The following is a 229,565-nucleotide window of genomic DNA, read 5'->3' on the forward strand; positions in this document are numbered from 1 at the left end:
GGCATCAAATACACTCAGCCTACACAGTATGCAAAACACTTTTACATCTCCTAGGTTTTTAAAGAACTGCTTTCTAAGACAGTTCTGACTCTGCTGAAGAGGTATTTTAAATTGGCTAAGTTTAGAAGATTGACTATCAGAAAGCGCCTTCGTGTTGGACTGCAGCAGAAAAAGTCAAAAGGCATTACAGAATTCCAGGGCCAAACTACCTGTCACTGTAGCAGATATGCATTTTTTAAAAAATTGCACAATGACTGAGCCTTTCTGCGAGGTGCAGGGTCCTTCTGGCCAATTTCTCTTTGCGTTGGTGAAGGATAAAGCCGAATAGGCACAGTCCTTCCGCCATGCCACAGTGGGGCAGAGCTGCTGCAGAGATAGGCTCAGTCCTCTTGCCGAAAGCCTGAGATAGGAGGTCCTTCTTTGCTCTGACAGCTGCCTGTGAGAGTCCAAGAGATGCAGTCTTAATGGTTCTCCAAAAGTACATCTGGTTCCCATTTTGTAGTAAGCAGAATCTTCCACATGTGGAGCAAGAGTGGTGGCAATAGGTAGCTTTTGGTGCAAAATCCACAGATACAGCAGGCAAGCCATTTGTTGCAATGTTTCCATGTAATCATAGACTTGTAGAGTTGGGAAGGACACCAAGGGTCATCTAGTCCAACCCCTCCAATTGCAACTACAGTACCCCCCCCAAATCCCCCCCATTTTGAAATAATCATGCCTTCCACCCACAAAAGAAGCTAGAGACAAGTAACAATGATCCCTCAGGCATTTACATTTAAACACCTGCCAGCACAGCCCCGACACCACCTTTTAAGCCTCAATCCCATTCCTTGGTCGGAGCGGGGGGCCAGAAAAAGGGCCAAATCCTGTCAGAACACGGCCATGACGAAACAGATGCTTTCCCTGTTTAGGGAAGCTTTTAATGTTTTATAGGTTATTGTATTTTAGTGTTTTGTTGGAAGTCGCCCAGAGCGGCTGGGGAAACCCAGCCAGATGGACGGAGTATTAATAATAATAAAATAATAATAATAATAATAATAATAATAATAATAATAATAATAATAATAATAATAATAATAATAATAATAATAATTCCCTCGCAATCCTCCACACCACCCTCGTCCCGCACATGGAAGAGTCTACGGGGGAACCCGGAAGTGAGGGTTGCGCCGCCGAGTAGCTCTTGGGGCGAGTGCGCGCTCGCGCGGGGTCAGGGAACCAGAAGTTCCGGCGGTTCCGCTTCCTCCAACGTCCCGGAACCTGCCTTGTTGTGACTGCCGGCCTCAGAGTTTTGCCGGTCTCCTCCTCAGACGCCGCCGCCGCCGCCGTTGCTGCGCTCGGGCGGGCGGAGGCGAGCGATGAAGCCCAGGCAGCGCAGCTGAAGCCGCCGAGGGAAGAAGGCCTTGCTGGGGGCGGCGGCGGCGGCGGCGCCTCCTATATGGGCCACTTTCTCTCGCGGAAGGGAACCAGCCAGACCGCGGATAGGAGCCGCCGCCGCCGCCGCCGACCCCTGAGGGGGAAAGTGCCAGTGCCGCCGCCGCCGCCTCCCCTTCCTCCGCCGCCTCGGGACCGGAGCTGCTTCCTGCGCGGGCCCTGCATGCTCTGCTTCCTGGTGCACAGCGCCAGCCCGCCCGCCTCCGAGGAACCGCCGCCGCCTCCTGCTGCTCCTCCGCTTCTCTACGCGGCTCTGAAGGCGCCCGAGGACCGCGCCGCCCGCCGCCTGCTGCACTTCTCCTGCCGCCGCCTGCTGCTCTCCGGCCTCCTCTTCTCCTCTCCTCCGCCTTCCGCGCGGAGAGCGGGGCCTGCGCTGGAGAGCGGCGAGGCCCCCCCGGAGATGGTGTGCAAGCGCAAGGGCGTCCGGCTGCTCCCCTGCCCGCCCCGAAAGCAGCCCCGCTGCGCCGCCGCCGCCATCCCAGCCACAGGGGCCGGGAGCCCCGCTTCCACGCCGTCGCCTCCGCCACCCGATGTTTCTGCCGCCGCCGCCGCTTCTCCTTCGCTGCCCGAGCAGCACCTCTGCCCGCTGCCCTGCGCCTCGGACCGCGCCCGGGGAGGCTCGCCGCCGAAGGACCCCGCCGTCGGCGAGAACGGGGACGATGGGGAAGGGCTGGCGGAGGCGGCGGCGGCGCCTGCGGGCTCCCCGTCTCAGCTGCCCGAGCTGGACGGGAGGGAGAAGGGCGAGGCCCGCGAGCCGGACTGCGAGGAGCCCCCCGAGAACCCCGGGGACTGCTGCCGGGAGCCGCAGCCCCCCTCGCCCGACATCAACCAGCTGCCGCCCTCCATCCTCCTCAAGGTGGGTTTGGTGAGCTGGCAGGTGTCCGGGATGTAGAAGGTTGCCAAGGTAGGCTGGGAGCTGCCTGCCTTTTTTTTTTTTTTTGGACACCTGTCGCTGCATCCCTTGCCTCCTCCTCCTCCTCCTGAGTTTCTTGGTTGTGTGTTTTTCCATGTAGAGCTCCATTGCCCCATTTCTTAAGTCTTGGTCTCCTGGAGTTTACGCTGCAAAGGTGCCCGGGATCACGTTATAGGGGTGGCGATACGAGAAGACCTCACCCAATTATAATTTTCCTTTTCTCGTTTTCAGTTTTGGCTGGCAGTGGATGGGGGTCCTGGAAATTGGTTGCATGCGCAAGCGTTTCTACTAAGTTCAGAAGTTTTTACTTAAAACACTAGACGCTAATCCAGCTGAAGGTGAAATAGTAATGGTTCTTGATTGAAACGGAGTCCCTGTCTTGACAGAGCTTGGTATTGATCATATCATTTAATTCAGAATAGTCACTTCCCCAAGTTAGTTGCACATGCTGATATAATTAGAATTGGTTCACATGGAAACAGTGCTTAATAGCATTGTTGATAGCTTAATAGCACAAAGAGGCACATTTTGTAGTAATCCTGCCTTTATGAAACAAAACAAAGCAGTATTATGGGAACACCTGACTAGTTAAGGTTCAACGACTGGGGTGAGTACTAGATGAGCCTGCTGCACTGGACTGGAGCTGGTGGAATGAGGAAGTCTGAAAAGTTGAGAAAGGGTGATTTCTGACCTGCAGGGTTAAAAAAAGTCAAGAAGCAAAGAGTGCTTCCAGGGCACGTTCTCAGGATAGCTGAATCTCACACCAGTGCATTAAGCTCTTGAAAAAGCCTATGGAAAGGCTTCATGAGAGTAATCACTGTATATGGCTTACCGAACTTAAAATCCTGGTTTGTGGTAGTTTTCTACGAGATATATCCCCAAGAATGGTAAATGGGAGCTAAAGGTGGAAAGCCCCTGTTGGGTATGTCTTGGAGCTGCTTTCAATCTGCTGCTCTCTGCTTTCCCTGCACTGGCTGACAACAACACAGAATATATTGTGTAAAGGGGTTGTGGATGTTGTGGAAGACTGTTGCCTGACAAGGTGATGTATGTATAAATGCTGAGGAACCTGTGAGTGTTTCAAGGGCCCTGTCCAAGCCTTCCCTATGCCTCAGGATGAAGTTCACTTACAAATGGACACCCATAACATTGGGGAGAATGTCTTATTCTCTCTCTCTCTCTCTCTCTCTCTCTCTCTCTCTCTCTCTCTCTCTCACACACACACACACACACACAGAGAGAGAGAGAAACTGCAACCATCACTCGCACACACACTCCAGAAATGAATTGGGTAGATGGAATCCCCCGCCAAAAAAATGCTGCCCAACTTTTCAGTTACAAAGCATGAAATGAGAAAATGTTGTCTGTGGTAACAGTATTTGTTGGCAAGCCATTTTATGAGGTGTGGGTGGAGTTGCTGCCCCATCAGCTTTCCAGGACAGTTAGTTGTTGACCAGGGCCTTAAGGTTTTCACTCAAGATGGCGCTGCTCATCTGCATGGGACTGTCAAATTACCTAATATATAGTTTGTTCATAGTATCAAGTTGAATGCTTATCACTGTAGACACAGGCAACCCCCCCCATTTGCACAGGTGTTGCATTCCTGGTTTCTGTGCATGTTGATGGAGCATGCCCCGTTCTTTCCCACCCAACTCACATTCTGCTCTCTTCTGGGTCCAAAAGAACCCGCAGGTTGGTTGTGCGTCAATTGAACACATGCAAAATTGTCATCACCTCTATTACTTAATGGAAAGTAGAAAATTGGTGGAATAATGAGGGATGTATAGCTGGAGGGAAATCCATTTTCTTTGTTTTAAACAAATATATTTGTCCAAAGCTTATTAGAAGAATGAAAGCCTTGGAAGAATGATAGAAAGGGCATGTCTTTGGAAAGAACTTTGGAAAGAAAGTGATAGAAATGATAGAAAGAGCATGTCTTTGGAAAGAACTTTGGAAAGAAAGGCATTTCACTTTCTCTTAACTCTTCCTTTTTTTCTTTCATAGATATTTTCCAACTTATCTTTGAACGAGCGATGTCTTTCAGCATCATTGGTTTGTAAATATTGGCGTGACCTCTGTTTAGATTTCCAGTTTTGGAAGCAATTGGATCTCAGTAGTCGTCAGCAGGTATGAAGGAAGCTACGTTGAAATCTGAAGTCTTTTAATCAAATTAAAACAATTCCTTTGTCTTCCTCTGATAAAAGTGATACCTGTTTCACTTCTCAGCCCATATTTCTTATAGAAAACATAACGAGTTTTGTGAATTCCTTCATTCACAGTGACCGGCTGTCTTAAAAGCCTGTGTTGAACCACACACATGAATATATTAAGTTGCTTTCATTGACTGAATAGATGCATATTTAGTATGATGGTGAATTATATAATGACATGACCTGCATTACATTTTTCATAATCTAAAGAAGCTTAGAGCCTGATTATCTGAAAAAGGATTACGTATCTGTTCCCAGTGCAAGGGAACAACAGTACCTTTGTTGTAGCTGTTGTGGCAGCCTTGGGCAAATCTGATGAGCAGGTGTGTTTTTTTGGGGGGGGGAATCTGGAGGGGCTATTGAGGTGGTATCCATTGGTCAGACATAGTGCTGAAAAAAAATCATTATTTGCAGCAAAAGGCTCCTAAAATTTAAGTTGAGCAGGAACGCATGGAGGCCAAACTTGTAGTGAAAGTACTAACTTGGTTTGGTACAAATGCTGTTGTGAATGTATAGGCTTGTTTTTTCGTTAAAAATACGGATAAAACTGAGAATATGAATGTTACCTATTCAAATTGTTTTTGACAGGTCACCGATGAGTTACTGGAAAGAATTGCATCAAGAAGCCAGAATATAACTGAAATCAATATTTCAGATTGCCGTAATGTATCGGATACAGGAGTATGTATATTAGCATCTAAATGCCCTGGACTTCTAAGATATACCGCATATAGATGTAAACAGCTGTCTGACACGTCTATAATTGCCGTGGCTTCACAGTGTCCTCAACTGCAGAAAGTACATGTGGGCAACCAGGATCGACTCACTGATGAAGGACTCAAGCAGGTGAACTTTAAATATTGGTGAAAGTATTTTTTATATATATCAAATTACATTGTTTTTGAATATTTTAAGCTGCACTTTTATGTTCACTTGGGAGTCTAGGAGTGTGCTGTTGTCATAACAAAATGTTTATATTTCCAGTTTACATTGACCTCAAAGGTATACATTAGATGGTATATGATAGTAAAATAAAAGGACAAATCAAGGGCTAAAAGAAGTTGAATTTTCTGTTCTGGGAATCATGGAAGGTACCATGAGGGTCATCTGATCCAACCCCCTACAATGCAGGAATCTCAGCACATGGAAGAACATTTTTAAAAATTATCTGTACCCACAGTTCTTTAGCTATGTATCCATAGCCATTACTGAATACAACCAATGAGCCATAACTAGCTCTAATTGTGCTGTGTGCAAACCCCAGTTTTAGAACCCAGGAAACAGTTTTGGGGGGCTTTTTGTCTAGAATAGTGCATGCAAGCTCCAGTTTGGGTGTTTTCTGAGCCACTCAAACTTCTGTTGCTGCAGCCACTATTAAATTTCCAGACTGCTAGTGACATTATATGTTTATTAAGAGACCTGTAAATTTTGCAGGCCATTTTAATCTAAATGTGAAATTCTAAACCCTACCACACTGTTTTGAGCTATTTTTCTTTTCAGTGGATTATGGACTTCCATGTACCCCCTGTGAAGCTTTCACCTGTTCTAAACAAATTTCTCCCTCTCATCAAGTTACTGCGCTTAACATGTCTGAACTTGGCATAACATAGCATCTTAGTGGGTACTTTAGAGCAGTGTTTCCCAACCTTGTGCCTCCAGCTGTTTTTGAACTACAATTCCCATCATCCCTGACCACTGGTCTTGCTAGCTAGGGATGATGGGAGTTGTAGTCCAAAAACAGCTGGAGGCACAAGGTTGGGAAACACTGCTTTAGAGTATTTTGTTCCCAATGGGCAAGAACATTTCCTGAGCAGAGTTCTTGAGGAACAGATTACTCTTGCCAGTTTCCCCTTCCTCCTGCAGCCCCCTTGTGCCATCTGAACAACTGCTTTAGAAAGTTGAGGGAGCATCCAGAAGAGTGTAGGAGGTGGTGCTGGTTGAACCACTCAGGTAGATCAAAAGTGTTCCATGGACAGAAGATCTATTCCATGCATGGAGGGTGAAGTTTGGATCCAAGTGAAAAGTTTTATCCTGCCCACCTACCATTTTTTTAAACTTACCAATTGGCTGAATATCTTCCATGTACTTTGCAAATAGTCACAGATTCTGTTCTGGTGGACCAGAGTATGACATTAGAAAGAACTATACTACAGTGGAACCTTGGTTTTTGAACTTAATCCGTTCTGGAAGACTGTTCGGCTTCCGAAAAGTTTGGAAACAGAGGATCAATGGGGTGGCTGCAAAGTCAATGGGAAAAAATGACAAATGCGACTCAGAAGTTGTTCGGCTTCCGAAAATCGTTCAAAAACTAAAGCAGTTACTTCAGGGTTTTCAGCGTTTGGGAGCCGAAACATTCCAAAATGGAGGAGTTCGGGAACCAAGGTTTGACTGTATTTAGCCTTCTTTGTCAAACTGTCACGACTGTTAAAAACAAAGTTGCATTTGCTAGTAATAGTATCCTTGAAATCTAACTGTAAGCCTTTTGTTTTTTCTTGACAACTACAGTAACTTTTTAAGCTAGAGACATCTTTACAACTTTTCAGCTTCTACAGGCAAGACTGTTTTATTGATTTGGGTGGTGATAACAGTAATTCTGAGCTTCTGGTGTGCACAATACAATTTGTTTCTGGTTATTGATACATGTTGGATATGGCTAAATCTAATACACCTGTTCTCTTACTTGGACTGCTGAAATCTATACTGTCCTTCAATTTCCTATTTTGAGAGCAATGTGGCCTCTTGGCTAATGGGTTAGTTAAAACCTGAACTAATTGTTTAGCAATGTAATGCTTGTATATACACCATAGATTGAAGGCAATGTTTGTGTTATATATTTATGTGTGTGTTAATTTCATTTGCAGCTCGGATCAGAGTGCAGAGAACTGAAAGATATTCATTTTGGGCAGTGTTACAAGATCTCAGATGAAGGAATGATAATCATAGCTAAAGGATGCCTGAAGTTACAGAGAATATACATGCAGGAAAACAAATTAGTAAGTATTTTGTCTCGTGTATTTAAATTAAAAATGCCTACACCCTCTTTTATACTTGCCCACATCCAACATTTTATATGTGTATCTTAACTGAGTTTTGAAGGGTTAGAAACCTATGTCCATATTCTGAGAGTGTTAACCTACAATACACATAGTGATTAAAAAGCTAATTCTTAGAATTCAGTTCATATTGGTTAATACATTTCTTTGGGCACACATGCTGCACTTAATTGTGGAATTGGCTTTGCCTTGTGTGATTCAGTAGTTGATAGAAAAGTAATAATGCTAGCTAAGCATTTCTATTCTGTTGGATACAAAATATTCTCTGAAGATCTTTGTACACTTTTGCAGTGCCATGTTTAAACTTTACACGGGCTTAGCTTATAAACATGTATGTTTACGTGTGAAGAACCTGCTTTATATGACTACAAGGTGTCTTGTTGGCTACCAGATTTGATGACTTAAAATAAATAGTCTGATTCATGGTGGAATCTACATTAAGAGCAAAATGGAACTTCTGCGTAGAACGGCAATATTTCTGTGGTTACAACATGCTGGGTACAAACAGATGGCTGTCACAACTGTACCCTGTTAATGAACTTCCTTCTATCTTATATCAGGCTTGCCACTTACACAGTGTTCAAAACTCCCATTGTTCTAGGTGCATTTTGCAACAGGGAATTTCATTGGCGCAAGCAGTTTCTGAACTCTGGGCGCAGTACTGCGCCTAAGATTTCAGATTAAAACTGCTATGGACTAGGTGGATACAATCCATAGTGCTGTACTTCACTGACTCAGAGCAATTTTAACCCTACTTTAAGTAGACCCATTCAGGTTAGTGGACATGATTAGCTTGGGCCCATTAATTTCAGTGGGCCTACTTGGAGTAATTTTCTTGTGATAATTTTGAAAATAGTGACATTAATCAGTCTTAGGTGTGAAACTTGGCACTCTTCAATTAGATGCTTCTTATACAACAGTTGAAACTGGAGAACCAACACTTTCTTATGGCCACCCTAAGCTTCTTTTACATGAATCTGATGTTTCATTGTTCCTAAGATATTAATTTTGCTGCAACTCCTTTCATGGCAGTCAAGCCTAGGATATGACTATCCTAGTTATATCCCAGCATTCACCTTAAAAAAGTGGAAAAATAGATTGCACTAGAAAACACTTAGATCTCATTCTGATGTAGTTTTCCAAGGAAGTCCCTCAACAGTACTTCAGTGGAAGCTTTTGGATCACACACTCTTTACAGTGTACTGTAAAGGAAGAATTGGAAGCTGGCAAGCAAAAACACATTTTGTGTTCAAATAGTTTAGTATAAGTGAAATTAAAACTTCTGAAGATATTTTTGGAAAAACAAACCATTGCTGAAATACTAGAACAGTTTCCAAAAATCAAAATAATTGTATTAGATCTCTGGTGTATTAGCTCTTCATTGCAAGTCAATCAAATGTCTATTACGGACGTCATAGGAATTTGAGTGGTCAATCAGTTTCATGTCTTCTGTGTTGGATAGACTGCTGATTCCATGTTCTACTAAGTGATTTGCTTTTTTCTGACCTTTTAAAAAGTCTAATATAGATCACTGTCAAGGCACTAGATAAGTACATAAAAGTTTGTTTTACTTGTGTATTATGAGTAGGAAACATTGTGGCTCATTTCTTCTTCAGAGAAACAACTAAGGTTTCTAAGAAAATCTCAGTATATTCAGATACCAACTCAAAAGCAGAGCTTTAAACAGTGACTTCATCTGTTCTGGCATCTCCAGGTGGTTCTGGAAAAGATCCCTTTTGTAAACTCTGAAAAGCCACTGTCAATTAATGTAACAACACTAAGCTAGATGGCTTGTTGGAAGTCATGAACCATAGTTCTCATTTTGCACATAACAAGAAGCTATGATTTACTGTGACTTTACTGGTTTGTTTCCCCAAACAATGAAGGGAAGAGTAAAGGAGACTTGGCCATTCTAAAGGATACAGATAATAAAAATTCAAGTAAAAAAAATGCCTCCTCATGCTCAAGAACTTGGAGGGTCCCAGTTGAGAGTAAACATAAATTAAAGAAGTGGTAGCTAAAGTTTTTAGAGCTGTGTGGCATTCAGAGCAGCCCTGTTTGTATCTGTGATTTTGAAATATTGAGTGCTGTATCCAACTTTCTCCAAATAAAGGAGGGCCAAAAAGTGGTGTCTTGGGGCACAAAAATATGAGACTGTGATAATTTTCAGATAAAAATGGAAATATAGTACCAGTTAATGGGCTTCTGATTGAACAGTTACATTTTGTTTTCTATTTAATTTATATTTATGTGACAAGGACTCAGTTGTAATTGCAAAGCTGGACTTGGAAGCCACCAGAAAATATGCTGCTTCTTTATGAGCAGCATAAGAACCTATAAAGGCACCACACCTGGTGACTCAAAGCAGACATTTAGCATTTTTCTGCTAGTAGGTCAGCAACAAAGACTTATTGGACACATACCATGTTTTGTTTGTGCTCGGTGTAGTTTGGTAAAGACTCTGCACGTTTTGTGGCAACTCCCCCCCCCCAAAATAATAATTCTGCAGTCAAATTCTATATGCGTAACGACAAACCATGGTTAGTTATGAGAATGAGCACTGTAAGCTTCCTTTGTTACAGTGAGCTTTCACTTTTGAATATATTGCCAGTAGGAAATTGTAGTTTAGTAAACAAAACATGATTTGATGTTCTGGTTTTGCTAATCCACAGGATAAACCAGAGGTTGACATCCAACACTGTCAGCCTGCTTCCTCAGTGTGGTTTCTTCCTCCTTCCCATTGCAGCCCCCATGCATGCCCCAAAAATCTGTTCCAGAGCCAGGACTGGATATCATTGGATATCACTGAAATTTTCCCCCAGTTTGGAGCATAATAAAGAAACTGCAGTTTATTTAAAAGTGAAGCTTTCAATCTCTTCTGGTGTGTATGTGCATGAGAGAGAAAGCACCCAAGAGCCAGTATGGTGTAGTGGTTAAGAGCGGTAGTCTCGTAATCTGGGTAACTGGGTTCGCGTCTCCGCTCCTCCACATGCAGCTGCTGGGTGACCTTGGGCTAGTCACACTTCTCTGAAGTCTCTCAGCCTCACTCACCTCACAGAGTGTTTGTTGTGAGGGAGGAAGGGAAAGGAGAATGTTAGCTGCTTTGAGACTCCTTAAAGTGAGTGAAAGGCGGGATATCAAATCCAAACTCTTCTTCTTCTCTTCTTCATGCTCATAACAGCAAATCATAATTTACTGCATGTGAAGACCACCATTGAGTAAATTTAGTTAAATTGCTGCTTCCGTACAAATATATATCCTTATTTTGAGAATGAGTGTAGGGATCAAGTACATGCCTGACTCAGATCTTGCTTCACCCACAATTTCACCAGCCTGTAGAATGGGGATTGGGAATCTGTGGTCCATTGGCTGCTGTTGTCCAAATCCCATCAGCTCTAGTGACCAAGGATGATGGGAGTTGCAGTCAGGAGCATCTGGAGGACCACAGGTTCTCATCCTTGCTTTAGAAAGTAAGCTGCTCTCTTAGGTTCACCACCTCTTCCCTTATGCAGTATGGAAATATATCAGCCTAGCTTTGATGATTGATGTAAAGATTAGAGAGAACTCATTGCCATTCTTGTATTCTACTGTGCACATAGTGACCCTTTTTTGCCTTTGGTCATTCACTGTACTGGCTTTCTGCTTCTCCCTGGCACCGCTGTGTTCAGTGATGGAATATTTTTTTTCTGAACTGTGCTTGCAGTATAGAAATGTGTGCGTATGTAATAAAAATGCAATAGCTTCATGCTGACATGTCATGAAGGCTCTCAGGTTTTTCAGCCTGGAGCATGCCATAGTCTCATTGCCACAAAACAATTCTTCGTACCCAGTTCCTCAGAATACTCTTTACACACAATGATTTATCAGTTCGTTTCAGGCCTAAGGGCACTCTACTTCAGCAGCATCCTACAGCCAAGTCAACGTGCATCAGAGGCTGTTAGAGGCATGTTAGCAGAGTAGCTAGGCAGTTTTGATTAATAAAGAGTGCAATGAATATCTAGAATGCAGTTCTATATCTTTATACCTCTGTTAAGGGGAAAAACATTCAGAAATGCAGTATAAAACACATTTGCCTAGAATCTTAGCATGTAAGAAGAAATGTAGGATTTGAAATCTTAAAATTTAGTTTACTCTTGTATTTTGTTCCTTGCTTATTTTATTTATCCTATTTTATGGTTGGTATCGCTGTGGATTAAACCATTGTGCCACTTGGGCTTGCCATTCGAAAGATCGGCAGTTCGAATCCCCGCAATGGGGTTTGCTCCCGTTGTTCGATCCCAGCTCCTGGCAACCTAGCAGTTCGAAAGCACGCAGTACAAGTAGATAAATAGGTACCGATCCAGCAGGAAGGTAAACAGCGTTTCCGTGCACTGCTCTGGTTTCGGCAGAAGCAGCATAGTCATGCTGGCCACATGACCCGGAAAAGCTCTCTGCGGAAGCGGACAAACGCCGGCTCCCTCGGCCTGTAAAGCGAGATGAGCGCCGCAACTCCAGAGTCGTTCATGACTGGACTTAATTGTCAGGGGTCCCTTTACCTTTACCTTTATGGTTCAAATACTGTCCATGTGTGAGTAGAATGGACTTTTGCTTGTACAACACGGCTTCACTTTCTCTTTCTACTCCACATTCTCAAAATCTACTCTGGAGGGTTGGGGACCATCATGAGCAGATCTTGGGGTGGGACTCCCAAGGGGGAGAGGAAAGTAAAGTCTGTTGTGTGAGTGGAAGTCTGCTCATTCAATGTTGGATTTGCTCTATGTCCTGGCCTTCTTTCTGAGAGCGGTAACTGTTGGTTTTTTTACTATTATTGTACTGTGTACTTTGGGTCTATGGACCGCAATAAAGCTCTGTTTGTGTGATGTTTATAGTTTTACCTCTATTTTTTATCCCCACAGTAACTCAGTGTTGTAAGTTAGGCTGGGAAGTTGCAACTGGCCCAAGGCCACCTAGTGAGTTTTATGCCCAATTGAGGATTTGAATGAGTCTCTTCTGCCCTTGACACCACTCTCTCCTATACCTTGCTAGTTCAAGTCTGACACTTCAGCTGAAGCTTGTCAAACCTGCAGCTGCGACAGTGTTCACAGCCGAAAATTTCAGCCATTTTGTTACTCATTCTGCTTCAATTAAAGTTAAGTAGTTTTACATTACTTAAGCAGTTATGCTATTGGGCAGTACACCAGGATCGAGTTGAACAACACAAGGTAAAAAGTATATACCTGCATACATCATTTTTTTTGTATCCTGCTTTTCCAGACATACTTTAAACAACATGAAAAACAAGTTGAAAAACAAGTTGATAACCATGAAAAACAAGTCGATAACCATTTTAGCTATCCTGAGGCATGATCAGCCTGAGTAGTTCCGCTATTGTTCAGAGTGAACTTCCTCTTTTTTTGGTGGAACATTATGGGTTACTATGGACACTATGTAATATATTATCCAGTACCTTGTATTTAGCTTTCATAAGAAAATATCTGCACTGGCTGGGTCCTCCCCCCCCCCCACTGTCCCACACATCCCTCCCAAACTCTTGAAATTCTTGGGCTTCAGCAGTCTGCTTCTGCAAAACAAGAGTCAGAAACATGAGAACATGTTCCCTTTTTAAATATTATGAAAATAAGTTTAATGAAAACTTTGGGTGTTTGGGTTACCAGTTGTTCTGCTCAAAATCTGTGGAGACTTGCTAGCTGTATTAGCAATTATCCTATTGCTCCAAATTGAAATGGAAACAGTCTTCCCAGAAGCCTAGTTTAATTAAAACAACAAGTTAACCAGTCTTTAAAATGTTACAGGAACAGTTAAGCAAATACTCTTAAGATATGCTTGAAATACTCCTAAACCAACATAGCTTACTTAAACTAATAATTGAACCAGTACAATTGATAAAAATCTGGTCTGTAATTTCTTTTTATTCTCACAAAATGTGACTCTTCCCATCTGCGTGGGCAACAGTCCCTAACAGGTACAATATAACATACTAGCTTTTTAAATGCTAAGTGTTGTGATTTGCAGATGTTGCTGGAAAAATGTATTTGTTTCTTATGACCTTTAGGTGGCAGTGTTGACGTTAGAGATGCTACTAAAATATCTTTGTGTCCTTGGTACAACTATAAAATGCCTGGAAACAGTAGATTACAAATAAAGGAAAAAATGATACTATGTAGCCATAATTTTCTTATTTACAATGGCCAGTGTGTGTATTTTCTTGTTCTCTGCACTTGCACTACTGATTTTAATGCTCTAAAGCATAAAGCTATATGCTTTGCTGCACTTGAATAATATTTTTTCAGGGTAATGACCTATCTAATCATGCGTAAGTGCAATTATTGATTAATACCTTTTTAACAACAGCTTCCAAATGAGTTGGATATCAGTATTTCTAAATATTATGTTGTTGTTGTCGTCGTTTAGTCGTGTCCGACTCTTCGTGACCTCATGGATCAGAGCACGCCAGGCACCCCTGTTTTTTACTGCCTCCCGCAGTTTCGTCAAATTCATGTTGGTAGTTTCGAGAACATTGTCCAACCATCTTGTCCTCTGTCGTCCCCTTCTCCTTGTGCCCTCAATCTTTCCCAACATCAGGGTCTTTTCCAGGGAGTCTTCTCTTCTCATGTTGTGGGCAAAATATTGGAGCCTCAGCTACAGGATCTGTTGTTCCAGTGAACACTCAAGGCTGATTTCCTTCAGAATGGATAGGTTTGATCTTCTTGCAGTCCATGGGACTCTCAAGAGTCTCTTCCAGCACCATAATTCAAAAGCATCAATTCTTTGGCAATCAGCTGCCTTTATGGTCCAGCTCTCACTTCCATACATCACTACTGGGAAAACCATAGCTTTAACTTTGTTGGCAAGGTGATGTCTCTGCTTTTTAAGATGCTGTCTAGGTTTGTCATTGCTTTTCTCCCAAGAAGCAGGTGTCTTTTAATTTTGTGACTGCTTACACCATCTGCAGTGATCATGGAGCCCAAGAAGATAAAATCTGTCATTGCCTCCATTTCTTCCCCTTCTATTTGCCAGGATATGGTGGGACCAGTGGCCATATATAGTGCCATAAATCAGTATGAAATACAGCAATGCAGATTGTTTCTGAGTTCTCTTTCTGCACATGAGAAATACTGTTGCATTTTTTTGCAGCTCTTAATTTGCTGGTTGGCCCCATCCTGAAAAGCAAATTGAATATGGTTTGTCTGGTATAAAGTTGGATATTCCTTGCAAAATATTCCAGATGGAATGCAGCGGAAACTAAAGTCCCCTTTTGTTCACTAATTAGGTACAGCATGAGCATCTGCACTGCAAGCTACTCTATACTTTGCTATTCCCGCCCCACTACAATGCTGCAACCCTTGTCCTGGAGTGGAACCTTTCGATAATGGATAGATGTGCCCTTCCCAAACCTCAGAGTGGGCCATAATCACCAGCTCATCTTATTCTGAACACTTGTCAAAGCTTCCTTCTCTGTGGAGTTAGGCCAGGCTTGAACTGCTAAAATACAGGTTGAAGGTTGTGAACTTTCAGTTATCTTGAGTCTCAAATCCAACACTTAACAGCAGGCTCAAACTGTTTAATGCATTGTATGCTACTACAGCATATAAATACTGTTTTATTTTAGGTCCTGAAAGTTTAAAATGGCTGTACCTAATGAAAAGGGGGTATGAAGATAATATTTCATCCATTAAATATCATGGAATATACATGCATATATGTAACTTTCTAAATGCCTCCTTCAAAAAAAGAACTTGATTCCTAGATATACTTCTTAAGCTCAATGTATTAAGGACCTGAAGTCTAGTTTGACTTCAGAGTGAAGTATACAGTGAAACAAATACTAATGTACATCAGGATTGAATTTATTTGTGTAAGATCTTTCTGGCTTTTTATTTCAAATGTGGGCGTGATACGTTTCAGTGCCTTCATGATAGAGCAGTAGCTGGCATCTGGTGGCTGTCAACAGAAAATTAGAATAAAGGGTTTGTCCTAAGAATGAAAATGGTACTACTGCTGTGACCTGTTTAGGGGAAGTAGCCTAGAACTGAGAGATGCTAATGATGCAGGGAGAGATTTTTATTTTTTTTTAATTGAAGTGACCTTTAGGCCACTGATTTGCAAAATGTGTGCTTGATGAAAAGGCCTGTTTCTCCTGATGTGCCATAGTATCATACATTCCAGAGCTTAAAACTAGGCTCTTCACACCTGTGTATGCATGCACTCACATTCTTTCTTTATGCCTGATTTTACTCCTTCCCATGTTCTGTCAAGGCCATACTTCCTCAGCGCATCCAAGCCTGACATCAGATTTTTACTTCTTTCCAGTCTGTCATTGGCCACCTCCAACTTCTTTGCATAGTTTGGACTGCTGGAATCCTCCATTTAACACTTTTATACCGCTGCTCTATTATTATTATTTTTGTTAAACACAAGCTTAAAAAGTTAGGTTAGAATAGTCTTTATTAGTGAAACTTGTAATTTATGAAAATACGTTTCACAATTATATTCCGAAGCTGTTTCTTCTGAAGATGTGGTTCCTTACAAGATAAACAGTACATTTCTGAATGCTCTGTCCTGTAGGATGCCAGGATAATATACAAATAAAATTAAAAATAATACATTAAAACAAAATACACTAAATTGGAAATGATTTAAATCTATTTAAAATGCTACACCAATCAGTGAGCAACAGCCGCTATGTAGGTGGACCTATTTATTGAATTGAATGAATAAACAGTAATTCCCCTCCCCCAAAAAAATACAAAATGAAAAATGAAAACAAATGGCAATTAAAACATGATTCGAGTGAATAGCTCAGTTACTTAGAGCATGGTGCTGAGAATGCCAGGTTTGATCTCCATATAGAACAGCTGCATGTTCCTGCATTGCAGTGGGTTGGACTAGATGATCCTCGGGGGATAAATTAGCATAAAAAGAATGCCTACATATGTAATAAGCTTTTAACATGCACAATCTATAAAATACGTATTCTGTAAAACATTGTGGGTTTCAACATTTGCTCCTGGGTGCTCCTAAAGTCCTCAGTGCAAAAATCAAGAAGAGAAAACAAGTGTCTCTGAAAGACGGCTTGCTTATTACAACAATTAGAGTGGCAGATCTTTGTTTTAGGTCACACCCTCGGTTCAAATGGGGGCATCAAAGTGACTTTGCCAATACTCCGCATGAACTGAGCATGCATTGTGGCTCAGACTCTTCCTGAAAGATGCTGGGACTCCATGGCAGATATTTAGGGATTCGTAGATAGTGCCTAAAAAGAACACCCTGGAAGCATAAAGTTTGTAAATCACTGGTGTAGTGAGATCTCTTGCTGAATCTTTCTGTTTTTGTAGTAAGTTATGTTTGTCTGGAGCTTTGAGATGGTGCTGGTTAGAATACTGAATTTCCAGCATCCTCTCAAAACAGTTAAGCATTTTAATTAAATTTCCCTCATAATGGAGAAAAAAACCCCTTGATTTTTCTGAGTATGCAAATATTCCAGAACAAAGTGTAATGCTGACATATGCACTTCACATGGAAGCAGTAACTGAATAATAAGATATGCTAACAGGATGTTTGGATTGTTTGTGTTGTCAGTTTGTCTGCTCCTCTGGAAGATAAAGGAAGTGGGTCTTCAGTTAAATTTTGATCCAAGCTTATTTACTGGGTAAACTCTTTGATTAAATGCCTTCTTAAAGCTCCATGTAATCTCTCTTTGTAATCACTGCTGATGGATAAGCATGGGAAATTCCTTAAATTAAACAAATCCTTGATCAAAGATACTTTTTGTAGCCGATTTTCATACCTGTTTTGATGTTAGGTACATTTTTATAGCCAGTGTCATTCAAAAGTATCATTGCTGTATAAAAATCAAGTTTAATGCCTTAGCCTTTGCTTATGTTTTAGGTGTGTTCTAATTATTGTAAAGTGCATTTTTAATAAGAGCTTTTATCCAGATATTTCAACTCTGAAATGCATGCACAGAAAGAATAATTTTATATGATGCATAATTAAGTAGCACATTATTTTCTGCTTTTTGCTGTGTGACTGCAGTTACATACCTGCACTCTGTTAAACTGGGAAGAGTGGATGGACCAAAAGGAAAGACATTACTTTGGGCAGGGTGCCACCTGACACAGGTATATCTGCCTTGGAGATGCTATTTGTAATGAATGAATCCTATGTTTGGGCTTGGAACATGAACAGCATTTATTTATGCTTTTCAAACTAACCTACTGCAGTCATTATGCATCAGGAGCCAGCCTTGGGGGCATACATTCCCTCCTTCCTTGTAGTGTGAATTCCTTTCCATTGTTGGCCTTCAGTCATGGTTTAGCATACATCTGCATAATATTAATGATTGAATACTCTTTGAAAAAGAGAGACTGAACGTTGTGCACTACTATTGGTGAACCTTTCACATGGATACCTCTAGTATTCATCAAAACAAGCAAAACCAGGGGAAATCTGTAGTTGGAGTAAATTATGTACATTAAACATCTTCATATGCAATTACTTCGTATAATTCTGTTGCAAACTCTGTGACTTTCCATCTGTAACTTGGTAATGAGCATGGTAGCAGAAAGACAGGGCTGGGGGCTAACTCTGTATCTAGAGCAGGGGTCAGCAACCCGCGGCTCTTTTACACCTTTGCCGTGGCTCCGGGGCGGATACTAGCGAGGGGAGGAGGCGCATTGTGTGCCCCGACACTCCCCACTGTTTTAAATGTTGCAATGGTTTTGCGGCTCCCAGTTTTTTTCCCTTCGGTCCAAGTGGCTCTTTTTGTCTTAAAGGTTGCAGAGCCCTGATCTAGAGACAGTTTCTCTCTGTTGCTGTAACAGTGTAAGAGAGGCTTTGGGGACAAAAACTTGTTACTTGTTTGTGTATTTTTTTTCTACTGGAAAAGAGTATTGAGTATTATTAGAATTTCACGTGTTGTGTACCTGTTCACATCTCCATGAGTTGTGTTCATATCATGTGCATCTATGTATGATTACTTTTGGCATACATATGTATTTATTGTAGAATAGTAGAATTGTAGACTTGGAAGGGACCCTGAGGATCATCTAGTCCAAACCCCTGCAATACAGGCGGATTTTTATCTTCACCAGTGTTCATAGTTCTGCCTTATATTTACATAGCTTTGCATGTTGATTTTGAGGCTAAAGGGGAAAAAATTATACTAGCCCAAAGATGGAAGGAACCAAGAGTCCCAATTAGGGAAGAATGGCAAACCAAACTTCTGGATTATGCTGAAATGGCAAAACTGACTGGGACACTCAAGAATCAAGAAGATAACGACTAAAAAAAAAAGAATGGGGAAAATTCATAACTTACTTAGGAGACCATTGTAAAAAAATAAAAACATTAGCTGGACTTTAAAAAAGAAACAAAAGACATAGATAATTTAGAGAGATGGAAACTGGAGAACATAATATGTAGTCTTAGAAAAATTATTTTAAGGACCCTTGCAGGGGGTGGGGGGAAGTCACGAGATTCAGAGAATCTCATATATGGATATGTTAAAAGTTTTTTATTTTCATTATTTTAAATTTGTTCTTGTAAAACCCAATAAAAAATATTCTTAAAAGAAAAAGAAAAAAACAATTTTTCTTCTAACCTTATGCTAACTATACTGGGTGCTATCCAACTCAGGAGTTGACCCCATTAAAATCAGTGGGTCCTAGGTAACTACTGGTGGATATCAATGACTAAATCACTGATTGGGTTGGGGTTTTTTTAGCTAATATTTTGATGATTAATTCTTTATAATTTGCTTTCTAGAAATGTTATTATCTTGGCTACTATTTATTTAGCATCTTTTGAATTAAACAGTCATAAGATAAATAAAAGCAGCAGTGGTAACAGCATGTTTTATGATGATAAAGTATTCTAACATTTCATTACCTATCTTAATATGGCTCACAGGCAGATTCTATGTTCTTTAGATTTGGAATCTTGAAATAATATTTTATGCTAGCAATATTTAATGGGTTTATCTCTTGAATTAAACTTGTAAAAAGTCTTGACTGAAATAGGGTTTTGAATAAAGATTTATTTAAATGTATAAAGAAAATATTAAAAGATCCAAGAATCTGCACTAGATAAAACTTGTGCCTTATGCTAGCCAACTGTATTACAGCATAATCTTGTGTGTGTTGCTTGTGACGGATTCCTTAGCAATAGTGCTTAAGATGATAACCTTAAGGAGAGTGTTTAGACATCAGCTTCTAACATAGGCCTTAATGAACCAGCAATATGATTATAGCACAGCCCTCAGCAGGGAAATGCATGCTTAGAAAAGATACTTTTGCAGTGACATGGTTGCTTGTAGTTTTATTTATAAAGTTCCTTCCCACAGTCCAACAGACACGCTGTTATGCCATGTAAAACATAGCATGCAGAAATGTTTGACTTTTAAAAAATGAGAGTATTTTGAAGCATGGGATTCAAGAGGCTTTGGTGTGACATCTAGTGCGTTGTAATTTCAATTAGATTTCTGATGCAGTGTCCACAGTACAGACAAAATATTCTCACTTTTATGGTTTTAAATAGTTGCAGTATAAGGAATTGACCATGAGAGAGTTAATTTATTTTAATTAAAAATCTTGTTTTATTACTTACCTTTTTATGATCTTTCATGGAACTGAAATACTTGAAATGCAGAGGGTATGAAGTCAAAATAATAGGCTTTGTCTGCTTTATCATGAAACTTACTCATTTTATACGCTGAAATGCTTTAAAGCTCAGTTTTTATTTAATGGCGTTCTTAAAAACGGCCCATACAATAGTAGTGGCCAGCTGGTTTCAAGCGACCTAATATTACACCTGTTTGAAAACTTTGGGGGAGGAAAGCCCTATAGATCAGCGACAGGACATTCAGTATCTCAAAGAAGATTTAAACAAACTTCCCATAACAGTATTTGTAGAGTCTGTTTCATAGTAACTACCATGACGTTCACAGCATTTAAGGGGACGAAGAAGCTGACATGAAAAGATAGTAATTCATGAAGACTTGGCTTCACAGTGTGTGTATAATCCTTCATGCTCTCAATGGTACCCTAACCCCTGTACCCACCAGAACAAAAGAAACTGAATTGGAAATTGTGGGAGCTGGGGAATGTTCCATTGGCAGCGCAACTCATGGCCCATAGGCCTTGTCAGGACTCAGTTTGAGGTCCTTTATTCTTTCTGACAGATGTGAGGTAGGTTCTATGAGGTGGAAGTCATTACTCGAGTGAGGGCAATGTCAGATCAAAAGTAACCAGTGATCAAACAAGGTAAAGGGGCTGTGGAAAATAGGCTTGCTTTTTGGCCTTGACACCTGCCTGATCAGTGGGGGAAATGTGCCTTGTGTGTCAGGTGGAGCTAATTCACTTTGATGTACAGTGAATGGGAAAAGATGGAGGCTGAACTGGAGAGAGGAAGATTTTGATTTCCTTTTTCTCTTGGCGCAATTAAATGTGCTTTTGTTACATGACACTAATATTGGCTCTGCTCCTGTTGTAAGATTTGTCAGTGTCCCCTCAAAGTGTGAAATGTTCAGACTTGGGAAGCATATGCAAAGCGAAGGAGAACTGTTAAATAAAGTAGCAGTTGTGCACTATTATTAATAGTTATTATTACTGAACACATTAATGATGTTTCCTTGGAGGTAGTGTTCTTGTTTCTTCTTGTGAGAAATAATGTTTAACTATATTAGGAGGGAAATGCAATGCTCTTGTGTCATTTTCTTGCAAACACAGATCCATGTGAGTGCTTTTGACTTACTCCTAAGAGTAAGTACGTTTAGGATTGTGCTGTAAAACATACTCAAACCTGGATTAAAATAACTAAGGAGAAAATAGTCACTCAAGCAAACACCCTATATTTGAAATAGAAGTCTATAATATATGTACCGGTATGTGGAAAGCAACAGAGCACCTAATCAGTTCCATATTAAGATGTGTGCCTGTGTAAGTTGTTAGTCATCAGTATTGGCTTATGTTCAGTATTTAAATATGCTATAAAGTAAAAGGTAGTTCAGTATAATGCATTGTTTTCCTATTTGTGCTGTTTTGCGCTTGCGTGCACACACTGACGTTTGATTTTTCTTAATTAGCAACTAACACTTTTCTTTTTTCCCTTTTTTCATATAAATAAACAGTGTCACTGAATCAACATTGCATTGTTTGAAGGGAGACTATGTTGCAGATTATCGCTAGAGTTGCCACCAAATGGATATCTTTATCTTTTTTCTGGCTTATTTCTCTAAACATCCCTTTAACCTTCTCTACTTTACTGGCAAAAAATTCTCCTTTTACTGGGTAAACTGGTATTATACTTAGGCATGAGGTGAATAACAAAGCCTTCGACCTATTTTTTTCAAAAATGAAGAAACTCTTTTGGTTAAAAAGTTCCCAGAGAGTTTTTAAAAAATAAAAATAAAATACCGGTAACTCCCCCTACACTATTTTCACAGTTTAAGGAGTTTCCATAAAGCTGTGTGTGTGACCATGTGACCTAACCAGAGATGCCTATTCTACATTGTTTCCCTAACCATGCCAATCTTTATTAACTCACATCCTTCAAGTTTCTGAGTCGCTTTGAGGTCTTCTCCTGGTTCCTTGCAGCTACAGTGCTCTTAACACTTCCAATGTTTCAGCTCTCTTAAAGTGTTTCAGACCTTCCCTTCATCCCATAGCACTGTCTCCTAACCTCTTAGCCATTAAGAAGCAAAGTAGACTCCTGGTTTAGATTTTATTCCCCAATTGATTGCCTTGTTCCTGGGATGAACCTCTGACCTGTGCAAAACTTCATGAAGAAAACAGTCCCTTGTACTTTCAAACATTATATGAACTTCAACCCTCTTGTGCAAGCTGGTGTCTAAAGCACAAGTAGTCATTTTACAACCAAAATTTTATAGCAAAAACTGAGACACAAAATTGCTGAAAGTTCTGTTCCTTCACAGTGGGTTATTGTGGCATGTGAACACAGCCATCATGTAGCTTTGGAGAACCTATGGTCTTCTTACAGTTTCCATGAAGTGTTTATTACCCATTTGTGAGAGTTTTCTGAATTCTTACTCTTGTTTGGTGGTTCTTTGCAAGATGCTGATATGCAAAATTGCTTGAAGTATGACTGACATAGGTTTGTTTAGCTGTTTTAGGATGCTTTTATGGTTATCATTTACAGTGGTACCTTGGGTTAAGAACTTAATTCATTCTGGAGGTCTGTTCTTAACATGAAACTGTTCTTAACCTGAGGTACCACTTTAGCTAATGGGGCCTCCTGCTGCTGTGCAATTGCTGTTCTCATCCTGAAGCAAAGTTCTTAACCCAAGGTACTATTTCTGGGTTAGCAGAGTCTGTAACCTGAAGTGTCTGTAACCTGAAGCATCTGTAACCCGAGGTACCACTGTACAACCTGAGTTACAGCGAAGAATTATTTTCATTAGAAGTTTATTTTAAGGATTTTCTCATGCCAGTGCACTTTCCACGTTCTTTATCCAGAGTAGACCTTTGAGCTACTGTCTTTAGACAACTTGAAATCAGTGTGGGCTAACGTTCTTACCATCAGCTGACCCTCGAGTTCAGGAAAGATCCTGGACTGTGAACTATGACATCAACTGCTAGTGACCAGAATGTGTGTTCATTATATTGTAAACCAATCTGTGTTAAAAGGCAAGGTGTAAATAAAAATTCAGTCCAAACCTGGAGATTATAAAAGTAGGAACAAAAATCTTGGGGTGGTGGTGGTGGTGGAATGGATATTCATGGTGCTGTCAGGGGATGCTTAAGAAACAATGGTTAATGCCACCATTCTTTGTCTACCTTGTCTACAGTACTTTCTCCCAGCTCTTTCCAAGGACAGCACCGAGGCACAAAATTTTATTGTCCTTAACATTTTGCAGGAGATGCGTGTGCCTTTTCATTCCTTTCTCAGGCAAAGGGAGATGAAAACAAACAATCACTTGCTGAGTTTTCACTGCTTAAAAGTGTTCCCACATGGCAGCATTACTTAGTGATCTGGGAATAAACGCCGTTGTTGACTATCCAGCAGCACTGGAATAATTTTAGAGTTAGGGGCACTTGCCTGTCTTGGAAAGGGAGGGGCAACTATTGGAAATGCCTAAAAAGTAAGGAAACTTGATGAGGATGGAAGTGTCTGGGGAGCTGGAGATAATCATTAGGTAATATAAAGATAAGCAGAAAAGAAAGCTGAGCGTCTGGATGAACTACAAACACTGGAATAGTCTTTGGCTCAGGAGCAAACTCAAAAGAATGTAACCAAAGGAATTATTTACACATAATATTTGTGTGTTTGGGATTATATGAGACATAACCTTTATGTAGAAGGAATAATTGCAGCGTGGAAGGGATCTGTCAGTTTGTTGCTCTGTTAGATGGCACTATTACTTTTTTAACAATGGAAATTTTTCTTTTATACTCAAGTTAATGGGTGACTATTGGGAATATCAAATATAAGATTCCAATATAACAGTATACTCTTAGTGATTCAAGCAATTGCATGTTGGGTATAAATGTCCAACTTCTGCCTTTTGGTTGTCTCTATATCTTCACTGGATATATACAGCTAATATGAGTTCTAATCGCCTCCCTTTTAATTTCCAGTATTTCCAGCATACAGGGGTTTATATTAACTTTGTCTGTAAGCTTTTCATTTTCATTTTAAACTGTAGGTAATAAATACTGGACTTAAAAAGTTAAAGCCACCCTGGCAGCAATTATGCGTTGGCAAACAATTTTATAGGACAATAAGAGAGAAGCAGAAAGCAAATCTGCTAGAATATATACAACAGCCTGTTATGGAAGAAATGGATCTTATTCAGAAATGAATATATCAGCGAAGAGAAACAATTCTTGAAAGCCTTATTAGGTTCAAGAAAGCTCCTGTGTGTGCTCAGCTTACTTGAAGGCTCTATTTATAACTGGTTGCATTCCAGAAGCCCTTGAGATGAGCTCAATTTGTTGATCCTGTTTAAATTCCTTATCTCTTCCTCTAGACTGCAGAGGACGAGTGGGAAAGAAGTGGCTTGGGATAGATTTCAAGACTGTATGTTTATGAGATGTTGTAATAAGCTGGAGCATTTCCCTATTGAGTTGTAGCACCCCCTACACACTGAACCTATTATTTGACCAGAGTTAGAAGGCCTTCACATAATGTAGAACTTGCTTACTCTTAACTGAGAGAAAGCAGCAAATTACATCATTTAGGGGAAAGGTAAAGCATACAAGAAAATTGAGAGTAAACAATGGTCTCTGGTATGTTTATGTTTTTTAATGGTCATATATAATTTCATAGTATTGTGTATGTTGTGTACAAATGTATATTGTCTGCGCAGTAAACATATGGGTAGAGATTGTGCCAAGCAATGGGAAAATATACTGGTACATATTTTAGAACAACTCTGAAGAATACTTGATTTTGAAAACCAAATATTATTTTTACGCCAAATACTGAATGTTTCTTGAAACTATATGATAAATAAGTATAATATCAAGTAGGCTTCTAGTAGTGTTATAGAATAGAATGTGCTTTGTAATAGAAAATGGTAATGTGTCAAAATAATTAGTGCACTGTTAAATAGTTGCCTTTAATATGAAAGCTCAAATGTTGACTTTATATGTTGTTTATTACAATTCTTTTTATTTTCATTGCTTTGTATATTTTGTCATACATAATATATGCAGTACTTCTATCTCGTATTTGGCCATGTTGATGTGAATTAGGAAGTTTATGTCTCTTCCTATTTTCAGATGTTTTCTGTATTGGGCAAGATTTATATAATTCAACTGGTTGCATGTATAAAATACAGAATGCTTGCATCCCAGAAATCTGCAATATTTGTCATATTTTTCTTACCCCACAATCATATCTCACTTGTGAGTTAAAAATTTTATAAATTTCACAAGTTAGATGCAAGAACATTTAAAATTTGAAATGTAGATAAAAATGGCACAGCAGCAGTTTGGCACTATGATGTTCTGCAAGGAAGTGCTAGAGAAGGAAACCTTTCTTTTCCTGTATGCTTAAACTGTAAACAGTAGTTTTGATTGTTTAATAAAAAAATCTGTCAAGGGATTATTTGCTCAGAAATCTTTGGTTTGAATGTCTGCAGCTTTCTGTTGATCATATGTGCTTCTTAACCATCTGAAGGAAGCTTATGTGTCTATTTCCCCAGTTCTGTTGCTCTTCCTTAAATAGTAGTTTTGAGACATAAATTTGGATTTTTTTTTAATGTTGCATGCAAAACATGCACTTAAACGCAGAATACTGTCAGTCAGTCGTTTCATTTCTGTCTCTCTGTAGGCATGTAGGAAGCAACCTAGTTTTAACGAACTTTCGGCATGAGTTTTATTCTTTATTTTTTGTTGAATCTGAACATCACCAAGGTACAAAATCTAAATAATTGATTGATTATGTTAAACTCCATGTCTCGTCACCACTTTGCTGCCAAAATCATATTTTTGCAGCCCAGAAGTAAACTCTTTCCATGGATTTAAATTTATTGTCCTGTAGAATCGGAACACTCCTTACAACATGGAGACATGGTGTCAGAGCATACATCAGAAAGAGGAGGAAATCAATTTGAAGTTAATTCAGAGCTATTGAATGGTGAAGAGCAGGGCAGATTCTCTAAAATTAGAGCTGTCAGTAGATGGAAAGAATAGATAGTAATGTATATGTGTAAAGCAGCAATTAGGTTGCAGTTGAGTTCCTGAAGTCTGAAATCAATGTACAGTATTCTGTTCCTTCATTCTCCAAATAGTAATGTTACTTTCCCAGGGTAGTGGAGGATGGACATAGTGCAATTGGGTTTAAGAGCAATTGCTACATTATTATTTTTTTTAAAAAAAGTTTCCCCACCTACCTCATGTTATGGCTTTTTCTTTGCTTTTAAAAGTGTTGTCCAATCTCTTACACTTTGTTCTGAATATCCATCTTTATTCCATAATGTCAGAGATGCTGTTGTTTCACATATATATATATATTAGATTTTCCCTCCACCCCAAACTAATACTCTGATCCTTATTTCAGTTGTTTTAAAATATGGATAACAGATAGATTGTGAATTTTGTTGATGTAAATGGGTCAGCAGAGTTTTACATAATCTCTAACTTTGAATGCTCTGCAGAATAATTTAAGAGGCATTTGAAAGCAATAAGGATAAAGTAGGGTATCTTTTTGATTTGCACTTTGTCTGTCCATGCAAATTCTATAGCTCTGATGGTTTTCTGCTAGCAAAACAAATAAGCAAAGCAATAATATGAAGCAATCTCTTTCAGACGAAAAACAACTAAAGGCCTGGTCCTCTAAAACTCCCGGAACATTGCATGTGTCTATAGATTATACCTATATTAGAGGGCCAGCAAGAATTATGTCTTTGTCTTTCAGTTCAAGCTTGGTAGTTGATTAGTCTTTAAAAACCATTTAGGAATGTTTTTGAAATTGGATTGTGCTGATGAGTACAGTTTCCAAAAAGATAATGATTAAGAATGTGTCGTTTTATTTTACTGTTGTATTGTCAGAACTTAAATGTGGTTCCATAGTGGCATTTCTAAGTTCTACGTGTCAAGATAAGCAGATATGACCATGCTGACATTTTTTAAAAAGTTATCTTAATGATGCACTTTTTGGGTTTTTTTTTACTTAATGCTGCACTTTTTGGACAGGGTCCAACAATGTTGCAATATTTGGGACAATAATTTTTGAGGTCTGCATGACATAAAATGTCATTTTCTTTGCTACCTTTGTTGGTTGTTGTGCTGTGGTCTTTCTGCAGAATTTTTGAATCTACTTCTTGCTTTGTATTAGTTAATTTAAGAAATCCTAAATACACAATTTATTTTGTGTAAGGCTTGGAGTGTAATATAGACATTTTTAAGGTGTAAAGAATTACTATGTATGACTAATTGCTTTGTTAATTATTGCTCAACCATCTCAAACTGTGTTATAACTAAACCTGATGAAAATTTGAAATATGAAAAAGTGGATAATTGTGGCTGGTCAGTGAATATACCTAATTATTATAATACCAAATATTTTCTAAGATATTTTGTTTGAATATTCTTCAATAGAAATTAATAGTAAAGACATTCATATTGTATACACCTGAATATCTTTTCATAATGACATATGGTTTCAGGGCATAGATTTTAATAATTGACTGTACAGATTTGAGTTATCAAATGAATAAATGCATACTAGCCCGATTCCTCAAATGAAAATAAGCACAGGCTCTGTTATAGCTATATTATATTTCAACATATAACTATCCTTAAAATAGTTTCAATTTGGCACTTTTTGTACAGAGAAATTTAAAAAATAGTAAATGTGAAGCATCAATTCTTAGCACAAGAAAATGAAGGTCTTTTAAACTGTTACTATTTCTAATTGGACTATTTCTAATTAAACTGGGGGTTAGGTGTTTATAATTCTACTAGTCATATTTCTAATTATGTGATTACTATAAATTGAAATTTTCATTTGAACATCAAAGATTTGGAGCATCTGCTACTGAAATTTAAGTATTGGATTCTGCTGAAATAAATTACATGTAGAAGTCGATAAGATTGCCTTTTAATGTTATTAATAAGCTCTTTTCTTGTTAATGAGAAGTAGACTTAAATAAACACATTGTGCCTGAAAGCCATGCCTTCTTTTAAAAACTTATTCTAATTTGCTCAGATGAATGACATCATCCAATTATTTTTTGACACTGGAATTATGTTATATTTTATAAATATATTCAGTACAAATGGGTAAATGTTTCTAAACTGAGAGATGTCCATCTTTATAATGAAATATTGCAGAATGCACCCTATTTAAACCATCAAATGTTTGTTTACATTTTAGTTAGTGCCAGATTTTTTTTGTTACCATGATGATAATCTTTATGCAGTCTTCTGTTACTATAGTGAGGTATCAGAGTCCACATCTTTATTGTCAGCAAGTCTTGAATTATTACTGTTTCAAGCAAATCACACAATGCAAATTACATAAAATGTTTGCACCTCCATGAAATATAAAAACAAACAAAATATAATAGTAACCTTTCAGTTTATTAAGAAGGAAAGGGGGGGGGGGGGACCCTTGTCTATATAATTTGACCAAAAAAAAATATACTTAGAATCCATTACACTCAAAGTGATGCAAGAAACTTCACATATAGTATGGTTGTGATATTTCAGTTATATGAATGGAAAAACTCAGCCAGCTACCTCCTAGGCAGCCACCATTCTGATCATCAACTGTGTTATAAATTTCAATGCTTAATCTTATTTGCTGTAGTGGAAATTCTCATCATTGTGTTTTGTAATGAATACATTTTTCAACTAAGTTCTGAGCTGAAATTATTTTGTCTTTTTTCCTGAGTAGTAGCCCTGTGGTCCATTTCTCTGCCCACCCATTTAAATTGCCCTTGCCAAGTTTTGAAGATTTAGGTACAGTACTGATAAATATTCTTGTTCAAGTTTGTTTCACTTTTTAAAATTTATTTCATGTTCCTGTGCATATGTTCGCTATCCAGTCCATTCAGTAAGTAACTCTGGCAGACTTTGTTGTGATTCTTATTTTTGTTGGCATTTATCTTTCTGTGGATTTTTAAAATGGATTTTATGAATAAGGGACTTAAAGAAAGAATAGCACCCTCTGTGTAGTTCTAACAATCAATTTTTGATAGCATCTAAATAATAGCATAGCCTAATAAGCATATAGCTTATTTAAAAAGAAGTAATCACAGAATCTTCTCTGCTAATGAAGAGTTTTGTCTTATGTCAATAAGAATGCTGTACTTTAGAGTTCACGTCAACCTTTTCCTATTTTATTCTTGCACATAATTTTAATGACCTTTTTTAAAAAAGAAAAGACATAAGCAAGTGATTAATATTGCTATCATTTTGAATTGATCGTTGGGAAAACTTGTCATGTTGTACATAATGATGTATGGTTTGTTCTTGACAGTTTTATTCAAAATTCAAAATCTATACAAGCATCTTTTAAAAGTTCATGTCTTTGAATTGAGCTGCTTCTACAAAATGTGGTTTTTCGTAGATTTCCATGGTGCCTTTGATTCAGTCGATCGTGTGATATTGTGGATGAAGCTTGCAGAGTTAGGAATTGATCAACATTTGTTGATCTGAATACAGAATTTATATTCTTTTAACATCTCCCAAATCAAACTCAAAATCAAAGGTCACCTCTCCTCTGATATTCTTAACATGAAAGGTGTAAAACAAGGGTGTATTCTTGCCCCTTTTCTACTGTCCACTGTACAACCAGCTACGTAAACGCGTGTTATCCCCCTTTTTGGGTAGTTTAACATAATGGCACAATGCAAATACCAGATTCTGCTTCTCTGATATTAACCCAGAGGTAACTGCAAGGGTGACTAAGTTTCTGTCAATAGTATCTCTTAGAGTGGTGAATAGCACGATTTAGCAGGAAGACACTCCAATGAAAATTTCTGTTACTATATATCTTATATAGCTGCTTCTTTGTATATATTGTAAACAAACTGTACAGTGGTCCTTCGGTTTACGAACTTAATCTGCTCCGGAAGTCCATTCTTAAACCAAAACCGTTCTTAAACCAAGGCATGCTTTCACTAATGAGGGCTGCTGGTGCCCTTCCACAACTGCCTCATGACTGTGTCAAACATCTTCATAGCAGATTGTGGCAGGCTTCTCTTGTTTGCACTGTGCACAGATTCAGCCCAGAGACATGCTGTAGGGGCATGTAACTTGACTTACCAGGTCTTCAACACACTTTTCTGGAGGGCTGTGCCCCAGATATATAAAGATGCCAAGTAGATTGACTGCACATGTGCCTTTGCATTGCCTACCAGACCCACAGAATGCCTTAAAGCTGACCTAGGCAGCTCCTCTTTGCTCTCTTTGAACCCTAGAGCATGGTCTGGTATAGGGACATAAGACGATCAGGTCAATGGCATTGTGTTCTCACAGTGGCCAACCAGATGCATCTGGGAAGCCTGTAAGCAAGACCTGATTGCGAGAGCACCCTGCCCATCTTTAATCCCCACTAACTGGTGCTCAGGGACGCGGGCGGCGCTGTGGGTAAAACCTCAGCGCCTAGGACTTGCCGATTGCATGGTCGGCAGTTCGAATCCCCGCGGCAGGGTGAGCTCCCGTCGTTCGGTCCCAGCTCCTGCCCACCTAGCAGTTCGAAAGCACCCTTAAGTGCAAGTAGATAAATAGGTACCGCTTTATAGTGGGAAGGTAAACGGCGTTTCTGTGTGCTGCTCTGGTGCCGGTTCGCCGGAGCAGCGTCATCACGCTGGCCACGTGACCCGGAAGTGTCTGCGGACAGCGCTGGCCCCCGGCCTCTAGAGTGAGATGAGCTCACAACCCTAGAGTCTGTCAAGACTTGGCCGTACGGGCAGGGGTACCTTTACCTTTAACTGGTGCTCAGAGGCAGGCTACCTTTCACGGTCTAGGTAGAATATAGCCACCATGGCTAGTTGCTGTTGATAGCCTTGACCACCATGAATTTGGCTAATCCTCTTTTAAAGCCATTTAAGTTGCTGGCCATCACTGCCTCCTGCAGAAGTGAATTCCATAGTTTAACAATGTGCTACGTAAGGAAGCTCTTCCATTCACCTGTCCTGAATCTTCCAACATTCAGCTTCATTGCATGTAAAAAAGTTCTAGTGTTATGTGAGAAGGAAAAAGACCTTTCCCTATCCATTTTCTCCATTTCATACTTATTTCAGTCATGTCACCTTCTGTCATGTCACCTCTTACATGCCTTTTCTCTAAAGATGTCCCAAATGCTTCAACTTTTCGTTAAAGGAGAGTTGCTCCATCCTATTTGCCATTTAGGGTTCCCTTTTCAGAACCTTTCCCAGCTCTACAGTTTCCTTTGGGAGGTGAGGCAACAGGAACCATAAAGTATTCTTTCTCATTTAAAATGTTCTAATAGCTTTCAAAGGCAGGTTGGTGGTTTGTTTGTTTTTTACCAATTTACCCCAGTTCAGCACATCATATCTATTGCTGTTCAAACATGGCATTCTTATGTAGGTGCGCCTGTATATAATATAGCAACATTGCATGTATTTTGTGTGTGTGTGTGTGTGGGGGGGTAATAGAATCATAGAGCTGATTAATACATTGGCTTTGGTGAACCTTAAAAAAGGTCCAGGATATTGGTTGAGTTGTTGTGCTCGTAAGAAGAGGGATAGAGAAAAGCTGTATCCTTGACAGCTTAAGGATGCTAAATGAAGAGGAATATTCCTACCCCTCCTTCTTAGTACAGCTCTTCATTCTGCATAACGCCTTTATTTATGGTCTCCAAGGCCTCAGGAGAGGCCTTTCAAGGGCACAGTTGGCTGAATCGTGAGCAGAGGCAAGGAATTATTCTATGAGCAATCTTGCACTTGCACAGCTTTTGGTTACCTCCCACTGTTTTTAATATACACAATGGCTTAAAATATTCAGAATATGCAAATTAGTTTCCTCTTGTACTTTTGAAAGGCCACCTCTAGTTTTTGGTACCGATTCCCAATTTTTATTGATGTTTTTAAACATCAAACCTGTTTTAGGCTATTGTTCCTTAATGTTTCTGGTTTTCAGTGTTTTTATATTATAAGCAGCTTTGAAGGTTTCCTGGGACGAACACATATGTTCATGAAATAAAAAGAGAAAACAAAAAACTCAATATAGACATTAATGCTCAAACATAAATGTTGATAAACATTTTCAAGCAAACCTTAAGGGCTGCACTCAAATAACGCCTAACACCCCAGGGAAATGTGGCACGACCTTTTAGAATAACCTAATAAAGCATGACAGATGTCCGTGATTTTATTGTTATAAGCTGTTTGTTATTTACTGTTGTAGCAATTGTTTATATGCTTATTTTTAAAAAGAATAAGAATAGACCCATTGAAATTAATGGCCATGACTTGGTCTATTAATTTCAATTAGTCTACTATGAGTAAAAGTTGAAATAGCAATTGAAATTTGAGCAGTAGCGTAGCCGTCTGCCTCACAGAATCTGTAGTGGAGCAGTTAAGCCAATATATTTGACCAAATTGTGCTTTTTCAATTAGAAACATCAAACCTTGCCATGGACATGCAGTGATAATGCCTAAACATTCCCTGATAATGACTCACCCTATTTTCGTTTTCAAGTAAATAAGTTTCAGTCTTTACACAGTTCACTTGTGAACGAATGTTCTCTGTATGAAGAGAATGTTCCTAGTGGTGGTGGTAAATTCTTAGTAAAATTAGATGACAAATGTAAAATGGATGTACATAGACAATAAACATGAAACGTAGGCTGTGCATGTTCACAATGTAATAGGAAATCCTAATCCTATAACACTAAACTGTTTCAAAGCTGCACTGACCACAGCCCCTACTAGTATTCTGCTATAGCACAAGGACTGCTGAGGAGGGCAGGACATTATCCCGAGGAGAACAAATGATGATAGAAAGGGGAGGAGTGGTCCTTATGAGGCTGGGGGCTGCAGTGAGCTGATAGCAGCTATATCCCTGCAGGCTGGTATGATCATTGGAGATTTCTTGAACCATACAGCGATCACAGAACTTAAAGGCAGAAGTGCACATTGTTAGTGGGATCTGTATAAATAAGTTTCAGCATGGGCTGATGAATAAGTGTGCCAAGTTTCATTGTTCTAACCTGAACTGTGCAATTTTAGTCTTAACCACTCCTGTTACTGCTGTAATCCTCCAGAGGGCATTGCTTAGCGGATCCATAGAAAACATTTAGAGTAGAACAACGCATCTGTGTGCCAAATTTCATACTTGTAACCCAACATGCACAATTTTAGGCTTAACTGCTCAACCAATATAAAACAATGCGACAAAGTTTCTATAACTCCAAAAAAACAGCTTCAATATGACAGGTCAAGAAATTGCCCAACTTTATTATTTTAGGATATTTGCATAACTGCTTTTCAGGTGGATCTCGCAAAGCGTATTACATAAGACTTTATCCAGTAATAAGTATTGATTTTTTTAAAAAAAAGTTGCAATAAAATGGGAAAGACAACTTGTTTGTTTATAAGCAGCTTTACTGCTTCTTTTAACTTCCCTCAGGGAAAGATGGTTCTGCAAAAGCACTGTGGTGACAGGTGGAGGGGAAGCTCAGTTTCTAAGAAGGAACACCTTGATTATTTGATTGATAGGTCAATATTTTTTTCATGCTACGTTTTGGTGACTGTGGTGCAAAATGGTGTTGAAAACCAGTTTTGTGGTATTCTGTAAAAATGTTCTTTAAAAATCAGTAGTGGAATAAAGAACCTTCCCACATCTTCCTTCTCATATGGTCTTCCAAGTACTTCTTCCATCCCGTGGCATTCATTAAAAGTGTATTTTCCTCTGTCCATTTAGCGGGTGTAGGTCACACAATGTAATAGTGGTAAAGAATCGAGAATTAGGGTAGATTTCTTTTCTCGACCGTCTTATATTACAGCTGCTCCTAATGGTCTGACCAAATACTTTTTTTTTTTTTTTAGTCTTGAGCATGCCCAGATCTGAAAAATGAAAGGATTGACAATTTCATGGTTAAGAAAGATCACCGTTTCTGTGACCCTATGTGACCTCTGTGATGTAATCTGGGCTGTTAGCACTTTATATTTTGAAAGAACTGTGTAAATATTGATCAATTAATCCTCTTTGAGGTATCAGAAAATAACAATAAGAGGACTGCATGAAACCCAGCCTCTCTAGTTTGAGCTGCTATGGCTGCTCCTTTGGGAAGAAGAGATCATTGCTGGTGTTCTTTATGTTCTGTGTCACAGCAAACCAGTTTAGTCTCCAGCCAAGGAGATATCGCATATTGTTCTTGTTGCTGCAAACATAACACAACATTTCTTTGCAAAGAAAGGTTACTAAACTAACTGGCATATTTTTAACTTGGGAAAACATGGAACCCAAGGCATTGGCTGGGATCTAAAGTGCTGTTTGAGTTTGCCGTGGAGGTTGTTTTTTGCCCTCCCCTCCCATATCAGAAACTGCTTTTTAAGTTTCAAAAGTGCTTTGCCATGTGGCAGGTGGACTTTTTGGGGAAACGAAGTTGTATTTTTCTTTGGCCGTAGCAGTCTTCTTGGACATAACTAGAAGGTGAAAACAAGCCTGGTATCTTTTAAAAGAGGAAGATTGTGGTATTTGATCTCTCAGGTATGTTTAATCCATATCTTGATTCAGGAATAGAGAGTTTATGGGGAGACTGTAGGAGTCTTATTAACATGACGAGAGATCTTCATAGGTTCAGATTGAAAGCATGTGAAAAAACATCTTGCGAATGGATGCTCTTAAGAATTTAGTTACTCTGGGAAAGCAAGAGAGCTCTGTGACAGCAAACATCACATGAGCAGACATACTATCCTCCCTGCAGCCCCCCAAATATATGTTCTGTGTGGGATGGGTTTTAATGGGTAGGAGAGGATACATTAATTGCAATTTATTCCTCCAGGTGCCCACATGTGTGGGTTGAGCATACATTAAGCAGAGTTGAAAGTCTTATCCATTGCAGAAAAATGGAAAGCATATAGGCATAGGCTTTGAAGCCTTCTTTTAAATAAGTTCAGCTTCAAATCAAGCTGACTTCCCCTTTTCTTACCTCACTTAACAAAGAATCAGACAACAGACTGAAAATTGAGTTTAAAATATGATTTACTTACTCATAGACATGCATTGGCTCTCAGCAACAGCAGCAGTAAAAACTATGCAGGTAAAATACTTATATTTACAGTAGAAACAGCCTCAGGCGTGTTCCTGGGACTGAAGCAGTTAGATATATTTTTGCTGCCATCGCTGGTTGAAAAAGAGAGGAGGGGAGGACAGGAAAATACGATATGCTCTTCCCCCCTCAGGGGAGAAGCGGAAATGACGTGACACAGAACCGACTAACAACATTTCTATGGTCTGCCTATCAGCAGTACAGCTGTGTGGTCTTAAACGCTTCTCATGCTAACTAGCAATAATATGCATTGTTAGATGTGGCTGCTAATCTCCCACACTCTGCAGGATTGGGGGACCCCCGGGAGCAGAAGAAATCCAATTGTGCAAGCAGAAGTCTGTTTATCATAGGTTTCCATGGACTACAGTCCACTTCATCAGATTAATGAAGTATAGTCTTGAGATACTGAAATATATACATATGGTGAGGACAGGGATTGTAAACAGTGAAGTCAGAAGGAAAGGAAATTACTAATCCACAGCACTTCTTGCACTGGACCCATACATGTCCCTACCAACAAGCCAACTATTAGAAACGCAAATGCCAAGGCATTACTTTCCCTTGGTTGCCTTTTTAAAGTATCTGCCTCTTGCCCCTTCTAAGTTCTCATGGTTTGGGGTGGGGGGAAGTTCTCCTTAAGGGAAGCAACCTCTATCTACACGTGAAGATGATGGAAGCTTGTTTGGTGAAAGCTATTAGTGGTATGAGTGATATTTTAAATTAAAAGTTCAGAAGTTGCATTCAAAACCAGAAGTTTTTGAAGTTTGACATACCTGATGTTCTTGGATAATAGACCTACAATCTATAACTAACCATCACAATTCTATTTCTCAATCCTGGAGGGAGCAACCTCTCCTCCACCCCACTCCCCTTTTATAAAGGCAAATGCCCAGAAATTTGTTTCCCTCAGGTGTAATGTAGCATAACAGTGCCCAGAAATACTATTACAAAACTCTGCACCTCTGTTGCTTCTCACAGACCACAACCATTTTGTGTGGGGGTGCCCTATTACGCCCCAACCCATTCCATTCTGCTCCTCTCCCATTCTGCCCTCTTCTGGGTCCAAAAGGACCTGCGCGTTGGTGATCACGCATCATTTGGACGTGCCTAAAACAAGTGTACAGATGAGCAGGAACTTTTAAGAAAACATTCCCATATATCTGCTTGTAGTATAGTTTGTTCCCTCAATCTTTAATTTACATCTTTTTTAAAAAAACTTCGCCTCACATTGTTTGGCTCTGCCTTCTTTGTAGCCTAGCTTTGAATTAATTTGGTGTATGTGCTTTCCCCCAATGTCCCCCCCACCCTCAAAATCTTGAAACAATGTCAGGAAATAAAATTTTACATGCATTGTATTACTTAGCATTGTCTTATCATGAAAACTCAGAACTGATGCTGTCAAAAAGGCATTAAAAATATATGCGGTGCTTTAAAAGTGAGCACAAAAGGAGCCGTTATTTTTCACTGCTGACATCAAAGTGAGTACTAGGGGTGTATCAAAGTCTTAAACTTTATCCATTAGTAATGTATAGTAAATAAATCAGTTGCTCTGGGTCTCTGAGAGGTTAGTTTCCCCACCTAAAGTTTTCTTTTAGGTTGTATCTCCCAAGTGAAAAACTTGTCTATTGTAGTGGTCTATTTTAAGCAAGAGTGTCTTCAATTAAAAAGGGGATGGAGAAAATACCGTATTTTTTGCTCTATAAGACTCACTTTTCCCCTCCTAAAAAGTAAGGGGAGATGTGTGTGCGTCTTATGGAGCGAATGCAAACTGCGCAGCTATCCCAGAAGCCAGAACAGCATGCAGCGATCCCTCTTGCTGTTCTGACTTCTGAGATTCAGAATATTTTTTTCTTCTTGTTTTCCTCCTCCAAAAACTGATGTGGTCTGATGCATCTCATAGAGCGAAAAATACGGTAAATAATAGCCCTAATTCACTTTTGGACTAGTGAAGCAGCAGTTTGGCTTATATTCAGCTATTGTTTTAAAACAATTACTAGTTTCAAGACAAAAGTATTTTGCAAAATCCCAGAAGCTAGAAAGAGTAGTTTAAATGTTGCTGATGTAGCTGGGAATGTTAAAGCAATTAAAAAAAAAGGTGTTTGGGGTTCTTTGTGGCATGAGCTATTTTTGCACTAAATCCCACTGAGTCATATGGATATTGTATTGTGCAGTAGTAGTGTATTTATCAGGTATAGAGTTGTCAGATTATGCACACTCACCCTCCTTCACACATGACAGTGTGCTTGCTAAAGAATGTAGGTAGAGAAAATAGAAACGAAGGGACTGAAAGGTCATGAAATGCAAGAGGTATGGCCTGTGACATTTTTTATGAAAACCCTATATGAAAAACTGAAGTGATCATTCACTTTCTCCACAGCAGTAATTGGTGAAAACAAAAATGCTTACCTTTGCTACATTACACCAACACTTGTCTTTATGACTTGTCTTTACATTAACACTTGTCTTTGCCTTGGTCATGACTGAGCTCCAAATTAAGAGAATGGTAACAACAGATAAATATTAGTTCAGTAATTTACACAGTCTCCTTTTACAGTTGTTTTGTTGAATACATGTTATTTTCAGGTCAGCAGTGGCTAGTCCCAACAGATGTTCTCCTGCTGGATTCTGAATATTTCAGTTTTGGATTTCACTGGGGAGTTTTCTGGTCAATTTGTTTTGTTTTAAAGAAAACCTGTTTGTCATTTACAGACTACACGAGGTCATTGTTGGTATGTAAAAAAACAAAACTAAACATGCTTGAAGATGAGCAGATGAATAAACCCCTAATGGTTCAGCCAGTGCTTTTTTCTGGAGTATGCAGTACCAGCCCCTTTTTTCCTAGAAGAAAAGCACTGGGTATGGCTGATGTTATCAAATCCTGCAATAGTTTAGTGGCTGTTGGAGCAGAGGAGGCATTTGGGCATGTCTATTTTAACAAACCCAGAAAGCGAATGAGTAGCAAGGTCATCCTAGTTTCCAGTGTTAAGTCCTCAAGCTTGGGATACACTGGAAAACATGAAAATTTGGAGCCTAACAGCACCATCACTAGTGTTTTGAAGAAAGATTGCTGAAAAGCCCTGTACTTTCAACCTCTCAGATCAAGTGAACCACAAGAGTACTTTGACACACAACCCAGGGACCACACACTGAATTAAATTAGCATATTGTGAATATTGTACCATGGGCCAGTACAGGGTGCATTTGCTTGGAAGTAAGGCCCCCACAAAATATCGTGGCACTGATGCCAGAATAACAAAAATAGGAAGAACGAAAGGAGCTGCTTAGGGGGGCTCCCAACCACTCCCAACGTTAAGGAAGAAAGGAGTGATGCTGAGTAGTGGAGAAGAAGGGAGAAGGACAATGGTGAACCTTTTCCCGAATAAGCAAACTGGGGATGGAGGCAGATGAAGGCTGTCTGCTTTTTCTCTTCCCACCCTACTGGATGAAACTGTCTTGTCATTGTATGTTGGCTGTTTTGTTTAATTTGTTTGTTTTTTAAATCCTTATGATTGTATTCAGTATTCTTGTATTACTGTTGCCTTTATATGTTTTCCTTATTATTATTTTTTAAATACACTGGACAGGAATGTCTTCAGGTTCAAGTTTAGTTCAAGGTCCAAGGTTGGCTTTCTTGTTCCATTCTGTTTTGTTCCTCCTCCTTCTCTGCAAGCCGCCAAAGAGTCAGCAGCTAACCCATTCACTGTGATCCTTCCCTTACTCACTGGCTCTGTCTCCTTTTCAAAGCGCCGCCTCGCTGGCAAACACTGAGCAGCTAATCTACCTCTTGTGCTCCCTCCCTGTTTCCGTCTCTGAATGCCTGCAGTGGCAGACCAATTGAGCAGCAGCGCCAGCAGCGGCAATTTTAATCTGGAGCCTCAGGCACCATACATAGCAACAAGTCTTCTCAAATTGCTTACAATTGGACCACCCTCTATTGCAAAGTGCGCCCAGCACCTGGTTGATTTCGAACGGTGCATGTGCTGGACCGCCCTGATATAGAGCAAGATCAGTTGTCTGGAAAATTCAATTTAAAAAAGCTTTAAAAAAGCAAGCTTGTATTAAGAAGCTGTATGTTCAGACACACACACACACACACACACACACACACACACACACACACCCCACACCCCAGTAAGATGTTGGCTCCAATCCAGTGAAGGCTACTGCAAGAGAAAGGGGAGGGGAAGGGAATCAGTTATCACCAATTATCTTGCAGCTCCATATACCCCACCCCACCACAAACATCAGGAAGTTGGCCGAACCCTTTAGAACAGTGTGGATGGTAGCTCTGGGGGCTGCGGGGGGGGGGAGTCAGTGAAAATTGCCCCCCCCCTTTTGTTGGCAGCAACCACAACTGGGTTTGGAGCTAGTGAGATTAAAAGAAAAGTATTTGAAAGAGTGATGTTATTAAAACTATTATTCAGCAGATACTTAGCACCCAAGATATCCAAGCCATTGTACAGAACATAGAATTGATTAGGTAGTTCTTATAGTTATGCATGTCTGCTTCAGTAATGCTGATTTAAAGGTAAGGAAAGTTCTCTTTGAAATACTGAAAAGAAATTGCCTTGGGCCACAATATTACTATACTAAAGAAGAGTATCCAGGCACTTTAAAACTTCAAAAGAGTTAATTTTGGGCTGAAGCTGTGGCTCATTTTTGTTTGAAGTGTATTATTGAAGATAATACTAATTGTCTGCATATCAAACAGCAGACTTTGCAGACATTTATCTGCTTAACAAATAGAATTTCTTAATATCATATACACATATGAAGCTTATGCGGCACACACTTTCTACATGTTCTTCTGAGCTGAAGTTGGTTACTAATTTCCAGTTGTTTATTTTCTCATAAGCTTGAAATGAGGAACAGAATTATGCCCCTGCAGTCCAAAATAAACATCAGCGACTCCATATCCTGTATATCCATTACAGAGCAACTAGTTTTGAGATCTGCAACAGTTTTATCAGATGAAAAAGGTTATTGTTGCACAATGTTCTTTAATGCTGGTGGTCCTAAATTTATTGTGAAGTACATGCCGACAATTCCTTATTCGTTTATATGAATGTTGGTTCTTATTGGCATGGGGCAGTGTAGTATTGTGCCAAAATAAAGCTCAGGTTGTTGCCATCACTCCATTCATCAGCACTGGTAACCGCACAAAACTAGTGGTAGATGATTTTGTCTACCTGGGCTCCACCATAACCAACAACCTTTCCACCGACACTGAGCTAGACATGCTCATCGGCAAGACAGTTACAGCAATATCTCGCCTGTCCAAAAAGGTATGGAAGAATGTGATGCTAACAACCAATACCAAGATGACGGTCTACCAGTCTTGCGTGTTGAGCGCACTACTTTATGGAAATGAGCAATGAGCAAATCACACCCGTCAGGAGAGATGTGTGCACTGCATCAGGAAGATTTTGGTGCATTCCCAAGCCCAACATGGCTTCTACACTGGCTTGATCATGTCCACAGAATGGAAGATGGCAGGATCCAGGGAGCTAGGGAGCTGGCTTCAGGCACTTGGCCTGTTGGCAGACCAACTTTTCATTACAAAGATGTAACATGAAGGCTGGCAACATTAACCCCACTGTATGGAAATCCCTTGCAGACGATTTCAAGGAGACAGACAGCCAGGTTGTGTATCCACAGCTGTGACCAGAGGAGGAATGACCACTGGTAGCAGCACAGAGAGAAGAAATACCACGGTGCACCTGTAGCAGCACAACCGGACACCTTCACCTGCCTCATATGCAATAAAACATGTTCCTCCCATATTGGTTTCTACAGGTGCTGTAATTCTCCAATGGTTTGACTTTACCCCCGAAGGAGCACTCTTCCATTGTCTCCCAAGACAGATGCATGCCAACGAGTCAGTGAACTTCAGCTGTGTATTGAGGCTGCTAATTCAGCTGTTTTGAGCTGTTTTATCGTGGGAATAAGGGATAAGCAGCTAGGAACCAATAACCAGCTTCTCCCTTGTATGTCTATGTCCTCCTCTGAACCCTTATATTAGCCATAAATCTCTCTTGTTCTCTCAGTTAATAAGCCACATACACCTCAGTACTGTATTTCTGTTCCCTGCTTCTATAATACCTTACCTCTCCCTATTTGTTACTGTTATGTTTTGGACAATTGGCCTACAGTTGCTAGCCACTTTTTGTCTGTTCCTGTGGATATAGGCATGATACTTTTGTATTTGTATTCCGCTACAATGATTTCATTGTAAAGTTTAGGTAAAGCGATTGTTTGCAGAATTCTCTTTATTGCTGTAAGGAATTGATGTTTGGGAGTGGCGGAGAAAAGGAGTATATGACTCCTGTGGTTCCAGGGCATGTTTTAATTACTTGCATAAAGCAATTGGGTTCCCATAGTGCATAGCACCATGGTATTCACTTGCCAGCAAGAGATGAATTAAATTGGGAAAATAACCATTAGAGAATATTTCATCTTTTGACATTCTTGTATGTTTCGTTTACGTAAGCAAAACAGTGACTTCCAGAACTCAAAGCAAGTGTGTACCATTTTAATATATCTGCACAGAGTACTTTTGTTAACTAAGGCATTCACTTTGCAGACATTAGATTCCCCAAGTCCATAGTGAATAAATCATATACCTAGCTTGCAAATCTCTGCAGATCATTTTGAACACACTGCTGCCAACCACCTGCAATTTAATTTTAAAACAGTTTTTCTACAGTTCCAAAAGTTAGCAGCTTTCTTTATAATTGTTCTCTAAGGGAACTTTAAATATTGTGCTTTGGAAGCAGATTTTTTTTAACCCAATCCATAATAAATAATATTTTGACAATGAATAATTTTGCACAAAAATGATATTTAAATAATGTAAACTAGTTTTAGAACTTTTATGTCTTCTGTATAAAATACTCAAATACATGATAATAGATGATAGGTTTATTGATTAGTTATTATTTTGTGATTCTTTTGATTAAAATGGTTATTTGAGACCTCTTAAAATTACTGGTTGGCCATGCATTGTTTCCCCCTCAGACTATGTTAATCATACTAAAGTGTGGTTAGTTGTAATTAATCTTTTCATAATATCTCTAGTTAAGGATTTCATCTAAAACAATATATTTAAGGTAAATAACGATGTATGTGAAAAATTAGAAAACTATTGAATTGATGGGCTGCAGTATTTGGACAGACTTCCTATATAATGTGTTTTTCTAACTGGCATGCTAAAATTGTATACATGAAAAAATAAATTCCTTTAATTTTATTGTGGTAGAGCCCATATACAGTGGTGCCTCGCAAGACGAAATTAATCCGTTCCACGAGTCTCTTCGTCTTGCGGTTTTTTCGTCTTGCGAAGCACGGCTATTAGTGGCTTAGCGGCTATTAACGGCTTAGCGGCTATTAGCGGCTTAGCGGCTATTAACGGCTTAGTGGCTATTAATGGCTTAGCGGCTTAGCAGCTTTAAGAAAAAGGAAACAAACTTGCAAGAACTCGCAAGACGTTTCGTCTTGCGAAGCAAGCCCATAGGGAAATTTGTCTTGCGGAATGACTCAAAAAACGGAAAACCCTTTCGTCTAGCGAGTTTTTCGTCTTGCGAGGCATTCGTCTTGCGGGGCACCACTGTAAATGCACCAAAATGAGGTCGTGAGCTGATTTGCTTATTTGATTCTAATAATCTCAGTGCACTATCCTTAAAAGCTGTAACCCTTTTGGTTTCTTTAAAATCATCAGTCAGAATGACCAGTAATATTGGTTTAAATGAAGTTTTACAGTATTTGTGGTGCTGTTTGAAAAGAAGCTGATATGTTAGTAGTTGAAAAGAAGACAAATGTTTGAATTCCTAAGCATAATAATTTAAGTTTGCCATATTTGACTGGAACTATATCAGAGGGTTTTTCCCCAATCACAAATACCTCAGTGTCAGAAAATAAGAATAATGATAAGTTAAATCAGAATCCAATAAGAATATATTTGCATCTTAATTTTAAGTACTGCTGCTCTTGGACCTTTAGTTCAGCTGTGCTTTGTAAGGAAACTCAAACCTTTGCTGGCTTGTGGTTTTCCTGCTATGTTAATGTCATATTTGATGGAAGTAATGGGATAAAGGAGAGTTTGCCATCCTTTTAGGGCCAATGGGCACATTTACAAACTGAAGAAACAGTCTTGGGTACCACACAACCTGTTCTGTTGCCTGCAATAGGATGCTTTTTTCAAACCTAATTTCAGCAAAGACCCTGAGGGCACCTGCAAATCCCTAGGATAAGTGATTGTTAACACCATCAGTATTAAGAAGCTACATAAACTCTGTGGAGTTTGGGTGATGGTAAACTGCAATGAAATGTTTGATTACATAATCTCTGTGATAGGTTTAGGGAACCGTATAGGTATGACTTTGTGAGGATATATATGTGCAAGTGCAGGAGGGATTCTAATGTGTAATTTGGAACCAAGGCTGGAATGGTTTGGTTTTTCAGGATTTAACCTATTGGGGATAGGCATCCATTCTGAAATGTTTAATAGTTTCTATACCTTGTGACATGATATTTTGCTGTGGTGGGAGGTTATCTTGGTAGTAGAACACTACCGTAAAAGTGTCTTGGAAAAATTCTGCAGCTCACTTTATATCGATTAGAGATTATGTCAGCAGATTGCTTGAATTATGTCATTATATTTACTTAATCACAGTTCTTTGAGGCAACTTGAGCACCAAGAAAAAAGGTTTACCCTTCCCAGAATACTGAGCTTTAATAACGTAATCTAAATTTGCAGCATCAAACTAGTCAAATATACTCAAGAAAAATGGCCAAACTCATGATAGGTTTTTTTTTTTATTGGGTGTCTAATATCTGCGCCATTAGTTCCAGGCTGATGTCTTTCCCACTCTCAGTGCTTTTGTGCATAGCTTATAAATCTCTTTTCATCATCTTACATGACTTTTTCAAAGCAAGGCTAACATAATATAAGGCAGAATAAAAGAAAGTCACTGAAGGTCGAACAGGCAATCAAATTATTACTGATTCCTCAGTGAACACTAATGGACCTTTATAATGTGATTAGTTGTGAATATCTGTGCCCTCATTCACAAGGGTTCGTTTTTAGTAAAATTATAGTATATTCTTTGCTCAATTTGGATTGATTTGACTAAGTTGTGCATGACTGGTGTGAGTGTGGTGACTGGTTTCCATGTTAAAAGTTTCAGTTACAATAATAACTTATCTATTAAGTTGCTCATGAATAATAATAATTATCTCTGCAACATGACACCCTACTGTGGTGATGCTTCTAAGCAGTACCAGTTCGTCAAGGAAAGAATATGTAGAAGTTAACAGGTTTCTTAATTGGGTGGAAGTGGTAACTGTCTTGCCTGCCAAACCCTAATTTGTGGTCCTAAGTATCTATCCTGTAAGTGCATTGTCCTGCTAAGCTGTCTCACATTTTCAGTTTATAGTTCCACCTTTTTAAATAAATAGGGCAAAGCAAGGCAAAGCAATACCTAACCTATATGAAATAAATAAAATAAATGTGTATGACTAAGGGGGATTGAGAGTTAGTGATCTCTGTGTGTAAGGTGTGTTTAATGTGTGCATATGAATTGGATAATTGAGTAATGGATGTGTGTGGGTGTGGAATTTATGCAAAGAATACACACACATTGTGCATTTCTGCTTGAAAGTTCATCAAAAAACCTAATTTGTGCATTTGAGTGTAGCTTTGTTTCTTGGAGTGTATCTTTGTTTCTTACAGTACCTTTAAATTTTCCTCCTCTAAAGACTTGTGGGAGTTATGAAATCTAGTTGTTGGCTGACAGAAGGAAGTCTTGCTTTGAACAGAAAGGCAAATCAGACATTGCTACCTTAAATGCATTGTCTTTAAACAGGGTTGAAACCAGATTTCTATGAAGTCCCCAGCTGTCCATCACAAGACGATAAATACATCTTTTCAGATACCAAAGTCTTGAATGATGATAGTAAAGTGAAATGTTATGGTCAGATTTCAAAGGAACTACTCCAATATGACCCAGGTTCTCCTGCATCAGAAACCTGTAATATAACATCCATATAACAGAGTACCTAACTTTCCTTCATAACAGTCTTTGTCTTCATTAACACCATTTGGACTTTTAAAAATAAATCAATTTAGTTGGAAGCTCTCTCAAACTACAGCCAGGGAATAGAATGATGATAGATTGGAATATCTAGTGAAATCCCCTGGCACTTTACTAGACACTACTGAGTTAAAATATCCATTGCTATGTGCTGTATTGGAGCTGTGAAAATACATTAATTTTTTATATTAGTGTGGTAAGAAATGCTGACAAGGATACTGCAGGTGCTGACTGAGACTTTTCACTATTTTTCTTTACAGATCCAACTAATCTTGCAGTTTGTAGCTTTGCTGTGGGCTGGCTGCAAAAGATTGTATAACTGAGCCCAAGGTCTCAATTTTTTTACATAGTCACTTTTGGAGTTGCTGCTGTTTGTACATTTCAAAGAATAAACTGCTGTAACCAGTGCTTTTTTTCTGGGGGGACGCAGGAGTACGCATACCCGCAAACATTTTGTGAATCTAAGTTTGGCCTCATTGAGGGGCAGCATTTCAATATGAGTAGGAAAATGAGAGTACCCCTAAACATTTTTTAATAGAAAAAAAGCACTGACTTAAGAGGTCATCTTAGTCTCCTATGTAAATGCAAGCAGACTTACAGAAAAGTAAAGTATGCAAAGACTCTCAAGGATGAACCCATGAAAAGAATCAAACAGTAATTATTTGTTCCAGTGCAATTATTCTAGTTCAACACACTCTGCAATTACTAGGATGTGGTGGTTTTAATGTATTATTTTTAAGCTGAAGGGTGGCAAAGAAATTAATTAAGCATAACATAGATTGCGACATGAGTGAGAAATCAAATGTGTATACACACACACACACACACAATATCTAATGTGTGTATATACTATATATATGTGTGTGTGTGTACACACACACACAAACTTCATTTTTACATAACTAAATACAACTATGGAAAGGTTTACGTATTCTTAATGTTTGCTGAAAAGAGTAGAGGCTTCAAAATGCAACTAGATTTTGACTATTTTGTTTGTTCAACATTTAAAGTAGCATAAAGAACAGAGGGAAAACTGTGAGTACATATCATAAAGTAAGTGAAGTTCAGAAATGGTTCTGGAGGTAAAAGGCATGTCAGAGACAGCACATTTCCCTTTGCTCTGTTCTTCACTCTGAAATGTACTGCATTTGCTTTTTAAAATAATTTGTTTATTTTATTATGATTATATTCTGCAGTTCCTCCCAAAAGAAACCCTAAGTGGCAAAATGGCATTTCAGTGGTATTGCAATATGGTATCACAATGGGGTCTTGTGAATTATCTCTTGGCAATGCCAAAAGGATTTTATGCCCATGCTGTTATTCCATGTGTTTTCCGTCGTTTCAAATGCTGATAAGTTTGGAATGGGATTTGGTTGTGGTATGTTGGTGTCAGAATCCTTCACATTCCTAAATGTCTATTAGGTACTGAAATCCACCTTTTTACTGTTTTCAGACCATAGAAAGATAATTTGTTTAATGAATTTTTTTTAAGTATTACTTTTATTACTTTTGCCCCATCATATCAATATGTTAGACTGGTTTGGTTAGCAGCATCTCTGAATAATGGGAAAAGACTGTAGGGTAATAAGCTTTGTAAATACATTGTCTTGATTTTTTTTTTAACCACTAGCTGAAATATAATCTACTTCATGTACTGCCTAACCGTTTAGGGGACAGAGGAGAGCTGTTGGCTCCTGGTTATAGTTTCAAGCTTCTATAAAAGCAAAGAATACTTGCAGGGAGTTACCCCTGCAGATATATTCAATGCTTATATTTTAAATTTTTGTTCTATCATCTGGTACTTCCTTTGTCATTTGCTGGAGGAGAGGAACCCTTTTCATCATGTTCTTTCTTCCCCAGAGTCCTTTTAGACACACTTTACTCTATCCTTCATGCTGTCAAGGCAAAGAAACTATTGAACCTACAGGTTGTCACTGCTGCAATGATGCCCCCAAACTTCATTGTACTTGAATATTCAGTGTCACCTTCAACTTGCTTTTTTCTTTCTTTATGCAGGTGACAGATCAGTCGGTTAAAGCATTCGCTGAACATTGTCCCGAGTTGCAGTATGTTGGGTTTATGGGCTGTTCTGTTACATCTAAAGGAGTCATACACCTTACCAATGTAAGTACAGCAACGAGGTTTCCTGTTGTCAGTTCCAGTTAGGATAATATTGCACAATAGACATAACTGAGAGGTGTTTTTCATAGAGTCAGAATTATACAGTTATGGTAATCTTACATACTAGAAGCAATATTAGGGATGCATTTTTTAACACGGATAACAGTTTTGTAGATGCATTCATTTATTATTAACATTAGATTTAACTACGCACATCTAGCTGAGACATAAAACTGATACAAGTGGCAACTTTGGTGCACGCCGGCCAGATTGCACCAATTAGAAGTGCATATTAAGAAATAGGATCAATTTTGTGATGGGAGGAACGTCTTTTATCGAAATGAATGTCTACAGGTGATAGCTAAGAACCAAATAAAAAATACCCAGGTCCACAACCAGAAAAACTTGATAAATCAAGTGCACAGTGGGCCTTTTCTGTTTATCATTGGCGATTGGTTGTAGGGAAAAGTGAAAGAAAAAAACATGGCTTTGCTTATTATTCTTTCACATCTATTTATTCCTTTTCTGGATCATCTCCTAAGTTGCTCATCAATTGACTGGAAATGGTGGATGTCACATTAATGTGAAGGATATAGATGTTGTATCAAGTAAAGGAAGAGCAGGAAGAAGGTGACAAAGAATAGGACACATTGCAATAGACCCAGAGAAGTGCGAGTGGTGTTTTTTCCCCTTATAAGCGGGGTTTCTTGCCTCCCCTCCCCACGGTAGCTTCCTTCATACAGTAGAAATATCAAAAGGGCCTGCAGACCCTCTGGAACGGCATGGCATGGGGTCTGGCGCTGTAAAGGAGAAATGGGCAGAGTTTGGAAAGGTTACCTTGCATGAGTAGAATTGCGTTTTAACTTGTACAGGGCACTTTAGAAACCAACCAATCATCAATACAAACAAAATGCAGTTCATTCAGGAGAAGTTGCAGATGGGGGCCGTGATGTGGGTTTTCTTCAAAAACTGAACTTGTATTTCAGTGCCCTATATTAATTGGCACCTTGCTTGGGTTATATGCAATTTGGGTTTTAATCTACTGTTTTGCTTACAATCTTAATCTTTTATTTATTGTTTTAAATACTTATATCCCACTCTTTTCATAATGTGAATTCAATGTAGCTTCTATAAAAGTGCACCACGCAATAAATAAAAAATGCAATATAAAATTACAAGAAAATCAAACATCAAGTTTTTAATGGAGATGGTTTTCAAGCTTTCCCCCCTCCTTTTACAACCTAGCTTCTCTAGTAACCTCGATATTTGATTGGCTTACTATATTTATGACTTTTTCTCCATGTTAAAAAAAAAAATGTACTGAAGCAATGTGCAACAAAAATACAGGGCCCAAAGTCATTGTTTGCTGCATGTAGCTAACTTTTATGCTCTTCCCAGCTGAGGTAAACATTATTTTCATTCTGTGCTGCTTAATCATGTTGCTTCACAAGCTGCACTTTGGGTTTTTTCCTCTCAAGTTTGGGTGAATGTGAGGGGCCAGTGTAGCTGGTTCCTCTGGGAGTTGAATAACGAACACTTCTCACTAAGCTGCTATTTCCTCAGTTGCCACCCTTTTTCATTTGTGAAATATATTTCCTCTCTAACCCAACTGTAGCTCACTTCTAGGAAAATGTCATGATTTTGCATTCTTTTTGCAAAACCTCTCATGCGCTGCTGAGATGGCTCCTCCCATTCTTGGAAAATATATTCTCTCTACTTCTTAATTTAAAAAGTCCAGTAGAAAAGCCCCTTCTTGGTGAATGTCACTATCAAATGCCTGTCTCGCCTAGTATAGTTTACGTATATATTTACTGACACTTAAAGCTGTTTCCTTTGAATGAGCTCTCAACTTCTATCTGTGTTAGTTTGTTATTTCTTAATCTTAATGGAGGTTCTAGAGACATCCTTGCCACATTTGGACAGGGACATATTGCATTACTCGTAGTTGGATACTGTGTCTATGTAAGAAGGACCTGCCTTATTTACAGGTGATTATTGAATATAGTTTTTACCTGTTAGCTAGTTATGATTGCCACTCTAGAGCGCCCGGGTTTTCTTTGGTCATATCTGTAACATTGTCGCTCTAAACACCTGTCTCAACATCTATAGAGTGCTATACAGCGGTACCTCGGGTTACGAACTTAATTTGTTCCGGAGGTCTGTTCTTAACCTGAAACTGTTCTTAACCTGAGGTACCATTTTAGCTAATGGGGCCTCCCGCCGCCGGTGCACGATTTCTGTTCTCATCCTGAGGTAAAGTTCTTAACCCAAGGTATTACTTCCAGGTTAGCGGAGTCTGTAACCTGAAGTGTTTATAACGCGAAGCGTTTGTAACCCGAGGTACCACTGTATATCAGTACAGCAGTATTATTTAAATAATAGGCAGGGACTATTTTGTTAACTGACATCTATACTTGGAAATACAGGAATTAATGCAAATGCTAATATGTTCATTATAATTCATACTAACAATTATTGAGTTAAAGTGAATGCTTTTCATCAGTATCAAATCATATGGGTAGGAAACTTCAGATTGTATGATGATGATGATGATGATGCTATTTAGCTTGGTAAGGATCCCAAATGGGACTTTTGTACTTGATATATTAAATTTTAGCACGTGACTATTTATTTTCCAGTATTACTTTGCAAGAATATATCATAGTTAACTCTTTTCACATTGGGTATGAGAAGTGTTATCAGGGTTTTTCTTTAAGTACTGTGGTTGGTACCCTAGAGGGTCTATCTCCTGATGGAGGGAACCTGTCAGTGGAACAGGGCAGAGGCAGTTTTTGGTGATTCCCCTTGTTTCTGCAGCCTCCCATGCTCTCGCTTCTTCTCCAGAGAATCACCCAACCTGCTGGAGCAAATAAGTGAGGCACAAGTTACAGAGAGGAGGGGAAATAGATGGAAATTGCCTCCCTCCTCAATTCTGCTGATGGATACCATTGAATACTACCCTGTGTAGCTTTGTGGCTGATTTTTTTTTTTTTTAAAGTTTTGTCAATAGGTTTTCATTTGTAACTTCATTTCAAAAGTTTAATAGCATATTTTTAAAATAAATAAATTACATTAAAAAATTACATTAATTCCATTAGTTCATTCATTGGTGAAGAACAGAGCCGGAGATACTCCTTTTAAATAAAAATATACAGCAAGTCCTCTCTTTGATTGAAATCAATAGTTTGTTTTTGCAGCTTTTCTATTGCATAGGTAGAAAAAAATAACATTAATTAAAGGACAAAAGCAGGTTCAAGCAGATCAAAACTACAATTAATTCTATAAATAGTTTATATTTATATATGAATTATAAAACTTACCATTGTATTTATCTTAATAGCTAAGAAACCTTTCCAGCTTGGATCTACGTCATATCACAGAACTGGATAATGAAACAGTGATGGAAATAGTAAAGAGATGCAAAAACCTTACCTCCCTCAATCTGTGTCTGAACTGGATTATAAATGACAGGTAACTTCATCATAGAAAAGCAAAGTCAAACCATTGTGTTAAATATGATTAATAATTGATAATTTTATGAAGCTGGGAAGAAATGAATCTTAAAAGTCAGCACAGTCTTTTTAGAATAATGTCGCTGTGTGCATTTTAACATTAGCTATCTTGAAGGAGAATCCTTGCCTAAAAATAGATATGCCTATTAGTAAATCTGATTGTAGGTCTGAGTTTTGAATTTAGACTTCCTGCTTTGAACTCCCTTGCTAAAAAGGTAGATTTATGTATACTGAGCCAGTTCACCCATGGCAGTTAGCCAAACCATGGCTGAGTGTGAATGCACAAGCTTGTGGGCTCCTGGAGAGAGATTGTGATCATGTTGCACCTCCTCTAGTTCTCCTACTGCACTGCTGTGAGTAAGCCATTGTCGTTGAAACATGACCTCAGGGTTTCCAGATAAGCGAGGTTTGCTCCTGGTTTGAAGCTTGTGGTTTGTTGGAAGGAAACAAACTACAACCTCAGATTCAGTTGATTTGAAACTAGCCACACATGATATTTATGTAACAGTCATGATTGTGTAACAAACCACCTCTAAGGATGCAATCCTAAAAAAGCGTACCAGACAGTAGGTTTCCCTGAATATAGTGGAACTGGCTTCCAATTTAACATACATGGGATTGTGCATGCAGGTGGCTGGGGAATTTGTGTTTCGAGTGGAAAGGCTGAAAGGAAACTGTTTTTAACCTGAGAAAATACTGGTGACTTTCAAAAAGCTAATACCAGTAATAGGAAGAGGAACTTGTGTTATCTTTGATCAACTAAAAGTAAACAAGAAATAGAGGTTTAAAGTGACATTAGATCTTAGGTTAGAAAAAATCTTTTAAATATGAGCCATGGAAGATTGGAAAACTTTCTCCTTTCTTGGATATTTCTCAAAAAGAGGTTAGTCAATTGTGTGTGGTTTTTCTTATGGAAGGAATTTGTCTCAATGGATTATTTACTCAAGTCTTTCTTCTACTTGATTCTGTGCTGCTGCTATAAAAAAGGTGTTTATTATTAGATGTAAGTTATTAAATGGAAATGGTAGAATGTTCTCTCTTTCTAAAGGATAGCCTTGGCTATAATCTTGAAAACATGTTCTCATATCATTATCTTTTTTTAAAAAAAACACCCCACACTAAATAAATTGGAAACCCATATAAGGGCTCCTATCAAAGCATAAGCTTTATAGACGACTAGTTGGAATTAAAATAATTTAGCCTGTTTGTTCCAGCTGTATTAATTAGCTGATTCAAAGATGCATGCCAGAAAATAACATCACAAAACAAATACACCAGTGCAAATGTTTAGAATTGAGGTGCCAATCAGTGAACTCCCTGCTGCCCTCATGCCAGGTTTGTTTATGCAATATAGACTCGTTCAAATAGAAGAGTTTAAAAATAGTTTTAGAAAAGGCTTGGTTTCATAAGCTTCCCTGTTGTGGAGGAGCCAAGTGAAGATACGCATCTGCATTTACAGCAGCCTCACAGGTCATGGTGCATTGACAAGATGTATTCCACAAGCTATCTTATCACATATGTGGTTTCACGCTGTACCATATTTTAGAACAGCCCCAGGCAGCATAACCAATGGACAGGGATGATAGGAGTTGCAGTCCAAACCTTCAGAAGGGCATCAGGTTGGTGAACGCTGTTCTAAAGTTCTGCTGTGGACTTCAATCTTAAACCTTTCTGTCCTCAAGAACTGAAATTCCTCCAGAAAACACAGTGTTAGTTTTTAGATACACTGCTTCCTGACAGAAGGTTGCTATTTTATGTGTGTGCAGGGGGAGCTGCATAACTATAATGCCATTCAGTTATGCAGGGAACCCTGTGGAAACCAACTGTTCAGCTTTTGAGTAGAAAGGTGACTCAGAAATGGATTTTAATAATAATAGTAGTAATAATAATGAAAAAGCACATTGAACTTACAGTGTTTCTGCACCTCCCAGCTATAATATTGTGAGACAACTCTCCCAGCCTCTGATTCATTGACAGGGTAGTGGCATTCATTATCTAGGGGTACTTGCACCTGCTTTCACAGTGGAAGAGTTAAGCCTCTCTTTTGAAGTTTGTCATGGCTTGTATTCCACTAACCTGTACTCGGAATAGACTGATATCAATATATTAATGGACCCAAGCTAGTCATGGCCATTTATTTCAGTGGGTCTACTCTGAGCAAAAGTTGACTGAATGTTTGCTAAATCTTGGTAATTTTAGTAGTACATTCTGATGTAAATCTTACTTGGTCCCTGTTTCTAGTAGTAGCTGTGTTGGTCCATGGCAGCAGATACAATGAAGAGTGTTATAGCACCTGTAAGATTAACAAATGTATTGTGTTATTCCAGAATTCATTTGTTGGCCTTCAAGGTACTGCAAGACTCTTCTTTGGTCACTTTTCTTTAAAATCAATTCCATATGTTATAGATTCCGTGGGAAATGTTTCCCCCTTCCCATGACACCCTGTTATACATCAAAGTGTCCAAGCCCATTTTTTAAAAATACTGTCTCTAAACTATCATTTTTTAAAAACAAAAACAAAACTAACCATCTCCTGTGACACAATGGGTCAGTGCATCTGGCTGCTAACAAGATAGTTGGTGGTCCGAGCTATGGGCTGGATTCCTGGATTGCAGGGGGTTGGACTACATGACCCTTGGGGTCCCTTCAAACTCTACAATTCTGTGATTCTATGATTCTAGTGGGTGGGTTTTTATTAAGGCTCAAATATGAAATATTTATTCAGTATGCAACATATTATAACATATATTGAAAACTGGATAATGAAAATAAATTGAGGACGGTGTGATGGACTGAATTGTAAAATGTTGTTGATAGCCTGGTAACACAGATGCTTGATATAACTTGACTGCACTTAATATTTTAATAGCCTTTCTTGTAGCTAAGAATTTCCATCGTCCACTGTATTTTTATTTATTTTTGATATCTTTACTGGAGTGTAAAACATAGAAGGAAAAATGTGGGAATGAAAATATGCAAAGGAAAAAACCTGAGATGTAAAGGACAAAGTTCTTTTGGTCCTTTCCTCAATTGGGCTCCAAATATGAAATCAAACTTCTCTCAGTCGAAGTTTCTGTTAAACAAGAAAATTACTACTTTAACCTAGAAGTAACCAGAGCATAGGCAACAGTAGTCAGGTTGACCATGTCCAGTTATGGGAGCAGCTGGGCCGTCAGCTCAGCTGATGGAAGGCAGTCCATGCTACTGAGGCCAGAAATAGATCCACAAGTACCCCGAAACCGCAACCTTTTCCTTCAGAGGGAGTGTAACCCCAACCAGTGTAACATCCCACTCATCCGGTCTAGGAAAGCACCCACTAACTAAAGCACCTAAGTCTTGCCTGGATTTAGCTTCAGGCTATTGGCTTTTGTCCAGTACAGTGGTACCTTGGGTTAAGAACTTAATTCGTTCTGGAGGTCCGTACTTAACCTGAAACTGTTCTTAACCTGAAGCACCACTTTAGCTAATGGGGCCTCCTGCTGCTGCCGCGCCGCCGGAGCATGATTTCTGTTCTCATCCTGAAGCAAAGTTCTTAACCTGAAGCACTATTTCTGGGTTAGTGGAGTCTGTAACCCGAAGTGTATGTAACCTGAAGCATATGTAACCCGAGGTACCACTGTACGCTACAGAGCAAGACTTCAGTCCATCACATTGACTGCACACCTGCAGAGCATAGAAGCAGAGTATGTGTATCATCAGTCTGTTGCTGACCACACACTCCAAAACTCCAAAATTAATGCTAGATTATGTCATCTTTGAATTCTCGTACAAAACTGAATCTGATTTTTTGGCATCATATTAAATCATTGCCTTGCTATTTCTACATTACATCCACCCATAAAATATCCTATGCATTTTTGTACCACATCATTATTTCGCCTTGTGCAATTTGCATTGAATTTCTTATTTTCAATAGCTGCCGACCTTTACTGGGCTCAGACTTGTGGCACACATGCTTGTGTTTTGCGGCTGTGACTCTAAGCAGTTCTCTTTAATAAAAGAGCCATTGATGATACTTCATGTTTTATTAAAAGCTGTTTTGTTTTAAAACATCTGTGACTTCAAGGCAAGTGTGTGGTAGTGAAAATTAATTTATTTTTACCTAGAGCTAAAGCATGTTCATGCAAGATAGCTTTGAATTATTTTTAATGGGCGAAGAAAACTACTTTTTCATCAGGATGAGCAAACATGTTTCACAGATGTTGAGTAATAAAAAGCATCCTTAATGTAGTTTATTTTTAAATGGCTTATTAGGGCAGTCTAAACTATGCTGAATGTCTCAGCAGGTGTTTAAACTCTTCTAAATATGCATAGAGCATATGCACCATTTTGGTAAATAAAATTGCAAAAACAATTTGCTGCTTCACATCTGGAGATAATGCAAAATGGTTGTAAATTTCGTAGGGAACCTTTATTGGAAAAGTAATCTCAAATGTTTACAAATATTGTTCTCTTGTTTTAGTTAGTCATTTTTGATACATTTATCTCTAGAAGTCATGATATTTAGTCAATGTAGGGAGAGATTTGCTAATCCGGCAGAACATAGCTGTTTCCTGTGCATTCTAAACTTGTTTCAGTGAGCATACTATTTTGCCAATATGCAAGAGAATGCTTAGGGATGCGGGTGGCACTGTGGGTTAAACTACTGAGCCTAGGACTTGCCAATCAGAAAGTCGGCGGTATGAATCCCTGCAATGGGGTGAGCTCCCGTTGCTCGGCCGCTGCTCCTGCCCACCTAGCAGTTCGAAAGCACGTCAAATTGCAAGTAGATAAATAGGTACCGCTCCGCCGGGAAGGTAAACGGCGTTTCCGTGTGCTGCTCTGGTTCGCCAGAAGCGGCTTAGTCATGCTGGCCACATGACCCGGAAGCTGTCTGCGGACAAACATTGTCTCCCTTGGGCAATAAAGCGAGATGAGCACCGCAACCCCAGAGTTGGCCACGATAGGACCTAATGGTCAGGGGTCCCTTTACCTTTACCTTTACTTGGCAGATTCCAGAGTATAGTTTTAAGGCATATGGTTTGGCACCCTTGCCGAAGCTAAACAGATCTGGATCTCATCAATAATACAAATTTAGTCAAAGAAGAAGTCAGTCCACACCAACACTCCCAGATAACTAAGGGAAAGACTCAATTAAAATTAACTATGAAGTTTTACCCTGTTTCCTCACCCCTGCTGTAGTGTGTGTGGCCTGCCTCTTTAAGAGAGGTGCCTGACTGAAACTCTTTCCCACTTTCTGGGCATGGTCCCTTCCAATAGCTGATAGGGAACCAAAAGGTATTTTGATCTTGCTTGTGTAGCAAGCACTAGCTGCTGTACTGAGTTATTAATCTGTTGTTCATGAATTTATACAAGTATTGAAGTTATCCTGACTCCTGTTGCCTCCTTGTATTAGAACAGACCTGTTGCTGGGTTTCCTGATATACTGAGTCTCCTTCCCAAACCCACAAGGATACACAGACTATCCTGAATTCTTCCTGTTCTTGACCAATATATCCCCATGGGTTTCAGCCAGAAACAGGGTAAACTTTATCTGGGAGTGTTTGTGTGGATTGACTTCTTCTTTGACTAAATTTGTATTATTGACTAATAGCTTCCTCTGTCACATCTTTTATACCAAAGAGTTTTGCAAACAGTTTTGATGGAAGATTTTATTTTTTACAATCAAGCGGTATATAAACCTAATAAAATAAAACAAGTAACGAATGTAGGATCAGTGCAAACTGTTGTGTTGAATTTGATGTTCTTTTGCTAAGAATTATCCACACTTATAATTATTGTTTATTAGATTTATATACTGCCCTTCATCACAAGATCTCTGGGTGGTTCACAAAATAAAAATATAAGGTAAAAGCACAAATAAATAGTTAAAAACAGCAAAACAATAACCTCCCCTGCCACAAACACATTTAAAAAGCTGTAGAATATTAATCAGCTTCTGCTTCCATTTTAGTATTACATTTATTAGCGGTTGTCCATAATGCCGTGAATGGGATACACTGGGTGAGGTTTGAGATTTCTGTTTCTGGATTGGTTGAAAAGGCAGAATAGATATGATTATCATATGCTCTGTCTTGGCAGATTTTAAAGAAGCATTTTGCTCATATGGTGAAGAGCAAGAGTCCAGAAATTAACTACGATTGGAACTGTATATTTCACTGGGGGGGGAATACTTGGTCAGTTCTGTGGCCTGCCTTTTGTCCTGGTTGTTATGGCAAAGGAGTGCACAGCTGTTCTCAGCTTGAGTCCTTAGTTTTTGAGGCTTCTGATGAGATCTGTTTGAACTTGGACCGGCAGACACAACTACATTTATTACAAACATTTGTATTGACAGTCTCTTGGCACAAATCTTTTCATCAAAGTCTGCCTGATGCATTGAGCTCCCAAATGTTGATATCTATCATACTTGCTTTGACATTGGCCTTCAGAGTGGTCAGCCATTTGAAGAATTAATTTATTAGAATTATAGCAAAGAGAGCGAGACACTTAAGCTTCTCACAAAACAATCACAGGTTAATTGTTTGGGTCTCGGGAGACAGCACTGTCCTCATCCTCTGACTAATAAAATGTTGGAACTAATAATATATGCAAATATAAGTGTATGCCAATGATATGGAAGAGACAGAACTATTCAGTTTTTTCCTGAAACCTTTGGTAACAGTCCAAATAGATACAGAACTTTGATCAGGGGGAGGTCAGTGGGAAGGGATTCTGTTGCACACCTTGCCTACTGTCAGGCATGTCACTGTGCTTACCAAGAAGGGTGGAAGCTGACGGGAGGGAATTGGTGTTGTGTGGGTCCTCATCACCCCTGCTTTCCCTCCCAATAAGTACAGTGTGCAGTGGCAACCCTCCCTTCTGGGTACCCATGAGATGCAGAAGATCAAAGTTACTTTCTAAGTACATGCTTGGATTTAGGGCAAGGGGCATCAACCCCAAAACTGGGGGTCGGAGGGCAGGAATGGGACCTTGAACATGGCAAATCTGAAAGAAACCTCCCTCCTGGTTGTTGTTGTTTTAATCAGATGACACCTTTATGCAGCTAAAAGGAGTCTTTCTCCCAAAAACAGATTGATGCCAATCTAATACATGGGTAGACAAACTAAGGCCCGGGGGCTGGATCCGGCCCAATCGCCTTCTAAATCTGGCCAGCAGACGGTCCGGGAATCAGCGTGTTTTTACATGAGTAGAATGTGTGCTTTTATTTAAAATGCATCTCTGGGTTATTTGTGGGGCATGGGAATTTGTTCTGCCCCCCCCCCCATATAGTCCAGCCTCCCACAAGGTCTGAGGGACAGTGGACTGGCCCACTGCTGAAAAAGTTTGCTGACCCCTGATCTAAGAGGATGTGCCCTATAAATATACCTCTGGCTTTACCACAAGAAAATACTATATATAAAAAAGCTTTCCCAGGAGGAAGCTTGGAAACGAGGTAGCAAGATTGGCTGTTGGTGAGAATGTATTTTGTAGTCCTTTTCCTCATTTAAGTGTGTTTGCGACCTGTAATGACAAGGGTTTCAGAGTCTATATCAGCTAGTCATTTCAAGTCTCCAAAATGCCTAAACATTTTACAAACTCCCAGTTGCCTAGACCAGGAAAGAATAAGCCGCACATCACCCCAAAAAGCTTGGTTAGAAACTTGATGGTGCTGAACAGGGTTACCCACCCAACCCCTTTTTACCACTGTGCTGGTGAAAGCCTCCTTTCCCCCTTTTTCTTTTGGCCAAACTTGAAAATTGTGGAAAACAGCTACTTTCACTGTTGTCTGATTGCTGGAATGTGTGGTACACAAGGTGCTGCACATAGTGAAAATGTGAGAAAAGTGATTAATTCTGACAATATTCATGTAAGATTTTTGAGATGGTAAACACCTCCTGTGAATTAGTTATTTAGTTCAGAGGATTTAGCATCAGCCTTCACTGCTTTATGGATTGTGGCATAAATATTTTTGGAAGATAGCTATGTAGATGTTAAATTAAGGGAGAAATTACTTGGGCTTAGATTGGTGGTAATAAAAAAATGTCAGATTTGACTTGGGTGTCGACCAATTATATACATACTAATTCAGGAGTAAATCTTATTGAATGAGATGGCACTTCTGAGAAACCTGTGTCAGATCAGGATGTCTGTTCTGTATATGACATTCTGCACAGAAATTAAGAAAGGACAGCAGTTGGATAGCATGACACAGCATTATAAATCCAAGTCTTCGGTACAAAATTAAAACCGAAATGGCTTTCTATATATCATTCATCTGTAGACCAAATATTTATGACCTTACAACGTAAAGTAGTATGAAACAGTATAAAGTGCCTTACAAAGGCATTGATAACAAGATCTAATCTCTTGTAATTATTTTATATTTTGAAACTACTTCCTATAATAAAACTGCACAGCTACCCTGGCCATTCAGTTCTAAAACGAAAGGAAAAAAGTGATGGCTGTCGTGATGATTTACTGCACTGACTATATTGTTTAAGGTCTGTCAGTATTTCCATTATAAACAGCATTTCTGAAGGGTGCATAACTCATCTTTTAAATTTGCCTTGGGCTCTCTCTTGGCACATGAGTTTTCAGCTGGAATGTAAATTATTTTGTAATTTGTGTATATGTGTGCACATGTGAAATGTGCTTCTCCATAAAAATGAAGGATTAGTATTGGTTGGAAGCTGACAAAGTCTGGGAAGAAGCTGCGCAAAGTACCACATAACAGGAGTCCTGAATCACTTTGGTACTGATTTACATTACATCTGTGATACCAGTTTTGGGACTCTTCCAGATAGCACATGCTAAGTCTGCATCTGCCGAATTTAGTTATGTGTTTATATGGCAGCTACGCACTTGGAATGCTCATACGTTCAGAATTCATGGCAGGTTTAGAATGGGATGGGGAATAGTGCAAGCAAGAAATGAACTGAATGTATATATTTCTTGTGAACTAGGGCATATAGTAAGTAAAATATTCTCAAGCAGAACACAGTAGTCAATGTAATATCAGTTTCAGTTTCCAACGTGGACTTGGTATTGATACCAAGGGTTGAAGCTGATGTGACACAGACTATGGATAAAATCAATGTCTGTGTAAATCTACTGTCACATGTCTCCACTTTCAAATGCAGTGGAACCTCGAGTTAAGTACCATCCTCCTTACAAACACTTTGGGATACAAGCTCCGCTAACCTGGAAGTAGGTGTTCCGGGTAGCAAACTTTGCTCCGGGATGCAAGCGGAAGTTGCAGCGGGAGGCCCTATTAACGAAAGCTCACCTCAGGTTTAGAACGGTTTCAGGTTAAGAATGGACCTCCGGAACGAATTAAGTGTACCACTGTACACTGATGCCCCTTGACCTTTTGTAACATTAGCATGGCAGCAAAAGTGGTTCAGGTGGATTTGCTACTGGCATGGTGATGTTACATGCCATTGGCAGAGCACATGATAGGTGCATTTGAACATGATGAACCATGTCTGGAATGTTTATGCATAACTGCTGCATCATGCCACTATCAGCCCTTAGAATCAGTGCCCCATTAACATTACAGACTGAAAAGGCTCACATAACATTTCTTTTATTTAGCAGAATTTGTATGCCACCTAATACCTCTTAAGTGGTTTACAAAAAGAAAAATACATGTTAAAATTACCAAGTAGAAGTTAGAGGTGGTATTCAACTAGATTTTATTCAGAGTTGACCTATTGAAATTCATGCTTCCAACTTAGTTGTGTTCATTAACATCAGTGAGTCTACACTGAATAAAGTTGAATACAATCCATTTTTAAAAAGAAGTTCACACACACACACACACACACACACACACACACACACACATATATATATCAGCAGTCGCACAGTATAAATTAGAAAGTAAAATTATGTATTAAAATACATATCTGGGTAGGCTTGCTTAAAAAAATGTTTACAGCAAAGGTTCTTGCCCATGTCAGTGGTGCTTCCATGTTAAAATATTGATTCCTTATCTACTGTCATCTGATTAAAAGGATCAGTTGTTTTATACTGAGAATTTAGCTCCTAAATATCCCAAATTATGCATGGTGAATATCTAACAAAATAATACCCCACCCATCTACCCATATTGATTTGCCAATAGCTAAGTTTTTATGGCTATTTGGTTTCTGACAAAATGAAATTCAGATACATTAAACATGTTTGGTTCGAAGTCAGAGAATATGAAAAGTTGCTATCCATTTAGTATATGCTGATGGTGAAATGTAATAGAATTTATTTAATATTGGTTGTATTGTTCCACCATTGTTTTCCATATAGTCCTAATGCTTCCAGCCATCCTTTCTTCTTTTTAAACACGGAATTAATTGGGTGAATAATCATGTATTGGCAAGTGGAGAAGCAGAGCTCAATTGTTCAAGATTTAATAAAGCATGCAAAGACTTCTTTGAAATTTGGCAAACCCTCTACGTGTGCCTTGGGCAAAACATTTGGCAGCTCTACCTGCTATATCTACTTTGTCCCGTCCCCCCATCCTTTAAATCCCTTTTATGTATTTCTTCTCTGAAACTACTTCTTCTCCCTCACACTTCCTTTATTCTCTCATCCATCCCATAGCAACTGTTTACCACAAGGAGACCTAGCTTAGCACACTGGCAAATATGTGTGCATATAAAAGATGTACAGGTGGTCTTACTTGTTGCTTTTCTTCTTTAAAACAAATTGGTTTGTTAGAGTGGACATTTGTACATTGTACTTACAGAGGTTGGTGTTGCTTGAGAACACCAATATTATTGTTAGGTGCTTTTTGTTGTAGGGTATCAGAAATCAAATATGTGAAAGGTATGAAACATCTTATGCAGCGGGGGACAGCCTTGGGCTTAAAGAAATAATGGAATGGCAATGTAGTCTTCCATCTTAAAAGTCTTCTGTAGTCCAAGTGCTGTGCAAAATAAATAAACAACTTTTTATCTTCCCTTTTCTACAGAAATATAAATTGATACACTACTTAGCCAGCCTGGGCAACATATGTTAAGAACCAATCCCTTTATAAACGCAAATTACTTTTGCCCCAAAATATAGAGTTATAGTAACCATGTGGCCAAGGCTAGCAATTTCCTTGTATGCCAAACAATCCGAGATTGATACCACCATACCACCTACACTAGAGCAAGTCTTGCTTTTCTTTGCCACCGGTTTTATGTGGCTTTTCTAAATTCTGATCCGATAGCTATACAGAATGTTTGTCAACTTTAGGCTTCTGATTTCAAGTATTATTTTTTCTGTTAAAGACATTAGATAGAGAAATGGCAAGTTACACTGAAAAAACGAGAGCTGAATAATATTGTGTAAACTCGTCCTTACACTAGATAATAGGGCCTAAATTTAGTTTCAGTGACTTGCATATGAAAGGATGCAAACTCATGCCGATGGCATGAATTCCACCTAAGGGTTTTCCCAGGGCATCAAAGGCAAAAGTGTGTTTACAAATAGCTGTTTTTATGCTGTATTCCAGAGGCAATGGCAGATGAAAGGCAGGAGCAAGTGACCAACCAATTTAGCATCCTTCCTCAGATCATAGGTGCACATGATAGCCATGGAAGTGACTAAGAAATGTAAACTGAAAAGGATTCCCTCTTGGGTTATTGCCAGGCAGGGTGGAACCAAGAGGGAATATACACTGTTGTATTCATAGGGAAGAGATCCTGATGGAGACCGGTGGTTGGGGCTTCATTTTGCTACAGGGATATTTTACTCAAGTCTGTATAATAGTAATTTCTTTCATTACACCAAGTCAGTTATAGCCCATGATACAAGGAAGCTGCTAGGCTTGATCTCATGGTTAGTACAGCTCCATATTTTGGGGCAATGAACATTTCCAAAGTCCTTTTTAAAAAGCAACAAGGGATTAGGACTGAAGAAGAATGGGAAATTATACTATATGGTGATACCATCCCTTTAAGACAAGCTATGGCACTTCAGCAGAGGGCCTCCCTGTAGATGAGGAGGCAGTGTTGTGGTGAGGTGTGCATCCCAAGTGATTATTTGCTTAGGTCTGCACCAGAGCACTGCCCCCAGGATTCCATACTGAGTTTTGATTAGCTCCTGGGTCTTGCAGGTTTCCCCCAGCTGTTGGCATTGCTGTGTGGGACAGTGATTGCCCCGCCAGGCACATGCAGAGGTTGGGATGCCAGCAGCTCATCTCTCTACCACCATCCCAGTGCACAAAGGCTGCTCCAGGTGAATGGGACTTCTCACAATGGTGGGGAATAAGCATCAGGAGCCGGCCCAGTATACCTGAAGGAGCGTCTCCACCCCCATCATTCTGCCCAGACACTGAGATCCAGTGCCAAGGGCCTTCTGATGGTTCCCTCACTTCGAGAAACCAAGTTACAGGGAACCAGGCAGAGGGCCTTCTCAGTAGTGGCACCCTTCCTGTGGAACGCCCTCCCATCAGGTGTCAAAGCGATAAACAACTACCTGATGTTTAGAAGACATCTGAAGGCAGCCCTGTTTAGGAAGTTTTTAATGATTGATGTTTTAATGTATTTTTAATCTCTGTTGGAAGCTGCCCAGAGTAGCTGGGGAAAGCCAGCCAGATGGGCTGGGTACAAATAATAAATTATTATTATTATTATTATTATTATTATTATTATTATTATTATTATTATTATTATTATTTTATTAGGCTTGACAGTCTTTCACTTGTTCCTGCATTTTCTGATAGCACAATTCTAGACACTATCAGCCATTGGCAGCAGGATAAAGAGGTAGATGTTGTGGTAAATATAGTGATAAGTGTTTGAGTGCTCATAACATTTGGAGTTTTTCATTATAGTATGCAATACAATAAAATGTATATAGGGTTGGTGAGTGCGCTCACACACCCACATACCATTTTCTCTGGAAATTAAATTTTGTTCCCTGGACTGAACTGCAGTTAAAAGCTTGAAACTGGTAATCCCTTCCGCTCTTTTGGTTTAATATATGTGTGAAACAGTAGAGGTGGTAGTTTCTCTAATTGCTCTACTATCATTACAATTATAAAGAAAAGGTCAATCTAATCGTCACCAATTAAATTGGGGAAAAGCTGCATTGTGGCCCCGAAGAGTCATTATGTCAATTTTATGTTGTGCATCAGCGTATAACACATTTTCGAGGATATATAAATCTAATCTTCTTGGGTATTAGTTCAGACTTGCTCCATTACAGACGGTTGGTGCTGTAGTAGAGAGATAACCCTAAGCAACATCTATTAATTGCACCGTCTTTCATTGTGTGTCTCTTCTCAGGATTCATGTACTGTAAAACCTGGCAGCTATAATGAGTAGAAATGGATGTGCCAGATGGCTGTTTGACCCTCCTATTGTTATGTGTTTCACGGTGTGAAAAAAGATGTTCTGCAGTCTTGACTCTCTCTTTTTCTTTGTCTCTTTAAGACTGCTTTAATACTGGCTGACTTGAATAGTAGCAGTAGTGCTTAATGTGTGTGCGAACCTATTAGATGCTGCTGTTCGGGTAGAAATACAAGTTGTGCTACTAAATTTGTTCTCCATTCCCTTGTCACATGTGATAAAAATAATGTTTTGTGTTGTTCCTAAAGAAAATGCATTAGAATCATATATCCCTGTGTGGGACTCCATTTAATATAAAGATGAACCATAAAAAAAATCACCTGTTCAAGACCACCAGAATGTTTCTCATGTTGTAGGGTCAGAAATGCTCATGACAGATTTACCCAGATGCTGTTCAACCCAGGGGTATGTTTATGTTGCTAACTGAGCAGTGGGGCTGCTCTTCTCTAATTAATTATGTGTCCTATCCTCAGCACACATTCATCTAAGATCACCTGCACTCTGGTTACTTATTTCCCTGGTTTAAGGAAAGGTTGACTGGAGGGGAGCCCATTAGTAGAGAATTTAAGCACACTGAATTAAGGCTTGCATAACTCATGGAACTAGTGGGAGTGGGGATTAAAGAAAAACCAAACCTCACATTTAAGTACACAACAGCCTTGGGGTACTTATGCAAGATTTCACACAAAAAATGGATGAAATATTAAGAATGCATTTCATTTTGTTGACTCCAGCATGTAATCACTTAAAAAATGAGGTTATTCATATCTAACTGCCAATTTCTTTTTATAAGTCGTTAGAGGCCTATTAAACAATATGTTTAAAAAACCACGATCAGTTTAATGGTCCATTAATGTCCTTAAGGCTTTTATAATAATTACACAGATACGTTATGAACCTGAATTTGAGGTTAATCAGTGCCTAAAGCATACATTTATGAGTCTTATAATTAAGGTTGCTTTAGGTCAATCTTTTGAGAAATATTTGTTACATTACTTTCACATATGTGTTGCCCATCATTTACCTTTTAAGTCTTTATTATATCAGTTATCTTCTCAAATAGCACCATGAGATATATACACAACTTTCAGAACCTTGGTCCTGTATCAGACCAGTTGCAACATCTATTTTTAAACAACGGGAGGTAATGTGAATTTGTGAGCATTTGTTTCTACTTTTAATTTTGGTTTTATTTATTTGAAAAACACCAAAATGACTGAAAAAAACAAAAGAAAAACATTCATTAAATGTTCTTTTAGTTTTTTTATATTTCTAAACTTGCAATTACTTTCCAAAAGACTGCAATTAGTGTTATTTATGTAAACTGTGTAGATAAAAGTAATTAGCTAATTGTAAAAAAAGAAAAAAGTTCAAGTTATAATAGCCTGCTATTTGTGGATTTAATCTCTGGAGGGTTGAAAGACTGGATTGAGTTGACTTTTTTAAAAAAAGAAAACATAAAATGGAGCATCTGTAAGTTTTAGACACAAATTATTTCACAGTTTCACCTTATCGTTCTGGGCATGGCTACAGATTTAGCTCATTAAATTCCTTTTAAATTCACCTGCTGCTGGGAGTTGCAAGTGGGGAAAATCTCCAAACAGTCTTTGAAAAATTACTGTTTGCAAAAAGATTACAAGGGAAGCAAAAATGGTGTGCAAAGTAATTATAACTAGTATGTGGCTTTTTACAGTTTGAGTGCCGATTATAGAAATGATAAGACTTCCATGAGAGATATAATTTGGATGTTTTATTCCAATCAATACATACAAACATTTAAAGACAGTTAACATGATAATTTACCGCCTCTCTTTCTTCACAGGGCACAATGCATACTTTTAGATATGGGTACACAACAGGCCACCTGAATTTTCACTGCAGGCCTCTGCAGTTTATATAAGATGTGATTGCCCATGTTAATAATTATGCAGTGTGATTACAGTCGGATTATTCTAACCTAGAATTGAAAGAAATGATCAAACTGGATGTCGTGAATTATTCCAAATATTTGAGAGAACATGCTTGGAATGTACCTGAAAAAACATAAAAGAATTGGAGATCAACTTTGCTGCTGTTTTATTTTGTTTTGCTTAGTTTACCTTTTTGGCTATGAATGAATTTGAAGTGGAGTGGTATTTGGCAATGTTAGGCTAGGGGACTTTCACAAAGAGTTATGCTTCAAGCAATTTTGGTATGTTCAAATCATATTACCTACCACATATGTGGCTGAGAAATGTTCCTTCTTTGGGGCTATGCTAGTGGTGACTTTTACATTCTCCAGTTGAGTAAAACACAGTCTGCTTACTTAAACTACCTTAATCTGACTCTTAAAAGAATTAGCTCCCCTACAAACACCTCTTGGTGGGGATACAAACAATTCTGGGAGTGCCTGGGAATACTCAAAAAGTGGCAGCAAGGTTTGGTCTTGTCTTATGACGGAATACCAACAGCACCAGCAGAATTGTCATAGATAGCTATACTTTATGGAAAAAGCCAGTCAGAAATTTCGGTTCTTGCTTTGCATAGAATCCATACAGCTAGATTATTAGTGTGGGCATAAGATCCTGCCAGCCATGAGGGAACTGAGGTCTCTGTTCATAAAGTATTCCAGGTCTTCTGTCATAAGTAGGATTTGGTTCAGGAAACAGACTATTGGATTAGGTTAGGATTCCCGTGCAGTGGGTTTGTGGGTGAGTTTGTACAAGTTATGCACAAACATGTAAAACATATCTTACACACACATGAACACACATATATTTATGTTGCCTGGCACCCAAATAATTTTACATCAGACCTGGCTGTTTTCTTACAAAGATTCATTTAAAACATTTTCAGGAAGAATGTATCATGTTACAAAACTTTTATGTTTGGTGATGTTAATGCAGAGCCTATGAAGACACACGTTGTAGCTTTTGATTGTAGGTTTTCTCACCTCCAGTCATTCTGTGAAGCTGTCGTTGGCTGTAGGAGTTATTTTTCTATTCCAAAATTTGAAACTTAGAAAAATGTATCAATGAACAATAATGCTAAGCCTGACATTTCATAAAAAGTTGTGTTAACTGTGCATGCTTGTCGGAATATTGAGTTCTTAATTTATTTTAGGCAGGCTCTGAAACACTTAATGCATTCTGTGTAGGTACGCAGGAAATTATTTTTCACTTGTTTAATGAAACATGGGAACATGCTGCGTGTGAAATGCTATATATGCCTGATGTCACATAGGTGGGTGGTTTTCCCATAAAATACTAGCCAACACTGGAAAGAAGTCACATTGATCAGCAGGGGGAGCTCTCAACAGTGAAATAGTGTTGATGAACTGCAAATCTCTCTGGGTGAATGTAAAATACAGTACATTGGAAAAGTTGTCTAGTTCACAAACCACTTTTACTATTAGATTCAGGGCCTCAGAAGCATTGACAATGAGGGCGGTATTGATATTTCATCACCAGTATTAAAATTAATATGATACTAGAACTTGTTAGGAGAAGCAGAAGTTTCATCATCTACTGGTTTTATAGTTATTAATAGAAAGAGTATTTAATTTTATACAGCAGAGAAGAAACAAAATTATGAAGATGCAAAAGGTACTGTGAGAAAGAGCACAGTACTATGTATGTGGCTTATTAATGTCTGTTACAGAAATGAAGTCCTTTTAACAGAGCAGTAGTTGTCGATAGACAATCCTGATCAGTACTTGATTATCAGTGACAATCCTAACCATGTCTACTCAGAAGTAAGTCCTATTGGATTAAGTGGGGCCTACTTCCAGTTAAGTGGAGTTAGGATAGTGGCCTGTATCAGTGTTACATAACAACATATAGTCTCTTTCATTTGATACATCATCCAAAAGTATAAGACAGCCACCAAGGTCCGTTTTAAGATTACGCACATCCTTTTTTGGTGCAGTTGCTTTCCACAGTAGAGAGCACATGATTTAATTATCCTCTAAATTAATATTTATTAGACGGTAGACCATCTGTGTGTGCTACTTTTGAAATCTTCCCGTAGATGCATGGCATCAGATCTGCATAGTTGCTTGGTGTCTCCCAAAATCACTTAGCTTTGTGATAAATAAGAATGGGGCTGCAAACATACCCCACCCACATACAGAGAATATAGCTGACTTTTGATCATAACAATTAAGTACATCAGGCATCCCTAACCTGCAGCCCTCCAGATGTTTTGTCCTACAACTCCCATGATCCCTAGCTAACAGGACCAGTGGTCAGGGATGATGGGAATTGTAGTCCAAAACATCTGGAGGGCCAAAGGTTGGGGATGCCTGAAGTACGTGCTCCTCCGTCTCCCCTTTTCTGTGCCATTCACACCATAATACACTAAACTTGAAACATTTTGCTTTTCCCCTTGACATCTTTATAGACTCTGTATATAGCCCTCACATAATCAGTTTCTGGGATTGTCTTGAGGTAGGCCAGAAAGCAGTAAAAGGGAAATGTAATACTAACTGCTTGCAACTCGATTATCACCCAGTGAACTACCCAGGCAAATTAAGGTGGTCAATTGATGTGACCACAGCTGCACAATCAGTGTACTATCTAGAAAAGGTCACCATAAAGGTTTAACTACTGTTAGGCTCAAGCACGTATTTTTGTGACTTCCTTCCTTGGCATAATAAAGCTTGATTTGCAAAAGCTCTCTGCTTTCATAGCTTCAGATGACTCGAATATAAACTGTTGTTTGATCATATTAGCCTTTATTTTTAAATCCTCGTGAAATTAAAGTCAAAACATCTCAAATAAAGACCCTTGAAAACTAAAGGTTTTTTTTTCTCAGAAGCAACAAATTTCTGCTTGAAGGTTCTTTCCCAATTCCTTTTTTCCTTGCTAAAAATAGTTTCCTTTGAAGGGATTTTTAAAAACTAAAATCTTGTCAGACTTGTGTTGTTAAATATAAGTCATATGCTGTTATCTTCTGTTATCTGGAAAAGAGCATTTATTACTGTATGCCCATTATGTTTGTGTTTTATTTTACTTTGAAATTAGGTTTGGGCACAACTGGTGATCGTATATCACTAGAATCTATTATTAACCTTTTATCTCTCAGTTATGAGAAAATGTTCTTCTATCCATGAGTTTTAATGACCATTAGTTTGTGCCCTAATATTGTTAACCAGATACATGCCTTCGTTTTCTTTCAGCCTGGTTTTAAATGGATTACTAGAGTGAGTTTTGGTTTTTTAAATTTTACCTAGGAAATAGCAGCAAATGAAATTCTTCTGAGCTTATATCATATAGCGCTTCAGATTATTTATATAAATATATAGATCTGCCAAAAAGTAACTTTGCATTCTATGTCTGATTCCCTTTCGGGGGGAAATCACTCACATACAACCACTTTAAAAATGGGCAGTCTTTTGAAATTTAGTTACGGCAACCATATCTCTTCAAAGGTGTAACTTAGATATCAAAATAAAATAATTAAACACATTTCTTTTTCTCTGGTGCTGTCTCCAGAACTTCTGCACAGAGAAAGTATTTCACTTTCTCTAAGAATTATAACCATTTATGATTCGTGCATTAAAAATATTCTAGGGACGTTGTTTATCCATTCAGGGTCTGCTGTTCAGAAGACTTCCTCCCTGGTCTTCTGGTCGTCTACAAATACAGGTGTGTGTAGAGGAACACTCCTGTGTATATAACTGTTTTTGTATTACAGCTGAATGTTAGCTGACTGCCAATAAAGCATGCATGGTGAGGATACATTTCATAGCATCAGTCAACACTATCCTCTGCTTGCCTCTATGCAGCCATACTAAGTATAATTACATGGCAATCTAAAGCTCTCTGCTGCTGCCACTGCAGCACCCAGTGACGCAGCTCCACCATCACACCCAACCAAGGCAGCCCAAATGCAGTGCAATTGCTACTTGGTGATTCAGTGACCAGGCATTGGGTCTATTTTACCCTACTTCACCTTCCTTTCCCAATGCCTGCACAAAAGTGGAACCTGCCTGTTGCCAGCCTGTTCGTGTGTAGCTATTTTTATGCTCATTAATTAAGATCGTTTGTTTCCCTTTCAAAATAAATATTTTAAATACCCATTTAATTTGCTATGGATTCTAATGGACAGTTTTGTCACAATAGGAATATTTAAGGGGAAAAAACCCTGTAAGGAGGGAATGTATGATTAAGGGAATGAATGATTATGCTTTTTTAAAAAAAATGGAAAGAACAGTTTCATTTCCTATACCTCACCCACCCACTCTAATGCAACGTTTAGCTTTTAACAAGTGCTGGCCTAGTATAATCATTGCATGGATGAGATTAGAACAACTTCCACTTGATTGAAAAGCACAGAGCTGGGACAGTTTCCTGAACCAACCAGGCCTGTGGGGGATGGATATTTACAGTATTTAATAGCAAACCAACTTCTGAAGCTGTTAGCTAGTTTTCTGTGCTGTCAGCAAACAGAATATTGTTTTCCGTTCTTTGTGTTTTAAATGCTGTTCAGGGAGCTGTGTAAGTTATAATTGATGCTTAGGAAGAGACTCAGAATTTTATACTCTTATAAATTGGCACATCTACATCAATGAGATTGGGAAAGCTATTTTCCCATGAGTATGGTAAAAAATACCATCAAACTATTTACATTTACAAAAAAAAAAAACATATTTCAGTGTGTCACAGAACTAGCTTGTTGGTCCAATTACAGTAGTAGTAAAGAAATTAGAATAAGGAAAAGCTTTCCCACACTGTTAACAAAAAGTACAAAGAAACCATATGTGTGATACATTATTTGTGAATGAGCAACTTCTATCTTGGAATGCTAACCTTCATAGGATGCAAGACTTATTTGTAAATGTCTTTACAGTTGCTGCATCTTGTAAATAGAGTGGATAACAATAGACAAGTCACTACTGGATCTGTCTGCATTTCCAAAGATCACTTCCTCCACCTACACAATGTTATTTGCACACAAAATTAGCATTCAAACATCACAATCTTCATACATCCAAGTACTCTGAGAACTGCGTTCAGATGTATAATGAGGATGCTTCTTTAGTGGCTTCCTAGGTCTGAAGACATGGGATGCGGGTGGCGCTGTGGGTTAAACCACAGAGCCTAGGACTTGCCGATCAGCAGGTCGGCGGTTCGAATCCCCGTGATGGGGTGAGCTCCCATTGCTCGGACCCTGCTCCTGCCAACCTAGCAGTTTGAAAGCACGTCAAAGTGCAAGTAGATAAATAGGTACCACTCTGGTGGGAAGGTAAACGGCGTTTCTGGTTTGCCAGAAGCGGCTTAGACATGCTGGCCACATGACCCGGAAGCTGTGCGCCGCTCCCTCGGCCAATAAAGCGTGATGAGCACCGCAACCCCAGAGTCGGTCACGACTGGACCTAATGGTCAGGGGTCCCTTTACCTTTACCTAGGTCTGAAGACAAACCCCAGGCTGCAATCCATAGGCCTCCACCCCTGGACAGGCACTGAGCCTTAAATGCCTGCAGAGGCAAGATAATAGAATTATAGAGTTGGAAAGGACTATGAGAGTCATCTAGTCCGACCCCCTGCAGTGCAGGAATCTTTTCCTCGATGTGGAGCCTATGACCCTGAGATTAAAAGTCTCATGCTCTACTGACTGAGCCAAAGAAATGAGTAATACAAGCATAGTCTGGAGCTAGGTATTGGGCTCTTTGCTCAAGTCAGCATTTCCCTCTCCCCCTGCCCCTATCTGTATTTGCAATGTACTACATAAGATCCTAGGTATCACAAATTGTGGTGACTTTATCCTTGGAATATTGCAGGGCAGAACTTCATCAGACATGAGCTATTGAGTTTGTAGGCCCAACCTCTTCCAGGGCTCTCCTGGTAGCAGAATAGTCTTTGATGGAGCTAGCAGACACCGGCTGTTCCCTTGTAGGTAAAAAGTTAATGCCATTGTAAAATGTGATTTGGTTATATTTTGACTCCTAACAGAGAGTGCAATATGGCCATCCTAAAGCTGCCAGACCTTATTTTATTTTTTAGGAAAAAGTGTGTTTCTATAGATCTGATCTGGATAAAATCGAGTACCAGCACACAGGTCAAGGGTTTCCCATGCTAGGCATAGACCATGGTTTCCTGTTGAGAAACTGTCTAAGCTGGGTGCTGAGGATACTGCTTTCCAATCACTTCATTCGTACCTTGAAGGCCAATTCCAGAACATGGTGCTGTGGGATTTCTGGTTGATTCCTTAGCTGTTATGGCTTGAGATACTGCATGATTTCATTTTGTCTCCAGTGCTTCTAGATATATACACGAAACAAGAGAAATGTCATTCGTAGAGATGGTGTGAGGTGGTATGCCCACCCCTGTAAAAGCCTTTTTAGAAGATCTGATTGTAGACTGGGATGGGGGAATATCTGTTGATCTCCTGCGGCTCAGAGCATCTCTTAAAAGGTTACATCATGTATAATACAGCTTTGTCTCAGTTATCCATAATCTGGTAACCTCTCATTTGCTATACACTAATGTGTTTTGCTTGGGACAACCTTTGAAACAACCAAGAAATTTCTCTTAAGTTCAGAATAAAGGTTCAAGGCTGCTAATTTGGACTGAACCCATTATGCCAGTGTTTCATCATCTTCACCGGCTTCCAGATCCTTTTAGGGCCCCATTCAAGGTGATGTATTTGACCCTTAAGGCCCTTCTTGACATGAGTGCCTGAGGGGTCACTTCGTTCAATTCAGTGATACCTTCTTTGGAGGCCTGTCTCTTAAGTGCTGCCCCTTCTAGGCTTTTCAGTTCTAGAACCCTGGCTGCAAAATTCCCTCTCAGGAAGGCTTGCCTGGTGCCTATTTTGGTGTCTTCAGCACTAGGAAAAAACTTTTCTGTTTTCCCAGGTCTTTTAACCTGATTTAGCCTTAAACTGTTTTTTTATTATTATTTCTACAACAGTTTTTAGACTATAGTTATTTTTTAAAATAAAATAATATTTTAGTTTTTTTGTTTCTTGTTGTGAGCCACCCTGAGAACTTTGCTATAGGGCTGCTTATAAATACTGTAACTAAAAATAAATAAACACAAAGTAGGTGAGGTGTGTTTTCCAAATATTGCCCTTATTTACTATTGTCTTTCTGCTCTATACATCTTCCTCCCCTTTCATCCTCCAGTGATGCTTCACTCAGGAGACGAGAGCTCATATTTTTATGTTCCTCTGAAAATCTACAAGTTCCTTCAGGCAGAGTGCTTATTCAGAGCTCTTTGTTGGAAGTTTCAGTCAACTTCATACAAAGCAGCTCTCTGAATGTGTGCAGCAGCTCCTTTACTGTCAAACGCATAGCTGCCAGAGCACACCCAGATTGTGGACATTATTACTGACTGCATTTCTTTTCATGTGAAGTAAACTTCATTTGCTTGAACCAGTGGGAAAAGTAAAGATTCAGTTGTAATTAATTGATCGCAAGAATCAGTTTGTGTTTAAAGAGTTTTAACATGCGGAAAAGATTTAAGAGTAAAGTAAAAGGTAAAGGTATAGGACCCCTGGACAGTTAAGTCCAGTCAAAGGCGACTATGGGGTGTGGCACTCATCTCACTTTCAGGCCAAGGGAGCTGGCGCTTGTCCACAGACAGCTTTCCGGGTCATGTGGCCAGTATTGCAGAGGCAGCACCCTGACCCCTACTTGATTTCTCTCCCCTAAAGAGGAAATGGAAGACTCGGCTTAGAGACATATTAAATATATATATAAAGCCATGAAAGCAGGCATTCTTCCCCCTGCATTCCATGCTTTAACTGTAATACCCCATTCGTGGTTTTCAAGCAAAAAAAAAAGGGGGGGCCAAACATTATCAATAATAATTAAACCTCTGATCATATGCAGCTTCTCCTTTTAAACTCACTAAACTTGTTGATTTCCCCCACTGCTTTAGGCCAGTCACCAGCTCTCTGCCTAGCCTGCCTTACAGGGTTGTTGTGAGAACAAAAGAGGGGAGGAGCTTGAACCAGCTTTAGCTCCTAGGAGAAAAGGCAGAGTATAAATGTAATATAGCATTCGTAGACAAAAAGAGGTGGTGAAGAGAACAATAAACACCAACACAAAGCCAGAAAAGCAAGCATGCCTGCCTTACGTGTTGTGACTGCTGCACTATATGCACCTACCCTATGCTTGGCACTTCATATTCTTATTTCAGCACTTTTCAAATTCTACAAATTTAGGCCAGATGACAGATGTTTATTAGGAGAACCACAGAAATAAACAGGTGGATATGCACAGTCCTCCTTTCTGATTGTGGGGAATCTGAATTACAAGATTCTGATTTTGGACAATATGAATTAAACCCTTTCTTAGAATTATTATTTTGGTTAAAGGATTGGAGCTGTAATTTTGAAGTTGTTATTATGTTGCTTTATACTTAAATCAATAATCATCAATTGATTGAGTGCAATATCCATGTCACACGAGACTCAACGTCTTCTTCCAAATAATGGATAGTATAAATTAGTTAAACTTCAGTCATATTATAATCAATGGGGCATAAGTCATGATTAAATTTTCATTTTGGACCTAGGTACCTTACAGTATTCTGGGTGCAGTTTGTTAAAATAATTAATAATCATGATAACTTTTCTAAAATTCTTCTAACTACCTGTTCTGATTCCCTTTTAATTTTTGTTCTTACTAATAATGTTTCTTTTTTTAAAAAAATGCACTGTGGTGGTATGTAATATGTTTTTAACGTTATTTTTCACATCACATTTGCTCTTCTTTTAATATTATTATTATTAAGAAAGGGGTTAATTTTTCTGTAACGTATTAGCGTAGATTGGTATGCAGAAAATGCTTGGCTTAAGTAAGTACGGACTTTTGAATCCAAGCTTTAAGGAGGTTTTTTCCTCCTAATATTTAGTGATAACAACATCTCAAGAACAGAGGTAACTCAATTTGGTTGAAAAGCTGCGCTCTTTAAATGAGTGGAATTAGCTGGAAATAGTACTACATTAACACACCCTGCCAGCGGCTGAAATCTGCACACAAAACACTTTTTCATGTTTTCCTTGAACTCCTTTGATTGAGCCTAACATTCAGCTTATGCTGAATGAGCTCTGTGTCAACCTTGGCAGGAACGGAAGAATATTGATATCTGTTGTAATGAATAGTGGAAGAGCAAAAGGCTTAAGTGAGCTGGCACAAGTACCGTCTCAGTATGATGAGCTAAACACAGGCATTGTTCAGTGAGCAGCCTCTGTGTCATTTTGGAAATTAAATCTTGGCTGGCTAACATTAGGTCTGTGTACACACATTGAATTTCTTTGTCTGTTTGCTGTGGTATCCATTCATAATTAAACATTTCAAGCAAAGTTCTAAAGAGATCCTTGAATGCCTCCTCCGCCTTTAAATATGCCTCCGAAACAAGCATTTGATGCAAGGATGACATAGCCCCTCTCCCTTTTATTTGGTAACATTCCTCGGTTCACATCAAAAGGCCCAAGAACAAATTCTTATGCTAGATATAGTTACAACTGAAAAGTAGCGAGGCAATTTATGGCTATTTGCAGTTAGCATCAAGGCTGTGAAAAGGATTTTTGCAATAGTATTCATGTTTTGTGACACATCTGTCTCCAATGCCTCCTCGGTTTTCAGTGGTGCTTCTGCTTATTTCAGAATAAATCAGAAGTCAATCTGTTGTTTGGACGGAGTGCCCTTGAAAACCGAAGCTTTCCCTTGAAACAAAAAGCAAAACAAAGCAAATTAATGGCGATGGCTAGTGAATCACCGCTGCAAAACCGGACTGAAAATATTGGTCGAGCCTTTGGTGTGCACTCTGTTTTGCACAATCGCTTATTGCGGCTTAACAATTCCAGAACTTTGTTCTCTTGTTCTGTATGTTGGAAGGGTGTCTTAGGAGAGTTAAGAGCCAGTCAGCAGTCTTTGGGAAGATGACAGGCTTGCTTCACCTCTCCTTCATTCTGAAATAAAAGTTCGTTTAAACAAAAGCAGGGTTGTCCCTTGCAGGCAAAAAGGGTCTAATCCCACGAAGAAACAAAGTGGCCAGTGAAGGACCACTAGTTAAGTAAGGGGTCTGAAGAAATACTGTGGAAGCTACACATATAACAGTGCCTGAAACCCTGTCCAGGAGATTGGACAGAATAACATCTTCACAGGACCTGTATAATCCCTGTTTTGCATAAATAGGGGTTGTAGTACCCTGAGGTAACCTCTGAATATTGTATGAATGGGTTCTTCAAAGACAAAACGCTTTTTTGTGTTTAAATAAACCCAATACCTAGTCGCTCGCATTGCTTTGGCTTTGGTTGCCACTTCTATGGACTGCTTTATCTTCCTTCAATCCCCTTTATCCTCTCCCCTGTTGGAAGGCAGTGTGGAGTCTGTGAAAGCACAGTAAATATGTTATTTACTCAGATTAATGTATCATCAGCATCTCAGTATTCTTATTTTTCCTAAAAGCTAGAGCCTCCTGTTAGGCAACAGGAAAGTAGCTGGTGCTGCTAAGGGACTGGGTGTTCCAGTTAGCACTAGAGAGAGAACTAAATAACTGAGGAGTTTTATATTTTCCTTTGGTGCAATTTGAGGGGTTTTGTGGGTTTGGGGCAGCAAACCAGTCCAACCTGTTTCATGTAGCACCTTCCCATTTCCTTTGAAGACTGTAACAATCTACCATCAATGTCTGGTAACATCCCCCCCCCCCCCCAATCTTCTCTTTTTATGCTTAAATATCCAGTTTGATAAAGAGTTTTGACAAACTCAAAAGCTGTCTCGCTTCTTTGTGACCATTTACTTAGACCAGGAATATATTAGAAACTTGGTTTTGAGCTTAATTTACTAATAGTGATTGCTATTTAAATAAATTAAAATGCTTGAAAATGTATGTTCTGGAACATCTTTCCATTTTTTACAATCCTGAATCGTTGACATGTAACAGAAATGCATTGCATGCAGCTTTGTTCCAGCTGGGGCACATCTCTTGTGTACTCTGTAGTCTATCTAGGAGCATTTGACATATTGAAAAACCACTTATTCACCCCCTGATATCTTACTTTTCATTGCCGATTAGTTTTATTAACAGTTAAATTGGCTTAGGCTTGTGGGTTCTCTTAGCCCTCTAACAGCCATGGTCAAAACATAAAACAACCACAGCTTTATGTTTCTTTTTCCACAATGTGCATTATTTTATTTTATTTTTAGTTTCTCTGAGATGCATCTAGACCACTTACCCAGCATCCAAATGATCCTCCAAACTATGTTTTGGAGGGCCACAAATCAGTTTTATGTACATAAGTTCCCCCTGCCTCTCCTTCATGTGGCAGTAATGAATTACTTGCCTGCCGAGGGCAGAAGGGACTGACTCGCTTGGCACATAATCAGCAGTCATTCCTGCCCCCTTCACTCTAAGGCATTTTGTATGAACAAAATTGAGTGTAATGTGTGGGTATACCTCCTTGTTTAATCAAATCATATTTCTCTGTTGCATCAAAATGTTGCAGATTATGGTCCAATTCAACTGGGAAGTATTTAAGTCACAGGCGTATGGGGGAAAGTATCTTCCATACTGTTGTTGGAAGATCATCTGAATGTCGTCTTTGACTGTATTTGGATGTAATTTGAAACTGTGCTTTAATGTTACACCAAGGAATCTCAGGCTTATGGGCTGTTCCCTCCTGTCTCCTCCTCTGGTATGGCCATGAAGAGACAGTCAGAAGTTTTTGTTTTATTTTCAACTAACCACAGTTATTTGTTATATCCAGACCTGAACAACTTTTGTTTAGTCTTAACTACTGTTCAGGGAAACAAGCCAACTTCAGTATTGACTTATTTCCCAAGACCACCGTTAAGATTAACCACAGTCCCGGGTTCAGACATAACAACAAACCACAGTTAATTGAAAATCGAAGCAGAAAACCCTTTACCAGGAAAAGGCATGAGTCTAAAGTTTGTGCACATAATGCTAAACCATGATTTTAGCACTATGTCCAAACTAGATGGTTGTGTAGAAGCAGTGGAAGAAAGCCCATTCTGGAATTCTTTTGGGTATGCCAGCTCAGAGGATATGAGAGGCATCCTGAACGTTAAGGCTGAAAGTGTGTGTTTTTTAAACCGTGAACTGCTGCCAGTTCCATGTGTCTGGCACTTTTTTCATTTACTTAAAGGGGCCTGTTTCTCAGCATCTCTCCCCCCCTCTCAGCATCCCCCCCCCCCCCGTTTGCCTATAGAGGCTGACAATCATCATTCTAATGTCAAAATGCCTTTACTCTGGACTCTAATATCAGATTATTAAGGTGTTAGCTCTCACGCAAAGGAGGCCAGAAACTCTTCTTCTCTTCAGTCAGAATTACAGTTGCAGATAGAAACAAGCCTCCTCTGGTGCTGTCATCTGTCAAAGCAATGCATGGACAATTGTATGTCAGGTTCCTGTTAACAACAGCGCAATTGCTCTATTTCTGCCTCAGGTAGACTTGCTCAACTGTGACTCGGTGTTTCCTATTCAGTCGACTCTCTAGGAATTTCCAGACGTTAGATTTTTTTGATTATTATTATTTTTTTTTTTGTAGAAAATAATTATTTGAGAGGGCAGCTGTAATATTAGCAGCATTAGCCCAGGGGCAAGGAGATTCTGCACCCGGACCAATTTGCATAGTGAAGTTCCTCTTTCCCTCACTGGGCACCCGGAATGTCTTAGCTATATTTCTAAGGATGCGAAGTTGGAGATTCTTTTGATTCAAGGAGGCAATTTGCGTCATGCTAAGTTCATGAATAGTTTGCCATGTTACATTTTTAAAAATATGTCAAGAAAAAAGCACTTGCTGTGTAAAATGATTTCTAAATTATATTAATACATGGGAACTTTAGGAGAGTTCTGTCTAGATATAATTAATGAAATGCTAGATTTCTTTAAACGACTTGCAGCATTTATATGCTAAGCATATAAACAATCATATAATTAATTTTGTATGTTAAAAACCTTGGGGACTTTTGTAACTTGTTTGTGTACCAGATTCCTACCCCAGTGGTTTAACTTAGTCTCATAGCACTTAATTTGTATAGAAAATAATGACTTAAAGAAAAGCATACTAGGTTGTTAGTTTTGTTTCACAGATTGGCTTTGCGCCTTGTGTATTTTTGGTGTACCTTGAATTCTGGCAGTTGCCTTTGGACAATATTATATCTTATATTCTTTACTGACCTGTTTTACTCCTGGGTTTAACTGTAATTTTGTGGTATAGATTGACGAGAAACCTGCAGCACCTTGCTATTTGCTCAGGGACAACTCTCATTTTTTACTTATAGTTAATGACTTATTCACCTGGATGCAAATTAGTCCTTAGATTAATTTATCCTGAGAAAGAGCACCTTGCATCATTTTTTTGAAATTGCCTTCTTGTTCCTGTTTTGTATATTAAAAACAGTTTCTTTTAGATTCAAGTTGGATAGAAATTGTGTTTGCTTATGTAATTTTTTGCTTGTAAACTTTTAAACATTTTTGCTTTCAGTTAACTACAAACACACACAATCCTTATATAATTATCATGTTATCTGTACACCAATCCTTTCCTGATTGGGAGTTGGATGAGATCAGGAAAAAATTATATCTCATTCGGAAAGAGAAACAAGCTTTGACTAAAATTTGACACTTTCTTTTTTAGGTAGGACTTACTTTAAAATAGAAGTAAAGGCCATACAGTTAAATATATATGCTGTAATTTTGTAGGGGATGAATTGCAGTGGTGTCTCCCAGTGTTTGGATGGATTCCTCCTATTTCTCTGTAGCCCCCAAAATCTGGGATCACCTGGAGAAGATTCACAGGGTATGGGGCTGAGCAGGGTTTTGGGAAGGAAGAAGACTCATTGCACAAGCAGATGTCCACTCATACATGTCATTCTTTTGACTTTTAATCCACTTCACAGAATTTAAAATAAAACTTTTTTTATTAAAAAAAAAGCTAACAATTTCATCTATTTCAGCAAGCTGTATGAAAATTTAAATAAATATAGATGCTCCAAAAATACTCCTCTGGCCTAATTAATGAGCCATTCCATGTAGACATAAAAATAAATATTTCAACTAAGTCTTTATATGTAAAATATCTAGGGTTGCCATATTTCAAAAGGTGAAAATCCAGACAAAAAAGTTGTTGAGTTTTTTTGTTTTTACAAAATCTTTTAAAAAAGAGACGTTTTTGAGGTACTTTTAAGGAAGTTTGACAAAATCGACATTACCGACATGGGTTGCCATTTCTGGACATTTCAGCGATTTCTGCCCGGGCACACCTTCTGACAGCCAAATCCCAACTATGTCCAGGAAATTCCGCACGTATGGCAACCCTAAAAATATCCATGTGAGGTTTTGGGAACAAAATCAAACTAGTGAATAGTCTTAGGTGTGTGGAATTGTGTAGGGACAAATTATATGTGTGGGTGACTGATTACTGTTTTCTGCAGCAAATCAATGGGACTAAGTTGTTGAGAAGATACTTTCAGATTTTCCAAAGGGAAGATTAGAATGCACTAAACTTAAGGATTGCTGGTAAATGTTTGGTAGAGAAATCAACAGATAGAAAATTAATAAATTATGTATATATCATTCTACAGTTTGAAAAATGGGGGTTCTGCGTGACTTTAGTGTTCAAAATTTGCCTTTGTTAAGTGGATTGTGAGCTTATTAATTGTACTAGATTTTTAGTTTTAATTAGAGCCGTTCTTCTGAGACTAAACCTTTTTACCATTAGGCTTTTTGAACCCTGTGAGATAAAAAGAAAGAGTTATTTTGGAACATTATTTACATGATTTTAATTAATGATTATAATCTCAGTGGTCACTTTTTGCAAAAGAGCATTTAATCCTTTAACCGGTTTTCATGATTTGCATTTTTCACAAACACTTGGGCCCTGCAATGTTATCTCTATCCCACCCCCCTTTTAAAAAAAACCCCACATAATTTTATTTTGCTCTCTCTTCAAACAACATTTCCTACCACAACACCTGTTTTTCATGCAGACTGAGCCGATAGGTAAAGAAGCAAAGTTTGCTTCCTTTTGCCAAGATAGAACATAGCTCCTGGCAAGGTTATGTTTGAAAACAGTTTTTCATGCAGGGATCGTATACAAGCAGCATTGCTGTTGCCAAGATCCTCTGACTAATGAAGGGCTGGAACGATAGTGTATTCTTCTTCTTTGCTTGCGGCATGAACATGTAGCATTTCTTCTGAGGAAAGGCATTCTGGTGTTTCAAACAAAGCAGGAAGTTTAACCTTCTCGGAAGAAGGTCAATGTTTTTACTGATAGTGTGGTGGGGAGAGCAACTTTATAAACAACATAAAAGATAAATTTTCTGCTTTGCAATAAGAGACACAAACAGTGAATTTTCAGGATTTTTTTTCCAGTGAAGATCAGCAGGAAAGTGAGTATGTTTATCAACTTCTTTACCTCTCAGCGCCACATTTTGCTTAAAGAGATCTGTATTAACGACTTCAAGAACCTCCTGCTGTCTGCGCACTGGCAATTTGCATTGTGAAGTACAAAGACATGATAACCCTTTAAATATCCTTTTTGTGGTCAGTGCACCTGAGAGCATTTGCAATTCGTTCTTTTCAAAATTATAGTGTGAGGCGTTTCACATTGGGAAGTACATACTTAGCTGTGGTTTGTAATATGCCAGATTGGGATTATGTTGAGAATAAGTGGCCTGTTGGGAATTGTGCAAATATTTTAGTAAACAATAAAATGGAGGCAGTCTAGTTTACAGACTGAAGGCTGGACTGGATGAACTTTGAAGTCCCTTCAAACTCCATGTTTCTATGAAGCAGTTACAGACAGCAATGAAGGAAAGCAGTATTGACACTTTGCAGTAAGACAAGAAATGTTTATGAATTATATAGCACCGATGAGGAAACTCTCTTAATCTTTTTGGGATAAACCAGCAATTAACTTGCTGTGATACCAACTGAATGGTCATTATAGCAAACTTCCTGTCCCGGGGTCCTGACTACAGCTACTACATCTTCCCAGATGTCAAAATGATGGTTCATGTGGGCTTTGAAAGCAGCATTGCTCTCAGTCCTCAGCTCAAAGTACCGTATTTTTTGCACCATAACACTCACTTTTTTCCTCCTAGAAAGTAAGGGGAAATGTCTGTGCGTGTTATGGAGGAAATGCCTACGGGTGACATGCCTATGGATTTTCCTCCTCTAAAAACTATGTGCGTGTTATGGTCAGGTGCGTGTTATAGAGCGAAAAATACGGTATATTGCTGCCCACAGAACAGCTTACTGTGACCCCTCTACATTTTCTAATTAACCCTTGCATTTAGACCTGTCTGTAAGGTATCCAGTTAGCATGTTTCTATGTGTCCTATTCTAGAGATATTCACAGGCAGATTGGGGCACCAAAGGACCTGAACACAACAGCAATTTTATAAAGTAACTGTTTACTTCCTAATTATTTGCGAACACAATATTTTAAATGCAGTGGTATAAAATGAGAACACATTCTCAATCCCAATATTCCGAAGGTATACAAAAGAGATAGACACTGTGCTGCTTATATACAACATGAGAAAATGCTGTGTAATGCAGAAAAGCCATTCCTAAATGTCTGCAACCCTATTTTGCTTTGTTAATTGGCTTTATGCTCTAGGGGGCATTAACGCTGAAGTGAACAATATATATGTAGCACATTGCATTCCTTGAGCCAAGTCAATTAATCTCTCTCTACTTTTCAAAATAGTTTCTGTTTAGCAGTTGTTGTGCAAATTAGGCTCATTGTAATAAACAAGGAGGCATTTGATAATTCACAAACCCCAGTGCAATAATCTGTAAAACCTCAGTGCTTGTACACACAAAATAGCGGTAGATGCTGCTTGGCTACATTGGCCATTTAGTCTTGGAGAGTCTGTAATTATACATTTAAATTTTGCAGGCAGATTTTTGTAATAAGATTTTTGTGCCCCTAATTAGGCTCTCGCTGCTTGATATGTATAGAATTGTGGATTATTTTTAATTACATTAATTTAAGTAATTAACCCACTCTTTCATAAGCAAAGAAACGAGATGGCAGCTCTTGCTGAGAAATGACTGATACGTCTTAATAGCAAACTTCTCAGTATTGAGGTCCAGCACCCTGATTTGATCAGTGGCTACAACTTGTGATAATATTCTGTGGCTCCATAGTCAGAGACAATAATGCTTTCAAATACCTGTTTCTGGAAACTACAGTAGGGCAGAGTGCTCTTGTGCTGGGCTCCTGTATGCAGGTTTTCCACAGGCATCTGGTTGGCTGCTATGAAAACAGGATGCTCGACTAGATGGGCCGTTGGTCTGATCTAGCAGACTCTTCTAATGTTCCCTTATGGATCCTTTAGCAGTCATGGGTGGCACTAATCTGGATCAGTATTGCAGCATGGGCCACCTCCCCCGATGCAACGATCCTAATCTGCACACCTGTTGTTCTTGTTGTTTAGTCGTTTAGTCGTGTCCGACTCTTTGTGACCCCATGGACCAGAGCGCGCCAGGCACTCCTGTCTTCCACTGCCTCCCACAGTTTGGTCAACCTCATTTTAGTAGCTTTGAGAACACTGTCCAACCATCTTGTCCTCTGTCATCCCCTTCTCTTTGTGCCCTCAATCTTTCCCAACATCAGGGTCTTTTCCAGGGAGTCTTCTCATGAGGTGGCCAAAGTATTGGAGCCTCAGCTTCATGATCTGTCCTTCCAGTGAGCACTCAGGGCTGATTTCCTTAAGAATGGATAGGTATGATCTTCTTGCAGTCCATGGGACTCTCAAGAGTCTCCTCCAGCACCATAATTCAAAAGCATCAATTCTTCGGCGATCAGCCTTCTTTATGGTCCAGTTCTCACCTCCATACCTCACTACTGGGAAAACCATGGCTTTAACTATACAGACCCTAGTAATGAACAAAAAAGCATCAGAAGGCCTATTATTTGATTAGTCACAATTAGTTTGATCCTTGCTACAGGTTATGAATTCTCGTTTTAACTTTAGTATGTGAGTGGTTATGCTACAGTTGGGCTTACACCTTGCTGTTCATTTCAAAAAAAGGCTAACATTGAATGTGAATGTTTGTACGGAGATACAGCTGTTTAGAGAAAATAAATTGCCATTGAGGATCAGGTTCAAAAACTTGAAACAGCTCTTTACATCGGCTGTAAATGCAGACTTCTTCTTCTTCTTTTGGCAAACCTTCATGTTTGCATTTGAAGCCAATCAACATTGTAAAGATTTAAGAGAGCATAATGCCCCAAATAATTTCTGTACTGCAATGAACTTGTTTCTGTGTATGGTTGTATGACATCTGAACGGCATGTGTATATTGCTGCAAATCAATTTACTAAGAGAAGCATCTATCTTCTGCAGTATTGGCACAGAGCTTCAAAAAACTGTAATAATATTGTAAAAGAAACCCATTTGTACTTATATTCCTAGAAATTTACACTAGAGAGAGAGAAGCTTTCTCTGCTGTGATAAACTATTGACTACATGTGCTCACTGTTACTCCCCAAGGATTACTTAAATTATAACCATTGTGTCTTGTTATTGGTAACACCTTGGTCTTTTCTTTAATTGCACTTCTGGGTAGGCCAGTCACTAGTCCTTCTGTCTTAATTATTCTTGGAATGTTCTCTCTCAATCTACCAAGTATCTAAGTAATCTTTATTTCACTTTATTCCTAAACCTTTTCCCCATGTACTATTTGAAAATTGCTGAGGGTCTGTGAGGCCCAGATAATAATTGCTCGGCTTGTTGGAACAATTGCAACGCGATGTGTTGGATATTGTATTTTTCTTGCTTCTTTTATTTTATTTTATTTTATTGTATAAACACTTGGAGTATTATGAAATTTCATAAGAAATTAAAGCAAGAAAAATGCAATTAACATTAATACGACTGTTTTAGGCAATGAATGCATGTGGAACAAAAAAATTGGAGGATTTATGGAGGGATTTGTCTGTGTAGGTAGGATTGATTGTAGGTTTAAGGCAGAGGTCAGCAAACATTTTCAGCAGGGAACTGGTCCACTGTCCCTCAGACCTTATGGGGGGCCGGACTATATTTTGGGGGGGAAATATGAACGAATTCCTATGCCCCACAAATAACCCAGAGATGCATTTTAAATAAAGGGACACATTCTACTCACGTAAAAACACGCTGATTTTCCGCGGGCCGGATTTAGAAGGGGATTGGGCCGGATCCAGCCCCCAGGCCTTAGTTTGCCTACCCATGCTTTAAGGTGTGGGGAAATGTTTCCACTTAAAAGGTTTCCAGAAATCCCTTAAAACTTGCTAGTATTTCCTCTCCTCCTGTCCAGCCTTTTCCCTCCCAAATGTAATCTCTGTTTTTGTTTCTTTTGCTCCTCAAACCTCAGCATGTAGCTGGTACTTCAGGCATGTCCAGATGCTGTGACTGTGAACCTTTGTAGGGTAAGACTGCCTGCTGAGTTCCTCAAGGATAAGTTTGAGTCTGACTAAGGTGGAGGGAGATAGCTGAAGCCGCATCCTTTGACCAGTGGTGGCAGGCAGAAGGATGGGTAGCCTGGTCTGTGAGCTTGTGCCTCTTTACCTTACTGGACTGGCTTCACTGAACATATATCCAGCTTTAGAACAAAGTTGGTAATCATCATGTAGCTTTCTGTAATCTATTGTACATACATTCAGCTATTTTACAGAGAAATATCTATAACTGCAGGACAATCGTGAACCCGGCAAGGTACCATATTTTTCCGTGCATAACACGCCACTGTGTAAAATATGCCCCCTACTTTTGGGGACTCCAATTTAAGAAAATGGGGGGAGATGGCCCAGAGTTTTTTGGAGGGGAATGCCGAAGATCACTCACCCGGCTGACAAGCGCTGCCAATCGCGTGCATCGCAGAAGAAAATGTTATTTTAGAGTAGAAAAACCTCATCTTATACACAGAAAAGTACGGTAAATATAGCTTTTCCAAGGCTGTTTTAGATGTCTGATAAAACATGACATATGAAGCATATGGTTGGGACGGTTTAGGCAAAAGTACGAATCAGTAAAATAATCCCGATTTGTAAGAAAGAAAGGAGTTGCAATGTCTAACCTTAACCTCATTTGTTAAATTCTACTCACCCCTACTGATTTAGGACTAGAAATTGTTTAGAATGATTTATTTTGGATAACAATTGGTGCCTCTGATTTGAAATTAAGTTTGTCTAATGGTAGTAAAGAGGTGGTAATATTGACATTCCAAAGCACCATGCCAGAATATACAAAAAGTAAAAGGAAATACACAAAACAATAAACATAGGCATCGGGATATCTGCATGTCACCTTAGTGTAAAACAAAATCTATACCAGTGTTCCCCAACCTTGGGTCTCCAGCTGTTTTTGCACTACAACTCCCATCATCCCTTGCTAACAAGACCAGTGGTCAGGGATGATGGGAATTGCAGTCCGAAAACAGCTGGAGACCCAAGGTTGGGGAACACTGATCTATACCACTAGAAAACAAGCCAGAGCCTCTTGTTGTGACAACCTGGGTTTGTCTCCAATGTTTGTACAGACAACCAAGGTTTGTTCTCCTACAGCAAGAGTGGGGGAAGCGTGCTGTGAGAACCTTTGAGCATCATCCACCTGCTTGCTGCTCGGTCACATAAAACCATGGTTTGTTTTTACCTATAATTTAACGTGGTTTGCGAACCAGGCCAATAAATTACATTTCTTCACTAATAGGTTCAGAATACTCATTTTATGTTCACAAATAAGAACCCAATTCTGTGCTCAGCAATGCATTGGCACAATACGATAAGAACCTGGACACTAGCCCACAGATGGTTATATTTGTGCGTTTCACCCCTTAATTCCAGACAGCCAAACCCTAGAAATCCCAGGCACACTGGGGTTCAGACCCACCATGTGGCCCAGTTAGACATTGTCCTTTGTGAAAACTGCTTATGTGGCTTAAAGCTGTTGAAAAAGCCTCTTAGTTAGTGGATGTGAGCCCAGAATTGTGGAGAAAGTGGGCATTTACCTGGGAGCTGCTAAAATTACTCATGATTAGTCATAAACTGTGCCTTGAAGGTATGCAGCTCTTAGGCTGTGTAGCAATCTTGCTTCTGGGCTTCCCGAGGGAAGAACCTAGGCGCAAGGCAGCAACTTTTCACATTTCATCTTATATATTATTCAGCCAACAAAAGTAAATATATCCAAGCCATGTCTTTATTTTGTGGCTCAGGAAGAGAGTTGAACATTTTTATAACACTATGGTGGCTTTTGTTGCAAATACTTGTTCTCCCCCCCCCCCCATCCCATTATTTTTTTCTGTTCAAGGCCTTTTTAACTGTAGTGGGGCAAATAGAATAGGTGCTTTGTATCTTTATGACACCTCCAACTGTAGCTGATAAACAGCTCAACTTACCTGCCCCCTTCTGGCTGTCATTGTGTTTCTTAGTTGTATATGAATCAAAGTAGTAAGCTGATTTTTAAAATATGCTCCTTTGTCTACATTTTATAACTGCATCTCACAGAAATTCTACATACATATCTAATTAAATAATTTATTTCAGGTGCCTTATATCTTCCTATGGAGACTGACACTTAGGGTATTTGTTCATATGATGTTTCTCACATTTTCCTTCTTCATATAAGAAGCAATATTGGTTTCTATTTGAACATTTATTTGCTAGTAGTGAATGTGTGCCCTCAAAGTATTTACTGCTAGTGTACCTCTTTCCTGCAATCCTGGCTTATGCATCTTGCCTGCTTTCTATTAACTCCCGGCCAGGAGAGTCGTTTTTTGCATCTAGATGAGAAGACAGAAGCATTTCCACACTTGCTGAATTCTCTCTGGTGCCTGTTCAAGGCTAAGTCCTTTGCCAGTGCAAATTACTTATAATACAACAGTTTGAGAGAGAGAGAAATCAAAATTTATCCAACCAAGGATAGCACTTTGTTACTTTTTATCACGCTCAAACAGACAGCTTTAATCCCTGGAATTAAAGTCTACTATGAGAAGTCTACCTATTCTGCAGTCTTCTGAGGATAGAAAAATAAGAGATAAAGGGGCCAAAACGGTAAAGATCCTTAATGCTGATCTAACTAGCTTATTCTGGCAGCTATGCAGAGAATCATGTGCCTGGATTTATTTATTTCAATTTTCCTTTTCATATTGCTTACAGAAACTTTCAGCATCTGTGGCAGGTCAAAGTGTGTTTCATAAATACAGTGGTACCTCTGGTTGCGGACACAATCCGTTCCAGGGTGCCATTTGCACCCCGAAAAGTCAGTAACCAGAGCGGCGCAATGAAGCATTTCTGCGCATGTGTGAACCGCGCAGAACGCTTCTGCGCGCGGCAAAACACTTCCGGGTTTGCCACGTTCTTAACCCGAAAAAACGCAACATGAAGCGTTCGCAAGAAGAGGTATGACTGTAATGAAGAATCTGGCGGGACTATAAAAACTAGTGCACATATTAAGCTACAAACTTTTCTGCTTCATCCTTTACAGTACAGAAGCTCCTATCTTGTTCACCATGGACTCATAGGAAGGTGACAGCTATAACTTACTAGTGGGCTGCCAACTTTCAGATATGTTTGGTTTCTATTTAGAGTGGGTACATTTTAGGGCCTTTACCTGGGACACCCCAAGTAAACTTACAACCTCAGTAAAAATGAGAGATGGGTAAATTTCCAAAAGCTCTCTTTCGATTAACGGTTAATAGAGTGAAGTTTATATAAGGAGGGAACATTTTACTAGCTCATCTCTGTAGTTAGATGTTGTTCGCAGTGAATTTTCATGCTTCCTTGTTTGCATTTTAAATGAGTGTTTTTTTTCTGTTTAGAAAAAATATTTACCTTGTTCAAATGTAACGTTCAGGTGGCATGTGCATTCTGATACTCATTCCAAATCTCATCAGGCTGTGACTCTGATGGTGTCATTTCCTTTCATACCAAGGTGATGGAAATGCAGTTCTTTAAAGTGAAATGTCCTAAACCAGTGTCTGGCAGCTCCTATTAACTGAAGTGCATCACAAACAGTAACAAGGTCTCTGAGGACCACTTTCCTTACAAGCTGTGTAGTCATATTTCCTCATTAGCTCGTTTCAATTGTCACTAATGCCATGTCCCAGGCTTTTGCAAAGTTGACCAAAAAAACCCATAAAAACTATATGCATGTAGAACAGACAATTATTTTCTGTAATTCAAGATCCTTTTGAATCCATTTGATAGCTTGTGGCTCACACAGTTTAATTAGTTAACATTCACCCAGATTCAAGTCTGAATATAAGGAAGAAACATCTTGGGAAAAATGCACAAATTGTATTGCACAATAGACAGCACCAACCTTTGATTTTAAAATATTTATTTTAGCATTTAAATTGTTGTGCTCAGTGCATAAAAAAACAGGAAGGCATGAATATAATCAAATTGCTAAAGTGTTCAAATGCACCAAAGTGGAAGTGGTGTTCTTAAATGTTTACCGCTACATTTTGGCAGGAGAAGAATGAGCGTGTGTGATATTCTTTCTATACTTTATTGCTCTGCTACATAGTGACATTCAATGCTTTGCATTTGAGGCGTGTTGCAATCCCATGCAATGTAATAGTTAGCTTTTAAGTATTCACCGTACTATATTTCTGTGACTAGATAAGTGTGCTGATCAGGGTGAAAGGCAGTGTTGTGCAGAACTTGAAATAGGGTTCTTGTTCTTACATTTAATGTTACAAATTTTAGTAACTATGTGTATATGTTTTGATATGAGGACATATTTGGTTTATAGCTTTGGGAGCAATATTTCTTCTACTATATGTGCCAGTTGGGTTGTAAAAAAGTTCAAACCACTCTCACTTGTGTGGTTTTCAAGATAGAAACATGGAAACTTTGTGGAGAACTTCCAATAGGTGCAGTACATGATTGTTACATGTTGCAACGGTTGAATTATAAGCCGAGCACCTTGTTAATAAATTCATAGTGTTTCTTCTGAAACAAGCAAACATTGGCATTTCTAAAATGTATAACATAAAGGAAATGGTTCACACAATGGAATTTTGATTGTGTTTACTCCTATGTTTTTGTTTTTATAAGTTTCAAGAAAAGGCTACAAAATGTAATAATAATAAACACAATTCTATAATTCTCTTACAAACTAACAAACACTTTGGAACTTACTGTAAATCTCCATTCTAATTAATGCATGTTTCTGTAGCTAAACATTTGTGCTCAAGTAGTGGGTGATATTTCATGCTTGAATGTTTGCTGACGTCTGTAATAATCACTTTGGACATACAGCAATGAATCAAGGTACCTAATTTGTAATTATTGTGAGTAGTATCTGAAGTTCCATTAAAATTGTAAACTACATTATAATAGTATTTCAAAGTTAGATGAAGGTTAAATACTTTATGATTATTGTTTTTAATCTAACCCTCTTACAAATATTGTGTTACTATTCAACATTTTGTTAACAGTCTGAAATATTTGTGTAATATTTCAAAATTAAGAACACAGGACTGAATGATGCAAGTCCTTTATGTTGTCAAAATTTCTGTTTTCTATCTTGCTGAAATGATCAGAATCTCTTGGACTGAAAAGTAAGGCTGTAATGTATTCTGAAATAGCCTCATATACACACACAACAAATTAAAAGTTTGATTTCTCAATTAGTAATTTACATTCTAAAAATATGGTAGTCATTGGTCTCTCATTACTGTATGTAAGCATTCATTAATCGAGATCTCTATGTATTCCAGATGTGTAGAAGTCATTGCTAAAGAAGGGCAGAACTTGAAAGAACTTTATTTGGTGTCCTGTAAGATCACAGACTATGGTATGTAATATTCATTTTTAAAACACATTTATTCCATCAAGAAGAGTTAATTGTAGCTGATATTTTTAGATTTCTCCATTCTGAAAAGTTTGAAGAAATGGTCATCATAAATATGTAGCTTTAAAACTTATTTGTAAGCAATTGCAACATAATCTATTGGTCACAGTCACTGCCCACTATGGTGCGATGTATTGCATTTCTATTAAAATGATAGTAATTATGTCTAAATTTGCAACTATCTTAATGATAATAATACATGCACATTTTATGCAAATTGGTATCCTCTTTTCTCTTTTTTTCTTGAGATTTAGTTTCTCTTTCGGGCAATGTGTAAGTTGCCACTGTATTTGTTGTGAGCTTCCAGGCAACCGGTGGTTTTAAACTACAAGCCTGCCTTTGCTTTCATCTGTGAGTCCCCATATGTTGTTAAACTACAACTCCCATCACCCCCAGCTAGCAAGGCCAGAGCTCAGGGATGATAGGAGTTGTAGTCCAACAACATCTAGGGACCCACGGGTTGAGAACCGCTAAGCACTTCCATATCTAGTTGCAGTGGCTTCCAGTGATCGAACAATAAAAATAACTGGCTTTTCAATAGAGCATTGTGCTAAATCATAGCTAAGCTTTCTTAACTAGGATTTGGTGTAATGTCTCAATTAATTCACTGTTCAACTAAACATGTCTTTGACATATTTAAGGCAGCTGCAAGCATTACATAGCTGTAACATGGTGTGGGGTTGCTATCCAGTCATGTTATGTGTGTATTCATGTTTAAATTGAATATGACTCAGATAAGTAAAACTTGGGGAGAAAAATGGGAAAAGCAGCTAAGTGGTCTAAGAGTTTGAATTTATTTTCCATGGTTTGTATAGATCGTTTTTTTGCATGGGGAGGGGGGATTTGGACACTTCAGAGTTTAGTGCTTTTATAATAGAACTGTATGGGAAACAACCAAGCTAACATTTTTGGTACTTAAAAGATGAGTGTAAAGTATTAAATATGGTTTTGGATCACACAACCAACTAGGTTTAAGTTTAGTTGGATTGACTTGCACACTTTCCAGCTAAGCTCTGATTTTGGGACAGGCTGTCAAGAAGTCAAGCTGTATCTTTATTCAGATATATGCATGTTAAAAACTATAATATAAATATTGACTTCCAGAAATAATACTGTTGACCATCCTGCAAAAGACAGAAAATAATGTAACTTTTATTTGTAAGTCTTAGGATATCTAGTATGACAGATAAAGAGTAGTCACTGAAGTCAGCCTGTAAATCACATAAATCATCCTTTAAAAAAGAAAGTTATATTAAAACTTTGTTGACAATATTCTTAACAATCACTCATGCAAAAAGAACATTTTCTACCATCTGCCAGCGCTATATGTAATTCATAACTATCAGAAATCAATTTTCTTTAAATAACTTCAAAGAATACTCCTGATGTCATGAAAATTCCAGGCAATTTTCTTTGAGAGTTGGTTTGGAATGCCACTGTGCATCTCAAAGCCCCATATAGTGAGGTAAATTACAGCAATAGCATATTTCTCAACTATAAGAATTGCAGATCTTTTGTCTCGTGATACATTATGGAGGATTTTCAATTTGAGAAAGACAGTTAAGCCGAACTTTTAATTTTTTTGATAAATGTAAAATGATGCACTGCCCCCGTTATCAGCACCTTCTTCACCCACTAAGTAAGTATACAGGGAAATAGCAGGTTGGAAGAAAGTGTACTTTAAATGTGGTTTGTCACTATGCCCCAAACTAGAGCACCATATGTTCTTACCTATATTTTACATTCCATTGCAGAAGTTTTGTATATGCCTCCCTGTTTAAAGGCATCTATTGCCTTCATTTAAATTCCTCTAAAGTGATTTTTTGCTCTCCTCTGAGGTTTTATTTTGCTTCCTGGATAGCAAACTGTGGGAAACGACATATTTGAAAACGCAACATTAAATGCTAACTTAACATTTCATCCTCTTAAAACTAAAGTGCTGTTCCCCAGGGTCCTAGAATCTATTAACAACTCTTTCATATATAAAAAAAATCAAAGTATATTTTTACTACAGAAACCAAGCAATTGCTTCATCTTGGGGGGGGGGGGGGGAATCAATGACCTCTATTTACTTTATTGTATTTTAGTTATTAGGTTTGTATCCAAGTATTCATTCAAATACAGAATACTTCAAATCTATTCAAAGGTACAATATCAGAAAGGTACAATAACAGAAGCCTCCTGGATCACATTAAAATGTGTTCCCTAATTCCTGAGGAACGTCATACACCAATTGTCAAACTGGATTCCCCAACATCACCTTTAGGAACTGAACCCTAAGGAAAGACTGGGAACAGTGCTCCCTGGCCAAACAGTCCAGACGAATATGGTGGTCAACAGGCTGGAAGCTGCTGAGAGGTCCAGCAAACCCAACAGGGACTTACCCCCCCCCCCGTCTAGTTTACTATGAGATCTCTGTAAAGGCAAGTAACTTGTTTGCCTCAACTGGACAGGATGTTCAGGAGCAATTATGTCAAACTTCCTGGTCGTTTCCCCATCCTAGAGAATGATAAGTGCTTTGACAGAATCATCAAGTGACAAAATAGGAAACCTCCCCAAGGCACCCAGAAAACTGTTGGGATCCATCTTACTTCTTTTTAGTAGGTCCTCTCTCCTGTGGAAGTTAGGAGTTCCTGCAATTCTCAACTCAACATATAGTAAGGCTATGAAGCATCTGCCTGGAAGTGGAAATCACTCAGTACCATCAATCTGGGAGATACCATGCCCAAGACTACCCAGCTAGCTCAATGAGGGTGACTGTTGGGCAGCAGAGTCCCCATTCTGTTGACAGCTGTCCTCACAAACAAAAAACTTAATACTGGTAGATAGCTGAAGAGGGCACCTCATCTGAAGAATGGAATTACAGTAGGTCTGAACAACTCTACTCGTCTTAGATAGCACTGAATCACAGATAATACTGATTTTGTTAAAATAATATAAATATCATAGTACTAGGAACAGCCACCTCTTTGCTAACCCCCTTCCTGCACCCCTTCCCCCACACCTCTTCCCTTTACACCTGACCCCAAAACCCCTCACTTTACACCTCACCCATCCCTTGCCTATCTCCACCCCAAGCCCCACCTCTGTTTAAAGGTGGAGGAGCTCAGAGAGGAGCTAGTCCCCTCCATTTTTAGTGTGTCACAGAGTGGTTCCATTTTTTTTACGCCTTGCACCTGAGCAGCTGCCGCACCTTCCAACTTGACTGTCGGCAGTCCCTGTCACCTTCCTGCTTCCTTCCCCGTCCGGCCCATTCCCGATTGGTGTGTTTGTGACCAGCACACTGAGTGTTGTTTCCTCTCGTTCAGCCAGGAGTCCCTCAGGCAGTTGCCAGCAGTAGCAGTCTGTCATGGAGGGTCATGTCATTGTGGCTCTTGTCACGCCAGTCGGCCAGCCTCTTTCCCCAGCTAGGGTGCTCCAGGCTTGGGGGAGTGTCATCTTAGGGGCTCCGGTGGTTCTCAGGTTCTTTTTTTATATATATATATAATTTTTTTATTAAAGTTTCAGAAGTTTTTTATAACAACAAAACAAAACAAAACAATACAATAGAACAGACAAATGGAAAATAAAAAACAAGTATAATTTCAACCCTTATTTTCTTATAACTTACTTTCCCGACTTCCTCATACCTCCCCTTTCTGTATTCCAATTTCTAATTTATTATTCAGCAAATCCTTCCCTTATTTTTCACTTAATTTTTAACCTTTCTTTTCTTTTTTACTTATCCATTACCGCTGATAACATATTTTCTAACCCAACGTCGGTGGTTCTCAGGTTCTTGCCACCTGCCCTTGTTCAGTTGTGCTGATGGCCCTTGTAAGCTCTTGGTGGCAGCTTAACCAGCTGTTGTCTCCATTGCTGCCCCTGCCTGTTAAATGCTGTAGCGGTAGGGAGCCTGCCTGCTTTGTTCACGCTCCCTCCTTCCTGCTGTTCTGGCAGTATGCTGGAGTTGGTAAGGTAAAGGTAAAGCTACCCCTGCCCGTACGGGCCAGTCTTGACAGACTCTAGGGTTGTGCGCCCATCTCACTCAAGAGGCCGAGGGCCAGCGCTGTCCGGAGACACTTCCGGGTCACGTGGCCAGCGTGACATCGCTGCTCTGGCGAGCCAGAGCCGCACACGGAAACACCGTTTACCTTCCCGCTAGTAAGCAGTCCCTATTTATCTACTTGCACCCGGGGGTGCTTTTGAACTGCTAGGTTGGCAGGCGCTGGGACTGAGCAACGGGAGCGCACCCCGCCGTGGGGATTCGAACCGCTGACCTTTCGATCGGCAAGCCCTAGGCGCTGAGGCTTTTACCCACAGTGCCACCCACGTCCCTGCTGGAGTTTGTGCGGCCACGCAAATAGCAGAGCGTCACAACAACTTTACATTTTTATTTATATAGGAAAATAATAATTATTAAACAGATAATGCAAAATAAAAAGTAAACTTGCTTTTACAGTATGCAAATGTTGAAAACCCATTCACTAACTGATCGTCACGTCAGCTTTTCAATTAAAAATCCTTTTCCAAATGAGAAGTGCAAATTGCCTCTTTGTATATTATGGCTTGTGGCAGCAAGTCTAAGCACAAGTGCATTTGTATTTCTATTTTTCTGCCTATTGCCACTTGTGAGACTAGTAGGCTCAGTTATTGTGATCCAGAAACCTTGCCTTTCAGGACTAAGCAGCATCAGTGAATTGCCATTTCATCTTGCTGAACTGAAGCTACAGAACTCAACTTAGTGCCTTTAAAAAAAAAAAAAATCCAAAGTAATTTAAATGTATGTATTCTAGTTCTTCCATAAGTCAAGTGGAATGATTCTAGTTTTTGAAATGTCAGGGATCTTTTTGACCTAACTAAGCTAATGGCATACTTTATTTGCAATTCTCTTTCATCCAGTGCCCTATTCTTGCTTATTTATTAACTGTACATACTGAAATACATTGCATCTAATTACAAAATGCCAAGAGCTCATAAGAAATGCTTCCATAAATATGTAACCACTTGGGCCTTAGTACACAAAAAAGAGAATATTTCAAGCAGAAGATATGTGGCCAATTTCTATAATAAAGAAAATAGGTCCTGAGATTCAGCAGTGTCTTTGAGAAAATAAAGTGGCTTGAAAACTGTAAAATTACAAGATCACAGATTTCTTTTGAAAAGCTAAATATTTGTAAGACTAAACATTTCTAAAATCCTGTGTGCCTAACCTAATTAACCTGGGTAGTCTTTTCTATTTGACTATATATGTGGTTTGTCAAAGAGTAAATGGCGTAATGATCTCAGGCAGGCAAGCAAGCCCTGATAAGAACTAATGAGACTCTGGCAGTTTTACGGCATGTTTATTTACAATTTACATCCTTAGCGCAGTTCTAAGCCTGCCGCTCTTAGCTACGAGTTGGTCATTCTGAGTCTCCGTCCCTTTTGCAGCACGAAGGGTGCCAAAGTCCATCCATTCCTCTCTTGTACTTCCATTGCATTTTAACCCTTTCAGCTCTTCTGGTTTGGGGAGAAGGTGGGTGAACTCCCCCTCCCCGCTATCAAACAAAGATCCCGATAACCGCTACCTACCTCCTGGTTGCATAGCAACCCTCTCAATGTCATCTACCTCCTTCCCTCCCTCTGCCTGTGAGCTTTCCAAGTCTGCTGCTCTATCTGAGTCTGGGAACTCTTGATGAAGGGGGGCTGAACTAACCCACTCCTGCTCTGTCTGTGGCTGCAATCCCTTGCCTCTAGAGTCAGACTCTGTCTCCCTTTGTACTGGCATTCCTTCCTCTTCAGAGTCAGACTCTTCCCAGGCATTCAATTCAGCCATGTCCCTGACAAATGGTAAGTTAGGTGTAATGTAGGGTTGCCATATTTCAAAAAGTGAAACTCCAGACACATGGACGAATTCCAGCTATGTCTGGGAAATTCCAGACATTATGACAGTCTTAGTGTAATGACAAAAGTGTAGGACTTGCACCAGAAATCAAATGCCTCTCAGTCATGAACACACTAACCTTGTGCTGTAGGGTTTGGGGGATAAAATGAGATCCCTCCAGATGTGAAATTTTGAAGCTGGGGCGGGGCAGGGGGACAAGTTTCAATCTCTCTTCTCTCCCCGGCAGATTTTTCATAATTTTTCATGAAATTTTAAATGAAAACAATTTGAGTACTGTTTAACTATAAATAAAACCTACAAGAAGTTGACAGAAGATAAAATATACAAGTACTGATAAAAATTAAAAACAAGTTTTGAAAAATTCAAAAAAGATTTAATCTAAAATTACAGATTAAAACACCTGCCAACTTTTACACGTCCAAGCAGATTTGCCTAAACAAAAAAAGTTTATCACAGGTGTCAGGAAGAGTACAGTGAAGGCAACTGCTTGATGTCAGTAGGCAGGGACTCAGAAAGTACAGATGCTATTGTGCTTAAAGAAGCTATTTCTTACAAATGTGGGACAGTTATGTGGCACTTGTAAAAGTGCCATTTCCGCAGATTGTTTTGTTATCAGTGAACATTTCCTACTGTTATTGTTCTGTTTTGAGTTGTAATTTTTGCTTATACTTTTATTGATTTTGAATTTGTTAGCCACCTTGTGCTCTTTAGAAAAGGCAGTGCAAAGCCATCTTATAGATAAATGAATTTCCTCTGGATAGAAGATCTGGTTTCCGTCCTGCGTAGTCTTAAATTGAGGTACTAACAGGCCACTCCCAGGCCTGTTGTACTTCAGGGGTGAAATAATGCCTGTAAAATCAGGCCATTTGTTTGAAAGAGAGGGGGAGATACTTTAAAATTAATAATACTCTAAATACAATCAGCTGTTTCACAGATGCTGGGTGTAAGTTATGATTGTGTCAGCGCCTTTTATTTATCTGGATTTTTCAGCCCTACCAGATTCCTGAAGGTTTTTGATTGTTCCATTAATGTTGTCGTTTTTGTGTTATCAGCTCTACAACTGTTTTCACTTTGTTTCATGAAGCAACACAGTATTAATTTGCTCAATTTACATGAAGATTCAATAGGTTTAAATAAATATCTGTATTTTTGAAGTCTGAACTGCACAATGTGTTTCTGAGCGGTATTTTCAGCTTTATGGTTTGGTGCCTATTAGGAGTACTTTTAACAGCACATTTTAGAATACATTTTAATACATAGACACTTACAAATGTTTGCCTGTTCACTTTCTTTCATAATTGTTATTTACCTAGAAACATAGAGTAACAAATATTTCATTAATTCAAAATAAAAATGCTGAAATTTGTTCCTTCCCCATCATGCACTCATTGTTTTATCTTTACAATGTTACTGTAGTTATCAGCTAAGCTTCATTTTACTAACTGGATGTTAATGTTGTAAATATTCAACAGCAGAATGATATTTTTATACTAAGGTACTTCTATTGGCCTTTTGTATAAGTGAACTTGCAATGCCTTATACGATTGAGTCATACTGCTTCACAGCAGTTGGCTGGAGTAGATGGCTTTTTAGTCCCTTCCAATTCTGTAACTTCTTTTCATGTACTTGAGATAACTGGCCATGCATACTGTTATAATAGCTTGAGAATCTGGGAGCTTGAGCTAGATAATTTCATTCATTATTCAAATAAACTATTACTTCCCAAAGACAGTGTCTACCATAGCTGTACAGGTTTGGCTCTTAGGAAAGAGCAGAATCCTCATGACTGAAGGAATCCTCATTGAGCAACTGAAAAAGAGACTGCTTTTCTTTTCAGCTATTTTTCCTTTACCGCTATGTTGTTTTTAAGATCATAAAGATTTTAGCTGCAACTGTGTGGTAGACATCTGGAGCATTACGTTCCTACATACTGGGGTTGGCATGTAAGCCATCATTTATAATTGTTTCCAAAGATATTGATGAGACATGATAAACATCTTAAATCTGTTAATCCTCTAGGATTAGCTGCAGCCAAGTTTGTTTTACCAAAAAGTGTGTCCTCATGAGTGAAACAACCTTAGAGTTTGAAAGGCAGACACTTCTGTGATGTTGAAAAGATCATAATTGTTTGTATCCTTTGCACTAGTAGATCATCAGTTTGAACTTCATTGGAATAATGGAATTAAGATAAATGTGAAAGCAATCAAGTTAAACTTAATTGTTTACTTGGCCCAGTTATTTCACACACTGCTTTTTGCACGCACAATTTTTTTACTGGCACTCAAATGGGCTACTTGTCTGAGCACAGTAACATGTAAACTAATTTTAATTGCAGAAACTTCTGCGATCTGTTAGATGTATATTGAGACTTTGCTTGCCGCTGCTGCTATTTGTGAACTTCCACTTCCCTATGCTACTGTTTAATGGAAGCCTAAAATAAATAAGTTGTTACAGCATCCTAGAAAACTGTTGGGTTGTATCCAGTTATGTCCCTCCTTTCACGAGAAGGGTTTTTGGTTCAGTTGAGCCTTCTGTGAACAGAGGAGAGGAAAAGCTTTTACAAACTCACCCATTCACTCTGCTGCACCCCTCCAAACGTGCACTAAGGGATTGGGAGACCTTTTGGAACAGAAAGTAGCACATGGGAGTACAGAAGAAGCAGAAATTCTTGAAAATCATCTCCCTTCTACTTCCATTCACTGAAACCTCTGCTGGAGCAATGAACCTTCCACGGTGGAAGGACATCATTGAAATCAAGCCTTCATTTCGCTGATAATGTAGGGACTTCTGCAGCATGGGTTTGTTAAGACAAAGCTCATCAGTTCTACAATAAACACTCATTTTCTTTATAATCTTCATTGTATTGTACCTTTTTAGTTAGCTTCTGGGTGATAATATATAAATGGTTATACTTACTTCCACAAAGACTGTACTTCTTAGTCAGGCTGATGATCAGCTTCACTTATAGTATTCAAAGCACATTTAGAGTGCATGCCTTGGGGATGGGAGGCAAGTGTCTCTTGCATTTCTAAAAGCGCTATCCTTTACATATCTACACAAGAACAGCAGCCATTGAGTTCAGTGGAACTTATTTCTTGATAAATGTGTATAAAGCCATATCCATATATTTAAAATACATGAAGAAGTTGACTAGATAACTGGCCTATCCTACTAGCATATTTTGTTTTTGCTTATTATAATGAAAATAGAAATAATAATGTACAGGCAAACAACAACCAAAATTGATTGTTACATTCTATCAGCAGAATCCAAGTGTTCTGTTTCTAATGGAATGAAAAGGCAAAATAAAAAAGTTAACATAACTGTTCGTTTTCCTTAAATATATTCACAGTACTAAAGCATCACACTGCACATCTGTGCAGTGATATAATATCCACTGTAATGGCAGTTTTGGATATCTAAAGACTAAAGTCGAGTTCTCTTTTTATTAGACAATATACTCCCTAACTTATTTTAGCTCTTTCTATAATTCATTATTGAAGTACAACAACTGACACACATTGAAATGTATACCCTTAGTAGGCTACCAGCTAATTTGATTAGGAATATTATTGTTGGACTCTTAGCTCTCATCAATAAAACTTGCTTCTTGAATTTATTGATTTACAACCATCTCTCCACAATATCCAAGGGTTTCTAAGTTAATAAATTAATAAATTCAGAAAGAGGTATTTCATTATAAGGACATATACTTTTTGATTGGTATCATTTAACTTGTTGGCTGCAGAGCAGTTCCCATAAAGCACTAGTTTAGCCCTATTCTTATCTGATGAAATCTCAGTATTCCAAGGAGGCTGGCGCTGTACCAGAAGTCCTCTAATCTGGAGAGGTCGTTCATGACAAGCAGAGGTTTCCTACACCTTAGCTAGGTATGTCTGTAAGCTCATCTGTTCAACTCACACCCCTCCCAACTCTCATGTGAGGCTTCAATTCTATTAATCTTGAATATCCCGGGAGTATAAGAAGCATAAACTTCTGGATACTTCTTGGTGAGCATAGAAGAGCTTCTTATTGCTATTAATTTCATCAAGAGATGAAAACAGAACATAGTGCAATAAAAAAAATGTATATGTCTATAGTTAAGGCAAAGCAGTGCTAATTGCTGTTGGCTGCTGAAATGAAAACACATTTGACTACCTTTGTAAAGAAAAAAACGAGAACTGGTAAAGTAAGTCTATTTCATCAGTTGCCTAAACAAATAATAGTAAGAAAGCAGGTTTGCTGAGGCTGTGAATAAAGTACTGCTTCACTGAGGAGATGTGGATCTTTGCGCTGTGTGCAAAAAATGTACTGTATTGTTACATAGAAACCATGAAAGCTATTTTTCCACTCTTCACTGGGGGGGGGGGGGAGCCACTGGGCAATAGTGATAGTTTTTCCACACCGCTCTGACCCCAAGTAAGTCTCTGTGAAATCATTTTTTAGACAAAAAGGGGGAAGTGACGATGCATGCAAGGTATTGCTGCATTAGTCTCTTCCAATTAGGTGAGCTGACCTGCCGAGTGACTGATCTAGAAAGAAGAATGGTTGCAGCTTACAACACGATCCAAGCAGAACAGTCAGAACAAACTATTGTAAAACAGTTTTGCTGAATATATTAGTTAAAGAAAAGGGAGCACTAGGATAGAGGTTGCAAAATGGGGAAAGAGTCACAGAAACAAATTACATAGATGGTAAAGCTGTTGGAGGGCAATGAGGGATGGACTCTATATTCTTCAAAGAAAATAGCTTCCTGAAGTTTTGATTTGAAATCATAGCTGGGTTTATTTGCAGGCTTCTCAGAAAATACCTCTGGGACAACAGAGCAGTTCCTGATTTAAAATAAAAAATAACAATTGACAGTGGGGCAAAAACAGTTTAATAGCTGAAGAGAAATGACTTGAGCAAAAGAAATAACTTGAGCAATAAAAGCAGTTCTGTTCAGCTCCATTTCTGAATTTCACAGAGTCAACGAAGAAAATAAGTTTTAATATGGCAAATTTCATTGTGATTATATCAAGTAAGTGACTGGGAATTGTTATTGTGCTGCAAAAGGCTAGCATGGCGCTCCCTTCTGGGTTTTATTGAGGAATAGAAATTTGTAAACTCCATAGCTAGATAATTGCCACCAAAACCAAGTTAGGGATACAGTTTACATTAAAATTTGGTTGGAAGAAAAAGGTATACATTTTTGAAAATAATGTTCCTTCTGAAATGTCATTGATTGTTGAAATACCATTCCAGTTTTCCTCTCCCATTTTTCCTTATCTACCTCCTTGCCTTCCTCCAGAGTCTGCCATCCTGGGTGTGAGCTGGAAGACACCAAGGGAGTCATGGCACTCCTGTAGACAATGTAATGTGTCAAATTCAATACATCTTACAATAATGTTGTTGTTGTTTAGTCGTTTAGTCGTGTTCAACTCTTCATGACCCCATGGACCAGAGCACGCCAGGCACTCCTTCTTACAATAATAGATTTGCATTATTTTGTTTCAGATAGCCATGTAAAACACTGGAAAAGAGTGAAATCGGTAGAGCTTGTTTCTAAGTAGATAAGTTATACTTTGCACTTTTTGAAGACACCTTGGAAATTGGAATGGAGTTTAAACCTGTTTTTAGAAGGACCTAGAGCAGGAATGTGTATCCAGATGTTGATACTACAGTGCCCATCATCCCTGACCGTTGATCATGCTGGCTAGGGCAAGTTGGAGATAAAGTTCAGCAGCAACAGGAAGATCACATCTTGCCCATTGAGTGTCTCATGCTTAAATCCACATTTCCCATGTGGAGTCCCAACTGAGAAAACCTGTGCTTTCCAGGGCTGATGACTGTGGTATGTTCAATCTGGGCCACTCCTCTCTGTTGCCATCTCAACATATTGGGTTTTTTAAAAAATGCGTGGGTCATCTTACACACTTGGAGTTATTGCAGAGAAGCTGCAGAGTGTGCCCTTTCCCACACTTGAGACTAGATCAATTTATTTCCTAGTACAGAGACCCTAGTAAGCTAGGGCATCATAGGAATACAAGAAAAGAAATTACATGGTAGTCATTGAATATTATTAACGGTATCCTGTAAGGGTGTGGTTGTAATACGTAGTGAATAACTATTCACTGGTACACTACAAAAGTAAGTTCATTCCAGTAGCAATTGATGTTAAGACACAGTCACAGTCTTATCTGTCTGTATGCTTATAGGGGGACTGAGATTTTAGGCTAGCAGCTTTGGTGTGTGGATAGATGCTTGCTATAATCTCATTTCCATTCTAATTATACATTTTTATCTTCCTTAATATGAGCCTCTTTCAGTAATAAATTGAGCTCTGATAGTACTGTGTGACTTGGGGGATTTTGAGATAAACAAGCTAATAGTAGGTGCTTCTGAGTCAGCAAATCCTCAGTACAGAAATACTGAAAGGCCCTTGAGGCTCAAAATATGCTAATGTTTTAATGAGGGAAAACAGAGACAAGTAGAGCATGCCTGTTGCATTGTGTGGTTAGGGCCCTGAGACCCAGTTGAGCACATCTGGAGTGACTTATATCAATTTTAGGATGGACAAGGCTGCAATTGCTGGAGTGAAAGGTTACAGTTAGCAGATACAATGCCTAGCATTCTCTCATTTTGAATCCAATATAAATTCACCTTGCTTACTTAATTCTCATTGACTCCAAAACAATAGCCAAAATGCCTTTAAGATTGAGTAAATTATATTTTATTTGAACATTTAAAAAGTCTTTATCGGAGTGAAGAGCATAAACCATCTGAAGCAGAGACTACTCATGAGCAAAGAGACAGAAATGTTACTCAATTACAGAAGAATGAAGATCTCGCTGCTTTTCTAATTGGTTTGTGATATAATGGGTGAAAGCATGAGAGACCAATTTCACAAGATACTTCGAGAGTAGTTTCTAACATGTAATCAAGAAATGACAGGCTTTCAGCAGAAAAGTCAGAGTAGTCTCGGAGGTAATTTTGGAATTGCTTCGCTGTCTGTACTACTTGTACTGAACATCCTCTTAAGACATTTGGCAGGATGCCATATCATCAACCTGATGCCAGGAGTATGAGGGCTAATCATCCTTATTCATAGACTGCTATGAACTTGTATCTTGTCCTTTCAAGAACTCAACTAGGTATTGCAAGAGTGAGGCACTTGCTACTAATTTGGTCAAAGTTTCTGTCATCTTGGTTCTGTTACATGCATATATTGTCAAATCTATTGAACATGGAATACTAAATTGAAAAATACCTAGGTAGACATACCATATTTTTCTGTGTATAAGTTGCCCCCATGTATAAGACGAGCCCTATTTTTTTGAACCCAAAATTAAGAAATCGATAGTTTAAACATCAAACAGAACAACTTCGATATTTTATTAAATATTCCAAGCACCTGTGTGCAAGGGCAGCAGTGGAGTGTGCCCCACCCAAGTTGTTTTGGGAAAATAGCCCCCAAAGAGCACATAAGGATTTTTTGCCATAAATAGCAAGCACCAGCTATCTAGCACAGGAAATCAAAGTATTTTGGGGACTGAGTTTTTGATTGGTTTTCTTGGCACAATACAGGTGATGGGTCTAGCATGACACAGTTTGGGGCCAAAACAAATACAACTTTCCTTGCTGCAAGATAAAACACTGTGGTCCTTTGCTGGTTAAGGAACAACTGCTTTCTCCTGGTACAACATGAATTTGATTAGAATACCTATTTTTTCAATTCTGATGCCACCCACACCCCACTTGGTTGTAAAGAAAAACCTCAGAACTATTTATTAAAAGTAACCATACATCATGTTACTTTCATGAGAAAAGTTTCTATTTACCATGGAAAACAGAATAATGATTCTTTTAGGTTTGCGGGTGGCGCTGTGGGTTAAACAACGGAGGCTAGGACTTGCCAATCAGAAGGTCGGCGGTTCGAATCCCCGCAATGGGGTGAGCTCCCGTTGCTCAGTCCCTGCTCCTGCCAACCTAGCAGTTCGAAAGCACGTCAAAGTGCAAGTAGATAAATAAGTACCGCTCTGGTGGGAAGTTAAACGGTGTTTCCGTGCGCTGCTCTGGTTCGCCAGAAGCGGCTTAATCATGCTGGCCACATGACCCGGAAGCTGTAAGCCGGCTCCCTCGGCCAATAAAGCGAGATGAGCACCGCAACCCCAGAGTCGGTCATGACTGGACCTAATGGTCAGGGGTCCCTTTACCTTTACCTTTACCTTTACCTTTACCTTTACTTAAGCCATTGTTTTAGGTATTAGGAGCAGCCTGCAGGATTTGGTATTTCTCCCTTCCTGTGGCACACATATTTCTACTGACGCTTCAGATTTATGCCCATGCCAACATTAGCCATGGTTAATTCTAACTGCAATGTACTGATATCCAAGATTTGAAAAAAAAAGGTTTGAGTGTTAAACATGGTTAAAGCTGATGCTTATTTAGATCTGATGGAGAAAGTAGGGGATTCACACTAGACAATAGAACTAGAGGAAACATGCCAGACCCTTTACCAGTTCCTGATCCTTTAGACCTGGTCCCAGAATTCAGCGGCAATGCCCCAGCATATAAACACACATTTTTTAAATGGTAAAATTCCAGCTCTTGGTTGCATTTCATTCACGCTGGTGTGTGAGCTAAAGCATGGGTGAAATTAATATATGATATGTATGAGTTTGCCTCAGCTGAGAATCAGTTTATTATTACCTTGTGAATATTTTGAATATTAAGGTAAAGGTAAAGGTACCCCTGCCCGTACGGGCCAGTCTTGACAGACTCTGGGGTTGTGCGCCCATCTCACTTAAGAGGCCAGGGGCCAGCGCTGTCCGGAGACACTTCCGGGTCACGTGGCCAGCGTGACAAAGCTGCATCTGGCGAGCCAGCGCAGCACACGGAAACGCCGTTTACCTTCCCGCCAGTAAGCGGTCCCTATTTATCTACTTGCACCTGGGGGTGCTTTCGAACTGCTAGGTTGGCAGGCGCTGGGACCGAGCAACGGGAGCGCACCCCGCCGCGGGGATTCGAACCGCCGACCTTTCGATCGGCAAGCCCTAGGCGCTGAGGCTTTTACCCACAGCGCCACCCGCGTCCCTTATTTTGAATATTATGTTTTGTTTAATTAAATGCATACTCTGTAATCTGTATATTAGGTTAGGATTTCCATTGGCACATTGTACCTGTCCCAGTGATTTTGAATCCTAGGTATTAGGACTTTAAAACAGTAAGCTGAACATTTAACATCTGCATTAGATATACACTGAATTTAATGGAAATGCTGACAGAATCTTAATTATGAAGATGCTACAGGGCATCACTATTATTCATAGCCTGTTTCAAGTGGTACCTGTAGGCTGTTTGCTGAAAATCTATTGCATATGACAGGAAGACAAATTGTGGCCTATTTTTTTAGCACGGCATTATAATTGGTACATGTGCTCATTAAGAATAGTTTATAGAAATGTTGTCCGCAAGGTCCATCAATTAGCCAAGTAGCACTGCATTCAGTGCATATCTATTTTATCCTTTTACTTGTGGAATTCAGTTTTTAAAAATATATAGTTATATGTGTATGTTTGTGGTTTTGTATCTGTGTCTGTACATATATACTTATAATGTTTCAGTTTTAATTTTGTTTCAAATAAGAAATGTAGCTTAGACAGATGCTTCACAAAGCCAGAGTCGTATAAAATAGTTTGTGTACTAAGCTTGTTATTTAACCAAGATCATATCCTTAACATATTTTTATCTTTGCCTTCCAACTGGGTAGTGAGTGCTGAAGATTGATTGCTGTTGTCCATCAAAGAAACAAAGCAAATTCCCATTTAGCTTTTTCATGGAGACAACTGTGCCTTTGTATTTCCCATTTAAAGATGGCAAAATGGCGACCTCTAAAGTTATTTGTCTTTATATGGGTTAAAATACATCAAATATAGGAATAAACCTCTTTACCTGGTATGTCTATTTATTTGAATTTTTAAAAATAAAATCCAGGAATGAATTATAATAAATATGCAGAAATGTGCACATTCTCGTTAATCCAAATATTGGCTTTTCTTGTTCATGCATTAAACTCTGGAGTCACAAACCTCCTATGTCTTCCAAATTTAAGTAAGGATCGTTTCCTATCTGTGTCCCTACAACAGCATGTAATGGGGACCTGATTCTTTAATGTTCTTTTCCACTTCCTTTTTAAACAGAATCATCACATTGTTGAGTTTACCTGCTGCAAGAAGAAAATTTACCAGCAATTCACACAATTGTGTTTTTGTTGTTGTTGTTAGCAATTCCCTTATGCAATTGCCAGCATATAATTGGCAGAGATCAATCTTGCAATGCATTCACCCTTGTGACCTGATTCATTGCTGACATTCAAACCAATTCATACCCATCCTTTCACTGGCAAATAGGCATGTTTATTACAAGTCAAAATACAAGTCAGTAAGGACCCAGTGACCAGGCTTTGGAGGGAATATTTCCCATGGCTACCAGAAAGTCCATAGAAATACAGGATAAGGCTTCAGGTGGAGTTACCACAATGTGGAATCATTTTCACAATTAATCTATATCAAAACACCTTTAATGGGACATGTGATGTGTAATGGGACATGTGATGTGATCCTGAAAGGATTCTTAGCATCCAAGGAAGTGAATTTATAAATTAGAAGTTAGTCCCTTCCCCATAAAAATCTATAGACTGATGATTGTACCTTTTTAATAGTTTCAATTAAGAGAATATTTAAACACAATGGGTAATAGCCAAGTAAGTCAGACTCAGAGTAGACCCTGAAATCATTGTACAATATTCAACATTACCCCCCCCCCACACACACACACTTTAGTTAGGAGTAAACATTAACTTTTATAGTACAAAAAGAAAAGATGCCGTTGAGATATTTGCAAGGGACTATTGCTGTTTCTGTTCATTGTTGTGACTTTTCACAGTGGCAATTTCATCCTCACTTTCATAACTTTTATCGTTTGACTGCATTGCGTAATAACTGTAGGTATCAAGCTGAGACCATTAAACCACGAGGATCTTCACAATTCGGCAGGGCCACTGTGCCTTGGAAAATTGATTTTCTTCCTGAATGTGAAGCAGGGGTCTGAAAAGTTGTTTTATACAAATTGCAAAGGTGCTGTCTGATTTATCTGAATGCAGATTTAGACTTCGAGAAAGTAAATAGAAAGTATTACTGTGCCTTTATCATTCACATGCATAAATGTGTATTCAACAATGCCTCTGCGTTGTACGCAGCATGTGTGATTTGCCTTCCCATCTAATGCTTTTAGCATGAGCTCTGTTTAATGCATAACACATTTCTTTTTGTTTCTCTTGTTTTCTTATTCTGCAAGGTTTCCAGCAAAATGTAAAAGCACTCCTAATACAGCTTGAACACAGAGGGGATAACATGTAGAATTAAGTGTTCGTGTAGAAATGGTATAAACAGAATAAAGTATGTTTGCAGCAACTAAATATATGTTAAGCCAGGGATAGCGAACATAGTGCTTTCTAGACATTTTTGAACTATAACATGCATCATCCAGACCATTGACCATACTGATGGAAGTTGGACTCCACCAAAAAACAGACAAAACAAAAACTTACAAACAGCAAGAAGTTATTAATACAGAGTATCATTGATCTGATGTGATCATACTTATATATTTCCTGCACAGTACTTCTAGCCTCTTTTCTCTCAGCACAGCACAATAGAACCTAGTGGTAGCACCATGGTACCCATAAACTGAAACACTAAGGATTGCTTGAGGTTCTCCCTCCTTAGGACTAACAGGAATCAATGCAACACTCCTTTCCCACAGATATATCAAAGCAAATTCAAAGACAGACAGCTTCAAATGCAGTCTAGAAAGTCAAGCACAGAGCATAATATGAGCTTTTTGTTTTGTCTGATGTATAACCACTCCAGATTTAAGCCAGTACAGACTCAGTATTGCTTGACCCCCCACCTTATTAAGTCAGCTGCAGTGGATACAAATGTAATGGAGCTTCTTTGAGTTACATCAGAGGGAAATTCAGGAATCTAATTTATTACTTTATCAAAGTATATATTTCTTACCAAACCATGATGTTTGTATTTCACCCTCGGTGATGCACCAAGACTTCAGACCTAAGAGATGTGCTGGATTAATTCCAATTCAAACAGGGTAAATGTTGTTTTAAAAGATACTCCTAAAACTTAATTATTTTAAAGCCATGTCAAATATATAAGTGCTTAAAAGGTAATGAATCGGATATTTGAATGAGTCATTCCATCAATTTGTGTAAAGACTGATGGTAAGTAAAATTACGTTTTAATGGCCTTTTATTTTCTGCACTGAAGTTGATGGCAAAACTCCCATTGACGTCAGTTGCTGCAGGATTAGGCCTTAATTGGTTTGCCTTTGGGAGAAATCAACTGATCTAGCTCTCTGCAAAACTAACATTCAGCCAACCATTCAGTGACTAGTAAATGCACATTTTCTGAAAAGTCTGAACTAATGTCGTAAAGAGTAGACTTCAAATAGGCATTAGCTTAAGTTTCAATATCGAATTGTGTTTACACACCGCATACTGTTAGTATTTTTTAGTATTGCACTTATGTTCTATGCTTAGATCGCATCAGTTTGCTGGTTTGTGGAAACAAATTTTGCTGCACCAACTTTTTGTTGGTAGGAACTATCAATCAATGCTAGATCTGTCAATGTAAAGGTCTGGTAACTAAATATCTGCCCAACTAAGAAATAAGATGTTATTTATTGCTGTTGTTATTATTAACCTGCCCTTCACTTTAAGGTTTTGGGGCAAGTTACAACAATTAAAACACAATACTAAAATTAGTTTTAAACAACTTACAGCCACAGAATTAAGGTGTGTCCTAAAAATATAAACACCTCGAGTGTCAAAAGTCAGGGTAAAAAGGTGTATCTTCACCATTTGCCAAATGCTGTAAAATGAAGATGGCAGATGCACCTCTCTGAGGACAGTGGAACAGTCCATGGGGCCTGCTCTGCCAATATAAACACCCAAAAGTGTCTGTAGGAAAGAAGGTGGGCTTTCAGGTATTTAAGGCCTGAGTTGTTTAAACACTAAACACCTTGAGTTGGGCCTGGAAAAGAACTGGCAACCCATTGTTTTAAAATAGGTTCTGTGGTGTCTAAACAGAACCCCAGAAGTAATCTGACCACTGTATTTTGGGCCAACTGATCTTTCTGAATTATCTAGAAGGGCAGGTTGCACTAATCCAATCTGGAAGTGGCCAGAGCATGGAGTACAGTGGCCAAGTCATTAGTATCCAAAAAGGGCTGTAACTGGTGAATTAGCCATAGCTAGAGAAAGGCATTCTTATCCACCCAGTGTCTCCAGTGACAATGTTGAATCCAGAAGCAACCCTAAGCTGCAAACTGCTCCTTCCAGGGAAGTGCAACTGTGTCCAGGACACCTCCCAGATGTGAGAACGTGGGGCACATAATGCCTGTGTCTTCTTAGGACTCAGCTTCAGTTTATTGGCCCACATCCAGCTCGTCACTGAGTCCAAACATTGGTCTAACACCTCCATCACGTCTCCTGATTCAGATGAAACAGAGATAAACGGCCAACTGATCTTTCTGAATTATCTAGAAGGGCAGGTTGCACTAATCCAATCTGGAAGACACCTCATATCCGTATTGCAAAAGTGCACATCATTGTGGTTAATATTCACTGAGGTTACAAGATAGGAAAGCACTTTCACTGGAAGGACTGGAGAGTAGGTAGGGAGAACTGGAGAAACCACTGTGATAGAGATTACATGTGATGTGGCTCACGGTTAGATGTTGATGTTGCTCTGCTGCTAGGCTTCAGAACTTGGTCTATAGAATCCCAGGATTGGCTGGTGAATTGCATTGCATTTCTAGAAGAAAACAAGACAAGTAAAACACAAATGTTTGATGCCTGAGTTAAGCTCCACATTTGTTCAAATCCCAAATGTATACAAAGGTAGCAAAAACATCTACCCAAAGTATTAAGCATGGTTAAACGGCTTCATCCGACTTCAGTGCCTTCTTTTATACTGTGCATTTAACAATTAGCATAGTAAGTTCAGGGTATATATAATAAGCAAGTACAATATAGACAAAATGGAACACTGATCTAAGGTCATTGTGTCAAATGCAGCAAAACACTCTGTTTGTGGCAGGTCAGAGTTGGGCACACAATTAGTACTAATTATGGAGAAAAAAATCAAAACAGCAGCTGTAGAGAAGGACATTTTTCACTGCAAGATCAAAGCTGTATCTCCACAGAATAGCAAAGCCTCTTCCATTTAATTGCACTGAAGTGCTAATTGGATAGTGATGTGCTTTCATGTGTTCCCCCAATTAGCCAGTCATCCCTGACCAAATCCATATAAGAAGAGATTATGTGTTTTTAAAGCTTTTTTTCTGCTTAGTTTTGATTGGTGTACCTGAGCAAAGTGGCTCCTTCTTTTTCTGCAAAATGAGGTCTTGCAAGGTCAGAGTTAGTTGTGTTGAGGAATGAATATTGAGAAAATGTTTCAACTGTGTAGTAAATAAATTGCACTGATGTACTTGGTGATATAGGTCAGTAGAGGAAATAGATACTAAAGCTTTGGTATAAAAATATAAGCATGAACTTTATAGGATCAGTAAAATACAACTACCAGGATGGACAATTCAGTATGTGCAGTTTTCAAATACACTGAACTCTTCTGCATATTCAAAAATGTTATTTAAAGGGGGGAAAAGGTTTGTATCTCTTAGTACATGATATTAAACCTTTGCCTGAAGTTTCTTTTAATCTTGGGGGTACTTGACTGCATTCCTTCCATCTAACTCAGTGGGCATACATAGGATCAAACTGTTCCTATCTTGTAGTTGTGCCTTATCAGGATTGAAGTTCTGTTATTTCAAAATCAACAAGAGAGTATTTCAAGTATTGTTTATGAAGGACAGAAATCAATTTAAAGTTTAAAATGACTGATATGTTTTACAGCAATGTTTTTAAAGGCCTTTTCCCGGAGTTTTGGCAAGCCCTTTGCTCCCTTAAAGTTTGTTAAATTGTCAGAAATGACCTTGACAGTTGGGATTTCAGATTCAAAACCAATTTTTAAAGGAAACTAAAGAGGCGCTAGCTTATCCGAAGCAAAAGCATTTCAGAGTGGCTTTCTTTTAAAGTATATGAAAGACTGCATTTGCCTTGAAATACGCACTCTTCCTTTTCCTTTGTTTCTTATTCCCTCATAGTGAAGCCATGTTTTATGTAAACATCATTATCATACTGGTCATAACATTAGATCCTAACAGCACTGAGTGCAATAATGTCAGTAGGGAGATTGCCTTCTTAGTTACTACCGTCCCCCATATATTCGTGTGAAAATCTTAAAGATGACCAACCAATATATACTCTATGTCAGGCTCGTCCAGCTCCCAGGAGACTGTGATCTACTCACAGTATAAAAAACCTGGCAGTGATCTACCCATTGTCATTGGAGGATTGACAAGAGTTGTTGGGCTTTTTTTAGGGAGCCAAAATTGTTGTTTTATTTTTTTTGGGGGGGGGGATAAACCACTGAGGGTCCAAAGATTGACCAGGGAAAACCCCACGATCGACCAGTAGATAGTGATCGACCTGTTGGACATGCCTGCTCTATGTTATGGGGGGGGGGGTCAATGGTACTTCATTCCCATTTCGATTTTAATTTCTTTGTACACCAGTCATCTACAGGATTTTTATTTCTTCTTTTCTTGGAGCCTGCCTACTTTGTAGAGTCTTCATTAGAGTAGAAAATAAAAAGGGAGAAATGTGATGTCAGGGGAGTGGATCCCACAAGTCTATATCTGCTAGCAAATAAAAAGAGTAAAACCTAGCTACAATTACAAGGTGAATTGCAAAACTGCCATTATGAGGAAATTTTTTCTTAAACTTACAAATTATAGTTTTCTTACAAGCCAGGACATTTTTCACAAAGGAGGGCTGTTGGTGACACTTACCAAAGCGCTGCAACATTTTGCTAATTTAAAAAATCCACTGCAGATCGATTCTGACCTTATCAATAAGATAGTCTCATTCATCTCTTAAGCAGCCTATTGTCTCGTTGCACAATAATAGCACTAAGCTGCAGGCTCTTCGCTTATGTTTTGTAATGCCTTTCACACAAGGTGACACACTAGAAAAAATCTTTACCATAACTGTAACAATACAGATTTTCCTGGGACAACTCCCAATTTAAGGAACCCTGGTCCTAGGGAGCAAGGCATTGCAGTGTACAAGTAAATCTATTAGGAAATATAATTTAAGAACTAATCTGAATTACATTGAAGCAATTAAAATCATATAGATGCCTGATGCAGAAAGATAAAATGGGACAAGAACATCATTGGATGGCATTTGACTAAGACATAATTAATTAACATAAATTACACTTGACTTTCCAAAATCCATTGATTGCAATGGGCCTAATCAGAGTATGACATAGTCAAATGCTACTCACTGTTCCCCATAACCTAGGTAATCAACTGTTGACGTTTTTATTTTATTTTGGTATGGAATATGTCTTTATTAAGTGAAGCTGGTGACCAGCAAATAGGCATCATGTAGGAGCTCTGAAGTTGTATGCAAGAATGCTGATTGGTTTTCTCTTCAAATTTGTAGTGCTCACTGTAAATTACATGCTTTTACTATTAGATGGTTATCTCTGCTTCTCCATGCCCAAAGAGAAAAATGTAGACTGCAGGGATGTGAGGGTCCTCTTGTCCTTCCAGAGATGTTGCTAGCCTCCATCATCCCTGACAAGTGACCATGCTGATGGGAATTGGGAGCCCAAATGAGAGGGGACAAAAAAAATGAGCCTGCAAATGTCATCCAAGGATATAACATGTGTCTTGCAGTCTTTTCAGTGGTTTTGTCAGTATCAACTATCTTGCAAGACGAAGCCTGGGATAAACTGGGACACAAAATCATTTGGAATATGGAATGTGCATTTATACAGTGATCACATGATACAACCTCATACACAAGATGATCTTCTAATTCCTATTCAAATAAGATCATGAAATCAGTGACTGACAGATGTTAAACTAGAACATTTCATTTAAATGACAACTTGTTCAATCAACTGATTGGATTTGTATCTTGCCCTGTGGCCAATTTAGGCCTACAGAGCAGCTCACAACAAGAAAGACATTGTAGTGTCTAACAAAACCCAATATATAAACTACCACAGCATGCTAGAATTATATAGATAAATCAAATATTTGTTTTAATATTTTTTTGACTCAACTGCTTGACATTCTCTTGCTTGTTTATATCTTTGCTCGGAACACGGTATTTCAAGGTACTTGTCTGAAGTATTGGAATATTCATCAAACACATCTTTGCTGAACATTCAGGTTAGACAGATTTCAGCACTGAAGGCATTATTATTACAGGCATCTCTGACATTCCTTCAGATGTAAGCACAGCCTATTCACCAATGTTAGCCTCAGAAAGACCTAAGATTAATGTGAGAGCTCATATAATCAGTTTCATATATGGAATACAAGTCAGAAAATACAAGTAGGGGCTCGTCCACACTTTCACATGTGGTGTACCTAGAAAGCATGGGTCTGAGTGGTTTTCCACTTGCCGCTGCTTTCTAGGTGCAGGTCCAAGTGTTTTTTTCCAAAATATAGTCCCCCCCCTTGCCCCACTCCTTCTGAGGGAAAATCCACTCTTTAACGAGAGATCGGAACAAATGCCAATCCGTGGGAACCCAAATTGTTGTTTGCTCTGACTGAGCACTAAAGAGCGGTTTTCCCCGGGGGAAAGCAGCAGTGCAAGTGTGGATAAGCCTTAGATCAAAAATCAAAAATGGAAAATGGTTTTTCTTGGAGTGTGTGCATGTTAATTCTCAGTGGGCTGGTTGTCTGTATACAAGACACCTTCAGTCCTTGTCTAAGTCAGATTTGTACATAATTGCCTCCCAAGAGCTTGATTTGGAGATACACACATCGGCTAGTGTGTATATCTCCAAATCAGAACGAACAATTTCTCGCAATCTTACCAGGCCTTCGTGACGATGGATTTGGCCAAGTGGCTGCACATATATTTGTAAAGGATGTCCGGAATGGCATATATGACGATCACTGTGAAAGTAATGTTAATGGCTTAAGCAGACATGCTGGATGAATAGCCTCAGTCTGATGGGCCTTTCACCATATGACAATGGATATTACAGATTAGCAGTAAAATGTTGCAGATTAGCAACTTTATAGATGCAGTTGTTCTACATCAAACTGCTCCATGATTAAATATCTGGGGCTGGGGCTTAGCCCTAAGGATCAACTAACCGCTCTCTACATTAGTATCACAGCTACATTGCATGGATGCAAGTTTCAAAGTATGCAGGGTTTAGTAGTATGAAGAGTGGAACAGATTGCTACTGTATATAAATTCTTTTCAAAGCTAGTGAAAGGATTTTGTTCCATTTCCCTTTTCAGCCTTAGTGAAAGGCAGCTCCATAGATCTGAATGTGCTCTACAGGTGTCCTGTTTTTCCATTATTTGCTTCTCCAGGCATTTCTTCTTCACCAGACTCGCTATAATACAATTTCCTATACCAGTGGTTAAAGAAACAATATTTTCTCACACTTCATCTTATTTAGAATCTCCTTTGTTATAGGTAGGCAGATATCCACAAAGGCTAATTTTCCAGGACAACACTGAAATTTCCTCCAGGGGTTTCTGCAAAGCACTTGGAATGTAAGGTGCAACTGGATTTATAAGTACTTAATATGTATACTCCTAATTACCAATATTATTAGATTCAAGTAATAATATGGTAAAATATATTATTCACATTGCAACTCTTAAAAGTATGACAAAATGTACAAAATGCTATAATTAATTTGAAAGAGAAAAAGGTTGTTATAGTTTTCAGTATATTAGTTTGCTCCTCTTCATTAGCTTTTAAAGGGAGAAAAATTAATGATAAAAGCACAGCAGAAAACAATACAATATTAAATTACAAAGAATTTCAAGCTGTGAAATGCATGTCAATATGAACAGAATGTGTTGGAAACCAAATGTTGTATATATGTATCACATTTAAGAAAAATAGCATTTTTAGAGCCTTCATAAAACTATGAATGGGAACACCTATGCTTTATCCATAATCCTTTCAGGTTTTTGCTGGGTGACTTTGCTTTCAATGACTTTGACTTTGAACGGTTAATTTAATTTCTGCATTTTCTGGAGTACGATCCTAAATTCACAAATGTTAAGAATAAATGAGTTTCAGGTTGGTTCCTTAGGTTTTTTTAATAGTTTAAATGATAATACTAGGCACTTGGATCAGGTCTGAAGGATGAACTTATTATCAAGATATCATTCACTGTTAAACGTAATGGTTAGGAATGGGCATATCACAAAGTACTGCTACTAGGAACAGAAGTTGCATGTCAGTCTACTTAAAGCAGGCATAGGCAAACTCAGCCCTCCAGATGTTTTGGGACTAGAATTCACATCATCCCTGACCACTGGTTCTGTTAGCTAGGGGTGATGGGAGTTGTAGGCCAAAAACATCTGGATGGCCGAGTTTGCCTATGCCTGACTTAAAGCCTGTGAGTGCAGCAGAGTCCCATGTTTGCAGGAACAAAGAAGGTGGCATGGAGGCTTTTGCATGTGAAAAAGCCAGATATATGCTGCCTGCACAGCCATCCAGCCTTAAGAATCTGGTTCTATACAAAAACCATGCTGTACCCTGCAACCACAAGTCAGGTGTACCACTGTGCACCTCTGTGGGTCATAGTAATGGGATGTCTTCTGCATCTCCCAGGACATTCTATATTGTGGGGCTCTCTTTGGTCATGAAGGTTTGGGTACTAGCCTACAAGTTTCAACTCATGGTACCTGTTCCATGCATAAAAAAATAGCCTGTGCGTCATTATTGTTGCTGATGTTTGCAACAATCCCAGCCAAGTCATTGTAAATAATCAGGAATAACCCAGGAAGATACATAAATGAGCTTTAACTGATTAGTCTGTAGACAAGCCTGTAGCCATTACTAAAACATATTACATAACATACAAAACACTACAACTCTGGCCAAGCTCCCTGAGTCTGCTTTGAAGCAATAGATGGCAGAGTACATGTTGTACAGATTCAGTTAAGAAGTCGTAAGAGCATCACGGCTCACCCTTTGCAAGCTCAAGCTTTCGACTTGTTCAATGCAGATTCTTAAAAAATAAATAAATTGAGAGGATGCTCACAGTGCATGCTCCATTGCTTCCCTCTTAACCATGCCCCAACCTCCCAGAAACTTGCCATGGGGCAGCACAGCAGAAGGCATTGGAGGCAGCATATGTTCCCTAGACCAGGGGTCAGCAAATTTTTTTCAGCAGGGGGCCGGTCCACTGTCCCTCAGACCTTGTGGGGGGCCGGATTATATTTTGAAGAAAAAAATTAATGAATTCCTATGCCCCACAAATAGGGATGCATTTTAAATAAAAGCACACATTCTACTCATGTAAAAACATGCTGATTCCCGGACCATCCGTGAGTTGGATTTAGAAGGCCCGGGGGCAGGATCCTACCCATGCCCCTAGACCCTGGCAGAGCATTTCCCCCCACTGCGACTGGAAATACAAAATACATAATAAGACAAAAACAAACCAACAACCCCCTCTCACGTTTAAAAGGGTATATAATGTTAATCAGCCAAAGGCCTGGTTATAGAGAAACATTTTCACCTGGAACCTAAAGACAGGGAGAGCATTCCACAAATGGGGAGCCACTACAGAAAAGACCCGTTCTCATGTTGCCACCCTCTGGATGTCTAGACCAAAGAAGGGCCTCAGATGATGTTTGCAGGGTCTGAATTGGTACATATGGGGAGAGAGAGTCATTGAGTTATATAACTTGCCTTTCTTTGAATTAAAATCAGGGTGTGTTTTTTTGCCATCTGCAAAAGCCATGAGCATGCGTCAGCAGATTGTAGAGTTACTTCTTGCTACTGTGCAAACAATCAAATCCCCCTTTTGTGTGTTTTCCTTATTTCAACAAAGCCTTAACAGTATCAGATTTTTCTTTTTGCTCTATATTAAAATTGACACAAGTTTTAGTCTGAATAAGGGTCCTTCCTTATAATGTCTTCAAAACATTTCCATTTTGCTTGACATTAGTCAAACTTTTCTTTACATTTCTTACAAGATGAAGTATTTTCATTATAGTATTATCAAACGTTTTTTGTTTTTTGTTTTTGCAATAACAAGTGTGTGTTGACAGAAATACAAAGTAGTGTCAATTTTATCTTATTGAAACAAAGTGTAGGCTGAGCTATTTTACATAATATTCAGCCGCTGGGTATATTTTGTTTTTATCCCACACATCCTTAGGGGCTTTGCGCAGTACTGAGGTTGTCTTTTAAAGTCTCAAAGTCTGTTCAGCTTGATGGCCCTTTTAGCCATTCTGTAGGACTGAAGGGACTGTCTTTTTTGAAAACTTTTCAGCCCTTTAATCATGACCAAAAAAACCCCCCAACCCCTCATTCACCTTTTTGTCTGTGAAGTTGTTTGATGTGAGCAACACTGGAAGAGAACTTAATGGAATGGATTCTTATTATGCTTGCTGAGTTCCCTGAAGATGTATTAGGTAGAGGATGGCTGAATGGGCAGTCACTGAAATTTGTTCCTATGACAGTTTGGTCTCTAAGAGCGTTGCCCCATATCCCTTCTGCAGCTGATGAGGGATTTACTTATTTTTTTCTGTAACAAAGGGGCAAAGTAACTTCGATTCTTGCAACCCATCTCTCTCATGTTTCTATTGCTACTTTTTCTATTACTTCCCAGTATTAAAAGCATTGCATGTTTTCATCACACAGCCTGCCACTAGCTATCTTTAGAATATGCCATCCAGATGTAGCATTTTGAATCCCTTTTTTATCTTTGTGGTTCTCAAATATGGAATATCTAGAAATGCAGTCAAAGGTTGGTGTTCATGTTGTCTCAGTGGATGTGACTTCTGTAGTGGTCAGCCTTGTAGGATATTTGTTACTCTGGCTACTGTAGTTTGTTATCTCAGGTAGAAATGTTTTACAGACAGCTAAATGGATAAAGCTGATGATTCATGTGAATTCCCTATTTAAATTTACAGGCTGCATAATATACTTATGTAGGAGAAAGCGAGTCTAGGTTTGTGAAATGCATGCTGGAATTTTGTGGAAACAGGGATTCTGGAGCTGCAAAAATGTCCATGCCTCTAAAATCACAATAAAATATTGTAGCCCTGACAGGCTTAGCTGTGGAGACCTTTTAAGTCTCATCCTTAGTAAATGCTAAATTTACCTTTCAAATAGGGTTTATCACTGTATCAGGTATAATTCCACACTAAATAACCTTTTAAAAAACATATTTTGGTGTCTTTACTGTGTAAAATATTTACAAAACCAAATCCTTCTCTTTTCAATCAATATATGGTGCATACTCAACACTATTAACATTTTTCTTTAAATTGTATTTGCTGAGTAGCAACATATTTTGCCTACACAGAAGGCAGCATCTTTGATCTAGTACTTTATTCAAGAAGCATATAAACAGTCTGAAGGATTCTGCTTTGAGACTTGTTGACTTTTAGAAGGTTATGTTTTGTTCATCATCTGGAGAGGAGAAAAGAAGCTTGGCAACACACAATAGGAAGCTACTGAAAAGTATTATTAATTCTTAGAGGAAAAGAAGAGCATGACTTAGTGATGTACCTTTGATAACACTCTGAGACTAGTATGCTACTAGGAAAATCAGCTCCTGGAGCAATTTCTTTAAAATTGATTTATTCCATAGAAAATAATAGCTATTGTAAAACACTGTGCTGGGTGGCATTCTATTTATTGCACGAAATCAATGTTAAACTGAGGTCATGTGGTTGAGGAGAAGCCAGTGCTGGCATGAGGAGTAGTTGTCCCTAAACTGCTGTCTTGACTACAGCTTCCTTTCTTGCCACCATGACTGAGAATAGTTCCCAGGGAAAGGAAGAAGAGTTTCTGACAGTGGCAGTGGTGATTGGGATTACACTGACTTCAGTGCTGCTGCTGCTGCTGCCGCCGCCGCCGCCTATTTTCCAGAATGTATCAGATGATTACATCTCAGGCTAAACTAAACATAACACTCAACTGTGTTCCTTTCTCCAGGGCGAATTGTCTGCTAGAAGGGCCAATCCCTATACATGAATCTTTTTACTACTGCAAATAGCAGCCACAGTGCAAGTGTATCAGGAACATAAGAATCAGAGAGGGGTTAACTGTTTTGCATCACAATCCCAACAAACATCTACATCAAGAAACTATTTGGGTGAAAATTATCACAATAGTGACACTTGGAAATTGTGTGTGTGTGTGTGTCAGAAAGGGAGATCAGAATAATTTGGAGAGCGTTGTGTAACCCTTTCCACCAACACTGTGGTCCAGATGAAAATCACCCACCCCAGCTGCTATTTGGCTTTAGAGGGTCACTCTTATTGGATTCTGCAATACTGCATAATTGTTTTATATACAAAATTGTTTTGTTATTGTTATGGTTGTTAATCACTTCCAAAATATTTTGTAGGAAGCAATGCATAAATGGGTATATTTATTTACTTTAATCTGTACTCAGATTAACCTCTTTTTGTAACCTCTTTTTTCCTTTTTCTTCTTGGTAGCCTGGTAATACAGTCGTACCTTGGTTTTCAAGCAGCTCAGTTCTTGAACGTTTTGGCTCCTGAACGATCAAAACCCAGAAGTGAATGTTCTGGTTTTTGAACATTATTTTGGAGGCTGAACGTCCAACAGGGCTTCCTCAGCTTCCAATTAGCTGCAGGAGCTTCCTGCAGCTAATCAGAAGCCGCGTTTTGGTTTCCGAATGCTTTGGAAGTTGAACAGACGTCCAGAATGGATTCCATTCAACTTCCAAGGTACGACTGTACTGGAACAAGGCATTGATTGGGGTGTTCCTTTTTTTTTTTTTTTTTTTTTTGTCTAGTTCAGGCATAGACCAACTCGGCCCTCCAGATGTTTTGGAACTACAGTTCTCATCATCCCTGAACACTGGTCCTGTTAGCTAGGGTTCATGGGAGTTGTAGTCCCAAAATATCTGGAGGACCGAGTTTGCCTATGCCTGGTCTAGTTGGACATAATTGTTTGGAATTGCAGACTATGGTCTTTTTATTTTATTCCTTAGATTTTGTTTCATTTTCCTGAGTTTTTTTGTGATAGAAATTGAGAAGCAGTGGTGAATACTTCTTCAGAACTCTCTCTTTGCTTCATGATTCTTAACTTGTCACTTCCTTGCACTTGATTTATCTTTAGAGAATAATTGTGACTGGCTTTCACATAGGGAGAATGTCTGCAATGGCTCTTCATTGAATATATAGATATTATTGACTAGTACCTCTGACTTGGAATAAAATTTTTGAAAATGAACTGAGGTCCCATGCTCATATTTTAAGAGACTCTGGTTCATTTGTAGTTAAAAAGGTAAAGGTAAAGGACCCCTGACAGTTAAGTCCATTTGTGAACGACTCCGGGGTTGCGGCACTCATCTCGCTTTACTGGCCGAGGGAGCCGATGTTTGTCCGCAGACAGTTTTCTCAATGTGTAAGGCTTTGGTTAAAACGAAAGCAAAAAAGCCCTTGACTTAATGTGTGTCTTGCATCTGATGACAGTCATACTGCGGAATATGCCTGATGTGATGGGAATGTATCCTTAGTAATACTAGCATAAAACAAAATTGAGAGGGGAAAGCCTGTTAATTCGTATCATAATCCTCAGAAAATATTTATTTATATTAATGGTAATCATTAGCAATATCAAATCCATTTTTAAAAAATAGTTTTCCACTGCCCACAAAGAACTGAATAGACCTTCCCATTTCTTCCATTGTGATTTTTCTTCCTGAACATGTACTTAGCCAAAAACCAATATCTGACTTAGCATTGTCCTTGCTTTCAAATAGCCAAAAAGCTGCATATAACTTACATGGAATGGGTGTGTTATTCAGTGGCATATACAAATGTGTGTACTTAGCGTAGACATATGTTTGAGCTGCATATGCCTGAGTGTGTGTGTGTGTGTGGTTGTGCGCTCTCTCTCTCTCTCTCTCTCTCTCTCTCTCTCTCTCTCTCTCCCCCCCCCTCTCAAAGGGAATCTTGGTTTATGCATGGTTTTTAAAACTTAAAGTTCCCTTCAGAGGAGAATGAACCTCTGCACCTGTTCATTTCTTTTCTCCGTAAAGCAATATTAAAAAAAAAAAATCAAAAGGGGGCACCTTACTAGTTTAACAGAACCTAGTTTATTACCTTCCTAATATATGCCAAGATGACAGAATATCAGTGTAAATTCATAGCCCCTCCCAAAGATATGCAGAGCATTTTTGTTGCAATGTTCTTAGAAATCAGATAACCTAACCTTTATTTATCAACACATATAGTGGTGTTTAATCAATTTGTGTTTCTAGTGTGTTACTGTTATCCCTTTAGCAGGTTATGCGAGCAAATGATACCAGGAAAAGAGGTGGTAGGAAGAGGAGATGCAAGCTGGTATACTCGTTTCACATCCAGTGCTGTCTTCTGTGAAAGATAGGATATTGAGCTAAGTGGACGATTGGTATGATCTACTAGAATTGTTCTGGTGGTCTTATCTGAAATTGCTTGCTTGTATGAAGAAAGAAGAAAGATCTGGAGTTCACCTTTAGCGAACATTCATTCCATCTGATGATTAGTTAATGGATTTCCCAAAGTAAAACAAAGCACTTTAAATGAGCAAAGAATGCAGTGAAATAATTGCAGCACACAATGGAACCAGTAAAGATAGATGTGACACAAATACTGTTTCAAGTTAAAAGATGTTTAAACTTTTTAGAAACTATTTTTGTCAATATGATTGAGAAGTAAGGGAGAGATGAACTAAGACACATTGCAATAACAGTAAAACATCGTGGAAGCTCATCTCAGTTTGGGGATATAATTCCTTCAATATAGTACTATAGGAGAAATGTCCAAAATGCGAGCAGTGCTCACAGCTGAGAAAAACAAAGTATTGATCCATCACAAGGATCAAAATTATTTTTTACACTACATGCACAAAGGTGCACTCAGTGTTGAAAATTATTTGGACCAGGACAGTTGCTATCGGTGAGCAATGTTCACTGAAACTCCAGACTTGCAGACAGAGTAAAAATAATTACTTTTATAGCTCCCTGGAAGAAAAAAATCTACTGAAGTAAACTGGTACTGAAGTTTTAAGTTTCAAGCAGTAACTCTATTGACCCGCTGCCTTTCTTTAGATAAACAAAACTTTCAACTGGTAAATTAATTTCGCTGTCATAAAAATGTAATAACATCTCTCCATTAATTCCATGGCTGTCATATATGCAGAGCAATTATATTTAATGACTGTGGGCATCCGCAAGGAAGTTTTCCTACATGGGCCCATTGAAATAACTGGGACAAGCGCAATACTACAATATAAGCCTTATAAGATTTTAAAGAAGCAACTAGTATAATTCAAACACTGGCATATTCTCACTGCCATTTTGCCAGCATAATCTTACTTGCTGAGCATAATATACAGAGTTGTGTCAAACAAAGTATACTCACTGAAAATTATGGATATAAGTTAGGCATCTCCATTAATTTCAGTAGATCTACTCTTGAGTAGAACTAACATGAGATTCAAAGTTTTCAAGTGTATGGATAATTTTACATGTATCCAATGATAACCCACCTCAGAGTAGACACATTGAAATTAATGAACATGACTAGTGGTGGATACAACTGATGGTAATATAACTGACTGAAACTGTTGGTAAACTGCAGGTCAGCTTTCCTCCCCTATAAAGAGTAGCCTTAAGAATTTGTGAAGGTAGACTTCCACATTTTCTTGGTACTAGTTTTAGTTATTATAGTTAAAGTAAGCACTGTACAGTATTTGTATAAAAGTTTATGAGCATGAAAAGAGCTGTGAACATGATTATCGCCCAGTTATTCAGAAATGACAGAGCTAAACATCTTTATCCATTGTGTTCATTAGAAATTTCATTCCAACTGATACTTTAAAATTTGAGTTTGAATTCTGCCTCCCATTGTAAGAATAGTGATTCCCCCCCCCCCCCCAGTATGGCATTCCTTAGTATCACTGCTCCACCATAGCTGTTGTCACCTTTATTAAATTATCCATTCATTTCTTTCTTTCTTTAGTTGTTTAGTATTGTGACTAACAGTTGAAACAAGAAATTTTAGTCTAGTTATCTCTTGTTTTTCTATCGGGGCATTATATTAGCTTGGATAAATTGGCACATATAGCCAGTATGCATCTTTCCACCATTATCTGACCAAATGACTGTTCAATAAGCATTATAAAATAACTATCACTACCTATGGTATTATTGTCTCTCCTCTTGAAGAGGAATTTTGACATGTTAAAGTGCTGCTTTCCCCCCCCCCTTTTTTTTTTGCATGTTCCCTCAGGATATGATTCTTATTAGTGAATATTTTGAAGACTGAAATTATGCTGCTAAATCTGAAGTGTGCTGAAAAATACTTTAGGAGAAAGTAGTCTTTTTCAAGCCCTTAGGACTCAACATTTTTATTTGCATTTCCATCATGTTAATTACTGTTTAAAGAGTTCCCGGGGTGATTACACGCAACTATTTTCAAGAAGTTTTATCCCATTCTTTATACAGGACAGCTAATTAATGTTAGAAGCTTTATTAATCTGCAGAAGATGCAATTAAGGTCTATCCAGTTACACCTTATCCTGGGATATGTATTGTAACTGTCATTATTTGGAAGTAATTTGATGAGTCCACTGAAAATACATTGCTGTAAATTCTCTCATGCATGTCATTGACAACACAGCCTCAGTAGTTCTTCTGGGTTCAGTAGGACACAAATTGAAAGGTTTAATAATGAGAACCTCTGAAGGGGGTGTCTGGAAACAGTTCCTTCATTACTTTTTAAGTCTGCTTCTGATGATTCACAGTGTGAAGCCCTTTTTAATTTTGTTCAATTTTCCCAGAGTCTCAGTAATACACAATCTAAGCATCCATTTATATTGATTTATATGAGCAAATGAGATCAACTCAAGTTTAGTTAATCATAATTAACTTAATGGCAAGATACAATATCGTGGTCACTGGCTGTGCCCCTCAATTTAGAGCTCTCTGTGTGTGTCACTGAACATTGGGTTATGAACAAATACAAAAGCCTTGTTAAGATTAATTCATGTTGAGGCTTGGAGTGATACCAACTGTCAGAAGCTAGAAAATTTGAAATTAAGGCTCATGCTTTGTTCCTATTTCCCTTGGATCTACAGATATGTTGCGATTAATTCCCATATTATGTCATTTTATTCGGTGACCTGAGATGTAGGCAGAAGAAAAGCCCATTAGAGTGAGCTGTGCAGTGTGGCTTGGATTTATTTTGAATTTCATGTAAAAAAACCAACCCCCGTTTAGATTATTAGTTTCAACAGATCTCTGACTGCTTTATTATCTTTTGAATAATAAAGATGTCGAAGTTTTTTTATCCGTCCATGCAAAGATATTGATTCACTCTTGCTCCTTGGCCACTAGTTGAGAAATTTGTCGCCTCGTTTCCCAGTGAAGGTCAAAATATGCATTTGGAAAGAGGGAATTTAACTAGACTTGCTAAAGTTCTCAGAAAAACTAGACTGGCTCCTATAGGGATGTAGTCTGACTCACTTCCTTCCATTTCCTCAGGGCATCATATTAGATTGGCTTCCCAGCATAGTCATGCCCCTGTATCCTCTGTATTTCACTGTGGTCCCATACGTCATTTTTACAAACTGTGGTACGTCCACATGTGCACAAATGTATAACTACAAAATTACCACAGGAGACCTCGAGCAGCCTGAGGCAGGTGGCGCATACAGCTTTTCTTACTACAGCATTCTTCCCATCTAAAAAAAATGATGGTAGGTCTCCTATGAAAATGTGTGCAGACAATATCTTGGTCATCTGTTTTCTTCTCTCATAGAATTCCCATGTTTCCTAACAATGTATTACAAACGCAACATTTAAATATTTATCTTCTGTTCGGCTTAGCTTGTAAGGAAGACAGTTTATACACTTGTGAGTTATATCACCGTACAAAATAACAGATGAGCTTTGTTTTAGCGTTTCAAATCAGAAAGCCCACGGTGACTCTCTTTTGTGTGAGTTGAGCATCCCGTCCTATGCATGGGAGTAAGTCTCATTCTTGCCAGTGCAATTTGCTTCTGGGTAAATTGCATAGGGCTTGTGCTCTAAGGTAGCTAAGCACGTTCATGTCATAGTGAATGGATGCCTCTAAAAGATGGTGTGGGGCATAAAACAAGGATGGCATAGCAGCCCCCTTCACATGTCTGGACTTCCTCATGAGAGCCATCAGTTAGAAAAGACTCATACAGTTGGCTCCACCCACATGGCTGCGGCAATCTCACTCATACTGCAGCTGCATCAGAGAGCACCTTGGGGAAGCAGCTCTCACACAGCTGCAAGTAGGTGTGAAGAGGACCATTATTTGAAGTCAGTGGTCTCCTGTGAAGAGGACAGCTCTAGGTGGCCCATTAGCGCAGAGGCTTTGTGCTGGATTAGATTCTCTGGAATGTTCACACAGGCTAGAACATTAATAACCAGGATTTGTTCATATGGGGATGATAAACAGCACAATCCTTTTATAAAGCCACAAAAGTGAACAAGAGCTCTTTTGCCCAGTATCCTCACAAATTATCTGTTATTTGTCAGTCAGCCATGTACTAACATAAGGTTACCAGATTTTTTTCAATGAATCCAGGGACACTTTTCAACTTCCTCCTAAATAGATGGATTTTGTCAGGGGACTGATTTGTAAACCTGGGGACTGTCCCCGGGAAACGGGGACGTCTGGTAACCTTACACTAACAGGCTATGCTAACACCTGGAGTTACTTTCTCTCCTAGACAGGAAGAAAGTAACTATTGCCCAATTGTATTTCTCTTTGAATATATTCAAATTTACATGTGTGTGTTGATTGGCAATCCAAATTACAAATGGGATCTAAAACAAAATGTAGTTTATCCTCACCTCCTAAACCACCAATGCCCTCCTCCCAAACCCTATGAGCTGTTGGGGGCTCTAGTAAACCGAATCCAACCCACCCCCATCTCCCATTTTCAATAACCAATATTCTTTTTCTTTTTTAAAATCACATATTTCTCGTGCTAGTTGAAAGAAAAGGGGACAGAGCAAAGGGCAGTTGAGTAGGAGAGACGAGATACAACTACCCACTTTCTAATATCTTCCTTACCTAACTTATGCGCCTCTCCTGCCTGTCTGCCAGCTGATCACAAACATTTTGAAGCTTCCTGGGTTGCGACAGCCAGCTACTCTCTCTTCACCATCCAATTCCATTACCCCTCTCCTGCTTCACAGAGCTTTCCTTCTTTAGAGTTCAAAAGATTTATTTATTTATTTTCTACTTCTACCATTGTTGGACTAAATTGTGCTGTTACCTCCCTCTTAAGCAAAGCTGATGCCATTTTGGTTGCATAACTTTGTGAATAGACATAACTATTATGTAAGACTGGGACTGAACACCACAGCCATCTCCATAATGAGTGTGCTGTTGAAATCTTGGTTGAGCTGAGAAATTTCCAGGCCTCAACAGTTGCAGCACATTGATCAGGTAGATCAAAAAGCAGCTTGGAATTTGTCGTACAAGGAACCATATTCCTGAATCCCACAAACAAAGCCATTTTCCTTTTGGCATTAACCACTGCATCAAGGATCAATTTATATGAAATTTATATGAAACTGCCTTATACACAGGGTTTTTATTTACTCCTTTAATAGAAATAAAGTTGGTAAGCTTTTTATATTATTCAAAAACTGCTACTGTGGCCTTTTACAGTTTAATATCTGAAGAGTTTTGTCAGCATATTTTAAAGGACTTGAGCAGCGAGACACTTGCTACTTCCCTAGAGATGAATATTCCACTGTCCAGTTGATCCATTATAAAAAGTTCTTAATAATGGGTCTACAGTTTTCTTTGTTCATTTCCGTTCTATTACACCAGCTATTTCCCACTGGTCTTCCCTAAACCATTTTCCAATTTTCCTTGTACTAAAGCCCTGCACTTTCTTGTAAGTGGCTATCATAGGCCACCTGATAGTTCATTGGCCAACTGATGACTATAGTAAATATAATTTAAGGACAAAGCACCATAAGAAGAAGGCCATTATCAGTAGCTGTTCAGTACTGGTTTTTCGTTGATACATAACTTATATAAATTAGATTTCCTTTATTTTATAACAAAAAATCAAGTTCTACTGGTACCATGTTGCCTTTAAATGGACAGGAGGGGTTGCAGGGAATGGAAAGTGAGAAGCTCTTGCTTTGTTGTTCATTGTTGCTCAGGTGTCTTATTCTTAACTTGTTCACATTTTATGTAGTGAGATGGGGGAAAGAACAGCTCCACAGTGTCCAGGCTTTACCTTTATGCTAATTGGAGAGGTGCTCATGGGTATAGTAGTCCTTCAATAGGAAAAAACACAAATACACGCAGACCCGCTGGTATTTACAATGTGTGAGTATTGTAGTACAGGGTTTCTATCATTGGGTGTATATACAGTAATAAAGTGGGATCCAATTAGGGGATTGATGGATTAGCTTAACTGACTGAACACTTCTTGATCAACTAAAAATAAAAGCTCGGCGAGTTGCTAGACAATGTGCCAATGCCTACTGGGTAAGACTGTGTCAGAGCATTCAACTCACTGCCGACAGCAGCAACACTCACAAAATGCCCCAGTTAGCCCCAAACCACAGCCACTTGTCCATTACCTGACACGTTATGACATCATATGACATCATATGACGACGACATCATATGACATCATATGACGACGACATCATATGACATCATAACGTGTGGCACCAAGTTCAAAAGGAAGAATCGGGAGTGCATTCGAAGTCAAAGTGTTCCATGGAGTATGGAACAGTTCTGAACCTGGCCTTCAATCCGGCTTTCAGCCCCGTGGTAACATGTGAACATTTTCTTAGCAAGCACTTCCATCTTACAGGTGTTGCTAGTTTGGCTATTTGCGCCAATATATCATTTTGTTCTAGCTAGGAAATTTTGCCAGTTTTGCTCACCAATGCAAACACACAGTCAGAATCATAGTCATTAAAAAAAAAAATCCTTTAAAAATGTAGGTGGTTTTAAGTAGCATATTTGTCAAGAATGTGCTAAAAATATATAATTGTCAAATAATATTAAGAGTGTTACAATTCATGACATCACATTGCAAAACATGATGCTTAGAATTGGCTTTGCAAGATTAGCCGTTAGCCTGGAGACAGTATGTCCAAAACCAAATATAAATATATATTTTCCATGTATGTGCTGCAAAAAATTTTTTTCTTGCCCTGAGAGAATAACTGAGTTTTATCCTAGCTAATTGTTAAATTGGCTTTTAGGCAGTCTTTGGTAATTTTTCTTACTCATCAGAAAACGACAAGAGATTTAATATACAATGTAATTCATTGAGTCGTGTCTGTAGACACTGTAATGTACATAACCTTTGAACTTCCATTGATAATACTTAAAGAAAACCAAGTACCTAGTTGAAGGGAGTTAGTAGTTAATAGAGCAGTTTTCATTCCATCACAAATAAGAACATCCAAGTTGGGTTGGCCAAAGTAAAGTAAAAGGAAGAGGAGATCGTTTGAGACCAGCTGACAGTCAGAAGCACAAATCCTGCCTTGCTAATAAAGGCAAAGTTGCTACTCCAGAGTACAAAAGCACTAGCTGGGCTAATGCTAAGTAAATAATTTGTGTACCTTCTTCATTATATGTTAAAATTATCTTGATGCTCTCCTTTTAAAAATCACCTGGCAAGTTTTAGCCAGTAGGGATTCAGGAAACCTCTTTGGGAATGCACACATGGCTCCTATGCTTTTCTTCACAAAGAATTCTTAAGACATTTTGGAACAAATGATTATTAATATTGTGTTAATATTTCATCCAAACCCAAATATTAATTTATTTTATAAAAATAAATCATATGCCGTTTTCCAATCCTTGAAATTTAGACTCTGTGTTGTTTTGGGCAATGCAGCTTACCTATGAAAGGGATTCTTGTGTGATTTTAAAAGGCAGCTTGATCATTTTTATAGCAATATGTGCCTTTCAGTGTGTTAGGGAAAAAATGGAACTTGGTATAGACTGTTCTTTATATACATGCATGTATATATGGTTTGACAATATAAACTTGTTTTTTTGAAATATTTAATATTTAAAATATTTCGCTGCCTAACATTTCACCCCTGTGTTTTGTTTCTCTTGTGTTTTTTTATGTTTTGTAGCACTGATAGCCATTGGCCGATACAGTATGACAATAGAGACTGTGGATGTGGGATGGTGCAAAGAAATCACAGATCAGGGAGCCACCCAAATTGCTCAAAGTAGTAAGTCGCTCAGATACTTGGGACTAATGCGATGTGATAAGGTAAGAATTTGGGGGGGGGGGGTTTGCATAAAAGGCTATGTTACATAGGCAAGAGTAGCATGTCCATTTACTCCACACAATTGCATTCACATTAGCAGTTATTACCAAAAAAAAAAAAGGAGCAAATGCATATTGGACATATGATAAGCGTCTCTGATACTGAGTCAGTCATGTTAGTACATTTTTTGCTGCTTTCTGAATTTTATAATTTCTGTCTTTAGTGGGTCATGACATTAATATAGCAGTCTGTCTTGTCTTAAAACACAGAATGTAGTAATAGCAAAAAAAAAAAAAATACTGCCGTCTGACTTTCAAAAGAAATAATTTTCAGCTCAATAACCTTGATCACAAATCCTCATTGTAAAAACAGATGAACCAAAGAGCTTTGTGTAGCTCACTCAGAGGAGAAATGTTTCAACTCAATGGCCTTGATTCTTAAATTTTCCATATATTTTTTCCCCTTTACCGTTTAGAAACACATCAAGAAGCTCCTGCTTCCTGCATTCTCTGTTTATAAAAGCAAATTGTGAATATGAAGCTATAAAAAGTCTAGCTTCTGAGCCAAAGAACCACTATTTTGTGAATTGATGGAACATAATACCTTAAACTTGAATGTTTTGTAAAAGCCAAGAGAAGAAAAGTGTGTGAGAGTCTCCTTTGATGAATTGGGCTAAGATTATCTACTTAGACTGTTCAAAGGGTTACTTGACCCTGGGATTTAGATTTGACCCTAAGTCACCTGATCAATGTTACATACATATCTTTTGTGGGTTTAGTTAAAACAGCTTGTACAATCAGGAAAGACTTAATAAAAGCAATATATTTATCCTGTCTTGAGCTGCTAAAGACAATCAATGACCTTGATGTTGCAAACAGTTTTTAGTACAACATCAATTAAACTACGCATACTGTATATTCTTTATTCCTTTAATTGCTGGCTTATGCTTTCCTGGCTTCCTACAAAGGGGCTGCATGCTGTGTAGGGAGACAACTGAGCTAGCAGGAATAAAAATCTGCGAGACGGCTGCAGCACAAATGGGGAAAACTGTTTCTGATTAATGGAGAACGTATATTGGGTATCTTGATGAGAATGCTGTAAAGTGTGGCATTAGGGGGACCATTGGGGGTCATTTAACTTGCTTGTTAAACCTCTTATGTGCAGGAGAATGAGGAAAGTAGCCATAAAAAGAACAAATTTTCGGAAGCTCTATCCTGAATTTAAAATGTTTAAAATGCCGTGTTGGCAGCTCTAAGAGCTACATGCCTCTTCCACATCCAGAGAATAGAGAAGTTATCATACAAAACCACTTCCTTCGCTTTTCTAACTTCATGCAGAACTAATTTCTTCTTCCAAATGCCAGCACCCAGAACGTTAATGAGAAGGGTTTCAAATGCCACTGTGGCAGAAAAATGTTCTTTCATAAAGTTGGGTGGGGGCCACACATTGGTCCAGTCTGCCCCTCCCCCAGGTGCTTCTTAGCTTTTCCCCAAATGTTATTTAATATTGCTATACCTGATAGCCATTCCCTTCTTATGTGGCATTGCCTGACATGCAAGTAAGGAGCTCAGAAACAAAGAGAAATAGATGGGGCATACAGCAATAGATTTCAGCAATCAATACCAAAATACTCTTCATGACATCATCTCTTCAGAATTTCTTTGAAACGCACTTGAAATAAATTTAGAATTACAAAGGCGTCAAGGGCCTTGCCAAAAAAGATCAGAGAAACTGCAGGCCTGAGTAAAGGCAGGCTCTGTTTGATTCCATCGATTATATAACTGCCTCTAGGCTATAGATGTCACTAGTGGCTATTCTATTGATCCACACCATGAAAATAATCAGATTAATTCATTTCTCATTAACTTGCCATTTACTGTGGTCTTTTTGATTTTCAAGTACAGTGTTGGAAGCAACACATTCACTGCTATAAGGGGGCAGGAACAGGCTTCATAATCTTAGGCCATGAGAAATAACAATTTTATGTCTCCATGAAGTCTTAAGTGTTGTTTTATCAGTTTAAACCAAGTATTCTTAAAATGACTTTCATTGTTTTGCCCAGTTAATGGAGGCTCAGTTTCAAGGAACATGATATAAGACCTAGTTGGAGGTCTTTGCATAAGAGCAGTAGCACCTGATGACTAAGGACATGACATCTAGTGTCATTGTTCCTCAAGGGTAAGACAGGAACATCAATCACTACTCCTTGAAAGAGCCAGAAGCCACACTGTGCAGCTGCCCAGATGAGGAGGTGCCCCACAACTGGGACAGTGCAGGAATTTGCTCTGTCTGTGCACCTATACAGCCCCAGCCTCGCCCCTGCCCCATCCCCACACTGCCCCAGTAAGATGCAACAACACTGGTATCCCCCACCATGTCACCTGCTGCTGCATAGTTGCTAAGTAAGCAGCTAAGGATATTTTGAACCCCTAGAGCAGGCATGCCCAAACTCGGCCCTCCAGATGTTTTGGGACTACAACTCCCATCATCCCTAGCTAACAGGACCAGTGGTCAGGGATTATGGGAATTGTAGTCCCAAAACATCTGGAGGGCCGAGTTTGGCCAAGCCTGCCCTAGAGCCTTCATCAGTCATCACTGCCTTCCTTCCTTCCTTCCTTCCTTCCTTCCTTCCTTCCTTCCTTCCTTCCTTTTTTTAAACATTTGTTATGTTGATTGCATATTGGTTTTCTCTTATTGTCAGCTCGCTTAGAGGATTGTTGTCAGGCAGAAAGGTGAGATATACATATTTAAAATAAGCAATCATTTAACCAAAGAAAAAGTAGACTAACCAGGCAGAGAGCCTTCTCGGTAGCGGTGCCCACCCTGTGGAACGCCCTCACATCAGATGTCAAGGAAATAAACAACTATCTGTTGGTAGCCACCCAGAGTGGCTGGGGAGGCCCAGCCAGATGGGCAGCGTATAAGCAATAAATTGTTCTTCTTCTTGTTCTTATTCTTAAGCTGCTCTAATGGTTAAGTTTGCATTACAATTCATATTCAACCAAAGCCATTAAGAACACAAGAAAAACCCTGCTGGATCCAACCAAAAACCCACCTGGTTGGGCATGGTGATCAGCCATATGGCTGTGGGAAGTCCACAAGCAGGACTGAGCGCCATAGCAGTCTCCTCACTTGCAATTCCAAATCCAGAGGTGTACTGCCTCCGACAGTGGAAGTAAAACATGGTTCTGTTGTTTAGTTTATCTTCCATTAATCTTAAAGCCATCCAAGTTAGGGCCATCCTGTATCTTCTGGCACATGATAGCCATTCAGAGTTTCCAAAGCACTGTGGGTTAAAACGCACAGACCAAAGACATTTGGAGAGAAACACTGTACATTTTCCAATGTTCCAAGTGGAGTCAAGTTTTCATCGCATATTTGCTAGATAGTGCCACACTGGTGAAGAAGTAATCCATTGTTATATTCTTTCTAGAACCCAGTAAATGCGGCATTTTCAGTCACTGTCTAGCCTCAGTTTCAAGCTGCTTGGGCCATCTTCTTCCTTTCCCACATCCATGTCTGCATCATAAACTTATGGGAAAAAATTCAGTGTGGCAGCAAGTGGAATATTTATGCATGGAGCATGGTCCCCTTATGCAATGAGGCTCCCCTCCCTGCCCTCCACACACTCCTAAACCTGTTATGGGGCTCCCTTCAACCCTCCAGAGCTGTTGTGGATTGTTGTTGGAGCAGAGGGGATGAAGTCCTTATTCTATCCACATAAGTACTTAGTTGTATCCAGTATTATGCCTACTCACAGTAGACCCATTGAAATTAATTGTCATAACTAACATAGGTCCATTAATTTCAGTAGTTCGATACAACCCATAATGTTTTGGCACTGTAACATGACCATTGTACATCTTTCTTTGAATGACACTAATTGTTCATTAGTTGTAACATTGCCGTATGATGGCACAATGTTTTGGTAATTATATCCCTCAGGTTGTGCAAAGAAGCAACTTTGTCTTTCGTTTTGTTGTTCAGTGTTTAAGCCAGACATCAGAAATGATGAGCTGTTTCTCCCCTGCCTGCAATTCATCATAGCTCTTTATGCCTTCCATTCAGGATTCTGAAATTTTTCAGGTTACTTTCTTAGGAGCTCCTATATGATGCATACTGTTTTCATACTAACATTCTTCTCCACAAAACCACAGGGAGGGAAGTGAATCCCTTTTATTACCCCCCTCCAAATCAATTTTCAAGGCACCTAGTACAAAATGCCTTATCCATTCTTCTGAATTTCAGCAAGTTTCTTACCTAAAGGTACCACTGTACTGTATGCTATTTTCATACAAATTTTTATATTTAACAATAGGGGGTGTTAAGTCATTACCTTTTTAACTACTGTCCTTACAGGAAAGCACAGCAGGTATCTTTCTGAAAATTTGCAGTATTCACCACACTTTCTTTTTTCTTTTATAAAAGTAATTATTTTATCTTTGCAATGTATTTTATTCTGTTTTTATTATGTCTTATATATTTTACCTTTTATAATGGATTTGGCGAGACAAAATAAATAATAATGAAACGTAACCACAAAAATTTCATCCAGTTATTTCCAAAAGTAAAATTGTTACAGCCATTACAAAATGTTCTTCATAATAGTTAATGGATATGATTTCCATATTGGGGTTTTGGTTTGGACCCAAGTCAAATTAGGCAGCTTCTGAATTGGTCCAAATCAAATTGGGTTCCCAAATCAAGTGCCAGATTAGGATCTGAAGTAAATCTTATCATGCATTGTGAGTGGGGAATGCTTCCCTGTGCTTTTAACTGTAAGCCTGAGAATTATATTTATCTGATCATTAATATAACTTTGCCATATTAATATCAAAGGACAAAGAGCTGTTAAAAAGATGGGTGATGTCAATATCAAGTTGTGTGGCTATTTCTGGTAGATAGTACAAAAGTTTCCTTCACATTATCTCAGTAAGCTGGGAAATATTAAAATAAAACAGTATTTAAAAAATGGGTTTAAACAAAAAAGAAAGACTTGAAATAACTTGTGGTTCTTGTAGAGAATTACAAAACCTAATCTTTTCTAAGTATGCAGCATTTATTTCCAGCCACAAATGGCTGTAATTTGTTCAAATCAAATATGAAGCAATTGTGTGCAATATTGTGTAATATGGAGTACTGTGTGTAATATTGGGTATACCAGATCCTCTCACTCAGAGAATCCTATTAGAAAACAATTTACTTCAATGCTTTCATCCACTCCAACCCTATCCAACGTGTTCTTATTTTAAATTTAGATTTGCAACATTAGCTTTTTAAAAGATAGAACAAAATATGCTTTTGAAGGGAAATGGAGAAGCTTTCTATTAAGTCTATGACTGAAAAGTGCTTACTGAATTGCTCAGGAAGAAAAGTTTTAGGCAGATTATTTCACATCTCCAGTTTAACCAATTCATCCCCACATTGTTTATAATTTTTAATAAATCCCTTTTCATAAATTATCTATAAACAGGAAACAAGTGAGTATAGATGACTTACATTTCTTTTTGTCTTGCTTCTACTGTAAATTAGAAGTGAAGTGGTAAAAGAACCACTAACCTTTAATAACTACAAACCCTCAAAGTACAGCTATAGATCTACATGAATACACAGTGCTTCAGAGAGAGAAATTATACAGGGAAAGCTGGTCTATAGACATCAGTTTGGTTTTCTTATGACAGCTACAAACATTGCAATTGCTGTGGGTTACACCAGCATTTCTCTTTTACTTAGTAGCATAATTATTTGGAGCTTTGTACACGAACAGGAAACTTCATAAGATGGCCTCCATTTTTTCAGGGCCTATCTAGCTGAACTTAACAAAGCATAAAGAGGCTAATACGTTACAAAACCAGGTTTCAAAATTGGGGGGGGGGGTGTTGGACCAAAGCTCACAATTTGAAAAAGAACTGTTACAAAATAAGGATAAAGTTCTGTATAAAATGTATAATTTTTTATTAGAATGGGAAACAAAGGACGAGCTAGTTAAAGCATCTATGACACACTGGGCAATAGATACTGGGCAATAGATATAGGACACAATATAGACCTAAACCTTTGGAAGAAACTTTGGAAAAGTGATTTGAAATTTATCTGAAAGAGAACTTCTTGACAATGATTAATAGATGGTATTTAATTCCAAATAGACTGGCTAAGATGTATAAAGCAGAATCAGATACACGTTGGAAATGTAAAGAAATGGGAGGAACCTTTTTTCATATGTGGTGGACATGTAGAAAGGTGAAAGAATATTGGGAAATGATTTATAATGAGTTGAAAAAAATGTTTAAATTTACCGTCCCCAAAAAAACCAGAGTCCTTTTTGTTGGGAATAACCCAGACAGAAATTCCCAGGTGCCAGAAAAGAAGAGTGGAAAATATTTATTGAATATATGGAAAATAATTGTACACAGCTGAAAGCACTGGCAGCATTAAGATAAATTCAACAGAGTTAACAATATTTGATTGATGTAAAAGTGTAAAATTGATTTGAATGGTTATAGTAAAATATGCAGGAAAGTATGGTATGTAATATGAACCATGGAAGGAGAAGAAGGGAAGTCATTGGATATTTTAAAGTTTGTAAAATGTTTAATTTGAAATGTATAAAAATTAGAGAGAGAAAGAGAGAACCAAGTCCTTGCAAAGTTCCTCAACTGTTATTTGAGTACTGAACTTCTTCCTCTGAAGATCACTTCAAATAGTCTTCACTCGAATCCACAGTCCTAACAGATAACCTTCAACAATGCCTTCAACACTTCTTGCAATCTCCTACCATGGCCCAAACAGTATGCTGTAACCTGATCCCTTTTATATGCAAAGTTACTTGCCAACTTCGCCCAGTAACACAGATAAGAGAGTCACAAGATGTCTGCAGGTGCATTGTGGGGAATTAGTCATCTCTGCTGACTCATAGAAAATTAACTTATTAACTGCATTCCTTAATAGTCTAAACCTCTGACAATCATTAGCAGACCATTAATGACCACTAATGACTTGAACATATGGAGAACTGCAGCAGTTCCACTGTTATATGTGCACAAAGTTTAATGAAACAGAAGAAGTGAAATTCAGTCACTTCATGACACAAGAGTGAAAGAGGGAATACAAAGAGTATTTCCAAATGTAGAGATTGCACTGCATATTTTTCTAACATTGATAATTACTAACTGCTCCGCAGAAAACTCTCTTTCTCAGCTGAGAGAATAAAAAACTCTCATGAACAACAGTGTTTCAGGACAGACTAGATTTGCATAATATTTGTGTCATTTAAAAATAGTAATACTTTATTTGATGGTTTAGTGTTGCTTTTATTTTGTGTTACATATGGAGGACACCATAATCCTTTCAGTGCTTAGGGCCTCTAAAGGTCTTAATCCTGCCCTTTCTGTAATTCATTTTGACAAAGTGTTGCATCAGTATTCTGGTGAACACTGGCTTTCACCAGGTGCATTCATTACCAGGCCACTGCTGTTGCTTTCGATCCATAATTTAAATCGAAGCACATTGTTTGCCTTAACATTCAGGAAATCCAGAATGCAGATGTTGTGCTGTGTGTGTGTGTGTGTGTGTTATTCAACTAGTCCTAAGCCCCTAAGCACTGAGGTAATCATTGAAACTCTCTGGAACATATCGGCCTTAACAGATCAAGTGCATAGCACATCACACAAAATGACTCCACAAACCTTTCATTGTGTTGCAGCTACAGGCAGGAATTATAATTGGGCCACCTGAGAATGTTATTCATTCAACTATTAGGTTTTTAAAAAGTCAAACATTTGTTGTTGTTTTTTTTAAAAAAATGACTTGAGGAAATAATACCTGTAGAGCAGCAGGATAGCACATAAACCTGCCTAGTCCATTAATTGTCAGCAAGGCAAAGGTGGTGGTTGCATAAAAGTTTTTCAGCCCAGAACAAATGTGAGGGTTGGACAATGGATACATTTCTGTCCACAGAGTTCACCATGAGTATTGGAATCAAATATCACAGAGAAAACACCTGCAAGAGGAACACTGTTTGCTTCTGCCTATGGACTGAAGACCTTCCATCATTAGTGCTGGTACCATATATATGTACCATCTCCTAGTTTTTATTGGAATTTAATGAATAAATTGTAGCTTGTCAAAAATATTTTTGTCAACAGAAAGTTGATCCATGGGGCTTTGATTGGCACTAGTGGTTAGCCATTATTTATTTTAGTACAGTGGTACCTCGGTTTTCAAACATAATCCGTTCCGGAAGACCGTTTGACTTCTGAAACAATAGAAAATGGAAGCATTTACTTACGGAAAGCTCAATATGGAAGCTGCATGGCACATTTGACTTCCGAAAAGCATTTGAAAACCGAAGCAGTTACTTACGGGTTTTTGGCGTTCGAAAACCAAAATGTTTGACTTCCGAGACATTCAAAAACCGAGGTACCACTGTACTTCTCCGGCTTCCAAATGGAGTTCCTTATTTTGGGCAGCTTCCCACAGTTCAGTTGTTGCTACACGGAAGGCACGGAAGTGAAATCTATGTATATACTATCATCATGCATGATTATCTACAGATTTCATGCTGTTTTATGTCAGAAAGGTGTTTTGTGTAGGAAAAAACAGATTCCTTCACAGGTGTAGATCACATACCCAGTGATAAAGGACTCCTGTATGTGCAGTGGGCACGAACCGCTTCCTCTGTGCTTATGAGGAGATATGTGACATAGTTATTCATGTATATGCACGCCCGCTTTCATCTTGCCCTTTTTTGAGGGTGAAGAATCTCACATTTCAATATGCATTTGCAGGTACTCTTCCCAGTTTGATGAGTATGTGAATTGTAATTTGTTTACTAACCTGATTGTATGACCTTTATAGATCTTTTATTTGCCACTGTAAAGGAACTACAGAGTTTTTACATAAGATTTCCCAGAAAATATATTCACTATGAAAAACAAACAACAAACAAATGTTATTTTTAATCAACCTCTGTTTCAGGATTTGAGTGGATCCTTTTAGGCTTTATGCTTCTACTTGGCCAAACCTTTATTAGGCATTACAAATATAGGTCATCATAAAACATCCATATATATTTTTAAAAAAATATATACAAATAAGCAGCTAGACTTTATGAAGGATTTTTGCATATTTAAATATGGGTTTTGTTTTGTTTTTAAAAAGGATGGTCCCATTTCACAGGTTTAAGCTATAGAACAATGCTAATATATATAGTTTGACCTGATAAATTAAAACTGCTTTGTATTTCTTATTTTCACAATTAAATACCACTGGGAAATTCAGCAGAAAGTGAAAGCTATTTAATGTTTAACTTGTGTTCTTTTGTAGTTCTTTTCTCTTGCAAGAATTGGTTAGAATGGCCTTCCCATATCCAAGAGCTGTTGTCCAAGATAGCTATATATTGCCCCTCGCTCCTTGGAGATGTTTTCTCCATCAGTGTTTGAGATATGACAGTGTTTTCATCAGAAGCAATACATGGAGGCTTATGACATCATATATATTTCATATACTACCAAAGAAAATCATTTCTCTTTTTCTTTACTAGCAATTTAGATGTGTGCATTTTTTAGAAATAGCATTTATGGGTTGGGGTATAGTCTTGAGTTGTGGGCTTTATAATTACCCTTAATAATATATGGGTCTCTGCTATGGGAGCATATTCACCCAGTGCTTTTCAAGCTGCACTGGCTCCCGGTAGAGTACAGGATCAGATTTAAGGTGCTGCTTTTGACCTTTAAAGCCCTTCACAGCCTAGGACCCTCGTACCTACGGGACCGCCTCTCCCAGTATGCCCCACGGAGAGCCTCAAGGTCCATAAATAGCAACACCCTAGTGGTCCCGGGCCCTAAGGAAATTAGATTGGCTTCAACCAGAGCCAGGGCCTTTTCAACTTTGGCTCCGGCCTGGTGGAACGCTCTGCCTCATGAGACCAGGGCCCTGCAGGATCTGATTTCTTTCCGCAGGGCCTGTAAGACAGAGTTGTTCCGCCTGGCCTTTGGCTTGGAGCCAATTTGATTCCCTCCCTCCCTTTCTTTTTTCTTTTCCTTCTCCTCCTGCGATGAGGCTACATTTTAATATTTTAATGTTTCAATATTTTAATGTTGTATTTTTAATTTTGTTTTTAAGTTGTAATCATTTAAGTTGTTTTTATTATTACTTGTAAGCCGCTCTGAGCCCGGCCTTGGCTGGGGAGGGCGGGGTATAAATAAAAATTATTATTATTATTATTTTATTATTATTATTATTATTAATGCTAATTAATACTTTGTTTTCACATAACACTTTCCCAACATTATTTCAGTAATCTTTGCAACAACTTTGTAGGGCCTAAATTATCATCCACATATAACAGATGCAGAAGCAGATCAGAATCCATTCTTGGGACTACTTTCTTCTCAGCTTTTAAAATGTGATTTACTGATGTGTGCAAGCTACTAAGGGGCTTGTACCATCACAGATCTCATTCTGATTTATTAAAAGGCAGTTGCTGCTTTTAGACACCTTTGGTGTTGCTGTAATGTAGTTGTTTACAAAAGTGTTTAGAGCTTGCAGGGTCTCTGTGTTCTTGGAAAAGAAGTCAAACCTATTTTCTATCCAAGTTGCTCTTCAGTTGACAAATCTCCCAATGAAGATTGAGTGTTTCTATTATCAAAGCAGAAGAACTGTAGATTAAACCCGTCATTTATCCCTGTCATAAAATGCAATCACTGTTCATTCTCTGCACTGCCTAGCACAATTGCTTCAGTTGGGGATTCTTTTTTTGAGGGGGGGGCAGGTTGAAAGTAGGTGGATATTTAAGGTGTTTTGGTTGTGCTTAAAAGATTTCTGCCAAGGAGGAATTCAAGGAAAGTGAATGCTTATTTGTGGCAAGAATGGAAAGTGGTTGTCATGGGTATTACTGGGCTTGTTATCTCGTATTAGTTGGACATAGGGCATGAAAATAGGAAGTGCAAAGTGAGCAGTTGTTCTGCTGAGACACTATGTCAGATTTAGGCAGCTGAGTATTTAAATTAAATATTGATGTATCTTTATATGTTCAATAAAGGTTCCAAAGAAAGCTACCTAAAAGTTGTGGTTCTTAGGTTAATCTATTATTTATCTAAAAGGACCATGGAAGCTGTCTGTTTCTGTGATATGAACTACAATCAGCTTTAAAATAATTGACAAATTAATCCCCTTGCAGCACAGCGGTTGTAAAGGTGTTAAGTTTAATTAGGTCTTTCTGATTGCTTTGTATGATCAAGGAACAAAGGTGGGATCTCTGGATAAGGTCTAGCAGGGATGCTCCTGACCTGCGTGGCTTGTATATTTTAATTATTGATGGCCGACATTACAACTGTTACCCAAAAAAGGACCTTAATTCTAAATTCATTCTCACCAAGTAGTATAAAACGAAAACCATCTCGAGAAGATATTTGTGAAGATCCTCTTAACAAATCACTGTTCTTTTACTCAGATCCAAATTAGCCAGCCACATGATGAGTCCATTGTTGACCCCCCCCTTTTTTTTAACATAAGTGACAGATTTTTTCTTTTGTTTGCAGGTGAATGAAGTGACTGTGGAACAACTAGTGCAGCAGCACCCACACATCACTTTCAGTACTGTACTACAAGACTGCAAGAGAACTTTGGAACGGGCTTACCAGATGGGCTGGACACCCAATATGTCAACTGCCTCTTAATTCATGATGTGATAGTCAAATACTCGGCAGATTTAGGCTGAACATTTGAACACTGTTAAGTTTTTTATGAATATTTTTGCTTTATATTAAATATATGTTAAGCTTTTAATATTGAATATACATATACATACATACATATATGTATGTATCGTTCAATGTAGTTGGGAATGTCTATTCTGTCTTTTCGTGGAAATATTGAAAGAGAAACCTGGTCAGATATATTTAATTTTTTGGAAAGTTTATTTGTCAACCTAAACATCTGCAAGTTGAGTAAAATGTTGCAGAGGGTTTGCAACTTTTTTTGATGCAACATAACTGTAAGTTTACATAAAATAGAAACACTATTTGGATGTGTGTGTTTTTTTCCTACTACAAGTTCAGGATAGAAACAACTCTTTAAAGATGCATTGTAAGATTTTTGTATACATAAATCTGATGTTTAAAGGCCTTTTGGCAAATTTATTGAAGTGGGTTTCTGCTAGTTCTGTGGGTAGTTTCAGCAATGTAATAATACATTACACTTTTTTCTTTCATGTTTATTTCTTATTCTTGCTGCTCATATTTCCTTTCAGATAGGAAGTGTTGATTCCTTTCCTGGACTCACTTAAATTAGAGACTGATCTTAAATGGATGCTACCCACATTTGTGTGTTTGAGCTGCACAGTTGTGAAAATTCACAGATAACTGTGATGCAAGAATATAACCTTTTGATGACAAATCTTTATTTTGGATGGAATCTTTAATAAATGCTGGACTCATGTGGAATGGATATTTAAGCAGATGATCCTGCTGGTTTCTGTTGGTGCTGCCAAAGTGATGTTTTTGCCCTGCATCTAGTTTTCAGTATCTTGTGAATGCATGTTATTTTGAGACAGGCTTCTGTAGCAGTTGTTCCCGGTTGAATGTGCCCTTCATTTGGTTTCTCCATGCTTGCACCTTCCAGTTTCCCACAATGTTTTCATTTTTAACAATGTTCACTAAGCAAATCTGAAAAACATAAAGATAAATGACCGATTCAGAGGTAAAAATTCACAGTTTTCCCCACTCTGTGAAAGAACTGCGGTGAGCCTTGGTCTGTACAATATCTCTTCATCTCTCCTGGGGCATGCCAAAGGCAGTTGGATGTATCTGGTTCCACTTTTAGACAAACCATAGCTCCCCATTGCACCTGAACTCAGAGAACACTGGTTAGTTAAAACTACAGTTAGTTCAGACGATCCAGAAGTGGTTCCTGATGCTGACATGCTCACTCACTGTAGTTTAAAAGAAGCCACCGTTCCCCATGTTTGGATGTAGTGAAGAACTATGGTTTGTTTAAAAGCAGATGCTAGGGGAAAACACATGAACCCAGAACCTAAAATGGCTCGTGTAAAAATCCAAAGTTTCCTGTTACGTTCAAACTTGCTAGGTTGCATATTGGGGCATGTCCCAAGTGACCCATGCACAAGTGGAAGGCATTTTTGCTCCTTTATGGCAGGTGGTTTCTCTCCAATCTCTTTCCCTAGGCTGTATGCCACATCATATATCAAATCCATGTTTTTTCAGGGTGGATGGAAGCTGCAGTGGAAAGGAGTATGAAAGCCCCCAATCTGTGTTTAAAACATTGTGCATGGTTCTTTGATCTATGCCTTTGCAGATATACAGCTTAGTGGATTCATAATGTTTCCTCCTTCTGCACAGTCACATGTATAGATCATATTGAGAAAGTCTAGTGTAAACTCTTCGCTACAGTTTTCCAGACCCACAGAAATGGTTGCTGGTTCAGCATAAGCACAGCCATGTGTTTAAACTAATGTTTCTCTGTGCAGTCATGTATCTGGATTCATTTTCACTTGGAGAAATGTGCCCCTGTAAACTGACCTAATAACAAAGTTATCTTAGACAGGTATCCTTATACACACTTACGGTACTTGGAAGTAACTTCCATTGAACACAGTGGGACTTCCTTCTGAATAGGCATGTGTAGTATTGCGCCTTACTCTTCTGTCATCGCTGGTTAGTAAATACTGAATTAAAACAAATGAATTATGGTTTTTATTGTTAAGCTAATTAAAGGCCCAGTCCTTAAAGTGCCCAGTTCCAGGGTATAATTTTCTGCTGCCCAACTGTTCTGCCATACCTGAAGTTGCCACAGTGCAAATCGTTTGGAATCCAAAACAGGTTTATATGTGCAGAGAATGTTGTGATGAAATGGTTAGTTTTAAGCCTGTTAAACTGTTGTGAAGGGTTAAATTTGAAGACAGTTGACAAGCAGACACTGGAAACACAGACAGGGCAATAAGTAACCTTTAGAATGTAACAATTTGATAAAGGGTGATTCTTCCCCTCCCCTGCAACACTGTGTATTTGTTTTTTAAAGGTTAAAGTGTTTTAATCCAAAATATCAAATGTTCAGGCTTCACCTGAAGAGTTGCCATTATTGTCAAAATGTTTGGCTAATCTAGAAGACTTTAGGCAGCACAGCTCTGAAAACAACATTAGTATGTTTGTATAAATCACAAGTCCAGTCTCGCAGCATCAATTCCTGAGGACAGAAAGGGCTTGCTGTGTCATTTCCGTGACAGTTCTTTGAATGTTTTCTTATTAGATATTTCAAATTGAGACTAAAAGCCTTTGCAAAAGAAAAAAAAACCACAAAACCCTGTACAGTGGATTTTGCTTGGCATGTCACAAATGTATGTGAATGCATATAAATGCAGGGCTTTAGATCCACTTAAATAGTGGCAGTATTTTCACAAATAAAGACAATGAATGAAAATGATGCCTCAGCATTTTTTCACTTTTGGAAGTGCACCATTCTCTGTAATTAATATATTTCAGTTGTTCTGCATTGCTCTTAACCTTGTAATTAGCTGTAAAAAAAAAAGAGAGAGAGAGAGAGAGAAACACACAGTGGGAACTATATTTTTGCTACTCATGAAACTTTGCTCTTGTTTCATTCAGGAATTAGGCAAGTATTAGAAATGGGTGTGTGTGAGAGAGAATTTGAAAATTAAAAGAGCTCTGCTCAAATAAGATGGCCCCATGTTAAGTAGAGACCAGTCCCCTTCAAGCTGGGCCAAATTAAATATGGGATTCATCTGTCACCATATCTACTTCCCTGTCCTCTCAGCCAGACCACCACCCCACCTGCAGTTCAGATGAGGGTCCTTTTCTCGATGACAAATGGCACATTCCATGCATCAATTACAACAAAATATAGTATCTCATCATCCCCAGCAGAAAATGATACATTTACCACAGACAGCTTTGTAGGAGTTCCCCTCAACAGCAAATCATATATTACCTGTGTGATTGCCTGCTGGGCATCAGTAGCCCAGGGGGGATTGGCAGAGAAGGAGGAGCTTTGGTCTGCTCAAGTATTGAAGTTGAACACAGGGAAAAAAAATCCATTATGTAATTTTTACAAAGGAAGCAGAAAATTTTGGAATGCAAAGGTGGTCCTGTTGGTCCAGGGCACGCAGGCACACACATCAACAAAGCATCACTTGGAAAGGCAAACATCTGCTACTGTTTTCAGTGTCGTTGCATGCAAAGCCACAAAAGAAAATTGGGCAGAATTGGCATTGCTGTTAATATCTCTCAGACCTCCTGATGAATGCCAGCCTTGCATTAAGCAAACAAACCAACCCAGCTTTAAAACAAGTCCATTTAAGAAAGCATCTAAAATGTTTGCATGACAGTGAATTTTAACTTGTTCAGCTCACGAGATCTGCCGAATGTAATGGACTATTGAATTTTCCTGTTTCGGTGCCTATAGAAAATCCCTGACAAATGAGGAAATAACTCTTCTCCATCTCCCTCACTTTACACAACTGACAACACAGACAGATTGTTTTGTTTTCCTTTTGGTTATCGGTAAATTCGGAAAAGGGTTTGCTGAGTCTGTTCTTCAAAGTGCAAACATACAAACAAAACATTCCAGACTTGTGTGTGCATTTTTGTAGATTGACGTACTGTAAAGATTTGGCAGAGGGGCCTGCTTCAGCACAATGTTGATGGTTTCATTTTTTACATGCAACTATTCTCTCTCCCCTTGCCCTCCCTAAGTGTTTGGAGAAGGTGAGTTGATTGCAGAGGAATTTTTGAAGAGCTTTCTTAGACTTGCAGGTTTGGTATTTGCAAAAGAAAGGCAACGGTATTACACCTCTGTAAAAGCATTGGTTTCTCCCCTCTAGAGTATTTTTCCTTTATAAAAAGAGAAGTTTACATCAAAAGATTTATTTAATCTGTTGCCTACCCCAATCCTTGCAATTCAGTCCTTAATCAGGATTAGACTGAAGGCAAGCAAACATGTTTTAGTTGCTGATTTTATATTTCTGATCTTGATTTAATTCATAACTTCAAAATGTGGAGCTGCTTTATACTATCTGATCCAACATTGTCTTTTTCTGACTGATAACACCTGTTTGGGTCATAGGCAGAGGGGTTTTTACATCACCTGCTGCCCATTCTGCATGCATTATCATGCACTGTACCACTGAGCTGTGTCCCTTCCCAACCCCCCCAAAAAATCCTTCAAGGATAAGTAATTGGTTGAATGCAATATATATGGCATCCATATTTATAGAGGGGACCCCACATTCATTTCCGTTGTTTTAATGCTTCCATCCCCTGCATCTTTTTCTGCTTGCTTTACCTTGCATGATGTTTTGTTGTCTTCTAGCTACCTTCATCAGCAGTTATCTCCACTTCTCATTTCACACACACAGTTTACACACACAGATCTTATCACTGCAACAGTTTCAACTTCTCAATATCTCTGCATGTCTTCAAATGATTCCAGCTATCTTTCTAGCTGTAGCCGGCCTTATAATAGATGGAGCCCATTTTTAGAGCACCCGGTCTATAGGTGGCCCAGTCATCAGCTTCATAAATCTCCATTGAGTCACCTCACTGATTCAGGAACTGCCACAGAGCACCCTAAGATACTCCTCCATCATTACGGACACTTTTCCTGTGGCAAAATACCTTGCACTTCCCTAAGCGCTCACGGTTTCCAAAAACCCTTTCAATTTAACACAAAGCACATTTTTAGATATATATATATATATATTTAAAGTTTCTATTATGAGAGCACATAATTTCATGCTGCAATCTAGATTCGTGCTAACTTTTAGCCCACTTTTAGCTCGTGAAAATTTTAGCCCACTTCAGCTTTAAGCCTTAATTTAACTGTTACAGCTTTATCCAAATAGCCTCTCAAATGTTATGTAAAACTGGCTATTATTTATTTGCACTGAGTGAGAAAAGGAGAGGCTTTTCTATCCTTTTTTAAAAAAAAAATTCTCAGGAGTAAGTATATGGGAGGGTAGGAAGGTGGGTAGATGAATGCATATAAGGAGAAACTATGACTCAGCAGTCTTGTATCTGCTGTTAAGACTCGAGTGACGTAAAGCTTGATTTTTTTATGGGCAGCTGAATGATTCTGTGTTAATCTCTCTTGATTTAGCCTTAGGTGGGTTCACTGCCAATTGATTTGGCTTTGAGTTCACAATGGGTGAAAGCTAACATTGGTGCTGGTTGGATAGTGTTCTTGAAGCTACAAACATGAGCCTGACCAAACTGCGGGAGGCGGTGGAAGACAGGAGTGCCTGGCGTGCTCTGGTCCATGGTGTCACGAAGAGTCGGACACGACTAAACGACTAAACAACAACAACAACAACAACATTGGTGCAAGTATCTAAAGGGGCGATTCAAGAGTTGCTTGACTAATTTAGTCCCGGCATTCACATATACATACTGTTATCCCCATCTACTCTGCATCCAGTGTGCTCCCAGCAGTGTTTTGGGAAGCATTATACACGCAACATGAGCTGCAATTCATATCTATCCTCTTGTTTAGATACATTTCCCATCAAACCAGCTTTGATCCAAATTAAGGAAAAGGACAGCCTTGTTGTGTGTTAAGATGTGCACAGCCTTAAAGAGCGCAAAATTTAGGTTTATAACAAAATCTGAAACTGAATTATGGCCTTTAAAAATATTTGGTAGACTAATAATAATAATAATAGTAATAATAATAATAATAATAATAATAATAATAATAATAATAATAATTTTATTATTTATACCCCACCCATCTACCTGGGTTTTCCACAGAAACCCGTAGAAACTTCATGTAGAAAACTGTGGTTACAGGAAACAAACCATGTAGCTAACTAAAATTCTGCAAAATTAAGTATAAACCTTCCGCACACCTGTAATCTTTACAGCTACTCTACCATCTTGTCTCTACTGCTGGGAACTGGCATTGGGCTAAAGACTAGGTGTAGGCTGAGAGGGAGGGAGGAGACCTTTTCATACAGACATCTTTCATACTAGTTTTAAATTATTTTATTTTGGTTTTTTGTTTTTTGTTTTTTACTTAAAAGCAAACAAATCCAGACTAGAACAGAATGGCTCAATCCAAATCTTACCATGCTTTGGCACTAGCAGCCCCAGGTAGACATGTGCATCTATGGCAGCTGGCAGAATCTGATGGGAGCTCTAGTCCAAAATATCTGGAGGAAACTGAGTTAGCAAAGGCTGATGTACAAGCAAATGCATCGATCAAGTTTGGTGGTGACCAGAAAAGAATCTGAATCGGGTAAGCTCGGGGATGTCTCTTGCTGGAAGAGGGCAAAAATGTAAATCCCAAATAACTAGTCTAGAAAAGAACAAACGTCTAATTCAGTGTTTCCCAACCTTTTTTGGGCAAAGGCACACTTGTTTCATGAAAAAAATCTCGAGGCACACCACCATTAGAAAATGTTTAAAAAATTAACTCTGTGCCTATATTGACTATATATAAAGTAACTCTCTTTAATAGGAATCAAATAAACACAAAGAAAGTATTTTATAATTACTTTATTATGAAATAGTAAGTAAACAGAAATATGAAAAATTATAAAATACTTTATTCAGTGCGCAACCTGGGCCTGTTTGGCTGAACACAAAGCTGATATTCTGGCTGGAATCGAAGAAAGACACACACGTAGCTCTTCGTCAACAGCTCTCAGTCTCTCTCTGTATTTAGTTTTTATAGCAAATGAAGGAAGAGTAAGCAGGCTGGGGTGGGTTAAGTAAGGGCTGAAAGTGCCTAGATGAAGTGGGGGAAGCTAGAGAGGAGGTACATTCTGACGTTTGAGGATAGACTAGGTTCTTTATGTGAATGATAGGTGAGTTATTTGACAGATCGAACTGAGAGCAAGGTGTGGCTTGTGTAGCTGGGGTGGACATGAATGTTTGGGGTGCAAACCCCAGGCTGGCCAGGTCCGAGGGGGGGCAGGGAGAGACGGGCCTGCCTGCCTCTGCCTGCGCTGTGGTGTGTTTTGCCCCGACGGACGGACGGACCGACCTGCCAGCTGTCTCCGCAGTAGCAGCGCGGACTGGAGCTCCGTCATTCTCCCCGCCGGTGCCCGGGGAGGGGAGTGTGGGGCGGCCGCTGTGGAAGCGACGGCGTGCTCCTCCTCCTCCTCCTCCTCTTGCCGGGCTAGAGCCAGCCGGCTAGCGCTTGCCCCTCCTTGCTCGAGCCGACCCCGCCGCCGGGGGCCTTCCCGTCCTCTCAGCGGCGCCGCCTCGCGTCCCTCGTCCGGGGGTTGGGAGGGGCGGGGGAGGAAGGGGGCGAGGGGGAGCAGCCGCCGCCGCTCCTGAGGAGATTCTGAGGCGGTGGCGGGCGACGCGTGGCGGAAGAGGAGGGGTCCCGCCAGCCCCGCGTTTCTCTCTCTCTCTCCCTCACGGAAACCTTCCCCTCAGCTTCTGCCGCTTTTTCTCTTCTTTCCCTCTTCCTTTTTTTTTTTTTTAAAAAAAAATGAAAAATCTTTCCTTTCTCTCTTTTCCAGCCCCCCCTCCCCTCTTCACGGAATTTCACTGCACTCGGGCGCCGCGGCGCGCAGGCGCACTGCTCGCTCCTCTTTCCGCGCAGGCGCCTTCTCTCGCTCTTTCGCCTCCTTTTCTTTCTCTCTCGATGGTCCGCCTACAAAGGAGCGAGGGAGGCGCCCGCCATGTTTGGATTTGCATCCAGCAGGAGATGCCGCCGCCGCCCCGCCTCTCGCCGCCCGACTCGCCCGCCTCCCTCCCACGGCACACCAGGCACACCAGGCAACGTCTCGCGGCACACTAGTGTGCCGCGGAACACTGGTTGGGAAACACTGGTCTAATTTACATGTGTTGAATTTCTTTTAAAAATTGGAACATGTAAGTCTAGGCTACACACTTAACTTCTTTTCAACTCATTCTGCTTATCAAACAATTTTATTTGATGTGTCCTGAATATTTTGGAACTGAGACTGTAAAAAGCATAGGCTGATTAATGCACAGCCAATGACAAATAGCAATAGCATTTTCAGTGGTCTTCAACTACGCTTTACTCACAGTAGAGCCATTGAAATGAATGAACATGACTAAGTTAGATCCATTAATTTCAAATCAACTCTCAGTAAAACTTTACTGGATACCACTGTGTATCCTCTTAGTGGGTGGTTTGCTTGATCAGTTGAGTGGTGTATAAACTGTTCTGTGAGGACTGGGAGCCACCCCACACCCTCTGATCTGGTGTGTCTTTGCCATCACACTCCCTTGAGGAACAGGTGAATTTCATGGCTCAGAATTCCTTTTATCAGCTTCAGCTGATATACCAACTATGATGACACTGCTTTAGAAATGGTCAGGAAAGTTCAGCTTGTCCAAAACAGTGAAGCAAACAAAAAGGATCATATAATACCAGCCCTTTGTCATCTGTGCTGCCTCCCTGTCTATTTCCAGGCACAATTCAAACGGCATCTATGAAACTTTAAAGACCCAAACAGCCGAGAGCCATGTTTCCAAGTCATTCCATTTATATATTTATTATTCGCTTCTTTCATAAGAAATGATCCAAATTATACAAACATCAAAACCTAACATTAAAAAACCCCCAAAACACACCCATAACATATATCTAAAATGTATATAATATAACATAACATATATGTAAAAAGGCAACTCCGACACAACCCACCCCCTAAAAAATAAATATAAAAGGGACCACAACTATACATATACAGTGGTACCTCGGATTACATATGCTTCAGGTTACATATGCTTCAGGTTACAGACTCTGCTAACCCAGAAATAGTACCTCGGGTTAAGAACTTTGCTTCAGGATGAGAACAGAAATTGTGCTCCGGCGGTGTGGCAGCAGCAGGAGGCCCCATTAGCTAAAGTGGTGCTTCAGGTTAAGAACAGTTTCAGGTTAAGAACGGACCTCTGGAATGAATTAAGTACATAACCAGAGGTACCACTGTATACCTGGACCCTAAAATAATATTGAAGGTGCCAGAGACCATCTTGTTGGGAGTCCTATAAGACCTTGCCCTGCTCTCTGTCCATTTCCACCTGGCCTGGGATTATTCTGCTTCTGCCACTGAAAAGAACCTAGAGACTATCAGGGTGGGGTTATTATTTAGAGGTTGTTGCTGGGGGTCAATATTCAGTTTTGGAGATGCATTATTTGCTGTTATCTGGATTACATTCTTGTATTTTTAATGTTAGGCCTTATGAATTACAGCATCAGTGGGGTTTTGAATTTTATTATTCATTTATTAATATGAGAAGTTTTAATTAAACTGCAGTTGATATGGCTATACAAGTTTTGTTGTGTCTTTTAATTGTTAGTAAAATATCTTACGCAGCCTCTGCTTTTGTGAGCTGCGGCGAGCATGTTTTAATTTTGAGAAACAGCATACACAGCGATGAGTTTCTGAAACTTTGAGGTGTCCCTGAGCATGTTGTCCTCTTGGGCAGGGGGAGCCCAGTGTTCCTGTAAGCCCACCATGTCAGCATGTGCTGGATGGCTGGCACTTCTCCTCTCCCTCCCCTTTACTTCCTCCTTTTTTGGGAGTTGGCAGGCTTACAAGCCAGGGAAGTGGAGTCGGGGAAGGCGGTAGAAGCATCAATACGTTTCTGATAAATGCAAGTTGGCTGCCACTGCAATTGCCCATTTGGTTCCTGCAAAGCATTGTAAGCAATTCCTATAACAACTGTCTGGTGTTCACTGGAGGAGCACCTGCAAAAGTCATGAGCCCTCATCAAGTGCCTAAAGCAGTGGTGTCCAAACTTTTTTCAAAAAGGGCCAGATTTGATGAAGTAAAGGGCAGTAAGGGCCGACCAAAGGGCCAACCTTTTTTTAGGATTGAAGTTGAGCTTTTTATGATTTTACCACAGGAAATAAACTCCCACAGGGCCGGATTAAACCGACCAGCAGGCTGAATTAGGCCCCCCGAAACAGACTTTGGACATGCCTGGCCTAAAGTTTCTGCCAGCTGATGATAGTCTTCCCTTTCAGAATATTTTAGTGCTTCTAGACCTGCTCTTTGGGAAGGTAAGAGAAATATCCTGTTTTTTATAGATAGTTGATGTCTTGCTTTATCTTCTTAGGGATTCAGAACGTAGCTGGGGGAAAAGACAACTTCTTCTGCCAAACTTAAGTTTGCTGCCTTTCAGATAAAACTATAATGTCACAGAGATAAATGGATATACAACTATACGCAAGTAGTGCTGGATCGATCCCCCCCAATTGTAGTGCGCTGTGTCCATCCAACATGCAAATCCCTCCCCAATAACAACTGCAAGAGCACTAGCTCTGGGTAATTATTTTGAATGGATGTCAATTTAATCAGCATGAAACAATACCAATATTACTTAGTACATCTCTTGGGGGGGGGGTTATCTTTCAGCAGACAATAGTGCTTTGAATAAGCTATGCAAAAACTGGACTTCAGTAACTTTTACAAGGAGGTAGCAGGGTCTAGCAATTACACTGCAGTACATTTGCTTTTCCCAACCTGGCTTCCTCCAGATGTTTTGAAGCACAACTGCCATCATTCCTACTCATTGAGCATACTGGCAGGGGTGATGGAATCTGCCCAAAACCTCTGGAGGACACCAAGTTTGGAAATACATGCATGTATGGCCACCTGAGAGTAAGTCCCATTGACTTACTTCTGAGTAAACATGCATAGGATTGCCTTGCCATACATTGCTTTACCTTTAGGGTGGGTCTTCTATCAACCGAAGTAAAACATACATGGAACTCAAACCAACCAAAACTAAGTACCTCTGGGTCCCATTGATTTCAATAGGACAGATATACATTGTCTGGAGAATTCAAAAGTTTGCTCTCTGCTTTGTGATAGCTTAGATAGTGCCCTATTGTGGCTTTGTTGTTATTATTTCGATCAATGGACCAACAATCTGTCATTTCTGTTTTTATTGTTAGTTCAAACAAGAAGTGTGTGAAGAATTATAATAGACACCTAAAGAGAAATAAATAGTGAAAAAAGAAAAAATCTATTTATTATTTTATGTGCCCAGAGTCCTCTAGGGTGTATTAAAGAGCCCAAATTGCCCCCTCAGCTCAGTATCTTGTCTCTGGCATAGTTTTAAATCAAGCAAAAGCACAAGTGGCCATATAGGCGACACTTCTCAAAGTAACTTCAGAGGTAACCCAGTCTGAGTGATGTGAGAATTGGGGCCACTGTTCCCTGCAACCTATGCATATTTGAAAACTCCAGGTTCTGTTTATTCCACCAAGAAGAATGCAATAAAATAAGGAAAAATCAGTGGGGAGCTTTTTTCTTTTTTCTTTTACATGACAATATGAAGAAAATTTAGGCACCACACTAAAAATTTCTCCTTCTGGGGTCTTCCCATCATGGATAGATCAGACCAATGCAAGATAGCTGATGATGAATCAGCAACTGTTTATGGAGATTGATGCCTGCCCTGGAGTAACATCTTATTTTTCTTTCTTCTTTATAGCAGTACATAGGTTGAGAGCAGAGAATGTCAACCGGGAGCACCCTGCGAGGTTCCCATATTAATCATATTAGGGTTTAAAATAAAATGCTGCCAGAATACATTTGTTTAAAACACGAGAATGATCTACCTTGTTTGACACAATATCGTAAATATAGGCGAATAAAGTAACATATACCTGGTAGCTGTTCTTCTGAGGGCAAGAGCTTGAATGAATCTCAAGTGTTTTTTTCTCCAACATCAAGGAAAGCTATTTATCATAGGTGACCGCAAGCAAGCGAGAAGAGGCAATTGAAACAATTGTGCAATTCTTTCCAAATAAGATTCTAACACTTTGTAGGTTGGAGGAGCAGTGCTCCACTTGTCCTAATGGACCAGCTCCACTGGAAGTGAAGAGCGTTGGGCTCTAGTTCTCCTTCATAACAGGAGGTAGGATTACCCCTGTAGCCATGGAGATGTAGGGACTTCAGATATATGCAAATACATTACTCTGCATGTGATTCCTTCTACACACAGCCACTATAAGAACACTCTTCTGTCTGATCATTCTGATGGGAATATAGCTCCATGCCAGCAAGTGTTGCCTCCAAAGGTAATGAACTTCCACCCAGGATTTGCACATGAAATCCAACAATAGTTCAATAGCTCCACTGCCCTCAATCTTCTATTCATTTGACTCCCTGTACAGTTATGCACAAGGAGTCCATCCCAACCTGTTCACACAATACCAATAGCCAGGAGACTGTTATTGAACTAGCTTCCCAAATACCCTAAGGTGCTATGGATCCCTCTTCCGAGAACATTCTCCTTTTGTTCTATATAAACCCCTGTGCTGTGGAAACAGAATCTTTAAGAACACATTCGTCGCATGGGACCCCATTGTTCAGTTTTCATGAGATCCATTTTGAAACAGATTAGCTTTGTTCCCCTCCCTTTTTCTTCTTCCTTAGTGTTCCCTACTCTTGTCTTTGTTGGTGTCAGGAACTGCTGTCCGCTGGCCCTGGAGAAACCTTCCAGATCTGGCCTGGCCACTGGATCATATAACAGACTTCATTTTCCAGCTAAGCCCTGCATGAGCACTCAGGTCAACCAGAAATCTAGTATTTTGCATTTCTGTTATTTGTCCTGACTCCCAAAGTTTACTGGTCCTCTCCTCTGATTTACCCTCTGATCCCTCTACTGTAAGGATGAGAACATGAGGCTGTTCAGGTATTCTTGATATCCCATCAGCCACAGCTAGCAAAGCCGAATGGTCAGGGATAACAGGAACTTTAGGCCAACAACATCTAGAAGCTCACAGGTTCCTCATCCCTGCTCTACTTTATTGACACCTGGTTTGTTCTCCATTCCAGTCTTCTGGTTTTCTACTCAATCCTGATTGCCCTTGGACCAGTTCTTGGTTATTTCCAGACTACTGCTAATAGCCCAGGCCTGACAGTTCCATGAAATCAAGCAAGCAATTAACCATAGGATCTGACACAGGAGTTCCTGGGTAACAGAACCACAATATGTGCAGGTAGACAAGTGACTCACAGAAACAGAAAAACACTGTGGCAGGCACAATGACAATAGCAACTCCACAGGTAAAGCTGAATACTGTTATTAGTTTGTGGGTGCCTGACACCTATAATTCCTGGATCCAGTAAGTGTTAAAATCTAAATAAGCCAGGCTAGCTCCATGTGTTGAGATAATCACATGGAATGATGGGTCATTAAGAGAACAAAGGAAAGGTGATGGACCATTAAGGAAGCAAACAGAGAAGGGAATCTGTGCCAAATGCAAATGGGGGGGGGGGGGCTTCTCCCAATTCTCATAGAATTGGACGGGACCCTGAGGATCATCTAGTCCAATGCAGGAATACGCAGCTGTCCCATATGGGGATCAAACCTGCAACCTTGGCGTTGCCAGCACCATGCTGTAACCAACAAAGCTGGGGTTTGAGCTGAGAGTTTGCTGTAACTGTGACCCAGAAGAAAAGCTGCAGCCTGGAGAGCCAGAGAAACTGAGCAATGGTCGATTTCTGTTTGACTCCAAGGCCATGTCTTTGGGAGAAATGAGACCTTTTTGGGGTGTTAATGCTGGCCAAGCGCTTGGAACCCTGGAATCTTGCACACATCATCCTGGGATTGGGATGGCCTGCAACAAGACATTTACTTCTGCCTTCCCTGCCTGCATAATTGAAAGTTCCTGGTGCCACTGTGATTGTTACCCATTGGCATCCTTTTTTTAAATAAACATGAAGCAAATAACAACAAGAGTGGGATTCAAGGCTCTGTGCAACAATCAATCAACTCGCTGACAGGCGAACTGAAGGCAAGGATTGTCTCCCTTCTTGTATTTACTGACTTGCCCTTGGCCACCGCTGAAATCCTGCCATTTGTTATCAGAGCTACACTCAGTGATGTTTCTTTCCTAGGAAAGCCACCGCTAATATCTTGGCATTTTTATAGCAGTTGCCAGCTGGTGCAAGATCCCCTCCCCCCAAGAGATGCATTAAAATAGTTGCATTCATCCCTAGTGTTCTGTTGTAGTAGTTAATTTTATAGTAAGGCAAAGAGTGATTTACTCTTTTAAGCCTGCTTTTCGTTCTCTCCCTCTCTCTCTCTTAGACACTGAATTGTACATCTTTTCGGAACTAAAAGCCTTCATTGTGAACAAAATAAAGGAAAGGCATTGATTGAATTATGGGGCAGTAATTCTCAATTGCCACCAGCCAAGGGCTTGTCCACATGATCAATCAAAGCAGATCTCAGCGGCACGTCTTACCCTTAACATGACACTCCCTGTAAGTCCCCTTTTTCTGGACCAGTGCTGTAGTGTCCCATCCATATGAAACAGATGAGAGGGAGGCAGAGCTCTGCCATTATCTCCATTCCCATTCCCCCTCCATATAAACTGCTTAGATGTGCACTTCACAAGCATAATTCAAACAAGGAGCAATGCACATGGGTACACTGACGGCAAGGCAACCTTTTCTTTCTTTCCTTTCGGAAGGAACATGGGCATGAGCGTAGCTTTGAAAGCACTGCCCCCTTGATATTCAAAGGTTGATTATGCCTGGAGCAGTGTATTTACTCAATCTCTGGTTTTATTTTTTATTATCTTTCTAGGAAGATTATATTCATTATAAATGCACTGTAAATGCTGACTATATGAATAGTGTACTCAAACCTTCGAGGTCTCTGGATTCCTATCAACATTCTGAATTCATTTAGGTACATGCAATTAAGGATGGAAGAGAATATTGTTTGTTCCACTTTTTTTAAAATACATAATGCATAGTAAGGACACGACAGTCAGCTAACAGGACCCGGTTAGCTCTGCCAAGGCATGATTATTGCGTACCCACAGCACCCCCTCTCCCAGGAGCCAGGCCTCACAGTCAAAGGAGAAGACACGGCAACATATCGTCATCATCATTTTTAATTTGTATACCGTCTTTCTATCTTACAATACTCAAGGCGGTTTACAAGATGAAGAAACAAAAAATGTACAGTGGTACCTGAGGTTACATACGCTTCAGGTTACAGACTCCACTAACCCAGAAATAGTACCTCGGGTTAAGAACTTTGCTTCAGGATGAGAACAGAAATCATGCTCCGGCGGCGTGGCAGCAGCGGGAGGCCCCATTAGCTAAAGTGGTGCTTCAGGTTAAGAACAGTTTCAGTTTAAGAACAGACCTCCAGAATGAATTAAGTACTTAACCCGAGGTACCACTGTACTTCTTATAACAATCTAATGCAATACAAAAATGTGATAATAAAACAAAACTTTAAAATAAGTAAGCAACCTACATCAAAAAGTAACATTCAACAATTATCAAAATAGTATAAAATAATAATAACATATAAAAGTTAAACAGAAATCCACTCAACAGTTACAATAAATAATTTCTAAACTATAATCAATAAAACAACGGCAAACCACAGTACATAAAATAATACAATACAGATTGAGAAGCAGAGACTAGAGCAGGGGTAGGCAACCTAAGGCCCATGGGCCACAAGCGGCCATGGGGGTCGTTTAACCAGCCCACAAGCCGCCCCCAAACCAAGCGGCCCGCTCAGCTAGTCCCTGTGAGCTGCGCTAAACTGGCACAGCATGGCACGGGGACTTGCTTCCGTGGCACCGGGGATCACATCTGCACATGCACAGATGTCAGAAATCACATCTGTGCAGATGCAGACGCCGGAAATTGCAGGCATGTGTGCAATCTGGCCCGCAGAGGGATCTCCGTGGAGTGAACCGGCCCAGGTGAGGTAAACCTTGCCAACCCCTGGATGAGGGTGGAGCAAGGCAGGTGGAAGGAGGCCTTGCCTGATGGAGTCTCTCCCCTCAGTTCTTCCTCCAGGCACAGCTCCCTTATGAGGACTCCTAGGGCCAGAGGGTGGAGCAAGGCAGGTGGAAGGAGGCCTTGCCTGATGAAGTCTCTTCCCCTCACAGTTCTTCCTCCAGGAACAGCTTCCTCATGAGGAGTCCCAGGCCCAGGGGGTGGGGCAAGGCAGGTGGATGTAGGTAAACCTTGATATAGGCATTGGGTGTGTATCCCTCTCAGCCCATTGCTGAGGGTCTGAGGCATGTCAGGGTCAGTTAGGGGAATATGGGACCAACACAAAACATGATTTTACGCAGCTGGTCCCTCCCCAAATTGCTGAGGGTATCTCTAGGCCCCTCTGCCATGTGCTTGTGGACAGAGACTACCCTCATGACCCCTCTAACGGCGTACCCTGTTATCGCCACTGCAGGAAGTGAGTGAGTCACCACTTCACCCCTTCTTCAGATGCTTGACTAAAGGATTCCACCCAAAGTCTAAACAGCCAAAGTGGTGACAATTGCTATGGAAAAGGCAAAACCTGCAGAGCAGGGAAAATTCCTTCCCGGCCCCGCAAAAACAGCAGCTGTCGTACAACCATAGCAATGCCTGCATGCCTGGGAAGAAAAAACAAGATTAGAGGTGGGCTGGGTCGGTGATGCTCTGGGGCCGACTGTTCTCTTGGAGCAGATAAGAGTGAAGCCCCCTCCAGTGTGGTCCTCTCCGATTGCCCCGCCCCCAAGGCTGTTGCAGATTGGCCAGAAATTTCAAACTGGGTTTGGCAGGAACCCAGCAGGCACCACGGCGGCTAGGGGAGAGGAGCCAACGATCGGGGCAAATATGGCATGGCTTCAGAAGGAAGGGGAAACACCGTGCTGAGAGTTGCAATCGCTGCCCACTTCTGTACCAGGTAAGTGGCCATTATTGGCTTGTGTGTTTTTTAAAAAAATCGCAACACTGAAAGTTCAGTTCAAGGGGCTATTTGCCTAAAGACAAGCCGGCGGAATGCCAACACTGAAGGGGCCTCTCATATTTCAGCAGGGAGGGCATTCCATAACACTGGTACCACCAGTGAAAAAGCCAACCTCAAGGAAAGTATGGCGAATGAGGGGTGTGGCCTGAGGAGAATCCCAAAGGGCTTGGAAGACACATTCAACCCCTGAGTCTGAGGTTTCCCACCCCTGGTTTAAATAATAATAATAATAATAATAATAATTTATTTATACCCCGCCCATCTGGCTGGGCCTCCCCAGCCACTCTGGGCGGCTTCCATAAAAACCACAAATACAGTAAAATATCACACGTTAAAAACTTCCCTGAACAGGGCTGCCTTAAGATGTCTTCTGAATGTCAGGTAGTTGTTTATCGCTTTGACATCTGCTGGAAGGGCGTTCCACAGGGCGGGCGCCACTACCGAGAAGGCCCTCTGCCTGGTTCCCTGTAGCTTTGCTTCTCGCAATGAGGGAACCGCCAGAAGGCCCTCGGCGCTGGACCTCAGCATCCGGGCAGAATGATGGGGGTGGAGACGCTCCTTCAGGTATACTGGACCGAGGCCATTTAGGGCTTTAAAGGTCAGCACCAACACTTTGAATTGTGCTCGGAAACGTACTGGGAGCCAATGTAGGTCCTTCAATAAAATAATCATGTGGACATAACTTACCTTGTGGGATCTCAACCACTGAATCAGAAGCTCATGGAACACTTTAATTTCTACTGTATTTATGCCATGTAATTGATTCCTGTAAATGTGGCTGAGTCATTTAAAGTGACCCTCAGCTTCAGCGGAGGACAATTCCAGTCCATAGCTGTCAACTTAAACATTAGGAAGAACTTCCTGACAGTAAGAGCTGTTCGACAGTGGAATTTGCTGCCAAGGAATGTGGTGGAGTCTCCTTCTTTGGAGGTCTTTAAGCAGAGGCTTGACAACAATATGTCAGGAGTGCTCTGATGGTGTTTCCTGCTTGGCAGGGGGTTGGACTCGATGGCCCTTGTGGTCTATTCCAACTCTATGATTCTATGATTCTATTCTATGATTCTATAAACTTTTCCATTTTCTTGCGAGGAATCCTATTCGGAATAAGGGAATTTCCCTTAAAATAAGGGAAACGTTGACAGCTATGTTCCAGTCACATTTTGCTTCTTTTGCCACAAGGCTGCAACAAACAAGATGTCTGAACTCTTCCTCCATCTTATTTGGAAGTATAGTCAGGTAAAACCATATTGCTGAACGGAAGCAATATTTTAGGAAGGAAAATACGGCAAGCAGCTTTTTAACATTAATTGAAACAATCCAGCCAATATAAGTCTGTCGGCCAAGTGACAGACATTGTGTGTACAGCAAATTGCATATAGGTTGATGTGAAAATCTAAATGCTGCTTTGCATATGAGAGAGAACACTTTGCGTCTGCCTGGAGAGTTTTCCATTGCTATCAGAGGTGCTTTGTAATCCAGGTGTTTTGGAAAGTTCTTTTATGCTCATTATGCCTCATGAAGGCCCTGCAGCTGTTCCTTTTCTTCAGGGTTCCTCCAGGCTGTCTAGTTTTATCCTACTTTTAGTTAAATATTTCCACTGGTTGAAGGCCAGGACTGTTATCATATCACACGTCAGTCTGTCTGTCTGTCTGTCTGTCTGCGGTCCCTAGACTAAAGCAGTTTTTCCCCATCTCGGGGACATTCAGGCAGCTGCAATTTATATTGGCTAGATAGACTGTTTCAGAGCAACCAATCCCTATAGGACATGCGTACTGGAGTATCCCACACCTGTCCACACAGTTTGCAGAAATTCAGTGGACTGGTATTGGTTGTGACTTCCTCCAGAGACATCGCAGTGCTGTCCCTGTAATCAAAGTACAAGTGTTTCTATGATACCTTTCCTCTGCTCCTGCCTGTACACTGCACCGCTAAGAGCCAAAGAATATCAGCAAAAAGATCACGATGGATTAACAAAACAAAATCTCTTCACATCTAGAGTCGCTGGGTGCTTATATGTGCTCCTCTTTTTATTATTAATTAAAGAATGTTTAGCCCACTCTTCTGCCTCAAAAAGGCTCCCTGAGAGGCCTACAGTTCACTACAAACCATGGCAGGCTCACCCGTGAGGCAAGCTGAGGTGACTGCCTCAGACAACAGGATCTATAGGAGCAGAACATCTCCATAGAGATTTTTACCACCACCACCCCTACCAGCTCTGTTCCTGATGTAGATCTTCACTCACCCCTTCTTCTCCGGTGGGAAGGAGGACACACCATTTTGTGGTTCACCTCAGGTGACAGACATCTTTGGTTGGCCCTGGTACAAACAAGCAGGGACAACAACGCAAACATAAAACGGGGGATTATTGTATGTCTTACAGAAATGGCATTGACATGTGGGTTCCTGCAGAAGAGCCTGCAGCCCTTTTGCTCCTCCCTGGTTCTTCCCCTTTCTGTGCCACAGCAAGCTAGGTCAAGGCTTGTCCTGGCATGTTATTCAAACCTAGATTCACGGTTATGTGCTCTCTTCACTAACCACAAGCTGTAGCCAAGGTTTCTTCTGATTCGTTATCTGATGTGGCCGTTCCAATGCCCTCATCTCATGGAACGTGTGGTGTGGAATTTGTTTCTGTGAATCCAGAACTTTCTTTTCAATACTGTTACAACCTCGTTCTTTAAAGAGAGTTTAACTTTTCAGTAACTGATGCATAGGACTACAGTCCTGATTTCAGAACCTCACTTGCCCAGTGAGCATTTATGTGAAAATAGTAGGAAACTCAGAAGCAGTTGGGAGCAGTCCAGACCAGTTTTTCCTTCTCTCTCAGACTCTTCTGTGACTTTGCCTTGTAGCTCCGGCAAATGGCATTTATTTTATCCACCCTGCAGAAATTGTTACAGCACAATCCTATGCATGTCTACACAGAAGTCAGTCCTGTTGAATTCAGTGGGATCTCCTCCTGAGTAAGCATGCATAGGATTGTTAATAACTTTCCCATCCGTGAATATGAGTGATAGCTGAGAAGTTAGCAATGTTGCACCGGGTTAAACTTGTCATGAAATATTGAAATTCATCTTTTTGATGTGATGTGTTGTTGTTGTTTTGAAAAAAATAAAGCCTCGTAGATTCCTCTCCAACTAATAAAAAAATATGAAATTGATCTTCATGTAAAATGTTCATTGACAGGCAATTGGGTTTAGAAAAAAAAATTATTAGAGATGCTGGAGAGGCATTATTTGGGATGGGAGGTAAGGCTGGGGGTTTAAAACACAGAGGAGAAAAAGTTAATTTAAAGTGATGTTTGGTAAAAATTCCCCTTTGAGATCCTGTTGTGTAATTGAACAGATTAAGAGAACTGACAGTAACTTCACAGTGTGTCTAAGTGGAGGTCTCTACGGGTCAGCTCTCGGATCTTGTGCCGACACGTTAAACAAGTTTGTCAATTTTCCATCAGATTGATTTTTCTCACAGGTCTGGAAGCCTCGTCTCATTTCATCTTATTTCCACAGGGGTTCTTAACATTGCAAACTGCCATTTACTTTTGTCTCAAAGTGTGAGGAATGATTTTTATCTCAGAGTGGCAATCAAGGCAGGAAGCTCCTGAAATTCAGCGCTCTGTTTATCATGGAGCACATTTTGCTCGTGGTTTTTTTGGTGGGTGGAGAGGGCTGCTTTTCTTTTGAGAGGATTTTTATTTGAAGGTAAACAAGCAAGAATTGTCTTCCCTTTTTTTTTTTTTTACTTTGGGAAATTATTTATATAGTCATCTCCAAAGTCTCAGCTTTCTGAAGGGAAAAGGCTATTGTTTTTCTTTACAGTTTCAGCCCTAATGAAAGAACAGCTTGACAAAATATGGCACTCCCGAAAGGTCACATAAAACCATATTGATGTCTATTTTCATGTCAGGGTGAAATGACCCCACCCCTCGAGGGGTTGTCAAGGGAAATTACATGCATGGATAAATCAGAGAGCATACCTCTTAATGATCAAATACCGTTACAGCTTTTACAAATCCAAACCCTCAGTAACTTTACTGCTGCCAGAGGAACCACATCATATATGCAACAGTACCACAGAGGGCAGAGTTTGTCTTTAAGACTTCAGAGCTAAATAAGCTGCGTAAGGACCGGATCCAGCCAACGGACTGGCAACCATCCAAATATGAGCTGTTAATAAGCAGGTTTAGCACCATAGGCAGATGCCAAGACCAAGGCTGACATTTGCAATGTTCAGTGACATGTGATTAAACCCTTTATTTTTAGAAAGGGTGGGAGAGAAACAGTGTAACTGCATATTAATAATCACATGTTGTTGTTAATAAAATGGCTCAAGACCGCAATACCTCAAGGATCGCCTCTTTCCATATGAACCTACCCGGACCCTGAGATCAGCTTCCTAGGCCCTCCTTCGTGTGCCTCCTCCTTGAAAGGTTTGGAGGGTGGCAACACGAGAACGGGCCTTCTCTGCAGTGGCTCCCTGTCTGTGGAATGCTCTCCCTAGGGAAGTTCGCCTGGTGCCTTCATTATATACCTTTAGGTGTCAGGCAAAAACGTTCCTCTTTAACCAGGCATTTGGTTGATCTGATTTACATCCTATGCCCTTTAAAAAATTTTTTTTTTGGGGGGGGGGAGTATTAGGTTGCTGTTTTTCTTTTTATTAGGTATTTTGTGGTTTTATATCTTGATTTTATTCTGTGAACCACCCTGAGACCCCCGGGAATAGGGTGATATATACATTAAAATAATAATAATAATAATAATAATAATAATAAGAAGAAGAAGAAGAAGAAGAAGAAGAAGAAGAAGAAGAAGAAGAAGAAGGTTGTGTCCAAGTGACCTCCATGTGCAATGGAATTCCCTCTCCTTATCCTGTCTTTCCTCTCCTGATTCCCAATGCACCCTCAAAATCAGCTCCGGAGGATTGGGGAACCCTCCCTTACAATTTTTTGGTTGAGTGGGGTGGGGTGGGAAGATGAAACAAAAGTCCTGTTGCACCATCGGAAGCCCACTGGGGCAGCAATGGATACCATTTTTGTTTATGCATTTATGTACTGGTATTTCTTTTATGAAGCACCTAAAATTAACTATGTGCTATACAAAGGGACGCGAGTGGCGCTGTGGGTTAAACCACAGAGCCTAGGACTTGCCGATCAGAAGGTTGGCAGTTTGGATTCCCACAACGGGGTGAGCTCCAGTTGCTCAGTCCCTGCTCCTGCCAACCTAGCACTTCAAAAGCACGTCAAAGTTCAAGTAGATAAATAGGTACCACTCCGGCAGGAAGGTAAACGGCGTTTCCGTGTGCTGCTCTGGTTCGCCAGAAGCGGCTTAGTCATGCTGGCCACATGACCCGGAAGCTGTACGCCGGCTCCCTTGGCCAATAAAGCGAGATGAGCGCCGCAGCCCCAGAGTCGGTCACGACTGGACCTAATAGTCAGTCCTTTATTACCTTTATACAAAGATTTAAAGAAACGAAATTGTCCCTACCAACAAGCTTATAATGTAATAGACACGGGATGAAAGGAAAAGGTGTGACACGTGCACTTCTCTTTTTTCAGTTTCTGTCCTGACTGTGTATTTGTTTCTTGAAACAGGCAGTCTTTGCTGTACCAAGTGAGAGGCCATTCTGGCCAGCTACAGTTATGCAATGAAACAAATGTGACATGAACTTCCTTTCCCATTCATTTGCAGTTTTGAGCAAGATCAGATTCAAAGGCCACCCTTTGCGCCTGTTTTTGCACTAAGGTCAACGTGCTCTGTGACTAGGTGCAAGGTGACAGGAGCACTTCTGTAGAAGTCCACAAAACCTGAAAAAGTGCTTCAAAGGATAATTTAATATTCACGATAAAAGGCTCTTTACCAAATATAGAAAGTTGTGCTTGTATTTTTGAGCCTGTATTTCTAAAGGTAGAGTTCTCATAAAGTAATGCTTTGAAGTAAAAATTACATTACCCGCAATGTATATTTCCAGGACCACAAATTAGGTTATTAGTGCGTACAAGGAAATGGAAATTGGAAATCAGTTAAATGGCTGAGTGGAAATTGAATTCTAATCTCTTAACAGGATTTCCCCCATTAAATCTACTTCCTCCACTGTAATGACTATTGTTTATTTTCTTCCAATATTTACTAGACTTTGGAAACGGAAAAAAGACCTATATGCTAAGACACAAAGTCAGCTACAATAAATTCTGAATAACAGGAGATTGTTGAGTTTCAGACTTGGATGACTTCCACTTTTTTTGCTGGGTAGAATTCACATTTCCTAATCCTTCAGTGTTGCTTCCTGAGCACACAGGGACCCTGGAGCCGAGGGTATAGCTTCCCCTCTTTGAGCAAGGACTGGACTTTGAGCTGATCTAGCTGAACGTCCTAAAACATACCTTAGCAATACAGCAAGGGCTATCACATCCTTTGGAAGGAGAGGAGAGGGGGGCATGGACCTCTTGTGAGCCATGGAGGTCAGATATGAGCTTTACTGGGAATGGGACAAAGGGAGTGTGAACTTTCTCCTTCTTGATCTCTCTGCGACTTTTTGACACCATGCATTGACCATGGTAACCTCCAGGACCAGCTATGTGGGGTGATTATCAGAGTAGCTATGCTGCCATTCCAGTCTGCATGAAACTATTGGCACAGCAGTCTAATGAAAAGGGATCCCAGTATATCTTGGAGTCGAATGACACTTTATGCTGAATGTGTATTGTGCAACCATAGCTCTCCCCCCACATTTAGTTAATTACTGTCACAGGATTGTTCCTGGGATGCCAGCAGATGGGAGAGGTATGCCTTCCCTGACTGGACCTATTCTCCTTAGGTAAAGGTAAAGGACCCCTGGACAGTTAAGTCCAGACAAAGGCGACTATGGGGTTGCGGCGCTCATCTTGCTTTCAGGCTGAGGGAGCCGGTGTTTGTCCACAGATAGCTTTCTGGGTCATGTGGCCAGCATGACCAAACTGCTTCTGGTGCAATGGAACACTGTGACGGAAACCAGAGCGCACGGAAACGCTGTTTACCTTCCCGCTGCAGCAGTACCTATTTATCTAGTTGCACTGGTGTGCTTTCAAACTGCTAAGTTGGCAGGAGCTGGGACAGAGCAATGGGAGCTCACTTTGTTGCGGGGATTCGAACCGCTGACCTTCTGATCAGCACGCCCAAGAGGCTCAGTGGTTTAGACCACTTAGCATCCCTTAGCCTCACAGCTGAAGGTGGGCTGATTTTGGAAGTGAGGAATATTGTGTGCTATGGTCCCATTAATGATGGGGGAGAAGGTGTGCTGGCAATTAGTTAAATAAAAGAAAGTTAGAGTAATGTGTCGTTTGAGCATCCTCATCATGTTGGCAGATTTAGAGCTGCAAAACTATCATCTCTATGCAACCTATCAGCACCTCTGGCTACACCTCTTGGATGCGATTGGTCCTTTCAGAGTCCACTAACTACTAGTGAATGCTATGTTTCCTCTTCATTGCTTACATGCTCTCTACACCTGGCATTCAGTTCTTAGCCTGGGTAAAACCAAATCCCTATGGTTCCACAATGTGCCTTTGTGTTTAATGTGGACATTAAAAACAGAAGACGTAAATAGCAGAAACTGGGTGCATGTGAGTGAACATTACTGAGGATGCAGTAGGGAAGGAGGGGGTTAACCCTTTCATTCTCTGCTGATAAAAATGGCTCTTTTGAAGTTGCTGTTTGCACTAACACCAAAGGAGTATTTCCTCCCAAGGCAAATATCAACGTCAAATAAATAGTTTCCATCAGGACCACAGCAGAGAAGGAAAGGGTTAAACTCCCACCACCACCACTTGCTGTGTTCTTGATATTTATCAGCCCCTTTCAAGGGACTATTTGCATTTTTTAAAAAAATGCTTGTTAAGGGCAAGGATGTATTGAGCCTGATGTCTGTCTTGGCCCTTGGTCTCTAAGGAGTAACCAGCATGGCTCCCTCCCTGGAAATCCCCCCATGGGTGGGTCCAGCTGGGTGCCCCATGCTGTTGACCCTGTACCTACTCAATCCCATAAGTCAAGCATGACAGGCTCTTGCAGCTAAAGAATGCCTGAAACTGAGTGCGCAAGTCTAAATTAACCAAATGGAAACTTGGGTGGCAAGCTTAGTGCCTGAGTCAGAAAATAACCATTTCATGGTGTTTAATCTATAAATTGCTCCCTTCCAGTGTTTTAGTTTCACCACGCTGAAGCCACCAGAATGCCCGAGAGCAAGCAGGGAATGGAAGGTGCTTGCCCGAGTACTTGGGCCATTCGGCAGGAAATTGCAGACTTATTTCCTCAAGGTCCTGTCTCAGGTCATTTTGATACTCCTGGTGTCAGCAGACTCTTGTCAACTTGATTCATAACCTTAATGTCACTCGGGTGTGTTGAGCTGGATGCGTTTTCTATTGCTTTGTTTTTGAGCACCTCATAGGTGAGTTGACATGTTCAAGGCAATAGCTTGTCATGTAAGTGCAAAGTTACAAGCTGCATTTGAACTGCCAGATTTGTGTGTGTGTGTGTGTGTGTGTGTGTGTGTGTGTGTGTGTGAAGTGAGAAAAGCAGGAGAGGAGACCAGCAGCTCCTCCTCTTTGCCAAGAGACTGCTGTAGAGGCAGCATTTTTTATGGGTGGGGAGCTGTCGATGTAGTGGCAGGTCTGACCTCTAGGAAATGCATCACTGCAGCAGCAGGCGATGCATTCTTTGGAGGCTGGATCTGCTGCCCCCGTGGATTCTGCCACCCGAGGCAGTCACCTCATGTTGCCTCATGGTTGGGTCGGTCCTGTCTAGCTCTGTATCATGCACAATAACTGGCAGCAGCTTTCCAGGGTTTCAGAGAGGGGACATTCCCAGCCCTTATGTGGAGATGTTGGGAAGGGAACCTCTGCATGCAAAGCCATTAAGCTGTGGCTTCGGAATTCTGAATAATGGCAGAAATCTGGAATCTTAAGTGACCCCCCACATGCCAAGATACAGCTTAAGAGGCGCCTGTACTAGACTGACATGTTGATGGGGCGGTAATTGTGCACCCAATTAAGCTGTTGAAATCCCATTGAAGGCAATGAGTGCAGGGGCTGTCACTCTGCATACCATCTGAAAAGCTACTGAAGTAATTTATATCAAAGAGTTGTAAATGTTCTTACCCGAAGTAGTAAATACAAAGTTTTCATAATAGTCATCTTTCAAAGTTAAGTACCTCCGACATCTTACACTTCCTCCATTTTTCAAACGGTAATTAGAACGCAATATGGATTAATTTCTTGTCACATTTGATTTTTTATTGCCAAATTGTTTCAGAGAGCCGAGCATCAAATTTGTACACTGCTTCGTCCTTTGCCAATTCTTTTGTCTCCTCCCTTCCATTTTCTTCCTTTTTTAAACTTATTGTGTGCTGAAACATAAAGAGCTGATCCAGTGTCATATTATTCAGTCAATATGAATAAGCTCAGTAAACAAAAAATAGCTATGACGCTTGTAAGGGGCACTATCCAATGTATTTCACAGAGTGTCACTATCTGTGTGCTGGGTGTTGTGTGGGGGGGGGGGCTTGGTGTAATGAGAACATGGTTCTCAGGAAACAAGTCCATTTCTTCAAGGCCAAGGGAGATGCTGAGAGAGGCAGAGAGCTCTGTGGCAACACCTGTCATGGATGATGTGATAGTAGCACCCTGGCTTTGACATATTTAGATACAGATTTTCTTACACACTTTATATATATAAAAAAGTCACAGACTGGCATGTGGTGTTAGGGTGTCCAGGTGCAAAGCGAGACACAACAAATAGCTATGAAAAGGGGGGATTTCAGCAGGTATACCTTATCATGTAAGTTATAAAGTGTAGGAGCCCTATTTGGTATACAAAAATCAGAAAATGGCATTTTTAGGATTATAGTGAAAGAGAGAAAGAGGAAAAGCATACTGTGTGGTTACCTCTTCAATTCAAAGGAAAGAAATTACTAACTGCCTGCTTCAATATAGGTATAGGATAAGAGAGTACCCTGGTCTTATTGTTAGGTTTCTGTTTATGCCACTGTGCAGTTTTTGGAGTCACAAGACTCTGTTTACATTCCAGACTGTTGGAAGTCTCGCGGGAGATGGGAGACGGATGTTGATGTTACTGGTTTCCTGTTTCTTTGTTCCAGTTGTTCACTGACTCTCACAGAGAGCAGATGCATATTCTTTTCTGTCCTGCGTAGTTAGAAATAAACGTAGCGATGTAGCACATATTGCTCGCCCTTCTGCTGCTTAGATACTCTGTGGGGAAACGTGCCTGAAGCCTCATCAAAGGCTTAGGTCGTTAATCACCGTCAGAGGAGGAGAGCCTGATGGATTCCGAAGTACGTCGTGGAAGAGAGCTATTTCAGCTCGGTCGTACGGAACCTCCAACACTTACATGGGGTGGGGGGGGGAAATCATGTGATTGAACTACAGGCAGATAGGCAGACCTGGGGGAACCCTTGTCATTTAGGCACTTGTTGAAATCGCCTATGTGGTCTGGCCTTAATCTAGGCCATTTTATTTTGTAGGTGTGAATTGGACTAGGGTTGTGCCTGCTATTTTATGTTTTGCTCTGTGGTGATATTTTTTATATATATAAAAAAATTCATTCATTTTGTAAGCTGTGCAAAGAGCTTCATCTGAACTGTGGCTGATTAATGTCTTAAACAAACAAATGCTGATGATTACTGGGTTCCCTTTAAGGATTACTGAAACAGTGTTTGAGGAGTGCAGCAAATACTCAGAAGTGCTATACAAATGCGAAGTATTAATTACCCTGTTTTCTAATTCCTCAATGCCTAAACGGCAGGATTTCTGATTGAATTGCATTTGTGCCAGTTAAGAGTGGCAGCTCTCCTGGTAGCTAGCACAAACAAGATATTCCTCGAGGCCTACTGGGGGCGTTGCTTGCTGCTTCTTCCCCAACTGGAGATCAAGTATAGTTAGGTTTTGAGAGGAAGCCACAAGAGGAGAAGAAGGTACTTCTGATCTCTCCCTCTGCCTCTCTTGCCATGTGATTATTTCTTTGAGCCTGCCCTACTCTGTTGCCAAAGCTGTCCACCCCCCTCTCTTGCTTTAGAAATTAGAAAGTGATTGCACTCAGCTAACAGCAGCAGAATAACAGCATGAAGGCACTGATACCCTGAAGCAGCATCTTTTAGAGCTCTGGATACAATATGCTTCAAGTCTAGGCGCCCTTCTTGCATTTCAAATAAAATTAATGGGAAATTGTTTAGGCATAGCCGATTCCAGGTTAGCAGAGCAGCTCCAGCAGGGATGCCTCTGTTTTGGAAGGGGGGTGGGGGAAATGCAGACACTTACTGATATCAATATTACATACAGCAACAGCGAAACCTTCAGGCTTTGCTGAACTCACACAAGCAGGGAAATGGCTTTAAAGTGTTCCTTAACCCTAAATACAGATTTATGGGTATTTTCCAAGCATGCCACAAACCAGCAATAGCCTGCTGCAGGACAGGGCAGGTCCGATTAATACTGAGGCAGTCTCAAGTGGCTTTGGATCTAGAAAATCACTGTGCGATTCAATCACATCCTGGAAATTTCAGATTGTGCAACCATAGATAATCTGGTCCTCTTCAGCAACAAACTTGCCGCCCCTCCAAATCAGACCTTTTGCAATAAGAAAAGTGACAGAGAAATGCAAGTGCGGAACAACAACTTGATGCAATGTTGCATAAACTTCCTACAAGCAAGTCACAATGAATGCTTAATAAATAGGTGACATAATCTAACCCCCTCCCCACCACGTATGCAAAGAAATCAGGATGAAGGCTCATTAAACAGGTAATCTAGCAGTGACTTCAGATTTTCGTATATTTAGGTGGCAGAGAATTTTCAACATGGCTCCCAAGTCAGTTCTGAGAATCACTAATGGTTAAAATGTAAAAATGCTGCCTATTGTCAGGTTTCAGGGACTCAGCTTCCTCCCCCTTTTTGGCAGTAGATAAGCAAAACAAAGTGAAGGAGTCTCTTACCAGTTAGAAATGTTAATGATCATAGTGAGAGAACAAAGAATCCATTTCTAGGAATGAAGGTGCTCCCAATTAAGGGTTTCACCTGCTCCCCCCCCCAGTCACCCACTTCACTTCCGCGTCTTGCAACCTGATCTCGCAACCATTGTGTTTTTTGTGCAGCCACCATATTTGCTCTCCTTGACCTTGGGCTGAGCGGATGGATGCTTTCCAGTGAAAGTGATTCTTGTTAACTCTCGCTCTCCCAGTGCTTCTTCTGCTAGCTGTTTACCACCCAGTTCTTCCCAACTTCTCCCTTCTGAACTATGTCCCTCTGCAAACCACTGTTCCAAATCTATACTGTTCCACTGCTCCTGGGAAGATTCAGGATCCTGATCAGGAGGAAGGGGGAGGCTCCCACCATTCCTCCTCAGTGCAACTTTCCTCAGCACGGTCCCTGGCACCTATTACAGAAACACTTGCACTAAGGGCTGCCAGGCCTTAACCCAGAGATGCTGCTCACCCCTTGTAAATGAATGGTCTTGGAACAATGAAAAAGGATGTAGCTGTGGGATTCAGGCCAAGTCATTTTGCTCTGACTCACCAACATGCTGTACGGTAAATGAGAATCCTGCTTACTCTACCTGGTTCCACGGTTCTGCTTGGGCCACTTGCTGGTGGTGGTGAGCAGTGGCGGCTCATGTGTCAGGACAGAGCTGCCCGCCCCCACCACAACATCGGTGCCACTGCAACATACCCAGACAGAGCTGGGGAGAAGCAGGACAGCAGTAAGTTCTGGACTGCATGGGTGCACCAGAGGATGCACTAATCCAATGCTCCCACCAGTTCACCCACACAACCACAGCCTTACTGCTGGCCTGTCCCACCCCCACCCAGAAAAGCTGCAGTGATGCTGGTGATGAGGAGGTGGCTCTCCCACTCTGCCCCACCATCCTACCCATGGTGCAGGACTTTTGTCCGCCAGCTGCTTCTCTTGTGCCTTGTTCTGCTTCTTTGGTGGCATTTTTCTGGGACACCCAGGCATGTCCTTGACCACATGGCTGGTGTTTCGTTGAGGGATGCATCTGTTTTTGTTGTGTAGTTCAATGGATATCTGGGATGTATCTGGCCTGCTGTCTTAATGTTACAGGTATACAAGGTGCAAGAGCAAACGCAAACACCTGAAGCCCCATCCAGATTGTTGGTAGATGGATTCCACTGCCAACATTGTGTTCAGGGTTCACATCCTACCGGTTGAGGAGAAATGGAACCAGCTGAACACCAAATATCACCACTTTCTCTTGACTTTTGTTGTGTACAGAGATTTTCTCCCCCATCGTGAGATTCACTCCCTGTACTGGGTAGAGTTTCTTAGCTGCTCACCGAGACAGCCAGCTGTAACCTTTAACCAGGAGTTTTGGAGCTCCTTAAAAGGCAAACCTATGAATATTTTGGCATAGTTTTTCATGACCACAGTCCATCAGTTGCATGAAGTAGACTGCAATCCATGAAGGATTATTATAATAAATTTGTTGATCTTTAAGGTGCTCCAAGATTCTTTGCTATAGCAGATGGTAGTTAATCTTACACGGAGGTACAAACAGTCATTGCAAAACTGAGCCTATGCAGTCTCCTTGATAGTTTTTCCCCTTAAGATGCCCCAAAGGGGTGCCTAGTGCAATTTTTCTAAACAGATTGCCTATTGAAGCACCCAAATAGGCTGTATCTATCAAATGGGACAACGTAGATCACTGGTGGCATTGATTTGTAACATTTAAACATAGTCTAAGAAAAGCTCAATGGTGATGCTATACAATTCTTCCAGTCCACCATATGATAAGTCATAACAGCCAGTGGGGTGGCGTGGTTAGAGAGTTGGACACTCTATTCATGAAGCCTGCTGGATGAACTTGGGCCTCCCTCTCTCTCTCTCTCTCTCTCTCTCTCTCTCTCTCTCTCTCTCTCAGCTTGGCATACCTCACAGTATGTTCTGAGGATAAAAAGGGAAGAGAGCTTTGTGAACCACATTGAGCTCTTTGGAAGGAAGGTGGGAAATATTGGTACTTAATGAATAATATTTCTACTAAAAGAAGGTGAAAAGGAGTCAGTACTCTGACTGTACCTCCACTATGGTCTAGCTACCAGAGCGGATTTCTGCCCAGTCAAGATACAACTGACTGAGGGTCAGACATAATGCTATACAGTGGTACCTCTGGTTACGAACTTAATTTATTCCGGAGGTCCGTTTTTAACCTGAAACCGTTCTTAACCTGAGGTACCACTTTAGCTAATGGGGCCTCCCACTGCCGCCACGCCGCCAGCACACGATTTCTGTTCTCATCCTGAGGTAAAGTTCTTAACCCGAGGTACTACTTCCGGGTTAGCAGAGTCTGTAACCTGAAGTGTCTGTAACCGCCAGAAGGCCCTTGGCGCTGGACCTCAGTGTCTGGGCAGAATGATGGGGGTGGAGACACTCCTTCAGGTATACAGGACCGAGGCCGTTTAGGGCTTTAAAGGTCAGCACCAACACTTTGAATTGTGCTCGGAAACGTACTGGGAGCCAATGTAGATCTTTCAAGACCGGTGTTATATGGTCTCGGCGGCCGCTCCCAGTCACCAGTCTAGCTGCTGCATTCTGGATTAGTTGTAGTTTCCAGGTCACCTTCAAAGGTAGCACCACGGAGAGCACATTGCAGTAGTCCAAGCGGGAGATAACCAGAGCATGCACCACATAACCATGCTAGCACAGCAAGAAAAGCCACCACTGAGGTAAACTGGTTAATCCACGAAGTACAGGGAAGCCTCACTTTCACTAGGGTTTGATGGGAAGAGAGCTGCTTCTCTCACCCTTCATGCCCAAAGCAATTGCTGCAGTGATTTTCCTTCTAGCCTACCTGAACTGCTTCTTTGCTTGGAAGCTTAAAGGCCAAACACTCCTGAAAGAAGTGAAGGGTTTCGCTTCCCTCGTGTATTCCTTCTCTCCTGAGTTGTGCCTGTTACTAAATGCTTCAGTGAGAAGTTGCTGTTTGCAGCTCAGCAGAGAAACCATTAGCAATTTATAAACATACCTTTCAGGACTCTTCTGACTTGGCAGTATAACGGCGTGTAATAAGCCTACATTAAAAATCATGTTGCTCCACACCCATTTCCCCTCTCAGGAACTGTCTGCGATAGCAAAAAGATCCAGAAACAAAATTATTTTCAGGCTTTAACGAGCTCATCCCGCAATAACAGCAGCAGTTGTGGCAACGGGAATGATGAACTTGGTGAAAATATCTGGAGTCTTGTAAACACTTCAGCCTTCTGGCAGTGCCCTTGTGGGGGCTATTTACAGCCTCCGTGATGCAAGGCAGATACTATCTAAATATGCACATCTGGATAGGTTTCAATCACTCAGCTCCTCAGTTCACTAGTAATATTTTTGCTTTAGTCTTACCTTCCACATCAGCTTTAAATCTTCACAATTCTTCCAGCAGAATTGAAAACATGCAAAACTCCCAAACCATGTCTACTTCACAGCATCTGGTTTTGGACCCCATAAGAAGCTGCCAGTCAGCCAGACCACTGTTCCATCTAACTTAGTATTGTCTACACTCACTGGCAGCAGCCCTCCAGGTTTTCAGGCAGGAGCCGTTTCCAGGTCTGCCTAGAGATGCTGGGGATGGAACCAGGAACCTTCTGCAAGCAGAGCAGATACCCAGGGACCCCTTTTCCAAGCATTCCAAGAACCCAACTCTTTGGCTGCCAAGTGGACAGGATGCATTCACCCAGTTGAATGTATGGAAGCAACATCATGGGAAGGGTTTTTCCAGCTATCCCACCTGCTGCCTTTGGAAATGTCATAAGAAGTTGGTACAGGAGGGGTACTGTGAGCAACGTAATGGGAGGGGTGTTTCTCAGACAAAAGTGGTACTGTGAAGGTTTCTTGCTGCTTTGGTTATTGACAGGAGGTGTGTTGTTGCTAATGCCTTGCTGGTTGAAATGTTTTCTGTATATTGTTATATTTGCTATTGTGTGGAAGTTTTATTATGCCTGATATGAAAGAGTTCTTGCTTTGATTTTGAGAGGCGTTGCTGTTCGCTTTGTTGTAATCCACTTTTAGCATGATTGTGTGTGCAAACATGGCATATAAATAAAATGGTGAGATATAGCATCCTACTGTGTAGTTAAGGTTCCATGGATGGGTGAACTATTTCTGCGACTGGCATCATAAGGAAACAAGAATGAGATATATTGGGACCTAACTAGAAGTTATGTGGGTGAACTGTCCTTGGGAAATCTATTTTAATTTTCTTCTCTAAACCACTGCAGAGGGTCCTCAGTTTGGAACCAGGCCAGCACATATGGTAGGCTCTAAGGTAGATCTCCATGTCTTCAAACTGCATGTTAAAAAAAATTGAGGGAACAATGATTTCTGGCTAAAGGATTACCGGTATATTGGGCTGCTTCTCTGACACTTAGTTTGGTTTAAACCTTTCAGCTGGGAACATTGATACTCCCGGAAATGAAATTGGAGCATGCTGTTTGCTGCCATTGATCATCCTGAATGATTAGCCAAACAAAAGCAAGTGTCGGGCAGCATGTAAAATAAGTTAACTGAAAATTTTGAAAAGTAACTCAAAATTTACAAAGTCATAAGCCAAAATCAACTTTATGTGTGGTGAGGAGGCAGAGCAGATGCTGAAGAATAAGGAAAGAGGAAGATCGGAAATGATCTTGGTATCCTCATTTGAAAGGCTCCAGGACTTGAGGAGAAACTCAGCAGTTCACATCACATAAGATACAGTCATAGTAGCAACAGTCACATCTGGTGTAGTCACAGTGGGTACTTGCTCCACTCTACAATCGCAGCAGGGATAATTGCATCAGGAATATAGTCACAGAGCTCACAAGTTGAGGAAACCACATCAACACCTTGGAGAGCTCCTGGTGAGTCTAGTCATCCTCCTTCCATTTGACAACTGGAGGAGAAGTTGCCACAGCAAGGCATTGGAGCTGTATTCCTATATCAATATAGATAACTCTATAGGATGCTACTAGAAAGTATGGACTATCTTTGCCAAAACAAAAACTTATAGGTCAGATCTTCTTAAGAGCCCAGGAAAGATATGGATGGTTTTATGATGTGGTTGTCATTTATACAATATGCCAGGCATTGCCAAGCTGATGCCACCCAGATGGTAATGCTAGATGAGACCCATGGAGTTGTAATCCAAAGCGTATGGAATGCGTCAGATTGGCAAAAGTTCCAGTATGCTGAAAGTTCAGTCCAAATAAACTGACCTCCAAAAGAGTGAAAGTGTAAAGTGATTCAGAAATGAATCTCTTTAACCCCAAGCAATCACTGGTGGAGAGGGTGAAGCAGTATATGGAGTGCAAATTCAGGATCTGGTTGAGGCAAAGGAGATCTACCCCCTGGGAGCAATTCTAGAAGAAGTAAACATCAAAATGAGTAACTTAACAAGGCACTGCAACCTCACTTGCTGGCAAATTGGATCATCTTACCTCACATATAAATATTCCGAAAGAGTGATCTGATTTTGTAACCTGCAGCTATTAAAACAGCATGGATTTAACACCATGTGGGAAGAAGGTTAAGCAAACATCTTAGCTGTAAAAGCCACTAATGAGATAACATAAAATAGTAAATCTGAGTGTGGAAATGCTTGAAAATCAATCAGACTTTATGGTATTCATACCCCAAGGAAAGTTGTGAATTGGGAGGGCGGGCTGGGGAAACAGTAAAAGCCAATAGCACATTATGGGGCTAAATATCCACTAGAATCCCAATGTTGATGATTGAGAGGGGTGTGTGAGGTCTGGATAATGTTGGTGGATCCCTTCCAGGCCTGTGTTTCTATATGATGTTTATCTGTGTATCTGTATCCATGAATCTAATAGAAGAACCTGCTGAACCAGTCACACCAGTCTCTTGACTTTAGCTGGTCAATTAACTATCTTCATCAACATCTTAAAAAGTGAACTATGTTGTCATGGTGACACTAATTGATGCTGTTCTCCAGGAAGGAGGGGGCAGGACTTTTCCCACCTTACCTGGCTTGGAGCCACCCCATCCTAGGATAGTGGCTAACAGTGTATTACAACAGCTACTACATTATTGCTATCCAGAGGGCAAAAAAGGACAACAATAAAACAGAACATTTGTGGCATAAAAGGTATGGGATTTTACTAGGAAGTTATGGGATATGCACTGCAGTGAAGCACTGCAACTACAGTCCCCAAAATTTTGCAGGCACAAACAGTATTGAAAATGGGATTGTGTGTGACTGCCCCAATAACATCATGAGGACAAATCATAATGAATACACAATAAAAATGATATCTGGAGATGCCCTTAAGACAGATGATGAGTAATACCTATTCAACTTTAAACCACATGTTGTTGTTGTTTACTTTGCCTCTTGGTGACAAACAGTTAAACGTTTGAATTTATTCTGAAGCCTATCCATGTTTTTGATATTACAGGCTTATTCTTGAGCAACCGTTTTCCATTGTGCATGAGTTCTGATCTACTGTTATCCTGAAAATCAGAAATCTCATGCTGAGATCTCACAGTGGCATGAGAAAATACCAAGCCATGTCTGCTGCTTTCTTACATGCTCCCTTTGTCAGTAGCTCTGCTGGATCATTCAATTTCACTCACCTCTTAAGAGACTATTGTATTCCTCCCCTACTCAATATATCTTTATACAAGGGGAAGCATGTTGCGGTCCTAACAATAAGTCATTGATGGCAGGCCTGTTGTGACATATTTTTCTGACATCCTTTTGGAATCTAGCCACTATCTGCTCACACTCAAAGTATTTATATCCCGGGAAATATATACAGCTCCCCCCCCCCCAAATATATATTGGCACAATAGCTACAATTAATTCGCAAAGCTGCATCTCTTAACACACAACAAGAAACAATAATTTCATTATTACCATTCTTTAGAGACAACTGGGCATTACTGAGACTCATTAAAACCTAAAACATACTGAAACAACTTAATCTGGGAATAAGCCCCATTGAACTGAATGGGGACTACTTCTGAGTAGACGTGTATTAGAATACACCAAAGCTAACAGTAAAAATTACAATCTTAATTTCTAGCACAGTGAAAACACTACTCCATTGCCAATAATTTTCATATCATTGACATTTCTTAGAAGTTTTCCTATATCACAGGTTCATCAGAGTCAGAGCTTTTTAACACAGGACATGATAGAATTTAGATGTTACAGTACAGGACCACTTTGGAAAGAAATATCTACTAGATAAGGTGGTTAAAAGCAGAGCTGCACTGGGTTTTGGTGAAGGTCATTTTTCACAACAGAAAGTGCCATTTCAAGGGAGACAATACTTTCCTTTAACCTCTATTGCTTGGTCCTGATTCTGGGCAGCTCAGACCCTGAGCCGAGCTCTCTAGGGCACTCATAAAAATAGCAAAAGGCCCCATTAGCTTGCAGTCCTACACCCACTTACTTAGAAGTAAGTCTTATTGAACTTGAGGACTTGCTTCTGATAGACATTGGATAGAATTGCATTGTTATTTTCCATAGAGTCTTCAAATTCTCAGTTTCAATCTGTGATTGCTGAATGCATTCCTTGCTAAGGGGACAGGATCATTAAGTGTGCTTCAGTAATAAGCAAGGCTGCAGCAGCATTAAGCTTGAGCCTCTGAAATGAGTGAAGTGCACATCATGGATTTTTTAAAAGGAATCTGAAGAAGGGCTCTTGTGTGCAGCTTTGTGACTGTATTATGTTGTTCAGCAGTAATCAGTGCTAGGTATCGACTGAATGTCTTGAGTAGAACTGCAGATTAACAACTGGACATATGTGATATGGCATAAGAACATAAGAGCTAAAAGCCTATCTTGTCTAGCATCCTGTTCTCACATTGGCCAATCTGATGCCTATGAGAAGCCCACAAGCAGCATCTGAGTCCAACAGCATTTTCCCTACTTGCAGTTTCTAGGAACAACAACAACAACTTTTATGATTTATATGCAGCCCATCTGACTGGGTTGCCCAAGCCACTCTGGATGGCTCCCAACAAAATATTAAAAACACAGTAAAACATCAACCTTTAAAAACTTCCCTGAAGAAGGTTGCCTTCAGATGTCTTCTAAAAGTAAAATAGTTGTTTATCTGTTTGATATCTGATGGGAGGGCATTCCACAGGGAAGGCGCCACTACTGTGAAGGTTCTTTGCCTGGTTCCCTGTAGCTTCACATCTACCTTGCAGTGAGGGAACCGCCAGAAGGCCCTCGGAGATGGACCTCAGTGTCCAGCCTGTATGATGGATACCAGGAACGGGTATTCAGAGGCCTACTGCTTCCAACAATACAGGTAGAAGATAGCCAGAGAAGGTCTCTGGATGGGGTTTTCTTTTGTCTCGAGTTCCTCAGTAATTTGTCTGGCATTGGGTTCTATGCACAGTTCTTGACTGGATAGGGATGCCTTTTGCTGATTCGCCTCAGGCAGTAAATGCATTGAGCAGGTCCTGAGGGCCACACACTTTTGGTACCCAGAGCTGCTGGCATGGAAGCTCCCCCATCTGTGATACCAGGTGGTCAGAAAACAGACAAGGTAGATTAACAGAGAAGCAAATTGTGAAGCATTTGCTACATTTATCTCACCTAGTAGTTCATGAAACAACTGTTAGTAGATCGTTGCACTTGGCTTGAGGGGAAGAGTCAAGATTTCTGGGTCTTACAGAGCAGGCATAATTCAGAGTAATCTATACATTTCTATACTGAATTTCCATTTTTATAAAATAGAGCTAAATATACGAGCTCACCATTGGATGTAGGTTATTAATACATGCAAAGTATCTTGAGATACTCGCATGGAAGGTGCGATATAAGTGTAAATTAGTACCCTATGTGTGAAAATTTAAGAAGACAACCAACAGTACTCATAATTATGCATTCACAAAATGGAAGCAGACCTTTTTGTGCTGGAACTCGGTTAAATCCCCTTGCTGCTATGTTTTCTAATAATAGTCCCATATCACTCAGCAGGGGGATATCAAATGGTGTAACAATGAACTGAGAAGCTTTCCAATAAAGCAAATATTTATATGGAGGGAAAGTGCTTCTTTTTGTTAATATGAAAAAGTATCCCCCAGTGTTTCACAATTCTCTGCTGAGTGAACTTCTCTTTCTGTCAGAAGTATTCGCATTTTTAAGTGCTTTACTGAATTGCAAGTTTCTTGTTCATTTATTAGTCCTTGACAAAGCATCAGGCAATTTGGAGTTTTATTTGGAAAGGAACTGTGGGAGGGGAAGATTAAATGGAAGGCTGGCTGCATTTAGCTTCACCGGCCTGGGAAGATTTTATGCCTTTCTTGATTTTGGTGGTGGTGAGATTAGTGCATTCCACTGTCCGGGCATCAGATTTAGAGCTAATGAAAATAAAGGTCATTGAATTTGACTTCATTTCTCTCTCACTTAAATAGCTGGCCTGTATGTTTGCTGCTTTTCGCTGCAATCCCCTCTTACTTGTCTCTTCTGTATCTAATGTAATCAGCTTTGATTTGTGCTCGGTTATCAACCCTGGTGTGGCTTCCTCAGACAACATTTTCTGCTTTAGACTCCATTCTATCACCACATGTGCATTATGGGGTGGTGGATAGGTTATAAAGCACATCTTTTGTTACCTGTGAACACATGATTAAATCAATTGTATGAAGGATTGATTTCTTTTGGGGGCTTTCCTGTGTTTCCTTGGTTCTGAATCGATCATCTGTGATCTCTTGGCATAACCGCTGGGTCCTAGTGCATGATTTCTGATATCCGGCCTCTGATTCTACTGTAACGGCTGCCTATATCTCAGCCCTAACAACTGTAAATTTAAACTTTGTGCCAAACCTTCGCCACACCTTCCTTACAACTTTTCTGGGCCACGAGAAGCCTACTAAAATGCTAAGAAACCAAGCTTATTATCTGCCAGTTGTCACTTTGCTATTATACCGTGGTGTCACATAATAGCGCATAGATCTAGCCTACATTTCTAAGAAGAAAATGTTTCCTACAGCATAATATATTGCAATATCAATGGAAATGAAACTCAGCTCAGTTAACTGACACCCAGTGAAACAAACCCCATGGCTGATCAAAATGGATCGCTCACTAATTATGCTCAATCTAGTGTTGATGTTGTTTTTCAGACACCAGTTCCCCACAATACATTTAAAGCACATGGCTTTCTGCAAAATATTCTGGGGACTGTAGTTTGCAAACCCTCCCCCCCCCCCCAGGTCTGCAATTCCCAGAATTCTTTGGGGAAAACCATCTGCTTTAAATGTATGGTGTTGCTATGACCAGAATGAAGAGGAAGACCTCTCACGTCTAGGGTCTTACATTTGACTTTATGGCTAACTGGAGGCAGAGGTCTGTACTGAAAAATATGTAATTCTTCATGGTTTGGTTTACATAAAGGCCCCATAGGAATGATACAGATTTTTTTAATAGTTGAAACTGCTACGCAGAGGATTCTGTGGCATATTCTGCACAGGTTCACATGAGATCATAGCTGTCAACTTTTCCCTTTTCTTGCAAGGAATCCTATTTGGAATAAGGGAATTTCCCTTGAAAAAAAGGGAAAAGTTGACAGCTATGCATGAAATCCTGGCAGACCTGTGAAGTCTCACTGTCGCCCTGCATGAACCAAGAGAGTGCTCCAGAAAACTCTAAATACATTCCTCTGGCCACACATTGCAGGAGAATGTCAGCAGAGGTGGATGCAAACCATCTTTCAGATATGTTTGTTTGCCATTTCTTGATCTTCTCAATGAGGAACCTTGGTTATATTGCTTGGAGGGGGAGAGCTGATGTAGGGTTGCCATATTTCAAAAAGTAAAAACCAGGACACCCCAAAAGTTGTTGAGCCCCCCAAAACACAATTTTTCGATTTACTTGCCACCTTTCGGAAATTCCCCCGGGACATCCGTTCCTCCTTTGAAATCCCAGGAAAATCTGGACATATAGTAGCCCTTAAGCTGATATAAAACATGAAAAATAAACTCTGATATAGTTGTCATTGGAATTTACCTACAGATAGTCCATAAATCAAATTCTCTACTTGGAACGCTGCTCATTCAGTATTTTTCTGCGGAGAATGCAAGCCGGTTACCACTGCCTAACATTCATTTCCGTTGACTGGCAGTGTCCTCTGTGGAAGCTCCATGCTCTTCCAGCCCTTAATCTATCTGTTTAGATCTCCAAACAAATGGGTTGGGATTTTTGTTTTTTGTCTTTTTGATAATAAAATCCCCAGATAACACAGACTAACAAATCTTAGTAACTACTATTCTGAGCTTGATTTAAGTTAGGGACTTAGACACAAAGAAACCGCTTAATTACCAATTCTCAGTCCTCCCAACATACAAAAACTTGTTTTACTTTCATGCACATTTCAATGCCTATTATCTTTCCTTGAAAGTAGATGTGACAGTTGCGTCTGAATTGTTTAATGGCATTGCGAAAGGAAGTGGGGGAGAGGCACACACCATTTGGGGATAAATTAGCAGAAAAATTGCATCAATGTAATGGGGAGTAAATAATGCCACCATTCCACGCAACGCTGTTTAGGTCTCTGTTGAACCATCATGTTCAGTTCGGTTGACACAAATTAAGAAGCCTTGGAGAGGATTCAGGGGAAATGATGAAGCACTTAGAATGTGAGGTACAGTAGAAGAGAACTGGGAAAGTTTTATTATAGAGGAGAAAAGTTAAGGGAAATGTTATTTCTTGTGCTCTTAGAACCCCTCAGCATCCACATAGTCTAGTGTTAAGCCTGCCAATCTGTACCTGAGCCTTCTATATCAAGACATAACATGATTTATTTTGAATGCTTCAAAAGCATTCCAATTTACAAGATTAAAACAGATCAGATACATCAAAACAAAATACTCTATTAGAAACAATAACATAACTAGGAGCAACATAAAACAAAAACCCTAGTCAAGGTAAAGCAGATGAGATAGAATGAAAAAGTAGGTGCCAGGAAAGCTATTGTGGGGAGCGCATCCTACAATTGGGATGTAACCTCTGAGAAGGCTGTGGTTGTGGCAGCCAACCTGCTGTACTTTGGGTTCACTTGGAGAACCCAGAAATGGAAGACGCCCACCATGCTTATCCTGAAAACTACCCTTATCACAATAATCCAGTGATTGGCTACATGCCCCTTTGCTCAGGTGTGTGAACCAGCTGCTGACTGATGCTTTTGCACTTGCTTACACTTTTGTAACAGCTATTGGATGCCTGTCGACTCACTGGTGTAGTGTGAGGAGGGGGCAGACGGGCAGTTGCCCCAGGTGCAAAATTGTTAGGGGAGCAAAATTTCAACACATGGTGCTGCCTTATTACAGCTGCGCGCTTCCATTGTTGAGCTCCGTTGAAACTGCTTCTCTATGCAATCCAGGAAGTTACCTCTTCAGACAACGGAACAGCTCTTCTTTTCTTATCTCTGTGGCTGCGATCTCCTGGGTGGCATGGGCCCCATTAGGCAGCTGAATGTGCATGTATACTCTGTCTGTCTCCCTTCCTCTCTCCTACCCCTCTGCGCAGCTCCGGGCACTGGCAATCCATGCTATGCCACTGTGTCCACTGAAACATTTTCTTTGCTACAATGGCCTAGCTCACACATATTAAAGTATAGTTAAAATAAACAATGGTTTAGCATGAACAAGCAGAGTGTAGGTATGTAATGCAAATAAAATAAAATAAAACAAAAACATGGCTGCCACCGGGAAACAAACTGTGGATTGGCCTGTTGTGTTGTCTGATATCAGGTTGATGGTTTGGTTCCCCAAACAAGCCATGAGTGGTAAGCCAAGAACAAACATTGACTTCTGCTAAAGTTGAAGTCTGGACAAAACTTCAGCTCCTTCAGGAACAACAGTGTTTTCACCCCAGTACCTCACGGGGCTGGGGCCGATGCAGATCGTTCCTCCCTCTGCTTTTCAACATCACAATGTATTGGCTGATGGTACATTGTGATGTTGAAAAGCTGATATCTCCCAGCCCTAGCCATGACCTCATAGCTTTCTTGGCAACTGGATCCCCATGCTGAAAAGATTAACAGCTGAGGGGCTATATCTACTTCTTTGTCCACAAATTGGTTGAAAGCATGTTGTCCTCTCTCTCTCTCTCTCTCTCTCTCTCTCTCTCTCTCTCACACACACACACACACACACACACACACACACAGGAGACAATGGTAGACACTTTGCCTTGCCAATGCCATGTCCGCATTGAACACAACTCCAATTTGTCCAAAGGCCATTTTTCATGCTTGTGTTCATTCCTCGTTGACTGCAGCATCAAGTAATGACTTGGAAGTGTGAGTGAGCCTTCAAAAATTAATCGCCACCGAAAGAACTTACAGTAAAGGCAGCTGCAGAAGTTCTGGTAAAAGTGAAGGAAAATCTTGACTCATCCTGCTCTGTTTAGTCTCAAATCCCACTTGCTAGCTCCACAGCACCACACATCTAAATATATAAACCCAGGGGATGCCATTTAAGGAGAAGTGCATATCCCCCCACCACCCCACAATGTTTAAAACTGTATATTGTTATTCCTCAAGAACACCTACATTTCTGGCTTCTCCACTAGTTCCATACGCAATTACTGCAAACAGTGGATTCCAAAAAAACACAAATCCCATTGCCTGCTCTAAAAAACAACAACCAAGAAAAAAAGGTGGGAGTGATGGTTAGATATGGAATTACATTGCCAAGGCAGTTATGAGGTATAAACAAGTAAGCATAGCAAATGTTCTTCAAAATACTCTGTTTTCTTTCTTCTCTCTATGCAGCAGGAATGCTGAATATATTCAAGTGCAAGCCAGTAAACTTAGCTGAGAATTGTACCTCCCCCCCTGAAATAAAAAAGCCCATACCCCACCAATTTCTGCTTAGTAGAGAAGCACAAGAGTTGCCGCCACAACCTGACTACTAACAGAAAGCTAAGGCAGTGTGGTTTAGGGGTTACAGTGTTGGACTAGGATCTGGGAGACCAAGGTTCACATCCCTGCTCAGCCATGAAACTCACTGGGTCTACTTGGGCTAGTCACAGTCTCTCTCAGTGGAACCTACCTCACAAGGCTGTTGTGAAGATAAAATGGGTAGGAACAGAACCAGAGCACTCTGGAGGAAAAGTGGGTTGTGAAAGTGTTAGCAGTAGATAACAGCCCAAGGCTAGTGCAGCCGCTTTCCAGTCTTTAAACGTTATATAATAAAGAATTTGGAGAATGGCTGCTTGTTCTTAAATGCCATTGAAGAAAAGGGAACAGAGCCTGCTTTGACTCCATTTGGTGGTTTTATGCATGGTCTGAATGATGCTTTCATAGTTCTGCCCAGTCTGGTTAGCCACAAGAAGTTGTCTAGGATTAACAAAGGTATCTCGCTCCCAGGCGCCATTGTTTTTTCTGTGGCAGGCGGTGATGCTCATAGCTCTCCTGTTGGCTCATATGGAGGGATTCCCTCTACACACACACACACACCCCACACACATATCAGTCATTCATTAAGCACCCTGGGATTCCTCTTTGCCATTTCCCATTTGTGCCGATTAATGAGGTTCTACAGCTGTTTGACTTTGATATGCAATTCCGAACAAGCAACACCAAAGGAGCCAGAGAAGGGCAGATATTCCATGCAATCAGATCTGAAATGCGCTAGATTCAGCTAAATCTAATGGGAAAACAGCAAAGGGCAAAGCAGCTTGAACTGTTTAGACCTCAAAGCTTCCCCCCACCCCCGTTTAATTTCACATTCTAAGCATCTTTGGCCTAATAACTGATTTACTGTGCATATCATTAAGGTTTCATTTAATTTCTCTCTCTCTCTCTCTCTCTCTCACACACACACACCCCATTAGCACAGGGATGTGTGTGTTAAGAGTCTCTCCAGTTGTTGGTTTGGGAATTGTGCCTGTGCTTTCAACACCACCACATTGAATAATAAGACCTGATAAATTAAACTCCACCCTGCCCCATGCTTCTATTCCACAGTGCACCAATGGTCTGTTATACAGGTGTCCCCCACATTCTTATTTTTGCATCCTGACTCCTTGGGTTTTGTACCTGAAATCTGACACAGAACGAGCACATCTGCTTCTCATTCTGGCCAAGCTGGTTCACGTTCAAAACACGAAATGATGAATGCTACTCCCATTTCATCAGTATGCTAATGACATTCAGTCCTGCCATGTGGTCCCAGGGAAGCAGTAGCGGTGACAAAACCGTGCCTGGCTTCAGTTCAGGGTTGCATACAGGTGATCAAATGGAACCTTAATCCAGAGATACTGTGGTTAGGAATTCTAGTGTTCTGAGAGTGGTTATACAGCTTGTTCTAGATGGGATTGCACACGTCATAAAGGAGCAGGTACGTAGTCTGTGGATGCTCATTGATCAAGCGCTTTTCTTGGATTCTCAAGCAGCAGCAGTTGTGTGAAGTGACTTTTACCAGCTGTGGTTGGTTTGCCAGAGGAGATAATTTCTGGAGAAAACAGGCTAGGCATCAGTTATCCCCTATCAGTTGCAATGACAGGACACTTCAACTAGTCCAAAAGGTAGAACTCGTAACGTCATCCGGGATCTGAAGATTGGAGCACATCTCTACTTTGTCTCCCATTGTCACGGGATGTAAAATAGTGAAAAGGGGAGCAGCGGGCTAGTTTCTTACAAAAAAACAAGAATAGTACCTGCACATTTTGTGTCATATCTCAGGTTCTACAAATGCTAGAAATGTACACTTTTTTTTTGTAAATGTAAGCTGAGGAACTGCATATTACAGTTCATCTGAGGGAGGGAAGAACTGCCCCTTCCCGCCACTTTCACGCACAATCTACTCTCATATGAGCCAATCCACAATTTAATCACTGGCTTTAGGGGCCCTGTTCTCTGTCCTTTGGTGAAATAAAATGCACATGCTACCAAGACTGTGGAATGCCACTTCCATAGAGATCTGCTAGGCTCCTTCTTTTCAGACATTTTGCAAAATCTCCTACAATTTAGCTCACTTTTCATGTGTGACTCTTAAATCTGCTAATCTGCTGCATTCTGCTGTTTTATTATCTGCTTATACTGCACTGCAGCATTTTAAATTTTGCTTTTATGGTATTGTTTAATTTTTAATGCATTTTTAAAAGCCGCTTTTAACAGTTTTTTTTTTAAATATGACACTTGTGAAAGGAGCTCAAACTGGGAGAAAGATTTGCATTTTCATCCTGGATACATATATGAGTGTGATATCCAAACAAAGAACATGATATAATAATAAATAACTATCTTCATGCACTCAGGAATGCAAGAAGCCGATATAGGGGGTGGGGGGTGGGGGGAAAACATGGCTGTCTTAACTTAATCTGTGGTTGACAGTGGTGCTCACCACAGGATACCGAAGTGTAACCCACACATATTACATTTACCAATAATGAACTGGAAAAGGGAGAAGAATAGCAATACTTGCAACAGACGCAAAATGATTTTGGTCAGGTGAAAAAGAGAATATTGCAAGAAGGAACCGAGTAACACTAGAAATGCTACTCCTGTAAATGAACTGTCATCACTCAAGAAGAAAGAATTGTGCAAACGAAAACCCAACTTTCCTTTCTCATATTCCCTCAGCTCTGTCAATTTTCCTGCCAGTCTTGTTCTCATAGGCCTCATTAATAATGTTGTACCCTTTGGCTTCATGATTCTCCAGACCCCCCTTGTCCCATTTTATAATGGGTGTTCACATCTTACATGTACCACAGGTGTACAGTCTGTGCACACAAAAGCAGAGCTGTGCAAATAAACAAGTGTATACTCTTTCACACAAACACTTGCCCGTGCACAGAGACAGCTTGTACCTGTGTTCAATGCCATGTGTGAATAAGCCTAGAGATATTCCGGCATGGCATGCTTTTTAAACCTCTCCCTCACTCTTAAACACACACACACACACACACACACACACACACACACACACACACTTACTTCTATTTATATGCACCCCACAATATCCTAAAAGTGATTCTCATAACTCAGAGGTGGCCAGCTCCCAAGAGACTGTGATCTACTCACAGAGTATGTGATCTACTCACAGTTAACGACTGGCAGTGATTTACCCCCTTTACCAGTGATCTACTGCAGATGTCCAGTGATCTACCGGTAGACCACGATCTACCTGTTGGATGTGCATGTCATAGCTTATTTCTTTCCATTCCACACCCTTCCCTTTAAACACATAACACATACATATGTGGCATTTTCAGAGTCTTTGAACCTTTGGTGCAAATATTTTTCAGATGACTACTCATTTTAAACTGACCCAGTGTTACAGCTTACGCAGGTTTTACATTTGCATTGTGGACATTGGGAAATGAAAAACAGAATTCAGACTCGCCTGCTAAAAACATCCTAGGCCATCTTTCTCACAGCGCCTGTGAGGACATACCAGTGGCGTGTGTCCCTGTGAATCAGCTGTTGACAATGAACAGCTGGTACTTGATGGGAAATACTGGCTTCCATTGCCAGAAGGAAGTAGTAGCCAGCACCTGTTGCTTCCCCAAACCTTATGAAGCATTAGCGTGGGGGTATTCCCACAAGGTTGGCAGTGCTTTTTCTCCTGGGCATTGCATGACTTGTCCGATGGCCTCAAGTCATTCCTTAAATATCTATCAAGGAGTTGTTCCGAGTACTGAAAAAGGCCAACTGTCTAGTGATCAAAGTCCCAAGTTGTGAAAATATCAGGTCAAAGGGCCATTCTTTGAGCTTTGGCACATAGCATATTCTTATAAACTATCGTGGCTGATAGAGCTTTTTTTAAGTAATGGAAAACTCTCTGTTGACAATGCGGCGATACTATCCTGTATTGTGGTGGTGCCTCCTTAGCCGGGGTAGCTCTGGAAGAGCTGAGCTCCAAGAAATGACATTTATCAAGAAGCTTAGTGCAGCCAAGTGATAAATGGGGCAAGCCAGGAACAGATCAAAGAGACCCTCTTAGTCTTCCATTCAAAGAATCAGGCAGGGAATGGCATGCTAAGTAAGTGCATGGCAAGTCGGGTGTGAAAAATGATCTCTCCTACAAGAATTCCATTGGTGACAGATAATCAGAAATTTAAATGGCATTCCCACCTTCAGAAAGTGCCTTAAATAATGGGGGCTGCATGAAACCGTTTGTATTTAAAGGAGAGGCTGAATAATTTATTGCCGAGCAGAATGCACAGCACTAGGCAGATAAATGAGGAAATCCCAGCGCAGTCTATCTTGCGCAGTTGCCACACTAATTACAGATCAATTACTTACCAGTTGTTTGCAACCTTATCAAAGAATAGTAAATTTACTGAGAGGAAAATGTGATAAGATGACTTTTCATTATTACAGTAGATTTGTTGAAACAGCTCTGACACCGAGATTAATAAGAGCTTTCCCAGAGGTAATGCGATCAGTATGCACAGAGCGAGAATGTTAAAAGCTGAAAACTTGAACCTCGGCACTATCATAAAAGTCCTTGCATGAATGAATCATTTTCACGGGAGTGTCCTTAACACAGAAGGGTGGGGCGGTCTGATAAACTGCAATCTTACTACAGGGATTATATATGTATCCCTTTCTGTTTCTTTGAAGAAGAACAGTGGAAGAAGGTGTTTTCTTTTTCTTTTTTAAGTGTTCACAGTCAGCTGCCTTGTATCGAGTCAGATCATGGGCCAGTCTAGTTCAGTATTGTTTCCACTGACTGACAGAGCCCCTCCAGGGTTTCAGACTGAAGTCTTGCTCAACTGTACATAGAGATGCTCTGGATTGAACCTGGAGCCAGGGTCCTTCCCTTCCCCCTCCCCATTATGGACATTAAGGGCAGGTGGAAGCTCCCCTCATTTTGTGTTGTGTTGTTTGCTCTAAAACAAGGGGGAAACAGTTTGGGAGAGAAGGATAAAGATATCACACAGTGTATATTTGTGTGAATGTGTACGTGTGCGCAACCAACAGTACTCTTTCTGCATTTGGACGGCACCATGGGGGTGGGTTTTCAGCACAAAACCTCCATGTTCATAGAATCGTAGAGCTGGGGGGGCGGGGACCACAAGGCTCATCTCATCTAAGCCCCTGCAATGCAGTAATCTTTTGCCCTAGCAAAACAACAACAAACAAACCTATGGTCACGTAAGCTATTACTATGCCATAAGACCCACTGTCCTGTAATATCACATATGAGCTTTAACTACTGATGAAGCCCAGGATGGCGAAACAAGGCCAATATTCCAGAAATCCTTGTCTTTAGACTCTGCAAAAGGATTCTGTGGAACTGTAACAACCTTACTTGTGGATTGTTTGGACGTTATGAACAGACAGGAGGAATAGACACTATTACATGGATGGACCTTATGCATGAACTGACTAGAGAATGATCTGATCCACTGGCTCTTCTGCTTTGTTCGTTTGTTGAACTTTATGAGATACTTCTGTTGAAATTTATGATTTGATACAATGAATAGTATACCTTATTTATCTAAGAACACAGCCGGTTACGTCTTGTGTGTTTGTTGAGTAATCTTTTGCCCAACATGGGGCTCAAACCCACGACCCAGAGACTAAGAGTCTCATGTTCTGCCAACATGGATTATGAAATGCTAGGCGCCAACAATCAGATAACGCCATCAGCTTCACAGTTGCACCCTAGCTGTGAGTTTCCAAGGAATATCTGACAAGTTAAGCTTAGAAAATGAAAACTGGATTGCATTGGCTGTTGGTCCAATCCGGCAGGACGCTGCCTATGTTAACTAGTCCCCCAAACAGTTACATGACTATACAAGGGATCTGTGCAATTTGTAAGATTGTCAGTCGGCCAGGGGAAAAAGGAAAAAAACTGCCAGCCTGTCTCGCTTGCTCCTGACAGCTTTTAACAAGTGATTTCCGATTTGCAGGAATCAGCAGGTAGTATGGAGCTAAGCATTATTGTTTGCTACGTCTTCAGATCAGGCTGCTATCGAAGGCAAAGAAGCAGAGACTCATGAAAAAATTGGCACCCCTAACGATTTTTTCACAGGTGCCATGCGATTTGCAAGGACTGGTTGTGCTAAATGTCAACCAAGAAGCATACAAAGGCCAGCGCAGGATTGTCATAACAGAACAAATGGTGCTTTTTGTAGAACTCTGAAAGTGAAAAGCAGCGTTTTTGAGACAGGCATGTCTTGGCAAGGATACCTTGAAACAGAAAGTGATTGATAGCAACTGGAACATCCTTTCCTGGCTGTATATATAATATATTCATAGTCCAACTCAACCCAAGTGCTTAATTGGGTGAGTTACCATTTGAGTGAGCACCAAGATCACTGTTCTTTTTCATCCCAAATTGAATCTTTCCCAAAGAGAATATAGAATGACTCTTCCTATAAAATAAAAAAAAAAGGAAGGGAGGGAATATAGTGTGAATAGGAGAAGCCAATACACATTCTCTGAGTGTACTTGAAGAAGTAATGTATGGCAAAACTAAGATGCAATGGTATTAGGAAAATACAAACTGTGTGCCCACAATAGTCTCACATGCTGAGACGTTTTGCCACAATAACTGCATTTTAGCTGCTGCCATGATTATCTGATGGAAGGAACATGTTTGCTCCCCATTATGATGAGGGACAGCAGAAATAATAATAATAATAATAATAATAATAATAATAATAATAATAATAATAATGTTATTTATATGCCGCCCATCTGACTGGGTTTCCCCAGCCACTCTGGGCATCTCCCAACAAATGAAAACACCAAACAGTAAAACATCAAACATCAAAAAGTCCCCTATACAGGGCTGCCTTCAGATGTCTTCTAAAAATCAGATTGTTGTTTATTTCCTTGACATATGACAGGAGGGCATTCTACAGGGCAGGCATGACTACCAAAAAGGTCCTCTGCCTGGTTCCCTGTAACCTCACAATGAAGGAGCTGCTTTGCAGCTGGACCTAAGGGTCTGGGCTGAACAATGGGGGTGGAGATGCTCCTTCAGGATTGAGGCATCTGTGGCCCTCCAGGTGACTCTCAATTCCATCGCCCCCATCCAACAGGACTGATGGTAAGGGATGTTTGGAATTGCAACATCTGGATGGCCTCAGCTAACTCTGAGGTAGGAGAACTCATGGTGCAGAGGACTATATTAGCCCTTTTCAGAGGTTACCTTCCACACATGGCCATAATATTGGGGGGGGGGGGACAGTGAGCAGGGTCCCAAATCCCCATCCCTGATGGATCCACCCAGACTTTTACACATTTATGCTATGTTTGCTGAATTGTTGATTTCCCCCTCCTTGAGATTGCCAATATTTTGTAACATGCTGGTTTTTTTGGAATGTGATGTTGTAATTTTGATGATAAGTTGATGTTTATTGCAAGCTGTTTTGGGCACAATCAACTGTGGAAAAGAAGCATGCTAACGAATTATGCCACCCCGAACCAAAATGCATCGAGTTGAATGGGTGTAGGTTTCTCCGTGTCACCGGGGATTCTGCATGCTTTGGGCTCCTGGTTACACGGAGAAGGCTGCACGTGTTCACCTGAACACACATAGCTTCTGTGTTTAGATCTTCTTCCCGAAACACGAACGTCTGGAGGTAGAGTGGCAATGGTATCTGGGTGTGTGGAAATGGGAGTGGGGCCAGTGATCGCCCCCATCATGTTCTTTTGAAGAGGGGCTAGTGGATCTTGTGATTAAACACATCTTCTCAAAAGAAGCGTAAGTAGGACTGTTGCTTGATTAAAGAAACATTCATTGATTAATCCTAAGAGTTTGATTAAATTTGGGGAGGAAAGATAGTTCCCAAGCACAAACAGTAATTAGGTTTTTCACACACACACACACACACACACACACACACACACACACACACTACTGTCCAATTAACTTGGCACCTTTCTAGTCAATGATTTTTAAAAAAAAGGAATTATAATTAAACTGGAAATGGGAGTTAGCTTCATTTAAATACAGAATCTGCAAGTTAATGCAGTATTTGATCTCTCCCTTGTCCTCAGATTTCCAACGCCAAATCCTCATTGATTACATTGGGAGATATTTCATCTTGAAAGATGTAAGCGATCCTTAAAATTATTTGGTACATATTGGTTTATATATGAATGGCAATTAGCACGATGCTTCAAATAACCCATTTAATTGTGGTCCTCTCAGTTTCCTTCACTGCAAGCCACAGTGCAGTTGGTCCATCATTAATGCTTAAAGAAGGTATTTTAAAAACTTTTTTTTTTTAAAGCAATATAGGGTTTCGGTTATTGAATGTTACATGATTAGAAAATAAAACTCCTGGTCTCTGCAGAAATTGTTTGTTTTGTTATATTCAATACTTGGCAAACTCTGTTGGTAAACTGACGGTTTAAATTGGTTCTCTAGTGTTGAGAGAAACTTTCCTTTATCTTCTATTGTTGCTTTTCTTTTCCTTTTTTAATCTGGCTAGATCCCAACCTTTAACCCCTGACACTGAATGTTTCAAGCACGGTACATCGGATCAGAGCTGTTCTCCTTGCCCTTTGCCCTCCAATATGTCCAAAAGGCAAACTTCTCACAGAATCCGAGATAATCACTTCTGAACGCTTTGCACCCCTGGGGTTTCAAGCAGACAATTTAAAAAACATGGTTCCAACAATCCCTTTTCTGAAGACTTTAGTACTGGCTGCTGCCTAGAGATGATGATGATGATGATGATGATTATTATTATTCCTCTATTCCTAATCGTAGATCTTAAAGGAGTTTTTAATCTGGTTCTTTAACTTTCCTTATGTCACTGTGCAGCTAGGAACCTTCAGTTCCACAGCAGCAGCAAACCTCCTTCTGTAAGAAAAGTCAAGTTAAAAGGTGCATAATAGAAACTCTGACATTATATTCACCTGGTGCCATTTTAGAAGATGGCCTTTTTATTTTTGCTTTCCGGTGTCACGTTGTCTCTAGTCATTACGGGAGTCTGAAAACTGACTTTGAGTTTCAACTTTTGTTGTTTAGTTCTCCCATTTTCTCCTCTCATTTATGCTTGGGAGGAGACATTAGCTACGAATTCTCTGTGTGTGTTCTGGCGAGACTCTTTCTGTACCTGATAATGCAGATATGGTGCAGGTTAAGCATTATTTCTGTCCCAGGGAAAGTCAGCCTTCTCCAACCTTGTGCCCCCCAGATGTTGTTGAATTCCAATTTCCATCAGCCCTGCCAGCATGTGGTGAACTGAGGTCTTGCTGTCTCTTTCTTCTTTTTTTTTTTAAACTTCAAAGCAGCTTGGAATGGCACCTCCATCACCCCGGGTAAAAACACTTCTTGACATGATTCAGGAAATGAATGCACATTGTTTCCTGTGTGGTTACATATACAGTGGTGCCCCGCAAGACGAATGCCTCGCAAGACGAAAAACTCGCTAGATGAAAGGGTTTTCCATTTTTTGAGCAGTTCCGCAAGACCAATTTCCCTATGGGCTTGCTTCGCAAGACGAAACGTCTTGCAAGTTCTTGCGAGTTTGTTTCCTTTTTCTTAAAGCCGCTAAGCCGTTAATAGCCGCTAAGCCGTTAATAGCCGCTAAGCCGCTAAGCCTCTAATAGCCGCTAAGCCGCTAAGCCGCTAATAGCCGTGCTTCGCAAGACGAAAAAACCGCAAGACGAAGAGACTCGCAGAACGCATTAATTTCGTCTTGCGAGGCACCACTGTACATAAAAAAATGGCTGCCGTCTTGTTCCCACTTCAGTCCATGTGACCTGTAGACCAGACCTCAATATTTTCCTCCTTTATTGAATCCTGTCTGTCAGCCAACTCATCAGCTATGTAACTCATCCTAACCCATTTCCTCACCTTGGTATGCTCAAGCTTTCATACAAATTTGTCCTATATTTTCTCCCCACCCGCACTATTTGCATGCAAATCCTTATGGCTTGTGCTTTAATTTGACACCTCATTCATATTTCCACAGCTGTGGTCAGCGCCCTCAAATTTCATCAGCAGAGAAGGCCATGACCTCACAGTGAAAATATAAACAAGGGAAAATGGACAGGGCTGTTGTTGTCCCCCCTCCCCCCATCGTATTGCTCTGCTTTCCTTTGGACTACGTTAGCAAGGTTGAGGAGGGTGAGTTTTGTCATCTGGACAGCCCAGGACATCCATGCACCCTGTCCAGGCTTGCGTCCCAGGGAGGTCACTCCATTATCTCTCGAGACAGATGGGTGCCAACGAAGCCTGTCCTTCATCTGATCAACACGATCTGCACAAAATGCAATAATACATCAAAATATAACAATTGAATGAAGAAGAAGAAGAAGAGGGGGAGGAGGAGTTTGGATTTGATATCCTGCTTTATCACTATGCTAAGGAGTCTCAAAGTGGCTAACATTCTCCTTTCCCTTCCTCCCCCACAACAAACACTCTGTGAGGTGAGTGGGGCTGAGAGACTTCAGAGAAGTGTGACTGGCCCAAGGTCACCCAGCAGCTGCATGTGGAGGAGCGGAGACGCGAACCCGGTTCACCAGATTACGAGACTACAGCTCTTAACCACTACACCACACTGGCAGTAAATACAAATTGCATCTTTGTACAATAGGCTAGAAGGCCTTCTACGCACGCGCACGCGCACACACACACACACACACACACACACACACTCCTGCTTAGGTTCTATCTAGGCAAGCAAGAAGCATGATGAGAGTTGAATTCCAGTTGGGCAAAACCACTTGGGATCTGAAGCAGGACCAGTGAAGGGTGGGACCTGGGAAGAGAACCAAGGACCAGGAGGCTCCTTGGATTGGCTTTGATCCCTGGACTTGAGGTCCCGCCTCTCTGCTGTAAAGCAAATGTTTCAAAAGCAAAGCATACAGTCGCTTGTGCAAGAAAGCTGATCCAGCGCGCATTTCCTTTACTTGCACCATTTATCTGCGTGCCTAATTGCCTCCTTCCGATGAGGGCTGCAATTACAAGAAGTGTTTATGACCTCTTTGCAGAGTTGCCCATGACACTCCTATTTGAACAAAATTGCCCAAAGAGGTTTTTAAAATTGGCCATATATTATTCCCCAGATAGGCTTTACAAGCTCTGCATTGTCTGAGCTGGGGCTTTGATTTATTTCCGTTCCACTTTTAACCTGCTTTATCTCTGAAGCCTCGTGGCAGGCGACAGCATTTTAAAACTATTTAGGACGAAATATAGACGGCACTAAAACAAAGCCCTGCACCAATCCAGCCATAGGAAGAGTAATCCCATATTTATATTATGCCGGTGTGGGGATAACATGGCTGCTACACAGGCAGAGCTGCTCCCATATTCAGTGCATGCGAAGCTGGGGAGGGCAGGGGGGAGCACACAAGTAGGGCTGTGTGCACACCATACATTTAAAGCAATTGTAGTTTGCTTGAAACTGCATCCATTCAAGGGGTTGGGGATGCACCCCTGTAAAAAAAGGTTGCAGCATTCAGGACTTTTTAGAGAAAAGGTGAGTAAGCAGGGGCATGATAGAAGCTTATGAAATTATACACAGCACAGGGGAAATGGGTAGAGAAAAGTTTTTCTCCCTCATAATTCAAGAATTTGTGGGCATCCAATGGAGCTGAGGTGTTGCAAGATTCCGGACAGACAAAAGAAAGCGCTTCAGGCAACGCATAGTTAAATTTTGGATCTTGTTCCCACAGGAGGCAGCGACGGCCAACAATTTTAAGAGAGGATTAGACAAAGTCATGGAGGAGAGGGCTATTGATCTCTACTGGCCACAATGGCTGTGCTCTGGCTCCACAGCTGGAGGCAGCGATGCTTCTGAATGGCAGCTGCTGGAAATTACAGGACAGGAGAGGGATCTTGTGCTTGAAGCCTGCTTGCTGGTTTCAGCCACTGTGAGAACAGAATTCTGGGCTGTTGGTCTGATCTAGCAGGCTCTTCTTATGTTCTCTTGGTCTGTAAGGATGTGGGGTGGATTCTGCCTTTGTGGGAGAGCCCTTGCTCTTGCCTCAGCTTCTCACCTTCATGGGTGAATAAAAGTATATGGGACAAAGGTGGCGCTGTGGTCTAACCCACTGAGCTTCTTGGGTTTGCTGAGAGCCAGTGTGGAGCAGTGGACCCGTAATCTGGCGTACCGGGTTTGCTTCACTGCTCCTCCACATGCAGCTGCTGGGTGACCTTGGGCTAGTCACACTTCTTTGACGTCTCTCAGCCTCACTCACCTCACAGTGTTTGTTGTGGGGGGGGGGCAGGGAAGGGAAAGGAGATTATTAGCTGCTTTGAGACTCCTTAGGGTAGTGATAAAGCGGGATATCAAATCCAAACTCTTCTTCTTCATCATCAGAAGGTCGGCAGTTCGAATCCCCACGACAGGGTGAGCCCCCATTGGTCTGTCCCAGCTCCTGTCAACCTAGCAGTTCAAAAGCATGCCAGTGCAAGTAGATAAATAGGTACCACTGTGGCACAAAGGTAAACAGTGTTTCTGTGCACTCTGGTTTCTGTCACGGTGTTCCATTGAGCCAGAAGTGGTTTGGTCATGCTGGCCACATGACCTGGAAAGCTGTCTGTGGACAAACGCCGGCTCCCTCAGCCTGAAAGCAAGATGAGTGCTGCAACCCCATAGTTGCCTTTGACTGGACTTAACTGTCATGGGGTCCTTACCTTTTTTTATATACTGCCCCCCTCTCTCCTTGTGAGTTGTCGACGAACATTGGTCACTTTCAAATGACCTGCTTATTGAGCATTTATCCTGATTTGTTTCAGGGGGTAGATAATGTTGGCTATTTAAGTCAGTGTTCATTCCAATTTGTTTGTGGGCAGCTTATATGATATAACATCATATAATTATTCCATGCAGTATGCATGAGATTGCCACCTAAGGCTTTAAGCCTAGGCACACTTATCTTAGAGGAAGCACCATTTAAAACAGTAGTACTTGCTTCCAAGTAGAGATGCCTAAGTTTGTGCTGTCCGTGTTGCAAAGTACTGGGTGAATTAAAATGAAAAGGGAAAGCTGTGTAAGGTCATTATATTAAGCTAGAGTGAAAACGCATTTAGAATCCTGTGAGATGCTCAGTTCCCCACTAAGAAAGATACAGGAAAAGGACAACTAAAATGATCAGGGCATCTTCCCTAGAAAGAAAGCTCAAGAGATGAGAAATTTCTCGCTCCCTTCTTTCAAAATACTAGAACTTGAGGTCATCCAATTAAATTGATTGGCAGAAGGATCAGGATGACAAAAGGAAATAGTTCTCTATATGATACATAATTAACTTCTGGAATTCCCTTTAAAAAAAAAAGAGTAATGATATGATGTATCTATGGGGTTAGATTGCCTGTAAAAAGAATTACAGTGTCATCATACACATGCCTATTCCTCAGTAAGACCCGCTGATTTCAATGGGGCTTACTCTGAGGTAATTGGGTATAGAATTGTAGCTTAGATTTACAGTATAGATTTGTCTATGTGATTCCTCTATCCTTGTCAAAAGCAGACTACCAGATCAATCAGCAGAGGAACACTGTTGTTGTGGGCACCCCAAAAGCATCTGTCTGGCCAAAGAAGAGCTAGAGAAGGTATCGAGTTAGATCTTTGGTCTGGACCAGTTGGGCAATTATACAGTGGTACCTTGGAAGTCAAACAGAATCTGTTCGGGAAATCCGTTCAACTTCCAAAACGTTTGGAAACCAAGGCAAGGCTTCCGATTGGCTGCAGGAAGCTCCTGCAGCCAATCAGAAGTCGTGGAAGCAGTGTCGGGCATTTGGGAGCCAAAACGTTAGACTCACAAAGCTTTCAGGATCCAAGGTACGACTGTAGTATTCTTTTTTAAAAAAACAACAACAACATGTATGTAATTCTGTTATTGTGTTATTATTGCTGAATGTCATAAAAACAAACTAAGAGTGACTCAGGGTTAGACCAAAGGCCTATCTCTCGCAGCAGCCTTTATCCAATAGTAGTCAATGGTCCTTTCTCCCACTGCTGTTTCACAGCAATTGCTAATTCAGAGGAATGCTGCCTTTCAATCCATAGGTAGCAGAACATGACTTACAACCATTAATAGACTCATCCTCCATTAGTTTCAGAGCCATTTAAACTAACAGCCATTACAGCTTCTGGCAGAAAATTCCTTAACTACAAGCTGTGTGGTGATGGACTTACTTTTGTCTGTCTTGAATCTCCTGCAAGTCAGCTTCACTCGATGCCCTTTGCTTCCAATGTTTTGAGGGAGAAAAATGCTACTCTCTATCCATGGCCTTCACACTATATAATTTTTTTATATATATAATCTTCTGTGTTCCATCTTACTTATTCCGTCCCCCCTAAACTCAGAAGCTCTAAATGTTGTGGCTTTCCTCTATCCCTCACTTGGCCTTTCAGTGCCATATTGGATGCCCTGTCTCTTCAGCTTCATTGCAATGCAGAGATGCCACCCTGATGAATATCCACGTTCAGATGGCATAAGGTAAAGGTAAAGGGACCCCTGACCATTAGGTCCAGTCGTGGCCGACTCTGGGGTTGCGGAGCTCATTTCACTTTATTGGCCGAGGGAGCTGGCGTACAGCTTCCAGGTCATGTGGCCAGCATGACTAAGCCACTTCTGGCAAACCAGAGCAGCACACAGAAACGCCATTTACCTTCCCGCCAGAGCGGTTCCTATTTATCTACTTGCACTTTGACGTGCTTTCGAACTGCTAGGTTGGCAGGAGCAGGGACCAAGCAACTGGAGCTCACCCCATCGCGGGGATTCAAACCGCCGTCCTTCTGATCAGCAAGTCCTAGGCTCTGTGGTTTAACCCACAGCGCCACCCGCATCCCTCAAGGAGGCATACATGATTCCAAATCCAGCAAAGGAATCCATGTACAGAAGCTGCCTCTGCACACATCTCCCTTGCTGGGTGAGCAAGCAAATGTCAAGGCAAACGTTATATAATGAAATTGACATTTGCTTGCAAAACCTAAGTGCAGCAGCCATATAAAAGTGAGACCCTAAACGCAGCACCTCTACAGCCCTAAACCCCTGAATGATGGGAAACAGACTGAGAGGATAGTGAGATAATATGATACTTCTTTCCCCTTCCAAAGACAAGCAAATGATCTCACACCTGCAGTTTAAATAACCAAATAAATGTCATATCAGCCCTGCAATCTCCAGCTAACGAATCTCTGAGCCAAATAAGTGAAGGATGCATTGTGTCTGCTTTAAATCTGAGTGTGTTTTTGGCTTCCTGCCTGCTGTGACAGTGAAGAAACTTATTGGAGGAAAGTCTGTGCCCCAAATCCTGAAGCAGTACTGCCGTAGTGGGCTTAGATAAGACATTACTCTGATTCAGTGTAAATGTAATTCCCAGCCTCAATAAGCGATGAAATAATGAAGACTGTTCAGGCACTTTATACAGTTCTCCTATGGCAAGAGAGCCCACTTGAAAACTCTTTTGTTTATGGTAGCCTAACCAGACCTGTGATTTTATTATGTACATTTGTTAATAAAATTTTTGATTTATCTATATTTTGATAGTTGTATTATGTCAGCTGTTTCTAATGCCTATCACTATTCTTAATGAATGTTTTATACTATTTTATGTAAACCACTTAGCGATTTTTAAAATAAAGTAAACACACACACACAATTACTTTGTTTTATACAGTAGGAATTCTACACTCTAAGTAGCAGTTGAAGAGGATAATTGTAATAGTCTGAACACTTTTACTGAAGTGCCCAGTGGGAACCAGCTGAGGCTCTTACACAATCTACAAAATGTTACCAAGCTGGAAAATGTTGGGTGGCTTTTGATGAGTAGGAGACAATGTTTTATTTACATGACATCGTAGAGTCCCACATTTGTGACTCTCTAGCAATCATGCATTTGTGATTTGGCTGCAGATCAGTCCTCCCACTATTTTTTAAAGCCTTGATCAAGGTGGAGAACCTTTACTGCCCCAAGGGCCGCATGTTCTCATGGACAACCTTCTGGAGGCCCCATGCCAGAGGTGGCCAAAAAGCACATGAGGCCAGAGGCAAGCGTGGGCAATTGTGACTCTTAGCTTGGTACAAGGAGACTACATTCCATGCATGTCAAAGCCAGAAGTTTCTACAAGTTTCTACTCCTACACATGTCTCCATCTTTCCTCCTGGCAAGCAAGAAGGGTTATCATAGTTCAAGGACATCCAGAAGCAGTTGAGGAGCGGGTGGAGCGGGGTCACTGAGGTTGGGTGGCCAGGGGGTTAGGCAGAGCAATCTAGAGTGCTGCATTCACCCCACAGGCCTGAAGTGTCCTACCCCTGGTTTAGATGTTGACAGTAAGGCCAACTCTGTTCTAAGTGGCATTTGACTTGCCCCTGAACTTGTTTCCAGCATAATATGATCTAAATTGTTTCCAGCATCCAACATTTTTTAAAAAATTGGCTTAGCAGAGACAAAATGTTACACTGCAGAATCAACCAGACATTCCGTACTGACATTTACTGAAAGTAATTTTCCTCCGCAGACTGTTACAGAGATGCAAGTCAGGTACAGTCTGGAAAATGTGGGCATTTTAAAATGAATGAGGAATATGTAATTGTGGGAGAAAGTATTGTAGTAAGCTTTATGTGAGGAAAGGTGGGGGTGGTGGAAACCAAACATCTTGTAGGATATGTTTATCAGGGGCTGAAGTGGGTCAGTCTCTTTTGCCCTGCAAAGTTTTGTGTGGCACTGAGTCACCTGATGGGTGATGCCAACAAACTGCCGTTTGCCCTTTTGGACAATTTGCACTGTGCCAATCAAGCCTTGTCGTGTCTCTTTCATTTGTCTCCAAAAGAATACAATGGCAGGGTGCCATCACCTGCAATGTTTAGCTTCAGTGTTTAAGTGAGAGGTATTGTACATTTTCCCACCATTGTTACAATACATATTCTGCACAAACAAACCCTCCTCTATTAGGAAGAAGGATATGCATGGTAAGGTGCTGTCAGATGAAGCCAGTTATAGTGAGGTTATTTTTCATTAACTTGGATGGTTGATGGATTGCTCCCATCCCACTTACTCCTGATTCACCTAAACTGGGTTATAATTATTATATCCCAACCTTCTCCCAATAGGGACGTGGGTGGCGCTGTGGGTTAAACCACAGAGCCTAGGACTTGCCGATCAGAAGGTCGACGGTTCGAATCCCCACGACGGGGTGAGCTCCCATTGCTCAGTCCCTGTTCCTGCCAACCTAGCAGTTCGAAAGCACGTCAAAGTGCAAGTAGATAAATAGGTACTGCTCCGGCAGGAAGGTATACAGCGTTTCCATGCACTGCTCTGGTTCACCAGAAGCGGCTTAGTCATGCTGGCCACATGACCTGGAAGCTGAATGCCAGCTCCCTCGGCCAATAAAGCGAGATGAGCGCCGCAACCCCAGAATTGGCCATGACTGGACCTAATGGTCAGGGGTCCCTTTACCTTTTAACCTTCTCCCAAAGCAGAATTTCAGTCTCACTAGCTTCCTGTGAGGTAGGTTCAACTGTAAGATCAATGACTTTACCCATGTGAACTTCATGGTTGAGTGGAGATTGACGGTAGCTTGCTCAGCACTTTAGCCACTGTCTCATATTGAATTTGGTAAATTCAGGATTGATAGGGTTGCTATATTTCAAAAAGTAAAAACCAGGACACCCTGAAAGTTGTTGAGCTGCTTTTTTAAGGGAACACCCAAAAGATCGACTTGCCTAAGATCTGGGATAAAGCACCACCTTTCAGAACTCCCCCCCCCCATGCCAATTCCACCTTTGGAATCCCAGTAATGTCCAGGAAAATCTGAACATATGGCAGCCCTAGGAGGGGAGAGTTGCCATTTCCTTCTGGGACAGAACATGGCCGGGCAGCAAATTTGCTGTACCTTGACTGGAAGGCTTGTGAGACTTTTCTGTACTGGCAGGTCCCCTTTTTGTACCAGAGTCCCACAACCCTTTAAAAGGTTTGTGATAGGCTACCCCTAGTCAAGATGAATCAGCTGCCACACCCTAATCTGCCCAGGTCTAGGAAAATACTAAAAGTGAGAGCAGCTTTGGATTTACCAAAAAATACGGTATGTTTCCAAAGCCTAATGGGCACAGACCTTAACAAATTTGTATGAAACATTTGTATATCAGGGAGAATAGCATTAGTGGGCAAGATTCTAGTGAAAAATGCCAGAGAAATGACTTTTAAGACCAATGAAGCTGAATGTCAGAACTCAAAGAATTTTATTAAGGAAAAGGGAAGGCAACAATTACACATGGAGCCTTGCAAACAAAATCAATAAAATCAATCTAACGAAGTATGGGGTTATCTGATCATGTCACATGTGACTTAGATTGTTTGCTACTGACTGAGTGTGAGAGAACTGATAGCTAACAGCGCAAAAAGGATCTTTAAGCAGAGCAATTATAATACCAAATGCAGGTGTGAGTTAGGATCCAGTGAGTTAGGCGTTGGTTAGTTTGGCCCCCACCAAGGGTGCAAGCCCAGGGAGTGCAAAAATTGCACCTCTCCACTGTGATCAGGAGCCTGCTAGCCTGTCTGCATCTTCCCCAGGCTGCCCCTCTGCTGCTCTGGGTGAGGTGGGCAGGCTCTTCTGGGCAGCACATTGGAGAAATCCAGCCAATGGCATGGGCCATTGCAACAGCTCTGTGGAGCCCCCTCCCCAGTGGGCCAGCGGCACTATTAGAAGTATGTGGGACACCCAGTGGGGCTCAGAGGGAAGAAAGGTGGAGAGAGCAGGCCAGAGTTGCAGGAGGAGGGAAAGGTGGGGGGGAAGAGGCAGAAGGGAAAGCAGGCAATGGGGGGAGAGAGGCAGGAAGGCAGGCGCACAGATAGACCAATGGAGGAGGAGAAGTTGGGGAGGCAAAGCAGCACAGACCTGAGCCAGAGGTGCCAAGTTCCATGCGACATGGGGGGGGCACTTGTCGCATGCAAATGACGTCACATGTGCGACACACGTGTGTGAAATCACATGCACAGGGAGGAGGCCACCACAGGTAGGCCAGCCGAGCCCCTTCACTGCTTCAGGAAAGCTTAATGAGGCTCTCTGCTGCTGCTGCCCCTCAAGATTGTGGGAGGGGGCTCAGCCCCATCCCCACATACATTGGGGGAGCTGAGCTGTCCTCAGCTCCATAGAGTTGGTGTCTATGGAGCCGACCCCAATGGCCGCAGAGGAAGTCACTGAAAGGTGATAAAAAGCAAGCTTTTTGAGTTTCTGGTCCATGGTTTCTCCCAGCTTCAGAGGCACCAATAAATCTCTTTGCCAAGGGATGCCTCTGGATCCAACAGAGGTATCCTCTTCCATGTTCTGCCAGAGTGGGGTGGCAAGGGCTCCAGTGCTGCAGAGGTCCCCGCTGTACCCTAAAAGGTGGTGGAGTGTGTGCTACAGCCAGCAGGAATAAGCCTCAATAAGCCCCCCAATGTTTTGGTGGTGGGGTGCAGGAAGAGCAGACCGGGTGATTAACCTGCTGGATGCAATGCTGATCTGTTTACTAGAGAAGAGCCTGACCCAGGCTGCTGGCAGTACCAGCCTGCAAATTGGCACAGCAAAATAAGTTGTACAACTGCCTCCTCCCTCTCTTTTGCTTTGGGTGACAGCAGCATACTGGAGGCAAAGGCTGTGGATGCAGCAGAGAATCTAGCTTATGCTCTGTGCACACTGATCTTTTCCTGCAGAACCCCTCGCTTGGCAATCTGCAGGATCTGATTTCTTTCCACAGGGCCTGTAAGACAGACTTGTTCCGCCTGGCCTTTGGCTTGGAATCAATTTGATTCCCTCCCCCTCTTTCTTTTTTCCTTTCTCCTCCTGTGATGGAACTTCTATTTGGGGACTTCCCTGGCTTTTTTCAGGCCCATGTAGGACCAGTCTGGATAGTTAGCCTTGGTGAAGACTTGATGTTTTCATCCCCCAAAAAGTTTTTGATTTGAGTTTCCATTGAAATGAGGCTGCGTTTTAATGTATTTTAATCTTGTTTTTAAGTTGTATTTCAATCAATTTGTTTTTATATCAGTTGTTAGCCGCCCTGAGCCTGGTCTTGGCTGGGGAGGGTGGGGTATAAATAAAATTTATCATTATTATTATTATTAAACTTGAAAGTTTAGAATCATCACTTGGGATGTTTCACTTGGCCTAGGTCCTTGACTTCTCTTGCTAGCAAGTTGTGAGGGTGAGCATGGAGGGAACAAGGAGTTTAGAGGAGCATTAGGAGCTTGTGAACACACTGCATTCTCGTTTGCAAAAGAGAGGCTGCAATCTTATTAGTACTTCCCTAGGAGTAAGCCCTATAGTGGGGCTTACTTCTGAGTAAACATGCACAGGATTCTTGCAGAGTAAGGGGGATGCTATGTGAATACCTTCCTTTTATTGCAATTTGTGTGTACATCATAAGAGTCCCTTCATATGCATGTTGGGAATTCTTATACTTTCTAAAAGCTTGCAAGAACTTGGTGTAGTCATTTTATATATTTCTCTCTCTTCTCTCTCTTCTAAAAAATGCAACTCTTGGTCCAATTTAAATGGCAAGAGATCCATCTGAAATCACACACATACACATGAAACTTACCTCTCTTGGTGCTGACTCCCAAATTGGTATCATCTTGTTAGGAACATCTTTTATTTTTAATAGAAAATTTCTGACAGAGACAAAAGGCCAAGAGAGGCAAAGAGAGAGTTAGTGCTTTGCAAAGTGTGTCTCGAGTGAAAACGCCAACGGGGAAAAAAATATCCCAACCATCACACAACACCTCAATTCCTGCAGATGAATCAAGCATTGTTGAAGCGGATAGTAATTTATCCAGCTGTGCATCTACATCTGTTAGTTTAATAGGTGACACAAGGCTGGATTTTGAATTATTTTAAACCTATAACTTGGCTTACACAATAGGCTTCAGGAAGAGGAGAAAGAAGCTTCAATGCTAAGAAACCCTAGCTCAAAGTATCAGTTCCAGCAGCTCCTGCAGCCGACACTAAAGCTTTCTGTCTGCCCGTATAGCTTTTACTTCTTTTGGTCTATTTGCACTACAATTCCCTTTGGCCTCCCATCAACCCCCACAAACACGCAGGTGCATGCATAATATATGAACAAAGGCACTCTATTGTTCCTGGGATGTCTTTCCGACCGAAGTGGCTTACAAAAGATGCGTGTCACAGGCGGCCATTTTTTTCTTAATCACACCTGAAACTTCAGCCCATCATATTTGGTGTCGCAGCTTCTCTCGTTTCAAAGGGGCAGAGGTTAACCAGTTTCTTTTAAGAGCTTGTACACTGAATTGTAGATAGCTATTAGGAATCCAGGCCTATTGGATTATCCCAGATTTTTTACAATATTTGAGGGAGAGATCTGAGATACCGTATGTATATTTCTCTCTCCCTACTCCTATTTCTGTTTTGCTTGTAAGCCATTTGAAAGCCATTTTTTTTGCTTAATCTTTCAATTTATTATGTATTATACACACTTGACAGGGATGCGGGTGGTGCTGCGGGTTAAACCACAGAGCCTAGGACTTGCTGATCAGAAGGTCAGCGGTTCGAATCCCCGCGACAGGGTGAGCTGCCGTTGCTCGGTCCCTGCTCCTGCCAACCTAGCAGTTCAAAAGCACGTCAAAGTGCAAGTAGATAAATAGGTACCGCTCCGGTGGGAAGGTAAATGGCATTTCCGTGCACTGCTCTGGTTCGCCAGAAGCAGCTTAGTCATGCTGGCCACATGACCTGGAAGCTGTATGCCGGCTCCCTCGGCCAATAAAGCGAGATGAGCGCTGCAACCCCAGAGTCAGCCACGACTGGACCTAATGGTCAGGGGTCCCTTTACCTTTACCTTATACACACTTACATTCCATCTTTCCTCCAAGGAGCTCAAGGTGGGGTACATAATTTTTCTCCTCCCCATTTTATCCTCACTACAACCCTGGGAGGTGGGTTAGGTTGAGAGACTGGCCCAAGGTATCACTCAGTGAGCTTCATGGTCTAGTGGCGATTTGAACCCCAGCCTCCCAGGTCGTAGTCCAACACTCTAACTGCTATGCAGCACTGGCTGAATAATATGTTAAACTGTTAAAAAGAAGAAGTATCTAAACAGAATGTATCATGTCTTGAGCCCAGTGTCTTTGCACTAAGAAAGCTGCACTGAAACCCTGTGTCTGTTTTCTCAGAAGTGAATCTACATATAGAAATCCAGCCTAAATATTTCACAAAGGTAGTAAGAAATAATTATAGTTTGTTTAATGGTATGCGGTGTCAAAAAATATGGGTAATACATTTAATTTTGCTTTGCTTAAAAGTTGACCAGTGGGCAGGATAGTCTCCTCTCTCATTCCCTCCAATACTTGCCTTCCTAAAACTTCTCCCTAGGGAATTTTTAACACTGATGTTGCCCTCTCACTGGAGGTCTCCTCACATCCCAACCCACTATTTCTTTGCATTAGAAATTATTTCTGTCCACCTCTACCATATATCCCTTTCAGTTCCAGCTCAGCTTTCATTTCTGACCTCAATACATGCCTTGGCTTCTTCTTTCTACCCTGACAATATTTTCATCCTTCTCGGTGATTTTCTCTGACCCCAGGGCTGACTCCTCGCCTCAGAGCCATGGGCTCCTTCTTGATCTTGGCTTCTTTAAGAACTGCTCCGCCTCTGACTTCTCTGCTGTGGACTTCCCCCTGTGAAATATCACTGCGTCTCTTCCAGCGCTGCACAGTACCCATCCAACCTTGCTCTGCCTCTCGCTTCTTCTGTGACCTTTGGTCAATTGATGTTGTGGCTTTTTCACCAGTATGTTCCCACACTCTTCTCATCTGTTGCCTCTGCCCCACTCTATGGCTGCTCCAGTTTCCACCTTCCCTGCTGTCAACTGTTGGCAATTTTCCTTGTTCATCATAAGCTTCCATTTGATATTCCTGTGTATGTTGTTGAGCATCTGAACAGCTCAAGAGAATATTGAAAACGTCAGGAGATGATACATTTTAAATTCCTGATCCTTTTCCTCTGTCATTTCCCTAAACTAGGAAACTTTGCCACTCATTTTATCCTCACATTCATCCTTTGTTACAGTAATTTATTCCTTTCTGCACTGCCCCAATTTAGACTGTAAACTGATTTGGGCAGGGACCTGTACTTTGCTTAATATATTATGTAAAACATACTGACATGGCAATTAACAAAATAATCAATAATTATTAAGAACCTCAATGCTTGGGCTTGGTTTTTTTTACCCTCTGACAATATTTTCACCCTCAACTTGAAAGTCGTTCAGTGTACATCTTTGAAATCCATGTCACAAACTTCACCCTTCTGAACAGATTATTTACAAAACTATCCAGATGTTCAGTTTTCCAATAAAATAAAAATACAGAACTTGTCTTATGAATAATGCAGACTTATCATAAAAAGGATCAATTATAGTGATTTCCTCCATATATTTACCATTGCAAACTTTACCTCCCCTCTGCCCCAGGAAAAAGTAAACTTTGAAGGGTTGGATTGATTTTATATAAAGCAAGAACTGATAAAAGCTTTGGTGCAAAATAAAGTATATTTGGTTTGTTTAGAGCTAGAAAATAATGTTCCTCCTTAATCTCCCAGCCTACTCCAATGTCACTAACTCAAGGTTATCTTCACAAATGAGGCAACAGTACACAGAAGTGTGTATGTTTTTGTAAAATGGGGACAAACTACTATGAATTATTTTCAGAATAAGAATTTGCTGTGTTTAAATGTGTAAACATTGCAGTCATTTTTACACCATTCCATCTCTAGTGAAAAACAATATAAAATCATTATGCTATTGATATCGTTTTGGAAGCGTAAAGCAACTATTTGAATTGGATTGAATTTAAGCACCAGAAACCAATGCAAACGTGATCATTACTTTAATTGTGTAAGAATACAGTGCAGAAGGGGGGGGGGGGAGCCAACAGAGATAATTATCAGACTGACTTTGAGACTACCAACTGCAAACAAAATTCCCACATTTCAAGCCCTACAATTTATTATATAGCTGTGAAATAAGCACACATTGTTCTGTGTATTTCTGACGTCTTGTCAAGGGCAAGGTCACATTGCCTTGTGGGAATAACCTTAAATGATGAGTTTGTAAACATTCCTATCCATTAAACAAGATCATGCAGAAGTTGCTGGTTGTGGCAAATGAATGCTCAGCATTTATCTGATGCTTCACTTCCTTGAAAATGATGACCACCTGGCCACCGTGATGCATACCTTCAAACATTACGGTAACATGTTCCACATGAGACTGCCTTTGAAGATCATTTGCAAACTACAATTAGCTTAAAAATGTTGCTACTTCAAGTCATCAGAATCATGGTACACTGGTCCCGGCATAACTCCACGGGCAACCAAATTGGTTTCCAAGTGCAAACCAAAGACCTGGGCCTAAGGTATCTAAGAAAACATCTTTCTGAACTCCACTGTGCACTGTAATCTTTAACGGAAGCACTGCTCAGAATTTCCTCTTTCACAGAGGTCAGGTTTACAACAGCAAGGTTAAGGAGTAGGCCCTTTCAACAGAATTCAGGAATTCTCTCTCCAGGGAAGTTCAGAGTCCACCTGTATTTTCACCACCTGATAACAAGGTAGCCTGCTGTTTTAATGTACGTGGGCAGTATTTTTTTTGCTGTAATGTGTTTGGGTTTTGCCATGTTTTAGTGGTTATGTATATTGACTTAGTTGTGATGTTCACATTTATTGCAACATTGTGAGTAATTGTATTATGGCTTAAAGAAACCACCACCACCATTTATTACTTCTACCGCACCCATCTGGCCGGGCCTCCCCAGCCACTCTGGGCAGCTTCCAACAGGATATTAAAAACAAACAAACAATAAGACATTGAACATTAAAAACTTCCCTAAACAGGGCTGCCTTCAGATACCTTCTAAAAGTCAGATAGTTGTTTATTTCCTTGACATCTGTAACCTCACTTCTTGCAGTGAGGGAGATTATTTATATCAGCTAACGTGGGCATGGCCAAATAAAGGAGTTTCATTAGCATGAGGATTTTCACTGGCACAGCTCGAATGCCCTTCCTTCTCTTCCCACATGCCTCCACACCACCCCCAAATTTGATCCAGAGAACTGCTGAAGCCCCAGTGTCATGCAGTTAGTGGACTAGGGGGACTCAGCTAGGCCCCTAAATGTCCCCAATAAATTCTTCAGGAGGGAGGAACGATGCTTCCATGGGGTCCAAGAGCCCTCCCATCACCTTCCTAAAGCTGGCCCAGCTTTGGGAAGGAGGCAGTAGGGCTCCAGAATCCTGTCAGAGGCCTGGCACCTCCTCCCCAAAGCCCGAGAAGCTTCTGTCTGTCTTAGGGAGGAGTTATGCTCACACACATGATGTCCAGACATCACAACATCATGCACACGACCAGGGACGCGGACTTATAAAAAATATTGGGGGGGCCCGGGAAAGCTCATGAATAATAAATAAGCTCATGAATATGCAAATAAAGTGGCGCCGCCTCCTCGTGAGCGAATAGGGGAGAGCGTGCTGCGCCTAGCCCCATGGAGTCGGCGCCTATGAGAGAGCCAGAGAGAGAGAGAGAGAGGCGGCGCCCCCAGGAGAGGCGGCAGCAGCAGCCGCGCGCGGCCCGGGCTCCCCTCGCCGGCCGCGGGAGCCAAGGCGCGCGATAATTTTTTAAATTATTGGGGGGGCGGAGCCCCCCCAATAAAATTTTTGAGGGGGCTCGGGCCCCCTCAGGCCCCATGGGGTCGGCGCCTATGCACACGACATCACACACACCCTCAATTGCGCTTGCAAGCTGGCACCTCTGGCCGTAACTGTTCGCCTATGGAAAATTTCACCGCACGCCACTGCCCAAAACACATTTAGGGGGCATGTGGAGAGGGAATTATTTTTGTTGTGCAACCAACCAGAAGCCCTTGCACTAATGGGTTTACTTTGTTGGATATCCACCTAAATTTCTGATAATGCCAATAGTTATGCTGATTTTCCAGCTGGATGGTGGTTTTACTTCTTCTTCTTCTTCTTGAATTTAGTGATGTGAGATTTCACACGGTGCAGCTCAGAGTTGGCCATAAAACTGTTTTATGCTTTCATTTATGTGTTTGAATGTGCATACACACTATTTTCCTGCTTATAGTTTCCTTATTTCTGTGTAGTATTTAAACACATGAGCCGACCAGTGCCATTTTTACTGTTTGCATCAGGTATGCCAATGTCAAAGTCCAGAACTGATGCTAGTTGGCTCAAATATTGACAATGTCTTATCCTCCCATCCCAGTGCATCTATCCTTGATATATACCTTGTTCTAAGAGTCTTGCGGCACCTTAAAGGCAAACAAATGTATCATGGCATATGTTTTTGTAGACTCTTCATTGTTTATGCTGCAGTAGACTATCATGGCTCCTCTTTTAGAAAACACAGTGAAAAGAAGCCCAGAAAAGCAGGAGGCAAGATGATAATCATCATTGATTATGACAATGACTTGCAGCATGGCAGCTCATTAGATGTGTGTGTAGGCTTAGTTGCTTATTCATCGCTTATTTATGAGGCGTTAAAAGTTTCCAAAGGTGTTCACATCACTTTAGTATTCAACAATCAATGCACATCTCTTATGTGTTAAAAAAAATTAGCCTGAGTTAAATTATACTTCTGAAGAAAATTTCCCATTTGGAATGGAGTGTTCCTCCCAAGTTCTCATGAACTATTTAACAATTCCTAGAAAGAAAGAAAGAAAGAAAGAAAGAAAGAAAGAAAGAAAGAAAAAACCTTGCATGCTGTGAATTCTCATCAATTTTTAATATTAGCATTGCCTGGAGTGTGAGATTCACTTCCCCACCCCCCTTGTGCAAAGAGGAAAAGTATTGTGTACATTGCACCACTCCTTAGCTGGGGTAACCTCTGACGTGCATTGACTTTACTCCCTTTGTAGCTGTTTACTTTATTTTATAGGCTTCAGTTATTAATGATCTGTCTCAGAGCTAAGCTCCGGGTTTAATCTCCATTCACCTTTGTCTGGGTCTCTGTCAGCATTCGTGGTTGAATGTGTGTTTTTAAGATTAATCATAAAACAAATTGCCACGTCTGACTCTTCCAGTCCTTTCATTGCCAGTCTCTGGAAGTGATAATGTTCTACCATGTTAATTGCTGTTTCTCTACTTGCCGAAAGAGTTCCAAACTCATGGGTCAGAAGAGGTATCAGTGGATGAGACAGGAGGACCACCAGTGCTTTGCTTGACTACATTCTCACTGGTGAGGCTTGCTTGTGTTTTGGATGCCAGTCTAGTTCCTTCATTAACTTCTCTAGTTTAGTTTCCAAGGGGTTACATACAAGCCTGCACAGCCCAAAAGGTCTATAGGTTTTGTGCAGGCTTGTATCACATTCATTTGAAGACTGCACTCTATTTCCCCCCCCCCCCAAAATTTTTAAAAATTAATTTTCCAAATAATTACAAATCAAACCAAATTAAATTAATACAATTTCTTAAAATCAGGTTTCCTGCTCTTGTTCAAAGCATATGATCACCACCCTTTCCTAAATACAGTGGTACCTCGGGTTAAGTACTTAATTCGTTCCGGAGGTACGTTCTTAACCTGAAACTGTTCTTAACCTGAAGCACCACTTTAGCTAATGGGGCCTCCTGCTGCCGCCGCGCCACCAGAGCACGATTTCTGTTCTCATCCTGAAGCAAAGTTTTTAACCCGAGGTACTATTTCTGGGTTAGCGGAGTCTGTAACCTGAAGCGTCTGTAACCTGAAGCGTATGTAACCCGAGATACCACTGTATGTTGTTGGGTTAGCCTTGGTCTCATGCCTTGATTTTCACCCCATTACCAAAATACCTCACCACATTACCTAATAGTTTTGTTGGTCATGTGTTGGGCTAATAAGGAAGTCTGTAGTAACAGAAGAAGGGGAGTCCAACCTTTGGTCCTCCAGGTGTTGTTGGATATAACTCCCATCATCCCTGACCATTGGCCATGCTGGCTGGAGTTGATGTGAGCTGTGGTCCAACAATATCTGGAAGGCAACAGGGTAGGTTCTCCATCATCAAAGGACAGGTTTAGCAGAGATAGCCAAGAAGTTCCTTTGGTGGCAACACTGAGAACCACAGGAAAGGAGCAACAGATAGGGAGCTCATGTTAGCTGGCTTGCTCCCTTCTCTTCCCTTTCACAGGTATAGCTCATGCCATCACAGAGTGTCATGATAAATCTACCCAGAGCAGTTTCCAGCTCAATGAAGAGATGTGGAAAGGACTATATTAATGTTATGATCTCTGAAGAGTGAGGTGACCACCACCACATCTTACCAGCTTTCCATTTCTCCACTAAGTTTTCCCCTTTACTGCAGGGGTGGGAACCACTAGCCCTCCAGATGTTGCCAGACTATAACTCCTAGCATCCTTGATCATTAGCCATTTTGGCTGGGGCTGATGGGACTCATAGTCCAACAATATCTGATAGACAACAGATTCCTCACCCCAGTTTTACCACTTGGTGGTCTAAAGATATTTATTCAATTTGAGACCAGGTGAAGACTGAAACCACTGCCTCCATTAATACATCTGAATTGCCTGATTAAAATGCGGATGACACTCAGCTCTACATTTAATTAACTAAGCAATAAGGAGCAGCTGTCTGAGTTCTAAACAAGTGTCCAGAGGCTGTGATTTAGGTGGACAAGGTTAAAGAAGCTGAAGTTTAATTCAGAAAAGATGGAAGTAATGCTGGTGGTTAATGTTAGTGCTCTGGAGGAAGATAAACTAGTTGTGATGGATGAGATTATTTCTACATTTCAGCAGGTGCTCCTAGAATTATCTTTCACCTAGAAAAATACTGTATTTAGATGAAAGGACCAGATGAACTCTTATTCTCTCACTAGGATTCTTGTTGGTGAAGCCAAGAAATTTGACAGACTAGTACAAACGTTTAAATTATTTTTACATGGTCATATTCCTATACAGTGTAACAGTCCGTGGGCCATTAACTTCTGCCTGTTTTAACTTCTGTTAGATATACTGCCCTTTTGCACAGAGAGAGGATCCCAGTGTAAGGCAGACCAGAACACGATTTCTAGCATCACTTCTGTGATCCTGCGGGACCAAATGTGGAGCACAGGTGTTCAAATCTGCATAGAATTCAGCATCAGGAATCTGGTGGGTTAATTAATATTGGATTATGGATGCGTCAGTTCCTATGGCTGTCTAGCAATTACTTCTGAGTGGAAGCATATATTCTGTAATGAAGACAAGTGGTATTATTGGGTACATTGTACTAGTGAAAGAGATACACATAACAGATGTGGGGTGAAATGAATGTTACCTGCAGATAAATAGTGATAATAAGATTCAAAGTTATGTAAGCAAAAGACATACTGATGTGGTGAATGCAGTCACTGTTGTAATGCTGAAATTAGCATGAATCTGCCCTGACCCAAACATTTGATTTAATCAGTTTTCACCCTTAAACATGAGAGTAGAGAGATATAAATCTGAAAGCAGGCTCCTAAGACTGTGCGTGGAAATAGGACACTACTTTGGTATGTTTTATATGCCAACAATTTTTTAAAAAATGAATAACTCATTAATATCTCCGATTATAGTTATTCCTTGGTGGCCTTAGAGATGCGCATACATTATGTTGACCAGCATGCATTCTTTTCCTTGATGCAAAGACATTGGATTAAAGGTCACTGTCTACCTTAAAATGTCAAAGTACAGCAGTGCAATTGCAAGTTACTTCTGCATTTGAAAATGTCTTGAAGTGCTTAGAATACATCAGACTGGCTCCCAGAACATTACACTGCTTCTTTACAGGGCTGCAGTACCTACATCTCATTGAGTGTGTTGGCTCAAGAGAAAATCCCTGGTTCAAATTACACTTCTGCCATAAATTCACTAGGTGGTCCTTGGTCAAAATTATACATTATATTCATTGTGCGGCAATGACATAAGCAGCAGCCTGACTCCTCCTTGTCCTCATTAGTGGGGTAGGGGAGCTGAAAATAATGCCAATATATTCCAGAAATTGAACAAGAAGATCTGATTGGATTTTTGACAACAGAATTTTCAAAATTCTGGAACATAAAGGAAGAAAGCGATTTTAAAATTGTTTCAGCTTTTCGACTGGGAAGACTGGTAAGGAAGGACAGATCCAGAGATTGTTTGATAATTTTGAGATCAAGGGAAGAGAGAGACAAAATATTAGGCCTACATTTTGCAAATTCATTGGAGATACAGGACAAAAGGGTGCAAATTTACAGAGACATACCAAAACAGTTATTGGACTTGAGAACCACCTATTCAGAATTGGCAAGATTGTTGAGACTCAACACAATTCGTTATAGGTGGGAGTTCCCGCAAGGAATATCTTTTACTTACAAGCAGAAGAAGGTAAAAATAAGAACACCAGAGGACTCACAAAAGTTCCTGCACGAGCACGGAGAAGATCTTCAAAAAGAAGCAGCAGCACATTGGCCTCTACCACAATCTGAGATACCGCCTGGAGGCGGACCAGGCCCTGCACCCTCGGAACCAGAGGACAAAGAAGAAACACCACTCTAGGTGCAACAAAATAGTACAGGATGTCTCTGCAGCTACTTAGTTGGAATATAAACGGTGGAAATTCCCCGGAAAAAAGAAGGAAAATATTTCATATACTGAAGAAAGAACAATTGGACATTATTTGCCTACAAGAAACTCATGTGACCAGGCTCCACAGGAAGGTTCTAGTCAACAAAAGACTAGGCCAAGAATTTATCTCATCAGACAAGGTCAAGAAAAGAGGCGTGGTGATATATGCCAAGGAGAGCCTGGCACCAAAATTTGTATTAAAAGATGAACAAGGAAGAATTCTGGCGATTGAAATTCAGACACAAGGAGAAAAAATTTTGATATTAGGAATATATGCGCCAAACGACGGGAAATCAGAATTTTTCAAGAAGCTGCATGAGACTATGCTGGATTATATGGACTATAACAACATCATAATGATGGGAGACATGAATGGAGTGGTGTCTACACATATGGACAAGTCCCAAAATCAAAACTTAACATCTGATGGCAGACTGCCGAAAACCTTTTTTGAACTGACTGACAACTTGGATTTGATTGACATATGGAGGACAAAGAACCCCCTAGGTAAAGAAGGAACTTTCTTCTCTGAGGCCCACCTGTCCTGGACACGGATCGACCAAATTTGGACGTCTAGAGGGCTGGCACCCAAGACCAGAAAGGTGGAAATCTGCCCAAAAACATGCTCCGACCACAACGCCTTGAAATTAGAATTCAGACTTACTCAAACCGGTTCCTTCAGATGGAGGATGAATGACACCCTTTTAAGAGATCAAGAGATCGTGAAAAAGGCCCAAAAAACTTTAAAGGACTACTTTGAGATAAACTTGAACACTACAGTAGAAAAAAGAACGATTTGGGACGCTAGCAAAGCGGTCATGAGAGGGTTTCTCATACAACAAAATTCAATCAAGAAAAAGCTCTGGAATGGAAAGAAAGACAAAATAATGGAGAAGATTCATCAGGGAGAGAAAAAATTGAGAACCAACCCAAAGTCAAAAGAAGTGCTGAGAGAAATCAAATTCCATCAAGCACAATATTCTAAATTGATAAATCAAGAAATCGAATGGAAAATTAAACAGATGAAACAAAGATCATTTGAATCAGCAAATAAATGTGGAAAGCTGCTAGCTTGGCAGCTGAAAAAAAGACAAAAGTTAAATACAGTTACAAATCTAGAGATTGAAGGAAGAATGGTTCAGAAACCAGAAGAAATTAGGAAGTGTTTCCATAGATATTTTAAAGAACTGTATGCACAGGGGCCTCAGAAACAATTTGAGATAGACCAATTCTTAAAGACAAATGGATTATCAAAAATTACTCAAGATAAAAGAGTAATCTTGAACTCTAAAATAACTTCACAGGAAATCGAAGGTGCCATTCAGAGCATGCAACCAGGCAAATCTCCAGGCCCGGATGGGCTTACCTCCAAATACTATAAGACTTTGAAGGACTACTTGACACAACCTTTGATGGAGGTATGCAACCAGATCATGGATGGGAAGAGGGCACCAGAAACGTGGAAAGAAGCTTTCATCACATTGATACCTAAGACAGAATCTGAAAAGACCCAGCTAAAGAACTACCGTCCCATCTCACTCCTGAATGTGGATTACAAAATATTTGCAGACATTTTGGCAAGTAGACTTAAAAAGGTCTTAAATGAAGTAATTCACAAGGACCAAGCAGGCTTTCTCCCTGGTAGACATTTATATGAAAACACCAGAAACATCATTGACATTTTAGAACTCTTGCAAACCAACAGGAACACAAGGGCGGTGTTAATTTTTATTGATGCGGAGAAAGCATTTGACAATATATCTTGGATGTTCATGAAGAAAAACTTAGAAGGGATGGGAGTGGGACGGGGGTTCGAAAATGGAATAGAAGCAATTTACTCAGAACAGAAAGCTAAATTAATAGTGAACAATGTGGTGACGGAGGAATTCAAAATTGAAAAAGGGACACGACAAGGGTGCCCTCTATCCCCTCTTTTATTTATATCAGTCCTGGAGGTGCTATTGAACATGATTAGGGAGGACCGGTTGGTACAAGGGATAGAGGTCGGAGTGAAACAATATAAATTGAAAGCCTTTGCAGATGACTTAGTTTTAACATTACAGGAGCCAGAACCCAGTACAAAAAGAGTTCTAGAACTTATAGAAGAGTTTGGTCGGGTGGCGGGATTTAAGTTGAACAAACAAAAGACTAAGGTTCTGACCAAGAATTTGACATCTACAGAAACAGAGGGGTTCCAGAGAGAAACAGAATTAAATGTGGTTAAAAAAGTGAAATACCTAGGGATTTATTTGTCTTCCAAAAACCTGAATTTATTTAGAGATAACTATGAAAAATGTTGGTTGGAAATCAAAAAGGATTTAGAAATTTGGTCAAGACTGAAACTTTCCTTGTTAGGTAGAATTGCAGCTATAAAGATGAATGTATTGCCGAAAATGTTATTTTTGTTCCAAACCCTACAGATCGTGGACAGAGTGGAATGTTTCGGAAAATGGCAGAAGGAAATATCTAAGTTTGTCTGGCAGGGCAAAAAGCCTCGAATAAAGTTTAAAATACTAACTGACTCGAAAGAAAGAGGAGGGTTTGCCCTGCCGGACTTGAGGTTATATTATGAAGCTGCAGCCTTCTGCTGGTTGAAGGATTGGTTCTTGCTAGAAAACACCGATGTCCTAGATCTGGAAGGTTTTGATAATGCTTTTGGTTGGCATGCATATTTATGGTATGACAAGGTTAAAGTTCACAAATTGTTCAAAAACCATATTGTCAGAAAAGCAATTTTTGCAGTCTGGATGAAATATAAAGACTTATTAGAGAGTAAAACCCCGAGGTGGCTATCACCGATGGAGGCCAAGGCTCGAAAAAGGCCCAATATGGAGGCCCATTGGCCGAAATATTGGGAAATAATTGAAAAAATTGGAGACAATTGGAAGCTGCAGAGCCAGGACAAACTAAAAAATAAGGTGCGAGACTGGTTACATTATGCTCAAATTCAAGAGGTTTTTAAAATGGATAAAAAAGTTGGTTTCCAAGTGGAAAAATCGAATTTGGAGACAGAACTATTAGAACCAAAAACTAAGATATTATCGAGAATGTATAACTTGCTGCTTAAATGGAATACACAGGATGAGACAGTTAAATCTGCCATGATAAAATGGGCACAGGATGTTGGACATAACATTATGTTTGAAGACTGGGAAAGGTTATGGAACACCGGAATAAAATTCACGGCATGTAGTGCCCTGAAAGAAAATATTATGAAAATGATATACCGGTGGTACATGACCCCAGTCAAGCTAGCTAAGATATATCACCTGTCTGATAATAAATGTTGGAAATGTAAGGAGGCAGAAGGGACATTCTTTCATCTCTGGTGGACCTGCCCAAAAGTGAAGGCTTTCTGGGAAATGATTTATAATGAATTGAAAAAGGTATTTAGGTATACCTTCCCTAAGAAACCAGAGGCCTTCCTGCTGGGCAGTTCTTGTTTATGTATGCCAGCACAGCAGCAAGAATACTCATCGCAAAGAACTGGAAGACACAAGATTTACCCACGTTGGAGGAATGGCAGACGCAGTTGATGGACTACATGGAGTTAGCTGAAATGACCGGCAGAATCCGAGATTTGGATGAGGAATCGGTTGAGGCGGACTGGAAAAAATTTAAAGACTACTTGCAAAAATATTATAAGTTGTATGAACCCTAAGATAGTGCATGTTACTGGAAATGTTATGCTTTAGCAAATATGATTAAGCAAATGGCAAAATAAGTGATAAAAGAGAAAAGAGGACAAAGTGAACCAAACATATTATGTTTATTTTAAAGGTATCAAATTTGAGATACAATACATTGAATACGGATACATAATAACTGAAAGTTGTAACAAGGTTTGAAATAAGGTAACAAATTGCTGACATTGATATTACAAAGAATGCAGATTTGGAAGGTGTGGGGAAGTACAATGGTTTTTTTTCTTTTTCTTTTGTTAAAAAAAAATCAAAAATTGTTTCTTGTATTTGATTTATTCTGTATTGTTTGGAATGCAAAAATTATGAAAAGAAACGCAATAAAAAATATTAAAAAAGAAAAAAGAAAATAATGCCAATATATTTCACATCTGGCAACCAATCTTCCCCTTTGGTTTCAGATAGTACATGGGTAGAAGAGTCTAAAAATCCCGGGACACAAATTTTCTTGGCACCTCTACTCGCTATGGTGGCTCATTTACCCAAAGTAATGTATCTAGTGTTAACTCTGGAAGTGTAGACTCAGTTCTGACCAAACTAAGCCTCCTAGAGCACAATACCCCTCAGGAGGCTTAGTTTGCTCAGAATTGAGTCTACACTGCCAGAGTTAACACTAAATACATTAAAAAGGTAAAGGGACCCCTGACCATTAGGTCCAGTCGTGACCGACTCTGGGGTTGCGGCGCTCATCTCACTTTATTGGCCGATGGAGCCGGCGTACAGCTTCCAGGTCATGTGGCCAGCATTACTAAGCCGCTTCTGGTGAACCAGAGCAGCGCATAGAAATGCTGTTTACCTTCCTGCTGGAGCGGTACCTATTTATCTACTTGCACTTTGACATGATTTCGAAGTGCTAGGTTGGCAGGAGCAGGGACCGAGTAACGGGAGCTCACCCCATCGTGGGGATTCAAACCGCCGACCTTCTGATCAGCAAGTCCTAGGCTCTGTAGTTTAACCCACAGTGCCACCCGCGTCCCCTAAATACATTACTTCAGGTAAATAAGCCACCATAGCTGCTACAGGGTCAAGAAAATTTGATGTGGATTTTCCCCCAAGCTCTCCTACCCCACTCCATCGTACATAAAGGGATGCTACCACATTGCCAGTTTCCATTTTATTTATTTGAAATATTTATATACCACCTATTTTGAAAACGTCTCAAGGTGCTTCACAATAAAATACAATTGGAGTGGAAAAAATAAACTGAGCAGCATTAACAGTCAGTTCAAAACTGCATCACCATTCGCACACGGCTTCTTTCCTTTTTTGGGGGGGAGGGGTACTTTAAAGAGTGCACACCACCAATTGTGGTAGGCAGGGGGGCACGGGCAGGGCAGCATTGCTCAACTCCTTTCCCATTGCTTCTGGTTTCTGAAAGGGAGAGGGCCTAGGCACAAGGAACTCAGTGCAGGTGTAGAGACAGGAGGGTCCAGTTGGCTCTGCCGCTACACATGGACCACACTGTGTTTCCCACTGGGGAGTTGGGAAGGCAGGTAAGCAATGCTGACCCACCTGCATTGACATGCTCGCTGACCACTACTGGACACCACAACAGAACTGTTTTCAAGAGCTGTTGCAGCACAAACAGGACGGCCTCCGTAGACCTTAGTGCAGGGGTCAGCAAACTTTTTCAGCATGGGGCTGGTCCACTGTCCCTCAGACCTTGTGGGGGGCCAGATTATATTGGGGGGGGGGGGAAATGAACGAATCCCTATGCCCCACAAATAACCCAGAGATGCTGTTATGCCTACCGGCGTGGTTGCTCAAGAGCGAACAGGCAGTTTCGCCACTGGTCTTTTCAAAGGCTTTATTATTGGTGCAAAAACATTTACAGTGCAGAACGCCTGAATTCCATGTCTTGCTCAGTCACTAGCAGAATCTGAGAGTGGGCGGTCCTTAAACTTTCCCCAGCAGAGTAGTCTCTTGACCCCCATCTGACACCTCCCCTCTCTGCACATAAACCTACTGTGCAGAGAGGCCTGGGTAAAGGGGGACCTGCCTCCCCCTCACTTTGCTCAGGCAAGGTGTCTTGGCTCTTTCTTGCATCCTCCGAGCCCTGCATCTCTTCCCCACTAGAGGCGGGGCTTCCCTCCTCCGCTGAGGAAGTGCTGCTTCCCACGATCTTTGGAGGCTCCCTGTAATCCAGCTGCCCTCGCCTCTGAGCTGATGGCAGTTCCCTGACAGATGCATTTTAAATAAAAGCACACATTCTACTCATGTAAAAGCACCAGGCTGGACCCACAAATAACCCAGAGATGCATTTTAAATAAAAGGACACATTCTACTCATGTAAAAACACACTGATTTCTGGACCGTCCACAGGCCGGATTTAGGTGGCGATTGGGCCGGATCTGGCCCCCAGGCCTTAGTTTGCCTACCCATGCCTTAGTGACTGGGTAGATCTGGCATTCTCTCAGATCGTTTGGTCCCAGGTTGTTTAGGGCTAATGCCTTAAATGTGGCCCAGTAGAAAATTGGCAGCTCATGCTGTGGTGTTATACGTTTGTCCAATAGTCAGGAGCTCCATTCAGTAACCTAGCTGTAGGATTTTGAACCTCTTGCAGCATTCAGACACATTACAGCAATTGATTCCTGAAGTGACCACTGCCTGGGTCACTGTGGCAGAGCTATCCCTACCCATATCTCCAGAATCAGCCCATGAAACGGAATAGGGTCAGGGAAACTCTCAAAACGGAAGGATATCATGTCACACATTTTGCCTCGCTAAACATTAGCTTGAAATGGCATGGGTTGTTGTTGCTTTTTGTCAGTGGCCTTGCATAATGTATTCTTTCATCTTTATAGGATTTCTTACTTGTCCTTTACCATAAGATTCCTGGGCGGGACACAACAATAAAACATACCACGATAAAAACAAACAAAAGCATTACAATTATAAAACACATGGCAGCATTTGAAATGAAATAGAACAATATAAATTGAGCAAAAGAGGTGTGTCTCGCCATTATGCTCTGCAACAGGAGAATAATTATCCTGGCTTAATTTACAAACAAACAAAAAAACCCCAAACAAATATTCAAAGGGTTTTACAGTTTATGTGAAATGCTTTGAATGCTCAGAAAACAATATTGTTGTCATTGTGTATAAATTTACATGCATTTTCCAAGCAGGAGGCGTTGTGGCTACAAGAGATGTCTGACCTCAGTTTTTCAGAAAATCATCATAGTCGAGGCAGAATAATTAGGCTGAATGTGCGTACTCAATAATTTTTTTTTAAAAAAAACTTTTCTTGTTTCCTCACTGTGGTGTATATGAGAAATGCACTTAATACTATTTCCTTGTTGATGACCTCACCGGTGCATTAGCTGAAGTGCATAGAGCTTAATATAATTGTTTCTATCCCCCTGTAGGCTAACTACATAATCACCAAGGGCTAGGTCACATCAATAGAGCCTTATGAGATAAGAGACAAAACCACATTTGAGCACTTTGGTTTCGGAGAGTATCTCTGAATAAAATTAAATACAATATTTAAACACCATGGATGAAGATGAATTGCTTTTAGCATTGAGACAAAGAATGAAATGCAATAAGAAAAAGTAAAAAAAACCCAAAACACACAAATTAACATGTAGTCTCTCTCTCTCCCTCCCTCTCTCTCTCTCTCTCTCTCTCTCACACACACACACACACACACACACACAGCTCAATATTTGGTATGTAATACTGTGGAATACTCTCCTAAAGTCAATGGAACATTTATTATTTGAGGCACAAGAAGATTGTTTCTGTTGGTAAACGTACAACAGCCAAGCCCAGGGAAGGAGGGGGTGGGAAGGACCAGATTTATGCTATGCATATAAGGCAAAACAATGTTACGAATGGCAAAGGGAAACAGATAAATGTATCAGATAAATGTCTATTGGTAAAATTGTAACTATGAACTGTAGCTTAATATGCAGCAGATAAAAATTGTAATGTTCAATGTATACATAGAAAGTGTTAATGCAATTATTTTTATCCCACTGCTCTAGTTCTTGTTCTTAAAAATGGAGGCAAACAATATTGTGGAAAGGGTTGCTCTCCTTTCCTTTTATCAGAAAAAGTGCTAATATTTGCACAGTAGATAACACCAGTTGTTTCTTAAAACAAAAGCCTTTATACTGCAATAGGAGCTGGAAGCTTAGGAAATGTTCTGTAAGGTGTGGTTATTTGCTACTGACTGCTTCATCCAGATCTCATTCTGATGATGGATTTTGCAAAGGTACTTGTAAAGAAAAACATTCAACTTTATAAAAGTTACTGCTTTTACTCCTTTAGATGACTGCCTTGTGATTTAATTAACCTTCTGTTTTGTCAGTCATTAGGCAGCTTTGGACTGTTGTGCTCTAATGTTCCGAGAAGCCTCACAATGTTCATGCATCTCAGAATTACTCTTTCTGATTCAGCACTTCCATTCTACAAACTCTGGTGACTGTTTCACTTTGAAATGATGTGTGAAGATCTACTGAAGCACCTCTTGCAAAATTCAAATGAAGAAGATAGAAAGGGATATTTGCTTCTGCTTGGGTGTCCCTACATGCTTCCAAGCAGACTGGATAAACCAATTATGTTGCTCCACCACCAATGAAACTTACGGAGAGAACTTCAAATCTGCAGATATTCTGCCTCCGTTGAAAAATAAATTTTGGCATGGTGGCACAACCAGCTCTCTTTCTTCCTCTAACTGCTTTCTTGAGTTTCAGTGGCAACGCAGTGTCTGGCAAAATTGAGGCCTATGTATAGTTAGACTAAGAACTGGGCACCTGCGGCTCTACAGATGTTCTTGGACTTCACCTACCACTGGCTCCAACCTATGTAGGGATAATGAGAGCTCTAGCCCCGAACACCTGGAGGACTACAAGTCCTACACCTCTGAGTTAGAGATGCTGAACATGAATTGGGACAATATAGTAATCCGAGGTTTGGTGAACTGCAGAGGTGTGGGTAGGAAATGTGTTATTGGTGTATATTAAGCTTTATCTCCATATGGATGTGTTATTGATATATATACTAGTACCTTTGGGGAAGAAATGGAGGCAGTGAGAGATTTTACTTTCTTGGGCTCCATGATCACTGCAGATGGTGACAGCAGCCACGAAATTAAAAGACGCCTGCTTCTTGGGAGAAAAGCAATGACAAACCTAGACAGCATCTTAAAAAGCAGAGACATCACCTTGCCAACAAAGGTCCGCATAGTAAAAGCTATGGTTTTCCCAGTAGTGATGTATGGAAGTGAGAGCTGGACCATAAAGAAGGCTGATCGCCGAAGAATTGATGCTTTTGAATTATGGTGCTGGAGGAGACTCTTGAGAGTCCCATGGACTGCAAGAAGATCAAACCTATCCATTCTTAAAGAAATCAGTCCTAAGTGCTTACTGGAAGGACAGATCCTGAAGCTGAGGCTCCAATACTTTGGCCACCTCACGAGAAGAGAAGACTCCCTGGAAAAGACCCTGATGTTGGGAAAGATGGAGGGCACAAGGAGAAGGGGACGACAGAGGGCAAGATGGTTGGATAGTGTTATTGAAGTTACCAGCATGGGTTTGACCAAACTGCGGGAGGCAGTGGAAGACAGGAGTGCCTGGCGTGCTCTGGTCCATGAGGTCACGAAGAGTCGGACATGACTAAACAACTGAACAACAACAACAGTACCTTTGGGAACCTCTAGCCCCCCACTAAAATTCACAATAGTCTGCCAAGAAAATGTGATGAGGTAGCAAGCCTTCTAGGCTTGGCAACATGCATGCATGGCTTGAAACTGGGCTCATGTCGTGTGTCCAACAAGGAGCTAATCTTGAACCTTATTTATAAGTGTCAGCTAACAATGCACACCTATGTTGTCAACATCCAGGAGACTTGGCCCTCTGACCAGGCCAAGTGGTTCTTCCATTGACCAGAATTTTTAACGATGCCAGGAGACCAGGAAACACTGGAAGACAGCAGCTGTACCAAGCGATGCCTTCTGGAGGTTCCCTTGGAAATGGATTTATGATTTATATATTACACATGTCTCAGCTGTAGTAGCGGTGGCAGACTGCCGTTGTTGCATGTCAAGAAGAAAAAGATATAACGTTATTAAGAGGCAATAGCTAGAGGCAAGGAGGTATCACGCAGCTTCAGTCACATACTGGTTCACAAGATAGCTTGGTTAAGAGCAATGCTGAAGTCATTTTGCTGCACATCATAGTTGTTCAGATGACCAGTTGTGTGATCCTTGGACTTTAGCGTCCAATTACCACGCTTTTCCTCCCAGGTACACACCAAGGAGCTACAGGCAGACACTGTTCTCTTGTCCCTGTCCTTAATTCCTCCTCCTGCAAGTTCAAATTGACTCAGACTGAATTCTAGGGACACAAGATCTTCAGAAGCCAATCTCCTCCAGCCTTTCATTTCAGTATAGGACCACATTGCGCAAAAAAAGGTAATTAATGAAATAAAAACTTTTGACTCACTAATATTTGCAGTCTGCAATCCGCCCACGAGCACGCTACAAAGAAAGCTCTTGTAATGTTTAGCCTAAAGCGTTTTTCCTAAATACTTTTAAACATGTTTTGTTCTTTAATTACAAGCTATAAGTACAATGTATTAAAAATAAAAGGAGGGAGGATTTATAACTATTAACCATGCCATGTAACAATTAGTTTTCAAACCTTGGCTCTCAAGCTGTTTTCTAAAGGCCTTCTTTAGAAACAGCTTTAGGGACTCAAAACAGGTTTTCAGACACTGGATGTCCCCATATCTTTAAGGCCATAAAAACAGCCATTTCAAATGTATATCGAGCTATCAAAACCAATAATCATAAACAGCTGTTTAAAAGAAACCTTCATTAAAGTTTTTCAACAAAGCTTTAAAACATTTATTTTGAACCAAATTATCCTTTAAAATCTGAAAAGTAAAAAAACTAAGCTTCTGAAACTATATTTTAAAATGAATAGTAGCATTAAATATAAAATGTTAAGATGATGGGTATGATGCATCTAACATACACAACCACTGTCAAAAAAAATATTATGGACTGAGATAAAAAAATAATGGATCAATATATAAAAACTCGCAGACTTTTGTAGGCTTGTAAGCATTAAAAATATGCACTGGCCCTTCATGAAACTACACCTATATTTTATTGTGGTTTAAAATATTCCATTAACAGTTTATTCATTTTGTTTATAAAAAAATATTTATATACTGCTAAAGCATTTACAACAGCTCGAAAGAATGTAAATACCCACAATCTCAAAGGAATAATTGTTAGACTTTCTGTATTGGTTCTTACTAAGTATAGCTAAAAGTCTGGGTTTGCCTCCAAGTAATATGACTTAATGGCAGTGGTACTTACTTTTAAGTAGGTTGAAGTCAAACCAAAGGATAAAAGTCACATGGTCCTCTAAGGTCCTTGGTGAAAAACCCCCAGAAAGAGCACCTCCCTCTCGCTCGAGTGTTGCCATATTATGTAGCAAAAAGAGGTTAGAAAACTTTGTCGCAATATTCAGCTGCTTGGAGTGGAAAGAATGGATAAACCACATCTTTTTTAAATGTGGATTACACAGAGTAGTAGAAAAGCAAAGGAACTAGGAACAGTGTGGAAGCGAAGTCATATGGTGTATGCATACAGTGGTACCTTGGGTTACATACGCTTCAGGTTACATACACTTCAGGTTACAGACTCTGCTAACCCAGAAATAGTGCTTCAGGTTAAGAACTTTGCTTCAGGATGAGAACAGAAATGGTGCTCCAGTGGCGCAGAAGCAGCAGGAGGCCCCATTAGCTAATGTGGTGCTTCAGGTTAAGAACAGTTTCAGGTTAAGTACGGACCTCCGGAACGAATTAAGTACTTAACCCGAGGTACCACTGTACATGCTGTATTTGGTACAAAGTAGTAAGTGGGACAGGGGGAGGGGAGGGGAGGGGGGTTAAATATGTTCCTGTTTTTGAAAATGCTAATAATAATAATAATAATAATAATAATAATAATAGGAATGACTAATGGCCCAGTCAGTGCACAAAATTGATCAAACTGATTTTGGGAAGAGAATATTCCCCCCACCCCCCACCCATTCTTAAAGTCTGTGTATGTCTGTTTTTGGAAGTCTCCATCAAGAGAGATGCACTTCACAGTTCTTTAAGAGTTGAAATCAATTCTACGTTTACTATTTTAGACATGTTGGTACATGGCAAGTCTGGGGTATGCACTAACACGAAACAGGAACTTTCCAGCTTCTGGCTCAGTGAATTTCTGGGTAATAGTAATCTTTTGTCTCAAAACATGTCAGGACATCCACGGGACACATGTGGAATTATCTCTAAATGTCAATTCGCAGTGACTGCTACATAAAAAAAGATCTATGAATCAATTCTCATCCTGACATTTGTTAATTGAAATAGTCCTTAAAACTGGCCTTTTGGAAGCTGGCTCAGTGGCTTAGGTCGTGTAGTTTTGCTTACTTTTGTTTGGTAAAGACCAATAACTCATGGTAAAACACAAACTACGCATCCCTGTGAGGCACACAGCAAAAGTTCGATCTCTGGCATTTCTAGTAAAAAGGAACTCAGTTAACAGGACTGAAAACTTCCCATGCCTGAGATCCTGCAAAAACCTTTGCCAGTCAGTGTAGATTATGGGGGCTAAATGAACCACTGGTCTGGCTCACTATAAGGTATCTCTTGTATTTATTATTCAGAATTTATACTGGCTATATGTAACATGCATTATATTATCCATTAACAAGCCAAAGGCGATGCATTCCAGACGTAAAGGTATTCTCAGTGTCATTCCTGAAATTCCCTGGCAATAACCAGTCTCAAGCTGCTTCTTCCTTTCAATGCTTTATACAGAATCAGAACATTTGTTAACATTCCGATGATGATGATAATAATAATAATAAGCATTTTGGGGAAATACATGACTATTGGGTTATATTTGTTTGCATCGTTCAAATTACGTTATATTTGTTTGCATAGTTCAAATTACATAACGGATGTGAATCCTGGAAATTAAAAAAAAGCACCCACTTCTTCATGGATCTTTTGATTCCATTAATTACAGACCAAGGTCAGAGGTGTTTATTGGCATGCACAAATAGTCTATAACTTTGACATCAATAATTGTTTAATGTCACCAAGGGAGGGGACACCCATCTCTACAATTCTATGATCAGATGAGCTGACATTGGATTGGATGTTTTAGTCAATACACCCACAAGAATTGCTTTTGTTATGACATTTGCTAATCCAATAGTCCCGTTAATAACTATTGACTTTTTCTTTAAAAAAAATGAAAGAAGTCAAGCTTACTTGATCCATAGTTATTCTGTCTGTACCGTACCTGTACATTATTCAGTGACAAGTGCAAAATAGACCTGCAACACTTTTCTTGCAGTCTGTTTTCTCACTTTAACACCTGTTAGTGAAAACTGAAGCATTACTTTATTATTTATTTGATCCTTTTATATATGCAGGGCATGTGTTTGTATGTAATGAAAGAACAGCAAGAACAAGCAACAATAACAGAATATTACACCAGAGTCACACTTCCCCTGCTTTAAATCCAGAATGATTACAAGAACTTTGAACCCTCTCCCTGAAATACTGTTAACAGTATTTTTGCCCCATGGCACATGCATTCAAAACTTGGATTCAGTCCCATTGATGAAAAAAAGGAAAACACTTCTTAATAAGCAACCAAATGCTCTTGTGCACTATCAACTATTGTCTTTGTAGCTAAGTTCTGTTGTAGTGTTTGGATCTACAGTTTGGCCTTGGACTGCCTTCAATCTGTTTAAAACAGGCACTGCCTGTTATATAATGTTGAAAGTGGCTGTTGTGGTGCAACTGTGAAGGTTAACTGTTGTGTTCTTATGAGATAAGGCACAGTGGGCACAGGACATTATTGTGGCTACGTTTTAGGAGGTACTCCTAAAAGGGGAATTATCAGTGCCAGTAATATTTTGGAAGTAATAATGCAACCTATTTTGATACTTAGTTCCCATCTCCCTCCTAACTGCTGGCACCACAGCATGCAACTATTGTGATAGCAATGGAGATGCTTCCACAGACAGACATCTATGTAGTGCTTATACCTAATTCAAAAAAAGCTTGCTTAGTGATAGGGA

At 40.2% G+C, this 229,565-nt stretch overlaps 1 protein-coding gene across 5 annotated transcripts; it reads left to right on the plus strand.

Annotated features, from left to right (window-relative positions):
* Nucleotides 1–1,230: 1,230 nt before the first annotated feature.
* FBXL17 (F-box and leucine rich repeat protein 17) lies at nt 1,231–142,966 on the plus strand. 5 transcript variants are annotated; one of them, XM_028749133.2, is made up of 10 exons: nt 1,232–2,290; nt 4,352–4,474; nt 5,146–5,403; nt 7,419–7,550; nt 47,429–47,536; nt 50,874–51,004; nt 91,040–91,116; nt 102,330–102,392; nt 130,372–130,514; nt 142,053–142,966. In XM_028749133.2, exons 1-10 carry the CDS (start codon nt 1,439–1,441, stop codon nt 142,188–142,190), a joined length of 2,025 nt encoding a protein of 674 aa, XP_028604966.2. In that variant the 5' UTR covers nt 1,232–1,438; the 3' UTR covers nt 142,191–142,966. The 5 variants fall into 5 exon arrangements, with proteins under 5 accessions (XP_028604969.2, XP_028604968.2, XP_028604966.2 ...); XM_028749134.2 differs by lacking the exon at nt 102,330–102,392 and having other exon boundaries at nt 1,233–2,290; XM_028749136.2 differs by lacking the exons at nt 91,040–91,116; nt 102,330–102,392 and having other exon boundaries at nt 1,231–2,290; nt 142,053–142,191.
* Nucleotides 142,967–229,565: the final 86,599 nt, after the last annotated feature.

This window comes from Podarcis muralis, chromosome 11, assembly GCF_964188315.1.
Source record: "Podarcis muralis chromosome 11, rPodMur119.hap1.1, whole genome shotgun sequence".
Lineage (NCBI taxonomy): Eukaryota > Metazoa > Chordata > Lepidosauria > Squamata > Lacertidae > Podarcis > Podarcis muralis.

Coding starts and splice junctions, on each gene's coding strand:
- FBXL17 (XM_028749133.2), top strand. CDS start 1,439: ATGGGCCACTTTCTCTCGCGGAAGGGAACCAGCCAGACCGCGGATAGG. Junction 5,404..7,418: donor CTGATGAAGGACTCAAGCAG/GTGAACTTTAAA, acceptor TTTCATTTGCAG/CTCGGATCAGAGTGCAGAGA. Junction 7,551..47,428: donor ACATGCAGGAAAACAAATTA/GTAAGTATTTTG, acceptor TTCTTTATGCAG/GTGACAGATCAGTCGGTTAA.